This window comes from Argopecten irradians, chromosome 1, assembly GCF_041381155.1.
Source record: "Argopecten irradians isolate NY chromosome 1, Ai_NY, whole genome shotgun sequence".
NCBI lineage: Eukaryota > Metazoa > Mollusca > Bivalvia > Pectinida > Pectinidae > Argopecten > Argopecten irradians.
In genome coordinates, this window is record NC_091134.1 from 26,079,967 (window position 1) to 26,363,550 (window position 283,584).

General features: G+C 35.1%; 14 protein-coding genes and 1 long non-coding RNA gene across 26 annotated transcripts; 9 read left to right on the forward strand and 6 right to left on the reverse strand.

Annotated features, from left to right (window-relative positions):
- Positions 1–8,388: 8,388 nt before the first annotated feature.
- Positions 8,389–32,610, reverse strand: LOC138322062 (integumentary mucin C.1-like). 4 transcript variants are annotated; one of them, XM_069266134.1, is made up of 6 exons: positions 32,038–32,610; positions 20,783–20,846; positions 19,031–19,144; positions 11,319–11,369; positions 10,650–10,712; positions 8,389–8,542 (listed from the first exon to the last, which is right to left on the reverse strand). In XM_069266134.1, the coding sequence occupies exons 2-6, from the start codon at positions 20,826–20,828 to the stop codon at positions 8,532–8,534; spliced, it is 285 nt and encodes a 94-aa protein (XP_069122235.1). In that variant the 5' UTR covers positions 20,829–20,846; positions 32,038–32,610; the 3' UTR covers positions 8,389–8,531. The 4 variants fall into 4 exon arrangements, with proteins under 4 accessions (XP_069122235.1, XP_069122224.1, XP_069122230.1 ...); XM_069266123.1 differs by having other exon boundaries at positions 32,029–32,609; XM_069266129.1 differs by lacking the exon at positions 32,038–32,610 and adding an exon at positions 25,224–25,380.
- A 6,740-nt stretch (positions 32,611–39,350) lies between these two features.
- Positions 39,351–55,079, reverse strand: LOC138322084 (beclin-1-like). Its single transcript, XM_069266143.1, has 16 exons — positions 54,883–55,079; positions 52,878–52,939; positions 51,784–51,839; positions 46,734–46,824; positions 45,609–45,671; positions 45,229–45,302; positions 44,823–44,895; positions 44,521–44,645; positions 44,033–44,095; positions 43,639–43,722; positions 42,536–42,596; positions 41,869–41,957; positions 41,398–41,508; positions 41,044–41,086; positions 40,342–40,445; positions 39,351–39,791 (listed from the first exon to the last, which is right to left on the reverse strand). The coding sequence occupies exons 1-16, from the start codon at positions 55,010–55,012 to the stop codon at positions 39,686–39,688; spliced, it is 1,335 nt and encodes a 444-aa protein (XP_069122244.1). The 5' UTR covers positions 55,013–55,079; the 3' UTR covers positions 39,351–39,685.
- Positions 42,667–75,367, forward strand: LOC138322093 (uncharacterized). Of its 6 annotated transcripts, none has more exons than XM_069266162.1 (18): positions 42,667–42,676; positions 60,615–60,697; positions 61,019–61,046; positions 61,454–61,588; positions 63,181–63,241; positions 63,991–64,067; positions 64,369–64,530; positions 64,858–64,992; positions 65,198–65,356; positions 65,625–65,762; positions 66,766–66,802; positions 67,455–67,537; positions 68,152–68,214; positions 69,721–69,771; positions 71,120–71,152; positions 71,539–71,583; positions 73,269–73,292; positions 74,714–75,367. In XM_069266162.1, the coding sequence occupies exons 2-18, from the start codon at positions 60,638–60,640 to the stop codon at positions 74,743–74,745; spliced, it is 1,323 nt and encodes a 440-aa protein (XP_069122263.1). In that variant the 5' UTR covers positions 42,667–42,676; positions 60,615–60,637; the 3' UTR covers positions 74,746–75,367. The 6 variants fall into 6 exon arrangements, with proteins under 6 accessions (XP_069122263.1, XP_069122270.1, XP_069122275.1 ...); XM_069266150.1 differs by lacking the exon at positions 42,667–42,676 and adding an exon at positions 60,173–60,238; XM_069266155.1 differs by lacking the exon at positions 42,667–42,676 and adding an exon at positions 60,246–60,352.
- Positions 75,368–77,422: 2,055 nt separating this feature from the next.
- Positions 77,423–86,478, forward strand: LOC138322127 (G-protein coupled receptor 157-like). The gene is made up of 3 exons (XM_069266185.1): positions 77,423–78,720; positions 80,109–80,317; positions 81,858–86,478. The coding sequence occupies exons 1-3, from the start codon at positions 78,222–78,224 to the stop codon at positions 82,251–82,253; spliced, it is 1,104 nt and encodes a 367-aa protein (XP_069122286.1). The 5' UTR covers positions 77,423–78,221; the 3' UTR covers positions 82,254–86,478.
- Positions 86,479–88,323: 1,845 nt separating this feature from the next.
- Positions 88,324–93,914, reverse strand: LOC138322146 (C-type mannose receptor 2-like). Of its 2 annotated transcripts, none has more exons than XM_069266203.1 (5): positions 92,223–93,914; positions 90,802–91,077; positions 90,101–90,259; positions 89,290–89,352; positions 88,324–88,798 (listed from the first exon to the last, which is right to left on the reverse strand). In XM_069266203.1, exons 1-5 carry the CDS (start codon positions 92,308–92,310, stop codon positions 88,755–88,757), a joined length of 630 nt encoding a protein of 209 aa, XP_069122304.1. In that variant the 5' UTR covers positions 92,311–93,914; the 3' UTR covers positions 88,324–88,754. The 2 variants fall into 2 exon arrangements, 1 of the variants encoding a protein (XP_069122304.1); XR_011208372.1 differs by lacking the exon at positions 88,324–88,798 and adding an exon at positions 89,648–89,774.
- A 564-nt stretch (positions 93,915–94,478) lies between these two features.
- LOC138322138 (UDP-glucuronosyltransferase 1A5-like) lies at positions 94,479–96,425 on the forward strand. Its single transcript, XM_069266194.1, has one exon. It carries the CDS (start codon positions 94,689–94,691, stop codon positions 96,198–96,200), a length of 1,512 nt encoding a protein of 503 aa, XP_069122295.1. The 5' UTR covers positions 94,479–94,688; the 3' UTR covers positions 96,201–96,425.
- An 8,408-nt stretch (positions 96,426–104,833) lies between these two features.
- LOC138310186 (UDP-glucuronosyltransferase 1A9-like) lies at positions 104,834–107,247 on the forward strand. The gene is given in 2 exon segments (XM_069251308.1): positions 104,834–105,512; positions 105,514–107,247. Coding segments are annotated over 2 exon segments (1,524 nt in total). The 5' UTR covers positions 104,834–105,317; the 3' UTR covers positions 106,843–107,247.
- A 9,357-nt stretch (positions 107,248–116,604) lies between these two features.
- Positions 116,605–133,043, forward strand: LOC138322160 (SUZ RNA-binding domain-containing-like). Its single transcript, XM_069266214.1, has 5 exons — positions 116,605–116,936; positions 120,125–120,177; positions 120,628–120,744; positions 121,076–121,201; positions 121,864–133,043. Exons 1-5 carry the CDS (start codon positions 116,874–116,876, stop codon positions 121,973–121,975), a joined length of 471 nt encoding a protein of 156 aa, XP_069122315.1. The 5' UTR covers positions 116,605–116,873; the 3' UTR covers positions 121,976–133,043.
- A 21,016-nt stretch (positions 133,044–154,059) lies between these two features.
- LOC138310194 (uncharacterized) lies at positions 154,060–154,810 on the reverse strand. Its single transcript, XR_011206363.1, has 2 exons — positions 154,610–154,810; positions 154,060–154,418 (listed from the first exon to the last, which is right to left on the reverse strand). It is a non-coding gene; the product is annotated as an uncharacterized lncRNA (long non-coding RNA).
- Positions 154,811–177,982: 23,172 nt separating this feature from the next.
- LOC138322171 (ATP-binding cassette sub-family F member 3-like) lies at positions 177,983–196,044 on the forward strand. The gene is made up of 18 exons (XM_069266224.1): positions 177,983–178,064; positions 178,749–178,893; positions 179,165–179,306; positions 180,408–180,499; positions 180,868–180,990; positions 181,358–181,462; positions 183,694–184,002; positions 184,258–184,314; positions 186,954–186,976; positions 187,887–187,942; positions 188,384–188,584; positions 190,034–190,110; positions 190,601–190,645; positions 191,589–191,718; positions 192,249–192,429; positions 193,522–193,654; positions 193,825–193,912; positions 194,399–196,044. The coding sequence occupies exons 1-18, from the start codon at positions 177,992–177,994 to the stop codon at positions 194,549–194,551; spliced, it is 2,133 nt and encodes a 710-aa protein (XP_069122325.1). The 5' UTR covers positions 177,983–177,991; the 3' UTR covers positions 194,552–196,044.
- A 5,060-nt stretch (positions 196,045–201,104) lies between these two features.
- On the forward strand, positions 201,105–225,033 carry LOC138322179 (uncharacterized). 2 transcript variants are annotated; one of them, XM_069266230.1, is made up of 11 exons: positions 201,105–201,337; positions 203,233–203,431; positions 204,398–204,537; positions 205,277–206,482; positions 206,765–207,115; positions 207,700–207,850; positions 217,739–217,860; positions 219,757–219,891; positions 221,865–221,967; positions 222,189–222,223; positions 222,375–225,033. In XM_069266230.1, the coding sequence occupies exons 1-11, from the start codon at positions 201,223–201,225 to the stop codon at positions 224,651–224,653; spliced, it is 4,836 nt and encodes a 1,611-aa protein (XP_069122331.1). In that variant the 5' UTR covers positions 201,105–201,222; the 3' UTR covers positions 224,654–225,033. The 2 variants fall into 2 exon arrangements, with proteins under 2 accessions (XP_069122331.1, XP_069122335.1); XM_069266234.1 differs by having other exon boundaries at positions 207,709–207,850; positions 222,375–225,026.
- Positions 225,034–229,483: 4,450 nt separating this feature from the next.
- On the forward strand, positions 229,484–234,206 carry LOC138322195 (uncharacterized). The gene is made up of 4 exons (XM_069266249.1): positions 229,484–229,802; positions 231,204–231,242; positions 233,409–233,530; positions 233,916–234,206. Exons 1-4 carry the CDS (start codon positions 229,716–229,718, stop codon positions 234,016–234,018), a joined length of 351 nt encoding a protein of 116 aa, XP_069122350.1. The 5' UTR covers positions 229,484–229,715; the 3' UTR covers positions 234,019–234,206.
- Positions 234,207–235,348: 1,142 nt separating this feature from the next.
- LOC138322187 (urease subunit alpha-like) lies at positions 235,349–263,183 on the reverse strand. The gene is made up of 23 exons (XM_069266239.1): positions 263,114–263,183; positions 254,328–254,494; positions 253,188–253,254; positions 252,597–252,679; positions 252,225–252,344; positions 249,499–249,636; positions 249,160–249,237; positions 247,374–247,453; positions 246,727–246,832; positions 245,704–245,787; positions 245,114–245,332; positions 244,689–244,751; positions 244,151–244,359; positions 243,777–243,899; positions 243,353–243,434; positions 242,512–242,756; positions 242,109–242,223; positions 240,968–241,057; positions 240,449–240,547; positions 238,511–238,610; positions 238,077–238,183; positions 237,508–237,631; positions 235,349–237,056 (listed from the first exon to the last, which is right to left on the reverse strand). Exons 2-23 carry the CDS (start codon positions 254,451–254,453, stop codon positions 236,935–236,937), a joined length of 2,580 nt encoding a protein of 859 aa, XP_069122340.1. The 5' UTR covers positions 254,454–254,494; positions 263,114–263,183; the 3' UTR covers positions 235,349–236,934.
- On the reverse strand, positions 261,788–262,162 carry LOC138320446 (type I restriction enzyme MpnII specificity subunit-like). Its single transcript, XM_069263446.1, has one exon. The coding sequence runs from the start codon at positions 262,160–262,162 to the stop codon at positions 261,788–261,790; it is 375 nt and encodes a 124-aa protein (XP_069119547.1).
- A 548-nt stretch (positions 263,184–263,731) lies between the features above and the next one.
- On the forward strand, positions 263,732–273,490 carry LOC138322204 (urease accessory protein UreG-like). 2 transcript variants are annotated; one of them, XM_069266255.1, is made up of 7 exons: positions 263,732–263,793; positions 264,305–264,357; positions 265,607–265,746; positions 269,949–270,073; positions 270,353–270,449; positions 271,397–271,544; positions 272,447–273,490. In XM_069266255.1, exons 2-7 carry the CDS (start codon positions 264,312–264,314, stop codon positions 272,680–272,682), a joined length of 792 nt encoding a protein of 263 aa, XP_069122356.1. In that variant the 5' UTR covers positions 263,732–263,793; positions 264,305–264,311; the 3' UTR covers positions 272,683–273,490. The 2 variants fall into 2 exon arrangements, with proteins under 2 accessions (XP_069122356.1, XP_069122362.1); XM_069266261.1 differs by lacking the exons at positions 263,732–263,793; positions 264,305–264,357 and adding an exon at positions 264,364–264,771.
- The last annotated feature ends 10,094 nt before the right edge of the window (positions 273,491–283,584 follow it).

A 283,584-nucleotide genomic window follows, 5' to 3' on the forward strand; every position in this document is an offset into this window, starting at 1 on the left:
TAATTATATAATTATTCACCTCAACTTGGTTTTTTTCATACTGAATTTGCAATGGAAAACACTTATGTTATACCACATAAATTACAAAAGTCTGGTAAGTTCATTCATTAATGTTTATAATTTCCCTACAGTAATAAAAGAATATCTGCAAAGCCTTAATCAACACTGACAGAAATTGTATATTCACATACATCGGTTGATGTTTTGATTGAGTAATCTATTCTCTTTAATTCTTAAACTTCAGCCATACACATTATTTCAATTATCGTCCTTATCCGAATACATTGTCTGACACTTAATTTGAGAATTCGTTTGTGCTGTCAATTACCGTAGTATACTCATTCTATTTTCTTACCTGATATAGCAAGATACATGCATGCTAACTCTCTGCCAACGAGTTGACGAAAGCAACTCATTCCGGTCAATGTATACTTACTTTTCAGTTTGCCCTCGAAAACTTTTTCAAACAAGCACACAATTCATGTAAAAGGTTTATTTATAATTAGTAATATAAAAGTGCTTGTAGAAAAAAAGTATTTTTTTTTTCTCAATAAGGTAAGTTGAAAGACATGATTGGTTTCAACGTTTAATAATTGATTTTTCTTTGTTTTCATACCAAATCTGGCTTTCGGATTGGCCAATATTTGTTTGCATACCGCTATGAAAAAAATCCGAGAATGGCGCGAAACTCCGAAGTTATCGTGACGTCACAATAGAGACATTGACGTTGCGTATTGATTCGGAAAAAAGAGTCACGTGAAAAACCACTATAATGTTATATTTAAACATACTTCATTTTATCAAATAGAGTATGAAATTAATTATACAAAATGTAAGTATTGATGTCACTATTTTTTAATTTTATCGGGTTATGAAAAGAAAAATTGTTTGAAAACTTTTGTGAGAATCCACTACGCGGATTCACACAGTTTGCAAACAATTTTCTTTTCATACCCCGATAAAAATTAAAAAAATAGTGACATCAATGCTTAATTAAGGATTAACTTTAATAGATTATTTATGTTATGGAGATATAACACAAAAATCTGAGTGTACTCTAAATGAACCGCGAAGCGGTTTATGATGAGAATACACTCAGATTTTTATCTCCATAACATAAAAAATATATTCAAATTATTCCTTATAATTCAATTTACTAAAGATAATCTCTTCAATATTCAAAATTCATTTTTGGACTCTTTTGTCTATGAAATCAATACGCCGTCATCTCAGCCAATTAGAAACAACCTTACAAACGGCGACGCTATTTTTTACTTTATGGGCTGATAAAGTAAATTTTTAAGCCAATGAAAATGCTCGTAACAAGCAAAATTGAATTATTTAAAAAATAATTTTAATTAAAAAAAATACACGATAAAGACGATCTTATATATACGTATATGAGCCTTTGCAATACTCCAGCAAGCATAGTATATCCCTTTGAGTAGTAAGCTTTGTCTGACAGCCATCGGTTTACTCCATCATTTCATTGTAAGGTACTCTAGTTTCCACAATTACTTTATATAGGGATTGGATTTCGTTTTTATGTTAACAATGCTTGTATGGAGCAATTCCTCTAAGAATATATTCGATATTGAATATATTCTTAGAGGAATTGCTCCATACAAGCATGGTTAACATAAAAACGAAATCCAATCCCTATATTTACACTCACACGACTTTTTATTTATATTTTATATGCAATAAAATCGTCATTTTAAAGTGACGTAATTATTCAATAAAAGTCGGTCAAAAGTGGGAGGAGCTTATTCAATTGAACAGCGAATGATGACGCTTCACGTAAGGTAGAATTATTCATCCGCAATGACATAAAAGTGCAATATTTTAGTGTAAAATAAACATGACAAACAAAGTGAATTTCAGAGATAAGCAAAAAGTTCATATATAGCGTAATAATATAAAGTATTTGTTCTCGGCCACATGTGTGAACTCGGTGACCTATTGTGCAGCGAGACGAGGCTGACGCACGCTTACACACTGGAGTTTTTCGAAGTTGTCAAAACACCAGTGTTCAAGTAGCTAAATTTGTTTGAGATTGTCGTCTGACTTGACGATATTACATCCTTCGGAGCCATGTGATTATATAATCTACGCTTAGATCCATCGCCATTTATAGATGGAACAAATTCACATGTGTTCGATGGATACAATGTATTTGTGGTGACGCGTAACTGTCAACACGTGGATTACTAGCGGTGCATGTTTTATAATACACATGATTAAATTCTCATAGAACAAAGACAAGAGAATATGTTTATAACTGACCTAGCTCTATCAGAGGGTCTCACGCCCGTCATCCCCAAAGACTCGATCGTAGGACACGGATACAGAGGTAATGTTTACATTTGACATACATCATTTTTAACAAAAATGAAAGCACTGCACGTCGCCCCGGTCGGGATATTTGTTCCCGTTTCTTTATACCATTGTTTATTTTAAATATGTTTGTATCATATATAAATAGAAAACATAAATATATTGTTTACATTTTTCCAAAATTCTATGAAAAACAACAATATACACGCATTGCGTAATGTTGCGTCAAAATGTAAACAAAAAAGTAGCCCTGTACGTTGCATAGAATATTTTCATACGCAAGTTCAAAGTTCATTGTTACCATGCAGTTATGGTAAACAAAATCGGCTAGTACTTACGTATAGTGATCAAGCCAAGCAAGTGTAAATATAATGAGATAAAAACGGTATGAAGGTATAAAGCTAGTATATTAATAATCCGAAATAAAAGTCCAAAATAATTTCAAAATGAAATAAGAAAACATTTCTATGGAATGTATATTCAGCCACTTTAGAGCCTTCTTCAGTCCAAAATAACACTAACACAACATGTTCGTCTACATGTTTGTTGACATTTGTTGTGGGCAGACACGAAATATCTTAGCCCGCTTGACGTGTATTGCTGGCTATTTCGACCCAACATGCTATGTGCACTAAATCAAGCCCAGTCTGTATAAACAACGAATATAAACACAAGATATTTTGTCAGATAGACTCTTGTAGCCATGCATATACATGACACTGGCATATCAAATGGGATAATATATGCAATTACGTGTATGTAAGTACTTTAATTAGGTTTCATGTGCAAGAAAATGTGTCTATAGTAACAAGAAAGAAGTGAAAGAAATATGTGATTAGGGAAATCAATACGGTAAAGAAAAAAAAGATCGCCACTCCAATGGATTTCCGGTGGATGAAAAAGGAAGATGACAAGATTATACCATATATGGATATTCTGACGACTAGGACGTCATAGCATTTTAAATGTAAAATGATGGTCATAGTACTGAGTTTCTGTATCGGTTAACAATCCAGTTTTATAACTACAGATTTCGTTTACGGATTCGTGTTTTAGCTAAATGTGAGTACAATGCGACTATTAACATAACATTACGTCTGGAAATGCATGTAACTTAAACTTGTCATCAAAGCGTCATGCCTATCATTAAATTGGTTTCAATCGCAAACCATTTGGCACAACATTAGGTGATGTGGCGCCATCTTCTGTTGAGAAAGCGAGATAATAGAAATCGCAATGTCATTATATCGTGCTTACGTTGACATTTAGATTGGATACTGTGCATATTATTTCTACTTCTTCGGTTGATCATTTGTCTAAGAACCTTACTCGAATGATAGCTAGTCATGACCTCTTATGAAGTCTTTTATGTATTTAGTGTTAAAAAGACCTATTGTTTTTGTTCTAAGGATCTGCGAAATAGTAAGATATGCTATTAAACGTGTCACCATATTGTAGGGCATGAGTCGAAGGTGGGACGGTAGCTTTTTTATATTGGTCTTGAATTCGATATTGCCTCTATGGCCTCAATTCCTGTTTTCAATTTATGTCGATGTCTCATTAACGGTATGACAAATTTCTTTTTTGTTATGTAGAATCAATAATTTAATTACCATTTTTCTGTAAAACTTCCGGTTGGAAATAAGGGTCAAACTTCGAATGTGGAATTTTTCGAGAAAAAAAAAAATATTTTAAAATCTTCTCAAGTTTCTTAATATGATTAACTTTGACCTTTATGCAAGGTCACTTGGGCCAAAATCTGAAAATCTAATGACTACTTGCGAAGTTCTAGAAGGCATAGACACATAATATTAGGCCCATATAATGCTGACATATATGCCTACCAAGTTTGATCATGTAATTGACCTTAACCCTCATTCAAGGTCATATATTCAAAAATCTTCGAATGACTTCTTATGAAGTTCCAGAAGGCCTAAAGACCAAATATTAAAGATGTAATATGCTTACATAAATGACATAAACCAAGTTTGATCATATGATTCACCTTAACCTTCATTCAGGCTCTCAGGGGCCAAAGACCTAAAATCTTCAAATGGCATCTTCTAAATATCTTAAGGCATAGAGACCTAATATGAGGCCTGCAGGATGCTGACATTTATGCCTACAAAGTGTCTTAATATGATTGGCTTTGACCTTTATCTAAGGTCATGGGGCTAACAATCCTAAATTCTTCATATGACTCTTTATGAAGTTCTGAAAGGCCTAAGACTTAAAATTGGACTTGTAGCACGTTTAGAAAAAGTCCTACCAAGTTTGATTTTATAAATGACCTTGACCAGAATACCTTGCTTTCAGGTGAAAAGCCCATAGACAATTTCTAGTTTAAAATTGTTGCTGTTACATTCACATGTCATACAACATTGATAAAAAAACCGAAAACAATAAAACTGAAACACATTTTTTCACCATTTGTCGTTACACTTCTGATATTATGATGAGCCCACAAAAAAATCGGATGTTCTGGATAGCATACATTATGCAGCGGTCTGTACGTGATTGCCATGAATATGATTTGATTATCACAGAGTGGGCGTGAAACAGACACAATGATACAACGTCCTCCCTGTCCTTAAGCCTCCATATTTCTTTCTGTCTGAACCTCTACGAACATTTGTTGTTAATATATTACGTTACTGCTGGCGATTAACACAAGCGGCACTATAAGGCGACATCACATTTTGGCTATGACGTAACAGAATCTGAACCAATGCAGTGCATTTGCAAAATGGCATGACGATTGTTGAAATCGCTTCATCACGTGAAATAGTAATGACTAATCAGAACTTATAATTCATAGACGATAAACAGTGGCACACGCAGTATTCATAAAAAGGTCAATTCGTCGTCTAAGTCATATGAAGGCCGAAAACAATATATGACTTCATTTGTCTCATTAACAAAGGCTAGCATGAGTTATTAATTAATACCTATATGTGATAAACCATGACCATGTAGTTTCCACAGATAGTGGGGTTTATTGATTGCAGAAAGTTTTTTTTTTTTTTTTTTTTTTTTAAATTGTGAATGGCTCGATTGGTCGCAGGTGTTCATGTTGCATTGGCAGGATGTAATTAAATGTTCACTGTTATATCACTGAAGACTTTGTCGTTAACATATCTGTAACTAAGTACATCATGTAAATCAGTGGGATATCATGTAGAGGAATTTGTTTATCATGGTGTTATTTACACTGCAATCAATTAACATTTACCAGTGAAAGATTTAATTTAATTGCCCATGACCACTTTTCCCGAAACAGGAGTGATACTTAAAACAAACAATTGTTATTTTAATAAAATCCGAAACTGGTATGTTTCCATGCCGAACATGACACGGGATTCTAACTTTTTAAAATATGGGCCTATATATCAATGAATCACTTTAAAACACACGTCTGAAAAGCGTATCAATCGCCTTGTATGTATTTTAGCCTAGTGTCTGGCGGTGATAGAACACCGATATCATATATACAATTTCTCGACACGTTTTAGTATGACCGATTGGTAATCATCTTTGGTCTAGCCAAAGTCTTTGAAGTATTGACATTTCTACACTGAGCGGACACTATGAGATGAAAGTAAAGGTTGTATACATGATTTCAGTAAATAGCTGCCCTGTGAGCCTTGAGAGATCCGTTATATAATTGGAACAAACTATGTTCTTACCACATCGCGCAAAGAATAAATTGAGAACAAACAATTTGTGCTGTTCGTTAATGTGTTTCTTAATGGTTCTATAAAAAAACATGATTACAATTATTATCCATAAGTTTCCATTTATGGTCATAATATAGATATACTATATACGAATGTCGACGCTTACCAATATCAGAAACTGAAAATAAATTATTGTATAAATCTATATATCTATAAATGAGATGCTTAGGATGACTCACTGTTCAAAGTCCTCGGTTAGAACATAAATATCAGGGATATCATTTTAGTGAGTCGTTAATAAGCGCATAAATATTAATTAATAATGGAATCTGTGTCACGTGTAATTACAATTACAACCCAGGAATTAATAAAAGTGAATAAAATCATATTCTTCAATTTTGAAAGCGGTCCTTAAGTGCTATATAACCAGCATACTAAATGAGTTTAATCCCTTATTTGCTCTGAAACGAAAAAAGCAACTTTCAAAGTCCTTGGTTAGAATATAAACATCGTGGATATCATTCTAGTGAGAACATGAGTAATTAACAAACACATAAATGTGAATTAATTGATGAAAGCTGTGTCACGTTTAATACAATTACACAAAAGGAATTAAAAAAATGGACAAAAATACTATTCTCGAATCTGGAAAACGGTCCTAAAGTGTACGAACAATACTATTACTAGCCAATCAAATGAGTTCAATTCCTTATTCATGTTATAATACTGTGTAATTAATAACGATGAAGCCATTAAAGAGGTGTAAATCAACACCTTTAGGGGAAAGATGGGGTTGATATTTAATCATCGGAACACCTTATGAACAATTGGTGACCAGTATCATTTGACCAATTAAAAGTGCCCTACTTCTTCCTGGATCCTTATACACAGGGAACACATCAACCACAAAAGCTAAAAAGAAAAAGTAATCATTCATAAAATGACCGTAGCTGATGATAAGGTATCAAGCATTATTATCAATACAAAAACGCGATAATGTAGAGAATGACTTAAAGTGCCAAAAATACAGATATTTTCACCAACTTCTCTGGCAAAAAGAGTGGTACGGTCTCATACCAGCTCTTAGATTATTGGTGTATTGCTGAGACGACATATTGTGTAAATAAATCATGAATCGTTTTCCCCCAGAGGCAAAGTAATAGTTGTTTCTAAGATGCATTCATTTATTCAATTAAAGGTTTAATCTTCTTAATTATAGTTTACTGGCTTCCTAGTACAGCTATGTGGCTGATTCGTTAACGCTGTCTGGGAATAAGGTTTTTATCTAGTGCTTTATGTCAGATCAGGCAAGTAAGTTCACTTTGGTGGTACAACTTAGTCTCTAATCAGATGTCCTCTAATATTGCAGACATCCTACCTCTGATACCCGCAGCTTATACAAATAGTTCAGATCAGAAGGTGGGCACGGTGTACTGGGGATTCTTGTCTAACACGTTCCGTATATGTTATGGGTGTTGTCTCCAGTTACAGGTGCTGGCCGGTCTGCTCTTAATTTAAATAAGTGCCAACTGCAAGATTTCATTATAACCGCTGTAGGTTTTGTATGAACAATTTAATTTCAATGGAGATCAGAACAAAGAATAGCTTCTTTGTGTCGTATGAAATAACGTTTTCGTTCAAAAAGGACAAATTACAAATTAGATACGGATTCTTATGTAGGGTCTCGGTTTCTAGGGTCTCGGTTCTTAAAAGAATGCATAGTTTAGTGCTAGCTAGCGGTAGCTCACCATGCAGGGTACAATGGTATCATTTCAGGATTTCTTACGCTGCATCAGTCGTTTTTCCATGTTTGTATTTTAAAGGCGATAAAAAAATACAGAATACTGTACACGTACATAATGTACTTATCATAGTGGTAGTTTTATTCTATCGGTAGTTCTATCTTATCAGTACTATTTAATAGGTAGTTCTATTTAATCGGTAGTTCTATTTTATCGGTAGTTGTATTTTATCGGTAGAACTGTTTTATCGGTAGTTCTATTATATCAGTAGTTTTATTTTATCAGTAGTTTATTGAATCGGTAGTTCTATTTTATGGGTAGTTTTATTTTAGCGGTAGTTCTATTTTAGCGGTAGTTTTATTTTAACGATAGTTCTAATTTAGCGGTAGTTTTATTTTATCGGTAGTTTTATTTTAGCGCTTTTCGTGCTGTTTAAGCTCTAATTCATGTACATAGCTAAATTTTGAAAACATGCATTTCCGGTATTCGACCACCGAATTGTAGTAACATGTTTCCCCGTTAAAAAATCATAATTTACAGTTTTTGGGGGTTTTGGAATGCGCTACAATAAATACGTTTGGAGTAAATAAATAAATATTTGGTGATTTAATTGAAAACAATGAAAAGCAATGGAATATCAATGAAACATTTAATATAATTATTTTTGTAGATTAAGCGGTTTCAAAATATCATTCATCTCATGTAAAACTGTTTCGTTGTAGAAGATGCTCACAGATATATTGCATTTTGTGATTACGTCATTCCCCTTTGTCTGTCAGCAATGTCCTACAACAGATGTAGAAAAATAAAACATTTTTGTTTATTTTGAAACTGATGCTAAGATAATCAACATTTCTGTGAGACTTTTTAGAGATAAAACAAAGTTAACGTATTTAGAAAAGGAAGAGTCTTCATCCACATGCACTTAGCTGTTCAAACGTTCTAACTATGCATCTGCTAAAAATTATCATACAGATATATCAGTTTTGTTGATGTTCTTGTTCTCAATTGCTTGTGTCTATACTTGACAACGTAGGAAATGCTATATTATCTGAAAGCCTATCCATGAATGGTAAGTGATAAGATATAGGGACAAATGCGAATAAATACATGTATTTATTTTAGGTATTTAATGTACATTGTAACTGACTTATAAAGGTCACTTGCTCCTTTTGTAAAACTTTTGAAATTAAAAATAACCACTCGTGATATGTATATCATAGATTACAATAGGTCATCTAAAGTGCATAAAATGTGCATTACTGCACATTGTGCGTATTTACATAAAATTAGGGCATATATTGGGAATCAACACCTAAAAGTTCATAAAAAGAGAAACAATACCGGTTCTAATTACTTACCGTGTTACATCTGTTCTACCTAAATATAATCACATGAGAGCATATCATAATCATGAGCTAGGAGTATATTGGATTGATTCTGTCTATAATGCTTTGTTGTAACCATTTTTATACAAGTTTCGTAAAATGTGTTTGGAACGATAGTGTTCAAACTTTTTCAATCGCTGTACCATATATTACAAGTATATGCATTTATTTCAGTTCAGGCACATTATAGTTAGGTGGTCGCACAAACAACGCATGCGCACATCGTCCTCTTAACAGTGAAATGTGCGATGCAGATTGCATATACGTGCATATCGTGTTATAGCGGTTGCCATGACAATAAACATTTTAAAAAGTTTCTAATTTGCGAAATTTAGATATTATCATATTAAGATGAAAATATATATATATGTTTTAAAGTCTGATAAAATCAGTGGTTATAGCTTTCAAAACAACATATGTAATGCATAACCATTTTTCCAGTTTTGACATCTATTGAGCAGATTAATGAATAATGCTATCGTTGATATGATAATGTATGCTTTTTGCTGCAATATCATATTCAACATACGACTTATTTTTCATTTCTCTGATATAAATAAATCAAATGTAGGAGCCAAAAATCCTATGTTGTTTCAATTATCAATTCCGTTGTTACAAGACAATTGTAATAAACCATTGCATGTTGAGAGATATTGTGTATTACTAACAAATTGTTTACATGCAGAAATCTGGCGACAGAATCACTTATACATACAATAGTATGTGAACGTAAATCACAAGAGGGCTCTAGAAAGCTCTTTCTATATTATTTGATTAGAATCCATCCATGATTGATTGATAGTACTACTGAGAGCAATCTTGGACCATTTATAAGTAACATTTAAATGTAAAAACAAAATATGTCAAGAAAATCACCATTGACGCGAAACAGCTACATTTATAGGATGTTAGTGATTAAGTATGACACCAACCCATAATATGCCATGACCCACCAAGCATGCACAATAAAGCAGCCCTAACTGATGGATTCAAATCGGTCTTATACACGTATCCACGACATGTTCGAGGGGAGACAACACGGGTTTGTTGTTAAACCCTCCTGGAACATTGAAGGCAAGCGGTATGTTAAAGCTGATATTGATGGTTTTTAATCCGTTAAATTTATTGAGAAACTATTATTATCTAAACTCTCGTAAGTTAATGTTTACATTTCTAAAAGATAAGTGCTCGTGTCTTTCAAAATTAAAAAAAAAACTAATCGAAATTTGATAAACATGATAAAACAGCTGTCACATGTTGGGAAACATTTATTTAAGATTTGCTTTCGATCCTTTCTTTAGGATATACGTTCAATCCATAACTAGTATAAAGGTAATGATTTGTATAGGTTTTATAACTAAAGGTAACCAGATACTGTGGCGTGATACATAGCATCGACACAAAAATAGATATCACGACACATTTCCATATAGGAAATTCAGAATAGATTCAATTTCTGTTAAAAGTAATCTCATTTTGAAAATGAATAAAATATAATTAGGTACCTTTTTTAGTAGTAGTCGGTGTTGTTGTTGTTGTCGTAGTGGATGTTCTCGTTGTTGTAGCAGCTATAACCAACAAATAAATAACGAGAATCACAATAAGTTCGTATAAAATAATTAGCCATGCTAAACATATTTATGGAATGATTTTTATTTATTTATTTATTTATTTATTTATTTATTTTTTGTTTACTGGTGTGCAAACTGCATATTTGGACATATATTTTAAATGACGCGCGTTAGCTTATCTTATCTGTACACATCAGTAAACAACAACAAAAAAAATAAAAAATACAAAAAAAATAAAAAATAATTCCTTATATTTTCATTTATTTCAACGAAAACGGTTTCGCGTTTGGTAAGGTTGTATAGCAAAGAGAAAACAGAAATGTAAATAATGTATCGTATTTCTTACAAATGGTCAGACACAAGAAAAATATGAAACAATCTATTAGTATATACAAATACATATATTTGAGCTTCTGTTGTTATATGCGCGGAATTATCAAGAAAAAAATAAAATCAATGATCTATAATTAGAACCAACTGGTTAAAATATCACATGTGATTTACTTTTGCGTCTGTTACTTTATGTGTATAACCTATAGAATTTCTGTATAAAATATAAAATTATCATATTTGAAAATGAATAAATTAAAGAAAATGAAGTACCTTTTTCAGTAGAAGTCGGTGTTGTTGTTGCCGTAGTCGTTGTTGTAGCAACTATAAATGGGAAGTAAATAACATTAAAAGCCCACTGCCTTTCAGAAACAAAAAAAAAAGTTTCTTAAAACCATTAACAACATAGCGAAGGCTTAAGATAAAGTTACAACACCAAAGAATGCAAGATTTCCTGTGAAATCTAAGTTAACATTGAAGATTCATTTTGTTGTTTTGCTATCTGTTGCAGTGAAAGTCAACTAACGCACGGTAATTAGGAAGACGGCGGGAAACATATGACGACTCGGTTTATGAAAAATCACACTGGAATTATTTTAATTGCACAGAATGTGATGATAAGTGTGGTATGAACGGTAAGCTAATAACTTTTGCGACTCTAAAGAATATCAATCTTGTTCAGTGGCGTAGGAAGATGAAACGTCATGGGGGGGCAAAGGTCCTCAATATTTTGAACCCCCCCCCCCCCCCCCCCCCCGCCACACCTACAGGAGGAGATTAATTCAACTCCCAACCATATAATATATGCTTTATGTTCATTTTTCATATATCACTAAATTTAATCCTTGTACACATTTATAGACAGTGGGGTCGCTAAAAGGAAATTAACGAATACGCAAATTGGCCGAATTAGCGTGTGAGCATCGAAGGCGCGAGATTTTGGTGTTTTATTAGGGTCTGACGGTGACCCCCGGGATTAGTTTTATGTATTTTGATGATTTTGCGATCGCCCGACAGCGCGAGATTTTGGTGTTTGGGGGGTCCTGGGGTCTCCCCCGGGAAAAAATTACGATTTAGAATGGCTTAGATGATTTTTACGATGCATTTTGATGAATTTGCGAGCGCCCAAAGGCGTGAGAATTTGGTGTTAGAGGGGTCCGGGGGTCTCCCCCGGGAAAAAAATTACGATTTAGAATGGCTGAGATGAGTTTTACGATGCATTTTGATGAATTTGCGAGCGCCCAAAGGCGTGAGAATTTGGTGCTAGGGGGGTCCGGGGTCTCCCCGGGAAAAAATTACGATTAAGAATGGCTGAGATGAGTTTTACGATGCATTTCGATGAATTTGCGAGCGCCCAAAGGCGTGAGAATTTGGTGTTAAGGGGGTCCGGGGGTCTCCCCCGGGAAAAAAATTACGATTTAGAATGGCTGAGATGAGTTTTACGATAAAGTTTAATGATTATAAAGCGTTCTTAACATGGTAATTTTTCGATTTAAAGCTACCTGCATTTAGAAATGATAATTGTGTCGTCATAACATTATGCAACCCTACTCGATCTGAATATACCGGCTTCACACCATCGGCATATTGTTGTGTAACATAAAAAATGAATTAATTGTCTCGCTAAGACATATAAACAAATTGATCTTTTAAGAGACATTTTTAAATAGCACATAGAATCCCTTGATGGACATTTTTAGTCTAGTTTGTGTGTATTGAATTTTCACTATTTAAGGTTTGACATTATGTGCTTGAACGTTTTAGGAAATGCGCCGCGCAGCGGAAAATTTTCTAGAATGAAGTACGAAAAATGTGTAGGAGGACCCTTTTTTCTTTCAAATAAGCATTTTTAGAAAATTTCAGTCGGCGAAAATGGGGGGGCAAAAAGACATGTTTGCCCCCCCGTCCTGGGGAACGGGGGGGCAGTTGCCCCCCCTGCCCCCCCGCTTCCTACGCCCCTGTTGTTTTACATTCTCATTTTAAAAATTATAAACCGTTTCGGAAAGATAGTGTGCCTCTAAGCACAATAAATTCGTATATAAATAAACAAAAGCCCTGATTAAACATATTGTATTGTATTTCTTACAAATTTTCATACAAAGACACTATGAAACGACCAAACGTCATATAGAACATAAATAAGCCAGTTCTGTTGTTGTTAACACGGAAATTCTCAAGAATAAGATATTTAAAGCAAGGGTCGCTAGAAAAATACCACATACCATACCGATAGAACAATGCCTGTTGTCATTCATTTTTGACGGTAAAAAATATGTTTAAAATCAAATAGCATAATGCTTCTTTTACTAATCGTTTGTAACTGAGAGAAAGTAGCGTCAATATTTTTTAGGTAAATCCATCATCATTAGATTAACCCTTTCTCCAAGTCATGCAACAATACTTGATTTTACACATTTTTTTGCCAAATCATGACACTACTGTATTAGTTGTCGCACCTTTGTGTACATTTGCACGGTTTTCGTCTGTATTAGCTGGCAGACGACCAGTTTTGACCAAGTACCAATTTTCGCCATAGCATGTGTATTTGAATGGTTGCACACACATTTTCACAAATAAAGTCATATTCTGATAGAAGATGTTATCATACAGATTTCTACAAAATATTGCTTGAAAATTCATGTGTAATCATACATGTACACGTGCAATCTATTCTTAAGAATGTTGAATTTGTTCCGACAGTTGATACTTTAAATTCTTTAAATTTATACATATTAATAAAAGGAGATGTGATTGATTTCTGAAAACAATGACTATTAAATGTCGTCCATTAGATATCAAATTTGAAAAAAAAACCTCGAGAATAAATCTAAAACAATTAAAAACGAATTTGGTTCGGCTTTGGAGCATTCTTCTCATTTAATGAACACATTTCTGGAAAATGTAGTTTTTGTAAAATCTGTCAATTATATCTCTTTCCCCGTTAATGAGGGAGTTCGAGCTAAGCCGTCGAAAACAGATATCACAATAATAGAATGATTATGATAAATCTCCAAATTGTCCTTGACCCTGGTATCAATTTCTGTTGATTAAGGGAGCTAATCAGACTTATCACATTTGTTTCACGAATCTTGTTTATCCTACACGACCTCAACCGAAATATAATCACAAACTTCATAAGCGTAACAATAAGTTGATTTCGGTAAAGAATATATTAATTAGTTAAACGTTGGAGAAAAGTTTGTCTAAGTAAAACAGGTGTAATAGCCGATATATACAGTATTGTTTTCCGAAATCAAATTAATATAACTCATCAAATGGTTTAAATGGTACTTATATAAAAAAAAATACTAGCAGGTCAATGCATTTGAAATGTGGATGCGAATAATTCGTACAATAAAGTCATGACCGTCGAGACTCATTCATAAGGTAAACTAGTAGGCCATGGGCTAGGAGGGTCCCACATGCACCCCCCCCCAAACCTCCGAACCAATATTTTTCTGAACCCTTATGACCCACTGATCACAAATCCAAATGTTAACATTGCATAAGTTGGGATGAACTTCCGGTTATGACGTCATCAAGATGGCCGCCATCTCGAATTGCACTAAAAATTGAAAAATAGTCATAACATTAACATTTTTCAACCGAAGTAGACAAATGAGGTACCAAAATGACCACAATAGAACAACAAATACATATCAGGACCAAAAAATCCAATATATGTAGTGATTTCTACGCAGGAAATGAAAAAATCGGATTTAAAGCTCAAAAATGGTGATTTTTCAGCAAATTTTTCATATTTTGTTTGACGCAGCAAAAATGTTTCCCAACAGCAATCTATTATTTCTAATAAGTTTTTTGACCACTTGTCAATCAGTTTAAGCAACAATAACAACCAAAACCAATGTTAACATCGTATAAGTTCCGGTTATGACGTCATCAAGATGGCCACCATCTCGAATTTCACTGAAAAATGAAAAATAGTCATAACATTGGCATTTTTCAACTGAAGTAGACAAATGAGGTATCAAAATGACCACAATAGAACAACAAATACATGTCGTGACCAAATAAGCCAATATATGTAGTATTTGAACGCAGGAAATGAAAAAAATAATATTTCAAGCTCAAAAATGGTAATTTTTCAGCATTTTTTTCATATTTGGCTTGACGCAGCAAAATTGTTTCCCAACAACAAATTGTTATTCACAATCAGTTATTTGACCTCTTATCAATCTGTTAAAACAACAACAACAAAAATATATAGAAATGCAAAAAAAGAATTATTGTTATACCCTCAATTTTATAGATTAGCAGCGTCTCAAAAATAACACAACACCTACTGATAGCGTAACAAATGTAACCAAAGCTAAGCATGTGTTTCCGTTAATATCATTAACAGTTCCCAAAGCGTTTGTGTCTTTGAAAATGAGCACATTCATTTCCTATGCATAGCATAAGCAAAATGTCATATGGTTACTACAATGTCACTAATATGTCTTTCACTGGTTCTCAATGATAACCATTATCATTGTGCGTGCTTTCTCGCCTCACTGACCTATCCACTGAAGAGACTCGGCATATCTGGTAGCTGGTACATGCAGTCCGAATCAGAGTACTCGAGATATCAGTATTCAATTCGTCGAAATGTGACACTGCATTATCAGTGTTGTTCTAGCCTTTTATGACCCATCCATGACCAGAGTTCATATCAGGAACAACAGGTTCAGGGATGTGGGATCTCTTTCAGATTCTAACATATCGTACGTATATGCTGTTTCAGACTTCTCCGGCATAATGGAAATTACACCAGATGCACATTCTTCCAATGGTGGAATTAGTTCTCTTGCACATAACTCCATAATTCGTATGAAGTACTATTCATCAATCTTGTGGACCCTCGTGCAACCATAAATGGCACTGGTGATATCATCGAGGTAATTAATGAGGGCATAAATGTTAAATGTTTTTCATTGGTCTGACTTTTCCCACTCCCTTGAAGGTGCTGGTTGTGTCACGTCTGGTGTATGCGCAAAGAGACCATTGAAGACTCTCCAGTAAAAAGTTCTCTAAAGTGCTTTCCAGACTTGGCAAAGAGTGAAACTTCACTGCAGACCTCATATATGACCTCAAAGAATCCACCTGTGCCACCTATGGTCACTGAGGTTCACAAGAATTAGGAATTGTGCTTCATACGAATTAAGGAGAACCAACTCAACCCTCCGCAGAATGTTGATCTGGTGTCTTTTCCATCATGCCGGGGAAGTCTGGAACATCATATACGATATGTGAATCTAGGTGAAACTAGGTTGGAAACAGGAAGAGCTCCCACATCCCTGAAGCCGATGTTTCTGATCTTAACTCTGACCATGGACAGTTGACAAGTTAGAACCACGATGGTAACCCGGTAATGTAATGTCACATCAGGTCACCGAGGTCGAAGACGACACTCTGGCGAGAAAGCACACACAACGAAAATGATTAGCATTAAGAACTAGTGAAAGAAATATGTGACACTGCAGTAACCATCTTATATCTTGCGTTATACACAGGAAATAAACAATGGATGTGCTCATTCTAAAAGACACAATATGTTTCGAAAAGGGTCATGGTATTTACGGAACTTTAATTTGATACCCTATAGCTATTAGTTAGCGTTTTGCTGTAATAATTCAGTTTGAGAGGCTACTAGTCTACAAAATTTCGAGCATGAAAATGGATTATTTTGAAGTCCCACTTAGATATTCAGCCAACTTTAAATTCAAATTTGTTAAGATATAAATCGTCAATAGCCAATGTTATATTCAGGAAATTCCAAGACACCAGGAAACTGTAGTGTTAGCGGTTTGGAAAAAATAACAATCATATGCCGCATCCGGTGATGTTTTGTAAACCAAATGATGGTATAACAAATCTCTGTTGCATTTCTATATATTTTTGTTGTTGTTGTTTTAACAGATTGATAAGAGGTCAAATAACTGATTGTGAATAACAATTTGTTGTTGGGAAACAATTTTGCTGCGTCAAGCCAAATATGAAAAAATGCTGAAAAATTACCATTTTTGAGCTTAAAATATTTTTTTTTCATTTCCTGCGTTCAAATCACTACATATATTGGCTTATTTGGTCACGACATGTATTTGTTGTTCTATTGTGGTCATTTTGATACCTCATTTGTCAAACAAAATATGAAAAATTTGCTGAAAAATCACCATTTTTGAGCTTTAAATCCGATTTTTTCATTTCCTGCGTAGAAATCACTACATATATTGGATTTTTTGGTCCTGATATGTATTTGTTGTTCTATTGTGGTCATTTCGGTACCTCATTTGTCTACTTCTGTTGAAAAATGTTAATGTTATGATGTTATGACTATTTTTCAATTTTTAGTGAAATATTATTTTTTTCATTTCCTGCGTTCAAATACTACATATATTGGCTTATTTGGTCACGACATGTATTTGTTGTTCTATTGTGGTCATTTTGATACCTCATTTGTCTACTTCAGTTGAAAAATGCCAATGTTATGACTATTTTTCATTTTTCAGTGAAATTCGAGATGGTGGCCATCTTGATGACGTCATAACCGGAACTTATACGATGTTAACATTGGTTTTGGTTGTTTTTGTTGCTTAAACTGATTGACAAGTGGTCAAAAAACTTATTAGAAATAATAGATTGCTGTTGGGAAACATTTTTGCTGCGTCAAACAAAATATGAAAAATTTGCTGAAAAATCACCATTTTTGAGCTTTAAATCCGATTTTTTCATTTCCTGCGTAGAAATCACTACATATATTGGATTTTTTGGTCCTGATATGTATTTGTTGTTCTATTGTGGTCATTTTGGTACCTCATTTGTCTACTTCGGTTGAAAAATGTTAATGTTATGACTATTTTTCAATTTTTAGTGCAATTCGAGATGGCGGCCATCTTGATGACGTCATAACCGGAAGTTCATCCCAACTTATGCAATGTTAACATTTGGATTTGTGATCAGTGGGTCATAAGGGTTCAGAAAAATATTGGTTCGGAGGTTTGGGGGGGGGGGGGGGGTGCATGTGGGACCCTCCTAGCCCATGGCCTATAGGTGGTATATCTATCCACATTGGTGTACACGTGATCAATCGTACAAACATATCTTACTTAGAAACTTATTTAAGTTGGAAAGAAAAAGAATGTAAACAAATGGAACCGCTTAAAATACCAAAATGCTATTATGACAAAGTCCGCGCCTTTAATCATTTTTGGATACTAGTTAGATATGGACTGTAATATCCTCCGGCAACCCGATATTATAGACTATCCTGCATATCAATACATAAAATTGTTAATTGGCTACACAGTCAAAACCAATGATCTGGCTACGTATTTATCTATTGTCACTATATAAATATTATATAGGAAAGTATACTCTCAGCCCAAAATGAGATAATTGATACGAAATAAACTTTTATTAGATATAATTGATACGAAATAAACTTTATTAGAAATAATTGATTCGAAATAATCTATTATTAGATGTAATTTATACGAAATAAACTTTTATTGAATATACATTGTAATTGATTCGAAATAAACTAATTTTAGATATAATTGATACAAAATAAAATTTTATTAGATAAAATTGATTCCAAATAAATTATCATTAGATATTGTTGAATCCAACTAAACTATTATTAGATATATTTGATTCGAAGTAAACTATTAACAAATATGATTGATCCGAAATACACTATTATTAAATATAATTGATTCGAAAAAAAACTATTATTAGATGTAATTGATTTGAAATAAAACTATTATTAGCTAACCAAACAATGTAAATAAACTTTAAATTATATGTAGGCAACCACTGACTTAAAACATGCAATAAAAATAAAAACATTAAATTGCAATAGATCCTTTAACAAGTTGACTTGGGGTGCATCACGGTTAAAAAAAAAAGAAAAAAAAACCTTTACCGATTCTACGATTATAAAACTGTCATTTTTCATATTTTCAGTCGGTTTGTGTTGTACGTACCGTTTTGACAATATTCTCCCGTGAATCCTGGCATACACGTACACGTGGAATTTACACATGATCCACCGTTGAGACATTGTGGGATACAGAGGCTGTACAGGTGACTGGATAACCCTGTATACAAGAAAGGAAACGTTATATGTGGCATAGAAAATGGTGTGGTAGAGGTTGCACAATGTGGTTGTTGGAATCGAATTTATTTCACACGATTGAGGTTTTTTAAGTTACAAAAGAGACTTGCTAAAGCTCATGTCTTTTGTAACTTTTAAAAAATAATTTACGAGTGTGAGTTGTGTGACTTGTTCCTACCACAATATGATCATCTACCTGAAGGTCAAATTTAGATAACGCCATTTGCCGATATATGCAAATACAAAAACTGTAAGGTGTAATGATATCATCATAAGCGAATAGGCATTCGTTAATATTCAAAAATTTGTATTACAGAAAGAATGCAATTTTACGGCAATGTGATATCTACTTCCCGCCAAATAATCATCAAACCATTGTACAAGTAACCAAGTTAAAGTCAGGTCTAGGTGCGTTATTTCTGCCGAAATCAACCTCAGCGTCCTCGTGCAACAAGATATACCACTTCACAAATGGCAATTATGGAATTTGGGTGGATAGTGTATGCTAATAATAAGATATCATGAAAGATTCCGACGTTGTCACACTTCCGGTTTCAACAGCGGTTTCTTCTTCAAGCAGCGACCGGAGTACAGCAACATGACGTCATTCGATGATTGATGACGTTAACAATTTGAGATGTGACAATGAGAAAAAAAGCCGTGATGTGTGATTCCACTATAAATATATTTATCCAACACCCATCACATTCCCACAATGGCAGGAGGGTGGAATAATACGACGTAATTTTCTCACATAGCTAGCCATGTAAGATAGAGTTGTCCCATGAAAGACAGCTATGTAAGATAAATCTATCTTACATAGCTGTGACGTCACTATTGAAAAAACAATGAGATGACGTCATGTCAGCCAAAGTTGACGTCATTTTTCTTCTATTTCGATTGATTTGTCGGATTAATTTACCGTTTCATTTGTTTAATTTGCATTTCAAACCGTTTTACCTAAGATTTCTTGTTTATATTTTCAATATAAACCAAACTTTGATGAGCTCTTTCGAATGGCGTTCTTATTTTTAAAATCGATCGATTATTTAAGAAGTTAAGATTTTGTCACAAAATGGCTGCCTCACCTTTCGTGCAAGTAATTCGACAAGCAATGTGAGAAAATAACTCTTTCATATGTAAATTATGTAGGATAGAACTATTCCACCCTCGGGTACAGAATTTTGGGTCAAAAACCTCGGCAAGCCTCGGTTCTGACCCAAAATTCTGTACCCTCGGGTGGAAAAGTTCTATCCTACTTATATACCTATAATGTGGTATATATAAAAAAAAGCGTGGTATATATAATGGTGTGGTAAATAAAATGATGCAGTGTATAAAAAATGTTGTAAATTCAATGTATAAAATTGTGTGCTGTATAAAATGGTATAATGTATCAAATGGTGTGGTATATTAAATGGTGAATTGTATTGAATAATGTGTTACATAAAATGATGAAGTGTATAAAATTGAACATATATAGGCGTTGACATATAAAGGTTTGGTATATAAAACTGGGGAGGGTAGGTCTACAGATGTTCCTGAAGTGTACTCTTTTCTATCTAGCATTAGGCCATAACAATGGTTATAATTGTTGCATTTTTACCTATAAATAGCTTACCTAGAACAATCGCTATCACAAGAAGTCTTCGAGTTGAATTCCTCATCACCAAATAAGGGCGTTCCTGAAATGGACATATATCAATCTGGCTATTGAACCGATAAGTAACTACATTACATTGTTATTCTTTATATGACAGACAGGAATCCGATTCATTTTCACTTGCATAATAATACACATGACTCCAAAGGACCTAATTACAGCCAAGTAATTGCCAGTCATTACCAAGTAGACAAACACCGTCGGTACTGTTATTGACAAAAAGGCGTACCCTGTCATCTGATTCTGCTGTGATAAATAGACCGGGTCTATATGGTGCTCAGTTTGTAGATGGGAACTGACATGGCTCAAAAACGGAATGTGTACGATTGTTAAAGATCGTATCCATGTCCTATACGATAAAAAACAATACTAAGGATTTTATACCACATAAATCGCGGTACTACAAGCCAGCTTTGCCGCGAATCGTGATATACCGTCTTTTTGTTTAAAATTGAATGAGCGTCAAACATGCATCACCATTGCAATGTTTTTTACATTAAATAAAACAACAATAATAAAAAATAAGCAAAATAATTCAAGACTACCCGGTATGTCTTCAACTGTTCTATAAGAAGTAAGTGAATAGCCCACTCTTATGAAAACTTTATTATCATAATTTGTCACAGTGAAACCCCGTGTCAGTCATTGATACAAACTTTCGTTTACGTTATCATCTCGCTCATCCGTCACCATCAGATAATGAATCTATTCAACCAATCACATGAATAGAACTGTCAGTCATGATAGAGTGCGTATGACCTATGGACGGTAGTCAACATTTACACCGTGTTAGGGTTAAGTGTACCATCAACACATACATCGTGTCCTTCTTATTTACAAACCGTCAAGTTAGGTACCAATATAGCACATGACAGCTAGAGTTAACACAAACAGGCATGTTTTTACTTAAGACTTAACGTCAATGTTATAAAAAGTTCAATCTCAAAGGATGCTGGGTGGGGCTGATGGCTTTAGTTTAAATTTTATTTTATTTGAGACAAAAATAAATCATGAGGTACACATACAACATAATTAGGATTCAGAAAAAAGTGTTTACATTTATGTAAATCTGTCTCGGTTTGAATGAAACTAGCGGGCAGCTTACTTATCCTAAAGGAAGAAAAGAAAGAAATGGAAAGGTATTGGGGAAGAGAGAGGATTCAAGGAAAAGTGCAAGAAGAGATCGGCAATGGGGAAATAAGGGGAGGAGGATATCACAGTATGTGTTTGACAAGGAACCGTTAATTATCCAGCTAACAGAGGACTTCCCGCGTACAACACTGATTGGCAGAATTAAAAATTAAAAAAATGTTTCGTTTCTTGCTGATAACTTTAGATACTAGCTAAAACAAGTGCTTGACACACTGCAGGATTATGGTAAATGATGTTAGCAAATTAAAATTAAAATTACCATATAAACAATCTTTTAACAAAACGGATGCCGTCACGACATCAATAGGTACTGATTGATATCACGAAATACCAAACACCAGTTTTCAAAATATCTTAAATACATAAAACGGTAGATGTATTAAGAATTAGTGATAACATGTTTTCTTGGTTTACGAGAATTCCAGGTGCATTTTGCATTTGTTTATATCTGAAACTATATTTCACTGAATTTGGGAGGCGTTATTTGACTAAAAGTCTACTACAAACGAAATGTTATAATAATTAAAGGAAAAAAGAAATAAGAAAACAAAATTTGTGAGTGTTCTCCAGATTGTATTAAAGTTGTATGTTTCATAACTGGGCAAAACTTTTGACATATTTATTCATCATTGGTTTATTAAAAACCATAAGGTTTGATGAATTAAGCTGTGAAAATCATATAAATGGACAGACCAACATTTATGTTGCCTTATAAACATAAGTTACAACACAGAATGATCTGTAATATTCTTGTTTTTATGCTAGCTTATCTATGTTTAGACGGAAACATAATTGCAACATTCACTGTACAATTACTAATAAAACTTATTAAATGTGAAATGGAATTGTAGACCACAACTTGACTTCATAGTCTCATTGTATGTAGTCATTTCACTGCACTGTAGATGTAAATATATTTCAGCTCTTATTTGTACTTGTAAAATAAATTTTATATATGATATTAGTCTTTCTAGCAAAATATCTCCATGTCTTTATATTTCTATTAAACCTTATGTACTACAAGTATTATTACGGCATTTGGTAAGACGTTTGTTCAAACACCCCTACTTGGTAAGCGTATATCCGTGTAAATCATGGTTAGGGCAATGCTTCAAGTATCACAAATATAGATTTACTGAATAGGTTTAGGGTTCGGTTTGTTTCCACTCTACATAACACAAAAGGGTGCAAGGTAGCCTAGACACGCTTTACTATTGAATACCGTCGTCCATACATACGATGTACCGTGGCAATACTTTATACTATATGTTACCTTTAATGATTAACGAGGGTTATAAGTAACTAAAATTTCATTATTTTAATTGTAGAAAAGACATACAAAAGCGAAGGTGATCCAATACAAAGGACTTCAGGATAATCACAGTTCTTTACAATAGGACTCGTGTACTATTATTCTAGTGTCTTAGTTGACATTTAATTGAGGTTTCGATTTAAAATATTATTATGTAAGTTATAAAACTTATTGGATAAAATAATTACAAATAATTCACTCAATATTCAAAAACTATCATTCGAAAAATACATACAAAATTCTTATCATCACAATAGAAGTCCTTACATTTCATTCTTGTAAACCTAATAATATTTTCAATAATATTAGTTAACAATATAATGATATATTGTAACAATATATGTTATACCATTGCAACAACATACCACGAAATTGTCACCTTTGCCAAATAAAAAGCACTCTTTCAACTCACATGCATGACAGATCCAGAGTATCCATCCATATGATATCTGAACCTCCGATGATAGGACGTTATGTAAACAAAAACTAAATCCTAATTGTAGTTTTGATTAATACACGAACTTTAGACAGAAACGTATTGCATAAATAACAAAACAGCTCCTTTGCAAAGCTTCACTTCATAAAATATTTTAAGAATTATAGTAAAAAGGCTCATTTGTATAGCATTAAACCCAAATAATTTAAGTTCAAACATAGAGTTAAGGTAATCGTTGTTGACAACGTCACATAAGAACACGTTCTTACTCTCAAAATGTAATGTTTTATAAATAAACAAAATTATATTTCTGCCCAGCCTAACGTGTAATTTTTAGTGTTTGTGTCTCCATTGTTAGGAGAACTTCGTTTAAACACAAAAGACTGTTTAACAGGACTAGACGTTTTCAATAGGTATTCAGTTTTCAGTATTTGACGGTAATATGATTCAAACTAGCTACCAACAATTTCCCTTGCCATAGAGAAAGGGGCGTCCCTTTGTTCTGGGGATCAGACCAAGCTTATACCCTACACTAACACACAATCGCCTTTCCTTATATATAATGTCTCTTCGTAAGTGAGTTCCCACAACATAAAAAATCGTTCACCTCAAGATTAATATCATTAACTACATTTAATAAGCCACACACTCCAGAGAGTGGAACAATTGTACACAAATTTACCTTTAGACAGTCCGTCTTTTTCATAAACTAAGTGTATGGTCTTAGCTAAATGAAGCGCACTGTTGATATGACGGAAAATAAAATAAAATCGAATAAATGGGCCATCTCTGCGTACGGTTTGATCATTATCAAAGGATCCGACATTACTACCTAAAAATAAGGTGACATTTGGTTTCGTGTGATAGCGACACTGTCTATGTAAGATACATGTATGTTATAGAATTCTAAGATGGCTACACATACACCATGTATTTATAATTTAATTTTAAAACAAAATACAGCTGCAATGTAGAAAGGTATTTCAAGGTATTTCATTTTTAAATGTGTTACGTTGTTATTTTAACAAAAACTGAAGAAACGAAAGTGTACTTATATCGAATAGCATCATCATATCTTATATGTACAATCTGAAAACAAGGTGATAATTCAAAGTGGACTACATGTACGTTTCACTCGTGCAAAAAACCTAATCATTACTTCATAAATTCCGAGGAGCAGCAGAGACATCCTGTCAAAGTTGCATACCGTAGGTTCAGCATTTGACACTAATTCGCTACGTCTATGTGTAAGTTGTCAAGTAATTAATTTTACCGAAACTCGGCCACTATCCTCCACCTATTTGTCATAAATGTGCAACCTTCCATAGGTAATATACAGTCTTTTAATGATATTTATGTTACATCCCAAGCATGATCAGTCTGTTGATAAAAGGCGAAACAAAGTAAAATCTTACCAACAGTTTACAGGGCCATCACGTCGACATGGATAACTCGGGCTGTTGTTATACCTAAAATGTGTACACCTTGATAAACCTTACCTAAGTAATTACGGCGTGCATTCAGTGACAGGAAGCTCTCAATAGTGATATGTAGGGATTCGCCTCATTAACACCATTCCATTTCACGCTAAGTGCAACTTGTATTACGGTGTGAACAATCAGAACACTTCCATTATGTGCACACGTCATTATTGGGCTATACAAAGAGGAATTGAAATGAGAAAAAATAGGCACACCACAGCAAAAGAATGTTTTAGAAACGGTCTGCATTTGTACACAGCATTAATAGGTGAGCCAACACTAAGGTAAAACCATTAATATACCGTATCTAGTCATAAAAGTCTAAGGGGAATTGAGTCTATCATTCGAGCAGAAGTATCTATGCGTTATATCTGTTTTCACGGATCGGCCGTATCCGGAAATGTTTAATATCAAGTAAAAGTAAAACAATCAGAACCACAAATGGTAATTAAAAACTGAAAGATAACACAAAAATGGCAGGAAGAACAAAAAACATGTCTCAAAACAATAAAATGTTCCTGAATAGTTAGTCGATCGATAGTCGATAACACGCAATACACAACTAAGGCAGAACTATGTGACTCGTGACAACTTAATGATTAAGATTAGTTCCTTTTTCTAGAAATGTCTTCAGTTTATTTGAAACGTTTTCGGGATGTCGAAATGGTACAAATTTGAAAATGTGTTTTTTTTATTCTTGATTAGAAACAAAAAAATATAATCTTAACATTGTTGCACATAAAAGTTAACAGAAAGTGCAGTCGAGACTGTCTTATAAGACTTTCCAGGGGACCATTACATATATGTCACATAAGACAGGGAGTCACTTAAGACAGTCCAACCGCAATAGCACTGTATGAAAATCTCTGTCTTTAATTGTTTTAAAATACATTTGTTTATAAATATGTCAATTAAGCTGATTCTTTTTAAATTAAGAATAAATTATAAATAATACTTACAGAGTTAAAAAAAACCTGAAAAATTATTTTGATTTTTTTAAATTAAATATCATTTAGTAATAAATGCAAGCAGACGCACGTGCATTGATCTTTGGTTTTTTACTGTGTTTAAGACAAAAATAATATCTGAATTGGTCTAATTTTGGGTTACAAATCTTCTTTTGTTTTTGCTATATAATTTTTTTTTTTTTTTTTTTTTTTTTTTTATTACCATGATTTTTACAAACTTATGTATTAAGGATGTACTCCTCTGAGAAGTCAAAGTTTTCTTGTATTAAACTTTTTTTTCTCATATAGATTTTTGGAAAGAGGAGTTCTTACCGTGAAAGAAAATGAAAGAAATAACATATGTCCGTGTGCTCGTTTTTGAGCTACTGTCACTCAAAGATACCTAGTTGACAAAATATTGGATTTTATGGGAATTTTGCCATTTTGACCATATAGACAAGAGATTAAAGCCATAATTTCCTAATGAGATATTTGATATGTATTAATGTTTGTAGAATTAATTTTCCAGTAGTCTTCTTTTTTAAAATATACCAGTTTTGGTTAATAAGACTAATATTTTTTTCTCAGAATAACAACATATGCTACCCCTAACCCTTAATTTTGAGCTACAAAATGCACCATTTTCAGTTATTTTTGCCAAATATAACCCTTTATAGAAAAAGTTCTTGTATTAAACTTTTGTTTATATTTTACATATCAATAGGGAAAGGGTTGTTCTTTCAAAATCAGGCAGAAAAATGGGGGTCCGTGTGCTTACTTGTTTGGCCTACTTGAATATTTGTTATTTTTCAGTATTTTAGATAAAAAATAAAAGAGCTCAAATTACCATTAAATGTATAAACAAAGTGAAAAAAGTGAATCATTTCACACATTAATGCTCAATATTTTAATTACCACGAACCAAGTAAAGATTTACAGCAAAAATTAGCTCGATACAGCTAAAAATGCTGATGCAGTGATGATTTAAGTAAAAACAATTTCAGTAAAAAAAGGTTAAACTTTGGCTCTACTCAAAGCGAAAAAAGACACAATTTCCTAAAATCCCCGTAAAAAAATCTGCTAAAGTTAGAACTGTAATTTTTTGACAAATTTTGCAACTGGCACTTTGCTACAATTTATATTTGAAAATCTCGTAACTTCTTTGATCTTTGTCGAAACGAGACTTCAAGGGGACTGAAACATCAGAAGAGTACATCCTTAAGTCCTTAATTTGAAATTTAATCTGAAGAATCACTAATTCAAACAAAACCAAAATCAGTTTCCAGTACGACATTAATTTAAACTTATTAGAAGAATTGTCCCTGTATATTCATTTTGGTAACACTTCACTTAAATTACCTAATGACTGAGTACTACCGGTCATCTGTTTGGTTGCCGACAGTTACCCTTCGGTTGATCTATTGTTGAGGGACTTGTCCATTATTACGTTTGGAAGGTCTACAAATGTCCTCGATAAGTTCAGGTCGTATTTTGCAAACGATATGCACAGGAACTATTATGTATTCATATATTGTTTTGGATTTTTGCTCTTATTAGTTATCGTATATTATTGACCTTTGGCTATATGCCTGTATCATAAATCAATGTTTGACAGCTGTTGTAATCAAGTGCTGATACCATAGTGTTGTTCTTATAAAGATTTAGTAAATTCTACAAAGGCATGAATAGTACGATATGTTATTGTGTCATTCTCTAGAACAAATTCAGTGTAATGCTGTAAACGTATTGTATTCATTGTATAGTAAAGTCGGTCGGTTTAAAGATTCATATTCATTATCTAGATACATCATGGTAAGTGTACGTGTGGACACGAAGATTCTTCCATACAGAACAGTGTTTGCCTTAATACTAACATCCTGCTCACCCAATGTGAATTATGCATTGCCGTGTATACACCTCCTTTAGCTCTGTGATGTAAATGTATACCCGGTATATGAGAGGTGCTTATGAAGAAACCTCTTCGTCACTTATCAAGTCATTTGTGGTGAGTTATGGCTATTGTATACAAAATATCTTTTGGCTATAAATCTATCCTCATATCATTAGCTTTGGCTCGTAAAACGGGGTAAAAATGTCATTAAACGGGGTTACAACGACCATGTTATATATCAATTCAAACAAAGACGGACAAAATGGCACTGAACATTTATATACACGGCACACATGTAAATGAATTCAGAAACGAGATTGTTAATCAAATCCATATCACACCCAACTCAAAATAACACATAAATGTTTATTAATGTACCAGCCATTGTCTCACTGAATTGTCTCGCGAAGAAGGTGATTGGTGTGGAAGATATCTGATAGATTTATGGATAAAGAAGTCTACATGGTTTCTCCCTTTGACTGAATCCACTGATTCATCCTGCTACAGAAACAGCAGCCACCCTGCCACTTATATATTTTCAGCGTCATGTAGAAGCAGAAACAACTATAATATACCTTAATGTATTTTGTCCAAAAGCAGAGCCAAACATTTTATTGGGTCGAATTCGTAGCTCTAGACCATAAAAGGTAACCCGATGACATGGGAGACTATAGATAAAGCAGAGAGAATAATATTTTAAGGCAGTCCTTTCGATCAAACGGGAGATCAGTTTCATCTATTATAGTCCAAGGAGAATGAACTCAAATAAGCAATACCTACGTACAGTAAAATACGTTTATAAAGAACATTTTTACAAGGAAATCATTGTCATTACATGGACGTTTTCGTTCTCCATCGAGGATCCGTTATGGAAAAGTATATAATCTCCCTTTGAGGTGAGGTTATATCGTAACTAATGATGTCGTAATAAATGTATAGCCTCATGGATAAAGGACAGATGACTATGTTCATGTACAAGTAATTAGCAACGGTGGAACAAAAAACTTTTTTTTGTATCCACAGTGGCATAGTTAAATAACCCTATTAAAGGCGCAGTGGTTTACATAGAGTGATATCAGTTATAGTATTATATACACTATACATCTGCATATTCATCATCGAATCAACAAGTGATTTACTGGGTGATTCTTCTGTGTTAACTATTGCAGGATGACTCGAAACCGGATGTTAAGTCATAAGCCTGTGATGGCAGTTGAGAAATAATTCTTATCAAGCTTATTATCTCGTGAAAATATTTAATTTGTACAAAATTATAGTTGTTGTTAACTATAAAACGAAACGTTTTCTAAACTATTATCCACCCCATATACGATTTTATGAAAACTATTGCGAAATATTTAATATTTGCTCTTCAAGACACAATGATATCGACTTGTTTCATAAAATTTTGTATGAAAAACTTATTAAAGATTTTTCTCTTCATTTATCTATTTAAGTCATGTAGTCATCGTCAACGACCTCAATGTTGTGATGCATTAATGGCTTGCATTTTATAGATATATATTAATGTCAAGAGTATTGCAATATTTCATCTTATAAGTATTTAAAATATGAAAAGAAGGGTATAGTTAGCCTAATTTGTAGGTATTTATCATTTGGCTACATAGAACAGCATGTGCTTGAGTAAAGCAATTAAATAGATAGGTATCGTCTGAATCTCTTTTATAACTTAACTAATGGGATACAATTAACTGAACCCAAGATGTCGAACTGATAATTCAAAGCATATATTTTATACACATCTTTATACCAGAAACATATATTACAGAGATTGACAACTCCGCTATTTTTACGATCGGCAGATGTACGACTCTATGTGCCCACGGTTTTATGTAGATATATTCCTGAATAAATAAATACTGGACAATAACTTCGATATATTGCAAAATTTGAGTGATTTTCAGATGGTTTGAGAACGATTTTGGAAAGAAATAAAATCAAAATTCATTTTAGGTTTTGAATGTCTGATTTTCGAAAAACCATGTCAAATTGCATAAATTGCTGCTCTCAATAATCATATTAAAATATATTCATCGAAAAAACTGGTGATATAAAAATGATATATATATATAAATTTAAACGAATGCACTTAAAAGTGGTTAGCCAAGGGAAAATGCCTATAAACTAAACGTCCATCTGCCTCAGCAAAAACAAAGATTGAGTTCCCAATCTCTATGTATATCTATTTCTATTTATACCTAGAATTGTGCGCGAATGTTTTTGAAAGCTTGAGACTACATATCTGCTGAAACGCAATCCTAGATCAATTCGACAAAGCTGCCAGAAGAGGACATTAAACTAGGAACTGAAGTCCATATTAGCTTACTTCAAATGCGTTTTTGTCATTAAACATTGAGATTTTGGTTTGGATATTTTGAAGTTGATAGTGTTTATTTGTGAACTTACATTGTCATATATTTGACAATTCTTCGAATGCGACGAATTGTGAAAGACAAACGTTGTTATTTCGAATATAAAAAATGTTGTTTTGTTGGAACATTTATTTTCGCCCATTTTATGTTTATAAGACTATTTTCCAGGCAATAACTAATTACCTGTATGGTAACTACATTCTGCCTACTCAAAAAAGCTTTTGGACGATATCGCTCTTTTTAAAACATAACTGAGGTGTCATCTATTGTTATAGCTTGAGTTATAGTCGGAGCAAAGTCTACTACTACTGTGGAATAGTTACCTTTTGCTGTGGAATAGTTTGTGAACTATTCCACGGGAAAGATAACTATTCCACAGTTGAAGGTGAGTGTAGCGACTGGTAAACATAGCTTAGCATGTAGTCAGAAATACATCCTAATTCATTAAATCCTCGCAGAGATGGATTACCCAGTATTAACCCAGGTACTTTTCAACGTTGTTTTGATGTATTCATAAACTTATTTTCATAATACCGATATATATATATGAATACGATTTTCATCACCTCATTCCAAAATAAATTTCATTAGTCCTTTCACAGCCACTGTATCCATTACCCAGAAAAGAATTCATTTGAACAAATCCACAAGAGAGAAGATTAAATAAAATGAGACAAATGCTGAATTTTTTGCAAAAATGTAATTACAGATGCTAGAAATAAGGTTTTTTTTTCATATTTTGTATATCCAAAATCACTTCATATTCCATTAAAATGGCATCAATCAAACTTTAAATCCCAACACCTTTCAATAATAATTTCCAAGGAATACTTTCAAAAAACACTCTTGCTACAAGATTTTACTAAATGTATTTTGTGTATAAATCCAAAACATTGGGAATATTTTTTTAAAATTAGCTGCCTCTAAGGCCTGTAATGCATGGGAAAATATTTTATTTTTTTCCCAAACCACTTTCAAATATCCAAAAAATCATCATTACTGCATATACAGAGCTACATATCTATAGTCCTCCATATTGAATAATAAAAACTAAACTAAGTAAATGTTTCACCGTGAGTACCATATAACACCTGTACAGGGACCTTCAAAAAAAATGCAAATCATGATTCTTGTTCTCCAAGTGAGGTAAATAAATGAATAAAGACTAGGTCTCAAGGTTTAAATAGGTAGTAAGGGTTTACCTGGAGAATTGTTAAACATTACCCAGTGCAATAGTGGAGAGTACCAGTGACATTCAGTGCCATGCTTTAAGTATGAGAAACACCTCAAGCTGTGAAATAGCCAAGATAATGAATAGTTCTTGGCCCTTGCTGGCCTCGAACAATTCATTATCTTGAATATTCCACAGTTTTCGGGATTTCTCATATACATATTTGATCTTTTAAATTCATAATCAGTCAAAATTTCTCTACTTGTATCTGCAGTTTACATTTTATGGAAGAATGATTGTGCTTTGATGACATGGTCACAATATATTATAGAATAACTAAAGTACCGGTGTTACTATAACCCTAAATGACTAAAAGATGATTAAATAATGAAAATCAATAATGAATGAAAATGTATCTTACCTCACTCACCTTTCCAAAATCTAAAGAGTAGCCGTTCACAATGCTCCAGTTGAACGCTCACGGGTAGGTAGATTGGGTACAGATGTGTAACCAGTTTGACGTTATTTATGAGGCGCGGAAAAGTGAAACTTCTTAACGTGATAAACCATTAATCACACATTTTTATAAAAACGTATCATTTGCATATATGTAGGGTATATTATTGTTGTTATTAAACATAATATCAAATAACACTGTTCGTATGCTAACTCACTAGATCATGCAATTCTCAAACGTGTATGTAACATTAGTGTATAGTTCACGAAGATACAGCTGGGATTCCCTTCATATATTTATGTCACAGATATTGCTCCTGGTCATATCATCAAGCTAAGATTACCTCAATACATTTGAGAAGAAAGAGAATGACTCGTGTGTACGACAGGACTATTCGGTTGATGTCGAGCTGGAGGATTCGGTTATGGTCCTCTGTGACGGCCCTTCATGGTCCTAGGTTCAATTAGTCCCCTACTGTTTCTTCTGACCCCGTATGATACAGGATAGTCGTGTGTATCCTCTTCTCACCTATCATTATCTGATTTGGTGTTATAGAAACACACTCAACCGGTCACAAATCAGCGACCAAATCTGATATACTCTCTACCAGTCACATCTGATAAATATCTCCATTTACATATATAACCCTTAAAAGCTTTCTCTATGGGGACCAGTACTTTGTGAAATTCTTTTATAAACATAAGATTGACATAAACATGAAGGACATTCCTAGACAACTTCTTTGTTCTTTATGAGTATCGTATAATCAACTGCGTGCGATACCAGCTAATTTGATACTTTACACACACACAAACAAAAAAAATTCCGACAAGCTCGACAACAACACGAAAAAAACGAATACGTACATATAAATATTATTTTGATGAAAAAAAAACCATATTGACTCGTTCGGCACTGACAAAATAAATATCCTGACAACGACAACGATGATTCCCCTCCATTTATATTTTATTATTATACGATTGTTCATATGAGTGTTGTTTTAGTATTCAAGATATCTTATTTAATTTTCTATATAAGATATCTTATGTCGAACATTTGTATATAAGATATCTTAATTAATATATGAGATATCTTACATAATTAAAATCTCGTTGCTATATAAGATATCTTATATAGAATAAGATTTCGTAGCATTTAAAACCAGAAACTAATTTCTCCCTCGAGCATCATTCGCAGCACTTCGGGACACATTTTAGAATCGTTCGCAATGACAGAGATGGCACTGAAAGGGAGAATCAACCGCTGTTTGGTCATCAACGATGTATCGAAAACACAGAAGCACTTAATTCCTATCACTCTTGTTGTCTATTCGAACGTGGCGACAATATAGGAAATTTTATTGGTGAACACCCTTTTTTCATTCTTAACTGTATTCGTAACTGAATTACCTTTCCAACAATCTTATATCTTATATATTAAATAAGAAATCTTATATATTATATGAGATTATCTCATATACTATATAAGATATCTTATATTTCAATCAAGATATCTTATATATATGCAGTGAAATTAAGGATCGACTTTACTCTTTGAAAAAAATGTCATGTTGGCTTGCCATAATCAATGGCTTGGAACAAAATAATTTTGATATTAGCACATGGTATCGACAAGACAACCATGATGAGGCGATTGGCAATTATTCAAAATTAAGTCACCGCCAAATCGATAAAATGTAGGTTGGAAAGGTATCTAAACCAGAACGCCATGAAATACGAAAAGGCCACAGTTATTTGATTTTCTGCTATCATGATTTAGCTGTGTCATACCTTCGTCTTTTGCCCGTTGTCTATGTAGCTGACAGCAGTTTGACAACTTATCTTGTTTCTACATTATATTACATATCTCCCTATTCTGTGCTGGTCTCTAATCAGTATTTATATGTAAACAAATGGGCTGTGGTGTTTTCCTTTCTTTAAAACTATGCTTCATGATTGACTTGTTTTCTTTCTAAATATCTATCGTCTGTTTGGGACTGTATCCTCTTGATAAGTGATAGTATTCCCTTTATATCTTTCTCATCAGAAAGATTACCGATAAGAAATACATACTCAATTGTCTTTTTATAAACAAAAACACAAACAGAAGCATAACAATATCTGATCTGATAATTCCAATAAATCAATAACATTGTCAATTCATATAGAGGTAAGCTGGTTGACGCTACCTTAACCAACTTGCAGTGTATACTTAAATCATGTCATGCCTTATTACAGCACATGTGTAAACTTTCTTTACAAATTAAGACAAAAAAGCAGTACCGCAATGCAGCGTATGCTGCAATATACTGTCTATCTTCTGAACAAAATGTGGAGATGTATATCGGAACACATATCTATATTGGCAAAACGGACCAAAAACATATTTTATGCCATGCAATTAGTTGTTGGTAACTAAGGACAGAGAAAAAAGTGGAAGCATGTATCATGTAAACAATTAATGACAAAGTGAGAACAACAATGTTTATATAATGTAAAACAAGTATTGGCAACAAATAAGAGAGAAACCGTGTTATATCATTTGAACAAATATTGGCAAAGTGAGAAAATCAAAGTTGATATCATGTTCATACGACTCTTCTTTATTTAGGTTACATAAAAGTTACGTGGTTAAATTGAATTGCTAACACACACCCGGACTCGGCTATTTCCGTTTAACCAATCAGATTCGAAGTGGACGGGTCTAGTTTCCGATCACGCCATCAGTTGCCAGGCGACGTAACAATATAGCGGAGCTAGTTTCCTATCACCCCATCTCCGTTGACGTAATCAAACGACGTTAGTATCGATAGGGAACTGTTACCGAACACGTCCTCGTGTTTATCTTGTAAGTGAGAGGTTTGTGAAAATTGTAATGGGGTCAGAGGATAATACCTTTTATATGTATATGTACGTACAGTTATGTACATTTTTAGGCTACCTATAAGGTGTTGTTAACGTCTTGGAATTTCCACAACACCTGTTTATAAATTTAGAATTATGCATAGTTGAATAAAATGTTGAAATATTGAGTATTTAGCGGAATCATATTATACCTTCGGCTTGAATAGAAGCAAATCAAAGCGGACATGGAATCACAATTATCATCTCGGAATAATTTAAAGGTTTGAAGCTAAGATTAATATGTAGATCTATTATAGTGTAAAAGTCTATCAATCTCTAATTACCATGGCCGTACACGACAGGAATATAGCGAATGGGAGAAATGCATTTTCGTCTAATCATAGCTTTTTATGTATCGGTATATTAAAACAGTTGAAAAATGGGGTGAGTAATATAGAAAGTTTCTGGTTTCCCTCGAACTTGCCAATTTCCCTCGGCTTCTCGGGACACCAGAAACTTGTTAATGTCTATTACCCAAATTGAAAAATAGAAATATTTGCATAAAACGAAGCGTAGTTATCAACAAGAGGCCCAGAGGGCCTGTATCGCTCACCTGGTTTTTTTTTAAGTTATTCAAAATATCATAAAGACTCTTACAATTAGAAAAAAAAATATCAAAATTGACCCCACAGATAAATTGATTCCTTTTGACCCCCGGGGTTTCAGCCCCATCAATTGTACAATTTTGAATCCCCACCCTCTAAGAATGTTACCATTGCATTATGAGTGCTATCCCATGCTTACATGTAGTTGCAGAGAAGAAGTCGTTTATACATGTATGTAAAAAGCCAAATTGACCCCTTTTCACCCCGCCCTCAGGTCCTTGGGGGTCAGCTTCATAATTTGTACAATTTTGAATCCCCACCTTTTAAGGATACTCCCATTGCATTATGAGTGCTATCCCATGCTCAGTTGCAGAAAAGAAGTCATGTATATAGAAATAGTCTACTTGACCCCTTTTGACCCCGCCCATCAGGCCCCGGGTGGTCAGCCCCATCATTTGTACAATTTTTGAATCCCCACCCTATAAGGATGTTACCATTGTATTTTGAGTGCTATCCCATGTCCAGTTTCAGAGAAGATGTCGTTTATATGGAAATAGCCATATTACCCCTTTTGACCCCGCCCCTCATGCCCCCGTGGGGTCAGCCCCATCAATTGTACAATTTTGAATCCCCACCCTATAAGCATTCTGCTATTGCATTATGGATGCTATCCCATGCTTAGTTTCAGAGAAGAAGTCGATGATATAAAAATAGCCAAATTGACCATTTTTGGGTCTGCCTCTCAGGTCCCTGGAGGGTCAGTCCCATCATTTGTACAATTTTCAGTCAGTTACCCATAATGATGCTACCAGTCAAATTTATTGAATTCCCACCAGCGGTTCTGGAGAAGAAGTCAATTGTTGAAGGACACCGGACACCACGGTATGGCATAAGCTCCCCTTGGTCCTTCGCACCAGGTGAGCTAATAAGTGATGCATCTTTGGTGTCATCACTGATAAATAAGGTGAACATTATCAAAACAAATGATTCAGCTATTTTCTCAATGATATATATTTATATAATAGGGTACAATGGCGTTATATCCCTCAACCCCATACTTTAACTGTATATAAAAAACAATTTATGAAAAAGAAAGAGAGGGAAACAAAGTCATATCATGTGAATAATTATTGGCAAACAAAGAGAGAGAAACATCTCCGCTGTATTGTCAATGTAACAGATCAGTAAGTTTCAAACGAAATTACCCCCAAAGTTAGAGAAAGGATTAAATGTCACATTGAGAAAACAGTCTAAGACGTAACGAAACGATGTCTAGAAATTCTAAATCCCCCAGATCTCAATTTCCTCGTTGATGTATTGGGTAATAAACGATAACAATTGTCGCGACAGATGATTCAAAAGTACTTGCATTCAATCATTATAACTTTTTCTTAAGTCGTATTCGATAGACCTTAAGTAAACAGACGTAGACAATGCAATATTGTCCAATTTGTAAGAGAATTAATTTTTGTCGTTTGTATTTTGTATGAATGCTTTTTAACGTGAATTTGATATATATGTTATCATTTATGTCTTTAAAAAAGCAAATGTAAATTATCGCTCTCACGCATCTCATGTAAAAGGCTGCTAAAACTAATGTAATTTTATTCCATTGTGTCTGCCACAAAAACATAACTAGGAAGTTATTCAAAACAAAATTATTAAATTACTCGTAAGGTAATTTATAAGCTATCCATCTAGTCATTTATTTTCTATAGCGATTCATGATAATGATCGGATGCCAATCATTAACTAGAGAAATACAAGCTCACCCTCCGTATTTCTAAAGTATTCTAAATGTCCTTGTATCACGTCATCCGCCTGATATTCGGTAACTGGAATGTATTCTAACATGATCTATAGCGCGTTTTGTTTGCGGACTGTTAATCTCCTATGTCGTCATCACCTGACGTCAATAAACATTAACATGATGTGAGTATTTGAGGACGTCGCGACGAAATGGCGAACTCCGCTATTTTGTTCTCAACACATTTTGATGCTGGAATAATTCGAAATAAAGTTTCAATTCAATTTGCATTTCTTGTAATTTTCAGCTCTCATAAAACATACAATGTGTGAATACGGGTGATTATATATGATGGTTCGGATCCGTAAAAGCACTAATATACTACTGACATAGTGGTAAATGTCACATAAAATAGCTTCAGTTTGTGCGCAATATATCAGATTTGCAAAGAACAACTTCCTTACATCTGTTTCAAGGAACCTTATGAAATGATTTCTCTTTTAAGATAGCGTCTATCTTTTTCCCTCAACATTTATTTCAAATACATTCAGAAAAAAAAGTGCCTTATGACCACTGTCAACCATGTTGTGATTGATTTGTTCCAAAATGAATATACATAACCAACCAATCTAACCCTACAAGCTTAATTTGAGAAAACCCCGTTAAAGTACTTTCTGTAAATATGTCAAAATCCAGGATAGCTCCATATCAGACGTGGTGTTTTCTGCTCATTCAAAATAATATATTTTTGCAGATTTCTAGGAATCAAGACGAATTAATGTAAATATGAAAATTCAGAGAGCTACCTTCATTACATTTTGAATCCAAGTTGATTGATTGTCTGTTTGCCATCTCTAGTATTGTATCGGTTCCAACATTATTAGTATACCTCACTTTCATATAGAATGATCTGATTGGATTAAACTTCACATGACATTGAATAAGTTCGATATTTCATCGGAATTGGAAGACGAGGGAAATAACCCCGGAGGAATAACCCCGGAGGGAAATAACCACATTTTACATTTTCTTTTAGATAGAATTATATTGTATATACCGATTTATATCTATATATTTATATATGAGGAAATACAATACTTACGAACTATTATCCCGACCGTTCAACCGTTATATATTGCATAGTTCGAAGTTCTATTGCACGCTTCCATGGAAACGTTATATTGCACGGTTCAAGATGTTATAATTGCACGGCTTTTAGAACACCTCGCCATTGTTGTCTAGCTTTGTAGAAAACACCCGAGGAATCGCGCGAAATAGAGAGTTACATTATTATGACGTCACAAAGGTTCAAGCTCAGTTTCGCACTAGCTTTATAGCTCTCGGATCAAGCACGCCATAGACGTTGCTCTCTGAACTTGACAGTTGGTTTAATAAAGTAGAGGATGAACACGAGTTACGCCATGAAGGACGTGGACGAGACGCCAATCTTCAATATGATTTGAAAGTTTTCTGTATTCTGTCTTTGCATATTACAGAGTTAGCTCCCTTGCGGGTAGGTATCGATTACGTCATTATTTTGTGAGCGCAATTCATGTCGTTTTATCCGAAACGAATGACGTTACGCTAGCTTACATATGACGTCACAATCAATACCTACCCGCAAGTGTACTCTATGGTAAAGATTTTGATCTGTGATTTTGGAATTCATTAAAAATCGTCGAAAAAACTGGTAATTAATTGATTTTGTAATAAAACAAATTTTTTATGGGTTACTGTGCTCTACTTGATAATATTTACCCCCCGGTGATGGTAATCAATAATTGATATATTGCACTCGGCTTTTGGCCTCCTGGTCTCGTGCAATATAACATTTATTGATTACCATCACCTCGGGTTAAATATTATAAACTAGAGCACAGCAACCCATGAAATATTTGTATAATATTTTTTCTCGTTCGTAATTTTGAGTAAAGTTACCATAAACTCCGCTTTTTAAAGAACGTAGAATAATTACAACGCGGATTTATATATTTGTAAATGTAAACTTTCTTTAAAAATTGCCTAATCACTAGGATGTTATGTTCCACAGGTGGAAGTGCTCAATTACAGAGAGAACATATCCAAAACGTTAACAGGTTTAGTTTTTATTACGAGAATCACATACATTTGAAGGTTTCATTATCACATTTTTCACGATTTGTTTTGAATTCTTCAACTGCTATGGCGTAACTACATAATACAACAGATGCCACAACGCCATAATGATCCATGTAACAATTGCATCTGAGAATGGAAAGATTCGTGACCATTCCTTTTTCTTGTTCACTACAAGGTCAAGTAGACTAGATAAACACAATTGCTTAATTGTTACATCAGAACTCACACTGCAGATATTTATGCCAACCCCACAATTGGCATCAGTATTTACTTCACTGAACACAAATGGCAGTCACATCACGTCTTCATTTCGTGGCGAACTGTGAGGTGACCCAAGCCAGTCCCCACTTCAGATTGGTCAGCATGAATTTGAGAGCCTTCGTCCATTGCTCCTCAGAGTTAAACTGGATCCTGTCAATGGAAAACAGAAGTAGTCAAATTTTACAGGATTCACTAGCTGTATCATAAATTCTTCTTGAAAGGAAACATCAATATGATATACGTAAAGTTAAATATTTAACTTGCTTGAATGTATTGCATGCTACATGTATATGGATTCATGTAACGTTAGAGCTGGACAAATCAGATCAGTATAATAAATCTAATCAAACTAACGTGTCATGTATCATCTTTTTCTTAGATATCAAAGCAACTCTATCCTCTATCACAATTTGGTAACAAATGGATATTCATTCCTTGTGTTGACGGTAGACAGTACCAATATGTTCCATACAATTAAGTCATAACACGTTGATGTTCTCATATAATCTAATAACTACAGAAATATAATAGACATTGATAAGGTTACTGCAATTATAAAACAAAGTCGTACTTGCATACAGACTCCATACAGGTATAACACAGAGCTATAACTATTGGATATATACTTTACAGAATATGATGTCCCTGGATATAGACTCCATACAGGTATAACACAGAGCTATAACTATTGGATACATACTTTACAGAATATGATGTCCCTGAACTGTTATCTTCTATCTTGCCCTTTTCCATTTTGTATGGCAAACAAAAACTTGAGTCACCTTTCTCTACTTCCACTTTAAACTGAAACATTTTAACATAACAGCAGTTACCCTTCGCTAATTTCACTTTAACCTGAAACATTATAACACACATACTAACCCACTGACAGTACATTTAATATATATGATTATATGTTTAAATATATATTTAAATATATTTGTACATGTCAGTATGTATTTATCAATTATAATAAGATACCATATTAATATGTTGCTGTTTTGATTGAACATTATTATATTACACAGTTTGTTTAGTGAATACCGGTCATGATTCAGTAAGCCTTATTATGATTTTGAACATTAAACATCTGCGTTTGTGGGATGAGAATGACCCCAAGCATTACCAGTATTATCTTTGGTAAGTCAAAATTACACAAACCTTTCTTGCATATAAGTATGTCCTTAAATAAGCTGCCTCATATTGTGTATGCCTATACATTTCTTAAAATTTTAAAAGACTGTATGTGTCAAAATGATACTGACAGAGCAAAGTGAAATCGAGAAGATGTCAATGATGGCGATATGGTTTATGATAAGAAAATCATTATTGGTACCTTTTGTAACTTGAATTGACATTTTTTTCAGATTAAACAATACTGTTTTGTGATAAGTATACTAACCTGTTGTAGACAATCCAAAAATGCAACCATCGCTTGATCAAACCTCAAAACGGAAATTTTGGCACAATCAAAACAAATTTCAATCTCTTATACATGACATGCAAGTGTATTTAGTAAAAGTGAACCATTAAGTTCATGGATTTGGGACAATATATTCATTTATTTAATATTTATCTAATGTTTTGCATAACATGTTTGTCATCATATATCGTTTTATTGAATCTTAAAAAGCAATAACGATACAATCGACTGCACAGGTTACCTACAATGTATGTAAATGCAATACATCAATAAAGTCTACCAAATTGAATTAACTTTCTGTTTCAGGTACAAAAAACAGTGTGTGAGACGTACTTTGTGTCCCAAAAGAATCGGAATCCACCAGAGCCATACAATGGCAGTTCTTTAGATTTATCGGTTAGTGACTCAACATATGAGTGATTACCATAGGGTACAAGGCGATATCTACAAATATATCAAGAGAAAACCCTTATCAATATCATTCTGAAATTTCTTCATTTACATAATTAAAGTGAGAGTAAGATAATATGGTACACTTTATGTATGACGAGTTTAGAATACAATCAAAGATCACTCACATGAATCCTGACATCATATTCATATTTACATTGTTCAAACATACTCAATACTCAAATCTCCTATACAATTAATTCCCTTTTCTCTCCAATTTCAAAACGAGTGAGAGACACCTTTTAGTTAGTTCTATGATTTGTAATCTTGAAATTATCCTGTATATTGATTAAGAGGAAATTCATCACAGTATTTGCTTGGAAATAAATAATTAACCCTCAGGAAAGAATTGACCTTTTAAATGTCAGTCCCATTTTGTTGGCCAGTGAATGTAGGAGTAACACTGTTTGTCCCCATGCAGCATTGATCTCATTCCAGTCCACCTTCAAACATACAATACAAGTTGGGCGGTTACCAAAACAAACTACCATATACAACTGTTAGAAGATAATGTAGTAGTTTTTATCTAGCGTGTAGAAATCAGACAGCATTAGGGGAACTCACATTCAAAACACAACATTGTAGCTAAGAGTCAACAGAGTTATTTCCCTTGACTTGAAGCAACTACAAATGTTGTTTAGTATCAATAACATGTATCGAAATAAAGCGTACAAATACAACATAACACAATGACGAGTGAAACATATTCCAAATTAGCTCTGAAGTGAAATATGATACAAATAACATACGAGGCACTACCTCCCTCTTCAATAATGACTATCATGTCGAAATACGTGAGCTCAGAAAACATTGCAGACTAAATTAAACCTAAAGAATTGATATAATTCATTATTTCGTTCTTCAATTATTAATGTTTTGAAAAGACTAGTGAAGCGAGACATGGAAGAAAACGTGTATATTTCGTTAAAACATGCATACTATACGTATATAGTAGATCAAGCATCTTTGTATACTGTAGATTAAGCACGTTTGTATTTGCATAATTGTTTTTTGTACTTACAGGAACGCTAGGAAGCCTGCCTAATCTGAAGTTGTTTATCGTTCCGAAGTGGCCACTGTGCCTGTTGATCAATCACATGAAGGTACAAATTGTTACAAAATATCCTAGTAAACAATGATTACATGTACAGCATAGGTACAGGTAAGCCCATTTAAGTCTGTCTAATTTTAGTGACATTTTTGTGGTATGTTGTCAATTTGATCAAATAACAGATCTAGCCTAAAAGATAGGACGAGAATCAATCAAATTAAAATACTAATCCTTATAATCACTCCGTTTTATAGAGGATCTGACAGCATCCCAAATAGGGTCATGTTCTGGTGACTTTTCCATCATCTTTAGATTCTTTACTTCAAATCAAATGCTAGCTTAATCAATTAAAGACATTTCGTTTCAGTATACATGAATAAACATTTATCTTTATTGTGCTCCTTTTTTTGGCGAGATGATTAGTGCAAAAAAAAATTCTATCAGCTCTTTAAAACCATTTCGTCCCCTGAAATTCAATTCAAGTATTCTTGAAGAAGCAAAGTGAATGACCAATTCAAAAGGTCACCAGAACATGATCCCTGCTGGGATGTTGTCGGATGAGAATGTCAAACGATGTATTCTGGTCTTTTAAGCTTTGATAGTTACTGGTATATATTTTCCAATGAAAATTCGTCTTTGAAACACCGGACCAATGTATACTTCCCTGCTTTGGAGGTATGAATATATCTTTATCAGAGTGTAAGAAGTGTCTGGTAATTAACAGAACCTTTACCCAATGGTACAGTAAATAGATAACGGAGGTATGAATAGATCAGAGTGTAAGAAGTGTCTGGTAATTAATAGAACCTTTACTCAAAGTTTTCTCCAAACTAAATATACTTGAGTTGATTTATGAATTTTGATGATTCAATATATTGATAAGTTGCCAACAATCCATTAACCAATGAGGTAATTATAATGTATCAAAATATTTAATTTCGTAGTTCAGTTTTCTCTTAATTTCTACTGTGTTTCGAAAAAAATGTGTCACACTTTATCTCATTTTTCATCGTTTCCTCAGCATATCAAAGACAGGGATGCCCTTTTTAACTCATGAAATTTCGGATATTTACCAAATATGGAATGTTGTATTAAATACGTTGGTCTTCTTTAGTCTGTCTAATTGTGTTTGAGCATATTTCAGTTGGTTGTCCACACTAAAATAACATACAAAAGATAATGAAATAGCAGACGTACAATAATAGGTAGCCAGCTGTCTAGAGCAAGAAATCCCGACACCTTGTAACCAACACACTTAATACATTTCTAATCTGATCAATAGGTAGGTGCCAAGTGCCCAAATGGCAGTCCCAGCATAGAGGTAAAAAAGAACTGTTACAAATTAACCATGATTCGTCTTTAACTGCATTTACACTGTCAGAGCTACAGCTATTAACCTTATTAACTTTTAATGATTCACATAAATTCACATGAGATATGGCAGAATTTTGTTTTGCTAATTCCTACCTCCGTTGCTCATCTTCCAAACTTTGTACTTGGCGCTTGAATTCATTATATTCCTTCCAGTACCTACACAAAAAATAAGTCATTTTTTTGTACAAGACAAATCCTTGAGTATCAATACTGGAAAGCTTACTTAAGAAAGAATGCTTCAATGAGTAGGTACATTGTAAACAAATAAAATAGCCATACGTAATTTATGTCATGTACAGTATGTGTCTTTCCTTTTTGGCAACTGCATAAATCATACTCAGAATCTGTAAAGAGATACAAACTAGAAGATTAGTTGTGAAAGTCATGAGGTTTGTTTTTGCTTACCTTTGCTCATTCTTGAAACCCTTTTAAAGGTACAGCCTTTTGTACAGGGTGCTGTGATTTGATTATATTTTGTGTTATCATTATAACAAGAGGCCAGGAGGGCATGTATCGTTTAGCTGGTTTATATAGTGATTTCCGTGTGTCTAACAACGACCATGCTTAGTCTTTTATCTTACCTTTCTTCCTCCTCCTCCAATCCTTTTGCTATTTCCTTCTCTCCTTCTAACTGTCTAGCCATTTGCTTTCTTTCTCTCTCCACATTCTCCAGTTCTGTCTTTAAGGCTTCCTTTTCAGCAGACAGCTGCCGTCACACAAGGTTTTAAACATCTTTCAATAGCTAAAACTAATATGTATTATGCACAAAAATATCAGTTCATTGAACAACTTACAGAAGATGACCATTGAATATTCAATAAACTATCAAAATTTTAATGAATCAAATTTATGTAAAACCTGTAATCATTATAATAACATTAACCTGTTTAAGTTCATCGTCAAGGCCAGTCTCTTCTGATGTGTCCTCTGATGTACTCAAATTCTCCAGAAATTCTCTACAGAAAACAAAGTTTACATCAAGTAAGATCCATGTCCTCTCTGTAACATTGTAGATATGGTTATAAATAGTATTCATGCACACAACAGATAGTAACCATAACAACAGCTTCCTACTGATAACAAACAATATGTAACATTCAGGAACCAATGACATTAGATACAATTAGATTAAATAATTACCGTGATGACAAAAAGTATCTAATGCCTATAGTATAAACATATCCATAGATAACAATTATATAACCTTTATATCTATTATCTAATACTATGGTTTTTTACAATATGCTGGTAAATGTTGTCACTGGTTATTTCCTAGTAGAGGTACTTACCTGTAATCCTTACATTCATCCTCTGTGATCTTCAGTTGGTGATCTAACTGATCCAACAAGTTGTCTGTACATTCCTGTAAAGACAGAAGAGAAATAACAACATATACCAATTTAGCTATATAAGGCAAACTGCTGAATCAGTAAGGATATTCTACCATCTCAGTTACCAACTAGGCATTACTGTTGTGTAACCCAAAAAGTAAGTTTTCTTCATTGAGAACAATTCACATATGAGATGGGTTTTTTCTTATTAAAATATTATGAATATATAGTGGTCACAATCAACCGAAGAAACTCTCTGAAGGAATAAGAGATTTCTGATAACACTTAGTACAGCAATCTAACGTTAGTCGCCTTTAAAAAAAGTCAAAAGGAGATACCTCACAGAGCGGATGATCCACATCAGATTGGCTTGACATGATGTCAAACAGGATGCTGTTTACCTGTAAGTACAAATCACATACAGGTCCTTAGATCGTGAAATACTAATTATTTAATGATAGTCACATAGGGATTGGATTTCGTTTTTATGTTAACCATGCTTGTATGGAGCAAATCCTGTAAGAATATATTCTATGGGGCGCGCCCCATATTGAATATATTCTTATAGGAATTACTCCATACAAGCATGGTTAAAATAAAAGCGAAATCCAATCACTATATTTACACTCACATGACTTTTTATTTATAATTTATACAATAAAATCGTCGTTTGAAAGTGACGTGATTATTCATGACAAACAAAGTAAATTTCAGAGACAATTTTTTACATTCAATTTTGCTAAAAGTTAATATATAGGGTAATAATTAAGTATTTGTACTCGGCCACGTGTGTAAACTCGGTGACTGTTATTGTGCAGCGAGGCGAAGCTGACGCAGGCTTACACACTGGAGTTTTCTAAAGTTGTCAAAACACCGGTGTTCAAGTAGCTCAATGTGGTTGATATTGTCGTCTGACTTGACGATATTACATCCTTGGGAGCCATTTGATTATATAATCTACGCTTAGATACATCGCCATCGATAGATGGAATAACTTCACTTGTGTTCGATGGATACAATGTATTTGTGGTGACATGTAACTGTCAACACGTCGATTACTAGCGGTGCATATTTTATAATACACATGATTAAATTCTCAAAGAAGAGGGTCTCACACCCGTCCAACCCAAAGACTCAATCGTAGGATGAACACAGACACAGAGGTAAACCTTTACATTTGACATCCATCATTTTTAACAAAAATGAAACTTTAAACACTGCATGTTGCCACGGTCAGGATATTTTTTCTCCGTTTCTTAATAAATACAAATGATAATTTTTTTTAAAATTTGCATCATATATGAATATATTGCTTACCTTTTTCCAAAATTCTATGAAAAACAACAATATACATGTAATGTTGCGTCAAAATGTAAACAAAGTGTAAACAAATATTGACGTATATGTTACATAATGATAAATAAGATGTACATGTTACATTAATCTAGATAATCTGATATGACCTTCACTCTGTGACTGAGGTTGTCTGAGTGCCCTGATCCAGTCTCTCCCAACAGTAGGAAATCATGGCCAGCCTCCTCCTCGTACAGAAAACTGCAAGTTCAAAAATGTACTATTTAATGATATAACTTAGCTTCACTATCAACTGCTCAAGTATTTAAAACATGCTGTCATATACAGTTGAAGACTTAGGTTTAAATTGTAAATATAGGTCTTCATTACTCACATATTAAATTTTAAATAATCACTTTATGTCACATAAAAAAGAAAACAATTCATCAATATTATGAGACATATTCAATTTTTATATTATCAAATAATTAACAGGATTGTCATTAATGATAATCTCCTCTATAACCCTACCTTGATGGAATGACTCGTTTACCCTATAACCCTACTTTGGTGGAATGACTTGTTTCCCCTATAACCTAGACTGGCCACCAGAATATTAAACAAATCACTAAAATTTGGCTTGATTATTTTTGTCGCTACTACATGCCTGATTCTAGAGCAAGGGGAATATGTGCAGGCGACATTTTGGGGCGGGACATGTTGTACACATCATTAACCTGGAATACCAAGACCTGTCAATGCCTAAGTTTAAACTAGGGGGAGATAATCTAGTAAAGAACTTTGCTGAGAAATTCTTATCAGCAACTTAGGGTCTGGTGGCCAGTCTACCTATAACCCTACCTTGGTGGAATGACTTGTTTTACCTATAACCTTACCTAAGTGGAATTACTTGTTTCACCTATATAACCCTACCTTGGTAGAATGACTCGTTCCCTTATAACCCTACCTTGGTGGAATGACTCGTTTCCCTTATAACCCTAACTTGGTGGAATGACTCGTTTCCCCTTTAATCTGTCCTTAGTGGAATTGCTTGTTTCCCCTATAACCCTACCTTGATGGAATGACTCGTTTCATCTATAACATTACCTTGGAGGAATGAATTGTTTCCCCTACAACCCTACCTTGGTGGAATGACTCGTTTCACCTATAACCCTACCTTAGTTGAATGACTCGTTTCACCTATAACATTACCTTGGAGGAATGACTTGTTTCCCTTATAACCCTACCTTGGTGGAATGACTCGTTTCACCTATAACCCTACCTTAGTTGAATGACTCTTTCACCTATAACCTTACCTTGCTGGAATGACTCATTTCCCCTATAACCCTGCCTTAATGGAATGACTCGTTTTTCCCTACAACCCTGCCTTAGTGGAATGAATCGTTTCCCCTATAACCCTACCTTGGAGGAATGACTTGTTTCCCCTAGAACCCTACCTTGGAGGAAATCTTGTTTCCCTTATAACCCTACTTTGGTGGAATGACTTGTTTCCCCTTTAACCCATCCTTGATGGAATGACTGTTTCCCCTACAATCCTACCTTAGTGAGATGACTCGTTTTCCCTACAAGACTGCCTTGTTGTAATGACTTTTTCCCGTATAACCCTATCTTGATGGAATGACTGTTTTCCCTATAACCCTACCTTAGTGGAATGACTTGTTTCCACTTTAACACTTTCTTGGTGGAATTGCTTGTTTCCCCTTTAACCCTTCCTTGGTGGAATTGCTTGTTTCTCTTATAACACTACCTTGATGGAATGACTCATTTCCCCTATAACCCTGCCTTAGTGGAATGACTTGTTTTCCCTTTAACCCTTTCTTGGTGGAATTGCTTGTTTCCCCTTTAACACTACCTTGATGGAATGCTTGTTTCCCCTATAACACTACCTTGATGAATGACTCATTTCCCCTATAACCCTACCTTGGAGAAATGACTTGTTTTCCCTATAACCCTACCTTGGTTGAATGACTTGTTTCCCCTATAACACTTCCTTGGAGAAATGACTTGTTTCCCCTATAACCCTACCTTGGTGGAATGACTTGTTTCACCTATAACCTTACCTTAGAGGAATGACTTGTTTCCCCTATAACCCTGCCTGGAATGAACCTATAACCTTACCTTGGAATGACTTGTTCCACCTGTAACCCTACCTTGGTGGAATGATTTGTTTCATCTATAACCTTATCTTGATGGAATGACTTGTTTCCCTTGTAACCCTACCTTTGGTGGAATGACCTATAACTCGTAACCCTACCTTGATGGAATTGACTCCGTTTTACCTATAACCCTACCGTTGATGGAATGGACTTGTTTCGTTTACCCCCGTTGGTAACCTACTACCCTTTGATGGAATGACTCGGTTTACCCTATAACCCTACCTTGATGGAATGACTCGTTTACCCTATAACCCTACTTTGGTGGAATGACTTGTTTCCCCTATAACCTAGACTGGCCACCAGAATATTAAAAAATCACTAAAATTTGGCTTGATTATTTTTGTCGCTACTACATGCCTGATTCTAGAGCAAGGGGAATATGTGCAGGCGACATTTTGGGGCGGGACATGTTGTACACATCATTAACCTGGAATACCAGACCTGTCAATGCCTAAGTTTAAACTAGGGGGAGATAATCTAGTAAAGAACTTTGCTGAGAAATTTTTATCAGCAACTTAGGGTCTGGTGGCCAGTCTACCTATAACCCTACCTTGGTGGAATGACTTGTTTACCTATAACCTTACCTTGGTGGAATGACTCGCTTTACCTATAACCTTACCTAAGTGGAATTACTTGTTTCACCTATAACCCTACCTTGGTAGAATGACTCGTCTCCCTTATAACCCTACCTTGGTGGAATGACTTGTTTTACCTATAACATTATCTAAGTGGAATTGCTTGTTTCCCCTATAACCCTACCTTGGTAGAATGACTCGTTTCCCTTATAACCCTACCTTGGTGGAATGACTCGTTTCCCTTATAACCCTATCTTGGTGGAATGACTCGTTTCCCCTTTAATCTGTCCTTAGTGGAATTGCTTGTTTCCCCTATAACCCTACCTTGATGGAATGACTCGTTTCATCTATAACATTACCTTGGAGGAATGAATTGTTTCCCCTACAACCCTACCTTGGTGGAATGACTCGTTTCACCTATAACCCTACCTTAGTTGAATGACTCGTTTCACCTATAACATTACCTTGGAGGAATGACTTGTTTCCCTTATAACCCTACCTTGGTGGAATGACTCGTTTCACCTATAACCCTACCTTAGTTGAATGACTCTTTCACCTATAACCTTACCTTGCTGGAATGACTCATTTCCCCTATAACCCAGCCTTAATGGAATGACTCGTTTTCCCTACAACCCTGCCTTAGTGGAATGAATCGTTTCCCCTATAACCCTACCTTGGAGGAATGACTTGTTTCCCCTAGAACCCTACCTTGGAGGAAATCTTGTTTCCCTTATAACCCTACTTTGGTGGAATGACTTGTTTCCCCTTTAACCCATCCTTGATGGAATGGACTGTTTCCCCTGACAACCCTACCTTAGTGAGATGACTCGTTTTCCCTACAATACTGCCTTGTTGTAATGACCTTTTCCCGTATAACCCTATCTTGATGGAATGACTGTTTTCCCTATAACCCTACCTTAGTGCAATGACTTGTTTTCCCCTTTAACCCTTCCTTGGGTGGGAATTGACTTGTTTCCCCTTTAACCCTTTCCTTGGTGGAATTGCTTGTTTTCCCTTTAACCCTTCCTTGGTGGAATTGCTTGTTTCCCCTTTAATCCGGCCTTCCTTGGTGGAATTGCTTGTTTCCCCTAACCCTACCTTGGTGGAATGACTCGTTTCCACCTATAACCCTACCTTAGTTGAATGACTCTGTTTCACCTTATAACATTACCTTTGATGGAATGACTTCATTTCCCCCTATAACCCTACCTTAGTGGAATGACTCTTTACCTTAACCTTTCCTATAAACCCTTACCTTGGTGGAATTGACTTGTTTCCCTATTTCGTTCCCCTATAAACTCCTACCTTGGATGGAATGACTCGTTTCTTGACTCCTATAAGTCTTGTTTCCCTACCTTACTTTGATGGAATGAACTCTTGTTTCCCCTTTAACCCTTCCTTGGATGGAATGACTTGTTTTCCTTAAAACCCTACCTTAGGAGAACTGGGGGGAGGTATCTGTTTCCCCTTTAACCTACTCTTGATGGAATGGAATCCTACTAGTGCAATGACATTGTTTCCCCTTTAAACCCTAACCTTGGTGGAATGACTCTTGTTTCCCCTTTAACCCTACCTTAGTGGAATTGACTCGTTTCCCTATAACACTACCTTGATGGAATGACTCATTTCCCCTATAACCCTACCTTGGAGGAATGACTTGTTTTCCCTATAACCCTTTACCTTGGTGGATTATGACTTGTTTCCCCTATAACAGCTTCCTTGATGGAATGACTTGTTTCCCCTATAAACCTTGCCTTTGTGGAATGACTCGTTTTCCCTATAAACAGTACCTTGGTGGAATGACTTGTTTCCAACTATAACCCTACCTTGATGGAATGATTGTTGTTTCTATCCCTTGGAGGAAGGACCTTGTTATTACCCTACAACCCTTAGTGGAATTGACTTGTTTTCCCTTTTAACCCTTACCTTAGTGGAATGACTCTTTAACATATTACCCTTACCTTGCTGGAATGACTAATTTTCCCCTTATAACCCTTCCTTAATGGATGGAATCGTTTTCCCTTGATTCTGCCCATTAATAACTCCGTTTCCCATAACCCCCCCTACCTTGATGAATGACTTGTCTTCACTAGAACCCTACCTGGGAGGAAAATCTGGTTTCTCCTTTTCCCCTTTGGTGGAATGACTTGGAACCACCTAAACATTCCTTGGGATGGAATGACCTGTTTCCTACAACCATACCTTAGTAAGATGACTCGTTTTCTCCTACAAGACTGCCTCAATGTATCGTAATGACTTTTTCCGTATAACCCTATCTTGATAAAACATTACCTAGAGGAATGACTTGTTTCCCCTATAACCCTGCCTTTGTGGAATGACTCGTTTCACCTATAACCTTACATTGGTGGAATGACTCGTTCCACCTGTAACCCTACCTTGGTGGAATGATTTGTTTCATTTCTATAACCTTATCTTGATGGAATGACTTGTTTCCCTTGTAACCCTACCTTGGTGGAATGACTCGTTGCACCACCATGTTTTCCTCAGATTGCTTTTCTTGATTCTGCAACAATAAAATTATAATAGCCTATGTGTTAAAAGTTTATCAGTGTGATAATGTTGTTTTTTTTCTCCTTCTTTGAACCAAATGCCTCATTCACTTATAATAATTTTGAAATTTATTAACTTTTGTTACATTCAATTTCGATTTTTTTTTTAAAATCAAATTTGAGATAGTGACTATTTTTTTCGTTGAATATCCATTCTAGGCACCAGGAATTGACTTTGACTCAACTGGAGTTTCGAGTTTTCAACATTCGAGTCATCCGATCTTAAAATTTATATACAAGGAAGGAAAAAACGGGACTTCAAAGTTAATTTGACTCACCAGAATTTTGAGTCAAGTGATTTTGAGATAACGAATTTAGGCTGTAATTCAATTTATCCTCCTATATGTACAAGCTTTAGAGCAGGATTTCATATTAAAGTATAATCACTGCCTCCAAAAGGAATCAAAGTGGTGACCTAGCTGTCTTACTATTACCTGACGCTGATCAATCAACCTAATGGGCTAAAGAGAAGTTCTCTGTACTATAACAAAGAGGTCTATAACAAAGAAGTATATTGCAGAATTTACCAAGGTTACATACTCCCCTACTCAAGAGGTTAACAGTGATGCTTGTTAAACAAGCTTGGTTAATTAAATAAGTATCTTCCACAACAGAGAGCAGTTTCACATAAATATAATCACTGCCTCTGCTAGGGATTGAACTCAGGACCTCTGGCTTACTAGTCTGATTGAGCTAAAGAGAAGTTTTTACTAATGCAGAGAGGCATTATTTTGGCTAGTATATATTTACAAGGTTTACAAATATTCATGTGTTTATATAGAGTATAATACAACCTAGAGACAAACTGGGATCCTTGTTTCTGTCATAAACAAGACGGAGCTGCCAATCTCTATAATGATATATAAATGTACCAGGTATATATTATGGTCCTGTGACAGTACAACTATATCACATAATAGCAAACCAGAACACAATATTTAGTTGCAAATACTAATAATACTATTGTACATAATATTATGTACATTTTGTACCTCAGTTCCTGACTTGAAGATATTGATGGTTTCTTCTTGGTCTGCATTTCTCGTCAGTGGTGCTTGAATGAAAAACAATTAACTGTCATCTGGAGCCATTACAAATATTTTTATTTCAAGTAATTAAACTATTATGAATAAAATATATTGTACACGTTATACATAATAGGTTATTCTTGGATCAGAACTTAACCCAACAGTTGTACCATTAAACCTACTCCAACAATAACAGCTAGTGAAACATTAGAATTCAACACTTCATGCACTAAAAATTTTAAATCTGTTATATGTTTATCTGAATATTATGACACCCTTTTTTGATAAAAGATTTTAACACAACTTTATCCATTTCCATTTCACAGAATCTCGTATTTGCCTAACAAAATGATCCCTCAAATACAGGACTGTCTCTCTATTGCAGGACTATGCTGGGAATGTCCCCAACCTGTTTTCAGTTTTACAATGTACATCACAATCAATATTGAGAAAACCTATATATACCAAGGATTTATAAGTGAGAAGGATTAGTCACTCAGGGTTTTGGACGAATACGTCATGAGCGCTTTTGTGTTTGTGCATTGGCCATGATGTTGGGTGACAACTAATTTTCCTTTGATACCGCCGATGCAACCTTTGATGTAGCTTGCAGGTGCCAGGCTTTGCCTATCGTCTTACTCTCTGAAATGGGCTGTCATTCATTAGCTGTCATATAGTTTTTAATGAAACTTTAAGAAAAATTGTTTTTATTCTTGGTTTATAGGCACTTATGGTAAGGCCAAAAAAAATTATATGCATGTTTCAGGTTACATTACTGAAAAATATAGGGTAGGTCGGTCGGGATTTTTTTTAATTTTATTTTTTTAGGAGAGGTGGGGGAGGAGTTGAGTGGCTTTATTTTACATTAGGCTTTGTCATTTAATTATACATGTAATTTGTCATTCAGGCTTTAGGCTAGCTTGAAGTCTTTAATTTCTCATTAACGTATTCAAAATTGAACTTTATCTGGATAAACTTAAAGCATGCGTAAAAATCTAAGTTGACAACTTCACACACAACATTTTTGTTTTGAAAAAGTATGATAAAATAGCTAGGGTTGGAAGTAAAAACTAGGGTAGGTACCGGTACCTGAAACATACATATTTTTTTTTATGCCTAATAACCGAAATGTGCTGAAATGGAGTCGGAAATTCCGAATGTAGCGAAAAAGTGCCGAAATGGACTACTGATACACATTTCATACATCGTTTTACTAAAATTTGATATCTTTTTATTAAATTGTGCAGTTATATTTATTTATTTTATTTTATTGGCACCATAAAAACATTTCATTTACTGACTTCATGGGAGCACATTCCGAAATGGAGTAAAAAATAAATATCTAGGCCGTTTCTGAATAAGCAAAGAAGGTTTAAAGCCACAATAAAAAAAAATAGATTTCTGAAGAAACATTTCAACAATATATCCTGAATAATGAGATTGGAAAATATCACATAACCTCATCTGCTGTCAGCTTCATAGGCGTTTCACGTGGTGTTTAGTAGGGAATAATTAGAGACAGTGACAAACCTTTCTCAATTATAAATCCTTGACATGTACAACAGACCAAAGTGTAGCATTTTACCACAGCCGTCTGCTTCTGGTTTTGGAAAAAAAACAATAGTCTACAGCACCCCGACTGTATTCATATAGTCTGATAGTAGGATCTTACAGGCATGTTAAAGGCTCCAATGTTGGAGCACATACTACCTTATCATTAGCTACTGTTGTAGCGGAAAAGATATCACCTTCTGACTGAAGGTGATATCTTTTACGCTACAACAGTAGCTACCTTACAGTTATCATCTAAGTGGTTCCAGTCAAAAAACTAAATAATTTATAATTGTGTCTTTACAAAGATATTTATGTATAATATATTAATATATATATTATATTACACAAAAAAAACCCAACACAGAACAATTATAAATAATGCACCAACTGGCACTCATCAGTCTATTTCGGTTACCTGTTAGTTCGGCTATTAATTGTCGGTTGATGGTGTTAAATGAATGGTCAAGTTTGAGCGGCTGGCGGCATCTCTGACAGACGAAACTTACATACTCTGATCCACTACCCTGATCGCTATTATTAGCCATGATTTATACTTCATTCCATTTGTTTACATAGCTTTTCCTCCCCGGAAGTAACAATCTACCGGAAGCAGGAAGTTGAACGATTTACGAGGAGAATCGGCAGGATCAGTCAGGATCGGGCAAAATCGGACAGGATCTGGCAGAATCTGGCAGACTTAAACATGATATTAAATTAAAGTTGTAACTTAATGCTGCTAATTTCACTGTAACGATATGTAACTTAAACATTTGATATTTAAACATTGACATGTAACTTGATGATTTAGCTCCCCAAAAGCATATGTCGGCCTATAAGAGAGCCGAAATCTAGGAATCATATATTCCTGGTTTTGAATATTTAAAGCGCCTTCAATCACCGCCATGTTCAGTAACTTCGGTTTTTGTCGGATTCCTAATCGTATCACGTGACTGACATTCGACACGACCTGCACGTGGTGAGCCAGGTAACTAGCGCAAGCACACATGTGTTTGTTTACGTTTTCCTTCTGGCCTATATGAGCAAATCATGCTGGTTTATGTCCACAGATTGAGTATTTGAAACATCCAATTTACACATTACCGTAAAATGTTGTGTGTATCAAATATTGTAATGTGCGAGCATTATTTTCTTTGTAGATAGAGTCTGATGAGGTCGACCACATGTTTTGTTTATGAAAAATTGTTGATATTTTCTCTTGGTTTCACAACTCTCGTTTTACTTCGAGATTGTCGCGACGATGTTCGGAAGAGTTCGGAATGATTCGGCATCTTTCGAGCCTATTTTTCACGTGTACACGTTAAAAAGATTTTTACTTTTATAATTAAAGATACTCCCAGTGCTGCAACTTTATAAAAAGTGGTAAAATTAGAAAGTTTAAACCTCAGGCAGACGGAGAAAAATATGTATAACACTTAAACAGTTTTCACTATGACCAAAAGAGCGAAAGTTATAGACCATACAACTTTAAACTATACCCAATATTATTATTTTTTGTAACCTATTTTGCATAGACTCTTCTTATGATCCGAGTACAGAATTAGCTTTGTTTATTGAATTTGGATGTGAGTTCGGAAGTCCAAATTAGTGTCCACAGTGACTCCTAAATCTTTCTCGTTGGTGATTTTCCTCCAGAACCACGTCCCCCAGTTTGGTTTGCAAGTCGATAGACCATACAACTTTAAACTATACTCAATATTATTATTTTTTTGTAACCTATTTTGCATGATCGGTCAGAAAATTACCGAGCAAGATCGGTCAATTTTAAAACTGATAGCTAATCTAGATTAGAGACAAATATTCAAAACAGTTAATAAGACTATGATCTTGAGGAAGAAATGTGAAATATGTCGGTATTTTTACAAAATCCACTCAATACTTATGTCGCAAAGATCAATTACAATTTGCAATTCGGATAAAATAAACGTACAATTGTACGCTATATCCTACGGCCGGGCAGGATCGGTCTGTCGTATGGGTCAACATGACAGCAGTATAATTTTGACGGCAAATAACACAAGTAAATGATTTTATCTGACGTTTTTGTTGATTCTATTGTTTAAATAAAAAATTGTAATGCTCCATTGGGTTTATCAAGGAGGTTCAATACTTAAATAAATCATGCTCTACTTTAAATTAGATTGAATAAGTGATATATGTATGAACTGAAAAGGGAAAAATTATCAATGTACATTGCGCTAGCTTAGATTTAAGTGTTAAATGATCCAAAACGACGATTAACAGGATCGGACAGAAACAGAGTAGTAATGGTTTTACCGATGATGCAAAATATTGTATGAAGACCTTAATAATTACCTCTATTACACGTTATTTTATACAGTCAATATCGGTATGTATGGACGACGGCGAGAGGTTTAATGCACTGCACCAGGTAAAAGTAACGTGGCTTGAATAAAAGAGATAAATTTAAAGTATACAAATTTGCGCAGAAACGGACTTTGTTTCGCCAGAATCATTTATTTGAACTATATTTGCTGCGTTAATATATTAATAATAATAAACATCATTAAAATGTCTTTTACTCAATAGGTTCCATTATAGTTAAGCAGGACAGTGAGAGATGTAATTTGTTTCTTTTATAGGCAAGATAGGACTTTATTTCGGCTGGATCGGACTCTAAAAAGGCAGGATCGGACTCTTAAAAGGCAGGATCGGACTCTTAAAAGGCAGGATCGGATTTTAAAAAGGCAGGATAGGACTCAAGGCAGGATCGGACTTTAAAATGGCAGGATCGGACTCTAAAAAGGCAGGATCAGTCTCTAAAAAGGCAGGATCAGGCTCTAAAAAGGCAGGATCGGACTCTAAAAAAGGCAGGATCGGACTCTAAAAAGGTAGGATCTGACCCTAAAAAGACAGGATCGGACTTAACATCGGCAAGATCGGACTATAAAAAGGCAGGATAGGATCCTGGAAAGGCAGGATAGGCCTTTAATAAAACAGGATCGGACTTTAAAAATGCAGGATAGGACTTTAAAAAGGCAGGATCGGACCCTTAAAAGGCAGGATTGGACTTTAAAAAAGGTAGACTCGGACATTATTTCGGCAGGATCGGACTCTGAAAAGGCAGGATCATACAATATTTCGGCAGGATCGGACTCTAAAAAGGCATGATAGGACTCTAATAAGGCAGGATCTGACTCTAAAAAGGCAGGATCGGACTTTAAAAAGGCAAGATCGGACCCTTAAAAGGCAGGATCGGCCTTTAAAAAGATAGACTCGGACATTATTTCGGCAGGATCGGACTTCAAAAGGCAGGATCGAACTTTATAAAGGCAGGATCGGCCTCTAAAAAGGCAGGATCGGACTCTAAAAAGGCAAGATCGGACTCTAAAAAGGTAGGATCTGACCCTAAAAAGACAGAATCGGACTTTATATCGGCAAGATCGGACCCTTAAAAGGCAGGATCAGAAAATATTTCGGCAGGATTGGACTCTAAAAAGGCATGATAGGACTCTAATAAGGCAGGATCTGACTCTAAAAAGGCAGGATCGGACTTTAAAAAGTCAGGATCTGACCCTTAAAAGGCAGGATCGGACTTTCAAAAGGTAGACTCGGACATTATTTCGGCAGGATCGGACTTCAAAAGGCAGGACCGAACTCTGAAAAGGCAGGATCAGACATTATTTCGGCAGGATCGGACGCTAAAAAGACAGGATCGAACATTTTTTCGGCAGGATTGGACACTTATAAGGGAGGATCGGACTTTATTTCAACAGGATCGGACTTTAAAAAGGTGGAATTGGCCTTTAAAAAGGCAGGATCGGATTTAAAACGGCAGGATCGGACTTTAAAAAGGCAGGATCAAACATTATTTCATTCTACAGAAATGTCTCACTTTGCGTTATAGGATGTTGACGAAATATATCTTAATATGTAAATGTTTTATCTGGGTTATTTTTTTACTCAAATTGTACTTAAAGTATTAAAAGTTGGAATGCACACGAATATCAATGACATGAAATTAATTTCATAATAATTTTGAAAATTTAAAAATGAAAAAATATGAAATTAGGCATGTCACAAGCCATTTTCTTAATTTTCATCATTATCTTTCTTTCTTGCCATTTAAGAGAAAAAATAATCATTACCATGCATGGTTTCATAGATGCAGAATGAATAAAAGTACTGCTTTAATGTAGACATTTTACCAATTTGTTTTGTTGTTGAAAATATGGCTTTTAAAATGCTTGTGCCAACTTTTATTGTCACTGCTGTTACTGTTGTGCTTTTGTATGGGCTAAACAGATTTTCTGTTATCTGACTAATTTCAAACAATGCATTACATTACGTTATTCATTACTGAAGTTGAAAGAAGTTAAAACTTTAATGGAAGTCTTAAATACAACAAGAAATTGAAAAAATGGGTGCGTAAAAATGGATGTGTACATTTTGAAAAATGTATACCGTTACAAGTGTTCTGTAAAAACTAAAGATGTTGAGACTAAAAAATATATACATTGCCTGGATTGCATTAACACGCTTCAAATAGACGTACGTGTCTGTATAATCAAAGATTCTTTACAGTCTTGAATTTCTGAAACACCTCATAAAATGTCCCTTCTGTGACGGTCTTTTTTGTTATATCTTCCATTTTATCAGGAGGGACAACAGAAGGGAGAAATACATGCAGTTCACACTTGTACTTCTGGTAAATTAATTGACAATATGCTTAAAATATATAATAGTCCTCTTATGTTTCTAATTTCACAACCTTATGATGAACTGGTAAGTGGTTTTATTCAAAAAGATTATTTTACCTTGTGTGACAAGAGGGACACATCTATCATGTAATAGAACTGACACAGCTAGGGAAGATATGCATTTAGTACTAAAGTCTAAGTACTTTTGTTCAACCGTTTAGAGTTCAGCATTGCTTTTTCATTTTTTACGTTCTAACAGCCATTTTAAGAGACAGCAAAATAACAGGAGTGACATCTAACTCAGATAGTATACAGGTGTAACATCTGCTACAAAAATGTCAATTATGTCACAATTTCATGTAATTGTCACTCCACTCCTGTTCTAGCATAGTCAAATGATTTTAAAACAAAATCATTATTTGTTACAGGATGAACATGCTCAAACTGATTTAATAAGAAAATGTTGCCATGGCAACCAAATGCATTTTTTCAAGTGAACTGACTTGACATATCGGTCTTTCGTGTTTTTTTCAGTAATGTGTTTCTGCTTTCCTCAATGCATGGACATATTAATCTAGTGTTTTGATTTTAATGTAGACTAATAACGTTTGAACACATTCTGTCTGGAAAAACCACGAATGTATTAAAGATTTAAGTCACGACAACAGTTTTGTGGTATAAGAAAGGAGCACATGTATGACTGATAATTTATAAGAATTTCATTAGTAACATGTAAGATCATATAGATAATGTACGCACTACTATTTTGCCTGGTAGGACTGACATCATCTCTATACAGTTAGCTTAGCCCTTCCTTGGATGTATGTTTAAACATATACGCCTAATCCATATTATTTAAAGTTTATACAAAATGTATATAGTGTATATCATACATTATAGTGTCGTAAACACAATGCTAAAAACTTGTTTAAGAATGTTCGACATCGTAAGCTTGAGGGTCATGTATACTAGTTCCGCCTAGTTCTAAATATAGATATACACTCCCTTCTTATTGTTGCTATATTCATATAAGGGTATTCCCTACCTCAAGTACATTTACCAACTAACACGATCACCGGACTCCATGATAAGGTTTGTGAATCTCTATACCATTTCAATGGCGTGTTACTAATTGCGTGGTTAGGCCTTGTTCATGCGAATTGTCACATACATTATTCACGATTTAAGACTAACTCAACCTATATTGTAAGTCAAGTTTACATTGTACGTGTACTTGCATTAGGTTTCATTTGTTCATCAGTATTCAATTTGATATGCAATTTACTTAACCTATGAGTTATTATATAAACTCCGTGTTAATAACAAGTTTGCAGCGTCAGTTTTAGTCACAGGGACTTGACACGAAAATTTTTAACCAGTATACTATTGGTTAAACATTTTAATGCCAGGTCCCTGTGGTTTTAGTGTATGGATATCATTACCAGATTTTTATTTTAACCTCTTTTAGTGAAATCGCGAGAGCAAGAAGAAATGGACCAGATACAGTCATTACGTTATTTGCTTTTACTATCACTACTCTTTGTTCAGGATGTAAGTATATCCTTGTTTGATTTTGTGGAATTAATCACTGATCAAAAGTTGTAATTTGTTAAATTCAATGCCTATTTCACCTGCCTGTAATTCGAAATCAGCATGATTAAATCTAAAAATTCAGCTTTGATAACACGTACTGGTAAACGTTTTAAGCATGGCTTTGACGTTTGATAGGCGTTTTATACGTCTTCGATGTTATATTAGATATATACATGGCTTTGACGTTTTATGGGTGTATTTATGGGTAATTACAAACAAAACTTTATTTTTTATCATGCAGGCATACAACTTTATAAATTAACATTTATCCTGTTGCAGGTTACAAATTTTTCCTGTGATTTTGCTGGTAGGTAGTTATTCTGGAGTTTGAATCGTAATTGTCAAGTAGTTTGTATACATATACATTTAAACTTTTATTACCATGATACCAATAAGATAAGAATGTTTTTTGCTATGAAGTGTCTTCGGCTTGATTTCATGTGTTTAAAACACAATGGAAAGTTGTCAAATAATGAAATACAGAATGTTGTGGTTATTTTAGAATATTTTAGGTTTCCAGCAACACTCTAGGAGTTTAAATTGATTTATTGTTTTGATATTTTGATATGTTAATGAAAAATAGTATAATATTTACCTTTTTCATCCATAAGGTATCCACTTCCAGAGTTTATAGTGGATTTTGTTTTATTGGATCATGTTTTTTTTTTAAATATAAATGGACACTTTACATAACGTTGATGGTTATTTCAATAGATGAAACAATTCCTGTGAAACAACCCGACGGAAGGACGGTGTGTGTTTGTGACAGGTCTAGAGGATATATTGGGGGAGCTGAGTACGCATGCTCATATATAGCCTGTCCGGTTGACATGATTCCGGACGACTATGGTAAGTTAATACTGTTGTCGTTTGTGTGTTAATTAATAGAAGTTTGGCGTTCTGTATAGTTCTTGTGCTTGCATTAATTAACAGAAGTTTGGCATAAAATAAATAACATATACTATTATCATGCAGACATGCCTCTCCATTTTGTTAAAAGTATAAGGGGGTATTTTATATGTTTATGGTATATATTACTGACAAAACTTCAAACACATGTGGTTGAATTTATTGTAATGATTGTGTTGTAAGAAAAAGATTATAACGTGACGCTACCCAAATTGGTACATAATAGATAAGATAAGATATGAAGATAATTGGTACAATTTTCTAACATGTGCTTGAATCCTGATTTTTCTTTAAACATTCTACAAATATATGCATTCAGTTTTAATTTTATGATTTGTTTACTTACTAGCAGTGCATATATTTATCAATAGAGAGCTTTCAAGCATGCCCGGTCCAGCATTGTGTTTTAAGTTTTAAGCTAGCTTCTAGATGTCAAAATCTAAAAAAAAACAGCACATAGCTGGGCGAGTTTTTGTAAATGTGGAAAAATAGTAGTTTGCTAATGATTAACCTACTAACGAGATTGTTAATTTCGTGTAAGTAAAATATAGAGGTAGTAAATTATCTTAATTACTTTTTGGTTTTGTTTTGCATGAATATATCGTTCTAGTGTAACGTCGACCGCCTACGTGTTAGCGACGACGAGACGTATAAGTTCTTTTTGGGATGAAATGTGGTGCGATAAACTACTTGACACAATCGATAAAGTTCACATTACACAGTTAAAAGTTCACACTGCTCCATGATTGTACATTCACACTTGGCCAAATCCTTTCACACCATTTTCACATAAGTATTTACGAGTCCATCCTCACAAAGTAACGGCTCTTCCACTGACTTCTAAAACTACATGAAAAACTCTGATATGTATAGCGCGCACCTCATTTTATACCGCTTCAATAACAATTAATATTCATTAACTCCCAAATTATTCTACTGACCAATCCAAACCTTAAACGTATGCACGTGCTCATGATAGATCAGCATCATGCCTAATATGGACCAAGGCTTTGTCCGCAATGCGACATTGACCGAAATTGTCCATATACGTCTCTACCTAAAATCCACTACCTGTGAACAACTGACTTTCAGTGTATTGGCAAACTATAGGGTTTAAATGGCAGAGCGCTAACAATATACGCACTACAACTAAAGGGAAGCAACTCGAGTAGAATTAACCCGCATCGTACCAATATATATATTATCTCTACCAAACATATAACCATTCTAATAAAACAATCTGTATCTCCAAAATCACTACACTAGATTAAAGAAATACCATACCGTATAATGACAAGAACAGATTTATGAAAGTCTTATTCATTTGTATTCATCTATTCAACTCTCTTTTTAAAACGTTGTCTATGTAGGTCTAAAGTGAATATTATATATTTTTTATACACGTTACCTTATTGACGCAAGTGAGTGAAAATGCTTCAACTGTGCAATTATATTACATAATATAACATTAATATAACATATATACATGTATATACTTATCGACAGTGCACAATATATTCATTGGTTTACAGCAATATGTCACTGTAAAGAAGAATTCTACCTCAAACACAGTCAATGTACAGCAAAAACAGTGTAAGTATTAAAGAGACAAAATTAATGTAAATATATTAATTAGACAAAGTTAACGTAAGAATTAATTGACGTAATGTTGGAGTTATCTCTCTTGAGATTATTGTTTCTTGGCATGTATTGGTTGTCATCTACCTGTATCACAATCGAAAAGGCTAAATAAGATGAATCCTTTTAAAGGCCCATTACCTTTCCGGAACAAAATATAAAGGTTTCTTAAAAAACATTAATAACATCAGAAAATACATACCGATGACCTAAAATAAGGTTACGACACCAAACATATGCAAGATTTCCTGCGTAATATATGAAAACAGTGGAGAGTCAATTCGCTGTTTTGCCGTCTGGCGCAGTGATAATCAACTACCGCGCGGTATTTAGGACGACGGCGGGAAGCATAATACGACCCGCGTTATGAAAATAAATATTTCATTTATTTTAATCAAATTGTTCAGAAGGTGATGATAAATGTAGTATTAACGGTAAGTTAATAATTTTTAAGACTACAAAATTATTGATCTTGTTTTACATTCCCATTTTAAAAATTAAAAGCCGTTTCGGAAAAGTAGTGGGCCTTTAAATAGTAGTTATTAGTGACGGATATTGAATAGCCCTTACAATTCACATGATACAATTGGTGTCGCTTTACATAAACGATATAGCTGCCATCGTTCTGGGACTGCTAGTTAACCATCATATTTCGTCACTAGTCAGCCAACTCATCAGTTACGAATTTTTTCTCCTTCGCTTAGATGTAACCTAGATGACATAATTGTTCACAATGGAAGTGCTTTCGATGACCGAAAATGTCTTCAAAAAGACACACAAGGTAGGTTATTTATGCTTTGAAATATTACTCCAAATTTCAATGTTCAAAGATAATTACATATAATTTTTATCTAATAGATTGAAATAATTTATAGTATTTGTAACATAATGGATACTATTAATGGGTCCCTTTGTCTATCTTTTAAACAGAAAATATCGGACGTTTTGAATATTCTATGTTACCAATATTTTTTTTGTTTGACATAAATATTTAAAAGCAATACTTATATGACCATTTTTACTGTTAATAGCTCTGAAAGAGTAGAAACCTGTGTGATTATAATTTACCCAATTATTTCCAGTTAGTATACGAGCACCTCCTCTAGTGATGATTGAGGATATCCAACCTACCTCATTCCTTATCAAGACTTTTCGGAGTCAAAACGAGACTGGCCAGTACAATGTAACCTTGACTGTGGATACTCTAACAGGGGAATACCATCGTGTTGTTACAGAAAATTTAGGTCAGTAGTTTTCTGTAATTCATTAACAAACATCGTTGAACCCGATAACACAAATTGACATATCTTCTTCTGGGATAATGACAAACCTTCAAGATGAAGTTTAAATGTCATAATCCTTATATATATACATATATATTCATAATAAATTTGAAGAAAAATCCTTACGGACGAAATCTATAAGAAATAAGAACAATAACGACTCACGACTGACTTACAAATCAGTCGTTTTTATTTCATATATATTCATATATATATATATATATATACTTGTTCAGCATTTTATATGCATTATGTTCCCCATTCCAGTTATATTTATTTATTCTGTAGGCGAGGCTATAATGAGTGTCAGTATCCATGTTACAACACTCGAGGCCAACACGAGTTACCGGTTGTCAGTTACAACTTCCAATGCCGTTAGCACTAGTTATCCTGCCATAATTTTACTGCAGACACAAGAGCCAGGTAACGCAATATTGATTTCTAATCTGTTGTAAGAGCAAACAAAAACAAAATGAATTCATGCATTTCTTTTTTGGAAAATCAAATGAGATTCTTTTAATTTTGACTCGTGGAGAATGATAAGATTAGGAGCAGGATAAAAGTCATCATTGTATGCTTCATCGATTAGTGTTTATTGTTATGATTGTCATATTTTTCTTTTCAAAAGTTCCCGCTCGAGCGGCCCCTGCTGTGACCATAATGGATATAAACCAAACAACATGTACACTAGAGGTTACGCCAGACAGTGCCATGGATTCGGGGAACATCTCTCTGAGGTTTAGGAATCTTACCGATGATAAAGAAGGATCTCTGAAGACAGAAATTGGTATTGCCCTTGTATTATGTAACAATTGACGTAGCTAATATCTTGTATGAAAAATTATATTAAGTAAATAATCTAGTGAAACAAACAGGGAAGAGACAATAATGTTAAAAAGAGAAACTAAAACACCACAAACAGAAGAAAGGTAAAAGGAAATCCAATATAAATGTCCTAATTTACATATACGAAATAAATCCGCATTATCTGAAGTGAAGCATATAATTTCCATTCTCGTATTGAATATCAATATAACATTATTTTCTTACTGTAGACAAAGGCAAGGAAACGACTGTACTCAGCGTCAAAGGCCTTGTAGCCAACACCACATATCAGTTCACAGTACGAACTGGCGACATCGCAGGACTGAGCGACGCCAGGCAAGTCATGGTACACACAAAGGCAGATAACGGTAAGTTCACCTGTAAATAATTTATTTCCATTGTAAAGTTCATTTTTATAGGTTATGGTCTTGGGAGTTATTTTTCCATGAAACGAAAGTAATATAAAGTTATACATACAGAGACCGCAGAACCAAATGATTTCGTTATATACGATATATTAACGTTTGCCACTGTCCAGGTTAAATGGAGTTTGCAAGTCTGGTCACCTGTCACTAATTTTGAAGAATGGCATCTCGCATACCTGTAAATAAAAAGAAATTAAGATCTACCACTTTGCTAAACTTTTATGTGGGGATGCCATCTTATGTTGAATTCCGCACCAAAAATTGACCAAAATATTCACGAAATTCCAATATTGATTACTTCCCCTGTCAGACACTCACTTGACAGAATTTTAAAATTTCTTTATACATTTTACATCTACACGTATTGCCCAACCCACACATTAAACATTTGAAACTGATGCGCCCTGAATACCCAATCAGCAGGCTCCGAAACATTCACATCTCTATGAAATCTTGGGTCCAAAATGGGATTTCCAGGAAGTATTCCATTATTCTCAATATGTTTTGGGTTTCTGAAGTCATAGACAAAAATCGGACGGACATTCGTTTTCAAAGATGCTTGTTTCGCGTCATTTGGGAATGTCATTTCATTTTTGTGTATGAATTAATGCACCCAAAAGATATTGAGAATAAAACAACAACACTGAACACACCATGGATAATTTTACTATATTTAAGGGATGTATTCGTTATGATGAAGGCATTTTTTCGCACACAGACTAACTAAATACAATTTAATGTATCCTCCTCATTTTTAATGCAGTCCTAACATCTTAGTTGTAACGCTAATGCTACGATAAAAAACGTATGCATTTGTTTTATTAACTGTTGGGCTATGTCCTCAGTGTAATGGAAATGCTTATTGTTATCATTGATGAATGCAGTACATTTGACTTATTTTGGGTCATTTTTGCTTGTCATAAGTAACCCTAAGCTTTTATTTTAGATATGGTTAAGCAACCTCCAGCGAACACAGATAATTTGTAAGTCTTTCATGTGATGAATTTCATTTTGCTGTAATATATTAATGAAATGGAAGTATTAAATTGCTTTGCGTGGTACTTCTCCATCGCCAGAAAGAGCTTTAGACACATACATAATAAGAGTTCATTATCATGTTCCAATATAATTGTGAATTGAATCTTAGATTGGTGTTTGCACGAGTAAACTTAAACCTTTGAGAAGGGTTACTAAATATTGCCCTAAATAAACGCATATTCAGATACTTTTTAAATTATTATTACAACTGACAACGTCAATGACCGGATGTGTCGTAAAATAGCAGCAGTGGTAGCCATTTTGTCTGATTGAATCCTGACATAATTTCAATGTTTATATATTTCGTATTTCCTCCTCATCGCAGACAATGAAAATCTCTATATGTACATGTCATATGACACTAATAACAGTAACTGAATATCAGGTCATTCATATGATCTTTAATTCCAATTCGTTTCTGATCAAAAACTGTTTTCTTTCTGACAATAAACAATTTCAACAAAGTTATTACAATATAAGAGGAAATAATAATGGACAGACGAAAAATAGATTCTTTATAAAATGTGTAAAGACTATCGACAATTTTGGTCGAAAAGAGAATAATAACACTTAACATTATATATCAATCCATTTCAGATTCATCAAAGTTATCCCACCCATTGTGTCTGTTTTTATAGTCCTTCTTATTGCTGCATATCTTATAAAAAGGAGATTCAGTGGTAAGTTAAACAGGAACGGGTTTGTTTATTAACCTTTATTTACAAATCACGTTTTGTGCCTATGTGACAGGTAAAAATTTTCGAATCAATTCCATGATACTATCCAATCGAACATACTTTAATCAATGAAATCTGTCCATTCCATTCAATATACAAAAGAAGAATGGACTTACTTTTTATTTGGGGGGAAAACCGTTAAAGTGAACAGTCGAGCAAGGATGGCTAAAGTCGGTAAAAATGGTGTGAATCTATCCAGTATAATCCTTATGAAATAGAAATAGAATATCTCTCGTCAAAATCTGTCTACGTACGAAGAAATTAATTTTAAGTATAGGAATCCTAAAACGTCCTCCCGGCTGACTAAATCGGTGGTTACATTTCCACGCAGCCTCGCTTTCAATGCTTCAACTTTTATTTATTTCAATGGTCAGAACTGGGAAATGTAAGCAGAACTAGACCATCGTATTAATATGTGAGAACTTTTGGAAGGCCAATGAACGCATTTAGACTGGTTTTCTTTGCCCGACTTTTTACTTTAAATATATAAAATAATTGTTTGATAAGCCTAATATCTGCACAAGTCCGTGGAATAAGAATTGTTTTTTTCATGACAGACAAGCCGAGTGAAGAAATAAATGTAGTGGAAGAAGGAAAACCAGAGGTTGATGCAGAGGAAGGTGTGTAGTCAACTTTCTCTCTCGACTTTTTAGCAAAAACCAAAAACAAAACAAAATCATCTAAAACATAGGATAACTTATTACGAAAACGTCACACGTAACGATATTACTTATTTTGTTACTGTGTTTGTGTTAATACCTGATTGGTTCTGAATGGCCATGCACACCATGACAAACTAATTGTGGTCTCTAAGGTTTGGAAAGGTGAAAAGTAATACTGAAGTGAACTAGATAATCTATTTCAATTCATTTAAATAATTTATCTATATGTTTGATAAAATGTCGGTAGCAATCTTATGATTGGATCACATTCGAATGTATTACCATCGTTTCAACATTAATCTTTTGTTTTGTGAACCTTCATATCATATTTTTTATTTCTTTTTTTTTATTTTAGAGGCTGCCAAGGTTGATGCCTTAGGGTCAGCCTTCAAAAATATAAACAAATGTCCCCACACAGGAGGGCTCTATCACTTAAATACATGTAATATATGACTAATCACATTCATTCCAAAAAACCAAAAAACAAAAACAAAAATCACTTTCACTCAACCTTTCATCGTCTTTCAAAAATTAATCTTTTATTTGATAGATAAATAAATTGAAATTAAAAGAACTGTGCAGAAAAAACCAAATCAGCTTATAAATGTTTCATTATTAATCAAAGAGTTTTTGTAATTTTCAAAATCTAATTGCCTCGATTCTCAAAGGTGCCATATGGAAAAGACCTCTATTGCTTGCAGATTTGTTCATAATCGAATTTTAAGAATTTTTTGAAAAGGTTCATTTCTAACACTTTGCAGAGATGTGAAATTCACCCTACTTACTTTAACAACAGTTTTAGCTATATCAAGTTAATGTTTGCTGTAAATCTTTTCTAGGTTCACTGAGATGAAAATGAGAAGCATTATAGAGTGAAATTATAATTCATTGGTTTTAATTTCACATTAGAGTGAATATAAGTGATTTGGATTTTTAGCAAGAAATGCTGAACAATAACATATTTTGTAACTGGTGAAAAAATCAAGGACGTTTACCCCCTATGTTAAGGATGGTTTTAGAAATAACAACTTGTTTTCTGTTTAAACCGCAAAGGACTATCAAAAAATGTTAAAAATGGTAGTTTCATCTTCAAATAGCTATATTTGATTCATAATAGCGCAAAATCAAACAAACCGCCATATTATTTTCATTACATTTTTAACCTCTGTATAAATTCCTATTTCCAAAAATCTGTATTAGAAAAAAATACTTAGTCATCAGAAACAATTTGCCTATTCACCTGAGCAGATCCTTAAACAGCTTTATTATGTCAACAATATCGTTTTACTTGGATTGTCAAGAGGAGGATAGCAAGTACAGTAAACAGCCTTTGTCTTTATTCTACCTATCTCGAGCATACACACTTTCTTTTCTTTTTCTGAATTATTCTTATGTAAACTGCGGAAATGAAGATCTTTTGTAATATTGAATAATACTCTTATGGTTTATATTTTTTCAATTCAGCAACTAATCTTGGTATGAATGAACTGCAAACACTCAATCTAGTCGCTGAAGGTGGGTAGAATATAGATACATATGTATTCAATATGTTTGCCGTGTTTTACATGTATGTAACATATATTTTTTCATTTTCATAAAACAATGTAGCAGGGCTTGTAAGTAGTTTGTGGGGAAAATTATGGTGTCGTAGTCCTGTGCTAGGTGTAAGAGTGCGTGTGTGTCTTGTCCAAGTGTAGCAGTAGTGTATGTTATGTCATTATATCGAGCGCCTGTGTTGTGTTCCGTCTTTTATTGGTCGATCATGCATGTGTTGTTACTGTCGGGTATATAGAGGGATGTTCTGTCCATTTCAAGGCGGTGTGTTGAAGGATTAAGTTCCTGAGCCTAATAGGTTTTAGAGGTGGGTAGTAGTAAGCAGAAAGGGGCATGTTCCTAATCATAGTATGGTAGAGTTTAAGGTGGGGTGTGGAGAGGCTGACGGGGGATATTTTGTAAATGTATGTGTTAGTCTCGTTGTTGTTGGGCCCTGTATATCTTGTCTAGTACATCGTATTAATAAATCATTATTGTTACATATTGTAAGTCTTATACAAACTGGACCCGTCTCGGTCCTGTTACAACAAATTAAAATATTTGAACAGTTTGTGATAAAATTAATTTCATAAAACGTATTTATTTACACTTGGCCTACACCCTGATATAAAACAACAACTGCCTTGCAGGTATAGGGCGTTAGAATTGCGCCTGATGTCCCTATTGCATGATCGTAAAACACAACAAAATTAATGATATATTCTCTTCTTTCTATTTGATTTTCGTCTTCCTAATGTCTTCCATGACGCCACCTCACGTTTACGCTTCGGTTGACCACTTGCCCCTGTTAGATAGGCTCTATTATATGTCCCCTGGCTGTGACACACCATATTCGATGAATAATGGTAGTTTCTGCTCCTGCTTAGCGCTTAGCATAACAGGAGTGGGACGACTGGTTTGCCCGTTGTCAGTATAAAGTGATCGTGTGTGGTGTACTTGTTTGGTGTCTTCGGAGACACGCTTCACAAGGATAGCACCATTCCTTATTAGAAGTCTAAAAGGAGACAAAGGAGACACAACATGAGTACACCGCAGTCTCCCAAATTATGCACCAAGCATTTCACACACGCAACACATCGCATATATGGGCGTCCAAAAATGACCCTGATTGTTAATAGGACGTTAATTTTATCAAGCAAACAAATCAATCAATTTACGACGGTATTATAGTAACACTGACCCCGCTCGCTATGTTCTTTTGGTTTTTGTTTTTGTTTTGTTGTTGTTATTTTTTTCAATTTTTATTTTATTCCAGTAATGATCCAATAACCTATTCGTTACACTCATTCCTTATACATTTATATTTTAGCATTAACTGAAAATTGTTCCAAGGGAGACAATGGTAAGTGTTTGCGAGATTATTTCGACATGTCAACTGTTTTAATGCCGTATAAATAAATATTTATTCAAACATGTAAAGCATACAACACAAATTTTAAAATAACAAACACATTTTCCTAACTCTTTGTATAAATATATCACTCAATAATATAAATTTCTGCACAAATTTAAAGGTATCTGAAGCGTTGGCAAGAGAAACATTATTTCTAAGGTATGGTTAACATTTAAAGTATCAAAATACAAATGTATTAAATTTAGTGTAGAATTTGATTCATTATTTGCAGTTTAAAGAACGCTTCAGCAGTATATTTATTCTTTATAATGCATATGCTGATAATTGCAACAGTTTGCACATTAGTTAATCACTTTATCTTTTATCCTCCATAGCTGACGAGACTGCTGAAAAAGAAACCCTAATAAAGTCTGCCAACGGTACGTACATAACGTACATTTTTTTTTGAAATCATTTTCAATTTATAGACAATACAGACAAAGGTAGAAAACAGTTTAACATGATAGCTGCGAAAACAAAATTCGTACCAACTTACATAAACATTCACATTCAGACTTTGACACACCCGCATGTACACACAATAACTCCTATATACATGTACCTCAGAATTTACATTATTACATTCAATCAGAACTTTCCATACGCCCACATTCATTCAGACATATATATGGCAATTAGAAGAGGCAGAGAAGATATATTGAACAGGGAATAGTTGTATAGGTAGATAGAGACGAGATGTGGATTATATGTACGAAGAAAATGTATTACATTATGTATTACAAGAGTTCAGATATCCAGTTGAAGAAAAGCTTCCAACTAGTTTTTTTTTTAATTTTGTTTTCAAAAATTATTTTGAACATATGATATGTATTTATGAGTATATTGATATTCTTTGCTACTTTTTGCCAATGCATTTATATTTAAGGTTTTATGAAAACATCTTAAACATCTGTAAATGTACTGTTAATGATTAGATTTATAACATCATCTTCTGATGCATTGATATTGTTAGTTGTAAGACCAAGAAGAATATAATGGATATCTTTATGTTTAGTTCACCTTGCCCGAAGGGCCTGTGAAAGTATGTCATTTTAAAATCAATCTACTTCTTTTGGAATTAACAGATTTGATTCTGATTTGGTCTGAAGCTTATAAGGGTGAAGTGTAACCAATTTTGCATAAACGCGGGTCTTGCCCCCCAGGGGTTTGAGGGGTGGGGCCAAATATTGGAAAGAAAGCATTTTTTCGAAATCAGGTGAGCAATACAGGCCCAATGAACGTCTTGTATTTTTTAAATAACGTTCTTATTTCTTCAACTTTGCAATGATTTATACGCATACAAACTACTGTTGTTTGCTGTATACATAAACAGAGACCCGATACCTATTCAGATTAGTTGTAAATATAATTTATTATGAGTGTTGATTATGTATAACTGAGAAAAGATGCATTTATGTATGTATTGTTGACGGGATTTTATGTTATTTTGTGTATAAAACACGCATAAGGATCTTAAACATTATTGATTGATAGTTCACACTATTACTGACGGCTTAATTGGCAATCTGGCATTCGAAAAAGCAGATTCGTGCACAAGCATAGGATGTGGATAAATAGCTAGCGATTCATTAGCTGACTTGAACGATAAGCTACAATTTTTCATGTTTTAATATTCAAGAGAATCCACATGTGTATTGAACAATATAACACTGTTTGAAATATTTGGGGGATGCTGCAATGCTGTCTAAACACAGAAAAACAATTTATGTTTAAATGTACTATAATCCTCCGTTTGCATATTGCAGAGTTAGCTCCCTCGCTGGCCTTGCGGGAATTTATCGATTGTTACATCATTATTTTGTGAGCGCAATTTACGTTGTTTTCTCCGAAAATATAACGTTACGCTCGAAAACACATGACGTCACAATCAGTATCCACAAGGGTAGATAACTGCAAAATGTAAATACAGAAAAAAGTATAGTCATGTTGTAATATGCACTTATGAATCATAAATTATGATTAGGACAAAATCAGTTTTTGTAATGGAATGATGAAAGAAAAGTTGTCCCACTTGCTAATTTATTATTTTTCATTTTATCTTCAGATGGTGCTAAAACTGACGGACGAGGTAGGTTTCTGTTTTTTTCGTCTCATCTATTTGAAAACATTAAAAATAAATAAATATGTATATGCGTTAAAAGATATTTGAGCGAATCCTGGTTTCCGCTTGCATGTTTGCTGCATCTTTATGATAAATATATTTTTTCGAAATGGAATGATAATTCAACAGTTCTTCGTCAATAATTTATTTGTGTTTGTAAATTGACACGGAACATCTTATTTTTACACCTCACCTTTTTTTTATTATACTCTTTCTTGTTCTGTTGACGGCACAGATTTTAGCCCATTATCATCAGATGGTGGGTTATTCAAATCGCCTTTCGTCCTTGGTCCGTCCGTCCTTCCGTCCGTCCGTTAACAATTCTTGTCATCGCTATTTCTCCGAAAGCACTAAAGGACTGTATTTCAAATTTCATATGTAGGTTCCCCTAGGGCCCCTAGTTGTGCATACATGTATTGCATTTTGGGACCATCTTGGATTTTGATAGTCAAAATTTGTTACCGCTATTTCTTAAAAAATTTCTGAAGGTATCTTTCTCAAATTTTATATTTAGATTTCCCTATGGCCCTCGTTGTGCATATTGCATTTTGAGACCTATCGGTGAACAAGATGGCCAACATGCGGCCATCTTGGATTTTGAAAGTTAAAGTATATTACCACTATTTCTCAGAAAGTACTGAAGGGATCTTTCTCAAATTTCATATATAGGTTCCCCTAGGACCTTAGTTGTGCACATTTCATTTTGAAACTAATCGGTGAACAAGATGGCTGCCATCTTGGATTTTCTAGTGAAATTTTGTTACCGTTATTTCTCAGAAGGCACTAAAGGTATCTTTCTAAAATTTCATATTTAGGTTTCTCTGGGGCCCTAGTTGTGCATATTGCAAATTGAGACTGATCCCTCGACAAGATGGCCGACCGTCCACCATCTTGTATTTTAGAAGTTGAAGTTTGTTACCACTATTTCTCAAAAAAGAATTGAAGACAGCACGCAATCTTGGATTTAGATAATTAAAGTTTGTTGCCGCTGTTTCTCAGAAAGCACTGAAGGGATCTGTCCCAAATTTCATAAGTCGGTTCCACTAGGGCCCTAGTTTTGCATATTGCATTTGGTACCTGATCGGTCAACAAGATTGGTATGAAATTACTGAAGAAATATCTCTCAAATTCCATGCGTAGGTTCCCCTAAGGCCCTATTTGTGTAAAGTACCTTTGGGACTGATCGGTCAACAAGATGCCCAACCGACCGTCATCTTGGATTTCACCACTGTTTCTCAGAAAGTTATGAAGCGATCTGTCTTAAATTTCAAATGTAGTATGTTTGGAAACGTTTGAAAAGCAGGGAAAGGTCCCTCTTTCCATTGTCAGACATATATCATTCTTTGGTGGGCGCCAAGAACCCTCTGGGATCTCTTGTTATTTTTCAGGACTTGCTATTTGTCATCCAGAGGATACCTAGACTCGAAGCGGATACATTTATATTGTCAATACACAAGTTTGAATGAGCAATTCAAATATTGCATTTTGGAAACGATCCATCAAAAAGACGGCCAACAGGCAGCAATTGGATTTTGATATTTAAAGTTTAAAAAAAATATATATATATCCCTCTTTCCATTGTCAGACATAGATCATTCTTTGATAGGTGCCAAGATCCCTCGAGGATCTCTTGTGCTATACTGTCATCAGTAATTTCTAAACCCTGGTTAATACTAGCAATATATCGCTCGGCTAGAGAGAACTTCACTATAACTCGATCGGTTGAGCGTCTAGTAAAATGTCTAGTTGGCTAGTAACCCAGAGGTCCCGAGTTCAATCCCTGGTAGAGGTAGCGTTTAAATCTATTAAAGTGCCTACTCTGTTGCATTGGCGTCCATGTAGGGACACTCAACGATACCCGCGGAGGAATCTCTGTGACCCTTTGAAACCTGAGGACGAGATCATTTCTGGAGGGGAGTATGTAACTCTAGTCAGTACTAGCCGCAATATATCTCGGGACCCAAGTTCGATCACTGACAGACGAAGTGATGTTGTGTAAAAGTGTGTGATACATTTAAAATAATAAATTATCATCATTGTTATTATTGTTATGTAATCGTACAAACCTAGATAATGGTATTCTGTATTTCGTTTTTGTGTGCGTAATGACTTGCCTGGCTACAATTACAAATCTACTTGTGTTGTAAACAAAACTTCCACGTATATCTCATATTCATACAACAGCCAACTCTTTTGTTACCTCTATTTGTGTGTGATTGAATGTGTCCCGTTTGCGTTAGAACCCTGCACAGTATATACATGAAAATAATTTTCTTTCATAAAACTTTTATCTTCCGTGTCCAAAAACTCGAATTTTAAGCTTTCTGTTATGTTTTAGCCGAACATATCTTTATAATTATGAAGTTATACCTGTATTTACTTTAACGAATTCACGTACTGTCCTCAAACGTTATAATCCACTTGTACAATTAAGAATATAATTTAACCACCACGAATGCAACAGCTTGTTAGATGTTACATTCAATTACCAGTACGATTTAACACAAGTACAAGAAAATATTTTGAAGTCAAATGCCCCAATTATACCTAAAAGTGTTTAATTACAACTAGTTATAACTGCGTAATCGATTTCAACTGCTTATACATTTTATGATTATCGTCCCAGATGGTATAGTACGGAAATAGTATTATCACATAACTGGCTCGTCTAGTCATATCATACGGCCATATCATAAATATCGTAAGATACACGTGTAATAACACAATTATGACGTCACATGTAGTTTTGACATCATAAATTATATATGACGTCGTATTGTCATAGTAGACGGAAAAGTTACACCCTAACCGGATATTTACTGTTTTATATAAATAAAAGACAAAATTAAAAGTTTCACTTACATTTCTATTGATAAACGTTGTATGATTAATATAATCTTATACTCGTGACTATATGATACGAAATTTATTAAACTCATTAAATAATTTGACATGCCAATTATTGAACTCGTATGATAGATTTCATATTACATGGCCACCCGGGTAAGATCCTCTATATATCAATTTAATAAAAACACTAATTCTGTGTTTTATGTTCTGTTGAGATCAGTATTAAAGATATGAGATATACAAATAGCAACCTCGGATGCAGCTGTTTGTGAATCTAACATTGTAATGACTAGAAATGTATTGCATTAAGGAAAGAACCATTTTGGTCAAGTCTTTTATCGAGAAAATCGACGTTTATACTATGGTGATGTCACAAGCTGTATTAATAACAAACGATATTTCTTTCTCCCATATTTGACAGGGTTTTCCCACGGTTGATAGGGAAAAAGACAGGGTAGGGAAAAGACAGCTCACACGCGCTAGACAATGACGTGACGTTATCATTACATGCAGTGACTATTGTCGGTGACGTCATTAATTTTTACGCATTTCGAAGTTCTTATGATGGCTTTGGAAATGTTTCTATTTAACTATGTTTTCGTAATGTTTCAAAAAGTATGGAAGAAAACGAATCAAATATGGGCTTGTCAAGTGAACAGGGATATCTCAACCCTCGTAAAAGATTTTGGCCGTCAACCCTGGGCAAGCCTCGGGTTGACAAGCAAATGTTTTCACCCGGGCTAGATTTCCCTGTCCACTTGACAGATCCATGTTTGATTCTTTTTCTCCCATACTTAGTAGAAAAAATGATGATGTGAGCTGTCTACACCCCCTCCCCCTTGTGTAAGATAGAGATATCTTTTTCTCCTATACTTCACAGGGATATCCCGTGGTTGCTAGGGAAAAGATATCTCTATCTTACACAGGGGGTATAAGAGCTCACATTCGCTAGAAAATAACGTGACGTCATCAATACATGCGGCGTAACTGCGGCGCGCATTGTAGATGACGGCATCAATTTTGACGCATAACGACGTTCCTGCGATAATGGCGCGATGAAAAACCTGGAATTCAAGTGGAATTTCATCATTCTTTTACAAAGTATGGGAGAAAAAGAATCAAACATGGGTCTGTGAAGTGGACAAGGATATCTCAACCCGAGTAAAAAAATTTGGCCGTCAACCAACGGCAAGCCTCGGGTTGACCGGCCAAAATCTTTCACTCTGGTTGAGATATCCCTGTCCACTTCACAGACCCATGTAAGGTTATATTAATCTTTTCCTAGCAATCATGGGATATCCCTGTGAAGTATGGGAGAAAATTGTGTCCATTTTAACAAACATACCCTAAATATAATATATTCATATACTACATGTCTACACCGGACAATTTTCAAGGGTCAGAAGTATTAAGAGTATAGAAAATAAAATGAATGATGGATGTAAGTAATCATCATTAAATCGTAATTTTTCAACAACAACAAATGTTCACGCATTATTGTGTAAAACATATCGAATCATTTTGTATATATTAAGATTTTATATGGAGGCGAGTGTTAACCAGGATGATATATTACTAAGTTATCTTGTATTCTAAGTTATAAACAATACATGTGATAAGTTATGGTCCTGATATCTAGCTATACAACATTATATATCCCTGAGATTCGTATAAAGAAAGCAAAGATATTATCAACGTACATTATAGATACCTACTCAAGAGTTTTTTGTTATGAAGATAAATAGCATGAACAACTATGAACAACAATAATATATGATGACTAATGGGTTCATAAGAATACGTGTTTTTACTTTCGTTTTTAAAATGGGGAACCCCCTACGCCAACCACTTAATACAATCCTTTCACTTGGTTAACTTCCCGTGCTAGTCACACATCACTACCTACGTTTTGCAAGGTGAAGGCCTATTTTGTTTGAGTTCTATAAATATATCGTTTGTAAATACCCAGCGAAACAACATACGTTTCTTCTGTAATCAAACAAACCAGACTTGACGGAGAAAAAGGAAGCGGCAGCAAGTTACAGAATGTCGTTTAGCATCAGTAACACATCGACCATGTCTCCTCTGGAGCCGGCAGCAATCCTTCTATTGGACAACGTATCGCTGGTTCTTTCTGGCACAAGTAGTTGTCTTTCAATTCTTGGTGCTATCGTGATATTTTTGACGTATAATGTAGAAGTTCGAAACGCAAGGATTAGACAAACACGACGTCTTTTGATGTATTTGACAGTCGCGGATACCATGACTGCCATAGGCATCTTGATTGGCACTATCAGATATGCATTGATTCATCAACAGAAGAGAGCTATCAATTTCACAGAACATGAACAATTGTGTAGGAATCCCGATGAAATGTGTGTGGCACAGAGCATGATCACAACCTTTTCTGGTATGGCGTCACTGTTTTGGTCCTTAGTGATCGGAATTCATCTGATTGTCAGCCTTCGACCAACATTCGCTGTGACCGATCCAGAGAGACCATGGAGTGAACTCAAGGCACATGTCATATGTTGGGGATTACCAGGTAAGTTTCAGTGTGAGTGTTTCTGGTATCTTAAAGAGACAAAATTCTTTACGTTTTAGATATACTGATGAATGTTTCAACTTGTTTAAGTGTGCATACATATGATGTATAAAAAAATCAAGGGTTAGTTCACCACACACGTCGTTATATGTGAGTGTTGTAGTCTTGATGTAGTTCTATACAGGTAAAAGTAGTATATGTAATCGTACATACATTTTCAATACAAGAACGTAAACAATTCGTGCAGATATTACTTAGTTCAGATGTGTTATGGGGTTGACCCCGAGGAGTTACATGGTATCAATAGATATATCCATAAACTCAGAAGTGACAAGTTATACAATGCATACGTATAATTCTTATCAATCCCATTATTGATCTTACATATCTAAAAAGAACTATTTTATTGCATGTTTTATTGTGATTTTCTTTTAAGGTAATCAGAAATCTTAACACAGGATTTTAGTGCAAAACTATTGATTGTGTTTATTTTCATCAGAGAAACATTTTAAGTGAATTATTACATAAATGTATTTTGTTTAAATCAACATCACAAGATTAAAAAAAAACACTTACTCTCAGTCAAATCCTTATGGAAGTTATATTTTAACGGTTTTTATTGTAATTGAATTGTTAGCAGTTCATTAATGGGTTGGCTGTTACTCGAAACTGACTAAAAAATATGGCGGCAAATTCGTAAAACGTTTTTAGTTTATCTGAAGTCCAGAACAACAGCAATTGCTATTAACACAATAAAAGATCTCAACTATCATATAGACTACATCATTTAACTTTTATTACACCTAAGGTGCCACTAATTTTAACAAATGTGTTTGCGTTTACTTATCTGCAGTCACACGGGTCGCCATTTCCATTGTTCAAATTCTATTAATATGTTATTTTTGCGTTTTTCATTTTCAAAAGATGCTCCACCGCTGACAGAGCTTAAATGATATCCATCATTTGAACAATAATTGGTGTTTAATTATATATATATATATGTCTAATTAACACAAAAAATGATATAAAAGAATTTATTTTGCCTTTGGTGCATGTGCAATCAGTACTTCATTCCATATAGGATATAGTGCCACGGATTTTTTTCGGGATGCAATTAATTATTTTTCATACTTTTTATTTGAATTAAAATTAGAAGCTCAAACTTTTCAATGGTGTAAAGTAAGTAACTTTTGTAACTGAAGAAAAATACTAAATCATCTGCTCCGATTTTGGATAGTGGAAAAATACCATTTGTCAGCGGTGGAGCATCTTTAAGGAAATAACTAAACGTTGCCATGTGTTGCTATTTACTTACTCTTCTTCTTTTGTAAACTATCACCAAATATTTATGCCCCGAGGTTTATAACTCAAATTAACTTCACATGCAGGGGCTATTACGATGGCTGCACTGTCTTATAACATGCTAGGGGAAAACTTCAGTATCGGGACGGGTCCGTGGTGTTGGATCAAGGTGTGTTTTGAAGACCCGGCGTTACCTTATTTATGGATGACCCTTGCCGGAAGAGGATGGGATGTTATTATATACGTCACGAGTATGGTATTCTTTGTCCTGCTGGTGTTTTACCTTCGAAGGAGAGTAAGTACTAATACATCTATGATATCAATAAATTGCACGTATCCATATGTTACCGCAATAAGATGCGATGCTATTGACAATGAGATGATCATGCCGTCAAGATTTCAAACTAACAAGTAAACTATCTGTTGTTCTCTCAGTTGTTGATGAAACGTCTCTAAGAATGGTACATGTACCAGGTTTATTAAACACGTTCCAAGTTTTCAATATTTCGTAAATATAATCACAATTAGCGTGCAATGCAATGAACACTCAACTCAAGTTAACATAAATGTAACTTGTTTGAATTTAGCATCAATCTAAGAGACTCCGTGTGGTTAAATGAGCTCATGCTTGTCTTTGTAAAAGTATTATAAGTGCGACCGAAGGAATGTTGAAAGATTATATATTGATGATTACTGTGAAAACGCGATTATTTGTACCAGTCTCGTGCTTTGGTATGTTAATAAGCATTTAAAATCTAAACATTTTTCAAATGTCAATTTCGGAATACAAGATTTTTTCTATGAAGAATAGTGAATCTTTTGGATAAGTCACAATAGAAAAATGGGAAATTGAAAAATATATGTACTTATAACATTGTTATTACATCAAGTAGAAAGAACATACAAGTTTTTTTTGTGATAACCGTAAATTCAATGAGTACTTAGTATCAGTGAAAGGGAATATGATTCCAATATAGTTTATTTGAATGAAATGTCATCGGAAAAGGAGAATGGTAATCGTAGACAGTCATATTGTTGGACAGGTTGAGCTTTAAAGCCAACAGCTCATCCATTTTCAACATCTTCCCGGAGTAATATAGTCCATATTTGGTGATATTTAAAAATGACGTTATTTCAAATCAAGTTATACGTGTTAAAATTATCTTGATATGCGTGTCTAAGGAAACTAGATAAAGATTGTTCTTGTACACTTTGACAGAATTTTTTAAAACAGATAATTTAATATATAATTTTTCGTTTCCATGTGACATGTGAAAAGTAATATTGGATACTCTATGTATGTTTCGATTTTGCATTACTTTTTAGTAATAAGAAATACGATTTAGTTGGAAATCCCTCCGTTCAAAGAATCATTACATGCAATGAAGAATTCGTGGAAAACGCTGAATTTCCGGAAGGGCTAATAAGTCAGTGTGCATCCTATACACATAAGCGAATCATATGTAAGACATTGTATGGGTTTATGAGGTCCATGTATACGGTCCCATTTTAGGTCTTCAAATAAAAATGACTCAAAGGTTAGTTTATCCGATTCACCTGATCTTCGGTCTATAAAGGCAGCAATACCTCTTGACCACCTCAACTTAGACTTAAGTCACGTGATTATTTCATTGGTTGCACATGCAGCGTTGAATAACATTCATATATGTCTACATACTTAAATAGGAGTAAAAATAACTGTCCATACTTAAAACTTTGTTTTCTTCCGTCTATTTATTATTATATATATATTATAACAATTTTATCCATGAGATGAATCTAACACCACAGAAAAAAAGACATGTCTAAATTTACTCATTTATTTTGTATTGCAGGGCTTCACCAGATCAGACCTACCAAGAAGGACTGAAAATCGCTTGAGGGTGGAAGATGCTAACTTTGTTTACCTGTGGCTTTTGACATATGTGTTAAAAATTTGGGGGACAGCAAGGTTCTGCATGGCAGTGGTAAACCAACAAACTTATAGTTCTCGTCTTCCTATTTTCCATGACGTCCACAAGTTCCTTCTATATATGCAGAGTTTCTTTGACGGCCTTCAGGCCTTCTCTAATTGCATACTATTTGTGTTCCTCGACAGGTCAATGCGGAATGGTATGATTGAACACTACAGATGTACGAGGGAGGGTAACCCTCTATTACAAACACATGCATACCAACGCCAATATGGCGCAACAGGTATATCTGCATCTATAAATACGGCCCGGACATGATGGTCTCATTGTTTATAAAAGATGAAAATGGAAAATAAGACCTGGATACGAAAACCTAAACATTACTGTGAGACAGGATGGTAGTAGTGTAATGCTAAACATTACTATGAGATAGGATTGTTACAGTGTAATACTGAACATTTTTGTGAGATGGGATGGTTACAGTGTAATACTAAACATTTCTGTGAGATAGGATGGTTACAGTGTAATACTAAACATTTCTGTGAGATAGGATGGTTACAGTGTAATACTAAACATTTCTGTGAGATAGGATGGTTACAGTGTAATACTAAACATTACTGTGAGATAGGATGGTAACAGTGTAATACTAAACATTTCTGTGAGATAGGATGGTTACAGTGTAATACTTAACATTTCTGTAAAATAGGATGGTTAGAGTGTAATACTTAACATTTCTGTGAGATAGAATGGTTACAGTGTAATACTTAACATTTCTGTAAAATAGGATGGTTACAGGGTGGCAATTAACATTTCTGTGAGATAAGATAGTTACAGTATAATACTAAACACTACTGTGAAATAGGATGGTCACAGTGTATTACTAAACATTACTGTGAGATAGGATGGTTACAATGTAATGCTAAACATTACTGTGAAATAGGATAGTCACAGTGTAATACTAAACATTTCAGTGACATTGGATGGTAATGGTACAGTGTAATACTAAACATTACTGTGAGATAGAATAGTTACAGTGTAATACTAAATATTACTGTGAGATAGGATGGTTACAGTGTAATACTAAACATTACTGTGAGATAGGATGGTTACAGTGTAATACTAAACATTACTGTGAGATAGGATGGTTACAGTGTAATACTAAACATTTCTGTGAGATAGGATGGTTACAGTGTAATACTAAACATTACTGTGAGATAGGATAGTTACAGTGTAATACTAAACATTACTGTGAGATAGGATAGTTACAGTGTAATACTAAACATTACTGTGAGATAGGATAGTTACAGTGTAATACTAAACATTACTGTGCCATAGGATGGTTACAGTGTAATACTAAACATTACTGTGCCATTGGATGGTTACAGTGTAATACTAAACATTACTGTGCCATTGGATGGTTACAGTGTAATACTAAACATTACTGTGAGATAGGATAGTCACAGTGTAATACTAAACATTTCTGTGAGATAGGATGGTTACAGTGTAATACTAAACATTACTGTGCCATTGGATGGTTACAGTGTAATACTAAACATTACTGTGCCATTGGATGGTTACAGTGTAATACTAAACATTACTGTGAGATAGGATGGTTACAGTGTAATACTAAACATTTCTGTGAGATAGGATGGTTACAGTGTAATACTAAACATTTCTGTGACATAGGATGGTTACAGTGTAATACTAAACATTACTGTGAGATAGGATGGTTACAGTGTAATACTAAACATTACTGTGAGATAGGATGGTTACAGTGTAATACTAAACATTACTGTGAGATAGGATGGTTACAGTGTAATACTAAACATTTCTGTGAGATAGGATGGTTACAGTGTAATACTAAACATTTCTGTGAGATAGGATGGTTACAGTGTAATACTAAACATTACTGTGAGATAGGATGGTTACAGTGTAATACTAAACATAACTGTGAGATAGGACTGTTACAGTGTAATACTAAATATTACTGTGAAATAGAATGGTTACAGTGTAATATAAAATATTACTGTGAGATAGGATGGTTACAGTGTAATACTAAACATTACTGTGACATAGAATGGTTACAGTGTAATACTAAACATTTCTGTGACATTGGATGGTTACAGTGTAATACTAAACATTACTGTGAGATAGGATGGTTACAGTGTAATACTAAACATTACTGTGAGATAGGATGGTTACAGTGTAATACTAAACATTTCTGTGACATAGGATGGTTACAGTGTAATACTAAACATTACTGTGAGATAGGATGGTTACAGTGTAATACTAAACATTACTGTGACATAGAATGGTTAGAGTGTAAAACTTAACATTTCTGTGAGATAGGATGGTTACAGTGTAATACTAAACATTACTGTGAGATAGGATGGTTACAGTGTAATACTAAACATTACTGTGAGATAGGATGGTTACAGTGTAATACTAAACATTACTGTGAGATAGGATGGTTACAGTGTAATACTAAACATTACTGTGAGATAGGATAGTTACAGTGTAATACTAAACATTACTGTGAGATAGGATAGTTACAGTGTAATACTAAACATTACTGTGAGATAGGATGGTTACAGTGTAATACTAAACATTACTGTGAGACAGGATGGTAGCAGTGTAATACACAACATTACTGTGAGATAGAATAGTTACAGTGTAATACTAAATATTACTGTGAGATAGGATAATTACAGTGTAATACTAAATATTACTGTGAGATAGGATAGTTACAGTGTAATACTAAACATTACTGTGAGATAGGATGGTTACAGTGTAATACTAAACATTACTGTGAGATAGGATGGTTACAGTGTAATACTAAACATTACTGTGAGATAGGATAGTTACAGTGTAATACTAAACATTACTGTGACATAGGATGGTTACAGTGTAATACTAAACATTACTGTGAGATAGGATGGTTACAGTGTAATACTAAACATTACTGTGACATAGGATGGTTACAGTGTAATACTAAACATTTCTGTGACATAGGATGGTTACAGTGTAATATAAAACATTACTGTGAGATAGGATGGTTACAGTGTAATACTAAACATTACTGTGACATAGAATAGTTACAGTGTAATACTAAACATTACTGTGACATAGAATAGTTACAGTGTAATACTAAACATTACTGTGAGATAGGATGGTTACAGTGTAATATAAAACATTACTGTGAGATAGGATGGTTACAGTGTAATACTAAACATTACTGTGAGATAGGATTGTTACAGTGTAATACTAAACATAACTGTGAGATAGGATGGTTACAGTGTAATACTAAACATTACTGTGAGATAGGATGGTTACAGTGTAATACTAAACATTACTGTGAGATAGAATAGTTACAGTGTAATACTAAACATTACTGTGACATAGAATAGTTACAGTGTAATACTAAACATTACTGTGAGATAGAATAGTTACAGTGTAATACTAAATATTACTGTGAGATAGAATAGTTACAGTGTAATACTAAATATTACTGTGAGATAGGATAATTACAGTGTAATACTAAATATTACTGTGAGATAGGATGGTAGCAGTGTAATACTAAACATTACTGTGAGATAGAATAGTTACAGTGTAATACTAAATATTACTGTGAGGATAGGATAATTACAGTGTAATACTAAATATTACTGTGAGATAGGATAGTTACAGTGTAATACTAAACATTTACTGTGAGATAGGATGGTTACAGTGTAATACTAAACATTACTGTGAGATAGGTTAGTTACAGTGTAATACTAAATATTACTGTGAGATAGAATAGTTACAGTGTAATACTAAATATTACTGTGAGATAGGATAATTACAGTGTAATACTAAATATTACTGTGAGATAGGATAGTTACAGTGTAATACTAAACATTACTGTGAGATAGGATGGTTACAGTGTAATACTAAACATTACTGTGAGATAGGATAGTTACAGTGTAATACTAAATATTACTGTGAGATAGGTTAGTTACAGTGTAATACTAAATATTACTGTGAGATAGGATAGTTACAGTGTAATACTAAACATTACTGTGAGATAGGATTGTTACAGTGTAATACTAAACACTATTTTGATATAGGATAGTTACAATGCAATACTGAAATATTTCCCTTTACAAATTATATAGTAGATTTGACCCCATCCTAGGAGAAAAGCTGGGTCTCCATTACCATGCCATTCAAAACTATACCATTCTAGCTACGAAGGACATTTTATTCTACCACATTAGAGCATTGAATTTTGAAATTTTACAAAATTGTACCCCTTTTTGGCCCCTCTTACAGTCCACTTGGGGTTTGGGGTAATATAATTCACAATTATGATTTGCCTTTTTCCCTAGAAGGTTTGTGAAAAATGTCATTGAACTTGCTTGAGCAGTTTTGGAGGAGTGGAAAATATGAATTGTTTACGGACACACGACGACGGATAAATGGCGATAAGAATAGGTCACTTGAATTTATCTCCGGTGAATTAAGGCTAAACGGACATCGATTCCAAAATAAAATACATATCAAAGCATTGTGTTCCTGTCATCACTGTCCTACATATGAATCGTACATTCAAATCGTTCTTTGTTTTTTATTGTTTTTTAATCAATTAAATATTGCAAGTTCATTTTTATTTCATAATACTTGAAATACGTACCAAAATAACGACGATGCTAATACAGCAATATGCATGAGAACGTTAAAACAGAATAAGCGTATGGATGATAACCCCCGAAGTAGTAGCAGCAGTGACAGGACTGAAGTTAGTATACAAATAACAATATATAAGATAGAGAACAGTTTTACAATTTTGTTTTCACATTCTCTATTGTACAGTTAGATATAATTGTTCGTGATATATCGTGAGGTAGCTCGAATGCGACCCCCGATGTTTCACGAATGATTTATCACTTGTATACATCAATGCATTGCTATTGTTATAAGAGCTCTTGATCGCGAATGTATGAATTCGCGAATATGTTGCAAAATACGAAGGCGCTTTATATTTTAATATGCGACAATAAAGAGCTTTACTGTAGTATTATTAGTAATGGTTTTAAGATGATCACCATTAACGGTGTGTTAATATGGTGTAGTATTCAAAAGTCTTCAGTTGTTTTAATCATAGAGGAAACGACATAATGTTGATATGAGTGTTAAGACGTTGTATGTCCATAGTGATTAATTGTAGCTGTTTCAATATTGACGAATGACAAGCGATTGACTTTGAATAACTCATTTGGTTAGCTTACATCTGCACTTGATTGTATTAGCTATCATCCACTCGGGAAATACTGCGTTGTTTTGTGAAAACCCTAATTTTCTGTAATTTGATTGGTGTATATAGTAAAAGTGTTGCAATGGTGACCTTGTAGTGATTTTAATAAGATTAATGCGTTCAAGTGGATTCTATATAAACCTACGTTTGTGATATCATTGTCATACTTCCTGTCGTAAGGACCTAATAAACATACATGGATGGTGAGGTACTGCATGATCAAGTCACAGACAAAAAATAATACACGTGCATCCCTGGCCCACTACGTACGTACAATGTATACCTGCAGACCCCATTGTGTGGTATGAATAGCAAAATTCTGTCTTAGCCTTGTCTCATTTTCTACATTTCAGTTGCAAGTGTCTGAATTCTGTCTGTGGTCGAACTCTCAAAGTATCCTTATAACTTATCGTTACAAAACCATATTCATTGCATGTGAAATGTTTAGCATGACCCTGTCAGTATAATGTGACCGGGTGGGGGTGTTGCTTGGGGGTGGCATGCTTCAGTGATATAGCACTATAAAAAGGGCAATAGTTCCACTATACAAGAAGACATAACATGAATTTACCGCAGTCTCCCAAAACACGCACCTCACACAACATACACGCAACACACCGCATACATGGAAGGCCGTCCTTACATGACCATAGCTGTTAGTAGGATGTTAATTAATCAAACAAACAAACAAACAAGTTTAGCATGAGGGTTCGAGTGTCATGCGGGATTACAGTGTACGAATCTGATTGATCACACTTTATCTTCCACGTAGGAAATGATGAAGTAGTGATACGTTAACCTCTCCGCATATTTACATTTCTTACATATTTTGATTTTGCATAATAATTTTCTTTTTCGTTTTCTTTCATTTTACGATCAGGTCTTTGTCTTCCTTATCTTATTCAAAATTATATACATGATCATTCTATTGATGTCATGCATTACTATAAGACACATTAATGGATATGAAGGACAAGGCTAGGAATATTCTATCCGAGGGTCACAAAATGTTCTAAGACCACTTTCCCAAATCATTTGGGGGATGTAATGAAAAAAATGACGCCAATATACATAAAGATATTTTAAAATGATTCCTTTATTCTATCATTGCTTAATACATTACTACAAATCACATACAGACAAGCTTCTTACAGTAAGATAATTTTTTTCGAGGAGACTTCATTCGCGTTTTAATGCCAACTGATATTTTCACGGTGATTTAATTTCATGATTTACAGCTAAAATGCTTTATTGTAATAGTAGATTTTTTACGAGGTTTTAATTACACGATTAACAGGTAAAGCTCTATATAGATCAAGTAGAATTTTTTCATTATGATTTATTTTCGCGAATTCTGATCGACCTAAATACGCGAGAAAATAAGTCAAGGTCATTCATTTAAACAAACTTAACACTAACACGATAATGAGTTTAAAATCTACTTTGTTTGAGTGTTTCTTAAATTGTAGTTGGCAATCCTTACAATCCATTACATCAACGTGAGTCTTCTAGACAACTTTTAATAACTAACGAGTTGTAATGTGTGTGAAGATGTAGAAGAAAATAATACCTGTAAAAAAAGTAAAAAAAATTGTCATGATTACAGATGTAGCAGATAACTATAGAATACGAAATGGAACAGAACGCCCAATTACATTATATGACAGCATATAAATATTAAATGAACATATTTTTTTTTTTTTGTTATTTATTTATAGAATGCCAATTCATCTTTGGAAATATTCTAATAATATTAAACTGTGCTGTGTTCGATAAGGAAAAAAACCCACTTATACTGTTTTGTGTTTTGTCAATATCCGTTATTCTAGAAACATTATGTAAATCCATTTAATGAGATATTTATTTTAAACAGTATCTATTAAAATAAACAATGAAGATATACATACACATATACCAATACATACAGCTAGGATTGGAAAACAAGCTAAATGCTTATATCAATACCTCTCCTACTGTTTATGAGATATGTGTTAAGATAGATTCTTTATTAACAACATATGAATGCAGTCGACACTGTAACTTCAAGAAAGACTATACCACCTTTCATGTTTGTTGGTATTAGTTGTAACTCTCGGCCTAAAACAGACGAACTTCCAGACTTGACTGTAAAATAAAAAGCGCATCGTTAGAATGAAAACACGAAAGGCGCTCCTTTAAGGAGGAGAATGTTTGCATCGTTGGTCCCATTGTAGGTTTACAATGGTACTGAATTGGGAGTTCCTTATATTTTTTGTGATTTCGACTATAATCAGATATGATGATAATTCAATAACCATTATTAACTATCAATTTTCTGCACTTCCTGTGAAACAAATTGATTAAAAAATACTTAGAAAGAAACAGAAACTAAAAGTAAAATTTAAGGCCTTATTATCATAAGGATTTTATATAATTATACCTCATGTTTATAAGAGTGTCTGGATAAAACATCGTATAAAAATATAGTATTGCTCTCGTGCGCGTGCCTCCATGATGGTCACTCGTCTTTCACACGGAGTCATCTCCCCTTCCGATTGTAAAAATGACTGACAAAGCGTAAAACGACAATTTTTACTCATCGTGAAGTTTAGTAATAGTTGCACCTAATGTAGGTAATTGCGTATTTTCAGTATAATAAATAATGTATGATATGAGGGTTTATTTACCCCCAGATATAATAATACCTTCGGAAAATTCCTCGCAAAATATTACACCTTCGAGTAAATAAGTCTTTATCACACTGTCACCGGGGCCATAATGCATAATATCTGAAGATTGTATAAAACTAAGGTTAATATTTCCATACTTAGAAAAACACGTATATAGCCGACCAGCTATAATTCATCTGGAAAAAGTTGATATATCCACTTACCCATACTTGGATAAACACATATATATCCGACCAGTTCTAGTTTCGATACACAGAGATCAGTAACCCATCCAGCCATGCTGGGGTCTAACATCAAACAACCATATTCTGCGAATCCATAAGGCTCGCCGTCATTAAAGGAAAGGAAACCTGTGCCCGGATCTGTAGCATAATATGGTTTAATAACTAATTATGTATTTATGTTAGATATAGGCTCATTTGGCTGTTTATAGCCATATAGTCATAATTTTTGAATTATAATAAAATTCGCTCTCGAATTTTTTTCTTACAGGAAAAATAAACAATAATAATTTAATTTGTTACAATCATTTCTATTGGTTATATCTTCGAGGTTATTTTCCATAGACCGAGATAATTTTGCGTTAAGTATTTTCACGTCATATTTACAGAACATTTCCGCGAGACATTTTAAATGCGGCACACTCATTGACCAAACTGAACTATTGAATACGATACATGTATCAATGCGCCACAAACCAAATTAATTGTAAACATAAGTAAAATCATGGATATGTATGCCTAATTAGTACTTAAATTAAAAGCATAATTCTCAATAATTTTTGGGTTTATGAAGTCATAGACAAAACATGGAAGGGCATTCTTTTTCATAGACGCGAACGTCTATGAAGAATGCCATATTTATATAGAATACCATCGAAGCAAATATCAGAAACAGCACGTACCTTGGATCCACGAAACACCTGTCTCAAAGGCCCTTACTTGACCACCTAGCCAATAAAACGATACATTGGCTAGGTTACTATAGTCTAGGTTCCTGGCATGTGTGATGAGGACGGTATTAACTGTCGAGTCCGGAATACTGGCGAGCGTACCATTATTAGAGCGGCACCGGTCTGCCGCGTTAGTCCATGAGACTGCGTCTTGTGCAAAGTGGTAGCACTGAGAGTGTAAGAGTAAGACTTGGTTATCATCGTAGGTTTCAACGTGGCTACAAGTCACTGAAATAGGATTAACATTATTTGGTTTATTTTCTATTAATCGTTTAATATCAATAATAAGATGTATATACAGATATATATCTAGTTCCTCTCATATCAATATGTCCATAAAGTAAGTAAATAATGAAAAATCAAAACGACGTAAAATATTTGTTGCACGTACATGTAATCGTCTATTTAACAAACAAAACAGGCAATGAAGGAAATAATTATGTAAATACAGTGAATAACAGGGACGACATCTATAAGTGTAAGTTCAACAACCTTTTGCCGGGTATTGTGGATCTTTAAACAACAACAACAACAAAAGGACTATATCTGTAATACCTTATCAATAAGACGATGGTAATCAATTTACTAGTTTTCATTGATTTGTATGTCAAATGACACTCTTCAGCTATAAAATCTGACCAATGTTGATTCCCCAACTGTGGTAGTAAAGTGGTATTTTGAATATTTAGTGATATGTATTAAAGACAAAGTTGTTTTACCAGTTCAGTGATTTTGTTCGAGATACTCCGGTATTTATTGATGTCATAGTTGATAAAAGACTATATATCACAAACAGGCCAAATTAAACTACCCCGTTATTTTAAGCTGTTTCTCATTTAATAGTGTACGTTTGTATTTTTGCTACGATATTTGACGTTTTATTGGTATTTATAATATTAAAGGCCCGCTAATTTTCCAAAACTAATACTAAAACGTTTCCTCAAAACAATTGTAGCATAAGAAAATACATAAGATGACGTAACAATATCAAACAAATGCAACATTCCCTGCGTAATCTATGTTAACAGTGGAGAGTCATTTCGCGGTTGTGACGTAGGGAAACATAAGACGACCAGCGTAATGCAAATTTACTTTCATTTATTAAACAATCCAAAAGGTGATGATAGATTTAGTATTGACGCAAAGCTAATAACTAAGAATACAAAATCATCGATCTCGTTTTACGTTCCCATTTTAAAAATCCAAATCTGTTTCGGGAAGGTAGTATAGGTCTTTAAGGTGAATATGAATTTAAAGTGAATGTGATTGATACGTGTTCAACAACAATAAACTGTTATGAATGATGGACTTGTAACAAGGTAGATATAAACATAGATGTATATACAATACACTACATTTTAACACATACTTACATTCCCCGTGTACTATTGTAGCAGAACACACCAACAGCAGCAACAATATCCATGTCTGCATGAAGTCATGCTTGAACTTTGGCGTCATTCTCTTTTAAACAATAAAAAATCTCCGTAACTTTTTATTGTTTGCCTTCGACTGAATGCATCCGTCCCGGAACAAACAAATGTTTGTACAGTATACATATCACAGATGTTGCTTTCCTGTTGCTGATTCCGATCTCTAAAATACAGATATATACACACTAACAGTGACTGATATCGATACTACAATATGAGTATGTAATGAACACAAACTGTACAGTAAGCCCTAAATCTGTTATAAGAGTAGATATAGTTATAAAGAAAACCATAAGTTTTTAACAAAAGTCGATTTGATGAATAAAGTCATATATTTCCATTTGCTCGAGGCTAACACTATATAACCTTACAAACCAAAAAGGGAATTCATGAGATCATAATTCTTCTATAACTCCTGTTGGCATAGTGATTATTTAACATGTACATTATATGTATTATGATGTCGTATTTTTTGTGCATACTTGCGTGCTACCGGAATGGAAAAAGGAAACATTGTTCTATGTTATTTTCTACAATATTTGTATTTTAAAATGTTGATTACTCTAAAGATGGAACATATGGATTAAATTGTTGGAAGTGTACTGAGGATTTTATGTTTATGACGGTTTTTAGCACGAATGACGTAGGAGGTACTTATAACGTACCTCATAACAGCTTGGCTTTGCCTTCTTGGGGGATTTATAGTCCTATATTTCTCCCAGGATTGTAGACAAATTAATCATAACGCACTAACGCTAAGAAGGCAATTTAATGCTTAAGTATTAACATTTACTTACCATCTACATGTATACTACATAAACTAAGCAAGCCAAAGTGAAGTCTATGAGTGTATAAATGATACCCAAAACATGACCATTTTGACGTCACTAATGTTGACATGATAACGTCAATTGATCACTGTCAAATAGATATTCCATCTTGCGGGGTACAACCGCAATAAGATTCAATCGAGTTGTACAGTTGTATATAAAGCCATGAAACTGTACCGGAAGTTTACTTGATAATTTGAAAGAGTAACTTTGAACTGATTTATTGTACCCGTATGACATTCATTTCAATATGTACAATGTATGTTCTTGTAGAAGACTGTATTGTTATAAGATCGTCTTAGCTCATTGCGTGTTATACATATAATATATCTCAACCCAAGTCATACCAAAACTTATAATTGATCATACCTCTTTTGGCGATTGTTGAATTTATGAAACAGTACAAGGATCTTGATTTAGAAATCAAACTTGATGTTTCACAATACAATGTATATGTTCGTCAGGAGAATCATAGCTAGATTATATAGATCTTGGTATCAAAATGTAATCTTAGAAGAAAAAAATGTTAAATGCATTCCTTGTATGTAAATTTGAGATTTTATCTTTTTTATCACAAAAATGTACACAAAAATTTTGAGTAAATTTACAATGTAGTATGAAGTCTATCGTACGAAAATGCTGATAACATCTATTTCTGCTCAGCTAGAATGACACGTTATGTTCGAGTTCTTCCCCTTGCCACTCCTGTTAGTCATATATTGAACTCATCGGGTATTATCCCAAAAATGTATTCACTGAAGAGTTCCGAATACCCTGTAAGTGTCTGGATAGTGTTGAAAAGCTTAATGGATCTGCTGATGTCAGTACATGTTATATATTTCAGGTGATACGGAGTTCTGCTGATGTTAGTACATGTAATATGGGTTAGATGATATGGAGATCTGATGATGTTAGTACATGTAATATGGGTTAGATGATATGGAGATCTGATGATGTTAGTACATGTAATATGGGTTAGATGATATTGAGTTCTGCTGATGTTAGTACATGTAATATGGGTTAGATGATATAGAGATCTGCTGATGTTAGTACATGTGATATGGGTTAGATGACATATTATATGGATTAGATGATATTGAGTTCTGCTGATGTAAGAAGGGAGCTGGTTGTCCGGTAAGTCGATTACAGTGATCATCCTCATATAAATATGTCAATAGAGACCGTTCCATTCTCTTGATCCTGATGTATTGCCACACATTCGCTGACGAAATACTGTATAACTAATTCACAACGAAATTGATTTAAATACTGCGTTCGTTCCCATTTCTGACATAATATACACACTGCTCTATCCTTGTATCTGTTCACCCATTTAACACAAAGGGGTGTTCTAGTGTTACTGTTGTGTACATGAGTGGAATGTTAAACGCAGTGCATCACATTAAAACAGCTCCAGGTTTTTATCTGTTTGTGTGAAAACAGCTTTAAGTGAGAAGGTTGAGTCACAGGACGGTTCACCATCAAACAACGATTCTAACTAATACTGTCATCTCTTATACAGCCTATGCCACAAGAAAGGTTAGTGATATCGTGGTGATCGGGAACTGTTTACATAATGGAATACCGATTCGTGTGCTTGGCAGTGTTATTGCTCGTCATTCCGGATCAAGTTCAGGCAGGGAATATCTTAGTTCTGGCGTTTCCAGCATATAGTCACATCAAACCGTTACTGAACGTTGTCAATTCGCTTGCTAATACCTATAGACACAAATCAACTTTCGTCATGAATGAACAATTTGCGAAATTGATAAAAGAAGACTACTACACAAGTGTTGTAGTTCCAACACTATACAAAGATTTAACGGTTGATTCTACTGTGAGTCCTATGATTAAAGATGTGTGCAATCAAGGAGTGAAGGTGCATGTTTTGGAATTCCGCCGTATCCTCATCAATATGTATGATACTTTACTAGGAGACGAAGACTTAATTTCAGATCTACAGAATCGTAATTTTGACCTAGCTCTCATTGACAATACCATCCCTGGCTTCGTCGTTTTAGCATACAAGTTGGGAATTCCGTACGTAGAGGTTGGTCCAATGTACTTACCGGTACGGACAAGAGTACCGTTCATGCCATCAGTTCATCCTACCTTTAACTTACTTGGTTTCTTTAATGAAATGACTTTTATTCAACGACTTGCTAACTTGCTCGTGGCAATGCTAATTACAATCTCACCGAATCCATTATACCCATCCAACATGGTTGAGAGGTACGTGCCTGAAAAGCCAGATGTGTCTTTAGATGTTTTGCATAGACGCGCGGCGTTTCATCTCATAGACTCAGAGTTTATACTAGACTTCCCAAAGCCTATGTTACCAAATATGGAATTCGTTGGAGGACTGAGTACAGAAAAACCACAGCCACTGACACAAGAACTTGATTTGTTTATGGATTCAGCTACCACTGGAGTCATCATAGTCTCGTTTGGAAGTGTAGCAAAGACTCTTCCTGTCGATAGAATGATGAAACTCATCGGTGTATTTAAGAAAATCCAAAATGTGAAATTTGTTCTACGGTATGGTACCGACACCAACATAACTGGTAATGTGTTACTTATGCCATGGGTACCACAAAACGATCTGCTAGGACATCCTAAGACCGTGGCTTTCATCACGCATTGTGGGAATAGTGGTCTTTACGAGGGGCTGAACAACGCCGTACCAATGATAGGACTGCCTCTTTTTGGAGACCAATTCTTCAATTGTCGCAAAATGGCTTCCAAAGGATTTGGAATCGCCGCGGATTTCTGCTCCTTTACGGATTCGGAATTATCTAATATAATACAGGATATTCTTACTAATTCTACGTACAAAGAAACTATCAGAAAGGCGTCTAGAATATTCCATGGTCAGCAAGGTACACCCAGTGAGCGCGCAGCATTTTGGATAGATCACGTGATGGAACATGGCGGGGAGTATCTCCAGTCCCCTGAAGTTGATATGCCTATGTATAAATTTTACCTTATTGACGTCTTCCTTTGTATGACGTTTTGTATATTTGTAATGATAAAGTGTTGTTCCAGGTTGAGTAGGTATTGCCGTAAATCAAAAGTCAAAACAGATTAAATTTGTGACATCTGTGATGAAAGAAACATTTAAACAAGAAACATAGTATTGCGCCACCATGCCCACCTCCGCGTGCATGTTCGTTCCTCCAGGTCCGATCCTGTTCATCTCGAGGGAAGAGACATAAATCATTTGACGTGACATTTATATGTCTTATACATTTCTATTTTCACATTGAACGGATGTACAGAGCTAAGTGCGACAATTAAAAAAATCATTGCTGTCTTTCCTTTTTCTTTTAAAATTGAAATACACAATTCAGTTTCGGTGATCATGGAGCAATGTGAACGAAAAATCATTCATCTTTCGGTCCGATATTTTTCTTCTTAATATACATGTGATACTAATTATCTAATTACAAATACAGTGGAACCTCCCGAAACCGATCATGGTCGGTGCACATAATTTCGGCCGGTTTAGAGAGGGTTCGGTTTGGAGAAGTGAACCGAATACCGATCATTACGATCCGGATTTAATCGATCGGAAGTCGTTTTTTACACTAGTGTACCGCATGTATGCCTAGTGTTCGTTAAAACCGACCGATATTGATTGTTAATGTGAATGTTATCACAAAAGAGAGAATCATACGTTTAAAAGGAATGGATTACAACAATCTTGATTTTGTTACCGTTTTATAAACGTAGTTTAGTTAGTTAGTTGCGTGAATGTTCTTGTGGATGTTCTCGTCTGCACTAACCTACATACGGCCGATCGCTTCCGGTTACGTCAAGAATCAAATTAAATGGTCTAATTACACGATGATCAGTTGATGTCGGTCATTATATGACATAGTCATTTTCTAAAAACAATTACATGGCTTTGGCTTCTTCATACAGATAATTTACGACATATGTAAATAAAAAAACCCGTGTGATTTGAATACGAAACTATCTCTTTATTACTAGCTCTGCTTGTTTTCTTACAGTAAACAAACCGCGTGCACGTGGTAGACTTTTGTTAAATATCTAAACAATAGACATGATTAAATAATTTCACCACTATCTCGGGTATAATTACCGTGTACCTATAGCCTTCACATCTGTATACATGCCCCAGGACATGGCATGCGACAACTATTGTACAGGTACGTGTGTATTTCACGGTCGGTTGCTCAGACCTCAATGCAATCTATCGGTGTCGCTCAGGTAAGGCCGGTTTTCAGAAGTGTATTTTAGTTACATTTGACTATTCCGATCTCAAAATCGGTCCGGTATTCGGAATTGGGAGGGATCGGTTTTGGGAAGTTTTATATACTATTAATAAAGAGGAATTAATTCCGTACATGACATCCATGTTCGGTTTCTAGAGGTGATCGGTTTTGAGAAGGTTCGGTTTCGGGAGGTTCCACTGTAAATAGAAGTTTTATGAGTAAAATCATGTTCGGCAGTCCATTACTAACAATCAATGCAAGCGGTAAATTAACTCCAATGAGTGGAACAAAAATGCTGCTGTATATGGACATTAACTTGTCACTTTCTTAGCGCGTTGCTATTTACTATTTAATTGTTGCTAATTACACGTTTTATAGATGTGTCATATTCAGGCAGTGTTGAAGGACCAATTTAAAAAAAAAAATCATATGTTTTCACGTTTTCAAAACATCAACATATATTGTGTGAAAGCTTATCAAACGTTGTTGCAATTGAAATCTCGCCGCCACTGAGACGCGCGGCGTAATATGTATACAGAACACTTTCTTCACAAAGTGTTTAGACTTTATGACTAGATATTGTATACTTAGTATAGATCTTGCCAAAATATATTTACTTAATAATTCGCCACATTCATCTTAGGCAGTGATTCGTTCAATGCATATGTATGTTTTACACGATGGGCAGCACATGATCTATTCAGTTGATTTTATTGCAGTAGTTCCAATAAAATTTATACTAAAAAACCAGAAAACTTATAAGTGACATCATCAACAAAACAACAAAAATATGCACGATCTAAACCCAATTTGTACAGTACGCGTCAGGTGGATTTGTTCTAATCCACTCTCGGAATTACGAGTGTCACACGAGTGTAGTGGATTAATACAGTCAGTGTTATACTCGGGTGTTTACACCGACCGCCACCCGGTGGGAGGCGATGATTGTAGGGGATTAAGATCGTAAAATACAGGTTTGAAGACTCACAGCAGGAGACATGGTTAATGGCAGTGGGTTAGGGTTACATAAACTTACCTGTGACGATTCACAGAAACTGATCATGATACCTCTCAATATAAACTGTATCTCATATATATTATATATCTCTTATATAAGCCATTGTCTTTAAATCAATCCACATCTTGTCGCTGAACCATGATATCACGAATATACCATTTTAGATAAACCAATCTAGATACCACTGTATATGAATCTCGTTACAACGACAGCACAGATGTATATACCCTAAACTATTGAAATTAAGCTTATTTCAAATATAATCCTTCATTGAAAATAAGCATGTAAAGAACTGCTAGGAAAATGTTTTGAAGAAGAAAATAAACTGTACCCATTTTAGGCAATAAAACGCAATTTATGTATAAAAATATTCATGTGTAGAACAAGATCATCCGATTAATGGTAAAAATAAATAAAATGCATTTCTTACTCACAAGGTCGTAATTGAATGAGACTCAAAAAGAATTATTATAAGAGGAAGTTATTTTTGTATAAGTGAATACATGATTCTTCACAAAACTATTTGATAAGGAGCATGAACGTACCTAAACTAGTAAACTTATATAGAAATACATGTTCATACGATCATCATACATATATCGCATAATTAATATTTAATTAGTGAAATTCGATATATTCCAGAAAAGTATTAGCAGAAATTGAGATATGGCATAAGGACAGTAGATCTTGTATATACCATATTACAATATCAAATAAAATTATTGCTAAAATTTATATGTTTGTATTAAGTGTATACTTACAAATCTAAACACTTCTTAGTTTTCTCATTTAATCTGCGTACATATAAAAATTGTAAACAAATAGTAGCTAAATCGACGGAAAGATCGTCGTATATTTATGGATCGAATTCTAGATAAGTCGACCGTTACAGTATGGTGCCTCCAACTTCTTGCATGACCCTGGCTGTTAATAGAACATTCATTTATCAAAGTCAAGTAATAATATTGATTTTATGTTAAAAACATGAAGGTGTCTATAAGGCCCAAGATCTTCTTGTCGACCTTTTCTCATGAACCTCAATCAAATCTTATTGTTTTTTAAACGATATTCTCACAGCTTTTCACAGAGGATCGGACAGCAATTCATATGGGATCACATTCTGATGTCTTTTGAAATTGACCAATCAAATTACCAACAATTTCTTTATAGACAACGAAACAATTCGCAGATGCTGTCATAATTATTTTCTTTTTTTAAGTCAGTTCGCCCATTGAGCACACACAAAACCTACATGCATATGCATGTTGTGACAAAATGTCGTTTTCTGGAGATGTGTCTAGGTGGGAAAATGCATTTGAGTGAGACAGATATTTCATTTACTTTTCTGTCTGGGTTTTGTTTTTAACTCGTACGCACGAAACGGTGAACAATTAGGAATTTCAAATAGTGGTAACTGATTTGTGTTTTTGTGTGTTTTACGTATATCTATACATGTAATTTGTTTTATTAACACTGTATCATATATTACATTCCCGATTGTCATCGATTTATCCATACATACCCTGTATTGACAAACGAACTATTAAATGGCCATTTATATGTGTACAATTGATGATATGGGATAATTTTGAGTTGGCTCCCGCTAAAAATCACATTCACAGACCTTCACACATTCATTTAGTTAATGGAAATGTTTTACCATATTCCTTTTTATACTTACACTTTACATACACTTTACAATTCTTATAATTGTGTTTTACGAAATAATTTTTTTTTTTAACTTTTGTTTTTTATTCGTTTCTTGTCCAAAAAGATGAATTATAAACCGATAAATCCAAACATCTATCATCTGAATCAAATATGAATTCGGCGGTTAATGGCGCCATCTTGAAAAGTTCAAAATTTCGAAATTATAAAGAGTATGTACGCCACTACCTCCTGTTTCTTATTATATACATACCGAATAGGTAATAATGTAACAGAAACTATATCAGAGATGTTTCTAGCGTCCAGACTTAATGTTATCTGAATATACAGAAACATTGAAATGATACGTCCCATATAATTATCTACATGTATGTCACACATCACCATGTTAACTGTTTTGCTACAAAATACATATAAATCACGGCAACTTTACTAATGACGTGCTTTATTTGATAATAGGACGACAAACACTCACTAATTATCCATACACAAATTCCTTTCATATTTTCTTCCGAAAATAAGATATAAAAGGGACTGACACTTGGAATTAGATATGCGATTAGCACAATTTTTAAGTACAAAAATTCACATTTTAAGGTATATGACGATAAGAGGAGCTAAATCTCTGATGTCAATAAGATCGGAATAATAAAATTTTATATGGGTCTGTCAAGTGGAAAGGAATATCTCAACCCTAGGCTTGACGGCCAAAATCTTTCACGAGGGTTGAGATATCCCTGTCCACTTGACATACATATGTTTGATTCTTTTTCTCCCATATTTATTTGAAAAAATAAATGAAATTTCCGTTGTTTTCCAGCTTTTAATCGTGTCATGATCACAGGAACGTCGTTATGTGTCGTATCGATGACGTCATGTCATTTTCTAGCGCGTGTGAGCTGTTTTACAATCCCTTGTGTAAGATTTATAGAATCTCACATGGGTCTGTCAAGTACACTTGGATATCTCAACCCGAATGAAAGATTTTGAAATGTATACCCGCGACTTGCCGAGGGTTGACGGCCAAAATCTTTCACGAGGTAATACCCGTACAGATCAGAATAGATATGAACAGTTTGGATACTTCCAAGCAATTTAAACGTGTAGGCAAGAAAGTCAATATGTAAGTTTAATTATTTATGCGAATACGAACTTTACAAAAGTCGGTAAATATGGATAGTTTAAAACTTAAGGCGGGAAAAAATATTAAGAACATTTCAAATGTTTTTATGACAAAAAGAGCAAGTCAGAGACCATACACCTTTCACATGGCACAGCTACCGTCTTATTAACCTTTACCACTATACATATGTATAGGTAGCCAGTTACTATACTGGTACTACACCAGCGTAGTTTATCAGACGACCACATAACTTTTGTTAGGTAGCCAGGTAATATACCGGTACTACACCAGCGTAGTTCATCAGACGACACATAAGTGTTGTTAGGTAGCCAGTAAATATACCGGTACTTTTGGACAGAGAAGCGTTGCGCCCGCATTTCACGAACGATACGAAATCATGAAAGTTAGCCACCGCAAAATTGTTATCAGCACAGCCCGAAACTATATTAGTTTACTTCAGTTAAAGTAGATTGTATATTTCTAAAAAAAGCATTGGATACTTTACCACATTAAATACTTCTAAGTAAAATGTACTCGCATAGAAAAAAAATTACTGGAAGGCAGCAACGCGTATCATTAAACGGAGGGAATTTAAACTGAACAAATGTAACATCAGAAGTACCCCAAGGATCAGTTCTTATATAGACGATTTTTCTGTTTCACTACAGTCAAAGCATACCTATGATGATACTAAAGTGTTCAGGAGCATACGAGGGGATATTGATATGGGTATCCTACATAAACACACTTTCAAACTGAAGCTATAAATAGTTATTGAAATTTCACCCTGTAAAATGTAAATCCATGCACAAAGGACATCCAAGTAGGACTCGAATATACCACATAGCTAATGAGCCTATACAATAAGCTGGAAAAGAGATGAAGAGAAAAGTAATCTTAAAGACAGATTTCATTTTTCATTTGAAGATTAAAAAAGAAAATCATTTCATATTAGTTTATTAGGCATACATTTACAGAAGTAAACAACAAATTATTGTTCAAATGATGAAAATTGTTTAATGTTGGAGCATCTTTAGCTTATCGTAACTTTACATTACAGTATATTGTAACATATATTGCTTACATGTATATTGTATGAATAAAATATATGTTTATTCTTTTGAAAACTCGTATTTTAATTCAGATGATTATTCATATATATCGCTGCGTAGAATATATAGCTATTAAAAGCTACTGCCTTTAAACCTGTATAGGAAAAAGATTTTAATAAAATGTAGAACATTTAAAAAATAAATCTGATAATGTTTTTACTATTTCTATGTAATTATGCAAATTAATGTCTGAAAATAGCATTAAATACCCGACAACTTAACAAAGGTTACCTTGACACACAGGTATTTCAATCACAAAATGAGCTTTTTATCAAATATGTGCAAGCTCTTTCATGTAATTATCGGTATGAAAATAGTAAATTATGCATTTGGTATATATAGGGTATGGTTAAAAAACAGTGTCATTTAGAGACGGCATTACATTGAAAAATATTACAAAATATGCTTAGATATATATAGGTATCTTAAGAGGGGTGTAAAAATAATGAATGGTATAAACGGTGTTGGCAATTGGAAAATCAGAGGCCCAAATTACCTTAAAAAGCTATGTTATGAGAGTTGCTGGCTGGTTAAGGATTTCCTGCCACTTACAGTGACCTTGCTTGTTAACACATTTGACATCTTTTTGTCTACAACTGTCGTTATACTTCATTATATATAAGTTGTCATGGTCTTAATACCAATATCATTCTTTTTACAATTTTTTCCTATTTCTCATTTCCTCTGTCTTTTTTCTTAAATCATCATATTTATAGACATTAAATTCACTCTTCTTGCATATTGCTATCCATGTACTTCGTGTTTTCATTTACTCCTCCTTCTCCTCTTCTCCTGTCCTCTATACCTCTCTTTTGTTGTTAATTCTAACTTTAATTGTCGAGAGAGTGAGTAATGGTAACAACAAATATGTATATCTAAAACTTCTTTCAGTGTGTTTATATATATATATATATATATAACTCATACGTCAAGTAAGTTATCAAAATAAGTAGAACACGTTACAAGAATCATGTCCGGATATGGGTAGAACTTCAGTCGACTTCTATCATAATCACATTCCTCATAATGCATAGAGTTATGTTTGATCTAGTTACAATTTCAGTCACCTTTTATCATGAACATATTCCTAGTAATACATTGTCATCACAAGTACGACTACACAACCAATACTTTTAGAGCAATTATGGTACTGCTTTTTATCGTTATACAATTACACAATTTTTATGTTAATGGTGTGCAAATTTACATGTAGCATGCCTTGATGGTTTAGATTGCGAATCCATTTTTAGGTATAAATACATTGCAAACGACAGTCTGAGATAGTTATTTGATAAAGCGCAATTGCCCTATATAATTTGTGCATAATTTATAACGCAGAAGAGTATATATCATGCCCTACGTATGTCACCTTTTAATCTTCTGGGTTCAACGTGTTAAACACCTCCATCCCAGCGGACATCTTTGTTAGAAAATATCTAGCTGGTTCAAGCAACACTTTCAGGTAAAATAATGAAATAGCTTACTTAGCAATTTACTCTTTTTTATAATTTCTTTTTCATTTGAAACGTTATTTTAGTTATTTACTCCTTTACTACGACACGTTTAAAGGAAGTATAACGTTTTTCATTTCCCACCTGTTATAATACCATAAACTTTAATTCTAGTATTATAAACTTTAATTTTAGTATTATAAACTTTAATTCTAGTTTTATAAACTTTAATTCTAGTATTATAAACTTTAATTTTAGTATTATAAACTTTAATTCTAGTTTTATAAACTTTAATTCTAGTATTATCAGTGCTTTACATTCGAACTAACATAACTACATACTATAATATCGCTAATTGCATATTCTGCATGCATTTGGTAAATATTTTTTCTAGAGTATTGGGAAAAATAAAATACGTCAACACGTACGATTCCATTGATTTTCTAAGGGATTATTCTTCCAAATCAATACGCAACGTCACTGTTTCTATTATGGCGTCACGAAAACGTCGATTTGTGCACCATTCTCGAAAAAAAAATTCATAGTGATATGATTAATTATTATTTGTTTTCATACTAAATCCGACATTCTAACTGGCAGACATTTTTTCTTCATATACTATGAAGAAAATTATCCGAGAATGGCGCGAAAACCCGACGTTATCATGACGTCACAATAGAAATGTCGGTGTTGCGAATTGATTTTGAAAAAAAATAATCCCTTTGAAAATAAATGGAATCGTACGTTTCAAAGTGTTTTATGTTATCAAATAGCCTGAAAAAATAATTATAAGTATTGATGTTATTAAGTTATTTTTTAACTTCATCGGGGTATGACAGAAATTTTGTTTGCAAACTTTTGTGAGAATCCGCAACGCAGATTCACACCGTTTTCAAACAAAATTTCTTTCATACCCCGATGAAGTTAAAAAATAGTTACACGAATGCTTAAATGAAAAATATAACGTCGGCCAATCAGAAAACAAGATTTAGTTTGAAAACAAAGAAAAATAATTATTTCCTTTTTATGAATGTCATTGTAAGTAATCATCTATTGTCAAACTCAGTAATTTTAGATAAGGTATTTTTGTATTATATATGTGTGGGAATTATATTGTTTGCCTTATATTGTTTCCACCAATGTCTGATTTTATATTTTAAACATATTTTCACTGTGTTTATTACATTGTACAGTAGTCTCTTATGCCTCCAAATAATTATGGCCCCAGGGCTTTACTACCCGGAAGTGTAAAACGACCCGCCCTCTCGCGGTTAATCAAGTTAGATTACTCCAAATACTTGCATTGCGGAACCGGCCCATTAATGAAAACGCAAAAGAGTGCAGATTTTTTATATATTATTTAAGGATGCATTAATTGGGAACGTTAACAGCTAAAACCAAAGCTGTTGGATTTGTTCAGTTTTCTACGATGTATCGGCCAACCATTTGTAGGATCGATCAAAACTGCTAGTATGTGAATTAGAAAACCAAAACAGATTTAGACAAATAAGTTAGATTGGTTTACTTTAACACGTGGTGTTATCAGAAACTCGTTAATAGTCATTTTCTTATTGATATTTCAGAACAAATTGGCAATGGAACTTAATTTGATTTTTCTGTTGTGCGTAACGCTGATTACGATTTCACTTCCGGTTCCGGTGATGTGTGGGAAAATATTGATTTTCGTGAGTCCGGTTTGGAGCCACATCAAACCCATGCTCAACATAGCAGCGTCCCTCAAAGATAGATATGGGCATCATTCCACGTTTATCCTAGATGGTAAGAATGCCGACAGAGGTGAGGAAGTTCAACACTACAAACGTAATAGAGACGCGTGTCAGCATTCATCCGAATGACTTACTTAAAGATGCCTGTTCAAAGATAATTTTGGAACAGATCCCACCTGCTCAGATAATCTTCAATGATTTATGCCAAAGTTTACTTTTGGACGAAGAATTATTTACAGTTTTAAGGCAAATGGACTTTGATTTAGCTCTTGTTGATAACGTCGTTTTTGCTGACTGCTTTTTAGTCCTCGCATACAAGCTAGGGATCCCATACATTCAGGTTGGCATTGTGTATATGCCGATTAGAACAAGAATACCTTTTTCACCATCTGTACATTCCGCCATAACATACCTCGGTTTCGTAGACTACCACATGACGTTTGTCGAAAGAGTAGCTAATACCTTGTTTTCCGTAGTAATGGCCGTTTCGCCACATATGTTTTTCCAGTCCGACATGGTAGCTACATATGCTCCAGAAAAGCCGTTTTTGCCACTAGGGGTTTTGCATAGACGTACGGCGTTTCATTTATATGACCTCGATTTTGTTCTTGACTTTCCAAAACCGTTTTTGCCAAATATGGCATTTGTAGGAGGCCTAAGCACAGAACTACCTAAGCCTCTGTCAACGGAATTGAATTCGTACATGAATTCTGCGGTTAACGGTGTCATCATTGCCTCGTTTGGAAGTATTGCAGAACGGTTACCTTTTAGTAGAATTGAAACATTGATAGGTGTGTTTAAAAAATTTGAAAACATGAAATTTGTTTTACGATATGGAAACGTTACTCAAGTGGACGAAAATGTGTTACTGATGCCGTGGTTGCCACAAAACGATCTCCTAACACACCCTAAGACAAAGGTTTTCATAACTCACTGTGGTAATAGTGGTCAGTATGAAGCCTTGTACAACGCCGTACCAATGATAGGACTACCCTTCCTGTCCGATGGATTCACCAACTGCCGTAAAATGGCTTTCAAAGGATTTGGTATTTCATACGGTTTCTGTTCCTTTACTGAAGATGAACTATCAAATGCCATAAATGCTATATTACTTGATTCTCATTATCGAGACAATATCAGAAAAGCATCTAGAATTTTCCATGGTCAACAAGGAACACCCAGTGAACGTGCGGCATACTGGGTAGATCACGTGATGCAATATGGCGGAGATTACCTCGAATCTCCAACAGATGATATGCCGTTGTACAAGTTTTACCTTCTCGATGTGCTGTTGTTTATCATTCTGGTTTCATTCCTTCTTGTCTTGTGTTGTTTGAGATTGAAAAAAACATTTACCATGCGTTGTTATAGCCCAATGATCAAAGTACAATGAAAATCAACACGTGACAAAAAAAATTAAAAATATGAACTTCTGCAAAGTTACATTTGTTGTAATGATATCAAATATTCTGTAGTTGATAGACTTTTTAACTGCATTATCTTGTATAGATAAAACACTTTTTGGTCTGGTGTTGTTCCTGTTCTTTTTAGTATGTTCTAATGTCTTATTAATGTACAGATAGTAAAGATATATGTAATACTGTGTCTTAAGGAGGATGTTTTGCGATTTTTTATTCTAATTGACACTGATTATTATTATTAAGTTCGCGGATTTTAACTTGACTGCAAATTTATTGAAATTTGATCTCCTGCAAATAAAAGCCAACTACACATGTACATGTAGCACCGAAATTAGTAGAAAATGATATGAATAAAATAAAGGACATGTGAAAAAATATAGTGATTCTCCTATTTCTTTTGACCGATACCACGCTTTGATACCCATACATCAGCACGTGCTAAATTGATTCGATACACCCAATCAAAACACAACAAAACCTTTATATACATACAACACCCCCCCCCCCCCCCAACAAAAAAAAGTACGTTTCACTCCTTCTTTCCTGACAACATGAATAACACTAATGCTAAAACTGCAAAATAAGAGTTTATCTAACTTTTCCTATAGTTGTAGAAATTTGTCCGTGATATTTTCACTTTTTTTAAACAACCACTGTTTAGATCTTGGCATAGTAAGAAGCCACGCCTTCTCATGTAAATGTAGGTCTAGAATAATTTCCTGCGCGACGACCGATGTTAATCTACCCAAATTCATGAGAAAATGAAACAGGATGTTTTAATTAGTTTCATTGAGTCCAACTTCAATAAAATTGAAATAGTTTAAGTCACATATAATATAGGATAATGACAGCACATCAACCGACAAAATACAAATGTCCTTGACATACCGAGATTTAGATAACATTGTAGTAGTAAGCTTTTAGGAAACATATTAACTCTACAACATGACTAGCAGTATAGAAATAGTAAATTATTCATCGTGTAAAAGGAAGAGATATGGAGTAATTTCTTAAATTTCTTTCCTTAATTTCGGATATTATCAAATCTTTCATGCATTTATCGCTATAGTTAGCAATAAGGAAAATTACTTTTTACATCTAATGTCGTTGTGTGACTTCATTAGATTGACAAGTGATAATGTTACCATACTTATTATTTAAATCTTCATATGCAGTGTGAACAATTCAGGAATATTCCTATTCAACAAGATTATTAGATACTAGAAAAATGTTCCTGGAAACAATAGATATTATTGCTAATTAATATGAACTGGAAAGCTCCAAAAGTATCAACCCTCATCGTCTTTTCCATCAAACAAAGCATCCTGCTAATGTTCTTTTTTCATGAAATAAGTTCATTGCATGAATACTTGTCTGAGGTAAGAGGGTAAAAGCCTCAAAAGTATCTACCGTCACCGTCTCCATCGACAAAGCATTCTGGTAATGTTAATTTCTCCGTGGAATATGTTCTTTGCCTGAGGTCAAAGAGACACTAATCCGCTAGGGAGTTCAAGCGGGCTGCTGATTAGATGATTTCTGTTACTTAGTGTTCCCATGTCTGATAGCTGTTACGATTGACACTAATCCGCTAGGGAGTTCAAGCGGGCTGCTGATAAGATGATTTCTGTTACTTAGTGTTTCCCATGTCTGATAGCTGTTACGATTGTGTAGGGGTTCATAAATGATTGTCTTTTACCCACTCAGATAAGAGAATATTCACTTTTATGAGCAAGTTGCTTATTATTCTCAATTATTTTTTAACTTACTTTTGTTTTCTCAGTATTTCTCTTCATTGAAACACAAAACATACTTACAAAAAAAACTAATACATACACTCACATACATACACCTTACATACATACATACATACATACATACATACTACATACATACATACATACATACATACATACATACATACATACATACATACATACATACATACATACATACATACATACATACATACATACATACATACATACATACATACATACATACATACATACATACATACATACATACATACATACATACATACATACATACATACATACATACATACATACATACATACATACATACACACATACACACACACACACACACACACACACACACACACACACACACACACACACACACACACACACACACACACACACACACACACATACTAACAGATACATGTATATACATGTACAAACGCGCGCCACGCACGCGGACACAGATCCATACATCATCCAACAATTTATTCAACCATATCAAATAGTACCATTATCTTTTTTTATATTTTTACACCTTGTATACTTACCATCTGATGATTTTGCATTTGCTCATTGTTCATATTCTCATTTCATCATACTGATTTTATATTCATTTTTTATTTTCACATTTCATCTATATATATATTTTTTGCATTCCCATACAGTATTCAGTATATTGCAAAAATATCACTAATTTTCATCTTTTTTTATACATATTGTATATAGTGCAAATTATTTCATTAAATTAAAAATAGTTTCCTTATAAGTATTTTATATATTACATGCAATAATTTCACTAACAGTCTGATGAATCCTACCGATAATCGAATTTCAGTGTTGGTCGTATCAACTCTTGCTACATCAATTTGACAATGGGTACAATTGATCAGGCTTTTCTATATTCAAATCAATAGATATCATATTTGCTAAATATTGCATACCTTACAGAAAGTTATGTAATAGTGACATATCTTGGTAAAAATTAAAGTCAAATTTCCTTTTCAATTCATACCTAAATAATTGAAGTAAATCTACGTGTTTCGTTCTTGATTCACTGAGATGATACCATTTGTATATTACGAAGCCAATCAATGATAAAAGAATATTAATATCATAATAAGCATCATAAGCCATTTTATAACCCAAAACTAAATATTTCATTTTTTTTAAGTCAATGGTGTATCCAAGTTTATTCATCGATTGTTTTATATGGTGCCAAAGTGGATCTACACAACAACACTCGATAAAATAATGATTGTAGTCATCCCTTATATTGCAAATATGACAGTTTTCTCACTCTTTAATGCGCCATCTTTTTTCATAATTCCATTAGGAACAATGTTATGAATCAATTTCCAACGGAAATTTTTTCATCATTTTCAAGTATTACTTAAATAGGTTAGGTAAATAGTAAGTCTCTTCTACAATATTTAACCTATCTTTCCATATAGTAAGATTACGACTAAAAACACCTTTTTTTCGTCTTAATATATCATAAATGTGACGGTTATTTATTTAAAATCAAAGACATTACACAGTGTTTAATAGAATTATATAGGCAAACGTCTTTCCATAAGATTTGAACTACTGACTTAGATTTTTCTGTATTTAGCTCCTGCAACCAAATTCTAGGTATCGCAAGTTTAATAATTGATAATTCCGCGATCCAATTTCTTTTACTTTTTAATTTCTGATATATAAGATTTTCATCGATACTTCCGTTCATTCCAATTATATCATTTATATAAATTAGACCGAAATCACACCAATTTTTAAAATATAAACCTTTGCCATTAAAGGTTACAAATGTATATACTTATTATCCAATATCACTTGCTGTTTGATTTCTCTGAAGTTGATATCGGATTGTGTTTTACACCAAGCAATAAGCAGATCCAAATAAAAATCAGTAATGCAATGTTGTTTTGGCAAAAGCTTAATGGATCCAGTGTTCATTTTGAAAAGTAAATCATTCTCCCCAAACCTATCAAAATACAAACGAGGAATAAGTTTCCAATTAGCATCATCTTTACCTAAAAAACGTTTTATCCATGATATACCTAAAACATTAACGTGGCATTCAATATCTCTTACATTAAGCCAACCCTTTTCAAAATCGCCAATCATTACATTTCGCTTAGCCATATTGGGTTTTCCCTCCCATATGAATTGATATATCATTTTTTCTAAAGTTGTTATTGTGTTGCTATCAATTCCAATTGTATTTACAAGGAAAGTTATCTTAAGTATCATCAAACTTTGTATGATAATAGATTTCCTAACTAAAGTGAGTTTTCTTTTTTTCCCAATTCCCTAGTAGAAGGTCTATACTAATTATTTTTTTCTTTCCAACACAGATTTGAACACGCTTTGCTATTTCTGCCAAAATATTCTACAAGAAATTTAACCATTGTGACCCATTAAATACCTGCATGACCTTCATCTTTATTCTTGTTTCTCCCAACAAATATTCCTTCTGTTTTGTCCTTGTTTAACTTCAAACCTGACACATAGCCGAACTCCTCCACCAACTTCAACGCCTTTTCAATTCATTATATTTCATAAACAAGGTTGTTTCATCAGCTAATTGAAATACCTTTATCATCTTTTTATTTATTTTGATGCCGTGCAAATCTTTTTCATTTCGTATTTTACAGGCTAGACGTTCTGCAGACATCACAAATAATAGACAAGACAAAGGACAACCTTGCCTTATACCTCGAGATATCTTGTAACTTCCGGTTAACCAATTATTGTTTTTCACACTTCCCCTAATATAGTTATATAATGTTTTCACCCAATTAATAAAAGATACCCGAAACCAAATTTTTCTAAACTTTTGAACATGAATTCCCACTCAATCGTATCAAAGGCCTTAGAAAAATCTAAGAATAAAATACAAGCATCATAGTTATTTTTTTCCGAAAAGTCAATTACATCTTGAATTAATCTGATATTATACCCAATAAACATGTTCTTTATGTACCCATTTCGGTCAGTACTGATAATTTTTGACATAGGAGGTTTAATTCGAGAAGCCAAAGCATAGGCAGCTATCTTATAATCTGTATTCAAAAGAGAAATCGGTCTCCAGTTACGTAAGTTTAAGGGGTCAATTTTCTTATATAGAAGTGAGACAATTCCTCTTTTTGTGAGTTACTTAGTTCACCTCTTCTATAACAATTATTCAAGGATCCTATCACAATTTCACCAATTTTTTTACAAAACATTTTGTAGAATTCGGCTGTTAATCCATCACTCCCTGCCCCTGGACTTTTATTTAATTTCATCTTGATTACGGCATTTTCACATTCCTTCATTGTTAATTCTCCCTCCTTCATTAAGTATGTAATCCACTTTACAATTTTTGATATAAGCATTTACTTTGTCTTTATCAGGATTATTCGATTTGTATAAGTTTGAGTAAAAATCTTCAATTTCAGTAAGGATTTTTTCCTGATCTTTTTCAATTTCCCCATCATCAGTTCTTAATTGTGTAATCGTATTTTTCACTTGTCAATTTTTTTCCATACCCAAAAAGTACTTAGTATTTTTCTCTCCATTTTCTACCCAATCTACTTGTTCTCTTATTTGGGCCCCTCTAGCTCGTTCTTGGTAGAGAACGTTTAACTGATTTTGAAACTCATTTATCTTATCTTGTGTTTCGTTACAGGGATTCTCATCAAAATTAATATTTTCCACTACCAATGCAGTTTCCAAGCAATTTAAATCGTCTTTATTTTTCTTGCTTTTTTCTTTACAAAATTCAACAGTTTTATATTCAATCATAACTTTACAGTAATCTCATAAATCAGAAGGATTCAAAATTCCATTGCCTTTTACAACATCATCGATAACTTTGTTGATAAGATCTATATATTCATTGTTTTCTAGAGAACTGTTATTAAGTTTCCAAATTCCACGTCCCTTACCCTTTGAACTATTAAATTGAATTTTTAAGGACACTACCATATGATCTGTATGTTGTATTTGTGCCGGTTTGATATCACAACTTTTAATATTATTTATACAATTTTCGATCAGAAAGAAATCGAGCCTACTAGCTTCTCCAACATATTTTCTTCTCTATGTAAATTGTTTTTTATGAGTGTTACGTATCCTCCATATGTCAATTAAGCTGTTATGTTTTACTAAGTGCTTAAATCCGTACGTGTTTCTAAACACTCTGTTCTGATTTTTGATATTCTATCAGTTTTACTATTTGTTTCATTAAAGTCTCCACCTGCGATTATCATACCTTGTTTAAAAGCATTCAGTTCGTTGTTAATTTTTTTAAAGAATACATTTATATTTTTCATTATTTGGAGCGTACAGATTTAACAAAGTATAGAAATTGTCTTCCAACTCTAAACTGAGCATGACATATCTACCTTCATCTGACTTACTGTCTATTATAGATATTGGTGTTTTTTTACTAATCATAATACAATGTACATGTTCCTCTACTATTTGTTTTCCCAAATCAATGAAAAATCTTTGCGAAATCTTGTATTTCACTGTTGATTTGTTTAAACAAATCGTCAGAGAAATGTGTCTCTTGTAAAAAAGCTACTCCAAAATTTTGATGTTTTAACCATTCGTATAGTCTAAATCGTTTTTCTTTGTTACGTAGTCCCTGTACATTTAATGTCAGTACATGTAGTACATTCATAGCAAAGTTTCATTTTATCTTGTTATTTTTTCGTTTTCTTCTTGTCTTTCCCTTCAGTAGGTGTTGGTGGGGATCGATGTTTAGATTTACTTCTATCCCTTGCACTATTTGGCGTCTAGTCCTTTTGCTGTACCGCTGACTTAAGGAAACGCTTCATGGGTCCAACAGTACCTCTCCCGTCTTTCCTTTCTGTTGTGTTTTGTTTTCTTCTTTTCCACAACGTCACTGTCTATGTATGCGTCTTCCTAATCCTGGCTGTCAAATGATATAGCAAGACCATCATTTACACATTCGTTCTGTCGGTGTCCGACTCATGACAGAAGTTGCAGACCCATCCCTTTTTACACTCAAAAGAGGAATGACCCTTTTCTTTACATTTTACGCAAATTGTTTTTTTTGTTTGTTTTTTTTTCAGGTTGTGTTGTACGTTTCTTTGTGTTGGCCATAGTACCAGAGTCCGGCATTGTACTTACCAACTTTGATAAATTTAGGTAGATGAGTGGTCAACTTTTCGACAAACACTATTCTGTCACCAGTGTCATAGTTTGTCAGTTTATTATTCACCCTTAGCTTTTCGCGGTACAAGTCGAGAATTTTACAGTTTTTGAGCGTTAGTGCACGGCGTATTTGACCGTCGTCAGCGGACAACGCGTACGGGACGCTTGAAACGCGTAATTTTGTGGTCGTTTCAATACCATATTTGGGACTGTTGGGATTCTCTGGTAATAACATAATCTGTTTCCCTCGAACTACAACCGAATCAGTAAAAAGTTTTGTTCTGTCAGACATATTATCGACATATAACCTCCAAAATCTCCCCGTTAGCTATATTCCACTGATATGATCAGGAGACACGGCGTTTCCAAGAGAGATGTAAAGTTCTTCATGTTACAACCACATTTTTTTGCAAACATTTCGAAACCCAAAGACCTCTTGATCACTAAGGAACACGGGTTTAGCTTTCCCGTATCCAACAGGATACGCAGTATTTGTGATATCATTTTGTTTAGAAACAGATTCAGACAAAGTAAGTTATTTGTTTTTGTTACTCATCATCTCAGTTATGTTCGACCTTTGTTTTGGTGTAAGTTCCCACTTACCTGCCTCGAGGAACTCACGCACGGACTTAGGTAAATCTGACACACCACTGTCCATGGTGTAACCTACCCGTTCCGCTTGATTAGCTCTTACCTGCCCACTGTTCATTTTCAATCATATATCTCAAAAATTCAAAGCTGCTGATTTTTATCAAACCTCTCGGTCTTTTGAAGATATACTTCCTAAACAGAAATTCAAATCTTGCATCAAAATATGCGGTGATTCTATCACAATTCAAAATATTCTTCGGAGCTCAAATCATCGTTCCATACCTTAGTCAGGTTCGATAACTCTCGGGAATGATTTTCTTTACAGAATGTTGAAATTACAAAAGTGGTGAGCATCGATATTGGCCGCCAACCCTCGAAAAGCTTCGGGTTGACCAGCCAAAATCTTTCACTCGGTTTGAGATATCCCTGTCCACTTAACAGACTCATGTAAGATTCTATTAATCTCGATATGTTCAAGAAATCTTATTGTGGCATCGTAAGAAGTATACCTTTACAGAAATTAAGTGCAATATGTATTAAAAGGTAACTTACAGCTCCTGGTCTATAGTTACGGTTTTGTAGCTAAGTAAATGCGTTTAGTACTATTATTGAAAGCAGTAGGAATGTACCGACGAAGGTCTTTGGAAGGAGTTTGAGTAGAGTATTGAAGGTTTATTTGTCTGGGCTAGTTTAACCACTTGATTAGTGAAATTTTCTATTATCAATTGCACTAAAATCAGTTGTTATTGTATTATCTCTATGATGAGCAAGTCGTTAAAGAATGGCAATGATTGAATACCCCTCTTGTTTGACATGCACTGGTTGTTGACTTTTCCTCTTGAGTCATGTCGTGTTATGTGCCGGACAGATAAGTGTCCGACAAAACGAAATATTTCCCGATGTTTCATCGAAAATAACAACACTTCTACATTATGGTCTATGGTAAACTTTATGCCAAATGAGAGACAAGTTATCTGTGTTTCAATCGAGACTTATGCCAGCCGCAAAACTTCAACGGTTATTTCATAAACAATTTTCCCCAAAAATTGGATCGTTTTATTCAGACCAATCTAGTTACTCACCTTGATACATCTGACTGCGCCCTTAGAGGTCTTGCCTTCAGTCATACAATGTACATTTGTATTTGTACAACTACTGCATATTTTATGGTAAATCAAAACTTAAAAGGATGGAGATAAATTTCTGTTTTACTGAATACTGCTATATAATTCTTGTTCGACCAAAATAAGAATACTTTCGGCGCACGCTATGTCCTCACTAAGCACCGGTAGTAGACCTGTAACCATGATGATTTTATGATTGGTCAATCTACATATCCGGTTTCACATGTTGCATTACGTATTATTAGACGTGGAAAACCCCTTAGAGCTTTATGTAGTTATGGGAATGGCTTTAATGACGTTGTTTTCCATTAACGGAAGTAACCATCAGTGAAGCGTACGCAAGGAAGGTAATTGAGACAGCTAGCCTATGTCGCGCATGATTACAACTTATACTTTGTTTTTAAATTCATAATGAAAACATCAGTGAAAGTTAAACCTTCAAAAGGGATTGTTAAAAGAATCTCACATTTTGTTCTAAAATCTTAACTTAAAAATCCGTTTTATGTGACCCTACCGCTTCGGAATGTTATAAGCCTGGTAACAGAGAATGACTTCAAGATATATTTGTAGCCGAAGTCACTTTTTTTATTATTATTTTTATAATATCTACAACTCCAGGCATTTAGCAAGACTATACTTATCATATAAACCCTTTTTAATGTATGCACACATTAAGCAATACACAAAGAAATACATATTCGATCATTGAATAATACAAAATGCTTTATTCGATCATTGAATAATACAAAATGCTTTATAGCAACAGTACTTTCAGTACTTTGATTTATCTATAGCCAAAACAACAATATTGACAAAAATGAATGAACAAATTGGAGAAAACAACTACATTTCATCAACCACATTAATTTGGATGACTGAGAAAAATGCTATGGTTGATCGTGTAAATATCTATATCTAAAGTACTTTGACTTAGCCTATGCAAATGCTAATGTAGCCAGAGCAGTACTGTACAGTAATTTACTGTAGCGTTAGCGTTAACAGTTAACTGTTAGACATCGTGTATTTTTATACATTATTATTTTTTTTATTATTATTTTTTAAATGAAAGAGCAACGATCGATGATATACTGTGGTGAATATAATTATGACATCCGGAATTTACAAGCGGGTATCCGTTTCTACGTATACATTTACCATTTCCGTTTCAAATTCTGGTTGTCGTAAAGCTGAACAGAACTTTCCTATTTGACGTTGGACAAGATTTCATCGTTAATGGAATGCATTTCGAATTTAAACCATGACAAATGTATAGAAAAAGCTCCTCAAGTCGATTATAATCCTGCTAATTTGATTATAACTTTAAGAACCCTGTCTAAAAACTGTTGATCGGTCATGGCAGAGGATGGTGCTGAAGTAACTGTTCTTGACAGTTGGGAGGAACTTGACGACAGCAGGGTAGTTTGCTTGTTTATCAACTTCAGATGTGACATGTTTCATTTCTATATGTTAGTGTAAAGTTATTTGTTGTTCAGAAGAAACAGAGATAATGGTTTTGATTATAGAGATTTTAATTCAGTAACATGCATTGGGCTAAGTGGTCTAGACTTACATTTAAAATACAGGGAACAACTATTTTTTAACTTGATATATAGACTTAATTATATATCATTACATATATGAAATTCCTCTCATCCAATGGGATTTCCGAAATGACAGTTAATGGCCCTTGATGTCTTTTAAACCTTATAAATAAAATTATTCATGTGGATTTTGAAGTACAAATTGGAAAAGCAATTCATCTAGAACTTACATCATCTACTTTCTTCATAAATTATTTGGAAACTTGGTACAAAATATTAGCTTAAAAACCATGAAACTGTGATTGTTGTTATCGGGTTGATCACATGTGACATTAACATACTACATGTAATGTACATGTAGCATGTAACTCAATTTATGCACAGGCGTCTGCTTCTGGTTTGATAAAAATATAATAACCTACCCCTACTATATGAACAAGGTGAGACACTCAATGAACCGGAAGTTGAGGGTTATGTTACACTCTAATTCACTTTGAAATTAGACAAAATTTGACGAAAATATTAAGTGTCTGCTCGTTTAATCAACGTACCTTAATTAAGTGTATCTGAGTGTCACACCTTATTCATATAGTAGGGGTGGGTTATTATATTTTTATCAAACCAGAAGCAGACGCCTGTGATTTATGCAATGTATATAGTCAGTACTTCTTAGAGCACTCCAATCAGTGTTTAGAGGGTCCCAGGTTCCAGCCCCAGTTTGGCCGTGCATTTTTATGCTCTTAGCTGCCTTTAATTTGGTGCCTGTGATCAATCCCTGTTTCTAGGATCAGCTCTGATGAAAAGTCAAAGTTTTCATATGCTAACCTTTTTCTAATATATATATTTTTGGAAATAAGGATTCATACCAAAGTTTAAAATGTAATAAGGATAATATGGTGATATGCTTGATTTTGATCATGAGCTTTTAATTGTGAATCAAAGATAGCTAAATTGACGTAAATTGTGATTTTACCGGCATTTTACTGTTTTGAGCATATACACGACAAACTATAGCAATATTTTGGAAATTAGTTGTCTGATAAGTATGAATATTTGCAAAAGAAATGATAATATCACACAATTAACGCATCATTTTTACTCAAAACAGCTGTATATATTATAACTTGACGTATCCCCTAAATTTTGAATATAAAATTATCATGTTTTATTTTACAATTTTTGACAGATTCAGCAACTAACTTTTTCTAAAATATTGCAGTTCAAAAGAAAAAAAGTTGCTGTTTTCAAAAACCATCATAAAAGTAGGGGGTTAGAGTGCATGGTTTTTTGTCCCGTTACAAAATTTGTTCTTTTTTATAATTTTTTGCTAAAGTTTCAGACAACTTTATCTTCACTTGCATCTAAAAAATAAAAACCAATTGGTGATGATGCTACACTTAAATGCTTATCATTTTCATATCAGTGAACCTAAAAAAGATTTACAGCAAAAATTAACTTGATATAGCTAAATGTGTTGTCGCATCAGTGAGTAAAGTAAAAATATTTGAAGTGAAAAAGGGTGAAATTAAGGTACACCTCTCTACAAAGTGTGAAAAATGCATCTTTCAAAATACCTTCATTTTCGTTATTTCTTAAAATTTATATAGAAAAAATTCTAAAGGCACTTCTAGAAGTCTACTTTTTGACATATTTTTAGCTCGCCTATTTGAAGAATAGGGGGAGCTAATGTTGTCATCCCAGCGTCGGCGTTGGCGTTGGTGTTGGCGTCCCATTTCACGTTAAAGTTTTTGAGCAAGTTTCTGTTTTGTCAATTGTTTAAGCTTAAGTCATCACAAATGTTTAGGATTTTATTTTCCTAATGTGTATGGATGCTGAACGTGATAATACAACCAATTTGGGGCCCTTTAGGGGGTTTTTGAGTCTGTTAATTTGTCATATTTCCATGTTAAAGTTTTTGAGCAAGTTTCTATTTTGTCAATTGTTTAAGCATAAGTCATCATAAATGTGAATGATTTTATTTTCCTAATGAGTATGGATGCTGAACGTGATAATACAACCAATTTGGGGCCCTTTAGAGGGTTTTTGAGTCTGTTAATTTTTCATATTTCCATGTTTAAATAGTAAATACTTGAACATCAACTTCTGAATAGGCGAGCTTTGCTGTTCTCCAACAGCTCTTGTATATAGCAATTGCTACAAATTGAGACAATTAATTCTTGAGAATCACAAAAAATCTTTTTGAAACCTCACCAGACCAGATCCTTAAGCATCAGTGGTCACCTTTTCATATACATGCACTTACATGGTTCGTACAGAAGATGAAAAGTGCTGGAATTTGGGGTCAGTGCTGGAAAAAGTGCTTGAATTTTGGGTCAGTGCTGGAAAAGTGCTGGAATTTTTCTTTAAATCCTTGAAAAGTGCTGGAATTGAAACTTCATGCTCCCAGAACACTGACAAAAGCTCATAATTTCAGTAATCAGACATTACTTGGGATGACTTTGTTGTTTGATAAGAATGTGTAATTGAATCTAATTACTCTGACAAAATTGTACTAACAAATTGCTTGCAAAATTGAAGGCATGTTTTCTGAAAATTCTGATTTCGAGTCCAATGTAGAAGAAAAAAGTAGTGCTTGAAAATCTAGAAAAGGTGCTGGAAAAGTGCTTGAAAAGTGCTGGAATTTTGGTTTGAAAATCTGTACGAACCATGACTTAACAGGTGCTATACAGAAACCTGGGTTGTGTGTTGAGGTTTTTTTGATGAAGACTGAAAAATGAAGGAAATACCTAGTGAAATGACTCTAAATTGGGTTGATCTCCAGCAACTAGGAATCTCAATTGGTAGAACATGTGCGCTCCACCTAGTGTTTGCAAAGTCTCAGTTACAATGTAGGTTGGAATCATACATTTCCTGGTCGTTCATTTGCCCACTCCAACTACATCCGGTAGCTCCTTTAATTAGGGATATACTGTATAGACATTAGATTGTAGGGAAAATTTACAAATCTGCAGGTTTTTTTCTTTTCTTTGTGTTTTCTGATTTCTTCTATAAAATATATATTTATACATTCTGATGGATCATTTTTTTCACATTTTTTTTCAGGTTCTTAATAAAAAATTGAAAGAAATAAAGATTTCAAACCAAGATGACAGAAAGTAAGTATAAACATTTTATTGTATGCAACTTATTAGTCCATGTGGGATTAAGAAATAATGATAAAAATTCATGTACATATCTAGATATTTCCATGGATTCTTTTCATGTACAATTTTATTTTGCCAAAAACTTTAAATTATAATTAAAAAATGCAATGCATACATAAATTTTTCATTGGATTGATAGATGTGTAAATTAGATCGATTTGAGATTATCCATAGACTCTCCTGGATGAGATTTACAGAAATGCATAGTTTTTTTTTTTTAATTTTCAAATATGTAAATAATACAAATTGGTATAAAATTATAATTCATGTATGTTGCATGAATTAAGCAAAACATACTCATATTAAATGGCTTTAACATTTTCAGGTGGTGAAGGGATATAGAGGTAGATAATTGAAATAAAAATATCTTTTTCTTTTAAGTTTAAAAAAAATGTTTTACAGATCAACAGGTGCCCTGGTGTTGGAGAATCAGGACCGAACACAATACCAACCCCAAGTACGGATTCTCAAACGCAGATCAGACCCTGGGGCAGGTTCCATATCACAGCAGGATACAAGGTTATATCACAAAAGTTATTACAAAACATCTCATGATGATTGAGGCGACCCTCCTACATATATTAACATCTACACAATGTTAAATTTTCGGTCCTTTGATAGAAAAAGTAAAGCAATTGAGAGAGTAACATGGGTAAATTTTCTTTCTTTCATTAACTTTGCATTATCCTTCAGTATTTGTACAAAGACCTCTGTGCCTCTTTATTTGATCATTATTTTTTTTATTTTTTTTAAATGATTGGAAAAATTTCAGAAAATATTTAATTTTGAAACCATTAGGAAACATATACTTTTATTTAAATCGTTTTTATTCCATGTTTTACTGGAACAGCAAGGTGAATGCCAATAAACATAACAAGACACTTGAGCAAAGGGAGAAGGAATATGCAGAGGCGAGATTAAGGATACTTGGGTCAGCGTCAGGAGGATTTGAGACAGAACAAACATTAGACAATAGGTGTGTAGTGACTTCTTCTTTATTAACTTATTTCTCTTGTTAATGTTAATACTGTATCATTTTATGTCACTGTCTCCAAAAGCAATCAGCACAATTTAATTGATGCTTGTGGCTAATCAGATCTCATCGTTTATGGTCTCATGCTGTCATTATAAAATTCAAAAGATATAGAAAAGAAGAAAATATAATTGATCAATCAAATTGATATTAGACTTGTAATTCCACTCCACTACGATACTTTATGTTACGCTCCAATACAAGATCTAACAAAGGGCCTGTACAGGGTCACCTTAGCATGACCTCTGGTCTAGAATCGGAACATCTTGGGATTATATGAAGCTAGTAGCCATTTATACTTAGGAGAAGATTAACCACACCAAAGATTTTATAGACGACACACTGATTGGCTATTAACAGTAGGGGTCATGCTGAGGTGACAGGGTCAGGGTATTGTTAGGTCTTGTATTGGAGCGTAATGTAGTGGTCATAGCGGAGCACAATTACAAGTCTAATTATAATGAAATTGGGAATTGATTAACATTAATTTTTGACAAGTTATAATTGCAAAATTGATGTCTTGTTTCATTTGCAATCTTCAATCTAGAGAATATTTTATAAAAATGCTAATAACAGATTTGACTAATGATGAACTTTGAATCCAGCGCCAGACCTTCACCACGACAAGCCCAGCAAAACAATAATAACAACGCCACAGAGATACTACGACAGCCACGTGGTCCTGATGGTTCTAAAGGATTTGTCCAACAAAGGTAGTACAGAGTAGGTGTGAATGAACTCGGAAGTAAGTTCATTGTTAACTGGATAACTTGTGTAACATATGGAGGCTGTGTTGGTAAAAGGCAGTTATATCAGCCATGTCACCAGAATCCTGGTAGAGAAATCATACTAGCTTACCTACAACATTGGTGAGATTCATGTGAACTGGATTACCTACATAAAAAGTGTAACACAATGATTGGTGATATGAAAGTATGTGGCCTTGGTTCTTATGTTAACAATGAGCTACTAAGGTAAGCCTTGCTACTTCACTGTTTACCAAATCAAGCAGCTAGCTTCTCGACTGGATTAATGAGTTTCTTTGGTTACCCATGTGAAGTGGAGTGAGCTTCCTTGGTTGTGAAGTATGCTGTCATTACGACCAGTATAAACACATTACCTTGTTGGCCAACTAACTTAAATTTAGTGAGTGAACTGTCGTACCTGTGATCATTGAACTTAATTACCTTTATGCTAATTTGAACAAGGGGCTACCAGAACTGTGTGGATATGCATGAATTAGGAAAAGCTATATTGAGTTACGTTCATTGAACATATCATAGGTCGACCATGCTTTAAGTGTGAACAGTAAGCTTCTGTTTGTGTCGAGTAACTATTTCAGTGGGGATGTTACTTACGTTATGAGATATTTATAAACAGAGCGAGTTGCTCTGATAGAACGGACTAACCATGCCTGGTATGTGAACAGCGTATTTACATGTTCATTACATCATCAACAACTGTGTATTACATCATCAATAACTGTGTACCATCACTAACAGTGATCTACCTTAATAGCAAGGGAACTATTTTGGTAAAAGTGAACTGTACGCAGAACAACTACTGTACTCAGAAAAAGTTACAATTTCCTTCAAATAGTGAGCTGTAGAGTTACTGTAAATTAATGATATGGAGGTATGTATGCCTCCTCACTTGGTAATATTATACCTGTACATTAGTAGGTTATTGTTAGGTGATCATGGTGGGGTCACTTAGCACAGTTCAGACCATAGAGTCTTGTAATTTATCCTTATGTGTTCAGAATTTGAATGTTGATTGTTACATGTTAACTGTCCCCTTTGATTGATAAACCACCCTGCCAGAATAATGTCTGATGTACATTGATTTTTAATTTAAAATTTCTTCAACTTTGTGTAAATCTGACACAAGTAATAGACTTAGCACTTGTGCACAAGAAATGATACAATTACTCTACAACATTTTATTAACATTTTCTGATGGCAAATTTACTAAAATAGAAATATCTTTGATCACAGCAATAAGTTTCTCAGGATTACCTCCCTTAGAGCAATAGCATAGTATCTTATAACGTGCCTTCAAGCTAAACCCAGATCAGTTTCATTGGTAGAATAGGTATATTGTATTGTTATATTAAATATGTTGGACTTTTTATGTATTACTATTGACAAAGTGCATACATGTTTAGTACATAACATTTTGCAGTTGTGTAACACAATAGTCAAGTTCACAAAACTTTTTACTTTGTAATATCAGTTTTTAAAACTTTTTTTATTTACAGTTTGTGACTGATGCTTATAAAATTTTGATGCCGAATTGTAATGGTCTATAGTTTTTTTAGTAATTTCAATTTTGTTCAATATTTAGTTACTGAAAACACCTATTAATGAATTGTTGCGACACAGTATTTTCTGTATTTGGTTAGCATTCACTGAAATAAACGCTGATTTGATTTTATGCCCCCACAATGACATTGGAGAAAAGTGGTGTATAGTTTTATCCATACCTGCATTATACATCACTTTGTCTTAATATGAAGGCAGGGACAAAATGTATCTTACATCTACATTTCAAGTTCTTCAATTAGTACTTAGAACACATGCATTATTTTGCTACTTAAACTGTTTGAGGAGCTTTTGTATTTAATTCACCTTTGAATATAGCCATGGTAATTGGTTAAAAATATAGCTGTGGTAGAAAATTAAATAAAATATTTTATTTTATTTATATTAAATTGAATTCTGTCTGTGAACTCATTCCCCACTATTGTATATTCTTTCAGTTATTGTACTTAATATTAATGTATTGCATGCTCACATAATACAATTGTGCAATGGCTAGGGACATGTATTGTGCTATTAGCTTTTCATAATGCTGTGCCTCTGTCCAGCACATGGCACACCACAGTATGTCTCAATCAAATATTGACATCATTTTTATTTCATATACAAATATGATGAACTTAGATGGTTTCATAGTTTTACTAGTTATAAGTCAATTGAAATTTCATAGGTATTCAATTCGAACATTAAGAGGTTAATTGCAAGATGCATTCATTTGAGGATCTCTTTAGCATTTTAAGTTTATAATTAAGTACAGATGAAATATGGTGTTGTAGGTTCTTTACTAATATATGATTTTTTATCTCCTCAGTCTCTTTTTTAAAAAGACATAAAAGGGCCTAAAATGATGTATTCAAACTTGCAATACTCTGAATGTTTGGCATGGAGACCCCTTGTGTCCATCATTTGAACATATTTCTTAGAAAAGATAATGGAAAAAGGTTCATTCTTTATACCAGTACTAATTAGTCATGGCTTGACCAACAAAACAGAGTCCGTCATTTTGATATCATGTCAACCAAAGGTTTTGATAATGTTATGTTATTCAGCCTACCTCACAAACCCAATATACCATAATTTTCAGGTTTTTTTTGATAGCATCCAAATCAGTGTCTGCCATTTTCTTGCCATGGCAACCAATGTTACCAAAAGTGTTATCATGATATTCAGCAACGTCATAATCCCATGTGTAAATTAAATTTTACTTTAATTTGGTAATATCAAAATTTCCAGTAATCTGATGCCCCTATTATGATGCCATGGCAACCTATATTTTGAATAATTATATTATATCCAGCATCCCAAATTATCCGTACATGTATAGTCTAAATTTTACTCACATCAGACACTGAAATCTCAACTGGAATTAGATAGTTAGGTATTCTTGCACTTGATACGTTCAAGTCGATCAAAAACTGGTTTAAAACAAATTTGCACAAACAGTGTGTACACACCATTGAGCATATGCATGATACACATGCAGAGCAAAATTTCGTTATTATTTAAAAAAAAATATTGTTAGTTTAAAAATGATAATTTCAAGCAGAAAGGAGGGGTATCACTTTGGGCTGTTTTATCACCACCCAGTGATAAGCAAAATATTTTGCATGTAGATACCTTAGGGTCAGCTGCATATTGTATGCATTTTAGAATATTCGAATTTTTCTGCGCTCGTTGTAATTTTCAAAGGGGGAAATTTACATTTTCATTGTTTAAGTCTTAACTAACTTTAATATTAAAATAAAGATGATATTTTTTGAAGTTTTTGCATGTAAATGTAGAGTTTGTGAAGTTCAGTTCAGAAAACTGATGAAAAATTTAAAAAGTAGGTCACAGTGACCTAGTTGATGTATTTGTTCCATTTTACCATTAAAAACTGTAATATTTTTGCTGAAAACTAAGATTTTTTAACAATTTTATAACTTGAGATTGATGTTTAGTACTGCATGTAGATCTTGACATGACTTGCATAAGATGATTACATCCAAGGGTCACATTGGCTAGATCCCGTGCATAAAATTAGGTCATATTCAATGTATGGTATCATCTATCCACTAAGTTTCCTTTGTTCTCCCATGTTTAAAAGCAGGTTTTTAACTTATTTCAGTTTGTAGGATATTTCAATTGTGCCTGCTGCCCCGCTGTATGATCGTAAAAGGCAAGTAAATTTGGAATCTTAATTTTGTAGTTACTTAGATCAAAATACAAAACGTTATATTTTGTCACGATCTGCTTAAGATGATTGCATCTTAGGGTCACATGAAGTGAGTGATGGGGATGAATTAGATCATATTCATTGAAAGGTATCGTCTATCTATGTACAATGTAACTTATTGGTTTTCCATGTTTAAGCAAGTGTTTAAGCTAATTAAGTTTGTTTTATGAGAGAGTCTCAATCAACACCTACATTGCAAGTATTATGTTAGAATTGTGCCAGCTGCCTCATTGCATGATCGTAGAAGGCGACTACATATGGAACCTTTATCTAGTGGCTTTAGAAAAAAATATAATGTGCTTTATATCTAGCGTTCTTGAAAGTAACAGGTTTGTAGTTACAGGAAAAATCTTCTGGAAAAAGAAACCTTCTATATGTGATGATTGAGACAGAAATCCAATATATCTTATCTAAGTAGCCACTAGAATTGAGGCCCCAGATTTAGTCGCCTTTCCCTATCATGTAATGGGGTAACTGGCACAATTTTAACATCATACTTACAATGTTGACGTTGCTTATTATTTTCTCTTTGCACCTACTCCTTTATATAGCTTAAATACTTGCATTAAACATGGAAAATTCAGAAGATACTAAGTTGACAGAAGATACCCTTCCATTGAATGTGACCTAATTTATGCACATGACCCAGCAAATGTGACACTCGGATGTAGTTATCTGAAGTAGATCGTGACAAAATACCAATCAAGTGCTAGAAAGCTTTGAAATGGTTGAACAATTAGAGTATTTTTCATCTCTTTACCTTTTTACCCAGGTAATTAAGATTCCAAATTTAGTCGCCTTTTACGATCATGTACTGGGGTAGCAGACAGAGTTATAACATCCTACCTTCAGTGAATGCGTTGCTATGATCAGCTCGGATATTCTGAAACGCATACAACATGCAGCTGACCCTAAGGTATCTTCATGCAAAACATTCTTATCACTGAGTGGCAGTAAAACGGCCCAAAGTATAACCCCTCCTTGCTGTTAAAAATCTGAAATAAATGGCTGAAATATGAAGTGTGAGATCTGCACTGTGCAGATATATGTACAGAGTTTTCATGAAAATGAATAAAAATATTTAAGGCCAGTTTCAAATTTAAAGCAAAGAGATAATGCTTACAATTAGTAAAAGCTAATTGTACTCACATTTGCAAAAGTTAAGACACAATTAAGTTGTTGTCAGTTGATGGAATTATTATATTCACTTGAGCACCATCTTACAAATGACATGGTCACCCGTTGGATTTAAGAATAGGATTTTTAGGATATTCATAATTTAGATATCCTAGTTAACTAATTCTTTACTTTCAGATTAACTAGACATTTTGTTAAAAAAACAACGCGAGGATGTGTTTATTACAATTATTCAGTTCATGTAATATTTACAAAGAAGTTAAAGATGCACGTTAGCGTTGTAAATTGAAACTTTGATTTGCCGTTTCAGTGATCTAACTGTACATTTTTGAAAGATAATTATATATATAAGTATAAATTAATGTTAGTTTTTACTATATTTATTACCTAGGAAATGTTTTATTAATGAAACACTCACCACTGACTTCTCTCTTATCCAAAATCCTGAAAAACGATTTGATACAAAAAAAACTGTGTTATATAATGATGGAAAAGAATCATTAATTTGTCACGATTTTTTAACATTATATCAAAACAGCCTATTTTTTGCGTGTGATTAAATTTCGTGTATTTCGTAAGTGTTTAAAAAATTACAAAAATAAATGTCCGTGATAACGCTTCAGGTACTTTGGAAGCATAGGAGTCTAAATCAACTGGCAGAGAAGTCATTAGATATGAATACTAGAAATTGAATCACTGCTTATATAAGTAGGTTGACGATAATGGCATGTATGGGTTCTTATTGAAGTGAATATGGTCAAAAGTGCATATCAATTATAGCACTTAAGAACTATACACTACATATTAGGCTTGCCAAAATATCTTAATCTTTTAATTGAAAATGGCATTTTCATTTATTCAAATAATTTAAACTACTTGCCATATTTGAAGCTATATTATTTTTGCATCATTTGTTCTCTAACCATAGCTGGATTTAAATGTTTAGCGTTCCTTCAGCTAGGCCTTTTCTCTAAAATATGATTGCTCACATTGTTTGTCATTGTAGCTATGACGTCGACGAATTCGAATTTTATCATTAAGGCAACTTTGTCTAAATCAATTTTACACTGAAATTTAATTACACCAAAGTACTTTACAATATATATGCCATTTATAAATTGTGAATTAATATAAACAAATTTCAATAACTATGTGTGCCAAAATGCCAAAATTACAATAATTCTGTTACAATTAATTTCGGCATGTATATGGCTACGGCCTACTGGCATGAACTGCTAAATTTAGTCGTATCATCACTTAACCTGAAAACACAGTGAAAATGACACAGGTGGAATATCATATTTTATGCAATAAAGCTTGATCCTACTATGATGAACCTTTAAGGAAAGGACTCTTCAAATTAAAATTAATTTGCTCGATATTTTCATTAACGGCATTTTTGTAAAATTACATCATTTGATGATGCCTTATTTAAAGGCCCACTACCTTTCCGGAGCAAAACATAAAGGTTTCTTAAAAAACATTAATAACATCAGAAAATATATACCGATGGCCTAAGATGAGGTTACAACACCAAACATATGCAAGATTTCCTGCGTAATATATGATAACAGTGGAGAGTCATTTCGCCGTTTTGCCGTCTGGCGCAGAGATAGTCAACTACCGCGCGGTATTTAGGACGACAGCGGGAAACATAAAACGACCCGCGTTATGAAAATTAACATTTTATTTATTTTAATAAAATTGTTCAGAAGGTGATGATACGTGTAGTATTATCGGTAAGTTAATAACTTTTATAACTCTACAAAATTATCGATCTCGTTTTTCATTCCCATTTTAAAAATTAAAAGCCGTTTTAGAAAGGTAGTGGCCCTTTAAACTATTTCCATGCCGACTAGAAATATTTCAAACAATTGTAAAAGTAATTGCTATATCATGTTTCAAGTAATTTTACTCACGAATTTTTTTTGAAGGATGAACATCTGTCTCTCACTTGACGACGGTAACTTATTGGATTCCATGTCACTGGGGTCACTCCTAATTTATCAATTTGTATATGTATCATTTATATATATAATTAGCATCAGTCAAATCGGGTATTCATTATTCACCACAGATATATGATTGAATGTAACATCAACATTTAGAGTAATAGTCCTCTATCGTTAGCTTCCTATGCGAATTATCTTACAGATTCAAGTAGATGGTTTAGTTTAACATGAAACATCATGGCAAGACAATCGTCTATGTTACTGAGAAAAAGAGGTAAAATGGTCATAAACAGATTGGCCAAAAGAAGCTTGTATATATGATGCATATGACTTTCCATTTGCAGGTGTATTGATATTATATTCGGGACATCCGGCATCCCAGTAACCCTTAATTTAAAGCGATTCTCAAACTAAATACTATAAATATTTTAATATCGACGAATATTTGGTGTTACTAAGGGTATGTTGTGTTTTACATATTAAAAACACATCTAAAAGCATGTAACCATATATACAATGTATATCTGGTGAATGTTAACTCAGGTTTTTGAAACTATTGAGAAATTCGTTTTAACGGGGAAAAAATTCAATTTAGATGAAAACGCCCACCCAATTGTTTCCCAAGTACTACTTAAAATTGCAAAAAAATACACTTCGCAAAACGAAAGTAACGATACTGATTGCAGTGATTAAATTATTTTTGTTTCGCGTATTGTTAGAAAACAGCCAGACTTGTTTATTTGTGTTAAGCAATTAAATGTACGTTGTATGTGTTTTTGATTATTAAGCTATTTTTTTGCTGAAATTCTATGGTTCTGTTTGGGTTATCAGTATCCAGCTGATTCGTTATACAGAGCTTTTCTCGTTTGCTATGCCATGGATTTACAGATGAAACACCACGGTGTTTTTTTCTCACAAATTAGTGACCTTACTATCCACAACAAATGATGTAGTAAACAATAGCATAACTTCAAAAGCATATCAATCTGACGAATACAAACTCACTACCTTATAATATTATTAGTTGCTTAATTAAATCATTGTAATTTGCGATCATCGTTGATGCTGTGTTTGAGTTCGCCGAAATTGAAATGAAAATTTAATGGATTGATGAATTTAAGTTTCTTTATTACTCAATTATTATTCATATTTATGGAATGACAAAAACATTTCGTGAATAAAGTAATATGATATCAGATGAGCTTAGAATGTTAACAAATAGTGTGTATTTACTTACATTAATTGTACTGAACTGAAAATGGAATGAATTTTTGTTGTGTGAGAGTGTTTATGGTTAATTTTTATGAGATGAAACAAGCTTCTCCTGAAGTTATGCATATATTACCATATATTATCATTTAATGGATGAAAAGAGTATTTTCACATTTTTAACCATAATATCAAAACGTATATTAAACCCTAATGTCTTGCATATTGCCCGCTGACTATGTAATTTAGATATTAAAACCTATTATTGCAGGCTATATGATGAACTGGTTTAGTTATAAAGAGATGTTTTTATACCTATGGGTCATAACAGTTATATCAAATGCATGATACGAAGGCCATTCTTTGACAACCAAAAAAGTGGGCTCGTTGCTTATCAATGCTTACCATTTTAGTCGTATCAACGTATCGACGGACTGTCGCCCGATACTGTAAAAAGTTCCATTCATAATTGATAAAAAGAATGATGTCGGATTTTTTGTTGACATTGCAACGTAGAAGTCTATAGACATACTATAAATCTTAGTAAGCGGACAATACGCAAGAAATCTCTTATTTATGTTCACTTCCTGATTATATGTCATACACTCGTTTCTAATGCTTTCTTCGCTATCAATTAATTAAGCCCTATTCTATTTAACGACAACCTATAACCGCCCTCTCCCCATTTCACCTCTACATTCCAAATAATAAAGAAAATAGAAACACAAATTCATTAATATATGCATATGTGTTCATTAGGTATGTAAATTCATACGGTATGGATATAAGCTATTGCTCTTACGTAAATGTAAAGAACAACTTTAATTAAGTTATGGCTCATACCGCATTTAATTATTGTCTTAAGATATATAGGCATGTCCACGGCATAAATACAAGATGAAGTGTTTAACATAAATGCTAAATTAGGAATATTATTATTGACAGTGAAGGTCAAAGTAAATATTTTTTTTCTAAATGAGACACATCTACTATAAGATATATGTATATTGGATAGATTTAATTTAGCATTGATTTTGTTTAAACGTAAGTTTAAAATTGATGTAAACTTGATAATCATAAAAGTATTTTATTAAACGAATCACATAAATTTTACATTAGATAGATATGAACTCGAATTTATATTTATATAGTATAAACTTAATTCAAATTAAATGATGTCATTTTCGGTCAGAAACTTGTAGATAATTCAGGCCAGGTTAATGATAGGAACAAACACTTTATGCAAAATTTTCGTTTTTGACAAATTCATGGTTAATTAAAACGATTATATCAATTCTGTCCGAACTATTAAAAAATCATCTGAAACAAAATGAATCATTTTGGAAATTCAAATAGAAGTTGCGCAATATTGCTACTTTTATTGGTTGATACATTTCCATTTTCTTCATTCCATATGAACACCACACAAAGTTACGATAATGCAATGTACAGATGAAATGGCTATGTACAGATGAAATGGCTACGTTTGTGTGTTGATTAGAATGAATTTAAATTCTTACTTTGATGATTGTTGAGCCTAGCTTTATTCATAGATTACCTACCAGTCCAAATCCCGAATCGCGTCGAGTTATCAAAATATACAACTGGATTTAGGTCCGTCAGCAAAAAAATAAACAACTGAAATTAGGTCCGTCAGCAAAACCAGTTGCTGTCGATAAAAGGTAACCGCACGGATCAAGTGTGGCTTTTTTATTCTTTACTTGACAGGTTGTCTGGATATTCAGGTGTTTTGTTGATATATCAGAAAGGGAACTCTTTATGTAAGACAATGCTTCAGAAAGAAATTCACTAACAGTCAATTGAAACTAATCGCATCAGACATATGTAAATATTTAAGGTTAAAGTTATGGTAATAAGAGCGTGTATCAAAAGGTTCAATTTTCTGTTATTAGCTACCAAACAGGTATTTAATGACAGGGTTTATAAATATTCCACATTCAATGAACTATTTCACATGAAAGGATAGAGGAGTTGAAATTTCCTGCATTTTTTATTAATTTGCCTGTCATTTTTATCATTTATTGGTATACGATACATCTTGACGGTAGTCTCTATTATTTTTAATACCAGATTGTACATGTATATGACATCCTGTTAGACAACTCTTGAGGTTTAATAAGTTTTGTGATCGTCGAAATAGTTTAAATAAGACATCGGAGTTAAGTTTTTTTACACACGAAACGATAAATGCATCTCTCTTTTACAACTCTTTAACGGAATGCTGTCTTGGACATGTAATATTTAGCCTTTAACTTAAAGTCAGTTAACTAGATTAAAATAACCCCTCCAATCCAACTCATGTACTGATAAAATGTAGTGTTGAAATATAACCAAATATAACTTAAAGAATTTTCATGAATTCACTTATCCGCTGACCTCATATTAATATGAAATGATGTCAAACCGCTCTGGTATTCAATAAAAGAGGCCCGTGTCAAAGCCGGCAGTAAAAGGTAGAATATCCAGTCATTAAAAAGATAATATGGCTTCTGGTTCCAGAAACTATGTCTTATATTTTACAATAATCACAGTATTACGGATTTCTCCTATTTGTCATCTAGTTATCTAACACCGAAAGATATTATAGATATAATAATAGCGAAAGGGAAAAGTATAGAAAACATATCTGTAATGATTACAATGATTTATGGTTTCAATATTCGACTTGTACTATCAGCATTAATTGACTGAGTTGAAATGATAAAGTGCCTCACCATTAAGTTGCATGTACTTCATTACATGGTCTTGGCTCGATATCTCGCTTGTGTTGACGTTCTTTACTATAGTAATGTTAAGGAACGACAACTCTTGATATTGATGGACCCTTTCAACCCTTCTAATAATATATCTTGTTATGTATGTGTACACCAATTATATGTGCAAAGCGAATTGTTGATGTTTTATGAAGAATAAACATATTTTTATATGTGTTGATGAGGTTTTGTTATCTTTCGGCGACAATGTAACGTGTATCCAAACAGAACCTGACCAGATGCTCCATGACAGCGCTCCCCAATGGGTAATATCTGCCGTACAAATACAGTACAAATTATAATATCTCAAAGGAAACTTCGGAGCTTACAACACTTACTTTACAGTTTGAGTCTTATATCCAACTTTAAAAAAAAGCATTTGTTAATGTTTCACAATTTTAGTTTTTGATATAAGCCATTTTTAGGTCATTTGACCCGTCCGCCGTGCGTAAACTTTTCACATTTTGAACTTCTCAAATTCTACCAGTAATGATCCTGACATGGTCCCGAACACGTGTTGTATTTTTCGGGTCGATCTGAAATCCAAGATGGCCGCGACAGCCGCCGTCTTGAAAACACATTTTGAACTTCTCAAGTTCTACCTGTGCTATATGACTGAAACTTGCCTGAACTGATCCTAACATGGTCTATCTCGACCAAGTGTTGCTACTTTTCGGGTCAATCCGAAATCCAAATTGGCCGCAACAGCCGCCATCTTCAAAACAAATTTGAACTTTTCCCCAAGTTCTACCAGTGTGATTTAGCTGAAACTTGCCGGAAATAATACTTACATGGTTCCGACCAAGTGTTTTTATTTTACGGGTCGATCCGAAATCCAAGATGGCTGCCACAGCCGCCATTGAAAACACATTTTGAACTTTCTCTGAAGTTCTACCTGTGCCGCCACAGCCGCCATTTTGAAAACCCATTTTGAACTTCTCAAGTTCTCCTGGTGCGATTTGGCTGAAACTTGCATTAATTGATCCTGACATGGTTCCGACCAAGTGTTGCTATTTTTCGAGTCGATCCGAAATCCAAGTAGGCCGCCACAGCCGCCATCTTGAAAACACATTTAGAACTTCTTCTACAATTCTACCACTGTGTTTTGGCTGAAACTTGCCTGAAATTATCCTTATATGATCTTCAAAATGTTTTGTTACATCTCTGGTTGATCCCAAATCAAACATGGCTACCATGACATCATATTAAATTAATTTCATATATGACTATTGGCGAGGTATTCAGATGACCGTTAAGGCCATTGGGCCTCTTGTTTGTTTTGCCTTTGTCTATGAGCTCAGAGATTTCTGCAAATGTGCATTCGACCATTTCAAAGCCAATATAGACAATGGAAACATACATTTGCCTGTGTTATATGTGACGAATAGCATTCATGAACGTAATGCATGAAGAATGCTTTTTGGGTTTACAATCCCTTTATGTTGATTCACTTTCACCATGTTCACCGACAGCGATGGATGGATTTTATTTTCTTCATTTAAGCGATATGGTGTTTTTATTATCCCCCGCCCAACGAAGTTGGCGGGGGATATACAAATGGGTTCCGTCCGTCCGTCTGTCCGTCCGTACGAATGGTTTCCGGAGCATAACTCTAAAACCAGTAGAGATATTTCCATGAAACTTCATACACACATTGGTCTTATGGTCTAGTAGTGCCTTTTGCTATTTTTAGGTTTTCATTTTTTGTATTTTTTCCGTAACCATGGAAACATTGCTGAAAATATCATATTTTTGTACCAGGTTCGTTTCCGGAGCATAACTCTAAAACCAGAAGAGATATTTCCATGAAACTTCATAGACACATTGTTCTTATGGTCTAGTAGTGCCTTTTGCTATTTTTAGGTTTTCATTTTTTGCACTTTTTCCGTAACCATGGAAACATTGCTGAAAATATCATATTTTTGTACCAGGTTCGTTTCCGCAGCATAACTGGAAAACTGGTTGAGATATATGCACGGAACTCCATAGAAACATTAGTCTTATGGTCTAGTAGTGCCTTTTGCTATTTTAAGGTTTTCACTTTTTGTACTTTTTTCTGTAACCATGGAAACATTGCTGAAAATGGCAGATTTTTGTGTAAGAATCGTTTCCGGAGAACAACTCTAAAACCAGCAGAGATATTTCCATGAAACTTCATAGACACATTGTTCTTATGGTCTAGTAGTGCCTTTTGCTATTTTTAGGTTTTCACTTTTTGTGCTTTTTTCTGTAACCATAGAAACATTGCTGAAAATATCATATTTTTGTAGCAGGTTCATTTCTGGAGCATAACTCTAAAACCAGCAGAGATATTTCCACTTCATACACACATTCATTTTATGGTCTAGTAGTACCTTTTGCTATTTTTAGGTTTTCACTTTTTGCACTTTTTCCTGGGTTTTTTTCATACACATAAGTCTCCACAATCAAACTTACTTCAGGTTTGATATCTCTATTGGCGGGGGGTCTGAATGACTATGTCCTTGTTGACGTTTATTACGAAAAGGATAGAAAACATACATTTGTACATGTATGTACCTCGTTTTGATTTAACACCAAAAGTTACATTTTTTCCAATATTTCTGATATGGTAAAGAAATGACTTGTGAAACTAGACCAATTCATGCATTTGTTAGAATGGGTCCTGCTAAAGTGATCGAATATGTCAGTGATTTCTGGGCAAGTTCAAACTAGTCAGTGGCCACAGAACTTTCATTGAAATCAGAAGATTTAAAAATTTCGACTTCTCTAGGGACCGTATAATGACCATCTTGGATTTATCAGGAAAAACCCAAATGATTATATGCATGCATGTATCTTCATACCATCAGCTGATACATGTACCATATATTTTTCTGTTTTATTCAACAATAGGCCAGTTGGATTTAGGCGAAAACTTTTTTTGAAGATGTTGTATGTAAGGCAAATATTTTAAACTTTTACTTTTCAAATCAATCTACAATTGATGACTCTTGAAGTTGATGGCACTTCACTTCCAGAAGATAACTCGTGCAATTCCCCTAGCAAGCTTGATCACATTCATATATCATCTTATGATGTCAAAGAAGTATTGGTTATTCTTTCATACCTGCGAGTGCAATACTGGCTGGTCTAGGGCAATACACTCATGTCGCATGAGGCTGTATTGCAACCTTAGATATCTTCTTTTCGTCTTTTTGCCCCGAAAAGACGAATGCGAAAAGACGAAATTTAACCAAATAATGGAGTATGGAGATACAGTTTGGGGAAACATACCTCATGAACTAGAGAAAAAACTTGAGAATTTAAATATTGAAGCAGCAAGAATAATTACAGGTGCAACAAAATTGGTTAGTATTGATAAACTGTTCATCGAATCTGCATGGGTCAGCTTATTGGATCGAAGACAAGTTCATAAATTTATTCATTTCCACAAGATGTTCTATCATTATACACCTGAATACCTCTATAGCATGATCCCTGAAACTGTTTCTGAAGGTCATTCATATGAAACTAGATACATAAGTGTCTGGGACACTTGTTCCTATTTCCAATTGACTTTATATTCGTTGTTCAATGTATGCAAATATCAAAATTAAGAAAGTTTAAACTAAAACTTTTTTTTTGTTGAAACAATTTCAAAATTTAGTGTACAGCAAGATGATTTGGAAATTTTAAGTAACCGTGGTGTAAAACAACAGGAAGTTTTCAGATATTGCAGTTAATGCTGTAGATATGTGTTAAAGTTATATGTGACGTGAATGGGCAAATTTTTGCCATGCTATTTTGATGACTTATGCTGTGAAAATCATTCAAATGGACAGACAAAAATTCATGACGCCTCATAAACGTTAGTTAAAACACCGAATTTTTGCACTGCAAAATTCTTGTTTTTTTGTCTTATGTATGTTTACCTTCATAAATCATTTTACAATAACTGATAACTTTGTAAAAATGTGAAATGAAATTGTAGACCATGTCTAAGCTGACAGTAGGTACTCATTTCACTGCACTGCAGATGTTATATAATTATTTTTAGCGTTACTGCCAAAATCAATTTTTCAGCTTTTATTTGTAATGGTTATTACAATCCATTGTTAGTATTGTTATCATCAAAATACTGGTTATGTTTATGGTGAATAGAACATTACAAGCTTTTCTTGATTCGCGCGTATGAAAATTACAGCATATGTAACTTTATGGTGAAGTTTCACAGAAATTCTGTGGATTTGCTTAATTCTGCATCAATAGAGGATTTAATTATCTTCACATTAATTGTGTGGGATTTTTCATATTTTGGATTTAAAAATAAGGAAACACTTCTGGTTATGTGTTATGTGTTAACATAATTATGCGATTATATCCGAAGACCTACTTATCCATAAATTGCCTGTAATTGTCTTATAAGCGACTGTCTTATATAAGAGTCACATATAACACAGTAAAATGTAACACATAGGACAGGTACATGTAATGGCCCCATAGTCTGCAGTTAAAGAACAAAAATAACAACAGATAACATCACAAATATGTTTTAATCTGGAAGAATTTGCTCTTCCTTTTCTTACCGTGGTATGGCCTTTTTGCCTACATTTTCTTTCTAGTCGCCATTGAGAAGGAAGGTAAAGGAACAGATGAATATTATTAATATCTGTTTCGTTCACCAGCGTCTTATGATCTTTTTATGCAATTTAATATTAGTTATATGCACGGCTATATCAGTTCAAACGCCATGGGCCAATGAACCTGTCTTTGTGATATGCATCGCGCAATTCAAATAGACAAAAACACGTCTTGATGATTTAGGATGAAGTGTTTGTAGTGTTTTTCCTTGGATATTTTCTTTTGCGTCATTGAACAAGCATGTCAAATTTTGTCACATAGGGCAATTATATTCAATTTATGTCTTATTAACAGGATAAAACATGATGGATTTAACAATATCAGAGGTACAGAAAGCACGATGTTACGATTTAATTAAGCATGGGTTTAGATATGTCATTGATACGCGAAAACAACCACGCGAAAGAGGTCTGGTCGCAACCAGAAAATTAAGCACTTTGTTCTGGTTCATAAAATCAGTGAGGATTATGATGGTGCTGATGAATTGGATATTAGTTTTGTGCTTAGTACTGACCCCTTGGTCCTCCGCCTTTAGACTAGCTCAAGGTCCTTTGATATCAGCCAGCACTGATAGTAAGAGGTCGTTGCATCTTAGCAAGATCAGATCACACACTCCGAGAAAGGACACGACAGCCTTCATTAGTACGGACACACAACAACAATCAGCACATCGAATTCGGACGCCATTGATAGTTCTAGGGGACGACGGAGAAAACATCCATGAAGAAAAGTCTGGATATGTGCACGCCCGCAGTGATATGGACTTAGGTAAATTTGATTCGACATATATCAAAGATGTATTTATTTGCTTACTCCTTAATTATCAGAGTAATACTGGAGTCGAGTCGCATCACATATGAATAGCAAACCATAGAATGTATAAGGATAATCTAAGTGCAATAGACACTATTAATTTATTGGATTTGTTTTGGGTTGGTTGTTTTGGGGTAATTTAGAAGGATTCTTTATTTGGATTGAAGTAAATTGCTTCTTATTTATATTGTAAAGGCCCACTCTCTTTAAATTAAAAGTTTCTTAAAAACAAAAATGGCATAAGACAGTTATATATCGATTGTCTCAGGTGAGTTTAAAGCACCAAACAAATGCAAGATTTTCTGCGTAATCTATTTTTGAATTAACAGTGAAGATTCAATTCGCTGTTTTTGCCGTCTGGCGCGGTGATTTGGATCACGGCGGGAAAAATAAGACAACCCGCCGAGTTATGAAAATTTACATTTTATCTTTTAAAATTAAATGTAATTAATATTTCATTGTTTTTATACTAAATCTGACTTTCTGATAGGCCGGTTCTTTTTTTACTGCCACAATGAAAAGAAAAGAGGAAAGAGAATGGACCTAACACCGGACGTCATTGTAGCGTCACAATAGAAACACTAAAGTTTCGTATTAATTTGGAAAAAAATCGCTAGGAAAATCAATGGATCTGTACATGCAAACATATTTTGTTTGATCAAATAGTCTAGAAAATTAATTATAAGCATTGATGTAACTACGTCTTAATTTCATCGGGTTATAAAATAACGCGGATTCTTACAAAAGTTTGCAGCTCAAACTCCAGCCAGGGTAGCCATTTCGGAATAAGGTGCATTTGGTACTAAAATATCCTGAAATTTTAAATGTTTTTACCTATTCTTTATCAAAATTCATATTCTGTTTCAATCTGAATTTCAAAATTCATTTCATTGTTATCTATGAATAATTACTGTCAGAAAACATGTTTACTTATAATATTCATAATTAACCAGCCAATCAGGGACCGATCAAAATTCTATCCTGGGCTCAGTTTTGTATACACAAAAGCCATTTCGAAGGTCATTTTCATTTAGTTGGTTGCTCCTTATATAAGGAAAATAAAACGACAGGTATTTATCATGATTTTGCATATATATGCAATTTAACCTTATTCTTTAAACGTAAATGTACTTTTATCGGGGAGTCGATGTTCTCTTGACAGTAAAATGTCCATCCTGACGCTTTTAGTGAACATTTGTCATTTATTCAAGCTACTGACGCCATACATTATTGCAAATTATAACAAAAAGTTGTGAAAATGCATACTTTGTAAAGCGAAATGTTAAAACTTGCATAGTTCAGAATTTATTTGTATGTATGCGCTCTGTAGTCTCGTTACTAATACATTTAGATTAGAGTATTTCTATAAGTTGCTAATTGATAAGTTAGGCAATCTGCACTATTATTAAGACACACTAAGTATTTGTTCAGTTTCGTTAGTACTTCACCAAACTAATGAGCTAATACTTATAAATAAAATTGCATTGATGAAAAGGACGTCAAAAGTTAGCAGCTCCTAATTCTTCTCCTCCTGAAACTCACGACAGTTCACTGTATCCAATTAATTGGTGTAATCTTATCACCGAAAGAGTTTGGGTTTTTAAAGGAAAAGTATTTTAATACCTTTCAAAATATTTGATATATATAATTTCAAAAAATGTTACTGAACTGAATTTTAGCAACAAAAATTGAAGTATATTTTTGTTATTTTTCATTATCAACTATTGTTCAAAGAAAATGCAGGATTTGTTCAGTATTTTATATGCTATATAAGAATTGTTTCTTCTTCAGTGCAAGACGACTACGCATCAAAGTACCAAACTGTCCCGGAGATCATCTGCTCGTTGTGCTTCCGGTTACTTAGACCGAGTAGAAGATTAGTGTGTTCAAAACTATTCTGTTTCGACTGGGAAAGGAAATAACGGAATTCGACCTATCAGTAACACTTGATGTCAGGTTTATGAACTGTCCGTGGGCATTGAAAAGACAAAATTTGTATGTCACCATTTTATATTATAACTGTGTGGACACTGTGGTATCTCTGATATTTGCCCGTTGTATACGAGTTGGTCATCGCTCTTTATGAAATTGTCAGTGTTTACGAATCTTTCATTGTTTTAGGTTTCAAACTGATATTGCTTATGAAACTTCCATTGGACAAAAAATAATTTTCACGGGTAGTGTATCTTACAGTCCATTTGCAAATGCAACTGCTATATTTGCTTTTTCATTAAAAATGGACACGGAGTATATGTCGTTTCATATGAATTTATCATAATATAAATATAAACTCTATTTATTTTACATCAATTTTGAAAACTTATACAAATAATTTTCGATGGCCCGGATGTAAGTGCGCTAGGGGTCTTAGATCGATTGGGAGGAAATCGGAGTGCCCGGAGAAAACCCACGTAGACGTGGGGTGATCCCTGTCGTTTTCACTTCCGTGCCGGGGATCGAACCCCGGCCGGCAAGGTGAAAGGTGAGTGGCTTAACCACTACACCACCCGATCACCATATTTATTTATTAAAATGTGCTTTAAATTATATTCACGAGCTACCACGATGATAACTAGATTATTGCATTTAATGCGTAAACATCCTGATTTAAAAGGTCAGGTAATAATTTCTAATTATGCATACAGGGATATGCATTTAAATATATAAGATATTTATTATACATTATAATAACTGACTCTAATGAATCAGGAATGAATTCTTCAGACGTTTAGCACTGATGATAAACTTTGTTGGTTTGAGGAATACTTAATATTCCATTATCACAGATAGTAATATAACTATACTAAATCAAATTTATTGAGCTTATTATCATGTTTGGTAAAATTTACACGGGTTAATGTGGTTCCATTAACATCTTTTGAAGCTATTTTCTTCGGCAGCATGCTTCAATGATAAAGAACTATATAAAAAGGACAACAGTTTCACTATACAAGAAGACACAACACAAACATACCGCAGTCACCCAAAACATGCACCGTTCACTAAATACACGCTACACATGGCATACATGGGAGATCTCCTTTTCTGATTGTTGATAGGACATTTATTAATCAAACAAACAACAATGCGCACTGTAGCTATGACAATTAGGCCATGTCGAAGTCCATGTTATGTTTTATAATCACACTATGACATCAAATTGTTTTTAAGTGTTGTTTTTTTGGACACTGATACCAAAGTGAATATTTTCTTTGGTTGATTAACCACTCATGCTGAACCCTTCTTGTATGTGTCAGGATGGCTGGTTGTGTTACGTTAACATTACTCAGATGTGTCAAAATCGTCTCTAACGACTAATGCACGTCATTGTTTTCTCTAACGCCTCGTGCACGTCACAGTCATTTCTAATGACTCAAGCACGTCACAGTCTAGCTACTGTTGTAGCAGAATAGATATCACCTTCTGACTGACTTTTCCGCTACTGCAAGGTCCCTCTATAAAGGTATGGGAAACCAAATCAGGTACGACCGACCATCGATTAAGGCCTGTCCAAAAATATTCCGATCAAACACAGCTTTGACACATACCTGGATGTTAGAAGGGGATGTTATTCTAGCTGTAGACGTCGAGTTTTTAATTTTACCGCCATTTTTTAATCAGGTAGATGCATTTGAATCTAATGTTGACAATTTCTCGGCTAAAATCGACCGACATATTGTAAACTACCGCCGCGCATGCGCCAACCTCCGGGAACATTACCTGTGAGGCCCATATGGGGACATGCACAATATGAATCGTATACATATAAATGTATTTTGGCGATGCATTCATTTATCAGGACTGTCATCTTAAAAAATGAAATTAAATAGTAAAATCACTACAATGAATACACAATATTTAAATTTCTATGAGCATTCTGAGAAATGAAATTGGTATTAAGGATTTTTGCAAAATTAACAAAAGAAATTAATAGGCCTAATAAATAAAAGTAAAATAAATAAAAAATACCTACAAAATGATTTCTTCTCATCACTTTTGTAACTTTTATCTTGTCTGTATCCAATGTCTTGACATATTTTCCATATTTTATTATCATTATTATTTTATTTTTTTTTTTTACATTTTTGTAACTATGTACCTATATATTGTAGATTGCATCAATTGGCAATTCATTTTTTATTGTTTTACTTTGTTTGACGTAATCATTTAGGAATGGAAATTTGTTGCATATATTTTTATAAATTTTAGTATCAGTAACCTTATCCATGATTATTTGAATTATTCTCATATATTTTTATAATTTATAAATGAAAATGCTAGGCACATACACATGCTTTTCCATCGATACACTATACATGTAGCTACATTTTATATAAATGATATACTTCATCAAATAACTTTACAATGTTAATGTGTGCTGATGATCTTCATCAATCATAATTTAATTTGACATCCAAAAAATCACCAACAATTCAAGCCAAGTTTATTAAGTTAAGTGTTACAAGACTGGAGTTTTGAAGAAGAAGAAAAAAATATTTAACACATGAATACACATTCCAAATAAAAAACATTGGCCTCAAGAGATTATCATTAATTTTTCTTTAAAAAAACATTAAAAAAAGACAGATGCCAAGGATGAATTTTTAAACAAATTGTGGTTTTTTTTAACTTCAATAATATATCGCAAATATTTTTTTATTCATGCGTATCATGTTTTTTTTTTTTTTTAAACTTCTGTTTATACGCAGAATGTCTTGTCTATCCATTGCATGTGTTTCATGAACATTTGTAGGCATACAAAACGTAATGGAAATATCATAACCCATATGGGCCTCACAGGTAATGTTCCCAGAGGTTGGCGCATGCGCGGCGGTAGTTTACAAAATGTCGGTCGATTTTAGCCGAGAAATTGTCAACATTAGATTCAAATGCATCTACCTGATTAAAAAATGGCGATAAAGTTAAAAACTCGACGTCTACAGCTAGAATAACATCCCCTACTAACATCCAGGTATGTGTCAAAGCCGTGTTTGATCGGAATATTTTTTGACAGGCCTTAATCGATGGTCGGTCGTACCTGATTTGGTTTCCCACACCTTTATAGAGGGACCTTGCAGTAGCGGAAAAGTCAGTCAGAAGGTGATATTTTTTCCGCTACAACAGTAGCTAGTCACAGTCGTGCACGTAACAGTCATCTCGATCCACTTGTGTACGCCACAGTCATCTTTAACCACTCTTGTACATCACAGTCGTGCGCGTCACAGTCATTTCAAACGACCCAAGCACGTCACAGTCGTGCATATCACAGGCATCTCTAACCACTATTGCACGTCACAATCATCTCTACCGACTCGTGCACATCACAGTCATCTCTAGCCACTCTTGTACATTACAGTCACCTCTAACAACTCTTGCACATAACAGTCGTGCACGTCTCAGTCATCTCTAACCACCCTTGTACATTACAGTCATCTCTAACCACTCTTGTACATTACAGTCATCTCTAACCACTCTTGTACATTACAGTCATCTCTAACCACTCTTGAACGTCACAGTCATCTTTAATCACTCTTGCACGCCACAGTCGTGCACCTCACAGTCATCTCTAACCACTCTTGCACGTGACAGTCATCTCTAACCACTCGTGCACGTCACAGTCATCTCAAACCACTCTTGCACGTCACAGTCATCTCAAACCACTCGTGCACGTCACAGCCATCTCAAACCACTCTTGCACGTCACAGTTATGCACGTCACAGTCATCTTTAATCACTCTTGCACATCACAGTCGTCCACGTCAGTAATCTCTTACCACTCGTGCACGTCACTGTCATCTCTAACAAATCTCGCATATCACAGTCGTGCACGTCACAGTCATCACTAACCACTCGTGCATGTCACAATCATCTCTACCGACTCGTGCACGTCACAAACATCTCTACCGAATCGTGCACGTCGAAATAATTTCTACCGACTCTTGCACGTCACAATCATCTCTACCGACTCGTGCACGTCACAATCATCTCTACCGACTCGTGCACGTCACAGTCGTGCACGTCACAGAATACAATTAATGCAGTTTAGCATCCTAGATACTCCAGGGGTTCCGATCACTTACGATCTTTATACCCCTGGACTATCTCATAGTTAAATTGGAGGCAGCTCAGCGGAAAACTGCTGAACCAATCACAGGTCTGCAAAGATTTCCTTTGAAAACTGCAGAGAGAGCGACGCCCAACTTCAAAGCTACACAGTCAACCACAGTGTACCGTTATGTACATCAAAGGACTAAATTATCTGTTCTATTCTGTTGCACCCAGTTTTACTATGAGATAGTAGATATCGTATGTGATCGGAATCCCTAGAGTATCGAGGATGGGGTTGGGGGATATGGCAAGTTTCTGGTTTCCCGAGACTTGTCTGAGGCGGACCCGTGTTTATGTATAGACATAAGGAAGAGGACCGCACAAGAGGCGATAACGCAGGAGAAGTATCTCGGGTAACTGATAACAACCCTACCTTCCGCTAATATATTTATGATGTTGTCATGAAGACTAATCGAATCGTGGGAATAATCGAAGAACTTACACATATTTACATCTTTGTTTTTATTTTATCTATTTATTCATTTATTTATTTATTTATTTATTGGCTGCTATACAACTCGTTTGTAATACAGCATTTAGAATATCGAGCATGTGTTTGACATACGCAAATAGATTGAAATTTTAGAAATTGACTACACTAAAACATAGAAGCCTAAGCTATTAGAGGATATGATCAAGTCATTGCCAAGATATTTCTAAAGCAAAACCGTAACAAAAGAACAAGAGGGCATACGAGGACACTGACACCTGAAAACATGACAACAGACTCAACCTAAGACAATCATCATTTAGACAGCGGGCTATTAATTACTGGAACTCTATTCCCTTAGGCGATATTACCGCGCCAACAGTGAATCATTTGAATCTCGTTTAGACAAACACTGGAGCTCAAATTTTATTTCAACCAATAGTTGAGGGTGCACTAATACGCGACCACTGTTTTCATAAATAGAGTTAGGACAATGCCGCATTTTCATATAAAATTTACTGACGTCATTTACAGGCCCCGACAAATGGTAGAAGAACCAGCCTCGGATACAGATAATTAATTTTCTCTGTTTTCATAATACATCCGGCGTTCTAATTTGCCAATTCTTTCATCTATAAAGAAAATTTCTATGAATTCGAAAAATAGTCCATAACATAATCAATGCAATTCTATGTTCAAACTTATTTTATTATGTAGACTAGTCATGAAATTCATTGTAAGCATTGATGTCACTATGTTTTAATTTCATTGGGTAAAGAACTAAATTTCGTTTTTAAACATTTCTGAGAATCTAGAGTTTGCACACAAAATATCTTTCAGACCCCAATGAAACTAAAATATAGCGACATCAATGCATAGATAAGCATAATGACAAACTTACTGTATAAATGTTATCCACGTCAGTGTATTTATATAATATTTTGTATATATTATTTACAATACTTTGTATATTTTCAACTAAACACTTATCGCATCCACTTTGTCGCGGTTATTTCCACAGTGTAAGTACATGTAAGACAAGCAATTCAAATTGCAAGAACCATTGTGTATCGTTCCGACAGGTAAATCTAGTTCAATACCGTAAATATATGATAACAAAGCTATTTGTCTCATTGAAAGCAAAAATATCTAAAAGATGGATATTTCAATTAATGTTTTAACTCATTTACCTATGAATAACGTATTAATGGTTTCGGTTGCATATTTATGCAAATACAATGTTTTTACATTATTCGTTTATTGCACAGCATGAACGTTTGCGCCCTTATACATGTATATGTGTAACACGGAATATTGGTAAAGCTACCACACAGCACTACACAATGCAGTGCTAGATAGGTCCATAAAGTTAAAGAATTTCATAAAAAAGTTTAAGCTTTACAAAGGCTACGTTATACACACCGAAAGTTCAAAGGTTAACAACAAGATAGTGTTGGTAAATTCTGTAGGCATATACATTATTTGGAAGCGTTGCTAATTGATGAACAATTTGTACAAATTAAATCGATTTTGAACTGAAATTTTACTGCACCAAATTAGGTAAATTGCTTAAACAGACATTAATGTATTCTTAAAAGAAAGAGTAATTGGACAAAGATTGGACTTTTTTTTTTTATTGCGACGCATTCCTATTCAAATTGGACATGAATTGTTGGTGCCCTCCAAAGGACGCACCGTCTTGGTTTGACTGTCCTTATAAATAATATGATCCTGAAACATCACTTTCTGATTGATTCTAATTCATAAAGACATCATAGTCATACAGCTACGTAATCCAACATTGATTAAGGCCTTACATGTGTTGCCATGCTCTAGATTCATTTGGAACGAATGTGTATTTCTCTTAATGAGTAATTACATCTTGTTACATATTCTGGAAGGTGTCAATATTACTAATTGACACTGATTAACAATAATATATTCTAGCTGCTGTGAAGATGTACAGCTAGGATATTTTGTGTCAGTGTATATTCCGCTGTATAAGACATTGTGTGGGTTCCTTTTGGCACGCTCTCTTGTTTGTTCCTGTTTGTCTGTCGTGGCTTCCTGGTGACCCAAGCATTGAAAAAGACCTTCATACATATGCAGTTATGCAGTATCTGGCGTTATAAAGGGCACATTTCAAGGAAAGGTCGCTCACAGAATTGGTTGCAAAGATGGTCTTTGCTCTGCCTTTGCAACATTCAAGATCAAATTCTGACTTTAGCAACTTAGCAATGACGGAACTTTTATTTATCCATTAAGGAAAATATGATTTTTGATAGAGGAATTGTGATAGAAACCATGTCGGACTTAGCCGTTCATATATTTCAAAATAAAGCAGTTACTGTGCTACGTCACCAAAGCCGAAAGGAGCCTTTAAAGGAAAGGCGTTAATTGGGTCGCGTGATAATCTGGGAACCTGAATGTACATATAATTATTTCATATCTGAAAATTCAGTTACGTGTTATGCAAATACCAATTGTATAACTATTCGTGACAGAAGTGTTTATTTACGCACAAGCGAAGCACACATGATTTATGTGATCGGTACACAACGCCTGTAGCAGAGGTTCATGATGTGAGATGCGAGGTTCAAGGATATCTCAACTGTGTGATATGACGGGGGATTCAAGTTATGATAACGAAGTACCTCCATGTTTACAATGATAATGAAATGCGAAATGGGCGTCGTCGGTTTTTTGTTGGTATACTGTACAGTTTATACAGACCAAAAGGCATTGGTAGTTGGTATCGAAGAGAAATCTTCAAAAAAGACAGATGATCAAATGTTAACAAATTTCAAGGACACGTCATCAAAAAGTATAGGTACGTCAGGAGTTACCAAACATCAACTTACATTAAGTACTGTTATTCCATCTAAATACAGTACCGGGGATCTTAATATTGACACTTCTGGGAGTCTCACGGTAGCAGTAACTGGATCTCCAATAGTGTCCAGTACAGAAAGTTTATCAACGATCAATACCAGAAGTCGACCAATTGATGGTGGCGACGGGAATGATACAAGTCAAGATGAAGAAGTTCCTTGTGTAGCAGATGAAAATGTGCCTGGAAACGACCAAACTCGTTCTACATCCCGTTATACTACTGCCCCTCCGGAACGCAATGACAGACAATTTTCTAAGATTCGAGAAGAACGAAATTTAACACAAGGATCTATAGCCAGGAAAATACTTAAGAAAAAAATTGCGGGTAATTTCTCTTTATATGTAAGTTTTAAAGATTTTAGATAGAATCTTATAAAATGAACCATTTATGATATGTCTTGTTTGTCGCTTGGTGTTTATCTTGGGGAAGAATGAAACCTTACACACTATTTTATTTCAAGATAGGAACGTGTCAAAATATCCGTCCCCTCCATTTTAGATTTAAAACCATTTTCATCTTATTACAATCCATATTTACTTGATTAATCGTTTAAGATTGAAAAAAATGAAAATTTCCAGATAATAATTCGTCAAGAAATATGGTGTTTTGTTTCAAATATTAATAGAAACAAGTTTTCTAAGAAGACTGCATACAAATAATTATGTTTTTAAAAGGAACTATTTGCCAGAAATCAAAATAACAAAAAGAAGAAAAAAGAACGGGTTTTTTTTTCGAAGTAGATCAATTTTAAGCAAACCTCAATTTTCTGTGTAACGCAAGCTAGTATAGTGCAAAACATGTAAGTACAACACAAAATTAGGAATAAACGTTTGATGCAAAGTAAAACTCCATAACGCAAACTAATATACATTTGAAAATGTATTTTTAAATAATTATTTCCACAAAAATGAAACCTGCTTTATAACAGAATGTTTTGTTTTGTTTTATCTTAATTGAGTTAAATATGAATTATAAATGCAATGTTTACTTCTGAGACTAATGTTACTTATGAAACGAATGAACGATGATTTCCATGGTAGTTGTATAGCATCAGTAACTAATAATTATCTTATACGAGATGTATTCAATATTTAAAATACAATAAATTAATGTCTAAACTAGGATGAATTTAAGGTACAAAATAGGCCTAAGCCATATACCATGTCAGAACAAAAACATTTTCTACAAAGCAAACAGATAGGAAAGGAGAAATATTTTTTTCAATATTTCTTAAATAAAATGAATGAATGAATTCAGTTATCTACAATATACTGAGAATAAGAAAGATGTACCACCAAATTATAATCATATTGAACAATACATGTCAGGACTATATTACTTTTGTGGTAAAAAAATTTCCCTTCAAAATTGCATGATATAAAACTCAATACTTGTCATTTAGATAATGTGTACATATGTGAAACTCATTTTATCAAACACTGATTTTATAAAATGCAGCATCGTGAAACTGGCGAACATAGCGTTTTTATCCTAGTTCTATATATCACTTTCGGGTTTTTGATGTATTCATAATCTTCTGAGTAACAATAGGTATTGAAAAGGCAAATGTTAACGATAAGGTTTAGAAAACGGACAAAGGAATTTATCGGGCATGTGACGTGGGATATATCAATTTAGAGTTGTGATTTAATGACAAAAAACGATTAAAACGAAATGATTTCTCGAAATAAATATAGTTATTTTTTATTGTCATCTATTTTATACGAGACAAAAACAATAGCATATAACAATGTTATTTTAACTCAAAAAGGCTAAAAAACAATGCAAATGATTTCTATGATAATTTCAATTATGTCTGGATATTCGTCAAAAGAAGTCTACGACATAACAAGGTCACATCTAAAGCTGACATTTTTTACCTGACATGAACGTGATATACAAACAAAGGAATATTCTTTATATATTTACAGTTTGCACTGACATGGACTCAATAACCATGCTTTCTAGTATTATCATTATCAGTGTATAATGTTAGCACAACACGCTATATATATTTACAGTTTACACTGACATGGACTCAATAACCATGCTTTCTAGTATTATCATTATCAGTGTATAATGTTAGCACAACACGCGCGGCGATTCTATTGTTATTAGCAACGTGGGAGCATGACCCCACTTTTGGCGGGAACATATGAATGACTCGATTCAAATCAGCTGTTCAATCGAATTCGTTGACGATGACGGGAGAGAAAAATATGTGTATTTTAATAAAAAAAATATGCAACTGCCACGGGATTTAATAATATTTATTTACTTAAAAAACTGTAAATATAAGGAATAGATGTTTATTTTGTTGAGGTTATGTTCCCGCCGAAAGTTGGGTCATGACCTCACATCGCTACGCCATCGACTATTCACGTAACAATAGAATCGCCGCGCGTGTTGTGCTAACATTATACACTGATAATGATAATACTAGAAAGCATGGTTATTGAGTCCATGTCAGTGCAAACTGTAAATATACAGACATATATCAAGGTGCCATTTGATCAGCTCTTAGCAAAAATGTGAACGACACGTGGAATATGGGATACTTTCTGTAAATTGACAGCATGTACACAATTTTCGCAAAAAAAACAAAAACAAAAACAAACAAAAAAACCAAGGTTATGATATACATGTCAATAATGAAACTGTTACTAATGTAAAAGTCATGATAAATGCATGCTTAGAATGAAAATTGAGTGTAATTATCCGAGTATACATCTAAGAGTCATTTTCAGTACTTATCATCATTAACCCTTATTATCATAAACACATATTATCATTGGAATTCTTACTTACATGTCCTCATTATATTTGGTATTTAAACTTGTCGATATTTGGTTTCAGGGACTGAATATACTGGAGTATATCTAATACCAGACATGCTGTGTTCTTTGTGTGCGCGTCAGCCAGAAAGGCGAGGGAGAAGACGGAAGTGCAGGAAGATATTTTGTTACAAGTAAACATACTATTTGCTGGACTTACTAGTTTATTAACGTTGAATTAACTTGCCTTTTGTGATCATGTTTACCAATTGAACGCTTGTTACCCTCCCATATGCATGCTATACATAATTATATATCTAATAGACTATATATCATTAATAACGTCAATGTTATCCTAGTAGTACATTATGGGTGCGTTCACTCATTTTCTGTGTCCCTGGAATATAAAGTGGCAAGGTAAAAGGTACAAGATATCAAAATGCACTTATGTCAAAAAGTCTGTAGTTTTGAAAAACAGCCAAGTAAATGTCACTCTGGCCTTTAAAACTGTTTAACAGTCAAGGCCAGGCTATCGAATTTGCCATAAGGGGATCTAGGATACCAATTGTCTGCCAAGCCGTCATCAGCCGCGTGATATGTAAGTGTGCACAGACAGTGAATGTGAACGTAACCTTCGAGAATTAAGGTATTGGTTAGCTGTATCATTAAATATTAATTTAAAGTAAATGTATGCACGGGTTTTGTTTGTTTAATGTGTTGGTGGGTGGCGTTGTTGTCTTTGGTCTATTAAATGACAATTTATGGGCTTGCAGAGTTTAAAAAGTAGAAGAATGTCAGAATACCAGGAGAAAAATAATGCAAATGATCCGCGTGAATATCGAGTGGAGGGTTTAAATGTCAGAACACCTTTATCGAACTCTGCCACTGCGGCCTTACACATAGACCTATGAACCAATAATACCGAGAATAGAAAATCAGACACTTAAAATTAATATATTAATCTGGTTTAAGTCTTATTGTAAAATCAATGAAATAGTTGATATTATATATAGGAAATACAAAGTCAATGTCTTAAACTATAAGCTGTATTTGACGAGAACTAATAAAGATAATAGCGGCGAACCTTCGGCGAGCCACTTTTGTCTGTCTGTCTGACAAAAATGCAGCTTATATTTTAAAAACATTGAGCATGTTTCCTTTTATACTGCATTTGAAATAACAAACAATATTTCAGCTAGGATGTAGGTCAGTGCCGAAAACAGCAACAGATATGTGTATTTTCACAACGCCAATGCTCGTGGCAGGGTAACTTCATTATTTTAAAAGCAGTTCATTGTGCTTTATTGTACTACTTAACATTTATTTACGAGGGTTGTATTAGTTAATAAGCGGTAATGATGTTTAGCTGTATAAAGGCTAACGTTTGTTATTTCTATAACCTGCAAAAGTCATCTATTTCAAATAGGTATTAGAGTAGTAACATCATCCATTTAAAGTTTAAAAGAAGTAATGATACCTTATGTTGGTTTGTGATGACTGTTCCATGGCACTGGCTAGTGTGATAAAGACATGAGATTCAGGATAATAGAAATTGCATATTTGTTTAGAATTTCTTTATTCTTTTTTTATTGTCTTAAGAAAATTTAACCTAATTTTGTACAAAAAGTTTAAATGGCTTTGACTAGCTTTTGAAACACGACCTATAGACCCTCGCCGAAGTTTATAAAGATATTCAATGACATTTTTAAACTAATGCATATTATTTAAATTGTCCGTAGTGGCATTTATTGTTGAAATGGTAACAGTTCTTCTGGTGTGTTTTATTATTATAGGTCAAGCATGACTCCTTGTCCTTGGCCCCAAAACTCAACTAGTTACATGTGTTCCATAATGACATGCGTGTACTACTTTCCAAGGAAGATCTACATCGCTGTCATGCCCAGACTCTGATGATACGTAGCCCTCCGGCATTGTACACCATCGGTTCCCATATAATAAAAGATGGTATAATGAACCCATACTACACTACACTCACATGATGTAGTGTCAGAATAAGGGTTTTATTTCATTTGATTTGTAATATTGTTATCTAGTTTTGATTATGTTTTTTCGGGTTTTCTGTAATAGCTCATTAATATTGGGTTTTTTTCAGTGATTTTTTCCAAGCATACTTATATTGTGATTTAATATTTCAAAACTATTTCGTCGTGATAGATATTGGCCAAAATAATCTAAATAAATAAAAGCAAATATGATCTCGATCAATTGAGAGGTTTGAGAAAATCGTCATTGACTTTTAAGATATGATCATTCATTCAATTGGTTTGAATCCAATTGAATAATTAATTCTTTTTATATAATGTGTTCTTGCTCTTTAATTTTTTACACACTCAATAATATCATACCAGACTGATCGAAGAAATAGATACAGAGTTGCTGATTTGAATTTCAATAATTTACTAAATGAAGCTCTATCATTTACTAATACTTTTGCGATTTACAATTCAATACAAGTTCGTGACATACAGATTGATGTTTATATTAATTTACGGAGAAAAACTTTTTACAAATTTACCTTCATCGCGAAGTTTGCGTAAGCAAATCGCACGCGATGCAAATAAGTTGGTATACATTATATGAACGATATGATCATATTCAACTTTTGTCTTGACTTTAAATCTATCCAATGTAAGGGAGTTAACTCGTATACAGATAAAATGATGTATCCCATGTAGATTTAGGGAGCGCATTCTGTTCACTGTTGTCTTAGGTGTGATAAAATACATTATATATAGGTATATATCGATCTATCGATCGTTGGAGGCAGATGCATAGTAACGTAACCTTTGTGGCTTTAATACTTGTTAAAAATGTTGAAAAAGGATTTTTTATAGAATAATTGATGAAAAATCCTTCATTTCCCTACTTCTTCTTATAACGTAGTAAATTAGTTGCCGCAAAAGACAGTTAGTTTATAGTAAAGATTGAATATAACAAAAGTACAGAACAGCTTTTTAGTTCTGAGGCTAAATGAATAATGTTACTTTTAAGGTGGTAAGTGAAACATCATTCTTCCGGATGGGACCAGCACTAAGGTACAGATTTTCATCGAGTTTGTGGTTATTTGAATATGGTATTGAATCTAAATGGCATCGAAGTGCTTAGGAACAGAGCCATTCCAAAAGACCATGGTAAAGCTTCAAAGAAAAAATCCTCTCTTTTAAAAGCAGCGCATCTCGCGCCACTAAAGACTCATAGGCAGATGATGATGATGCAGACCTTTATAACAAACGTTGTTCACGAAATGTGGCCGCAAGCGCACACGTATCGGGTTAGCTATAACACAAAACTACAGTATAATAAAAATGTAATGATGTCATTGGAACATTAACAATTAAAAACAAGATTACTGATCACACTTATTTGTTGTAAACCGGTATTTACATGATAATGATAGTGATGATGATGATGATGATGATGATGATGATACAATGTAATGATGATCTGAACATAGTCGTGCTTTAAATGTTTACGTAAGGAAAAATAATCATTTCAAAAACCTCTAACAATACTTAAAATAATATGTAGTTAACATATCAGTAACAATAACAGATTTGTTTAATAACTTTTATTTTTGTTTTGTTATTGCTACATTACATTTACACAAAAACAAACAAATAGTACACAAAAGCATACAATGATAAGGTACAACGGAATTTTCTTCTCCACAATACAATTATTCTGTTTCATTTTGATGATCAAAACATGCCGTTTATGCGGACAATAACTGCCGATGATCAGAGCGTCAAGTAGCTATGTTACTCCAAATACTAGGTCGAGTACACGGCCGCGAGGACCTGGCGCAGTACCGAGCACAGCATTTCCGTTTTGCCTTTATTTTTCGTGGTCGAAAACAACTGGAGCAAAGCATGTCCGATAGGAATATGAAAACTCTTTGTCTGCTACGAAAACCTGTAAAGACACAAATAAACGGCAAGGTATACCATTAATAACGACATCAGCGCTCTTTCCCCCATCTAGATAAGAGGCTTGGATGTGAAAGTGACATCAATTTTAATGCTATTTTTAGCCTAAACTCATGTTTAAAAGATCTTTAAAGTAAGTCAGTAAGACTGTGTCTATATATTCCAATACAAAACTACCTTTAGATTTGATATTGGACGAGGATCGTTTCACAACCTGCCTCCTTCCCTCATGCTCTGTGTAGCCTGCTTTACATTCTTCTGCAGGAGATACCGCAACGACAAGGAGCCACACACACATAACAGCCGTTATATACATGTACATTTTCCTCGTTTGCTTTATTTCTTTACTATCATTCTATGCCTGTTATAAAGCTGCGTGTATCATCACCGCAAGTTGATGGATACATGTAGGTTATAGGCCTGATAGAAAGATGCACGCCTAGGGATTCCCCTAGCATCCCCGCAACGAGGTTGATACATGTAGATAGGTTTTACCTGACTCACTAAACAAGAAGTTCTTACCCTATGACATTCCCGCCGGCGATTTCGTTTTGATTTTTTTAACGGGTTTCCCGCTGACAATTGACATATAGCATTACCAAAAACTGACAATCTAATAGTCAACCATACCAGGATAAAGATATTTTCACGTCAGGATAGTGTCTTAATAAAACAATAGTAACACGGCATGTAATAAAAATAGCAACGGACAGCCAAAAATACTTATTCTGGTGTGACAACAGCAAAGAGAAGAGATGGTCAACACGGACCAAATTATTATCACAGAGTTATCATCCTAATACAGAATGTTAACCCAACAGGTCTAGATTCCCAGAATTGTACCAGCCGATGCATAACAACATGCATGGTTTCTTGATGTATAAAGAATACTGAACAAAGAGAATATTTGGGGTAATATGAGACTACTACCTTACATGGTGTTATTCGAAAATGATTAAAGTTGTAAGAAGTGTTCCACTAATAGTTCCCTTTCCTGCTAGGTATCTGTGGATGACGATGGGTCTTGATATTAGATAGTTGTTAGGTGTTGCCTGGCTCAGTCCATGAAGTTTTACCAAGTACAAACGGCTTTCTTCTTACTACCAAATCCTGGCAAAACATTTCAGTAGCCGAGATGTTTAACAAATTTAAAACAACAAATCGGCCATCTTTTGCTTTATGAATGATTCTAACTAATCGCAGGGGATCGATAGATAGAAATATCATTAGTTTTATACCAAACAGGAACATGCTTCTTACAGTTACCAAAAACATTTATAGAGCGTGGGAGGATCATTGAATGTATATCATTTTAACGGGCAAATTTTACGAATAGTTAAGCACTTATTTTTAATCATACATTGTAGTAAGATTTTGAAGGTGTGGTATCACAGTAAGCTTGCTTGGTTTACACACTTACCCTGGTGTTATTTACAACCTTATATTGACACTTCCGATGGTGTTTTAATGGTAAAAACGCTACAAAAAGGATAATCAATCTTTTGTGTTGTTTCGCAGGTAACGTCAAATATGATATCTAAAAAACATGCTTCGGCTGTTTAGGACAACATTTCATTGGTGAACAGATCACAGCTACGATCCAGATTGACCAACCAAGGTTTTCGACCAAAATAAAATAATATTGTTACCATGGTGACCGTTCATTAACTATTGTGCAAGAATAGCATCAGATGGTATGCAATATGCTTTACAATGTTTTATGAGAATCACCATTTATTTAAATTCATTATATAAAAGCAGGCTTTTCTGATCTGGAAAAACGTATTTGGAAAGGCTTCAAATGTTTCCCCATTACACCCAGACGTTTCTACGATAACAATAAATAAACTCATCAGATAGGACACTAGTGAATAAACTTTTCTCATTTGGAATCGAAACGTGTTCAATTTGTCTCACTTCAAATAATGGTGTCCTTGCTGAACTAAAAATAACCGCAGACCACATTCATTAAGGTTGGTGTACGCTGAACGCTGTGTCTTGTTTATTGCTTACAGTTTAAACGACGTGGACACGAATATTTAATAAGTAAACGATGCATGAATTTAGCACTGATTTAGTGTTATGAATATATTTTATAGTATGTATTGGTAGGGGAACCTATCGTCATGACGGATCTCGAACTAGATAAAATGTATTCTCACTTATATTGTTCTATACTGATTTGTTTACTCGAACGATGTTCCGTTTGTTTAAATATTAGAAATTATACTATCAATGATCGTAATATTTCATAGATTCCTACCGAAACAAAAAAAAAACCCATATCAATGGGCTCCAGAAGGGAAACCGTCTTAAGGGCATTGCTGACCGAGTAAAAACGCATCCCGTATTCTACCACTAGCTTCCATGTGAGTTGTTTTTCCCCATCCTTGGCTTCTGCCTCAAAATATGCTAAATCTTTAATTTACTCCAGCTATTATGACACCAAGAATAAAATGGCAATCTTATAATCATAAAGGATCGCGGAAATAAGGTGTTGAGATAAGAGATTTATTTTTTTTATGAAATAAAAATTGAGTATTAATAACATCTAATACAATGATTGTAGAAGTAAACTGAATATGAAATATTGATATGCTTAGATGACATCGCATGAATTATGGAGAATTTTGTATTGCGTTTATTTGCAGAAAAAAAATAACGTTATCATTGTTTGGACCTCAAATATAACACAAATATAGTTTGATATACCCAACAGAATATGCAAGGAAAATAGAAATATTGATAAATTTCACGACATTGTTAAGTATTTTGATTTATACCGTTGAAATTCAAAATCGTTGATCAATACTATTTTGCCGGTACAACATGTACGCTGTACCCATACCCGAACGAAAAGTCACGCATTTTAAACAAATGCAATATGTAACCACCGAGGAGTTGATGAAATTATCTTTAGACAATAACATGCATCTAATAAGGTAAACACACTACTGTAAGAGCGGTTTATAGTAGTTCTAGACAAGCATTTTTTTTATTACACTGGCAAGGGCCAGGGTTTGGTATAAAAGACATCCGACCACTATGCGTATTGGCGGACAGTAAGCGAGTTTGAACATTTAACTACAGAGGGCTTTTCTGGCATATCACAGTAAAACCAACTAATTTAATTTCTATTAGAACTGGCTTGTTTCTGAAATATGTGCAAATTTCAAGGTACTCTTAGACTGAATTGTCCCTTTAAAACCAACATTTCTCGCGGGTACTTCATTTTGCATTTCCGTTTCAATTTTCACAAACTCAGTTTTATAGTTTTATAGTTTTCCAGAGAATATTTGTTTACTGAATATTCGATATCGACCATGCAAAAGGTCAATTCCGACTTTTTGGGATTATCATCAAATACTGGACCAAACGGCAAATGGAAGAGCTCTTCTAAATCCATTGAAACAGTGTTGTATAAGGATCCCTGCTGGTAATTCCGGAGATCCCGTTCAATAAAGCATAGCTCTTCATAGAATACGCACCTTCTGTTTTAATTAGTAAAACAATATCAAACAGGATGTTGATTAGTTTCCTGAGATGAATGTATAAGTCGGGCCGGTTTTCACCGGTGCATCAAATGTAAAGCAAGGCTCAAATTTACTTTCCGGACATATGGTACCAGATTGTTGCGGATCCGTTAGTATCGGTAAAACCGTTAAACTATTTATGACTCGTGTGTGGAAATTTCCATCTGATCAAATAAGAAATATATATAACGTATTAGTTATGTATGAAAATAAATTTCCATCCATTAATAAATCCGATAAAATGAATTAAAATATAGAATTATTTAATACCTCGAGTTATACACTTTGAAATCATATCATCATGAAGCAGAATTGGGAATGATTCGTTATTTTCTCGGTATGATTTGTTCAGTCTAGAGTACGTGTTCTGCCTTCTATGAAGGCTAATGTCTGCTAACTGCTGCCTCGTGTTTTTGAATTTAGCGTCATAGCCATCGTGACAATGTAAGATGGCGAAAATTGGCCACCATTGCTTTGATAGTTTATAATATCTTGATCGTCACCATTATGAAGATGTTAATAGTTAATCATACACAAAACGCTTGTTCTTCAGAAAACTTTATTTGAACCTCCCTATACGATGTATTGCATTTTTCTTAATCTGTCAATAATTTGGTTTTGTATCATACGTGCTGTCGGTATGAATCGTTATGTGTATCATACGTGCTGTCGGTATGAATCGTTATGTGTATCATACGTGCTGTCGGTATGGATCGTTATGTATATCATACGTGCTGTCGGTATGAATCGTTATGTGTATCATACGTGCTGTCGGTATGGATCGTTATGTGTATCATACATGCTGTCGGTATGAATCGTTATGTGTATCATACGTGCTGTCGGTATGAATCGTTATGTGTATCATACATGCTGTCGGTATGGATCGTTATGTGTATCATATCGTTATGTGTATCATACGTCATGTCGGTATGAATCGTTATGTGTATCATACGTCATGTCGGTATGAATCGTTATGTGTATCATACGTGCTGTCGGTATGAATCGTTATGTGTATCATACGTGCTGTCGGTATGGATCGTTATGTGTATCATACGTCATGTCGGTATGAATCGTTATGTGTATCATACGTGCTGTCGGTATGAATCGTTATGTGTATCATACGTGCTGTCGGTATGAATCGTTATGTGTATCATACGTGCTGTCGGTATGAATCGTTTATGTGTATCATACGTGCTGTCGGTATGAATCGTTATGTGTATCTACGTGCTGTCGGTATGAATCGTTATGTGTATCATACGTGCTGTCGGTATGAATCGTTATGTGTATCATACATGCTGTCGGTATGGATCGTTATGTGTATCATACGTGCTGTCGGTATGAATCGTTATGTGTATCATACGTCATGTCGGTATGAATCGTTATGTGTATCATACGTCATGTCGGTATGAATCGTTATGTGTATCATACGTGTATCATACGTGCTGTCGGTATGAATCGTTATGTGTATCATACGTGCTGTCGGTATGGATCGTTATGTGTATCATACGTCATGTCGGTATGAATCGTTATGTGTATCATACGTGCTGTCGGTATGAATCGTTATGTGTATCATACGTGCTGTCGGTATGGATCGTTATGTGTATCATACGTCATGTCGGTATGAATCGTTATGTGTATCATACGTGCTGTCGGTATGGATCGTTATGTGTATCATACGTGCTGTCGGTATGAATCGTTATGTGTATCATACGTCATGTCGGTATGAATCGTTATGTGTATCATACGTCATGTCGGTATGAATCGTTATGTGTATCATACGTCATGTCGGTATGAATCGTTATGTGTATCATACGTGCTGTCGGTATGAATCGTTATGTGTATCATACGTCATGTCGGTATGAATCGTTATGTGTATCATACTGCTGTCGGTATGAATCGTTATGTGTATCATACGTCATGTCGGTATGGATCGTTATGTGTATCATACGTCATGTCGGTATGAATCGTTATGTGTATCATACGTGCTGTCGGTATGAATCGTTATGTGTATCATACGTGCTGTCGGTATGAATCGTTATGTGTATCATACGTCTGTCGGTATGAATCGTTATGTGTATCATACGTGCATGTCGGTATGAATCGTTATGTGTATCATACGTGCTGTCGGTATGAATCGTTATGTGTATCATACGTGCTGTCGGTATGGATCGTTATGTGTATCATACGTCATGTCGGTATGAATCGTTATGTGTATCATACGTGCTGTCGGTATGAATCGTTATGTGTATCATACGTGCTGTCGGTATGGATCGTTATGTGTATCATACGTCATGTCGGTATGAATCGTTATGTGTATCATACGTGCTGTCGGTATGAATCGTTATGTGTATCATACGTGCTGTCGGTATGAATCGTTATGTGTATCATACGTGCTGTCGGTATGGATCGTTATGTGTATCATACGTGCTGTCGGTATGAATCGTTATGTGTATCATACGTGCTGTCGGTATGAATCGTTATGTGTATCATACGTGCTGTCGGTATGAATCGTTATGTGTATCATACGTGCTGTCGGTATGAATCGTTATGTGTATCATACGTGCTGTCGGTATGAATCGTTATGTGTATCATACGTGCTGTCGGTATGAATCGTTATGTGTATCATACGTGCTGTCGGTATGAATCGTTATGTGTATCATACGTGCTGTCGGTATGGATCGTTATGTGTATCATACGTGCTGTCGGTATGAATCGTTATGTGTATCATACGTGCTGTCGGTATGATCGTATATGTGTATATCGTATGTATCATACGTGCTGTCGGTATGAATCGTTATGTGTATCATACGTGCTGTCGGTATGAATCGTTATGTGTATCATACGTGCTGTCGGTATGAATCGTTATGTGTATCATACGTGCTGTCGGTATGAATCGTTATGTGTATCATACGTGCTGTCGGTATGAATCGTTATGTGTATCATACGTGCTGTCGGTATGAATCGTTATGTGTATCATACGTGCTGTCGGTATGAATCGTTATGTGTATCATACGTGCTGTCGGTATGAATCGTTATGTGTATCATACGTCTGTCGTATGATCGTTATGTGTATCATACGTGCTGTCGGTATGAATCGTTATGTGTATCATACGTGCTGTCGGTATGAATCGTTATGTGTATCATACGTGCTGTCGGTATGAATCGTTATGTGTATCATAGCTGCTGTCGGTATGAATCGTTATGTGTATCATACGTCTGTCGGTATGAATCGTTATGTGTATCATACGTGCTGTCGGTATGAATCGTTATGTGTATCATACGGTGTCGGTATGATCGTTATGTGTATCATACGTCTGTCGGTATGAATCGTTATGTGTATCATACGTGCTGTCGGTATGGATCGTTATGTGTATCATACGTCATGTCGGTATGAATCGTTATGTGTATCATACGTGCTGTCGGTATGGATCGTTATGTGTATCATACGTCTGTCGGTATGAATCGTTATGTGTATCATACGTGCTGTCGGTATGAATCGTTATGTGTATCGTACGTGCTGTCGGTATGGATCGTTATGTGTATCATACGTGCTGTCGGTATGAATCGTTATGTGTATCGTACGTGCTGTCGGTATGGATCGTTATGTGTATCATACGTGCTGTCGGTATGAATCGTTATGTGTATCGTACGTGCTGTCGGTATGGATCGTTATGTGTATCATACGTCATGTCGGTATGAATCGTTATGTGTATCATACGTGCTGTCGGTATGGATCGTTATGTGTATCATACGTGCTGTCGGTATGAATCGTTATGTGTATCATACGTGCTGTCGGTATGGATCGTTATGTGTATCATACGTGCTGTCGGTATGAATCGTTATGTGTATCATACGTGCTGTCGGTATGAATCGTTATGTGTATCATACTGTCATGTCGGTATGAATCGTTATGTGTATCATACGTGCTGTCGGTATGAATCGTTATGTGTATCATACGTGCTGTCGGTATGGATCGTTATGTGTATCATACGTGCTGTCGGTATGAATCGTTATGTGTATCATACGTGCTGTCGGTATGGATCGTTATGTGTATCATACGTCATGTCGGTATGAATCGTTATGTGTATCATACGTCATGTCGGTATGGATCGTTATGTGTATCATACGTGCTGTCGGTATGAATCGTTATGTGTATCATACGTGCTGTCGGTATGAATCGTTATGTGTATCATACGTCATGTCGGTATGAATCGTTATGTGTATCATACGTGCTGTCGGTATGAATCGTTATGTGTATCATACGTCATGTCGGTATGATCGTTATGTGTATCATACGTCTGTCGGTATGAATCGTTATGTGTATCATACGTGCTGTCGGTATGAATCGTTATGTGTATCATACGTGCATGTCGGTATGAATCGTTATGTGTATCATACGTCTGTCGGTATGAATCGTTATGTGTATCATACGTGCTGTCGGTATGATCGTTATGTGTATCATACGCATGTCGGTATGAATCGTTATGTGTATCGTACGTGCTGTCGGTATGGATCGTTATGTGTATCATACGTGCTGTCGGTATGAATCGTTATGTGTATCGTACGTGCTGTCGGTATGGATCGTTATGTGTATCATACGTGCTGTTTGTATGAATCGTTATGTGTATCATACGTGCTGTCGGTATGAATCGTTATGTGTATCATACGTCATGTCGGTATGAATCGTTATGTGTATCATACGTGCTGTCGGTATGAATCGTTATGTGTATCATACGTCATGTCGGTATGAATCGTTATGTGTATCATACGTCATGTCGGTATGAATCGTTATGTGTATCATACGTGCTGTCGGTATGAATCGTTATGTGTATCATACGTCATGTCGGTATGAATCGTTATGTGTATCATACGTCATGTCGGTATGAATCGTTATGTGTATCATACGTCATGTCGGTATGAATCGTTATGTGTATCATACGTGCTGTCGGTATGAATCGTTATGTGTATCATACGTGCTGTCGGTATGAATCGTTATGTGTATCATACGTGCTGTCGGTATGAATCGTTATGTGTATCATACGTCTCATGTCGGTATGAATCGTTATGTGTATCATACGTGCTGTCGGTATGAATCGTTATGTGTATCATACGTCATGTCGGTATGAATCGTTATGTGTATCATACGTGCTGTCGGTATGAATCGTTATGTGTATCATACGTGCTGTCGGTATGGATCGTTATGTGTATCATACGTCATGTCGGTATGAATCGTTATGTGTATCATACGTGCTGTCGGTATGAATCGTTATGTGTATCATACGTGCTGTCGGTATGAATCGTTATGTGTATCATACGTCATGTCGGTATGAATCGTTATGTGTATCATACGTGCTGTCGGTATGAATCGTTATGTGTATCATACGTCATGTCGGTATGAATCGTTATGTGTATCATACGTCATGTCGGTATGAATCGTTATGTGTATCATACGTGCTGTCGGTATGAATCGTTATGTGTATCATACGTCATGTCGGTATGAATCGTTATGTGTATCATACGTGCTGTCGGTATGAATCGTTATGTGTATCATACGTCATGTCGGTATGAATCGTTATGTGTATCATACGTGCTGTCGGTATGAATCGTTATGTGTATCATACGTCATGTCGGTATGAATCGTTATGTGTATCATACGTGCTGTCGGTATGAATCGTTATGTGTATCATACGTGCTGTCGGTATGAATCGTTATGTGTATCATACGTCTGTCGGTATGAATCGTTATGTGTATCATACGTGCTGTCGGTATGAATCGTTATGTGTATCATACGTGCTGTCGGTATGGATCGTTATGTGTATCATACGTCATGTCGGTATGAATCGTTATGTGTATCATACGTGCTGTCGGTATGAATCGTTATGTGTATCGTACGTGCTGTCGGTATGGATCGTTATGTGTATCATACGTGCTGTCGGTATGAATCGTTATGTGTATCATACGTGCTGTCGGTATGAATCGTTATGTGTATCATACGTGCTGTCGGTATGAATCGTTATGTGTATCATACGTCATGTCGGTATGAATCGTTATGTGTATCATACATGCTGTCGGTATGGATCGTTATGTGTATCATACGTCATGTCGGTATGAATCGTTATGTGTATCATACGTCATGTCGGTATGAATCGTTATGTGTATCATACATGCTGTCGGTATGGATCGTTATGTGTATCATACGTGCTGTCGGTATGAATCGTTATGTGTATCATACGTCATGTCGGTATGAATCGTTATGTGTATCATACGTGCTGTCGGTATGAATCGTTATGTGTATCATACGTCATGTCGGTATGAATCGTTATGTGTATCATACGTCATGTCGGTATGAATCGTTATGTGTATCATACGTCTGTCGGTATGAATCGTTATGTGTATCATACGTGCTGTCGGTATGAATCGTTATGTGTATCATACGTCATGTCGGTATGAATCGTTATGTGTATCATACGTCATGTCGGTATGAATCGTTATGTGTATCATACGTGCTGTCGGTATATGGATCGTTATGTGTATCATAGTGTCATGTCGGTATGAATCGTTATGTGTATATACGTGCTGTCGGTATGAATCGTTATGTGTATCATACGTGCTGTCGGTATGGATCGTTATGTGTATCATACGTGCTGTCGGTATGAATCGTTATGTGTATCATACGTCATGTCGGTATGATCGTTATGTGTATCATAATCGTATATGTGTATCATACGTGCTGTCGGTATGAATCGTTATGTGTATCATACGTGCTGTCGGTATGAATCGTTATGTGTATCATACGTGCTGTCGGTATGAATCGTTATGTGTATCATACGTGCATGTCGGTATGAATCGTTATGTGTATCATACGTGCTGTCGGTATGAATCGTTATGTGTATCATACGTGCTGTCGGTATGAATCGTTATGTGTATCATACGTGCTGTCGGTATGAATCGTTATGTGTATCATACGTGCATGTCGGTATGAATCGTTATGTGTATCATACGTGCTGTCGGTATGAATCGTTATGTGTATCATACGTCTGTCGGTATGAATCGTTATGTGTATCATACGTCATGTCGGTATGAATCGTTATGTGTATCATACGTGCTGTCGGTATGAATCGTTATGTGTATCATACGTCATGTCGGTATGAATCGTTATGTGTATCATACGTGCTGTCGGTATGAATCGTTATGTGTATCATACGTGCTGTCGGTATGAATCGTTATGTGTATCATACGTGCTGTCGGTATGATCGTTATGTGTATCATACGTGCTGTCGGTATGATCGTTATGTGTATCATACGTCATGTCGGTATGAATCGTTATGTGTATCATACGTGCTGTCGGTATGAATCGTTATGTGTATCATACGTCATGTCGGTATGAATCGTTATGTGTATCATACGTGCTGTCGGTATGAATCGTTATGTGTATCATACGTGCTGTCGGTATGAATCGTTATGTGTATCATACGTGCTGTCGGTATGAATCGTTATGTGTATCATACGTGCATGTCGGTATGAATCGTTATGTGTATCATACGTGCATGTCGGTATGAATCGTTATGTGTATCATACGTGCTGTCGGTATGAATCGTTATGTGTATCATACGTGCTGTCGGTATGGATCGTTATGTGTATCATACGTCATGTCGGTATGAATCGTTATGTGTATCATACGTGCTGTCGGTATGGATCGTTATGTGTATCATACGTGCTGTCGGTATGAATCGTTATGTGTATCGTACGTGCTGTCGGTATGGATCGTTATGTGTATCATACGTGCTGTCGGTATGAATCGTTATGTGTATCTACGTAGTGTCCGTTTGGATCGTTATGTGTATCATACGTCATGTCGGTATGAATCGTTATGTGTATCATACGTGCTGTCGGTATGAATCGTTATGTGTATCATACGTCATGTCGGTATAATCGTTATGTGTATCATACGTCATGTCGGTATGAATCGTTATGTGTATCATACGTCATGTCGGTATGAATCGTTATGTGTATCATACGTGCTGTCGGTATGATCGGTTATGGTATCATCGTTATGTGATCATACGTCATGTCGGTATGAATCGTTATGTGTATCATACGTCATGTCGGTATGGATCGTTATGTGTATCATACGTGCTGTCGGTATGAATCGTTATGTGTATCATACGTCATGTCGGTATGAATCGTTATGTGTATCATACGTCATGTCGGTATGAATCGTTATGTGTATCATACGTGCTGTCGGTATGGATCGTTATGTGTATCATACGTCATGTCGGTATATGAATCTGTTATCATAGCATGTCGTATCGTATGTGTATCATACGTCATGTCGGTATGAATCGTTATGTGTATCATACGTGCTGTCGGTATGAATCGTTATGTGTATCATACGTGCTGTCGGTATGGATCGTTATGTGTATCATACGTCATGTCGGTATGGATCGTTATGTGTATCATACGTGCTGTCGGTATGAATCGTTATGTGTATCATACGTCATGTCGGTATGAATCGTTATGTGTATCATACGTCATGTCGGTATGAATCGTTATGTGTATCATACGTGCTGTCGGTATGGATCGTTATGTGTATCATACGTCATGTCGGTATGGATCGTTATGTGTATCATACGTGCTGTCGGTATGAATCGTTATGTGTATCATACGTCATGTCGGTATGAATCGTTATGTGTATCATACGTGCTGTCGGTATGAATCGTTATGTGTATCATACGTGCTGTCGGTATGGATCGTTATGTGTATCATACGTCATGTCGGTATGAATCGTTATGTGTATCATACGTCATGTCGGTATGGATCGTTATGTGTATCATACGTGCTGTCGGTATGAATCGTTATGTGTATCATACGTGCTGTCGGTATGAATCGTTATGTGTATCATACGTCATGTCGGTATGGATCGTTATGTGTATCATACGTCATGTCGGTATGAATCGTTATGTGTATCATACGTGCTGTCGGTATGAATCGTTATGTGTATCATACGTGCTGTCGGTATGAATCGTTATGTGTATCATACGTCATGTCGGTATGAATCGTTATGTGTACGTGCTGATCGGTATGGATCGTTATGTGTATCATACGTGCTGTCGGTATGAATCGTTATGTGTATCATACGTGCTGTCGGTATGAATCGTTATGTGTATCATACGTCATGTCGGTATGAATCGTTATGTGTATCATACGTGCTGTCGGTATGAATCGTTATGTGTATCATACGTCTGTCGTCGTATCTACGTGCTGTCGGTATGATCGTTATGTGTATCATACGTCATGTCGGTATGAATCGTTATGTGTATCATACGTGCTGTCGGTATGATCGTTATGTGTATCATACGTGCATGTCGGTATGGATCGTTATGTGTATCATACGTGCTGTCGGTATGGATCGTTATGTGTATCATACGTGCTGTCGGTATGGATCGTTATGTGTATCATACGTCATGTCGGTATGAATCGTTATGTGTATCATACGTCATGTCGGTATGGATCGTTATGTGTATCATACGTCATGTCGGTATGAATCGTTATGTGTATCATACGTCATGTCGGTATGAATCGTTATGTGTATCATACGTGCTGTCGGTATGAATCGTTATGTGTATCATACGTGCTGTCGGTATGAATCGTTATGTGTATCATACGTCATGTCGGTATGAATCGTTATGTGTATCATACGTCATGTCGGTATGAATCGTTATGTGTATCATACGTGCTGTCGGTATGAATCGTTATGTGTATCATACGTCATGTCGGTATGAATCGTTATGTGTATCATACGTGCTGTCGGTATGGATCGTTATGTGTATCATACGTCATGTCGGTATGAATCGTTATGTGTATCATACGTGCTGTCGGTATGGATCGTTATGTTTATCATACGTCATGTCGGTATGAATCGTTATGTGTATCATACGTGCTGTCGGTATGGATCGTTATGTGTATCATACGTGCTGTCGGTATGGATCGTTATGTGTATCATACGTGCTGTCGGTATGGATCGTTAAGTTCCAAGGTTACTTATACCTTAGTACTTGATCTGGCAAGTTCATATTTAGACGGAATGTCAAATTACCAACAAATAAGCACACGTGTAAATTGATCTTCCGTATTTACCGTTTGGATAATAATTACTGTTTATATAAATATCTACATAAAAATAAACATAAAATAATCTGAACATGTCTGTTGTTGTTTGCGCAATCATTACCACATTTCATATATTGCATAATGTCATGAATTTTTTCGGGGTGTAATATTTTTTTTCTGAAGGAAGCTTATAGCTTTTCTATTATTTTAATAGTGTTCAGTAACTTTTGTTATTGAATGAAAATACTAATTCGTCTGATCCTTTAATCACTGATAGAAAGTCGGCAGTGTAAGACCTTAAACTGTTTATGGCAATCATCACTTCGTTATGCAAAAATATGTAATGGTTGTTCGTGAGTGTTTTATGTTTCTGTTAGTATTAGAAATAAAAATGTTATTGCAACTATTAGGAGTCTCTATTTGAGAACATGTCATTTCTATTGTATGACTCCATTGGTTTATCTGTTGCAACAGTCTGTGCACGAGTCTTGTAATTATCATTTGGAAATTCTTGAAAAAATGAAAACGAAATTTTCACCGTGTCATGTGACATGCACCATGTGACATACATAATGAATATTTTAGTAACTTCCGTATAGTCTTTGTTAATAATAACTTGACAGCAATGTCACAGAAGGTGTCGGTATGTCATCATACTGCATTGTGACGTAACGGGACAACTTATGATCATGTACACCTAATTAGCCTGAAGTGATTATATATGACGTAGCATTAATGAGATTGTGACCCTTAGTGCTGATCACCGATAATGTATGATGTACACATTATAGTTCTACAAATAAAAGGACGGTATATCCATGGTGTATTGACCATTCTCGTCCTGAAGAGGTACAAAGACGCTATACCTAGCCTGCTGAGGGACAAATTCTACTTAAACTGTTACATCAAGCGCATACCGACGGTGAAGAGTTACCAATATGTTTCATATTAAAGCTCTTACCATTTCTGCATTACTGCTAGCTTTAGTAGTGGGTCGACAAATTCCTAACCATCACAGACAATCACACAATGGTTTGCTGTCGGTAAATTCCGTTGATGGCGAGAATTGGCATCAGAAGGAAGGACAAAAGATTGTGAAAGAGACAAATATTTCACTACAGAAATGGATGAACAGCAGTCCCAGCGGCGACGATGATGATGATGGCGAATTCCTAATGCTTTATATAATGTGTAAGTAAATGAGACTGTTTCACCAGCTATAGTTGATGCAGAGAACAACTTTTATATTAGTGCATCTGATCATAAAAATAGGGTACGTTAGTTTTAAAAGGTCTGCATTCATTCACGAAAGATACCATTTTTTTTCCAAATAGTAACTACATATAAATCAAAATGTATTAATAAACAAATATGTACTTTTCAAATTACATTTTTGTCGTCATTGTTTACTATATCTATAATGGTTACAGTCTGAAATAGGTGATATACAAAAACACGTCTTATGCATAAAACATTTTTATATTTCTGATGAATTTATTATGATATTAATGTGTTATATCATTTTATTGATACGGATCGTGGTTTAATGTAATTCTAACCTGGAGTCTAAACGTCTTTCCTCAGTGGTAACATCCAAATGTGATATGATATTGATATCAATGGGCCAATAATTCGATAGATGTGCTTTGAATTTTACAGTCAAATATCATATTACCATACTAGGTATCGAAACTACAAGTTCACTTATCCAGTTAAACATTCGGGTGTTAATGATAGAAAAAATCATTGGACCACGTATCGTCCTTTGTTTTCGAGGTAAACAATGCAACTGATATCCGCTACGATACATGATCAATGAGTTGAAGATCCATTTTTCTTAATCTTCTTCGTGAACGAAACATTAGTCACCACACGGATTCTTATATCAGTTCCTCAAACGATGACGAAATACAATAACAATACAGTGTTTAATCCAGGGCACAAAATCTCTGATGTAGTATTGTAAAGATTATATGAATATCATCAGAAATATTTTCGTAAGAGACAATCTAGCGTCTAGTAGGATTTTATACTTGAATCTATGTAGACTTTTAAATAAGTTTGTTTATAAATAGATTGCTATTGCGAAATTCGGCAGTTGTGTTGACCTGCCGTGATTTTATAGTTTATAATAGGGAAGGGACAACAAAGTCATACACAACGAATAATGTGTGCTTTAATGAGCTGTTCTGCGAAAGGAATACATGTAATGATAATAACATCTGTTTTTGGTTTAATGTTCGAAAGACGAGAACGACTGGTGTAATAGTGAATGGTTACTCACTTGGTTGGTTATTTTATGAATGATACGATCGACACATACGTGTAATTTTACAGTGAACATTTTCTGCTTTGGTTGATCGTTCTATGGTGTGTATATCAGTCTAAGGACATTGATTATTAAAGTAAATGTTGTTGGTCTTAGTTTTTTTTTTTTTTTTGTTAATTATAAATAAATAATTATAATGTGAATCTCCTGGTGGAATGTTTCTATTTGATCGTATAGTACAGTCTCACCTCTTACAGTGAACAGTGTGGTTCATACTTGGCTTCCGTAAGGGAGAAAAGGTTTTGGATGGGGTATGTTGTGGACGATATAATTCTATAGCAATTGTAATGTAAGTTGCAATAATATATTGTGAAAAGGTTTAAGGTTCAACTTTAAAGTTAGTTTGGCAACATGTGTTTATTTTGTAAACATGATTTATTGCATCAAAAATTACCCCTGCTCCATATAGAATTCGAACTCGCAACCCTTCACCTCTGGGTCGCGAGTTCGAATTCCATGTTGGGCAGTTACCAGAATCTGATTACCGGTCGATGGTTTCTCTCTGAGTTTCCCACTTTACCTCCAACATCAGACCTGACACGTCCTGACATGACCCCGACTGTCAATAGGACTTAAAACTGAACAGACAAACATGTTTTATCGGTTAGTAGTTCAAATGCGTAATTTCAATGGTTAAGAATTCAAGGGTTGATTTAGCGTTTTAGATCAAGTCGCGGATTATGTTTGCTGCTTATGATAGGTTTGAGTGGCGACAATACTAATACATTACTTACCATTGATACACTTTTCAATTCTGTCTGTATTATACTGATATCGCTACATGAACACCATGATCTAAAGGAATCAGATCGATTAAAACGTAATACCGCCAAAAAAGAAAAAAGTGCGTTCTCAGACGCAATATATTGGTTCGCCATAAGATGTGTATGATATAAGCTAATATTACTAGGTACGCATATCCAATTGTTATAATGTAATATTACATAAAAATGGCTTTATTCTTTACCTTGCAGGTAACATTGACTCTAGTTACTGGAAATGTAAACCAGCGCCCATAACTAACCCAGACAAAAGATGGAAGAATAAAATAGACTCCCATGGTGAGATTTTGCATGATAAAGTTTAAATGAAATGAACTCAAATTTAATATAATTTAATGCTTGACCATTTATGTCCTAAAAATAGTATCCAACTATAATTTTGTCACATACAGCGAGTAAAGATAAAGTCTTGTTATTTTGTTTTATTCAGAGTGGTCTGTCGGTGGTAAGCTGCTTTGTCAATTGTGTTCCTTGGAGGAAACTCGACCAGCCATGGAGAAGTGTGAATCTCGCTTCTGTTTCTAATAGCTTGATTATTTATAACAATATATAAGTTGTTACAAAAAGGAAAATTCCATATTTCGTTCTTACATGTGTACATCATCATCTTCAGTATTGTTTTCAAATGTAACTTTTGAAGCATTTGAAATGTCGATAATGCATTTAAACTCTCTTCGTTCAATAACAATACTTAGATTCAATGTAAAAACATGACTGCAAACTTACATACTTCATGGGAATTCATCCCCGGACCTTTAACGTTGAGAGAAATCCACTAAAATATATTTCACCTAATGCTAATATATTCTTACTTGTTTGTAAGTAACTACAATATCAATATTGTTTTACTTTCGACCATGCACTAAAATATAAGCCCGATACAATAACAATATCCAATTACATTTATGTGCAAAACCACACCGGTAAACTAACATATTTGCAAATCTACTACATGTTCAACCATTATATAAGAAGATGAGGTGGGATACGTGCTGTCAAACATATAGTGATCACCTTTATTAAGACCACCTGATTAATAAGGTCGTTTCCTTGGGGTTCTAGCTCAATTCAATCTGTAGGATTTGTTTTTGTCCCTATGATAGTCTACATAGGCAGGTTTAACCGATTTATTGTAATTATATATTCGTACAGCTCACCTTTGCACACCTTTGTCTATGTTAAGTGGAGTATTGTACTGGCAATTGATGAATATATCATTTACATTTTCTATATTATGTCTGATAATCACATACCAAATCAGTATGATCCTAAACTATTCTGTCTTTGTATATTACAGTTTTACCTCTGTTTCGGGTAGATATTCATTCTGGCGTTTTTATTTTGTGAGCGCAATTCACGTCGTTTTCTTTGAAAAGTATGACGTTACCCTATGAAACTCAAATTTCTAGGATGGTAGAAAACGTTCAAAGAAGCAGGGCGATTATAATATTTAACCTAAACAAAGTGTGTAAAGTAATAGACGGCTCATGCAACAATTTGTTCGGATTGTATTTATCATGGTAACATAGACTTCTACCTCTCTTCACAGCACATGTGATCCGAAACTAAAGGTATTTTTTCTTTATTATTATCATTTTGTAATATTGGTTTTCCCTATTGTTACTAAAGGAAACAAACGTCACGACTTAGGTGTAATAGTGACAGTCAAAAGGTGAAATTCTACTGAAGTCAGAGGTAAAATGAACCTTCATAACTAAAGAAATGTTATATACTTAGCATAATATATGCAACTTATGTAAATAAATATATAGAACATGTATATAATTATCCTACTGACTAGCGATAGGAGGTCCGTTTCAGTAGTTTTCTGCTTGTCTAATAAATACAGCTGACAGATCACATGTGTGAAGTACAGGACATGTATACAGTGGCGTAGTGGAAATTGTTCGTGATTTGATTAATATATATTGTACTTGTTATATATAAATATATGTGTATTATAAAATACAGCTTAAATCAATGTTAACATATGATTAACTGGAAAGTGCCATAATGTCCCGATATTTTTCTGTTCTGTTTCACATTGATGTACATCGTTGTTGTGTCCAAAAAAAAAAATTAGACTATATCTTAAGGAATTATTACTATAAACAATCGTGGTAAAAGTTAGAGACAGCAAAAAATGTTTTATGCAAATTGGGGTAATGACCATATTTCTATATTAAAAGAGCTATTGAGGAGGTGTAAATTCTATGAAGATTGTGCTGAAATCATGGACCCTTTGTACTGTCGCGTCAATTATAAAAATCACTTCTTATTTTTTTAATTGTTTAGACATTGTCTCCACCTTTCAACGCGTTGCATAATAGAATTCCTGAAGGACGAAACAATTCTATTTTGAAGTGATATGGAGTTTAGAAGAAATTAAACACAGGACCAAACAAAGGCGTATTCCAAACTCAAACTATAACAAGCACACTAGGACAAATCACACAGGACATAATCTTCAAATAGATGAAGGTGGTCATTATTTCATAGATGTAAAGGGCAAAGGTCATTCACGTTTTTTTTAGATAAAAGCAATGTTAGAAATCAACTTGGCAGAAGATATTGCTTCACCTTGTCGTGTGTATGATGTCAAATATAGCGTGAAATTACTATAAATGATTCACGATAATTCAAAACTAAACACACTATCATATGATTTGTATTTAATTTTCAACATTGTGATTAACTTTATTTCTTAAAACCAATATATTAAGAAAAATAGTCATTGAAAGTTCTTTTTACCGCACAGAAAATCCTTTAGGAGATGAACAAAACCCATTTAAAACTGTCGGGAAACATGCCATGTTGTTTTAATGTTAATGTGTAGTCTTAAAATATATTATATGACAATAAAATGAAATGCTAAAAGTTTAGGTTTTTTATTGTTTTCATTCTCCTTTATATTAATCTATTTTTTACTTGGATTTGACTGAAGGATTTGTCGTGCCAGTGGAGGCGTATTCTACCACAGACAGTCTTTAGCAAAATACCATGATAAAGACAGTGTAAAATGATATACTCATCAGTCTTTTCCCTTTTAGGACTTTCTAACAAAAGATAAAACTAAAAAAACTCAGACATTGTATGTAACATCGTATATGTTGTGAAACAGCGCTTTAAATAAGAACTTATATGAAGAACTGATATGAGGTTTCCATTTAATATTTCGGTAATAAATACGAACACCTTTCTGCATGAATTTCGCCCAACTTTAAAGATGTATTCAAAACCGACACACACATTTAGATTAAAAGGCTACAGAGTCATAGGAGACAATGTAAGTATATACTTCAGTACAAAAGGTTTCTATAAACTCGCGTTGTACTTGTTACTCATGAAAACTCTACAAACCAATCAACATTTTATCACACGATCCGACAAGTGACTAGTGACTACGTCACGTTATATGTCCATTGTGTCAGTATAATGTGAACAATGGCTTGATACTAGTAAACATAGATGGTGAAGCAAATGTAGACACATTATTTTCGACAAAAAATGTACTATTTCAGTAGTATATGTGTATAGTGACGTAAAATCTATGTGTGTTATATCCGCTAGCCATGGGTCGAAGGTTAGATTAGCATCCTCGATATTCCATGGTTACTAAAACTGACGTTATATCTCAGAGTAAAGCTGGAGGCAATTCAGAAGAGAAAAAACTTGACCATTCACAGGCATGCAGAGACTTCCTTTAAGGGTTAACACAGAGTGACCGACGTCCTACTTCAATGCTACACAATCAACCACTGGTTGTTGAAGCATTAGTCTGATATTGTGTAGTTGAACGGCTTTAGGGTTACAGCTCGGAAACCTTAATCTGACGGACGATGGACGGACGCTCGGGCTGAAATCAATAAAATGTATTTGATTCGAACATATTTTATTCAATTCAATTCAACTTTATTGCTTCCTTACATCCATACAAAAGGGATCAATAGCAAAATATACATGTACATAACACACAGTAGATCTGCATCTACTATACGGGATTGGGCACAAGTTTTCCATCCTCAGTACTTTATGACCCTGCAGGAAGAGTGTTATATACGTACCTACTGTCCCTATAGTATGATCGTGAAAGGCGACTAAATTTAGGATATAAGTTTTTCTCTTCTTCCTAACTTACTTTCTTTTTCCTTGTGTCTCCCTCGACACCGCCTCATTTTTTAGCTCTGGGTTCTGTCCCCTGGCCGCACACTTACGATCTCTACACCCCTGGACCATCTCATAGTGAAATTGAAGGCAGATTAGCGGAAAACATTTGACCAATCGCAGACCAGCAAAGATTTCCTTTGAAGACTACAGAGAGAGCGACGCCCAACTTCAAAGCCACACAAAACATCAACCACAGTGTACCGTTATATGGCTCTTTTGATGTACATCAAACGACTAAATTACCTGTTCTGCTCTGTTGCCTCCAGTTTTACTATGAGATAGTCTATGGGTGTAGAGATCGTAAGTGAATGGAACCCCTGGGGTATCGAGGACGCCTAGCCAAGACACATCAAAGTCTATAAACGTTGTAGTTTTGGTAGTTTACTAGTTTCTGCTTCTGCTTAGCGCTCAGCATACATGGAGTAGGACGACTGGTTCGCTCGTTGTCAGTATAAAGTGACTGGGTGGGGTGTGTTGTTTGGCGTCTTCGGCAGCCTATTCCATTGACATAGAACTATAAAAGGGCAAAAGTTCCACTTTATAAGACATAACACGAATATACCGCAATCTCTCAAAACACACATCTGCATTTCATAAACGAAGCACACAGCATACATGGGTGGCCGTTCTTATATGACCCTTGCTGTTAATAGGACGTTAATTTATCTAAATCTCTGAACTATTTCTGATTTAATCAAACAACCAAACAAATCAATACTCCATTGGTTACTATGACTGTCGTTTTATCGGCCCTTGGATTATATCATAGTAAAAAATCGGTCACTGCGGTTGACTGTGAGACTTGGGTATCGCTCTGTCTGTAATCTCCAAAGGAAGTCTCTGCAGGCCTATGATTGGCCATTTTATCTCCAAATTTGGTTTTAGTTTTACTCTGATAGTCCAGGGGTGAATATAACGTCAGTAATAGTAACCCCTAGAGTATCGAGAGTGCAAATTTTCACTGAACTAATTTAAAGTCCTCTCCCAATGTAATGTACACAAGATAACCTTTACAAAAGGAGAAAAAATAGAATGGAGAAAATAGTGTAAATTAATCGATTTTAGCAATCTGTTCTCTATGAAAAACTCAGAATCATGAAAATAGCGCGAAAACCAACATTATCGTGACTTCACGACGAAGACATTTTGACATTGCGTGTTGATTTGGAAAGGGTCGATTGATTAGCCAACGAATTGTATTTCACATATAAATCCTTGGTTACTCTTATTTACAGTTTACAAACCATTTCCCCCTACTCTTTTTAAGTAAAAGATAGTGACATAAAATTTCCTTTGTTTTCATACTACATGTTCATCCGACTTTCTACATGAATGGTTGGTTAATCCGTCCATAATGGCGGGAAGAACTGACGTCAGACCGTACCATGGTGTCACGATCATATATACAATAGACGTCGATGTTGAGTCCTTGAAAAATCTATCCGGGAATCGTAAAACTTGCATATAGTGTAGTCTGAAAAAAAATCAATAGTTAACCGTTGATGTCACTTATTTTAATTTCATCACGTTATGACTTGTTTAACCACATGCAATACCCTATGCTTAAATTGACTATGTACATACACTCTCAGTAATTTATATTCTTAGGGCTATTCTTAGGGCGGAGAGGGGTGATGAAACATATTCATTGTAATAAAAGCAGAAAATGTATACCCGATACATGTATATGCCGATTTCGGTCTATATTAAACAATTTTTCATAACCTCCTAGATCTATAACATCAGAAACATATATAACTTATATATATATATATATGTTTCTGATAACATGTACATAATACTCATAAAAAAATCAAAATAAAATATTGGATGGTTTAAAAGTATTAGAAACTACACCACACTCTGATAAAAAGCTATAGGCCATTAAACATGAATGATAACAAAGGTAACAATCTTTAGATAGTCTCAAACATTGTCGTTTTAAAACATAATTTGTGTTTTCAAGACAAACCATGTTCAGAATAATGACACTTCTCGTGGGAGCTTTCAATAATCTTTACATTGTGTCTGTCCCCCTTGAAAAACTGTCAACGAAAAAATGCAGATAAAAAGAATTTAGTTCTACTGGTAAGTCTAGTCATGGTTTTTCTCTTTTTGTTGTGACCCCCCCCCCCCCCCCCCCCCCCCCCCCAATATTCCGAATGAATTTTCCATGGGCCTTCCGAGAAGCTTAGTGGTTAAAACGATTTACCAGTTAAATGGAAGCAACCGATATAACGCGTTCGAAATACAACCTTCTATATTTGCCCTAGGTAAAAATATAATTGCATGATATCCTTTACATTAGTAATAGTTAACATGTACGTGTGTAACTATTGACCCGTTACTCATAGCATAGTCGCGAATCGTGTAAAAGCATCATAAATTGAAACGATTTGATTTTTTTTCATACATACCGAAGCGAACGCACCGGGACATGCGGTTACTCTTCAATAAAATTATATTTTAAAGATTATCTATCATTTTTGTTTACAAAGAACAGTAAGATAATATTATGCTTTTATTTCGTATATCATATAAAGTGTGATATTATGTGAAAGAATTATTGACGTTTGAAAAATCAATAATTATTTTTATCACTCGCTAAACTTTTGTTTAGAGAGTATAGTCTGACAGCATGGCGGCCTACGAAGCCATTCTGACTGAATGTTTCTCGTCTATCGACACAGAAATCGTCGATTATGTAAATGGTAAGACAATTTGGTATATTTACAGTGATAAATAATACATTTATTTACAAAGCAGCTCAGAATGATTAATAATTTTCATTCAGAGTGATCTTGAAATCCACCAATATCGTAACATAATTGATTGCACAACACACAGCTGATCGTCTGTAACCCATGATCATCGCGACCATTTCTGATCTTTTTTTTTGATGTCATTAATCTGGGAATAACTATGACTTTATGTTTAATGCGATGACATGACCAACATGTGCTTGGCATCATTAAACTTTATGTCAGTGGCAAAGTTTCTACAGCTTAATAAAATGGTCTACGTATACATTTACATGCAGACATAATAATGTTTTAAAGGTACATACATACCTGTATTTACCTAAACGAAAACATCTTTTAAGTTTTTAATGAAAATGAAAAACGAGTTTGAAAAATTGACGCCATTGTCTTATTTCTAATTACCATATGTTATTTGATTATCATTGCACCAGATATCGATGGCAAAACAGCTAAAATTGATCTGAATTATTAACTTAAATCACACAGGGCATCTTCGCTTGTTTGGTGTTGTAACATCAGCTTAGTCTATCAATATTGAATTTCTCATGTTACTATTGTTGTTATTATCGAATAGCTTCTCATCAAACTATAGCTAGATGATTACTTATATAAATACGTTGATTTCTTTTGTAGGCCTGCTTGAAGATGGACACGATGACATTGACACAGTTGATGATCTGTTTGAGGCTATTGGAATCATGCTACTACAGACAGACGAGAGTAAATCAGAGGATGACATCAAGGATATATGTGGGAGGCTGTTTAATATCATGAATGGGTATGGACAAAATGGTTTGTCTTGAATTGAAAACATCCATTTATATTTTAGAATGACAAGGTTTGAGATGATCTGAAGGTTGTAACATTTGCCACCATTATTGTTTGATGATCTATAGCTGTTTATCAGTGTTTGTTGTAGTTTCTGATACTTTTAATATATACCATCCAATATTTTATTTGATGAATAATGAATATTTCTGTTACCATTTAAATTTATTTTTTTAACCAAATTTGGGTCAGGATAAAGTTTTGCTTTGTGTGTTGTACAGATCAAGAGACAGTAATACACCAGATCAGTCTCACAAAAGGATGTTGACAGCACCAGTCCAAATGTCCCTATTAGGCGATGAAGAAGGAGAGTGTATGAACGAGGCCAACAGCATATGGCTTGCAAAGAAAGAAAATGCATCGGTACTTTATAATATCACCATTTTGCTTCCTTGTTCAGCAAATTAAATGATTTTATGTTGTGTAGATATATATCAGGATGGACTTTTTCACTACTTTGGAATGGGGTCTGTGTCTTGGGAATTTGTTTGGCAAACTCAAGATAGAGAAAAGATTAGTGCAGGAACGGTAACCGGATTGGATTAAGCGTACTGTGTACAATTTTGTAGCTGTTTAGTAATGTAACAGTCGTACATCGATGCCGTGAATTTGTCGTACTTTGTCTAGATTCCATAACAATTGTTCATATCTTTCATTAAACACTCATTTAACACAAAGAATTATTACTTTAAATTAGATTTATTTTGTTTGTTTTTAATAAAACCATGACGGTAAATTGAAATCGGTGTAAACACTTACATTGTCAAAGTAGGTCTATTTTCTACACATGGTTTCCTTTGCACACGGCATTTGCGCACATCACACTCACTGGAACGTTTGCATAGAAGACAACTATAAGCGTTTTAGTTTCCCATAACAATACTATTTTCGTAACACTTTTAATTTCATTACAAAATTGCGCTTCTGAAAGCATAAATACTTTATACTATAGGTGAAGACGATCGTTAGTACAGGAATTTCATTACTTTTAGGAGTATTTTTGCCATACAAAATGCATATGTCGGTTATCAGATAGCTAAGATGCTAACCGGATACAAGCTGAAACTGAACTGTGAACCAGTTATCCAGTTACCCATTCTAGCACTAGAAAAGATACCAAAAGATATGAACTAATCACAATAAGTAGGATTATTTCTTTCCACTTTTGCTTGTTTACATCTGTTAAGCAAATACACAAATATCTAAAGCTTTACATTACGAATGATTTGGCGAATTTCAAGGCTTGAATTGAGGAAAACAATTAAAACCTTTGCCATCAGCGAATGGACTGAATTATTGTCCCAAATCTTATAGAAAAAAGAAAAAAAATTCTATAGTTTTTGTTACCAGTATACTGAATTTATTGATAAGTTTTTAATTTCATCACCAACATGTATTATTTTTTTAATGTTTGTATAAATTCATGTGACCTAATTGGCGTTACTGATAAATTTCTATTTGTAGCAAGTTGATCCCAAAAAACTAGAAAAAGCAGAGGCAAAAATCCTGAAAAACAAAGATAGAAAAGGAACTACATTAAAACCAAAGTCCAATGGGTAAGGACTGGCATTTTTCTTACTTTATTAAGGCGAAGTAATATGTTTTATGACTTCTTTGCTCTGTTGTGGTAACTTAGTGATGAGACCAGTAGTGGGTACTTCAGTGGTGTTCCACTATATAGACAAGAATTTCGCTTTCATAGAGGACACAAAATGGAGATGCTGATACAGCTTGGAAAACTGAAGTCTGCCACGCATTTGGAACATGAATGCATGATGCCTACTAGGGAAGAGCATCCTTTAATTACCTTAGCTGTTCACAGGATTCTTTGAAAATGACATTATTTATAATCAAATGTTGCCATTTTCTAATTGAAATGACAAGATCTGGTTATTTTTCTATGATTATTATAATCCTATTACAGGGCACATGAAGAAGCTAGTGCTAGTCAACAGTTTAACAGAAAAGATGTGAAGTTCGATGCCTCGGGAGCAAACAGATCATACGACGTGAAAATCGACAACTTTGATATAGCGTTTGGTGAAAAGTAGGTGACATACTGGTATATCAGTATGGTATGAAAAGTAGCTGAAAATGTCAGAATTTTAGACATTGTTGGCAAAAGTCATAGAATGTGTTTCTATTAGTACCAATTTAATCCAGAATAACCTCAAAACTTAAAATCAGATAAACCTTCTTTATAATGTCAGGTCTTATCAGTGTTTTTCATACTGATCAATATTTCATTTACCCAAGACTTACACTCCATAATGTAAATTGCACTCATATGATACTTCAGCAATTATGTGCAGTGCACTGTATAAAGGTCATTTTACCCATGGCTTGATTTTATGCTTATACAACAACAAACATACAGCAGAGATAGGACTTTATTGTGTTCGCTTTGTTTGAAGGGTTCTTATTACGGGTGCATCTATACAGCTGTTAACTGGGAGAAGGTATGGTTTTGTTGGAAGAAATGGTCTGGGTAAAACAACGCTACTAAGAATGATATCCAAGTAAGTATACAAAGTTTGGTTTTCTTTTGTTCAATGATTGCAATTAACTTAATGAAATTTATGACATCTTAAATATGAATGGTCATTTTGTACATGGGTCAATCTTGAAACATTAAGGATTGTTATAGAAAGGATTTGCTATCCTAAAAATAACCACATACAAAAATCCCATCACATGCCACTCAGAAGAATATTTTCTACACACAAATGGACATGACAGGTAACACAGACGTATCCATTGACATGACAGGTAACACAGACGTATCCATTGACATGACGGGTAACACAGACGTATCCATTGACATGACAGGTAACACAGACGTATCCATTGACATGACGGGTAACACAGACATATCCATTGACATGACAGATAACACAGACGTATCCATTGACATGACGGGTAACACAGACGTATCCATTGACATGACGGGTAACACAGACGTATCCATTGACATGACGGGTAACACAGACGTATCCATTGACATGACGGGTAACACAGACGTATCCATTGACATGACGGGTAACACAGACGTATCCATTGACATGACAGGTAACACAGATGTATCCATTGACATGACAGGTAACACAGACGTATCCATTGACATGACGGGTAACACAGACGTATCCATTGACATGACGGGTAACACAGACGTATCCATTGACATGACGGGTAACACAGACGTATCCATTGACATGACAGGTAACACAGATGTATCCATTGACATGACAGGTAACACAGACGTATCCATTGACATGACGGGTAACACAGACGTATCAATTGACATGACGGGTAACACAGACGTATCCATTGACATGACAGGTAACACAGACGTATCCATTGACATGACAGGTGACACAGACGTATCCATTGACATGACAGGTAACACAGACGTATCCATTGACATGACAGGTGACACAGACGTATCCATTGACATGACGGGTAACACAGACGTATCCATTGACATGACAGGTAACACAGACGTATCCATTGACATGACGGGTAACACAGACGTATCCATTGACATGACAGGTAACACAGACCTATCCATTGACATGACAGGTAACACAGACGTATCCATTGACATGACGGGTAACACAGACGTATCCATTGACATTACGGGTAACACAGACGTATCCATTGACATGACAGGTAACACAGACGTATCCATTGACATGACGGGTAACACAGACGTATCCATTGACATGACAGGTAACACAGACCTATCCATTGACATGACAGGTGACACAGAAGTATCCATTGACATGACGGGTAACACAGACATATCTATTGTCATGACGGGTAACACAGACGTATCCATTGACATGACAGGTATTACAGACGTATCCATTGACATGACAGGTGACACAGACGTATCCATTGACATGACAGGTAACACAGATGTATCCATTGACATGACAGATAACACAGACGTATCCATTGACATGACAGGTGACACAGACGTATCCATTGACATGACGGGTAACACAGACGTATCCATTGACATGACAGGTATTACAGACGTATCCATTGACATGACAGGTAACACAGACATATCCATTGACATGACAGATAACACAGACGTATCCATTGACATGACAGGTAACACAGATGTATCCATTGACATGACAGGTAACACAGACATATCCATTGACATGACGGTTAACACAGACGTATCCATTGACATGACAGGTAACACAGAAGTATCCATTGACATGACAGGTAACACAGACGTATCCATTGACATGACAGATAACACAGACGTATCCATTTATAAGCTAATAATTAATTTTTCTTTGTTTTCATACCAAATCTGGCTTTCTGATTGGCCAATATTTTTTTTGCATACCACTATGAAAAAAAATCCAAGAATGGCGCGAAACCCCTACGTTATCGTGACGTCACCATAGAGACATTGACATTGCGTATTGATTGGGAAAAAGGAATCCCTTGAAAAACCACTATAATGTTACATTTAAACATACTTCATTTTATCAAATAGAGTATAAAATTAATTATAAGTATTTACGCTACGCAGATTCACACAGTTTGCAAACAATTTTTTTTTCATACCCCGATAAAATTAAAAATTAATGCTTAAATAGATGTAGGATTTAGAAATAATCAAATAGTGTATTATAAGATTTACCATGGTGAGAAATTTCTTGTTGACTGAAAGGTTCTTGTGCGACTGATAAACTACAAGTTTAAAAATTTAGCATTTGTCTTGCAGAAAAAGTTTAAAGATACCTTCCCATATATCGGTGTTACACGTAGAACAGGAAGTACATGGTGACGATACTATAGCTCTTCAGAGTGTACTAGAGTGTGATACTAAGAGAGAAGCCTTACTTCAGGAGGAAAAAGACATTTCAAATAAACTTTCTTCTAATAACACAAAAAGTGATGGTGATTTATCATCAAGACTTACGGAGATATATCATGAGTTAGAAGCGATGGATGCAGCCAAGGCGCCGTCTCGTGCTGGTGTCATTCTAGCTGGTCTAGGATTTACTCCCAAAATGCAGGCGGCCCCAACAAAGTATGTTTTCGGTTTGTACCAGTAAATAAATACTTTATCATTGATTGCCTATGTTTCCTAAAAAGCTGGAATATTAAATAATTTGACGTAATTAGTATTAATTGGTAAAACATTATAAATTATGGAATAGAGCTATAAGAGAGTATTTCTCCAGTAATTAATTGCTATTTACCAGTTATCGATAAATCACTAGACTGGATTTTACCTATATACTGTTGAATTTATTAATAAATAACTTATTGACTTTGATTACAGAGAATTCTCAGGAGGTTGGCGTATGAGATTAGCTTTGGCTAGGGCACTGTTTTCAAAGTAAGATCTGTTTTATAAATTAACGTATCAAATGTAACAATATGGAAACTTTCTATGATATCTATCTGTATGCAAGTCCAATATTCAATATTTTATATTAAAAACTTTGCTTATAAGCTCAGTACATATATATGTACAATGTAACTGAACCTTCTCAAAACAGATCACCTCTTGAAACCGAACACAGATGTCATGTACGGAATTAATTTCTCTTTATTGATAGTTAATAAAACTTCCCAAAACCGATCCCTCCCAATTCCGATAACCGGACCGATTTTGAGATCAGAATAGTCAAGTGTAATTGAAATATACTTCTGAAAGCTGGCCTTACCTGAGCAATGCCGATAGCTTGCATTGACCAACCACGAAATACACACGTTCCTGTGTCAGTAGTTGTCGAATGCATGTCCTTGGTCATGTCTACAGGTGTGAAGGCTATATGTATGAACACAGTAATTATACCAGATCTGGGGGTGTAAATATTTGATCATGTCTATTGTTTAGATATTTGACGAAGGTGGACCACGTGCACACGGTTTGTTTACTGTAAAGAGAAAATTTTGTATTCAATTTTGAGAGCATCACACAAGTTATTCATTTAGTTGTCGAATAAAGTAAATTCTATGTATGAAGAAGCCGAAGCCGTATATTGTTAGGTCATCTGACCCGAAGGGTCAGGATGACCTATAGTCATCATGTTTCGTCCGTCGTCGTCCGCCGTGCGCCGTGCGCCGTCCGCCGTCCGCCGTCCGCCGTGCGCCGTGCGTTAACTTTTCACATTTTGAACTTCTTCTCAAGTTCTACCAGTGCGATTAGGCTGAAACTTGCGTGAAATGATCCTGACATGGTCCCGACAAAGTGTTGTTATTTTTCGGGTCGATCCGAAATCCAAGATGGCCGCCACAGCCGCCATCTTGAAAACACATTTTGAACTTCTTCTCAAGTTCTACCGGTGCGATTTGGCTGAAACTTGCATGAAATGATCCTGACATGGTCCCGACAAAGTGTTGTTATTTTTCGGGTCAATCCGAAATCCAAGATGGCTGCCACAGCCGCCATCTTGAAAACACATTTTGAACTTCTTCTCAAGTTCTACTGGTGCGATTTGGCTGAAACTTGCATGAAATGATCCTGACATGGTCCCGACAAAGTGTTGTTATTTTTCGGGTCGATCCGAAATCCAAGATGGCCGCCACAGCCGCCATCTTGAAAACACATTTTGAACTTCTTCTCAGTTCTACCGGTGCGATTTGGCTGAAACTTGCATGAAATGATCCTGACATGGTCCCGACAAAGTGTTGTTATTTTTTTCGGGTCGATCCGAAATCCAAGATGGCCGCCACAGCCGCCATCTTGAAAACACATTTTGAACTTCTTCTCAAGTTCTACCGGTGCGATTTGGCTGAAACTTGCGTGAAATGATCCTGACATGGTCCCGACAAAGTGTTGTTATTTTTCGGGTCGATCCGAAATCCAAGATGGCCGCCACAGCCGCCATCTTGAAAACACATTTTGAACTTCTTCTTAAGTTCTACTGGTGCGATTTGGCTGAAACTTGCATGAAATGATCCTGACATGGTCCCAACAAAGTGTTGTTATTTTTCGGGTCGATCCGAAATCCAAGATGGCCGCCACAGCCGCCATCTTGAAAACACATTTTGAACTTCTTCTCAAGTTCTACCGGTGCGATTTGGCTGAAACTTGCATGAAATGATCCTGACATGGTCCCGACAAAGTGTTGTTATTTTTCGGGTCGATCCGAAATCCAAGATGGCCGCCACAGCCGCCATCTTGAAAACACATTTTGAACTTCTTCTCCAGTTCTACCGGTGCGATTTGGCTGAAACTTGCATGAAATGATCCTGACATGGTCCCGACAAAGTGTTGTTATTTTTCGGGTTGATCCAAAATCCAAGATGGCCGCCACAGCCGCCATCTTGAAAACACATTTTGAACTTCTTCTCAAGTTCTGCCGGTGCGATTTGGCTGAAACTTGCATGAAATGATCCTGATATGGTCCAGACAAAGTATTGTTACATCTAGATCTGGTTGATCCCAAATCGAAGATGACTACCATGACACTATATATATCTAATTAATTTCCTATATGTTAAGGCCCTTGGGCCTCTTGTTTGAAATAAAATTTGTTGAAAGAAATTGAAAATGATCCTGACATGGTCCTGACAAAGGGACACCATATATAATTAATTTTACTATGGCCAAGGTAGTCAGATGACCGTTAAGGCCCTTTGGGCCTCTTGTTTAAGAAAATGACCATGTCATTTAATGACCGGCATTGACTGATCATTGTGTAATTTTACCATATTTAATTTGATTCTTTACGTAACCGGAAGCGAATGGCCGTATGTAGGTTAGTGCAGACGAGAACATCCGCAAGAGCATTCACGCAACTAACTACGTTTATAAGCGGTAACAAAGTTAAAATTGTTGTAATCCATTCCATTCAAACATATGATTCTCGCTTTTGTGATAACATTCACATTAACAATTAATATCGGTCATTTATAACATACATTAGGCATACAGAAACATGTATAGTTTACAGTATAGTGTAGAAAACAACTTTTGATTGGTATATATTGTTATACTAATGCCCTTTTTTACTTATATTTTATTAGGCCAGACTTGCTGTTACTTGATGGTAAGTAAGAGGAGTTGAAGGTAGAGTACTTTGTTATGATATGTGTTCTGGTTGACACGAAGAGTTTTTATAATCATGTACATCTGTGGTATCAATATAATTTTCACTTCATTGTAGCACTAGTCATATAAAAATGATACAGTAAAAATTTCTTAAGACAAATCTGCTTGATACTCTGTTTATTATGAAGCAAATTCAAATCCCCGGTTTTGGCTCCTCTTTATTTATACTTCGTTGAGAAATGTATAACCAATTATCTTTTTAATACGAAGTGATTTTGTGATCCTGTCAAGTAAATATTTGCTCTTTAACAAATTATTTCGGAATTTTGGTTTGAAGCTGCTAGATGTAGCCTTGTTTTAAAATAAAACTTGGTACCCAAAAAGGGGAATTGATTATTAGAAAATCAAATACGAACAAACAAGTACATAATTAATTGTCGATAATGGAAATATGTCATAGAAGACATTGCTGCCAACTTTGGAATTATTGAGTGAGCTTAATAACAATGTTGATTTGGGGTGCAATCAGTCTATGACTTTAACTAACTTATAGTTTCAGAAACTCTATAGCAAATTTCTGTAATAACAAAAAATTTCTGCAGGTCCCATGGTATTCGTTATAGCAAAGTTTTACTGTACTATCATGTTTGCTTGTGTTCACACCATTTTATTCCCTTGCTATGAAGTGGAGAGATAATGTTACCCATGTCCATCCCGTGGTGTTCTGTTGCATTCATTGCATTCCTTGGAATCCTGTCATACTTCACTTTGATATATGGTGGCGGCAACAATGATGTTTTGTAGAAAAATCTACTTAGTTTAATTAATTAGCTCTTATAGATTGGGTAGTGGTATTCTGAAGCATGTATATCTTTACTTACCTGGAATATGTATCTTTAACCTTACAGAACCTACAAACATGTTGGATATGAAGGCAATCATATGGCTGGAAAATTATTTACAGGTGATTATAGTGTAAACATATAAACAATACTTCTGATTAAGTTACATATTTTATACATTTATACTTCATTGTACATAATGCTTCACTCGGTATTTATGTGAAGAAAAACATAATCGAAACATCAAAGATAAAATCAAATTTACAACTTGTGTCTTTAATTCCATTCACACATTTATTTTATTCATAACATAATGTTCATTATGTGTGTTAAATCAGTTTTATTTTATCAGTCAACTCTGATTCAGATAATGAATTGGACAAGCCTTTAAGATGCATTTTGATTTAAAAGGGAAGTTTGTTATCAAAATAACATTTCATTTTTCTTATCAAAGCTAATTTACAGTAAAATGTAAATATGAATGGTTGGTAGTACCCATCTAACTTCAGTACATTAGTGTATGACGGTATGATTCAGAATATGAGCATTGCTTGTGATTCCAGACCTGGCCCACCACCATACTTGTTGTATCTCACGACCGACAGTTCCTCAATGCTGTAGCTACAGATATATTGTCACTACACAATCAAAAGATAGACACCTACAGAGGCAACTACGAAGCCTTCCACAAAACGCGTGAAGAACGACTACTTGCCCAACAAAGAGAGTATGAGGCTCAGCAGCAGTACCGTGACCATATACAGGTTAGGACCATTCTCACAAACTTAATATCAAGAAAAAAAATTGATATAATCTTTCATCCTGTATTAGGTAGCACTGGGGAATCTTGGTGTAGAATTTGTATGTTGTCAAGTGTTTACCATAAGATTAGTGTACTCAGTATTACAGTATGAAAGATACTTATTATCCCCCACTTTCTCCGAGACTTGGACTATTAATTTGAGTTTGTCCGTCTGTCTGTCTGTCTATCACACTTTGTTTCCGTGCAATAACAAATGAAAACCAATTTCCTTTAAACTTTGTTACAAGGTTAAATGCCTTAAGGGCTCATGGACCTTATTTAGCGGAGTTATGGCCCTTTGAATTACTAAAAATGTCATTTTCTGCCATTTCCGTGCAATAAGTGTAACAAATGTAAACAGATTTGCTTCAGACTTAGTAACAAGATTAAATGCCTTAAGGACTTGGCCAAATTTGATCGCGTCTTTCAACGGACCTTATTTAGCGGAGTAATGGCCCTTTGCTTAAATAAAAAAAGTCAGTTTCTGCCACTTCCGTACAATAACTGTAATATAAATATTAACCTATTTTCTTCAAACTTGGTAATAAGGTTTAATGCCTTAAGTGCCTGGCCAGGTTCGATCAACAATTTCAGCGGATGTTATTTATCAGAGTTACGACCCTTTAATTTACTACGAATGTCTTTTTTCTGCAGTTTCTATGTAATAACTAACAAATGTTAAAAAAAATATTGTTAAAACTTGGTAACAAAGTAAAATGACTTTAGGGCTTAGCCAAGTTTGATCGCCACTTTTGGTAGATTTTAATTAGCAGAGTTATGGCCCTTTGATTTAATTTTTTTTTTAAAGTCATTTTCTACCACTTCGTACAATAACTGTAATAAATATTAACCGATTTTCTTCAAACTTGGAAACAAAGTTAAATGTCTTAAGGGCTTTGCCAACTTCGATCACCACTTGCGACGGACCTTATTTAGCAGAGTTATGGCTCTTTGATTTAGTAAAAACAAAGTCATTTTCTGTCATTTCCCTGCAATAACTCTAATAAGTATTAACCAATTTTCTTTAAACTTGGTAACAAGATTAAATGCCTTAAGGGCTAGGCCAAGTTTGATTGCCACTTTTGGCGGACATTATGTAGTGGAGTTATGGCCCTTTGATGTACTAAAAACGTCATTTTCTGCCATTTCCTGTGCAATTATTGTAACAAATGTAAACCGATTTTCTTAAAAGTTAGTATAGAAGTTAAGAGCTCAGCCAATTTTAGTAGTCACTTTCAGTGGACATTATTTTACACATCTTACTTCTGAATAAGACTTTAATTTATTATAAAAATGTTTACCTACAATATGTCCTGAAAATTCACGAATTTGCTTTTTTTGATATGTTTCATGATTTGAATAAGGTTTAAAAGCAGATGTCACCAACAGAATTATACTTTGTCCATTTCAGGTTTTCATTGATAAGTTTAGATACAATGCCAAGCGTGCTTCACAAGTCCAGAGTAAATTAAAGATATTGGAAAAATTGTAAGTATGATAATTATTGATGTTTGCTTGCAATTCATTCTACTTTCATTTTGGTGTCAGATTTTGTTCTGGAGTTACCTCCCTTCTATTTACCATTCAGCAATTATTGAATCCCCTTCTACCCGAAACAAATAATCTTTGTAACCATATGCACAGCCAACTCCTATACCATGGCCACTTCAAAACTTTAATGCTTCCTCTTTGAATCATGTGCAGTGCCCTTCAAACTTTCTTGATTGGTCTTAGCATCTGGATACATATTTGATCATATTTCCAAAAGTCAATATGTGCCACTTTTGAACCTCATTTGCACCCAAAACACCCACATTTTATCATCTTATAATTACTGCTAGAATATCTTCACATGCATTTAAAATCTGTCGCAATATAAGCATCGACTCTTATGAAACTGTGTACCTAATGAATGTTGTTACCGATAGTTTAGCTCTGCAAACCAGGCAAATAAAAAGTTCTTTATTTAAAATTCCAGACCAAAACTTGTACCTGTGGAAAAAGAATCTAAAGTCCAGTTCAAGTAAGTAAAAAATCATTTGTTTTTTGTCAGAATGTGTGTATGTTGTTTGTGATACTGTATTACAGTTATCCCTCTAAAATTGTATTCCAATTAGGACTGTAACAATATATCAGTAATCATAGAGGTTAGAGGTAACAGACTAACAGTCATGATAAAATGTCGTTTTTCTATGTGTTTATTGTATATAAAAAAACAAACACAGACATTGACACATTGTTCTCGATCATGATTGTCAGTATGTTTGAATAGCTACTGATGCTAGTTGGTATAGGAAGTAACTCTAAACCAACGCTGCACTAGATGTATGGCATGGTGCTCAATTTCGAATATAATTCTGAATGCAATACAAGGTACTATCATACAAATGCAATACCATTGCAATAGTTAAATTGTAGGCAATAGTAGTGTTTATTTCTAAAAAAAAAAAAATTAGGTTTGTATTAATGGTTATCACTCAATATTCTAATACGGAACTGAAATTAATAAAAAATGGTTTATCTTTCTTGATGCAAACTCTGATAGTTCAAATATTCAATTCTCAAGTATGTTTGTTACCGTTTTATCACATCCCACGTAAATTTGCATAAATTTAGTGCGTATTTGATTTGATTTTCCAATAGTTCATAACACATTTTGCCTGAGCTTTGCAGGCAATCTTCAAATTATGCACGTGCTAGCCATAAATAGCTAGCATCTATTTTAAAGATAGAATAGCCATTTTGACAGTGATAGTTGACATTGCCATGCCGATTTTGGTAACTCAACATCACAATGCCTATGTTCATGTTTTGAACGTCATTAATTGCCTGATAGACTTCACTTTGGCTCGGTTATTAGTTTATTTAGTGATAGTGCCAAGTAAATGTTACTATTTACATGATGATTATATTTGATGCACACACGGATAACAGAATCTAATTAAGCTATTTGTTCCCTTTTTTAGATTTCCTGAATGTGAAACATTATCTCCGCCTATTCTGATGCTTGATGAAGTGAATTTCTACTATTCAAAGGACAAAGTTATATTCAAAAATATATGCCTTAACGCCAACATGGACTCCAGAATTTGTATAGTAAGTGCCTTGTTTATACTTTTACATTAACTTTTACACCCTAAAAACTGTTGTTTCTAAAGAAACTGATGTGCAATGAAATGATCATCTGACTGCACAGTGGTTTGTTGTACTATTAACAGCCAGAGTCATTTAATGATATTACAGATTAATTTGTTTGTTTTAAGCTCTGGAGTACCTACCGATCATTCAATAAAATTGACAAAATTTAATGTTGAAATGCTAAATATTAAAATGTAAAAAATAAAAAAAATCCTAACTGAGTTTTATCGCAAAATGTGAATGGATTGTACCTGTTTACACATTTGTATTATAATTATTGTTAATAATGAAACTGACAAAGTTATGTCAGGAATACTTATTTAATGTCTAATCAATATTTTCATATGATTGATGGTTCTTTTTGTCAGAATTCTGAACTTAATTTAATTGATATGCTTCTATCCAACTGTAGATTATGAATTATACATTATGTAGTTGTCTGAATATGAAATAATAACTTAATATCAATAAATCCTATGTGTATCTAGGTGGGTGAGAACGGTGCTGGTAAGACAACATTATTGAAGATCTTGTTAGGGAACCTCGACCCGGTCAGTGGGGTACGGCACAGTCATCGTAATCTTTCTATTGGCTACTTCAGCCAACACCATGTGGACCAGTTAGCCATGAATCTGTCCTCGCTGGAACTGATGGCCGAACGCTTCCCAGGTATGGCTGCTTTCATGGGCCTTTGAGGTCTATGGTAAACAGACGTAGGGTGATAATAAAATTGTGGAGGTTTTAAGAATTCTAAGAAAAAGTAGGCTAACTATATTGTATTAACCTGAAAATTACAAAACAAATCATAAAATTGTAATTCAGATTTAGTTGATAGGACAAATTACATTACATCAGTATAGTATTCTGACACCAGGCTATAGTTCTTATTGATATTGATGTTTCAAATTTTTAGCCCACCATCATCAGATGGTGGGCTATTCAAATTGCTGTGCGTCCGGCGTCCGTCATCCAGCGTCCGGCGTCCATTCGTAAACAATGCTTGTTATCACTATTTCTTAAAACCTACTGTAGGGATTTTGTTCAAACTTCACATGGTGGGTCCCCTTGGTCCATAGTCGTGCCATACAGATTTTGTGGCTGATCGGAAAACCAAGATGGCCGCCAGGCAGCCATCTTTGATTTTGGCAGTTGAAGTTTGTTATCTTGTTCAAACTTCACATTGAAGGTACCCTTGGTCCCTAGTTGTGCCATACAGATTTTGAGGCTGATCAGAAAAACAAGATGGCTGCCTATCTTAGATTTTGGCAGTTGAAGTTTGTTATCGCTATTTCTTTAAAACTGCTAAAGGGATTTTGTTTAAACTTCACATGGAGGATTCCATTGGTCCCTAGTTGTGCCATATAGATTTTGAGGCTGATCGGAAAAACAAGATGGCCTTCATCTGACGTCTGAAGCTGCATCAAAGAAATAACCCTTCGGAAATGAGAGTCAACAGTCAGCAAAATAACGTCCGATAAAAATACGGCTGATCAGTCGACTCTCATGTTATGGGAGTAGCCGTCGTCCTAAATACCGCATGGTAGTTGACTATCACTATGTCAGAAGGCAAAACAGCAAAATGAATCTCAACTGTTATATTGCGCAGGAAATCTTGCATACTTTTGTTGTAACCTCATCTTAGGCCATCGATAGATATTTTCTTATGCTATTAACGTTTTTTAGAAACCTTTAAAGTTTGCTCCGGAAAAGTAGTGGCCTTTAAAGAATTACATATATAAAATATGATCCATTTATTACAAGGTATGAACTCAGAGGTATACAGAGGGAAGCTGGGAATGTATGGTGTTAGCGGAGATCTTGCCCTACGACCTGTGTCCAGTCTCTCAGGAGGTCAGAAGTCAAGAGTTGCGTTTGCTCTGCTGGGAATGAAAAAGTGAGTTTTGAATATAAACAAAAAATCACCAATTTTGTTGACGATCTTTATTTATTATGTAGAGTAAGTGATTTTCCGTCCTTGTCACTGCTTATTATTTCTTACAATTTTGTATCACATATGTCATGTTTTAGATAAAATACTTACTAATACATAACATTATTTTGCAGCCCGAATTTCTTCATCCTTGACGAGCCTACTAATCACCTGGACATGGAGACAATAGAGGCCCTGGGTACAGCGCTCGGTAAATTCCAGGTGTGTTTTCACTTCATCATACTAAGGTTTAATCTGGAAAGCCTGTTTCTCTCATACCTTCGGGTGTGTTGTAATACTGAGTGGGACAATACACGCATGTCGCCTGATGCTGTATTACATTGCTAATCTAAAATTTATTTAAGAAACTAGGCTGCTTTACTATAACAGATGCCATCAATGGTATTTGCATTGAAAATATCTTCCAATATTTATGTGTGGAATATTGACTTGCAGTTGCGGTTTTCTTTAAACTTATGAAAATAATTGCAATAAAATGTGGAGGTATGAGAGAAAAATGTTCTTTCATATGTGGATATGAAAGAGTCTTATAAGCATTACCTTAAGATGAAATAGACTTAATGAATAATTTTGTCGGCTGGCTACACTAAGAACTCTTCCAATGCTCAGGCTATTTTTTATGCAATTTTAAAAAAACCACAAACGGTTATAATAATAAAATCTCATTGCACTTCTTTTCCTTCTCAGGGTGGTGTTGTTCTTGTTTCTCACGACGAACGTCTAATACGCATGCTGTGCAAGGAACTATGGGTAGTGAGAAATGGTGGCGTAGAGACACTAGAAGGTGGCATTGATGAATACAAACATATAGTGGAGAAGGAGTTGGAGCTGAACTGTTGATGATTACATATAGAATAACTACCCTATTTATACCCCTTCAACAGACTATGTATGTTGTCTGGGTAGAAATTGTGTTCGCTCATAGTTCTGCCCCAAAGGAATCCAAACAGATTGTGGAAAAAAATAAATTATCTCTATACAAGTTTATCTATTTTATACCTAGTAACCAAATAGTTGAAGTTTTGCATAACTTTTCAAAGACAAGGTTATCAAATAATTTTCATGGACAATGTCATAACAGTTTTGAAATTCTGTCATAGGACAGAATACCTGGTAGCTGGTAAATTCAGGGAAGTCTGTCCAAAGCAGAAAGTTATATGATCTTATATTTAATGCTGCTTTGCTTGAACACAGGTGATCTGCTTATGAAATATTGGAAAAACAACATTAACTCATTACTTGATGTCATCCTATATATATTGATGAAAACTTATAAAACTGGTGCACTTTACCTGGATTGGTGCAATGTAATAGCTGAGAAATGGTTCACTGACTGTAATCTGTATGAGTGTTTGATCTAGAAAATATATACCAAAAGTACACTTTGTTAGTGGCATCATGCAATGCTTTGTTGATGACATTAGATGGGAAGCTAGTGGTAAAATATCTGACACCTTTACCACTCAACTATCACACCCAAGAGGTAGGAAGCTAGTGGTAGAATGTACAAAATCTGTACTACAAGCACCTGATAATTCACTTCACATTCTACCTCTAGCTTCCCAACTCTTGGGTGTGATAGTTGAGTGGATAAGGTGTTGGACATTCTACCACTAGCTTCTCGATAGAACTGGTTGTGGATCCAGGCGAATCTGTGAGGCCTCACTAAGAATACCTGTATAAATCGTAAAGGAGTGTGTCCAACATGACGGTACTTTTCAAAAAACCGATGATTAAAACATCAATTATTGTTTCATGTTGTTACTTTTACTGAACCCAAACAGTAGTGAAGGTTTAAGTAAAAACTTGACAGGTTTACTTTTTCATCTAAATTAATGTCTAAATAAATTAAATCTAATGTCTAATAAAATACCTCAATTTTGCTTCAACACATAAAGGGCAATAATAATTTAATTTAATGGGAGGTAATGTATAAATTCAGGGTCTGTAAGATCTGATTCAGATATTGCAGACTGTTGATATTGTTCTGAATTGTTTTAAATTCATAATACACATTGCAGGTATGTATTATAATATTGAATGCCTTTTGAAGTCAGTTATTGTATATGTGAAGATATCTGTAGGAGAGTGAAGTGCTTTTAAATGTTGTGAATGGTTGTGTGAGATGTGTATGTCTGAAGATTGACGGCGTAGTGACTGTGGTAACTAAGAATTTATTGATGGAAGTCTTTGTGATTTAGAGAGGAAATTGAGAAGAGGAATGGAGTGAGTATTGTAGAGATACCTCTGTATGGTGAAAGTTTATTTCATAAGATGTAGTTTATTTAAGCCATGCCACTGGAAAGAAACAGTAAAGTCAGTGAAAATGAAAATTGGTTTTTTTTGTGTCCTTTTTATAAGCTTATGTCTATGAACATCTTTTGTTTTTGAGAACACATGTTATTGATTTCTGAGACAGTAAATTATATAATGTGTAGCCTGTATATAATTTCATCACAAAAACAAAATAAAGACTTTATATCTTTATACTCTTAGTAAAAAACATTGTTATATAAAGTTGTGTTAGTTGGCAAAAAATTATTTGGTTAGAAAACATCAAGAAAGTAACGAAGGGAAATTTTTCAAGCTTCATACATAGTTTGTAGTTGAAGTTTGAAAAGCAGAGAAAAAATCCCTCTTTCCACTGTTGGACGTATATTATTCTTTGGTGGGTACCAAGATCCCTCTGAGATCTCTTGTAGTCTTTGTGGTGTATAGTTTGTCTTACCGGAGAGGGCAGTATCTCCATCAGGCATGTTGATTTCAAATAAATGAAACTTTATGACTTATCCATTATCGTTTCAGTATCAATGTAAGGAGTTAAGGTAGCCAGTAATGTGACTAGTCATCCATAATTTTTTCTCTTTTGTATTTTTCATCAATTGTGAGTTATTCATTTTCCATTGTTACACCAGTTTGGATTTTCATTTTCTGTAATAGTGTGTAAGCTTACATCTCCACTGTTTATCTTAGAGCATCTATGCTGAGTGCTAAGCAGAAGCAGAAACTAGTAAACTACCAAAACTACAACGTTTATAGACTTTGATGTGTCTCGGCGAGGCGTCCTGGATAGTCCAGGGGTTCCTTTCATTTACGATCTCTACACCCCTGGACTATCTCATAGTAAAACTGGAGGCAACAGAACAGATAATTCAGTCCTTTTATGTACATCAAAAGAGCCGTATAACGGTACACTGTGGTTGATTGTGTGGCTTTGATGTTAGGCGTCGCTCTCTCTGTAGTCTTCAAATGAAATCTGTGCTAGCCTGTGATTAGTCAAATGCTTTCCGCTGAGCTGTCTTCAATTTCACTGAGATAGTCCAGGGGTGTAGAGATCGTAAGTGATCGAAACCCCTGGAGTATCGAGGATGATATTAGAGTTAAGGCCATGTAAGTTATCCGGGTAAGCCCAATGATGAACCTCAAACAAGGAAAAACTAATTGTAGAATCTATGTAAAAGCAGTACATATATAAATGAGGTAAATTGTCACCATTCTCTGGGATATTAAAATTGTTCTAAAATTTTCCTGAATCATTTTTGTCTTGGAGATATGTCCGTTTCTAACTAGGGATAATTAAGTATTGGAATTCTGCTGAGAAAATCTAGCGTTTAGTCTAATAAATGAGTATACTAACAAGAGACAATTGGCCCATCAAAACACTGAAATGAAAATCATATACATCAACCGGAACATTTTATCAACTCAATATTTAAAAAAAAAATAACAATAGATAATCCACATTTCACTGTTTTGTATCATGCTGTGTTAATGTATACATGCTACATAATTATATATACAAATACTTGCTATGGAAGGCTGTTGGTAGGAAGTTACAACAGGAGCTGGAGCAATCACGTTTTAAGTAGTATATAAACGAAACAAGTTCAAAGTACATTTGCCTTGACTCTGCCTTGAAACGAGAGAAAGACAAGCACGCAATTGCTCATCCTCGATACTCCAGGTGTTCCGATCACTTACGATTTCTACACCCCAGGACTATTTCATCGTAAAACTGGAGGCAACAGAACAGGTAATTTAGTCCTTTAATTTGATGTACATCAAAAGAGCCGTATAACGGTACACTGGTTGGCTATGTGGCTAAGAAGTTGGGCGTCGCTCTCTCTGAAGTCTTCAAAGGAAATCTTTACTGGTCTGTAATTGGTCGAATGTGGTCCGCTGAGCTGCTTTCAATTTCACTATGAGATAGTCAAGGGGTGTAGAGATCGTTAGTGATCGGAACCCCTGGAGTATCGAGGGTGGAAATCGCTGCGCTATGTACAGTATTAGGTTGTGTCACATTTGTATATATTTTTTTCGTTGGAATTTCTTGAAATTGTCACAAATTTTGATAACTATTTTCCATTCGTATGCAGCAAAACAAAACTTTGTTATCCCATTAATGAAAAAAAAATAATAATAGTATATCCTAAGAAATCAGCTTTGAAATATGCAAATATTTTTTCTTTTCTATTTATAGCGGGATGTTAAGGAAGATTTATAGAGAAACAAATTTATGTCAATGGATTGAAAGTGTGTTAAGATATATGAAAGATAGTAGACTTCTATTAATTAATAAATGATGTGACCAAATAACTTTTCGCACAGTCTAATGTGAAAATGGCGCTGTTTTCACGGGACCGTTTCACGACAATTGATATTACTTTACCTTATATTAAATTATGTCGTATATGCCAGCAGGACCACTTGGTCCTCTACAGGCAGCCCGTTGATATTTAATGATACATTTCCGTTACCCACTACTCCTGGTCATCAGTCCATATTCATCAGTAAATAAATATTTCATCGGATGGTCTGTCCGGAATTTATTCAACCGATTTTCGAGCTGGATATGATGTTTAGATAACAAGTTTCTATCTACCGCTACTCCAATGTCGTTCTCGCTTTCTACATTATCCAGCTTTATTCTACCCCAATCATATGATTTCATAGTAAGATATAACATATTTTCCCTTTACTACGGACTGTTAATACTTTACACTTAAATGGATTGGAACTTCAATAACCAGTTTCACTCCATCTGGATAGATTTTCTAGGTCTTCCTTTAGAATGGTAGTGTCCTACTCGCTTTTTTAATTCCCTAAATATTTTAGTGTCATCCACAAATAGAAATACATTTGAATTAACACAATCTGGTAAATCATAAATAAAACAAATAGGACTGGTCCAAGAACTTAACCTTGTGGAATTCCATTGGTTACGTTGTGAAGGGCTAAAGGAGTGTTATTTACTTGAACCCTTTGCTTCCGATCCTTTAGAAAATTTTCTATCCATAAACAAAGATGTTTATTCATAACATAACTCTCCAACTTCTTCACTAACCTTTTGTGAGACACTTTATCAAAGGGCTTCATAAAAACCAAATTTGGCCAGAAACATCCATGGGGAAGATGAACAGTTTGTATAAATTGTGGCTCTTTTTGTGTGTGTGTGGGGGGGGGGGGGGGGGGGTATTAGTTTAATGTCCTATTAACTGCTAGAGTCATGTATAAGGACGTGCCAGGTTTGTTGGTGGAGGAAAGCTGGAGTACCCGGAGAAAAAACACCGACCAGCGGTCAATACCTAGCAACTGCCCCACATGGGATTTGAACCCGAATCCCAGAGGTGAAGGGCTTGTGGAAATGTGTCGGGACATCTTAACCACTCGGCCACCGCGACCCTCCTGACCCCTGGGGAGATCGAAATGATATCCTTTAACTTGCTACTTGTCATAGAGTTCTGCAAGGAATGTAACCAAATTTGGCCAGAAACATTCTTTGGGGAAGGGGAACAGAGTTTGTATAAATTTTGGCTCTGACCCCCGGGGAACAGGAGGGGCGGAGCCAAATAGGGGAAACAGAGGTACACCCTTTAAATCGCTAATATATAGGACTTCATAGATTTCTGCATGCTTTGGAATATAACCTTTAGTCGGGAATATCCTCGTTGGAAGGGGGACAGAATTTGTGTAAATTTTGGCTCTGAACCCCTGAAGCAGAAAGAGTGGGGCCCAATGGGGAAATTCGAGGTGAATTTCCTTCAGAAAAGAAACAATGATCCTGTACATTTGTATTCAGACCATTACTTGGCATTACAAACCAGGTGAGCGATACAGGCCATATGAGCCTCTAGTTGAACAAAACTGTGAACTTAGCTATTTCCCAATGGCTTGGATAGTTCCTAGCTATTTTCCAATGACTTGAATAGGTACTATTCATGTCTGGAGTGACTTTTTAAAAATAATCAATAATGATTTATCAATCACTGCTCTCAAAGAACCTCTGGATGTGTTTGGTCCGGCCCTGGTGACTTTGCAGTATTTAAATCCCCCAAAAGTTTCTTCGCTTCTTCCTCAGAATCCTGTGTAATCTCCTTAAATGTCTCCTGTGGATCATGTTTTATTTCAATACCTGGAAAAGGGCTCGAATCCTCTTTTGAAATATCTTGCTAACACTTCTGACTTATCTTCGTCGTTATTAGTAATAAAAGTTCCATATTCATTTTCCTTGTGAAGTTCAGATATTCCACATTTCGTCTTCCTTTTCTGATTAATATATTAAGAAAAATACTATTAATTTTCGCAGACTTAGCCAACTTTTCTCTCTTTCTTTTTCCTTTCATTCTTCATAAGCTTTGTTACTTAATTACCATCTTTGCAGTTTTCTATGTATTTCTCTTTGCTTCTATTTTCCATATATAAAATTACACGGGCTCCATTATCATTTTTATTTTCCTAATATTTATAGTTTTTCACGCAAATTAATCTAAAAAAGCGACTATTCCCGCAACAATGAAATCGCCGCACGTGTTGTACTATCATTATACACTGATAATAATAATACTAGAAAGCATGGTTATTGAGTCCATTTCAGTTCAAACTGCAAATATTTTCCTTTAGATTCTAGTTGGCTGATGGCTGGAATAACTGCTATACTCTTGCTGTATAACAATATTGTCACTAGATCCAACAGGGTCCAAATACTCAACTGATACCACATTATTGCTGTCGTTAACTATAAATCAGCTCTACGTCCAAACCTGTATGTGTTTCAATACATTGGGGAGATTTCATTGTAACATAGGCCTATTTGTACAAAACAAATGTTTTTATTTCTGACGCACTGTCATCGGTCCACTGGTTCGACTTTTTACAATCGCAAGAATCAATATGGCATACTGGTAATCTACAACTCGATATTAATTAATAAGATACTTGTATGCATGCATACATTGTACATATCTTTGCACTAATTGTATTTTTTTAACAAGTCTGCTATTCAAAACTTTCTTCAGCAACATTGCATCAAACGCGGGAAATATGAGGACGTCATTTAATGTTTATGACGTCGTCTCAAAAAATGATGACGTCATAAACGTTTTAAACATTTTTTAGGAAAATGGCGACCCCCACAGAATCAGATAGTAGATTTGTTGGTGCTCCGAAGTCAAAACGACGAGATTACACACTGTGGTAACGTCTCTAACTGTTGTTCCGTATGGCGTTGCGTGATGGTTCGAATATGTATATCACTGCTTTTGGCTCTTTGCCTTACAATAACACATTCGTCTGCAAATACCAATAGCAGCAATAATCAAACAAGCCGGATATCACACGGGAAATCTTGTAAGTAACGTTGGTGAAAGGTGGGGAAAATTTATGGATATCGACTTATTAATGTTGTAGCTTCAGACAACACATTACCAATATCAGTGAGTGGGCGTTTCTCTTAATTTCATGTAATTTCATCTTTTTATTTACTTCATAGACTATATAGATTCTATATATATTTCTATGGTAGAAATCAATTTCTCTTAAATATGCCAATATGATATTTATGACGTCGTAATAAGAAAGGGCGTCGAAATCACGGTCAAATTATGTTAGAAACCAAGGAAGCATGAAAAAAAGTATTTACGTTTGGCTCTGAATCCTCGATATTCCAGTCGAGAACGGTTAGAATGCAACTTTGTGTTTTACTGGATTAGCATTTCATACTGTTGTGTTTTCGAAGTGAAAAAAAATGAAATGAATTAGTCCTTATCATGAATATCGGAAACTCCATTCAACCGCAAGGAAACATTTCAGGAATCCATAATTCAATTGGAATCGAAGAATAAGCAGAAACTGGTGTAATTCAAAATAATAAACTATCGATCACCAGTATCTAGTGACGAGTCATACTGTATATACAGTATAGTGGTAGAATGTCCGGCATAAAACCAAGGCTGTTTTGGAATCATCAAGAAATACATATTTTGTTTTTCCTCCGTACTGTGGCTTATAAACGCTTAGTCGCTTATCTAGTCAAGATGAAACAAAATTCATCTTATAATATAACCCTCCTATACTCTGGCCCGCGAATTTAAGACCCAAACTTACGATTGTAACAGGAGAGGAGAAAATGTAACGGCTAGACCAAAATTCGAACCCGGGACTTCCGAATACCCTGTAGTTCGTCGCTGAGCTATCTGGGCCGTTTTCGTATACAAATATGACATATAAATTCGGAACAACCAGTTCGACCGTTTGTTAAAGTTATTATTTCTTGTATAAATCCTGACGGACCTACAGTTTTTTAAACGGCAATGTGAGGGCTTTGTCAAGGCTCTTCAGAATACAAAAAATCACCGATTAGGCTTTTATTTGAGGAATAATATTTATTTTTTTGTTGTTTACTGGTGTGTAAACTGCATTTTTTTGTACAGATATTTTAAATAACGCGCGTCAGCGCGTCATGTTGAAATATCTGTACAAAAAACGCTGTTTACAAACCAGTAAACAACAAAAAATTAAAAACATTCCTTATATTTACGTTTCGACCGACCATTTCATTCAAATTTAGTGTTCCGGTGAAATAAACCTTCGTTTTTTCAACGTTATACGATTGATGGAACAGCTGAGTAATTGATGGAATCACGAAACAGCTGGCTCCTTTTTGGCGGGAAAAATGTGTCAAGCTCCGGGAATAGATAGAATATATATTTCCACTATAACTTTATCATTTTTAATCCATTTATTTCATATGTTTTCATTTTTTTAATATTAACACAATGCTTTCCATTGCATTCAAACTGATGTTGATATCGAACCTTTGTTATGGCATATATTTTGGCCTAACCGGATGCGCATTCACATAAGGGCGGAAGTCAGTGTGTCGGTTTGTGTTCTTGCGCAGCAGCCCTCTGCGTTTACGCAAGTGTAAACGATTGCCCTGGTAGTAAGGTTATATAGGAAATTGAAAACGGAAATGTAAATATTCATAAATGAACAACTAGGTTCAACCAGGCAAATCGTATACAAGTCCTCCACATAAATAATATAGCATGACATCTCATCATTTTCTGAAGAGGCGCTAAGGTTAAAACGTGACTTCTTTGTTTTTTTAGGATAAAGTTACCTAGTTATTTGAGAAAACGACATGTACATTATAAATCCTGCTCACACGAAAACATCGATTCTATCTAGCGAAGACTACAGTTTCGTATTTCGTTAGGGACTTTTTGTTGTTTATCTTTAAGGTAGTATCCAGGTCGGATGTTACAACGCCACGGTAACCAAACCACCATGTGGAAAAGGGACAATTACATATTCATCAGACTTGATTTATACTGTCGAGTTTAAGGTGATCGGGTGTGATGAAAGCGGACTAGATGGCGCCCCTGTGTCTTGGCGGGAAATCAATGCAGCTTCAGCCGACATTGAAATCTCATCATGCAGGTATTATTAGTTATATTCCCAGAGAAAGTACATATGCTTCTCCCATGGCCAGTGGCCTCTGCCTTATTCAAGTCCGTGCTGGGCATCGAAACCCATCCGACCAAGTGAAATGCTAGTGACTTATTAGTTAAAGTCTGTTAGCGATATACCGCAAAATACTGGGTCTTGGAGGCGAAACCGAGTCAGATGTACATGTACAATGTACGTGTTAAGTTTTCCTATCGGCTAGATCAATGACAAACTACGCGCATATATCCCGACGAAGGCCCTTTGGAATAATAACTACAAAATACACTCATGTAATTACCTTGTTGGATGACTCAAGTCAAGTCAAGTAATCTTTATTTAGAGACGGTAAAAAGCTTTTCACAACCGACTATAGTAACAAGTTTAAAATTAACGGTTAATACCTAATCATTAAATAAATGAAATAAGCGGTTATGGGCTATTTCTAAATTATTCATAGATAAATTCACGCTGATCTCTCTTTGCTTTTACATGTATTTGATCGCCATCAGCGTTAAATTTTACTTTCATTTGCGCGAAAGCCACCATCTTGTACTGCAGACGTTACTGGCACAGAGAACGATATCTCTTATCGTCCAAACTTATAAAGAGATTTTTCTAATCTAATACAAATGCATCACGTGGCCTCATTTTAAAGAATAGGAATACAAGATTCAAACATGTGTCAGGATAAATAACATAACTATGACGAAGTATTAATATTTAAAATTATTCAGAGAAGAACTTTACCCTTAATATGTAGGCTATATATGTACGATATTCGGTATAAAGACATCCTTCCCAACGCCAATTAACTTGAGCCAAAATGCAAAGTTAACCTGTCGAATCAACAATCACTATAGATATATCCCAACCCTTCATAAGTTAATAGACAGGTTTATTTACCATGTTCTTTGCAATTCCGAATTATTAGACTTTTATTTTTCTCCTTCAAACCAGAAACCAGTACCAATGCATGATACCCAGAGCAATTATACAAAAGCGAATCGGAACCACGCTGGTATTAGAGATATGGACTTCTATTGCGCCCCTCCGTAAACTAGTCGGACTAGGAGTGGCTTTGAAGATTAATCCTCCCGGTAAGTTACTTATTATAAACTTAAAACCTCTACACCTTTTGTATTTATTTCACTTCCTTTGAATAAGTGAAGTTATTGAATGATTTGCCAGGATTTTGTAATGGAGGAAATCTGGAAAATTTGTTGAAGGCCACTACAAACTCAGTGATCCGATTGAATGTACTCATTTGGATGTCAATCATACAATAGTTCGACCACTGGTATGAATAGCTCAACTAGTGTCTTTTTAGATGCTATACTCAATACCCTAATGTGACCCTACCAGTAGTGAAGGAACTGTAGTCGTGATTTGGGAAATAAAAGTATTGTTTGCATCTCATGAAACACATTATTTCCACACATTCGTCAGCAGGTACAGACATTCGGAAATCTGGATGTACAGTAGAATATATTCACGCAATCACAACTTCAGTTCCGTCACGACTACTGGTTGGGTCCCAGTACCGAACGAGTGTTAACACTTTTAGGTTCTGTGGTACATAGATTATAGGTCCAACATCAGTCGATAGCCGTAAGCAATAGATCAGTCAATATATTTGGCTTTTTCCAAAGAAATTTGATACACAGTAATTTCTGTAATTTAACTGAAAAACTTACCCACATTAACAATAGGAAATTACTAGAAAATTCCATAAAACAGTTAAAAAATTACTAACCAACGGAATGATTGAGTACATGTTAGACTTACCATTGTCTATGATTTGTTTGAGTGATACTATATGCCACGTCTATGTTACAGTTGGGTATGTAGTCTCAACAAAGACACACCAGGACCACTCCACCAAAAAGAATGAATCAACTGCAAAGATCAAAGGCTTATGGGAAAAAACTAAATCTGTCAGGAAGCATTTCAATAAAAAGTCAATTCGTCGTCTTCCACAACCAAAGACGTTTGAAGACATGATGCTTGAATATTTGGCAAGTAAAACCAAGTCACCACGAACAGACCAAAAATATTATCGTCCAATACCAAGAAGAGACAGATATAGAGTTGGATGGCGTACTAAAATAAAACATCAAAAGCCAGGCGGATTAAAAAGTAAAATATTCGGTTCCAGAAGGCACATATTTAAGGAAAAAGAAAACACAAGAGAGAATATCGTCGGAGCTGATAGTAAATATTCAGTGTCTGGGAGCATTGAGAGAGTGAATGTTTCAAATGCAACAGTTACAACGCAAACCATGACTATGAATAAGACAAAAAGCAACGCAAGTAGCAATAATAAAACACTTGAAGTGCATAATAATTCAAATCTAAATATCAAAACTAACGTAAACAAAACAATTAGTAACACACACCTTAACGTGACCACGAAAGTGAAGCCCGTGAATCTAAATATAACAGTTATTAAAAATGGAACATGGACGAAAAGTGGCAAGCCGAGGTTGAATGTTCATAGAAAAATGGAGTTAAGAATAAAAAGCAACATTTCGGATGCCAACGCCGCACTTGATTCGATACTCATCGCGACGTCCGAAACCGGAAGAAATTCAGTAACTAAAAAATATCACGGTCATAGCAGTGTTTCAAGTAAACCTGGCAAACACAAGGATAATACAATAGACCGAATGTCGTACAAGTGTGTGAAGTTCCTTTGTGGACAGAAAGGACGAAGATGGCGCTGTCCAAAGATTCTGGTGCTGCAGTGTCTCCATCTGTCGTCAGGGGAGAGGAGACAACTCATGCTGGGGGAAATCAAAGGCGAGATGCAACAACTGATCAATATGTTTAATGTCTCAAAGTCAGATCTGAAAGAGATTGAAAAGTCGGCAAAAGCCTCAGCTCATCTACTTATGAAACAGTCCGGCAACGCGGACAACTTATCTAAGAAAATTGGAGTTGCGACTGCTGAAATACTTCGAAAACTTTACAACGCATCCTTTTTAGCGTCCAGAACAGCGTTACGTGAAAGGTTTGGGTTATCAGGCACAACCTCGGCAGGAGGTAATTAAAAAATTGATTAATATTAAATTGCGATTTTAGTTGCCTCTTAATTTCATGATGTGAAGATACATAATGTTGTGTTGTGACCGTCAATACTGAACATATTTTACACCTTACTTCGTATACCTCAAAGAAGATAATGTATAGATGGTCATTTCAGGTTTATCGTAATCTGTTTTAACAATGCATTGTAAAACAACCTGCCGACTAATAAAAAGTTTAGCTAGGTTTATAATATGGAGCATTTTCCATTACTTGCTATTCTTGGTTTGTGTGCTTCAGATTTAGGAGAATGGAATAACTGGAGCAGTTGTTCGGTATCATGTGGATCAGGTATCACTATAAGGTCACGTGGTTGTCCACAAAATTCAGTTGGCTGCAAGACCAAGCCCAAGCACCAGAGAAGAAAATGCATGGAGACTGCCTGTCCTAAAGCGACTATACGTAAGCCTCCCCCTTGGTCCAGCTGGTCAGCATGTTCAGTGACTTGTGGTCTAGGCAAGGAGACTAGAACCAGAGATTGTGATGTGAGCACTGGACAAGGAACTAAACAAGTCCTTCAGTCTGATAGCAACAGATGCAAGGGACCAGTCTCGATGACCAGACATTGCATCATGTCTTCGTGTAATGCAGGTAAAATAATGACCAGCATTTCGAGAAAGTTGCCTTATGTTAACCACTGTAAACGAGTATTTAATGATTTAATGTCTTTCAAGTGACACATCTGAAGGTATTACAGTTACCTAAACGCACTGTTAATGAATAGTTTCGCGAGGGATAAAATTACGGAACTTCCAAGGCTATGAAACGAAATTCGAAATGTTATTCTGTCTTTATATATTACAGAGTTACCTCTCTTGCCGGTAGGTATCCAACAGTGACGTCATTATTTTTTGAGTAAAACGTCGTTTTTGACTTAAAAGTATGACGTCATGCTTGCAAACAGCTTGCAAACAGATTATGTCACTATCCGCAAAGGTAGATAACTCTTTAATATGTTAAAACGGGAAATTTAGAGGTATTTTTTCACAGAATTCCTGAATAGGAAATAAACATTGTTATTTTAATGCTTATGAATAACTTTGTAATGGACGTAGGTGTATTTCACCAGCATAACTCTGTTTAACCTCTGTTCTATCAGATCAGGGTTATGTTGTTATATCGCTATGTAAACAGCTATGACAGCGATATATCTATTATTTCGCTTTCATTTTGAGCTATTTTAGATTCAAACCTCTGGAAGAAAGTGGTACTTTTGGGCTATGACACAGTATTGAACTGCGAATCAACGCCGTCTTTATCGTCAACGAATATTTACTGGATAACACCACAGGGTAAACGGGTGTCACGAACCACACAGCTACAAAGGTAAAATGGAGCAAGGGTCGTACAGGATATAAACTGTAAGGTTATGTCACGAACTACACAGCTACAAAGGTAAACAGAGCAAGGGTCGTACAGGGTATAAACTGTAAGGTTATGTCACGAACTACACAGCTACAAAGGTAAACAGAGCAAGGGTCGTACAGGGTATAAACTGTAAGGTTATATCACGAACCACACAGCTACAAAGGTAAATGGAGCGAGGGCCGTACATGGTTTAAACTGTAAGGTTGTATCACGAACCACACAGCTACAAAGGTAAATGGAGCGAGGGTTATACAGGGTATAAACTGTAAGGTTATGTCACGAACCACACAGCTACAAAGGTAAATGGAGCAAGCGCCATACAGGGTATAAACTGTAAGGTTATGTCACGAACCACACAGCTACAAAGGTAAATGGAGCAAGGGTCGCACAGGGTATAAACTGTAAGGTTGTGTCACGAACCACTCAGCTACAAAGGTAAATGGAGCAAGGGTCGTACAGGGTATAAACTGTAAGGTTATGTCACGAACCACACAGCTACAAAGGTAAATGGAGCGAGGGTTATACAGGGTATTAACTGTAAGGTTATGCCACGAACCACACAGCTACAAAGGTAAACAGAGCAAGGGTCGTACAGGGTATAAACTGTAAAGTTGTGTCACGAACCACACAGCTACAAAGGTAAATGGAGCAAGGGTCGCACAGGGTATAAACTGTAAGGTTATGTCACGAACCACACAGCTACAAAGGTAAACAGAGCAAGGGCCGTACAGGGTATAAACTGTAAGGTTATATCACGAACCACACAGCAACAAAGGTAAATGGAGCAAGGGTCGCACAGGGTATAAACTGTAAGGTTGTGTCACGAACCACTCAGCTACAAAGGTAAATGGAGCAAGGGTCGTACAGGGTATAAACTGTAAGGTTATGTCACGAACCACACAGCTACAAAGGTAAATGGAGCGAGGGTTATACAGGGTATAAACTGTAAGGTTATGTCACGAACCACACAGCTACAAAGGTAAATGGAGCAAGGGTCGTACAGGGTATAAACTGTAAGGTTATATCACGAACCACACAGCTACAAAGGTAAACAGAGCAAGGGCCATACAGGGTATAAACTGTAAGGTTATATCACGAACCACACAGCAACAAAGGTAAATGGAGCAAGGGCCGTACAGGGTATAAACTGTAAGGTTATGTCACGAACCACACAGCTACAAAGGTAAATGGAGCGAGGGTTATACAGGATATAAACTGTAAGGTTATGTCACGAACCACACAGCTACAAAGGTAAACAGAGCAAGGGTCGTACAGGGTATAAACTGTAAGGTTATGTCACGAACCACACAGCTACAAAGGTAAACAGAGCAAGGGCCGTACAGGGTATAAACTGTAAGGTTATGTCACGAACCACACAGCTACAAAGGTAAATGGAGCGAGGGTTATACAGGGTATAAACTGTAAGGTTATGTCACGAACCACACAGCTACAATGGTAGATGGAGCAAGGGTCGTATAGGGTATAAACTGTAAGGTTATGTCACGAACCACACAGCTACAAAGGTAAACAGAGCAAGGGCCGTACAGGTTATAAACTGTAAGGTTATGTCACGAACCACACAGCTACAAAGGTAAATGGAGCGAGGGTTATACAGGGTATAAACTGTAAGGTTATGTCACGAACCACACAGCTACAAAGGTAAATGGAGAAAGCGCCGTACAGGGTATAAACTGTAAAGTTGTGTCACGAACCACACAGCTACAAAGGTAAATGGAGCAAGGGTCGTACAGGGTATAAACTGTAAGGTTGTGTCACGAACCACACAGCTACAAAGGTAAATGGAGCGATGGTCGTACAGGGTATAAACTGTAAGGTTATGTCACGAACCACACAGCTACAAAGGTAAACAGAGCAAGGGTCGTACAGGGTATAAACTGTAAGGTTATATCACGAACCACACAGCTACAAAGGTAAATTGAGCAAGGGTCGTACAGGGTATAAACTGTAAGTTTATGTCACGAACCACACAGCTACAAAGGTAAAATGGAGCAAGGGCCGTACAGGGTATAAGCTGTAAGGTTGTGTCACGAACCACACAGCTACAAAGGTAAATGGAGCGAGGGTTATACAGGGTATAAACTGTAAGGTTATGTCACTAACCACACAGCTACAAAGGTAAATGGGGCGATGGTCGTACAGGGTATAAACTGTAAGGTTATGTCACGAACCACTCAGCTACAAAGGTAAATGGAGCAAGGGTCGCACAGGGTATAAACTGTAAGGTTGTGTCACGAACCACTCAGCTACAAAGGTAAATGGAGCAAGGGTCGTACAGGGTATAAACTGTAAGGTTATGTCACGAACCACACAGCTACAAAGGTAAATGGAGCGAGGGTTATACAGGGTATTAACTGTAAGGTTATGTCACGAACCACACAGCTACAAAGGTAAATGGAGCAAGGGTCGTACAGGGTATAAACTGTAAGGTTATATCACGAACCACACAGCTACAAAGGTAAACAGAGCAAGGGCCATACAGGGTATAAACTGTAAGGTTATATCACGAACCACACAGCAACAAAGGTAAATGGAGCAAGGGCCGTACAGGGTATAAACTGTAAGGTTATGTCACGAACCACACAGCTACAAAGGTAAACAGAGCAAGGGTCGTACAGGGTATAAACTGTAAGGTTATGTCACGAACCACACAGCAACAAAGGTAAATGGAGCAAGGGCAGTACAAGGTATAAACTGTAAGGTTATGTCACGAACCACACAGCAACAAAGGTAAATGGAGCGAGGGTTATACAGGGTATTAACTGTAAGGTTATGTCACGAACCACACAGCTACAAAGGTAAATGGAGCAAGGGTCGTACAGGGTATAAACTGTAAGGTTATATCACGAACCACACAGCTACAAAGGTAAACAGAGCAAGGGCCATACAGGGTATAAACTGTAAGGTTATGTCACGAACCACACAGCTACAAAGGTAAATGGAGCGAGGGTTATACAGGGTATAAACTGTAAGGTTATGTCACGAACCACACAGCTACAAAGGTAAACAGAGCAAGGGTCGTACAGGGTATAAACTGTAAGGTTATGTCACGAACCACACAGCAACAAAGGTAAATGGAGCAAGGGCAGTACAAGGTATAAACTGTAAGGTTATGTCACGAACCACTCAGCTACAAAGGTAAATGGAGCGAGGGTTATACAGGATATAAACTGTAAGGTTATGTCACGAACCACACAGCTACAAAGGTAAACAGAGCAAGGGTCGTACAGGGTATAAACTGTAAGGTTATGTCACGAACCACACAGCTACAAAGGTAAACAGAGCAAGGGCCGTACAGGGTATAAACTGTAAGGTTATGTCACGAACCACAAAGCTACAAAGGTAAATGGAGCGAGGGTTATACAGGGTATAAACTGTAAGGTTATGTCACGAACCACACAGCTACAATGGTAGATGGAGCAAGGGTTATACAGGGTATTAACTGTAAGGTTATGTCACGAACCACACAGCTACAAAGGTAAAATGGAGCAAGGGCCGTACAGGGTAAAAGCTGTAAGGTTGTGTCACTAACCACACAGCTACAAAGGTAAATGGGGCGATGGTCGTACAGGGTATAAACTGTAAGGTTATGTCACGAACCACTCAGCTACAAAGGTAAATGGAGCAAGGGTCGCACAGGGTATAAACTGTAAGGTTGTGTCACGAACCACTCAGCTACAAAGGTAAATGGAGGCAAGGGTCGTACAGGGTATAAACTGTAAGGTTATGTCACGAACCACACAGCTACAAAGGTAAATGGAGCGAGGGTTATACAGGGTATAAACTGTAAGGTTATGTCACGAACCACACAGCTACAAAGGTAAATGGAGCAAGGGTCGTACAGGGTATAAACTGTAAGGTTATATCACGAACCACACAGCTACAAAGGTAAACAGAGCAAGGGCCATACAGGGTATAAACTGTAAGGTTATATCACGAACCACACAGCAACAAAGATAAATGGAGCAAGGGCCGTACAGGGTATAAACTGTAAGGTTATGTCACGAACCACACAGCTACAAAGGTAAATGGAGCGAGGGTTATACAGGATATAAACTGTAAGGTTATGTCACGAACCACACAGCTACAAAGGTAAACAGAGCAAGGGTCGTACAGGGTATAAACTGTAAGGTTATATCACGAACCACACAGCTACAAAGGTAAATTGAGCAAGGGTCGTACAGGGTATAAACTGTAAGTTTATGTCACGAACCACACAGCTACAAAGGTAAAATGGAGCAAGGGCCGTACAGGGTATAAGCTGTAAGGTTGTGTCACGAACCACACAGCTACAAAGGTAAATGGAGCGAGGGTTATACAGGGTAGAAACTGTAAGGTTATGTCACTAACCACACAGCTACAAAGGTAAATGGGGCGATGGTCGTACAGGGTATAAACTGTAAGGTTATGTCACGAACCACTCAGCTACAAAGGTAAATGGAGCAAGGGTCGCACAGGGTATAAACTGTAAGGTTGTGTCACGAACCACTCAGCTACAAAGGTAAATGGAGCAAGGGTCGTACAGGGTATAAACTGTAAGGTTATGTCACGAACCACACAGCTACAAAGGTAAATGGAGCGAGGGTTATACAGGGTATTAACTGTAAGGTTATGTCACGAACCACACAGCTACAAAGGTAAATGGAGCAAGGGTCGTACAGGGTATAAACTGTAAGGTTATATCACGAACCACACAGCTACAAAGGTAAACAGAGCAAGGGCCATACAGGGTATAAACTGTAAGGTTATATCACGAACCACACAGCAACAAAGGTAAATGGAGCAAGGGCCGTACAGGGTATAAACTGTAAGGTTATGTCACGAACCACACAGCTACAAAGGTAAACAGAGCAAGGGTCGTACAGGGTATAAACTGTAAGGTTATGTCACGAACCACACAGCAACAAAGGTAAATGGAGCAAGGGCAGTACAAGGTATAAACTGTAAGGTTATGTCACGAACCACACAGCAACAAAGGTAAATGGAGCGAGGGTTATACAGGGTATTAACTGTAAGGTTATGTCACGAACCACACAGCTACAAAGGTAAATGGAGCAAGGGTCGTACAGGGTATAAACTGTAAGGTTATATCACGAACCACACAGCTACAAAGGTAAACAGAGCAAGGGCCATACAGGGTATAAACTGTAAGGTTATGTCACGAACCACACAGCTACAAAGGTAAATGGAGCGAGGGTTATACAGGGTATAAACTGTAAGGTTATGTCACGAACCACACAGCTACAAAGGTAAACAGAGCAAGGGTCGTACAGGGTATAAACTGTAAGGTTATGTCACGAACCACACAGCAACAAAGGTAAATGGAGCAAGGGCAGTACAAGGTATAAACTGTAAGGTTATGTCACGAACCACTCAGCTACAAAGGTAAATGGAGCGAGGGTTATACAGGATATAAACTGTAAGGTTATGTCACGAACCACACAGCTACAAAGGTAAACAGAGCAAGGGTCGTACAGGGTATAAACTGTAAGGTTATGTCACGAACCACACAGCTACAAAGGTAAACAGAGCAAGGGCCGTACAGGGTATAAACTGTAAGGTTATGTCACGAACCACAAAGCTACAAAGGTAAATGGAGCGAGGGTTATACAGGGTATAAACTGTAAGGTTATGTCACGAACCACACAGCTACAATGGTAGATGGAGCAAGGGTTATACAGGGTATTAACTGTAAGGTTATGTCACGAACCACACAGCTACAAAGGTAAAATGGAGCAAGGGCCGTACAGGGTAAAAGCTGTAAGGTTGTGTCACTAACCACACAGCTACAAAGGTAAATGGGGCGATGGTCGTACAGGGTATAAACTGTAAGGTTATGTCACGAACCACTCAGCTACAAAGGTAAATGGAGCAAGGGTCGCACAGGGTATAAACTGTAAGGTTGTGTCACGAACCACTCAGCTACAAAGGTAAATGGAGCAAGGGTCGTACAGGGTATAAACTGTAAGGTTATGTCACGAACCACACAGCTACAAAGGTAAATGGAGCGAGGGTTATACAGGGTATTAACTGTAAGGTTATGTCACGAACCACACAGCTACAAAGGTAAATGGAGCAAGGGTCGTACAGGGTATAAACTGTAAGGTTATATCACGAACCACACAGCTACAAAGGTAAACAGAGCAAGGGCCATACAGGGTATAAACTGTAAGGTTATATCACGAACCACACAGCAACAAAGATAAATGGAGCAAGGGCCGTACAGGGTATAAACTGTAAGGTTATGTCACGAACCACACAGCTACAAAGGTAAATGGAGCGAGGGTTATACAGGATATAAACTGTAAGGTTATGTCACGAACCACACAGCTACAAAGGTAAACAGAGCAAGGGTCGTACAGGGTATAAACTGTAAGGTTATGTCACGAACCACACAGCAACAAAGGTAAATGGAGCAAGGGCAGTACAAGGTATAAACTGTAAGGTTATGTCACGAACCACACAGCTACAAAGGTAAATGGAGCGAGGGTTATACAGGATATAAACTGTAAGGTTATGTCACGAACCACACAGCTACAAAGGTAAACAGAGCAAGGGTCGTACAGGGTATAAACTGTAAGGTTATGTCACGAACCACACAGCTACAAAGGTAAACAGAGCAAGGGCCGTACAGGGTATAAACTGTAAGGTTATGTCACGAACCACACAGCTACAAAGGTAAATGGAGCGAGGGTTATACAGGGTATAAACTGTAAGGTTATGTCACGAACCACACAGCTACAATGGTAGATGGAGCAAGGGTTATACAGGGTATTAACTGTAAGGTTATGTCACGAACCAAACAGCTACAAAGGTAAAATGGAGCAAGGGCCGTACAGGGTAAAAGCTGTAAGGTTGTGTCACGAACCACACAGCTACAAAGGTAAATGGAGCGAGGGTTATACAGGGTATAAACTGTAAGGTTATGTCACTAACCACACAGCTACAAAGGTAAATGGGGCGATGGTCGTACAGGGTATAAACTGTAAGGTTATGTCACGAACCACTCAGCTACAAAGGTAAATGGAGCAAGGGTCGCACAGGGTATAAACTGTAAGGTTGTGTCACGAACCACTCAGCTACAAAGGTAAATGGAGCAAGGGTCGTACAGGGTATAAACTGTAAGGTTATGTCACGAACCACACAGCTACAAAGGTAAATGGAGCGAGGGTTATACAGGGTATTAACTGTAAGGTTATGTCACGAACCACACAGCTACAAAGGTAAACAGAGCAAGGGTCGTACAGGGTATAAACTGTAAGGTTATATCACGAACCACACAGCAACAAAGGTAAATGGAGCAAGGGCAGTACAAGGTATAAACTGTAAGGTTATGTCACGAACCACACAGCTACAAAGGTAAATGGAGCGAGGGTTATACAGGATATAAACTGTAAGGTTATGTCACGAACCACACAGCTACAAAGGTAAACAGAGCAAGGGTCGTACAGGGTATAAACTGTAAGGTTATGTCACGAACCACACAGCTACAAGGGTAGATGGAGCAAGGGTCGTATAGGGTATAAACTGTAAGGTTATGTCACGAACCACACAGCTACAAAGGTAAACAGAGCAAGGGCCGTACAGGTTATAAACTGTAAGGTTATGTCACGAACCACACAGCTACAAAGGTAAATGGAGCGAGGGTTATACAGGGTATAAACTGTAAGGTTATGTCACGAACCACACAGCTACAAAGGTAAATGGAGAAAGCGCCGTACAGGGTATAAACTGTAAAGTTGTGTCACGAACCACACAGCTACAAAGGTAAATGGAGCAAGGGTCGTACAGGGTATAAACTGTAAGGTTGTGTCACGAACCACACAGCTACAAAGGTAAATGGAGCGAGGGCCGTACAGGGTATAAACTGTAAGGTTATGTCACGAACCACACAGCTACAAAGGTAAACAGAGCAAGGGTCGTACAGGGTATAAACTGTAAGGTGATATCACGAACCACACAGCTACAAAGGTAAATTGAGCAAGGGTCGTACAGGGTATAAACTGTAAGTTTATGTCACGAACCACACAGCTACAAAGGTAAAATGGAGCAAGGGCCGTACAGGGTATAAGCTGTAAGGTTGTGTCACGAACCACACAGCTACAAAGGTAAATGGAGCAAGGGTCGCACAGGGTATAAACTGTAAGGTTGTGTCACGAACCACTCAGCTACAAAGGTAAATGGAGCAAGGGTCGTACAGGGTATAAACTGTAAGGTTATGTCACGAACCACACAGCTACAAAGGTAAATGGAGCGAGGGTTATACAGGGTATTGACTGTAAGGTTATGTCACGAACCACACAGCTACAAAGGTAAACAGAGCAAGGGTCGTACAGGGTATAAACTGTAAGGTTATATCACGAACCACACAGCAACAAAGGTAAATGGAGCAAGGGCCGTACAGGGTATAAACTGTAAGGTTATGTCACGAACCACACAGCTACAAAGGTAAATGGAGCGAGGGTTATACAGAATATAAACTGTAAGGTTATGTCACGAACCACACAGCTACAAAGGTAAACAGAGCAAGGGTCGTACAGGGTATAAACTGTAAGGTTATGTCACGAACCACACAGCTACAAGGGTAAACAGAGCAAGGGTCGTACAGGGTAGAAACTGTAAGGTTATGTCACGAACCACACAGCTACAAAGGTAAATGGAGCGAGGGTTATACAGGGTATAAACTGTAAGGTTATGTCACGAACCACACAGCTACAAAGGTAAATGGAGAAAGCGCCGTACAGGGTATAAACTGTAAAGTTGTGTCACGAACCACACAGCTACAAAGGTAAATGGAGCAAGGGTCGTACAGGGTATAAACTGTAAGGTTGTGTCACGAACCACACAGCTACAAAGGTAAATGGAGCGAGGGCCGTACAGGGTATAAACTGTAAGGTTATGTCACGAACCACACAGCTACAAAGGTAAACAGAGCAAGGGTCGTACAGGGTATAAACTGTAAGGTTATATCACGAACCACACAGCTACAAAGGTAAATTGAGCAAGGGTCGTACAGGGTATAAACTGTAAGTTTATGTCACGAACCACACAGCTACAAAGGTAAAATGGAGCAAGGGCCGTACAGGGTATAAGCTGTAAGGTTGTGTCACGAACCACACAGCTACAAAGGTAAATGGAGCGAGGGTTATACAGGGTATAAACTGTAAGGTTATGTCACTAACCACACAGCTACAAAGGTAAATGGGGCGATGGTCGTACAGGGTATAAACTGTAAGGTTATGTCACGAACCACATAGCTACAAAGGTAAATGGAGCATGGGTCGTACAGGGTATAAACTGTAAGGTTATGTCACGAACCACACAGCTACAAAGGTAAAATGGAGCAAGGGTCGTACAGGGTATAAACTGTAAGGTTATGTCACGAACTACACAGCTACAAAGGTAAACAGAGCAAGGGTCGTACAGGGTATAAACTGTAAGGTTATGTCACGAACCACACAGCTACAAAGGTAAATGGGGCGATGGTCGTACAGGGTATAAACTGTAAGGTTATGTCACGAACTACACAGCTACAAAGGTAAACAGAGCAAGGGCCGTACAGGGTATAAACTGTAAGGTTATGTCACGAACCACACAGCTACAAAGGTAAATGGGGCGATGGTCGTACAGGGTATAAACTGTAAGGTTAAACTGTTACTGAGACAATACTAAACATCATATGGGGCATATGTTGTCATTGTATACTTTAGCGAATAATCAGGATAAACTTTTCAAACATTAGATTTGACCGTGTTGTTATTCAGATCCATAGCCAGAAGTATAACCTTCACATACAAGAAATGATATGATGTTAAAATCTAACTTCAGACTGTACATGGTGGGGAATACTCTGGTCATACACGGGAGTCAGAAGACAGACGAAGGAATCTACCATTGTATTATCAACAAGCCTGGCTCGAGTGGTTCTATCACCACAGATACTAGGATAGGTAACAACATAGCACCTGTAATTCATAATCATACATATTTGGGCATTACCTGAGCTCTTTCCCACACTTGAGAGTAATTGATTCCCCGTTTTTACATACCAAATGCAGCTTTTCTGCATTCTACATTAATTTTCATGTTTACTAAACTGTTGACAGTTATTATACACTTGTTCACTGTTTTCTTTCTTAATTTGTTAAAATTACATGCGGTTTATGGAAATGCTTTGAACAAGAAAATTGCTTTTTAAATTATGTATTCCTGAACTTCATAGCAGGGGTTGGAACTAGTCTTGGTATGCAAGGTGTAAGCTGGTGTGCGAAGCAAATATGGCGTCTAAAGTTCTACTTCAAGAACCAGTTTTGAGGAGAATCCTCAATGGCTAGTACCGGAACATTACAGATGCTACCAGCAGGTTATGTCACATTGTTCAGAAACACCGATGACTAGGAGACAATGTGACAGTAATGCTTCAAGACAGCAGAACATACGGACAAATACAAAATAGTCCTACACAACAGTTAAGATAGCGCCCCATAGCCACCCTTTCAAACTAGAAACATGAGAACAACATTACTGAATGCTAACACATATACTTATACCATAAAGAAGAAAACATCCTTAGAATATACTAAAACCCAGAATCCACAAATAGGGAAACCCATTGAGATATCTTGCAAACCGTACTGGCTCCATTGTATCAATGGTTACAGGTTATTAGCAGACATTCTTGGACAGCTTGTAGCTAAATCATGTGAAAAATTCTAAGCATCGATCAGAGGCTGTGTCTTCCATTATGATTCAGGAAGATGGATTTATTTCAAACGATGTTGTGTTTCTTTTTGCCAACACATACTAATCAACGATTCCACCATGATCGTTCAGAACCGCCCATAATAAGAAAAACATAGCAGAAGAATACAAACATCGATAATCAGGACATCATTGCATTGTTTGTGCTCACCAAAACATATTTTTACTTTCTAGTAAACAGTTACCAGCAACGCTTCAGCACTGCCATGGAAAGTCCAGTTTCATCTAGTATTGCAAATATAAAAAATTGAAACACGTGGAACAAGAAACAATAGCCACAGCACTCATAGAATCAAGCCAAGCATGTGGGAACATCATTTTGATAACATACGGAAAATAATCAAAAAGGGTCGTAAGAGCAGCTGATTTTCCACAGAATCACCATCAATGCCAGTGATGATATCAAAATCACTTGCGAGGAAGAAACCAATGGCCTTTTTCTAGACACCTTTTCAGTAAAAAGAGAAGACGGTATCATTAAGTTTTTAGTATGTAGGAAAAAGACCCCGGGGGTTGTAATAATACACCAACCCAATGGTCTATCACACTAGTTTTTATAACGTCGGTTCTTCAAATGTTACTATGGTATTGAAACGCATAATATATCACAGCAAGTTGGGACCACGATAATTGCGTACACCAAAAGTAACACATAATCGATCCTAAAAATACAGATATTTCTTACAACAGAAACATTGCAAATATTAACTTACAAGTTATTTTACATGATTCTATCTATCAAAAGTCTGCTAGAACGAATTGAAATATCACTTTAAGCAAAAAAAAAATCGTACTGAACAGAAATGCTGATTTTTGCCTGCCTATGAATCGCTTGGTTTTCATAACTAACTAGTGTAAGTAAACAACTGTATTTTTAGAAATTACAGTAATTCTGTAACTGAAAAGTAATACTTATAAGAGTTAAACGGAGCATTTGACGACGCCGTATTTGCTTCGGATACCAAGACATGTTTGGTCCTCTGCATAAGTATCGTTTTACTGATAATGCTATTGATGATAGTGTATTGTACATTATGTATATTTTTAGTTTAGCCGTAACTTATGCATTATCTTGTGTTTTTTAGAGGTGCTGAATTGTGCATCCGCCCCTTGTGAGAATGGTGGGACATGCAAAGAAGGACTACATAAGTTTAATAATCAGCTAAGAAAAGTCACGTGTTTATGCACAGCTGGATATGGAGGAGACCACTGCCAAGACCGTACGTGTTCGAAATGACAATACGTGTTCAATGTGAAGCATGATATTACTTAGCGATATAAACTATGAAGTTACTGTCTTTTGAGTAATCTAATGAACATTGACGTAGTAACATGGTGAAATCTACACAATCTAATATCATATGTGTGTCATTTTATTGTTTAGATCTTTCACGTCTTACTCTCAAGCTTTTGTGGATATTCAAATACGGTGCCAATGATATATAAACGGTACTATAAAGATCAAGAGACCATGAATTATTTCCTAAAGCTATCTTGCGATATTATTTCATAGTGATAATCTAATTGGTGTATTGATAAATCAGTAAAAAAAATAGATTCCCTGCACACGTTCCGAAATATATATATTTGTTCTGACATATAGACAAAATAGCCCAACTATGTCAAACGTTTATCTTAAAATTTGGTTATTATTGTGTTCTTATGAGTGTGATGAACATCCAGCTAGTTTTTGGAGGTCCTAGATTCGAACCACAATCTGACCGTTCATTTTTCCACTCCGACTACAGTTATGTTTTAGTAATTTCAAATGAACAGTTTATGGGTAACTATGCTAACAATAAGGTCATTTTCGTTATTTATTGTTTGTCGTATTGACCATCGACTACTGCGCGGTAATAAGAGAGCGCATGCAGAAATAAGAGGACCCTATGCTTGAGAATTATTATTTATCTATTCAAAAGTGTACTGATGGTAAGCTAATGTCTAACTTGTGGAAATCTGCAAAATTATCGGTTTTACAGTTTCAGTTAAAATAATTAACGCATCCAGTTCAAAGAGACGATTTGATTCATTACCAGTAATGAGATCTGGTTTACCCTGCCCAACAATATAAAGTTGATAATATGGTATATGGAATTCGCCATCACTTTCTTAGAGGGGAAGCCGTTTGTCATTTAGCTAGGCTTTTATGTTTTAGAAACAAATTTCGGATCTCGACCACCGGCATCGTTGGGTTTCTCTCAGATAAAATATGCTTGATAATGTTTGATTCAAAATGTTACAATACTCGGTAACCCAGGTGATAAATATACACTATTGTTAATTCATCCAGTAAATCATATATTTCTAAGACTAGATGACCAAGAATGAAATGTTGTAAAAGCTATAAATCTGCATGTCTTGACTGCATTGAACAATTATATGGTACTCAGTTTTAGAAGTCGAACAGAAATGAAATAAAATTATCAGAAATTTGAACCCTTGATGGTGATGTGTTATAAATCACTTTAAATGACGATAAAGACGTTAGTAGGAGGGAGGATTTAACTGCATAAATAGTCTATAACGCTAAACTCGCATGTCTTTTTATGACAAATGATTTCAGAAAAATCCAAACGAACAAATTTAAAATGCGGTTTCGCAAAAGATGTTTCAGCTGCAACATTTATCCTTTTAGAAGAACGTGTTCAACATGTGTTCAAAATTTCAAATTAATTACACAAAATGCATGGCATTTTTGTTTCCGGGGATCTGTGTTTCTGTTTACTTATCTTTCTTTTTGGATCTCAAAGTTTTGACATGGATGTGATAGAATGTACTTCTTAATGATAGAAAATATAGAATACTGTCTGAGATGATACAATGTCAGGTATTTGATTAATTTGACTAATTTTCATTATGTATTAAGTATAAATAACTAGAGCATGAATGATAAGTTTCTGGTTTGATTATGATCGATGTATGCGAGAACTGTGGTGTTCTTAGTCTTGACCTCGGGTTTATAGAATCATGCACCCATTCACATACAGAATGTATAAACGAAAACAAATTGTTTACTACAAAATGTATCAGAAATAAAAATACTATCTTCATTGAAGTAATAACATTAATTAACATTATGTTGATAATACAAAACTTACAGATGAAGCGTGTAAGATAATGTATTTATGAATCGATGAATTTTTTTAGAACATTACATCAGAAACTGTGTCTGATTTCGGTTTTGTTTTAGATATCACTCACAGTCACTTCCGCCTGTACCTCTTCATCTCTCTCCTAATTGGTCTACTGGTCTCCAGTCTGCTCGGTTTCCTTGTCTACATCTGTGCTTTCAGGTAGGTTGGTAATACACATAATAAAACGATTTCCTTATTTTAACATCGTTTTCGATATAATAATACGATGATAATCTGTTAAGTGTACAGTATAGGATTATTTGTCACACTGTTATAATCATAGATAGACTTTTTATGTAACTCTGGTATTGCTACAGCATGGATACGATACAATTCAACAATAGCTTACTATTTGATACTTTTGCGTTGTGTTTTTTCAGGAAAATTAACAAAGACAATGGGAAGAAGACAACAGGTATGTTTTACGCTGTTTATTTTGATGGTTTTTACTATTGAATAATCATCCAGTAACTGAATACTTTTCAATCATTTTATTATATGAAAAGTAATGTAAATACATTATATGTACATACATGCTTTTCAACAAATTGTACCGTTTGTTTCAGATTTAGAGAAGAAAACTGACAAAGGACCTGGAACCTTGAAAGCTATAATAGATGAACACAATGTTTCAGTAAACCTTGATAGTAGTATTGTCCACAGTGATGATTCCTGGATAGAGATTACAGAGAAAGATTATGAGGACTTTGAGGCACAAAAAACTTCAAAGACAAGGCGAAAGCTTGGTCCAGTAAGTCAGAGCCTTCCTACTCTGAATGGACTGTCCCGTAAATACTCGAAATTACATCCTTTGGCAGACAGAAAAACCCGATCAAATACCGAAACTAGCAGGAGAAAGGACAATAATGACTCGGATGTTGGTTCACTGGAACATTCAGATCAGCCCCGAGGTTATGCCTACGAGGTCCCTACATCTCCTAATACCAAAACTAAGATTTTACTGATACAAAAAGATCGGATGTCAAAAAGTTCTCCTAATCTTAGAACCAAAAAGTCGGTGTCATTTCAATCTCGAGAAACGAATAATAAGGTAAAGAACGCTGTATCTCATTTTCCGTTAATGCCAAGTCCAGGAGGTCAAGTACCGCCGGAGACAAGTTCTCCGGGTAAATTTTCATCCGCCAGTACATCAGCTAAAATGTCGACAGCTACTTCTTTACATCAAGGGACGTCTGCTAGACGTTTAGTACATATGTCAACATCTAGTCCATCACGCCAAGTTTCGACAACTAGATCTGGAAAGCAGATGACAGCAATGGGTCCAGTACATCAACAATCACCATCCATTCCATCAGATCACCATTCGAGTGGCAGACAAATAAATCAAATTTCGACCGATGGCCCGGTATCGGGGCATCTTCTTACAGGACAGATACCCACAGTAGAAGAAGATTATGTGAATATCAGTGGATCACAACCAAAGGAAAATGAGTTGGTAATTGTTACTTCCGACTCCATTGTCGGGCTACACAGTGATACAACTGAAGCTAAGCTAAATGACGATGTACAATTTGTCCATAATCGAACATCTACACGTGGACAAAGTACTAGCTCAAAATTAGCGGACAGTGTGAACTACTCTGGAGCTGATATGGACTATACGCCTGTTTACTACACACACAAACCTTCTCCATCAGCGCAACATGACATGTATGTGGAAACATGTCAGTTTGTTCATAAAAATACCTTTACTCCCGAACAACAAGATACAAACTTTGACTATGAACAACTGTATATCAATCTAGCAGAGGAACCAGAGACATATCCTGATTACGAGACCCCCAATAGCAGATACCAACAATTAGCTACAAACAGACTCGAAACATTGTCACCCAAGGTTAAACACGACAGTTCTCCTAATTCCACCAATTTAGAAAATGAGATGCCTATATCAGAGGATGTATCGTTATTCCACGAGACAAATTCAAGTAATCATAGTTATAGAGAGGACGATCCAATGTACAAAACAGACCAAATCACAAGCAACTCTAATCAACAACATGTATCAACCTCGATAGAGGATGCCAGAAGTAGTGAGTTTTCGGAAATACAAGCGCCCAGAACCACAAGTGTGCCGGAACAATCGACGGCATTTGAATCGGATGAAGAGTGTTACGAGAGTGATCAGAGTAGCACACTATGCCCAATGCCTGATTTAAACGGGAGTGGAATCCTAAATGACGAGTCTTGGGACGCGACATTAAAAGGTTACTCGTTCGATAAGATAGACGAATCAGCAGACCTGGTTGAAAATCTAGTGAGGAGCTTTGAAAGTGACAGAAATAAGTCTTATGATTTTGCAACAAAAACTGAATCTGTCTCGAAGTTGCCAGGTGATACAAAAGTAATAACACCAATGTTTGATGTGTCTCTTGGAGACCTTCTCAATGATGTCAGCAACGTTGATAAGCTTGGATACGTTTCTGATGAAAAAGAAAAAGAGCAAAATTCGATTATATCTTCGGGTTCTTCCAGTGGCGAACGCATAGCAAAAGCAAGTGATCACACTTGCAATGACAATGAACAAACAGAAATCGGCCAGTCTTCGAAAACATCAAATAGCAAAGAAATAGACATTTCCGGTGGAGAGAAGCCCATAAGCGCTGCCAAAACATCTAAACTTTCACCGTCTTCGCCAAGAACGCGCATGTGCAGAGGGCATTATGAAATGGTGTATGGTCCAGTCAGCTATCCGAGTCCAATATGTCAACTGGATACCGAATCTGAATGTGACACCACAGATATGACTGAAGACGACAAACTCCCGCAGATTTACCCGATAGAACACCATTATGCTTCTAAATCACAGAATGATTTCCATTGAGAAAACGTTAGGATGACATACATGATTCTATATTTAATTCCAAAGTAAAGAATAAAATATGATAATTAAATTCCCTTTTTTCTTTATAAAATAAACTAGAACTTAAGTTAATAAAGTTAAAATACATTTTAGACTCAAGCAATAAAAAAAATAAAAGTTTGTGGCATTGCTCATGATTTTCGTGCAATCCCTATATTGTGGCCCATTCGTTTGGTTGCAGTTTTATTTTGATACATAAATTGAAAATAATTGGTCAAATCAAAATTTAAAACTTTATCTGTCAAACACTGATATACTGTTTGTTGAACGCCTTTTTAATAGGTTTGCATGGTAATCCAACATAAGTCTTCAATCTTAAGTCGAATCTCTTCGATACTATTAAAAATTTGAGTCGAAAAATTCATTCTCCTTCATTATACTGTTGTTGGCTGGAGGTGATACAATGGGGTATAACAAAACAGTTATCGACTGGGTTTTCAGGCAACAGATGATTCGTTAGACCCGAAGACAAACTGTTGCCCGAGGACAACAGTTTGTTTGAGAGTCCAACAAATCATATGTTGTCCGAAAACCCAGTCGATAACTGTTTTATTATACCCCATCGTGATGTCACTCCGGTCCAACAGCACATCATAACAGTCGATTTTAACAGTTCTTTGGACCGCTCGACGGAACAGTTTTTTTATTGGCATTTTTGTCAATAGAGTTTATATTGAAACGATTGTATAGGGGTATAACAATGTATTTTGTTTCATATTAGAGGCGAAAAATATCAATACGGACCAGTTGACCTTTGGAAAACTTACTTTGCTAATGTATATATTGTAGTTACAAGTCATTCATAAGCTGATCATTTATAATACATATGATAAAAATAACCGACTTACCGAAAGGAAACAGACATTATTGTGTTGGTTGTGTAAATTATAGTTAATATTAAGCATGAATATGTTACTTCAACTGTGTCAGCCAGCGTAACACGGAATCTAAATAATTTAGCAGAAACTGAAAAGTATTATCCGTTTTCTGTTCCAAAGTCGCAATACAAGATCGCCATATAATCGTGTAGGAAGACTGACAGCAATAAATCTTTATGGCAAGGGAGAGGAAAGCGTCTGCCATGGATATCGTATATAGGATTGGCAGCTGTATCCGACCATTGGAGCTAAACAAAGGTATTCCTACTGTGAGTCTGTGGACGTAACAATCACTTTCACTGTAGGAAGGCGATATTTCTAATTTGCACCGACATCTGAAATTGTATCAGAATTTTTCTCTCCTTTTTTCGTTTTCTTTTCTTCGTCCTTCTAATATAATTATTTTATACTTTTTCTCCTTATGAACCCAAAGGCTAAGTGGTAAAGGTGCCTATTCTTGGCAATTATGTACAGGTCGTAAGTCGATAATACATGTATTATTGTGCAAATGTTAACAAACATCACTGTATAGTACTCATTCAACTACCGAAATCTGTGCTTAGCTTATATTTGAATTAAGCATCGGTGTCACTATTTTTTAACTTCATCTTGGTGTAAAAGAAAGTTTGTTTGCAAACTGTCTGAATCCGCGTAGCGAATTATAGCGGATTCACGCAGTTTGCGAACACAATTTATTTTATAACCAAATGAAGTTAAAAAAAATAGTGACATCAACGCTCATAATTAATTTTCAGACTACATGATAACATGAAATACGTTTAAACGTAATATTCCATTGATTTTTCAATAGTTTATTTTTTCTAAATCAATACTAAAGTCGACGTCCCTATTGTGACGTCATATGATAACGTCCAGTTTTCGTTCCATTATCGGATTTTTTCTTCATAGTAGTGCGAAGAAAAGGTAGCTGATAATCAGAAAGTTGAATTTAGTATGAAAACAAATAAAAATGATCACAGTGTTATGAATGTTTGCAAGTAAAATATGAATAATCTAAATAAAAATAAATTCGTAATTTTCTAAGAGCTGACTAATATAGGATTATAAAAATCCTGTACATGTTTACATGTATGTTGTCAGAATAAATCTATGTATCTAAACTCTTAAAATAAATTGAAAATTGATCGATACCTTCTTAAATGTTTTACATTGGAGGTTTATTGTATAGTCTTTAAATCTTGGTTAGTACTAACAAATACTTTGGAATCTAAGCAATGCTTATGTGGAGACCCCTGATAGTGTCGTGATAGTCGCATAATGTGTGCATTGATAACAAAGTTAAACACCTTGTTCGCATGACACGCATTAAGTCGTTTGTTGGTCGCTTAATTTCTTCTGAATATCAACACTAATTCTATAAGTGCTTCAGATGAACATTTAAATTTATCAGGCTAGTACTATATTATTTCTATTTTCATGTTTTTCCTTTATGACTATATTGCGTGCACAATGTCTCCGCCGACCGAGTTTGGGTCTAATAGATATACGAAGGTTCAATCAGCGTTAAGCGCTAGTGCTGACACAACCGACGCTACTTGTCAACAAATTACCATAATGACAGTGGAATTTGATAATATGAATAAAGACAGTCCTTTCGTCTACAGACGAGTTATAATTACTATGGCCTGGTTGAGAGGACATTATTGCCTAATATAATGCCTGATTTAAAGGCGAACGCACTATCCCATCACAAGACAATGATATTAACGCTATCTTCATTTCCACACTGTGTTGTTACATTAAAAGTACAGCATATGAATTGTGGCAGAAATATGTGTTTCTATAAAACGGGATTCAGCTTCATGAAGATTAAAAGTAAATCAATATAGTATATAACAAGAGTGAACTGTCTGTAGAAAAGCAACATTTGCCTCCATCCCCGCACGCAACAGTCTGTCCGCCATCTTGACGTCTTTGTCGAAGCGCAACGTTGTAATGACGTCATGTAATGATAACGCTACAATACATTCATGTTCATTTTCGCGGCACTTCAATAGTAACTGCTTGCTCAGGCACTATTACAAATAGTACCCATGTGGGTAGCCAATCAGAATCCGGTATACTGTCAAGTGATGTACTAAGAAACAATAGTGTCCTCTCTGCCAGGCAATACTGGATTTAGTATATTACTTTCGCATGTTAATGACCCCTTTTCATTTTATCGTTACAGAAACACTTCAAGGGACACCTCGCAACGCTATCGCAATTTCCATTCAATGTCGTTACATTATAAAATACAGGATATACATTGCCGCAGAAATCTATAGATTCAGTTACATGAGGATTGAAAGTAGATCGATAATATTTGATAGAACCAGCACACAGCAAGATAACCTGTGTGTTATCTTGACGTCTTGGTCGTGCGCAACGTAATAATGGCGTCACGATAGATTCACTTCAATCTCACGCCACTTCAACAGTGTCTTGGGAAGCAAATAGTACCACTGTGTGTAGCCAATCAGAATCGAGTATTCTGTTATGTGTTGTACAAACCGCAATCCTCAATATTTTGAATAAAAATTAAGTTAGTACACAGCGTGAATGCGCATTAATTTGCCTCGTCGAAATGGCATTGTATTGAAAATATAAGTCATGAAGGAAAGATAATTCAAAGTAAAAATCGTATTTGAAATAAAATTTGAAGATATATAATTTACATTTATACAAAAGTGTTTTTGTTTTTATTTTACTGCAAAAAATGGCGAATAAATAATACGCTTTTATGGCACCATGCGTTTACTTATGATTAAAGTATAGTTTATACTAGTTAATGAGTATTTAGTTAATACTAGTTAATGTTTATTTAGTTAATACTAGTTAATGTTTATTTAGTTAATACCAGTTAATAGTTATATAGTTAATACAACAGTAAATAGTTATATAGTTAATACCAGTTAAAAGTTATATAGTTAATACCAGTTAATAGTTATATTGTTAATACAGGTTAAAAGTTATGTAGTTAATACCAATGCCGCGAAATTGAACATGAATGTATTGTAGCGTTATCATTACATGACGTCATTACAGCGTTGCGCTTCGACAAAGACGTCAAGATGGCGGACAGACTGTTGCGTGCGGGGATGGAGGCAAATGTTGCTTTGAAGACCGTTCACTTATGTTCTATGTTGATCTACTTTTAATCTTCATGAAGTTGATTCCCGTTTTTATAGAATCCCAGATTTCTGCGACAATTCAGATATTGTATTTTAATGTAACAACGTGGTGTGGAAATGAAGATAGCGTTGCAAAGTATCTCTTGACGTACTTCTGTTACGCACGTCAAGAGAAACCTCGCCTTCGGCTCGGGCACTATTCCATCCCTCGACAATACTATGAGGCAATAGTGCCCTTTTAACCAGACCATAATAGATAAATAGTTATGTAGTTATTGCCAGTTAATAGTTATGTAGTTAATACCTGTTAATAGTTATGTAGTTAATGCCAGATAATAGTTATGTAGTTAATGCCAGTTAATAGTTATGTAGATAATACCAGTTAATAGTTATGTAGTTAATACCAGATAAAGGCTATGTAGTTCATGCCAGTTAATATTTACTTTAAAATAGGCACTTACATAGGTTTAGGTTTGAATAATAACGAAAGGTAGCCAATGGGTGCATAAGACTGTATTGTTATCGTCAAGGATTTCAGTTATGAAATAAGTATTCTATGACTCACAGACGTCCTTTGCTTCTGTTTCTCGTGTTATGGCTGTTAATGCTACTATTCAGCAACAGCAGACCAAGTCTTCATACATACAGAAATTAAATGCAGCAATGTATATCCAATCATTGATCAGCTACTATCCACTATTATTAGTCTAATGGTCCTGGAGCCTAACCTGCGGTCATTACCGCTATTCGTCAATGTGTCCTGTTGTGTGGTATAATGGAATAGGTAGTAGCTGACCAGGGGTTCATTTGGCCATGTTCAATCTATAATTATATCTCCATGGTGAGGAAATAGAAGCGAACATTTGCACGCGGACGAGGTGTGAAAAGAACTCGATGACGTCATATTTGCTCAATGATGTCTTGTCTATAAAAGGACAGTATCGGTCATTGTAGAATTAAGCGAACAACGAGAATTTTGATACGACGTCTGTTTCAACTCACCTGACCAAAATGGTGTTGGTTTCATCACTTACGTTGGCCATGATAGTGATTACATTGTCTGCCTCGGTCTCTTCATACGCCACTGGGTACAGAAAGGTAAGCTGTATTTTGTAGTTAACTTTGCACTTTCTTAAATGTATTTAATCTGGGTTTTTTTATTGTGATTATAGAGGTTACAAAGCGTGGTTGTTGGATATGGAATTCCCACACGAAATGTATTTTTTTGAAAGTTACAAAAGATACGAGCTCTAGCGAGTGTCTTTTGTAACCTTTAAAATAACTGATGAGTGTGAAATAAACTCCATATTCAATAACCACGAGTCGTGTGATCTGCCTCAACCACAATTATATCCGCTTTTAGCTGGTAGAAATACGACGAAGATAACGTGTATTTGCCGAAATATACACTTAAGGAGTAGTGGTATTTTTCCTCTTCAAAAAGGCACCAATTAATATTCAAAAGTAATATTTTGACAAAGATTCTATTGATATCATTTTTTCTAATTGGGAACAAAGTAAGGATAAAATTATTGAAATATATCTCATTCAACGTCTTATTGACTTAAATTTTACATAGTTGCTTCAACAATGTAAAACTCATTGTTGGACTATATAAAAGCATGCGCACGACAGGACTTTGCTGTCTACTTCCCACCAAATAACCATCAAGTCATTTTAATGAAGTTCAAGTTCGTTTCAGACTCATTAAATCTACCAAATTCACCAGTAACATCCTTTTCAATCAAAACACATGTCACTGATTGTTAGTATTTTAGGTCGATTTTACACAAAATATAAAAACGTCACATATTTTAACATTAGCAGTTTTGGCATCAGGTGACGATCGCAACATACTTTACTCGATTGTTACTGACGCTGATAGATCATGACGTGGCACTGAGGAAAAAGTAGTTTAGTTAAAGTTCACAGTTTCAGCAAATAAGAATGCGTACAGAGTGTGGTATAAACAAACAAATTGTTAGTCAACAGCAGCTGTATTGTCTATTGAACATCACACCTATTGTAGTAGAAAATGCATGATACCTATGACTTTGCATGAGCACATTATTCCTTTTTTTTCTGGAGGTAAAAAAGCATTTCAAATTGGTTCAAAATGACATTTGTATATCCTACTTCATGTTTGCTTCAGGTAAACTATACTAAACACTCAACAAATTGTTGAGTTTGAAGTGAAACTGTAATAATAGAAAAATGTATTATACATTCGTTTGCTTCTGTTTAAATCCTTATTTAGTTTATATCATCACGTTATTTTTGTTCTTGATATGAGGGTTTTCTACGATTTTAATTCCGATTACTTGATCAAAGCTTGGTAAACTAGAACAGGGATTGTTTATAAGTATTTAACCATAATCCAGAACTTGTGGTTGATAGCTCGAGGTCTAGTGGTAGAATATAAGACACAATGAAACCATTCGTCCAGTACATTATTATGTAGGTTTCTCCATGATAAAAATACATACTTATATTTGACAGATTGAACATACCCGTGCCTCCCCAAGACGCTTCCTCAACGTAAGTACTTTATATTGTCTGAAATATTGGTATAAAAACAAGCAGAGCTATTCTATGTAAAAGTTTTGTGTTATGTAAATAGGTTAAATCGATGAAGTTGATGTCCTTGATTCTCGTTACCCTGCACTTGCTTCTGGGTATCAAAAACGTCTATTTTGTCAATACCTGCTCCAGTCATTGTTTGGAATACGGTTATGCCATGTTTATTAGTAATCTTTAAACAGTTTGTTAGGTAAACCTAACAGTGAAACTGCATGAGATGACATTTTACTGTACAGTCGGTTATTTGATAAGTTATTAACTTTCATACTTTTGCCGTATAACAATACATGGTTGTATACATTGTCTTTATTTCATTCATGTTGATATTCTTGTTCCTATTAAAGTATACAAGTTACTCGTCTAAGGTAGTCTTGAGAGACATTGTATTTTACTATATTCCATGCATTTGACAAAGTTTCAAACATTTTTCACGAGTTCGTTTTTTCAACGAGGCATCCTTACATTTCGTATGAAGGTAAAACACAAATATGGTAAATATTAGTTGTTTTCCATAGCTAATGTCAGGAGATATTTTGTGTAACATTTTTAACGAATTTCGCCCGCGGAATTGTGAGTTGGTAACAAAGAACATATTGATGTAATATTTCGTTACGGTGCAATTGTCTATTACACAAAAACTGAAAAAGGAGGAATGTTTCAAACAATTTCAAATAATTTTTACAAACGGAAGAAAATTCGAGAAAATCTGATAATCAGGATATTAAGTTGGAAATTTATCAAAATACGTAATATACATACAAAGTGTCCCTTATATCATGTTACACATCCAAATTGCTATACCTTTGATATGGGCAATTAAGATTAGAAATATTTTCATTCTGCTAGATAGCATAGACGTCATGATGACAGCATCAATTCAAGACGTAGTAACGTCAAAATAACGTTATTTTGGCACGATGATGTGTTCCATTTTTCCCATGATGCAGTTATTATGGCTACCTATATTCTCAGTAAAGTAAATTTTTTCTCTCTGTGTACTATCACTTGTGACAGATCATAATCACCAACATCAGAAATCGAAGACAAGTTCACCAATGAAACATTAAAATACAATTATATGCAAGTATTCGAGACTCGTGCTCTTCAGTTGCTCGAATGTCAGAAATAAGGTCGTTTTCATCACATAACGAATTAATGAAAATCGTCGCTCAGGTTACCTAGAATTTGCTTGTTATATATGTTTTTTTTGCAAATATACAATTTTGAAATGTGGGGTTCCTTCAGTCAAAATTCTTGTGCTTGATGTTTTGAATTTAACAAAATATTAAACTGAACTTATGGGACACACTGTAATAAACCATGAAGTTTCTCAGCACTTTATCGAAATTTATCCCCTTTCCGAAGATTATCTTTCACCTATATTAAGTATGGTTTTCATAACCAGTAAATATTCATTTCAAAACAATTCTAATCCAGGGAGATTCATTGCAAATTCATCATCTAACTGCCTTTTCCATATACCGGAGGTTAGCCAAGAAGAGACCATTATATGCTAAAGAAGAGACCATTTATAGTATGCATTCCCATACAGTCATGGCTTTTCGCGCTTGTTACGTTTGTTTAGACGCTAATACTGGAACCATACGACATGAGATGTAGTTCTAGTATGACATGTTGTATACTGTATATAATTTTGTTCAGACGCTAACACTGGAACCACACGACATGAGATGTAGTTCCAGTATGGCATGTTGTATACTGTATATACTTTTGTTCAGACGCTAACAATGGAACCATACGACATGAGATATAGTTCTAGTATGACATGTTGTATACTGTATATACTTTTGTTCAGACGCTAACAATGGAACCATACGACATGAGATGTAGTTCTAGTATGACATGTTGTATACTGTACATACTTTTGTTTAGACGCTAACACTGGAACCATACGACATAAGATGTAGTTCTAGTATGACATGTTGTATATTGTATATACTTTTGTTCAGACGCTAACACTGGAACCATACGACATGAGATGTAGTTCTAGTATGACATGTTGTATACTGTACATACTTTTGTTTAGACGCTAACACTGGAACCATACGGCATAAGATGTAGTTCTAGTATGACATGTTGTATATTGTATATACTTTTGTTCAGACGCTAACACTGGAACCATACGACATGAGATGTAGTTCTAGTATGGCATGTGGTTACGCTGTATGCGAGTGGAGACAGGACCTTCTTGACCCCGATGATAGTTGCAGCTACCTTCTGAGCACGTAAGTGGATATGTAAACTTTAAAACAAGTTTCTAACAAGTGCTGATTTTTCTTAATATTTCATTCATTGATATTATTATGATGGAAAGTTAACAAGAGTGTTTCAATTCAATTAATATTTATAAATTTCGTAAACCCCATATCATTGTATGATTCTAATGCATTTTTAATTATGAAATTTTTCAATAAAGCGATTGATCATCGAAATTATCGAAAAATCTTAAATCTATATACGGTAAAGTTTATAATGTATATAGAAAAATAAGAAAGTGATGACTTTTTGCCACAAAATATTGACCTACGAGTTAGTACGCTCTCTACCATGCAATACACGGATATTCATTATGAAGGAGCATGTTTTCATTTTTTCTGTTTTGTGCTACAGATGCAGATGCCCCAACAGACAATCATGCGTACCAAACAATCCATCACCTTCGTCTTCCGTGCCCGCAACAGGATTCAACGTATTCGAATATCACTGTCAGTAATAACATGGTTATCACTTGGCTATGGGATACAGCGAGAATGGAAATTCTTTGGGCTGGCGTGCTCTACCACCAGACTGACTTTTCAGAAGTGTAAGAAATACTCATTAAAAAAAAGCACTTAACACGTACTTTTGCCTTGAATTTGAATGTATTTTGCTCAAGGATAATAAACCTTTCTTGTATATACAGTTTCCTTACTTTGACTCTATATATAATTTATTATTTAAACATATGGTGTTTTCCAAAAGCAGTGTTTCTCACTCCGATATTTACATACTTCAAGCCGGATCATCACTAGCCCTTATTTACAGCACAAATATCAGTCAACTTTAGTTGTTTAATGACATAGAGAATTGACAGTGGAATAAAGCCGGACTTCCGAAAGAGAAACATCGATCACACATAACGAAGAGTTAGAAGATAGGTAGCAGAGTGTGAGAACGCTCATCGCAGTTGTATATAGTGTACATGTACATTGTATATCTGGGTACAAATATAGGTATAAATGTAGATATTGGAGACAGTAACAGTTAGATGATGAAATGTCAAAACAGATACACAATAGTTCGTGTAAACAAAGTCACACTGAAACCATAATAGTCCCAACATCAACATCTCTAATCTGGTATAATAGAAGTAGGATATTCCGTTATGTAATTAAATCCACTCGGTCGTTAATAGAGCTAGGTAATCAAACGGACTATAATATTTATACTGAAATGACGAGATTGATTAAATGTCAGAAATATCTGTAACGTAACAATACCATCCTTACTGGGGTCAATGTTACGACCGTTCGACCTTTAATTAGAAGAGAATAATACTCGACGTAAACACTAATCCTATCAACGGGTCCAAATATAATGATTTCATGTAACTATTGGATAGATCTACATCAGGAACGTTTAACATGCCAGCTAGTGAAAGGTTAAAATTTGCGTTTATGAGGCAGCAAGTAATGAGCAGACGTTTTCCGAATGCCAGAGACATGAGTGGTCTTTATTGATAGGTTTCTTTACATATACAGATATCTACATGTGTAAATTGTGTATGACGTTGCAGTGACAAGCAATTCAGAAGACAGGTTCTAGATAAAATAGAGCGTAGAAAACAGAAGCTGAGCTAACTCGGGAAACAAAAAATAAGCCACATTTTTTTTAAACTTATACAGTATAATAATAAATCATTTCTGTTTGATGACAACGCTATATCACCGTCAAAACATTTAAAACTTTATCTGAAAGCAACGAAAGCTGGCGGCGGTTACCGATGACGTGATATTTTTCAACATATTGCCGATATTTATTAAGGATAATAAATCAACATGAAACAGGAGTAACAATTTTATTTTCAAGAAATATATATTGCAAGTATATATCCATTTATGTATATCTATAAATGCAAAAATATAAATTTCATCAAGGTCATCATAGATATATATATAGGGCAAGACATTGCCTTTAAAGTAGTTAAATGTATGTATATAGCCGATACCAATATGTGTAAAATAAAAATGGGTCATATGTAAACTAAAATACTTGTTTGGGTTTCAAAGGATTTTTTTTTACAAAAATGTTGCATCTTTGTAATTATATGAAATCCCAACCGTTTACACAAATATCTTCATAAATCAAAATTGAAACATATACTTTACATAGTAAATAACACGTTAACTAAAATGATATGAGAAATATATTTTTGTATACTTTATAATGAATATAAAACTAAACCATGCCACATTTCGCTCTGTGATCTATTTAATAAATGTGAAGCGAGATAATAACTTCCAATGTCACATATCAGGAGGTTTGAAGAAGCCTGTCTTCATGGCGACTAACGCTCTGTATAAACATAGCGACACAACCTGCTACAGACGAAATGCAGCTTATTATTGTTATCACTTAGTAACAATAATTTACATTTTTCGCAGTAAACAAAACGTTATATATACGTTGACGATATTGGGTTACGCTCCGTATTTACGGTGAACACCACCTTCCCATGTTGAAGTTATATGTGCCGTAATTTTCATACTTACGAATCTAGAAGAGCTTTTGATATTTTATTTACCACCAAAAATTACCACCATTTTGAACATTACAATATTTCCAATGCATAGGTTTTAATTTTACGAATAAGAGCTGAAAATGATTTACACCTACAGTGTAGTGAAATGAGTACATACCATCAGACCATGAAACCCAGTTGTGGTCTATAATTTCATTTACGTTACTGCAAGGATGTATATGAGAAGGATAATTCACACTGGGTTTTGGGGAAGTAAAAGGCAGGAGCTTTTGTGTTTGTGCACTGACCGTGATATTGGGTGACGACTGATTTTCCTTTGATATCCGCCGGCGCAGCCTTTGATGTAGCTTGCGGGTGAGAGGGTTACCGTCTTACTTTCTGAAGCCGACCGTCATTTCATGAGCTGTCGTATTTCTTCGACGAAAATTTAAGACGCGTCCTCTAAATCTTCCGTCCTCTAAGCAAGTGATAAACGTTGTGAAATTTAATAAACTTTACATTGGTGTTTCGTATGATTCGATAAGACAAGTATTTATTGAGAAAAATGTTTTTTATTCCCGGTTAATAGGCGTCTCGCGTGGTGTTTAGTAATGTAAAGAGACAGTCACGAATCCTTCTCACTTATAAATCCTTGATTACTGCAATGTAATAAGTAATTAAAATTAATAGTTAAAGCAACGTAGTTTTTATAGAAAAATTCCTACCATCACTTCTCTGTTACAACCAAGACTATAGGCTACATGAATATTATTACAGTGTTTAAATTACATGCACATCCTAGGTTAAAAAGTTGTTTTTCAAGAGTTGTCTGTGTATTGTTGTAAATAAATGCATAGCACAGCAGAATAAAAAGTATCTCTGCGCCAATGCCAGTCTATGCGTAGTACATTAGAATAAGAAGTATCTCTGCGCCAGTGCAAGTCTGCGGGCCGGAGGACAGGTCACATGGACAGCTTCCTCCTCGTCGTTGTCCGATGATTTGACCAGTACCTTGTAGGAGCATGGGTCAACTAAGGAACATAAGGAAACGTTATTGATAAAATATAAATATTTGTGTGTAAGCGATATAACGTTTCATGTTCTTTGGTCAAATGCAAGCATGATTCGAAATGTAAACATGATTCTCTTTAAAAATACCAACATTTTGCCATATTTTGGTTTGGCATCTTCCTTTGGTTATATAATTACATTTTGCGATGACGTTTTATAGATTTTATAGATCAATCGCGGAAAATGATTTCGTATTTGAACTCTATAGCGATAATTTTAATCGCGAAAATCGAATGGTTTGCAGACTAAAGATGGGCGAAAATCTTGTTTCATAGCAGAAAAAGATAAATCCAAAACATTTAGTATAGACATTGAAAAAACGCAATATTTTGTGCCATGTTTCCTTGGGTTAATTGACAAATGTTTCATCTACAAAGATTTTTCATAAGGAAAAGGGAGAAAATGTTTTACCTGTAATAATCGGGAGGAAGTTGTTAAGGACCATGTCACTTTTACTGATATCCCTACATCTCCTCACGCCTTCAATCTTCTTACTAATGCCATACCTCTGTACAACCCCTTTCTCCACTGCAGCCTGAAGTTATTTCATAGAGAGTTGGGACGTCATTCACATAGTCAAGATGAGAGTTAGCAGGAAAAAGATTTAAATAACTGAATTATGAATTTGTATTAATGTTGAACGAATCTCCTGTGAGATCAATAATGGGTACTTTTTGTGTATTTATAGATCAATGAGGTAATTGTTTATCCTGAAAGAGATACAGAGCATCCATGCACTTTTTAAGAGGACCATTGAACAGTCTATAAACTTGAATATCAATTTTATTCACTATACAGTAACTGTGGTGATTGATCGACTGTACGTATGGTATTAACCTCCTGTTTCACTTCGACTAGCTCCTAACCCCATTCTATTATCGACAATAACTTTCGAATCAAAGTGTTATATCAATTTCACAAATTGGCAAAATACAAGTGCTCACATCATCGTATGGTGAGTACAGATTTAGATTTCATACCTGAGACACAAATACTACAGAATGGGCGCCTACAGCTTTACCGTAGGCTCCAAACATTTTCCTCTGTATCTTCGGCTCAGGGGTTGGAATCGACGCATTCGGCATACCTGAATTCAGAAATCATTATTTCTATTCATATTTCAACCAGTCCAAAATCCTTAATTAGAAGTAGATTAATGAATATTGTATTTCTAGGATAGTGTGCTCTTGGACAGAATACCAAAATAACTTTTGAATGAATACTTGTCACTCAATTTTGATCTTAAAACGTAAGATCAAACTTGGAGAGATAAAAAAAAATGCTGCATTAATTATCTCTAAACGCTGCGTTTAGCAAAACATGAATGGAGAACTTATGTTTTAAAATCCGATATGAAATATTTCACAACCCTGTGGTTATATCATATAGTTTAATGGGCATGTGAGAAACCTACCCATCTGAGCCCAAGCGATCTGGCCTCCTTTTATGATGATTTCGGGTTTGGCCCCAAAGAATTCTGGTTTCCACAATACAAGATCAGCCATCTTCTTTTCCTTTTTCAATTAAGTAAATAGTATAACTTTTAAATATCTACAGTACACGGAATATTTTTTTACAAATGCAATATAACGCTGTACCTGATGCACAGAAAAATCTACATAGTGGTTAGAAATAATATATGGATTTTTCTTTAAAGAATATGGATGGTTTGGACCCTCGTATGTCCAAAAATCCATCAATTTAAAAAATAAAGGTAGGATTTTGTATTTGAAATATTGAGAACATCACTGATTCACTCATGGCTTTCTAATTTTGCACATATGTTGCCATGGTAACAATCTGAAATGTGCAAAACAAGAGCAAGAAAAAGTAAGCATCCAAGATATATCTTTTGGAGAAATGTAAAGTTCATTTAAGGATGCGCTCTAATATGTGGCCAAAATTAAATGACCAATATTGCCAAAAACTTCACATTTACATTAGTATTGCATGTTTGGGAGGATAACCATAGAAGCTACAGATTTAGTTATACACAACAATTATGCCGTATGCATCAAGGATATACGGGATATTTAGAAATACATGTACAACTGTTTTATCACTTGTATCGGGAAAACCAGGGTACAAACCATACATAGTCATTTAGTCCATTGTAAGGTAGCAACGATTCGGTAGCAGGAAGAAAAGATTAACAAGAGGCCCATGGGGCCTTAACTGTCACCATGGATACAACATGAAACAAAGACATATAAAAACTATAAATTGGCCCATAAGGTCCTTGAAATCAGTCGTAGATTTGATTTTTAATCTATGAACAGTATTTGGTTCTTCAAATCAGTGATATCGAAAGAAGTGGTCTTTTTGAAATTTTAGTCGTTTTTGACTGCGTTTTGTCCCGTCCAACTTGTCCCTGGGGGTTGGCGAGGACCGATATGGATGTGTTGAAATGCTATATCCCAGGATTATAATTTAACAAAGTTTGACTCATTTCCTATAGTGTTATTCCTATATAAAATATAGTAAATTTGATCCCCTCCCCAGGGATTGTGACGTGAGATCCCAGATCTTATAATTCACATTTTTGTAAATGCCTTCAAAACCGTTCCATCTAAGAAGAGTATTTAATTTTTCCATTTCTGGAATTTCAAAAAAAGATTTTTGAAATTTTAGCCTATTTGACCCCTTTTGACCCCGTCCCTCGGGCCCCTGGGGGTCAGTCGTGAAAAAAATGCAAATAGGATTCGATGGACATTCTTACTGATAATACTGACAACATTATATTTATTTCCTAATACAAATGACAAAAAATGCTCATAAATGTGTTTTCCCAATATAAACTTTAGTAAAATTGAACCCCCCGAAGGAAGAAACGTGAGAACCCAGGGTCATATAATTCGCACTTTTTGTAAAGGACCTTAAGACCTTTCCATCTAAGAAGAATTGTTTGTCGCTATACGACGCACGACACACGACGATGGACAAAGGCGATTATAATAGGTCACTTGAGACTTTGTCTCAGGTGACTAAAAATACAAACTGTAATTAATGGAATGGTCACTCCTAAACAATTATACTCAAAACGAAAGGAAAATGAAATCGAAGGATATACATTGGTTATACATTGTCATCTGGGGATAATCGGGGCACACTCATCAATCTGCAGAAATACTTTGACAAACTTGCGTGGATCAAAATCCAGTGAATGACATGTAGAAGTAGAATGTAATGACCCAGTATAAGGTGTCAATCTTGAACTAGAAATGTAGCTTTAGCTAAAGGACTATAGGCAAGAGCTGCTACAAAATTAATGAAATTGTATTACCTGTAAATAATATTTTAAGTCCCTTAAGTAGTAAAATGAAGTGAGTACACCTTAGATAGTGTGACTTACCTCTATGGATCCGATAAGGTGGGACATTCCGTGAGCCAGAGAAGGGTTGATGGTGTATTTTGCGACAAATCTCTTTGCTCGCAGATTGTCGTTTTCTCCCTGATGCATACAAAATGACACAGATTATTTTTGCGGGGAGTAACTTTTATGACTTTGTCTGGTATTGACATGGTCACGGACTTTTCATTTCAAGATCAGAAAAACAGAGATCGCAAAATATTTTCAGTTAAAACTCATTTAAATAAGAACCTGTATTAATAAACGTATTCGAAAATAAATCATACATATTTCACCATCATACAAAAGCTTCTTTCACAATAATTCATATGCGATAGTTGATATCAACTTGCTTCTAATTCATTTCACTTTTTGTAATTTTCAAATCAAATCAAATGCATGTTTGGGATCAAATGAGCCACACTATTAATCGGTACATGAATGTTTCATGATATATCTAATATTTTTGTGCTTCCCACTGACCGAGGACCGAGATCTGTTTGGATACTATACTGTACTAACCTTCTCATCTGGTAGTCTTCCTCTGAACAGTTTCATTTTGTCTGCTGTTTGCCAGGTCCTAGTGATCACTTCACCAACCCGGCCCATTGCCTACACACGGGTAAATAATCAAAACTTTTAACTGGACTGATAGACGGGCGACAAATATCAAACATTCGCACTTGGCAGATGAACAATACATATTTCGATAAAATTACACAAATGAATTGTTGCAATATCGCAAAATATGCATTCAAATCACGTTGGAATCGCTTTAAATATCACAGAATATTTTACAGTGATAGGAATATAGCACTATCAATTCATGGGTGATAATTAATTAAGTGAGGTGGTCCGATATACACACATGAAATATAGCTACAACGCCTGCTTAAACTTCACTACACGACTACTGTCGTTACTACCGATATTCCTTCATACATTTCGTTACAAAATCAGCTAAAACTTGTTACCTATCCGTTCATCTAGGTTAATGAAGTGTTCAAATTAAAAATAGGACATACGCAGGTTAAACACGGGAAAAATCATTTCCTTTTATTCATTAGTAATGTAATAATCACTACGTCGGTTTGTGACTTTGGCACGGAAATTTTACCGCCCATTAGTCCCACCCTCCACGTGACGTCATATTTTCACGTGATTTTGTTACGTCATAATCTCCGGAAGGTGGGAATAATGATACTCAGCCGTGGACTAATAGAATCTAACATGGGTCTGTGAAATGGACAGGGATATCTCAACCCGAGTGAAAGATTTTGGCCGGTCAACCCATACGTAGTAATAAAAATGATGAAAATCCACTTAGTTTCCAGCTTTTTCATCGCGCCATTATGGCAGGAATGTCGTTATGCGTCAAAATTGATGACGTCATCGACAATGCGCGCCGCAGTTACGCCCCATGGTTTGATGACGTCACATTATTGTCTAGCGCGTGTGAGCTGTCTTACACATCCCTGTGTAAGATAGAGATATCTTTTCCCTAGCAACCGCGGGATATCCCTGTGAAGTATGGGAGAAATTAAGTATTTTTACATCACCAATACGTTTAGGTTTATAGCTATCAATGTTTAACACACTGCCTAAACGTGGAGTTTATGGACACAGAAAAAGGGACATGATAGTATAATCGTGATCGATTTACCTGCGAGTCCGACGCCATTATGCTGATAGCTCCCATATCATGTAGAATGTCCTCCGCGGCGATAGTCTCGGCCCGGATACGAGATTCAGCAAACGCAACGTCCTCCTTGATGTTTCTGTAAATTGATATCGCAGTCGTCTAATCGATCATTAAGACATATGTTTAACTTGCTGTTTCTAAATCAGTGCAAGTCCTTGGATACCCTTGCCCATCCCTCATGTGCGAAATATACCTCAAAATGACTAATTGGACATTCTTTTTATTTTAAATTGTGCATTTCCAAAACCTGAAACTTTTATAATAATATAAAAGAGCTGAGGATATTTTGATGGTTGTATAAGAACATTTACGTCTGTCACAACAGTTACATGTATGGGATATAAGGAATATAAGTTTTCCATACTTGTCCAGATGATGACACACCATCAGCATGTCCAGGTGCTCGTCGATAGTATTAGCAGTGTAAGGACGAGTAGGGTTTGTGGAGGAAGGGAGTACATTCCGTACTCCACATACACGTATGATGTCGGGGGCGTGGCCCCCTCCGGCCCCCTCTGAGTGGTACGTGTGGATCGTTCGACCATTAAATGCCTCAATGGTCTGCTCCACGCACGAAGATTCATTGAGTGTGTCTGTGTGTATTGTAACCTAAAATACACCATTTGTACTTTTGAAATAATGACAAAGAATTAACAACACCCTAGTTCGGCAGGTTCCACACTCATTACCACTGCAAGTAAAAAATAACTGACGAACAGACAAGTTCCTTCTGAAAAAACTGATTTTTCAATGGGATCAATTAATGATCAATCAATTGTGAATATTAGCACCACAAAATAAATAAAACATCATGGATATTAGCACCACAAAATAAATAAAACATCATGGATATTAGCACCACAAAATAAATAAAACATCATGGATATTAGCACCACAACATAAATCAAGCTAAAAGGACAGGTGGCATTTCGAAACAAAAGTGATTAGATGAATCGATATCTTTGTTTTGTTGAAAAATATTGCTGTAAGAAATCTATAACGACCCCGCATAAGCTTTATTTCAAACTCAATAAACACAAGACATCCTGAATGATATCCATGCGTAGCAATGAAAAAACAAAACAATACAAAATAAAACAGGAAAGGACATGTCACAATGGTTCAATTCATATTACACAAGTCGCATGTAAATATATATTTGAATGAAGTCAGTGGATAACAAGCAGATTAAGTGATGTACTCACCTGTACATCGTATTTATCAGCCACCTTTAAACACGTGTCAATGGCTGACGGTGTGGTGCCCCAGTCTTCATGTAATTTCAATCTATATCAACAAAATGGGTATAACTAACTTTGAGTGAAATATTTTTTCTTAAAATATACTTGAAAGATTGATTCATCTCAACATGAAACATACTTCGACCGGGGCCGGAAAAAACATTACCGACCTTGCAAAATTCTGAAGACAGTGAAAATTATCTTCGATAACATTTACTTTCTCATTTCAACGTGAAAGGCCATTTTCTGTTTGTAAAAATCTATTGGATAACAACAATCTTATATTTTGTGTATCACCATCATGAAAGTGCAACATTTAGGATAATAAGAAATTAACAAAAAAAAACAAAAACAAAAAAACCGTACTGAACTATTACAGTGAACCTACCCTAATGCACCGGCCACAATCTGCTCCTCCAGGTCGGAAGCTATAGCACCAGAGAATGACGAGTTACCTTTCCCGGTAAATCCGAAATTCAAAGGGAAAGCGTCAGTGCTTTGTATCATGTCTCTGAAAACAAAAGATAAGTCGATGTACGTATATTGCTGTGAATATTTGAAACTGATATAAATACTTTTGAAACCATGAATTATATAAAGATGGAACCAATCTACTAATGAAAATTACGCAAAATATGTGTCAGTGGTTACTAAAGCTATGCCTATGTTTACCATCTATTAACGCAGTGCAAATGGTATTAATAAGTATATACATGATATACGTAAATAACGACTGTAGATAAGCATCAGAGGTAACTTTACCTAATATGGTTCGGACCAGGAGTACATGTGGTTGCGTTAGAACCAGTGGCTGGTCCGGTCCCTCCGCCGAACATCGTGGTGACCCCGGACGCCACTGCCTCTCGGACAAGCTGAGGACAGATAAAATGGACATGGGCATCGAGAGCGCCAGCGGTCAGTATGAGGCCCTCTCCGGCAATGGCCTCCGTCCCAGCTCCTACCACCAGCCCCTGTTACAGAACGCAAATTAATATTTGATAAAGATCAAACGCACAATACACATATTGAAAGGTATGAAGACAGTTCTTTGAAATCTACAAATAATGTAAAAGAAAATAATAAAGTAGAATAGAAAAGCAGTCAAAAATTAACACTTTCAGAACTTTTATTATGGTACAAATATTTAACTGTTCTCAACTATCTATCTCACCATTACCTTATCAATCGAGCATTAATGGAAAGCATTAGTAATTATTCATAACCACATAATCATGGAAAACTCAATATCTATACCAATATAAATATTGATATCAAATAAGGTCAATTGCTGTGTACCTACCGGTGTGACCCCGTTCATGATATCAGGATTTCCAGCTTTCCCTATGCCAGCAATCTTTCCATCCTACAAAACATACAGATATATTGTGAACAATTCTTAAAGTCAGTTAATGATAGGCAACGCAACCTACAAATCGTTTAATCATGTATTCACATTGGTACTTTAACCAGCCAATAATACTATTACGTAATGAACAATAGGGATATGTTAGAATGTATTAGTCATAGCGTGCTATAGTTTCCTATATGTATCTAACGACTATTTTCTCATTCCTTCAAATCATCAAGTTATATTGCTGTTTTGCTTAGTCACAAAGTTCCTTGCAAAATCTACCTCTTATTCATATCTGCATGAAAATCAATGGTTTTGAAATGGATTAGTGTTTTTGTTATTCCACAATATATAATATAACCATAGGTTGTGACCTTGATTCCAACATCTGCCTTGACGATGCCCGTGACAGCGTCTAGGATGAGAGCGTTGGTGATGACGGTATCCAGGACATCCCAGCTACTACTGGACCTGTTTGCTGCCTGTCCCATTCCTTCTCTCATCACCTTCCCTCCCCCAAACTTGAGCTCCTCTCCATACACGGTGAAGTCCTTCTCTACCTCTATTACCAGACTGGTATCGCCTAGCCGTAGCTGTGTATGATAGGTTAAACAGTCTGAGAGCAAAACCAGGTTGCATGTGTTTCAAATTATCTAACACTACTATGACGATATATGCAGAGATTCTGTGGACTTCTGGGTAGCATGTAATATAGATGCTTAAATCTACTATATGTGACACATTGAAGCAGACCATATATGTCAACAAGTTAAAAAAAATCTTCTGAATTTGACCGATATATCATTTCTATGAAATTACATTTTCGTCAAAGCAACCCATAATTTATATTATATATAAACAAGGTAATATTTGGTAAGAAAAAAAAAAACGTCTTCGCGAATGTAATTATATTATTACCACTTTCAATGTAATACAACAAGGGAGACAACTGTACAAGTCTTACCTTATCTCCGACTGTTGGTCCATATATGTATGCGTATTGTTGTCTCGTGATCATAGTTTTCTTTGTGGAAGGTTTAGCATCGGGCTGTCAATAAACAATAAAAACACTGAGTTCTACTGAAGGCATGGATATACTGCAAATCTTAGTCTTAAAAATACCTATCAAATACATTATGTAAAAAGTTTAGTGATTCCTGAATTTACTTACGATTAAACTACACTGACAGTCCTAAGGTGCCTTTTATCCAATATTTCGTTTGTGTTTTTAAGGAAGGTTGATTAATCGGTTGATTACATTAACGTCCTATTAACAGCCAGGGTCATTTAAGGACGGCCTCCCGTGTATGTGATGTGTTGTGTGTGTAACGTCCTATTAACAGCCAGGGTCATTTAAGGACGGCCTCCCGTGTATGTGATGTGTTGTGTGTGTAACGTCCTATTAACAGCCAGGGTCATTTAAGGACGGCCTCCCGTGAATGTGACGGTTTATACATGTGAAGTGCGTACTTATTTTTGAAACTGCAGTATGTTCGCTTGTAAGTCTTTGTTACAGTGGATACACTGGCCTGTGTATGTTCGCTTATAAGTCTTTGTTATAATGGATACTTTGGCCTGTGTATGTTCGCTTGTAAGTCTTTGTTATAATGGATACATTGGCCTGTGTATGTTCGCTTGTAAGTCTGTGTTATAGTGGATAGTTTGATTGATAGTACTATTTCACGGGAGCGTTCCGCATGGGAAACAGAAAGTATATCATCATCACCACTAGAGCTTTTCTTGCTTTTGTTCCTTTTTTATTACAAAAACAACATTTAATGCCCCAAACATATCATACATCCGAAGACTGTCAAGGTTGGGTACTTGGGGTCAGCCTTCAAAAGTATAACCAAACGTTCTCACACATGGGAATATAACATAATAAATGTAATATAATACAAATAACACAAGATATAAAAATAAATACAAATCGAAACATTATTGAGCGGTGTTAATGTATATTTAATACAGTCCGTAGTTTCTTTACCTGTGGCAGATGAGTAAACTGGCTCTCATGCACCTTCTTCAGAATAGCCCCCAGCCTTTCTGTATCATAGGGTCCGTCACAGAGCGCATTGCCTCCTCTTAAAACCCTGGATTACATAGATTGTATCATACCAGTCTCTACCGAACTTGTAATATTCTTTTATTTAAAGTTTTTAATTTCCTACCCATTTAAATCAGATACATATTTTTACTTGAATTTCTTAATGTCCGAATGATTGTCAATATTATCGTTTTTTTGATTCCATACTAGAACTTTTTATATTTCCATGGTAATCATTTCTATGAAACTTTTCTCCCCTCCCTCTTTTGTAACATTAGGATAATGGAAATATACAAACTGTTTTTATTTAGAACAATGTAAGAGTAAAGAATATACGAGTGTTTGAATTAATCGTTACACAATTACGAAAAACTATGACAATATGTTGAATTTGAGTAATTGAAATATACTAGTAATTACGTTCTAAACTGCTATAACTACACTTATAACAATTTACTAACACTTATAAACAATTGACTAAGAATTGTCAAGCTAGAACATCCATATTTTTAAAACTGAGTGACTAGTGATGTTCGCATTCCTAGAATCCTTCTATTATGTAAATTAGAATTCATATAATCACTTACTTATCTCCGCCGACTTCCACGAGGTTAATAGACTTCGTCTCTCCAGGCTCAAAACGGACTGCATTTCCAGCAGGAATATTCTGAGGTTAACAGGAAAACACATCATTGTCACAACAGAATTGTTGGACATATCTTACATACTATCATATTGGACATATCTTAAATACTATCAAACTGGACATATCTTAGATACTATCAAACTGGACATATCTTAGATACTATCAAACTGGACATATCTTAGATAATATCAAACTGGACATATCTTAGATAATATCAAACTGGACATATCTTAGATAATACCGAACTGGACATATCTTAGATACTATCAAACTGGACATATCTTAGATACTATCATACTGGACATATCTTAGATACTATCAAACTGGACATATCTTAAATACTATCAAACTGGACATATCTTTTATCATAATGGACATATCTTGGATACTAACAAACTGGACATATCTTAGATAATATCGAACTGGACATATCTTAGATACTACCAAACTGGACATATCTTAGATACTATCAAACTGGACATATCTTAGATACTTTCAAACTGGACATATCTTAGATACTATCAAACTGGACATACCTTAGACAATATCGAACTGGACATATCTTAGATACTACCAAACTGGACATATCTTAGATACTATCAAACTGGACATATCTTAGATACTTTCAAACTGGACATATCTTAGATACTTTCAAACTGGACATATCTGAGATACTATCAAACTGGACATATCTTAGATACTATTAAACTGGACATATCTTAGATAATATCAAACTGGACATATCTTAGATAATATCAAACTGGACATATCTTAGATAATATCGAACTGGACATATCTTAGATACTACCAAACTGGACATATCTTAGATACTATCAAACTGGACATATCTTAGATACTTTCAAACTGGACATATCTTAGATACTATCAAACTGGACATACCTTAGACAATATCGAACTGGACATATCTTAGATACTACCAAACTGGACATATCTTAGATACTATCAAACTGGACATATCTTAGATACTTTCAAACTGGACATATCTTAGATACTATCAAACTGGACATATCTTAGATACTTTCAAACTGGACATATCTTAGATACTTTCAAAATGGACATATCTGAGATACTATCAAACTGGACATATCTTAGATAATATCAAACTGGACATATCTTAGATAATATCAAACTGGACATATCTTAGATAATATCAAACTGGACATATCTTAGATAATATCAAACTGGACATATCTTAGATACTATCATACTGGACATATCTTAGATATTATCAAACTGGACATATCTTAGATACTATCTAACTGGACATATCTTTGATACTATCAAACTGGACATATCTTAAATACTATCAAACTGGACATATCTTAGATACTATCAAACTGGACATATCTTAGATACTATCATACTGGACATATCTTAGATTCTATCAAACTGGACATATCTTAGATATTATCAAACTGGACATATCTTAGATACTACCAAACTGGACATATCTTAGATACTATCAAACTGGACATATCTTAGATACTTTCAAACTGGACATATCTTAGGTACTATCAACCAATTTCTATTATATATCAATAGGAATGTGCAATTAGTACATCCATATAGGGCATAGTGACATGTACTCAGCGGAGTAGCATCTTTAAGATGAGTTAAATTTATCTTAAATGTTGCTTCTACAAAGATTTCATCCGTTAAATATAGGTGGATAGTGCTTGAACACAAACCCGTAAAATAATACTCACAAGTCGCATGCCATAAGCAGCTCCTCTGTCAAAGGCCAAATACTTATTAACTTCCATAAAATGGTAATGACTTCCGACCTACAATTACATGAGGCCATAAGTTATTAAGGAAAGCCTTTATCCCAACTCCATCCAGTTAATGTCCAAGTTTACATGGAACATTTTTTTTCTTTTCAAAATGTAGTACATACTTTTAAGTCATGTCGCATTGGGAGTTCTTCGAAAAATATATTTTTCATATTTGAATAAGAATAAGGCATAACTTGCATGCTCCATATCTTTATGCTTTAAAAGCACATATTCTTCCAAAATGTGAGGTGAATTATTCCATAGACTTACCTGTATCGGCCTATCGCAGGTACTGGTGACTCGTAACGTCACAGTTTTACGACCTTGATTAAGTTCAAGGTCACCTGAAGAGACAATTATTTCACCGGGGACTACGTTGACAGGCGCGTTTACAGAATTCTCCGAGGGCTACAAAATATTTAACTTGATCTGTTAATAAAATCACAATGAAGTCACTGTGTGAAGTATTTATTTTGATTGTCTTGATAACTTACAAGATGGTTATTATCAATGACAATAAATGTAAGTAGCATATTCTTTGGTGACATATTGGTTACCAGACAATAAATGTAAGTAGCATATTCTTTGGTGACATATTGGTTACCATTTAAATATTGAACGTCTTTCAGTTACATTCATAGTCAACTGGACGGAGGCAAATTCAACATGAGGCGTGCATGCTTATATTTATATTTGAAAACAATTGTGCTATGAAATCCAGAGATATTTGCATCTATACTGAACATTTAATTCATTATCGTGAAAGACGGAACAACCACCTTTCGTGATCGCTGGCACGACAATCGTGTCGTCACGACAATTGTGTCGTCACAATGATAATGATGTCACAATAAGCGGATTATATTTCATAGATTGATGAATGCCAACTGCGTTCGGTAAGGATGTAAATATAAAAGCTAAATTTACATACCAGCAATTGCTACTTAAGAAACGAGATGGAAACAAAACAGTGAACTTTATCAGTAAAACTATCTGCCTTAGAGATATGTTTTACTAGTACACAGTACTTAAATAAAGCTCATGGTGAGTACACCATTCCCCTTATGTGTTGTATCTGTCTTACAATAAAACCCGTGTACGTCTCAAACCGCTTCTTGAAACTATAAGCTCTTTATAAGTATACATATATGTGCGTATTTGAACATAAAATATTTGAATTCTTCACTTTTATAATTCTTTTAAGAACTTTTTCTTGTAATTCTAAACAGTTATGTATTAATATGAAGTGAAATATATTTTATAACTTAAACAGTTATGTATTAATTAGAAGTAAAATAAATATTATAACTTATACAGTTATGTATAAAGTAGAAGTGTCATACATATATATAGATATTATAACTTATTTTAACTTAAACAGCTATGTATTAAATATAAGTGACACATATAAATATTATAACTTAAGCAATTATATATCAACTAGAAGTGACATTCCAACACATCATAACATACAACGTGTACCAGATAGTCGTTAGAATATATTTGCACAACAATAGGAACTTTGGCGAAAAGAACATTTTTGGAACATGAAAACCGCATTAACTGTAGTTCGTGGAGATATCATTAAAAGATACGGCTCTAGACCACTTAACATGACAGGAATTTAGATTTTAATCATAAGAAATTGTTACAGAACCCATTACAGAAACAGACATTGGCCCGGGGTAATGACTGAATCTACTCCAATAAAAGGGATTTTTCTGCACAAAAATAGTCATCAAAATAAAACAAAAAGTTTTGATAGAACTAAAAAAAATACTTATTTAATACAATAAATCAAATAAATATATTTTATAATATATTACTCTTTATCTACCCATGGGACAAATAGATATATTGATGTTTTTCTATGGACAGCCATGTATTCTATGTCAGAAAGAGGTCTACTGATTATCAGTGCGTAACTGTGTTACTTTCCGCCCTTAAATCATTGTGTTCACCCTAGAAACTGTAGCTCGTAAACCTAATACACGTCTCCATGTCAGATCGCTACGTCAAGGACATCACTTCACTACAGAATAGGATAAATACTGATTTTCGACTGACAATCGGTGCGTAATGACTTTGTGGCACAGATTTCTACTGCATGTCACTTCAGCATCAAGGAGTCATAAAAATGTTTTCACTCAACAATTAAATGTTAAGTGTATGTCTCACAGCCATTTTTTTCTGCTACATATCGCAATTTATTATGGGTTTTGAGACTGCGTTTTAAGGCATTAACTGGTTTCAAATCAATATACAGAAGAAAAAAACTCTTCCGCCGTCTTAAGAATGTATTTATGGTCATACGTTTTGTCATTTATTTTCATCTGTTTTGATGTACAGAACACAAAATGGCAAAGAAAACACTAACCATGCTCTCTCTGCTCTTATGTGAGCGTTTGACAGCGTAGGGACTGAAATCTACGTCTATGTCTCAAAAGAGGGATACTTATGTTTTCTAGCCTCGTTTTGTTTGATTTATTAGGATTAACGTTCTATTAACATTTTTCGTCATTTAAGATTGAAATGGATGTAATGTGTGTGTCGGTGTATAAATTTCTCTAAGTTTTAGGAGGCTGTCGTATATTCGTGTTGTGTCTCTTGTAATAATGGGACTCTTGCTCTTTTGAAAAGTGTTATTTTATTAAAGCATGCCGCCGACGACAACCAACAACAACCCGGTCACGGAGCAAGCTAGTCGTCCAACTCACTCCTTTATGCTGAGTGCTAAGCAGGAGCAAAAGAAAAAGAAAGTTAAACACTCGCGTATTATAAAAGATTTCATAGTGATATTATGATACTATCGCGATCGTTTGAAAGGCAAAGGAGCTGTGAAAAACTATCGATCTACGAGGGTATCGAGTCCATAACCATCATTTGGAGGGCATGTGTAGATTGTAATATCTTAATAATAACAATACTCTCAAAAAACTGTGAACATCTCACCGTAAAAAAAAGGCATTCTACATGTACGTAAAGCGCTTATATACCTCATCATCTTTAGGCAGATTTTTATCAAACACATCCAAGCTAGGAACTGGTAGAAAGCTTCCGTATAAAGCAAGTTCAAGGTCACCATCCTGTCGGCATATCGGCTTGTGAACTGTCACCTGAAATGAAATTGTGTATAAAATATCAGTTATGAGACATTCTATTTACATGGTTGCAAAAAAAAAAACGACTTACAATTCCTCGAAAGTGAATGAAAACGGGTTATTAATTTGAACTCATTCCATAATTTCAATCTCGACTTGCCATTGAAGTTATTACATATGTGTATCAATGTGTTTTGTATGGTATCTCATTCCCCTGGTATCAGGTAATAGGACGTCCACGTCTACAGACTTTTGTATTATACCCACCAGTTTTGTACCGTCCTGGAACGTTCCCTCCACCTGTACATCTCCAATCATACCAGCCACACCCGGTAGCACCTGCCTGTAACCTAAATACATATCCTTTTTGCCCTCAAAGTAACTCAATTTATACCAATATGTGACATATATAAAAGGTTCCCATTGATCGATAAGACCTATCATATTAATGTTGTTGTTCAAAAATAAAGACAAACTTTGTTTCTTGAAAATTGACAATTAAGCTTTGAAATTCTTTTTTATCACCTCATTTCTTTTCATACAATATTTGGCAAGGAATTGACGTATGCTACAGACTTTGTATCAGTTGTTTTAATACGGTTAACTGGAAACCCGTGACCTGTTTGTAAAAAATAAATTTGAATGCTAGTGACATGATTTGTTAAGAAAGGAAAACATGCTTTAGTGTCTGACCAACTAGTTCATGATTTACGTCGTTATAGTATGCTATTGAATGACACTATATCTCTATAACAATAGTTTCCGTGTTCACCTTGTCTCGTGCTTAGTGACCCGTTGGTTCGTGTTATTAAACGAAAAATCGGTACCCCCAAAGACCTTCAAAAGTCAACAACTTACCTAGAAGCTGGCGACCCCTGGACATAAGGTCAGATACATTGTAGCCATCTCGGATCATCTCCTGGACCTAAAATGTGACGAGTGGGGGGATAAGGGCAAATATGGGATTAAAATTAAAAATAAATATAAGATGTAGCATCCAATCAACAGGGCAAGTAAGAAATCAAAAATAATATTAAAAGATGACCTTAGATTTATTATCATGTTAACAAAGCTATTAAAAAGAAGATCCCAGATAGATAACAGCGGTCATCATAGAATTATCAATATATCATCCATTCATCCATATAAGGATATTCCTGTTTCTCCCTTCTTTCCATCTTCCTTTAAAATATTTTTAAAATACACAAATAACTGCAAATAAAGTCTGCATAGAAACAACACACTTCAATATTGACAAAGTCAATATGTCAACTATCCGCCACATACGGTTTTGTTACAAATATGATGGGCATTGATTCGCAATTTTGTTATATACTGACAAGGATAGAAAACAAAGTCTCTTCAAGTGATAGCCACCTTACACATTAAGGTATGCACAGTCAAACTTAAATCTAGGACAAAACTAGCATCGTATTCTCACAATATATACATGTATAGGATAATAAATACATGGTCGCCAGTAATGTATACGTGCTCAAACATTGTCTATTGTTAGTATGTTTCTGCTTTCTACCGTTAACTTACACATTTAATTTGTAACATCAGAGTTTTTTCTCGTTCACCTTTAAAGTCATAACACTGTGTTTAAAGAGGTTGTGCTGACAACAATAATCAGTCTCACAAATGTAATGCACACAATACATGGTGACTGTGGGGAATTGTTATAACTCATACCTTCACCACATCCTTCACGATTTCCACAGGTATATCACACTACAAACACGTGAACCGCACTGGATAGAAACGCAGACGAAATACATTGTCACAAATACAAATTTATTCCATCATGCGGAAAAAAAAATGTACACAAAGTAAATTTTGAATGCGGTTAATTTTAGCACAATTTGCGAATAACAAATCCAATTTTCAAAACACAAAATAGTGCAACATAGTTTTGATCACTCCAGTCATTTTAGATATCTTGTATGATTATTCGTTCATACGTTCATAAACGATAAAACAAAAAGTAACTTTTACCTGTGACGCTATAAGAGCTACAGCCTCTGGATGGTTTAGTCTTACCCCCCGGGCAAGGCGCCTCTGGGCCAGGGATCCAACCTGGAATACTAAAAGGCTCTCCCGTTCGCGAGGGGTTAGCTTCATTCTGGTAAGGTGTCGGAATCAATACGAAGAAGAATTTAAAGCTGCAAAATAACAACATTGAATATAAGGTCTTTGTGAATAGTATATCAACGTTTACCTGGTACTAATATCATACAAATCATCTATGTTTCTAAAAATCGTAACTCATCTCCATCATAATATTTTGTCATCTTGAAATATATTACTGTAACGGATTATGCAATGACAAAAGTAATGTCCATGTGTTGCTTGGTGTCGAGTTGTCAATCTTTTTAGAGCTATATAAGCCCTGATAACCGGCGGTTTAGTATTCTCACTGCTGGGAAGTGGTCCCCCAGTTTTACTGAACTTTGAATACGCAATTACCTTTCATAAACGCAATTATAAGAAAATGCGCTATCGAGAGTATTCCGATGTTTAACGCGAACAAATCAAATGTTAACATTGCATAAGTTGGGATGAACTGCCGGTTATGACGTCATCAAGATGGCAGCCATCTCGAATTTCACTAAAAAGTGAGAAATATTCATAAAATTGATGGGTTTTTTCAACTTTAGTAAATTTGACCCCCTTCCCTGGGGAAAATCTGAGATCCCAGGGCCATAGAATTCACAATTCTTGTAAAGGTCCTTAAAACCTTTCAATATATGAAGAGTATCTGGTTACATCAAATCTATGAATACAGAAGAAGGTTTTTTTCTTTTAAATGGTCTTTTGATCCCTTTTAGCCCCGTCCCTCTTGCCCCTGGGCATCGGCCAGAACCAATATGAATATGACGTTAAAAAGCTATCTCAGGCAAATAATTCCAATCCAGTTTGACTAACTTATTGAAAACTAAGCAAAAAAATGTTCATAAATGCGTTTTTCTATATAAACTATAGTAAACTTGACCACCTCCGCAGGGGGAAACTTGAGACGCCAGGGTCATCTAATTCACATTTTTTGTAAAGAACCTTAAGACCTTTCCATCTATGAAGAATATTATATTCTACCAGTTCCAGGAATTCCAGAAGAAGATTTTTTAAGTTTCAGCCTATTTGACCCCTTTTGACACCGCCCTTAGGGCCCCTGGGGGTCATTCATAAAAAAATTGTTAATATAATTCAATGGCCATTTCATAGGGATATATCTGACAACATTTGATTAATTTCCTATTATAAATGACCAAGTAATGCTCAAAAAATGGGTTTTTCCTATGTAAACTATAGTGAACTTAACCCCCTCCCCTGGGTGAAACCTGAGACTCCAGGGTCATATAATTCACAATTTTTGTAGAGGGTCTTGAGATCTTTCTATCCATGAAAAGTATTTGATTCTACACATCTGTGAGTGGAGAAGAAGATTTTTTAAATTTTAGTCAATTTTACCCTTTTCGGTCCCTCCCACAACCACGTGAGGTTGGGGGTCATATAATTCACAATTTTAATTGGCCTTATGCCTTAAAAGGTTTGTATAAAATTTCGTTGAAACTGCTTCAGCAGTTTTGGAGCAGAAGTCGAAAAATGTAAATTATTTATGGACGACGCACGACGACGGACAAAGGGCGATCAGAATAGGTCACTTGAGATTTATTCTCAGGTGACCTAAAAATGATTTCAAAGTGTTTTCTTATTCGCAAATAACTTCATTTAAATTTAAAATCTAAATAACTATGTCCCTCACCAAATATCTACACTGAATTCACATTAAAATACCAAACACTATAGTCAGGGCTGAAGAACTAAAAGGTATTCTTAAAATTATCTGTATATGCGTTTCTATATCTGGCACGTCAAGTATATTAAAGTGGCTCCAAGGACGTATATGAGAAGGATAAGTCACACTGGGTTTTTGGGGAGTACAACGTAGGAGCTTCCGTGTTTGTGCAATGACCGTGACGTTGGGCGGCGAGCGTTTTCCTTTGATATCCGCCGGCGCAGCCTTTGATGTAGCTTGCGGGTGCGAGGGTTACCGTCTCACTTTCTGAAGCGGGGCCGTAATTTCATGAGCTGTCGAATTTTTTAACGAAAATTTAAGACATATCTTCTAAATCTTACGTCCTTAAAGCAAGTAATAAACGTTGTGAAAATTAATAAACTTTACATTGGTGTTTCGTTTGACTTGATAAGACAAGTATTTGTTGAGAAAAACGGTTTTTATTCCCGGTTCATAGGCGTCTCGCGTGGTGTTTAGTAGTGTAAAGAGACAGTCACGAATCCTTCTCACTTATAAATCCTTGGTGGCTCTAATAAAAGATGTGCGATGACGGGCTGGATTGAAATGATAGGTAAGAGATTTACATAACCCTGTCAGTGTCCCTACGATTTTTAAGATAGTGGTAGTCACGTAAATGAATTAGCAGTAGGGATGTTATAGAAATTAAAGATATGCATCACGATCACATAGGCCTATAAGATTATTAGAACAGGAACCTTTCACAGGTGGATATAAAGGATACGAATATTTTACCCGGGGTCCACAAAATGATGTAAAACTCAAAGCTTGTCAAATATGAAAAAGTATTTTTCTCTCATGCCTCGACGTCGTTACATTTTTACGATTATGATAGGCCGCCATTTAAGAAACAATTTCGAAGAAAACCGCAACTGCAAGTCAATGAAAATTGTGTATTTCAACGCAGATCCCGTTTTTGCATCCTTTGTAGTAAAAGCAGCATAGTTTCTTAAACTAATGTTAAAATTCATCGAGAAAATAGTAATTTTATTGACGCAGTGACGTCACAAAGTTTTCTTTCATACCCAACAAAATTACTTTTTCTCGAAAAATGTTAACATTTACTCCAGAAATTAAGTAGGGTTTACTATAAAAGATGCAAACAACATGATTTGCGTTGAAAGTATTACGTAATTTTCATGTATGCAGAATTGACTTGCAGTTGCTGTGTTCTTCAAACCCAAATCAAAATGACGGGCTATCATTGTTGTAAAACTGCAATAAAACAAAATGCTGTAAACCCCTCGGCAAGCGTCGGATTTACAAAACATTTTGTTACCCGCGGGTAGAATAACCCTATTCTTCATATCGACATATGAATGCATGGGTAGCAATGTACAGCCTCAGGCGACATGAGTGTATTGTATTCATGGGATAAGTCAGTATTACACCAGTAGGTATGAGAGAAATGAAGCTTTTCGTACATCATTTCGATAAATATTATCAAAATAGAAGATAAAAATGAAATACTACATAAAATGTTTCTGTTCTGATATCAGTATGGTGTAATTACAAATGGATGCGTTTTTAAACTAACAGAGAAATTAATTGTTTCTTCATTCACGAAACGAAACAATCTTGGGCGCTAGGAAAAATATCGCAGAAAATTAAATGAAAAGTTGAATTTTTAATTGCAACTATTTTGTTTATAAGCTGTAATAAGTATGTCCTATCAGTTTAATACTATATATAAGACCATATACAAAACAAATACCAACGGTTTTAAGCAATGTTTACCAACCTTTCTTAATCGATCAAAATTGTTTTTCAACATCACAAAGGTAAGTTTGTTTTTACCTCTAAGTGCGTACCATTAACATCGAGTTCGACATTTATGTTTCTAATTTAGACACCGCCAATATTTGCTCCTAATAATGTTGATATTTTTTCCAAGAAAACAAAATAACTGTAAAATACAGTAATACTTCTATGTATTTCGACATTTATGTAACCCATTTTATATTGTCAAGCATTTTTATGAGAAACGCTTTTGATATATAAGGTATATAATCAGTCAGTAAATTACTATAACAAACATTTAATGATTAACTTGTAATAGTTTGTCAATATAACATGTTTAAGTTTAAATGTCGTGCACATGGTCGGTAGTATATCGTTAGTCCACTAGATACATTCTATAGGACTGACCCAACTATAAACACCTACACTAATATTGACCTAGACTATACTATCTCTCTTTATTATTCCTTGTCAAGCGATCTCTATCTATAACACGCTTTCACATCACTGTCCGTATTGTGTTGGTAGTTGTTTTTATATTAGTATCCACGAATAAACACAAATATATCTTCTTAACTCACTTATCCCTGAGTTTCCATAATGGACTATTCCAGTTAACGAAGAAAATGAGTTCAAATGTGTATATAGGGATGACTAAGTAATCCTATCATAAGTAGCATACACGCTGAATTCGCTGCAAGCTATCAGACAGGCTATCTCAAGGTCATAATTCGGCCACAATATTTATACAGGTGAAACATTTACCTGGACATCTCTGAAAGAAACTTGTCATACGACATAAAGAAAAGGCCTCACCAAATCGGGTTATTTGCAGGGCAAAGTGTATTCAATTTTGCTTGACTCGTATCAACTGCTTAGTTGAATTAAGTTCTGTTTGAGTATATTAAGTTTTTAATCTAAATAAATGTATACAGGTAGTGGAAAAAAATGTATCCATTGAAAAATTGCAAGCATAACTATGAGATCTTCTAAGACTGCATTCTGCATATACTGGAGTAATCTCTACTTTACAAAACACACTGATAATGCAAGAGTTTCACATGTGGTCCCAGTATTATAGAGAAATAAGCAGTTAAAGAAGCCCAAAAACGCTATAAAAAGCGATGAAATTATACATTCAGGTCAAGTAAATTTCAATAAAGTGTTCGCCATATAGATCAAAGAGTTTGCAAGTAATTGAGGCAAAGTTCTCGTCAGTGATTTAGGTAGAAAATTCGTCAGTGATACAATAAAAGTGTTACATTGATGTCCAGTGTTGGTCATAATAGTGTCTGGTAATACGTTTGCCGTACAGTTTTATGATAAAGTATTCGCTCAAATAGTTTCATATAAATATGTCACCAAGTGGGTTTGTAGTTACTTAAAAGCACATGTAACACATTATGGAAAGTGTTCGAACGATATCAGGTCAAATGTTCACACAGTGTTTGTTTGTTTGTTTGTTTGATTTATTTACGTCCTATTAACAGCTATGGTCATGTAAGGACGGCCTCCCATGTATGCGGTGTGTTGCGTGTATGTTGTGCGAGGTGAGTGTACTGGGAGACTGCGGTATGTTCGTGTTGTGTCTTCTTGTATAGTGGAACTGTTGCCCTTTTTATAGTGCTATATCACTGAAGCATGCCGCCGAAGACACCAACCAACACACCCCACCCGGTCACATTATACTGACAACGGGCGAACCAGTCGTCCCACTCCCTGTATGCTGAACGCTAAGCAGGAGCAGAAACTACCACTTTTATAGACTTTGGTGTGTCTCGGCCAGGGGACAGAACCCAGAGCCTTCCTCACAGGGGCGAACGCTCAACTCAAGGCAAAAAGTGAGGCGGTGCCAAGGAAGGCATTAGGAAAGATGAAGTCAGTTAGGAAGAAGAGAAAAGATAAGATCCTAAATTTAGTCGCCTTTTACGATCATGCAATAGGGGCAGCAGTTACAATTCTAACGCCCTACCTGCAGGGCCAGTGTAAAGTCTTGTTAAAAACAGTATCAAGTCAAATTTTCACACAGTATTAGGTCAATTGTTCACACAGTATCAGGTCAAATGTTCACGTAGTATCAGGTAAATTATTCACACAGTATCAGGTCAAATGTTACACAGTATCAGGTCAAATATTCACATAGTATCAGGTCAAATATTCACACAGTATCAGGTCAAATGTTCACGCAGTACCAGGTCAAATGTTCACATAGTATCAGGTCAATAAATTACACAGTATCAGGTCAAAAGGTCACACAGATCAAATGTTCACACAGTATCGGGTCAAATGTTCACACAGTAACAGGTCAAATGTTCACACAGTATCAGGTCAAAATCAAATGTTCACATTTTATCAGGTCGAATGTTCACACAGTGGCATGTCAAATGTTCACGCAGTATCAGGTCAAATGTTCACACGTATTAGGTCAAATGTTCACACAGTATCAGGTCAAATGTTCACATAATATTAGGTCAAATGTTCACACTGTATCAGATCAAATGTTCAAACAGAATTAGGTCAAATATTCGCAGTTTCAGGTCAAATGCTCACACAGTAACAAGTCACATGTTCAAACAGTATAAGGTCAAATGTTCATACAGTAACAGGTCAAATGTTCACACAGTATCAGGTCAAAATCAAATGTTCACATTTTATCAGGCCAAATGTTCACACAGTGGCATGTCAATTGTTCACACAGTATCAGGTCAAATGTTCACACAGTATCAGGTCAAATGTTCACACAATAACAGTTCAAATGTTCACACTGTATCAGATCAAATGTTCAAACAGAATTAGGTCAAATATTCGCAGTATCAGGTCAAATGCTCACACAGTAACAAGTCACATGTTCACACAGTATCAGGTCAAATATTCACACGTATTAGGTCAAATGTTCACACAGTATCAGGTCAAACGCTCACACAGTATAATAGTTCAAATGTTCGCACAGTAACAGGTCAAATGTTCATACAGTATCAGGTCAAATGTTCACACAGTAATAGGTCAAATGCTCACACAGTATATTAGTTCAAATGTTCGCACAGTGACAGGTCAAATGTTCATACAGTATCAGGTCAAATGTTCACACAGTAATAGGTCAAATGCTCACACAGTATATTAGTTCAAATGTTCGCACAGTAACAGGTCAAATGTTCATACAGTATCAGGTCAAATGTTCACACAGTAATAGGTCAAATGCTCACACAGTATATTAGATCAAATGTTCGCACAGTATATTAGATCAAATGTTCGCACAGTAACAGGTCAAATGTTCACACAGTAACTGGTCAAATGTTCACACAGTATCAGGTCAAAGGTTCACACAGTATCAGGTCAAATGTTCATACGGTATCAGGTCAATTATGCATGCAGTATTAAGTCAAATGTCACACAGTATTAAATAGATTCATAAGGACGAATAAACATGTCTAACTCGTCAGTGATTTAGGCAGAAAATTCTTCAGTCATTCAATAAAAATTTCACATTTACATTGATGCCCAGTGTTGGTCCTATAGTGTCTAGTAAAACGTTTGCCGTACAATTTTATGATAAAGTATTCGCTCGAATACTTTCTTATAAATATTCCACCAAGTGGGTTTGTAGTTACTTAAAAGCACATGTAATATATTATGGAAAGTGTGCGAACGATATCAGGTCAAATGTTCGTACAGTATCAGGTCAAATGTTTACACAGTGTAAAGTTGAATGTTCAAACAATATCAAGTCAAATGTTCACAGAATAAGGTAAAATGTTCAGGTCAAATTTTCACACAGTATAAGGTAAAATGTTCTGAAACTTGACTACTAAAATCGGCCGACACGTGACTAATAAGGTCAGCTGACACTTCACTAATAAAGTCGGCTGGCACCTCACTACTAAAGTCGGCTGACACCTCATTACTAAAGACGCTGACACCTCACTAAATAGTCGGATGATACTTCACTACTAAGGTCGGCTGACACCTCACTAATAAAGTCGGCTGACACTTCACTACTAAAGTCGGCTGACACTTTACTACTAAAGTCGGCTGACACTTTACTACTAAAGTCGTCTGACACCTCACTACTAAAGTCGTCTGACACCTCACTAATAAAGTCGGCTGACACTTCACTACTAAGGTCGGATGACACTTCACTACTAACGTCGGCTGACACTTTACTACTAAAGTCGTCTGACACCTCACTAATAAAGTCGTCTGACACCTCACTACTAAAGTCGGCTGACACCTCACTACTGAAGTCGGTTGACACTACACTACTAAAGTCGGCTGACATCTCACTACTTACGTCGGCCGACACCTCAATACTATAGTCGGATGACACTTCACTGTCATCCTCGATACTCAGGGTTTCCACTCAGTTACGATCTCATTGCCCAATCTCATTGTATAAACAATTACGCAATAGAATATGTTCTTTGTATATACAATTACATAATAAAAATGTTTAAATCAAAATTTCATTGTAAAGCTGGAGGCAACAGAACAGGTAATTTAGTCCTATAATGTACATTTAAAGAACCGTTTAACAGTACACTGTGGTTGACTGTGTGGCTTTGAAGTTGTGAGTTACTCTCTGTGTAGTTTTCAAATGTAATGTTTACTGTGCTGTGATTGGTTCAGAATTTTTCCTCTGAGATGCCGTCAGTTTTAGTATGAGCTATTCCAGGGGTGAAGAAATCGTGAGTCATCGGAACCCTGGAGTATCGAGGATGCTTCACTACTGAAGCTGGCTGAAACTTTTATAAATCGTAATTTCGATGATAATGCCATTACAAAATTAGATAACTTCGACAATCTAACGACTAATATCCATCAGTTAATATCTCCAACAACGGCCATGGGCCCTATATCCCTGACCTTCATTCAGTTCAAATACTCAATAATAATTGCATGGATTACGTTTGATAGCATATAACTTTAGTCAGCTTAAATATTCACGATTCCAGTCTGTAAGAATTATTACTTCTGTACTAAAATATAAAGTAAATTCAAACCTGAATAAATGTCGAACTATCTAGATTGAAAAATGGTCTGTGTCTTGTTTCAGTACTACCAGTACTTTGATATATCTCTCTGGTGTTATATGCCAGTGTCCCTCGATAATGTTTAAATATGTGTGCACGGTGTGACATGTTAAAATCTGTACTCTGCATGCTGTAGAGATTCTGAAATAAAACAACATCGTGTTAAAACATTCTTAATATTAAAACGGGCGCAGACTTACCCCGAGTAAACGTATCGCTGAACTAATGCAATTCATAAGACATCGAAGCTAAGTAAGTGTGATATCGGTGTCAACTGAAAATTAACCCAATTATGAAAAAGTCCCCTTAATTCAGTCTCTTCGCTAAATTTCTCTTCAAAAATCGTTTATACAAACTGTCACCCGCTGGCCTAATGGTTAAGGTGTCCGACATTCTACAAACTGTCACCCGCTTACCTAATGGTTAAGGTGTCCGACATTCTACAAACTGTAACCCCTGGCCTAATGGTTAAGATGTAGACCCGATATTCTACAAAATGCCTCTGAACTAACGGTTAAGGTACAGATCGTAAGTGATCGGAACCCCTGGATTATCGAGGTTGACTTTATTGAGATAGTACTTAAGAAAGGAAAAGAGTATACAAAATCAAAAAAATACTACAGCCTCGCTAAACACAAAGACATCCATACACGCATAAGTTAATAACACATTACTACACATTGCCCTGAAAGACCTTATTTCACTGTTAATAGGACGTTGAGCTTATTAAACCAAACCACATCTTTATTAACTTAACTCTAATAAAACCCCGACCGATTCCATATTTCCTCGCCTGGGGAACACCGGATAATATTTACCCTAGGTTAAATCTGACCCTGCACACAAAACAGTCACTCGATCTCAACAGAAGTACACGCAGGTAAGTAACACGCTTTCAACGATAGGTAGCACACGTAAAACAATGTTATTGCACGATTGTCATACATTGACATCGAATGAGCTTCAAAACAGTTCAACATATTGTTAATTACATTTAAGATAACGCGTCATTATAGAATGGGCTATGCATGTATGTGTATACTAGAATTGTAAACAAGCACACATGTGGCAAGTGTCTTTACTGTTAAAGGGGCGCGAGCTTGGCTAGATACTGTATGTTAAAGGAGCAGGTGTAACCAGGATCGAGGATGATGAACAATACATGTACACTATAAAGTAATTTACAATCTCGGTCATTAAAGTTTTAAGTAACGTTCCGATGACCGATATGATCATGAACGATCTTAAATATATAAAAATGCGTACGAGAAGAAAACCAAATCACTCTATCAATTGAAGTGTATAAATATGTAACAATAAAAAGGGTTTTCAACATTAACTAAATAATTACTGTAATGGTCGATAACGGGGATATATTATTTCTTTTATAGAGTTGGAATGATGGAGACTGATGCATCTAGTGAAAATTGTAACTTTATTAAAGGTAAGAGTGATCTTACTTCTAAGGAGGATTACAAAATTGCACTGTCTATGATAAAAATAACACTGAACTCTTAAACTTATCTTTTGTGGTGGTTTCGCTTAGTGAAAAGACAACGAATTATTTTCCTGTTCCTTTGATAATGGCAATGGCTCTTGAAAGTCATTGATAAATATTTACAGTTTGCACTGACATGGACTCAATAAGCATGCATTCTAGTATTATCATTATCAGTGTATAATTAATTTTCTCTTTGTTTCTGACTTTCTGATTGGCCTATTCATTTTTTTTCATTCCATGATGGGAAAAAAACGAGAATGGCGCGGAAACCCGACGTTATCATGACGTCACAATAGAAACATTGACGTTGCGTATTGATTTGGAAAAAAGAATCCCTTGGAAAAAATCATTGGAATCGTACGTGTTAACATATTTCATTTTATAAAGTAGTCTGGACAAATTAATTATAAACATTGAAGTCACTATTTTTCAAATTTCATCGGGGTATGAAATAAATTTTGTTTGCAAACTTTTGTGAGAATCCGCTACGCGGAGTAGCGGATTCTCACAGTTTGCAAACGAAATTTCTTTCATACCCCGATGAAATTAAAAAATAGTGACTTCAATGCTAAATAATGATAGCACAACATGCGCGGCGATTATATTGTTACGGGAATAGTCATGACGTAGCAACGTGGGGTCATGACCTCAGTTTTGGTGGGAACATATGAATGACTCGATTCCAATTAGCTGTTCAATCGAATTCGTTGACGATGACGGGAGAAAAAAAATGGGTATTTTAATAAAAAAAATGCAACTGCCGCGAGAATAAATAGTATTTATTTACGTGAAAAACTGTAAATATAAAGAATATATTTTTATTTTGTTGAGGTTATGAGGGTATAATAGTATAATATGCTTTATAAAATGTTGCGTCAGAATATCACCAACGAACTTCAATGCTGTCCTTGTAACGGATGCTGTAGCAGATTTAGGAATACTTTTGTTGATGACAAAACTTCTTTTCCGTAGGCGTTGACATGATTTGATATAAATACTTTTCAATACGTTAATGTAGGAAATATGAGGCAATATTAACATGACATCCTCTATCTATATGATTTTGTACATTTTATGCAGGTAAGTCCTTCTGAGTTGTTTACATCTGTAAGATATAGCATCAAATAGTTTTCATAGTAATGATTTTGCTCTCCAAATGTTCTTTATTTATTTTTATTTTTTCATGTATAAGCCGGACCGATAGTTTCCGGTTCCGAGGCAAATGGCGGACACAGTCATGGCAACGAGCACGGACACACCCACGAAATCATGGACGGGCCCGGAAAGTTTACGGAACGAGACGTGCCTCTCACGCGCACAGATTGGAAGGAGGTCAGTAAACATTATCATACGAAGATTAGTTTGTCATCATTCCTACAAACCTAACCTCGGTTGATTGATTTTGTTTTCACGCTTTATGATATAAACAGAAGCTGGACAGGTCATTAATCTACGGATGGCCTCCACTGTGACGTGTTCCGTGCGTATAGTGTGTGTGTTTTTGGAGATTGCTGCCGACACTGTAACGTTTCTACTGACATTAACTGAGCGCTCGTCCTTTTAATAAAGTTCTGCTTGGTTCTTTGGACGAGACACATCATAGTTTATAAAGTGATTGTTTCTAGTCCTAAAGCAATCAGCATGATGGAAGTGGGATAACAGGCCCCAGCTTCCCAAACTTATAACTAAACTAAACTACGGCAAAAACCAATTAAAACAGCTTTAAAAGTAAGACCAAATAGAACGCCATTTAAAGTACGGCAAAGTTTAAAAAAACGGCCTAAAAAGTAAGGCATATGTAACTTAAGGATGTACTCTTCTGAGAAGTCAAATTTTAGCCAATTTTAGCCCTTTATAAAAAAAGTTCTGGTATTAAACTTTTGTTAATATTTTGCACATCAACAGGGAAAGGGTTGTTCTTTCTAAATCAGGCAAAAAAATGGGGGGTCCGTGTGCTTACTTTTTTGCCCCATTTGAATATTTGTTATTTTTCAGTATTTTCGAGTAAAAAATAATTGTGCTCAAATTACCATTAAATGTAAAAATAAAGAGACAAAGTGTATCATATCACACATTAATGTTCAATATTTTAATTACCACGAACCCAGTAAAGATTTACAGCAAAAATTACCTCGATACAGCTAAAAAATACTGGCGCAGTGATGATTTAAATAACAACTTCAGTAAAAAATGGTAAAACTGTGGATCTACTCAAAGCGAAAAAAGACACAATTTCAAAATGGCCGCCAAATGGGCCATTTCTTAAAATCCCCATATAAAAAAAATCTACCAAAGCTAGAAATGTGATTTTTTGACAAAATTTGCAACTGGTAACTTCCTACAGATATTGATAGATTTTATTTGAAAATCTCATAACTTCTTTGATCTATGTCGAAACGAGACTTCAACGGGACTGAAACCTCAGAAGAATACAACCTTAAGATAGCATAACTGTGTCATATTGTGTTCCTGTATCTAGACACGTTTACCGACATTTGATTTTGCACAGTCCAATGACGCCATTCATAGTTCGTAGGATACTGTACACCATTCTGACATAATCTGATATACTGTATTATTCTATAGACACTAGGTCAGTGGATGATTTCCGCATGATGTCAACGTGAGACATTCTTCTTAGCATTTTCTGTACATGCTCCGACCACGGGCATTTGCATCTACATGAAAAATAATCACAGCATGTGATGGTAATAATAGATATAGAGAATACACGTTTAGTATCTTACAATACAAGGTTTATTTTGGTGCGAGACTTAGGAAAGCCGAGATGACAAGGCTTTGCCGAGTCATCCCGGCTTTCCGTGTCGAGCACCAAAATAAACCTTGTATTATAAGATACTAACCGTGTATTCTGTTTATCCTGCAACTATTTTGGCATTCAAAACGAAAGCAAATTGACAGTTATTTACTTGGTTTTGTTCGAAGCGAGACGCTTCCTTGATGCGGAGGTAAAGATTCATTCAGTAAACCGAATGAGAGTGTACTCCTTTTTACTGCCGTGGGAAATAAATAAGCGCATTCACAAACAGTATCCGTAATATTATTCAGTGTGATATATCACTGAAACAAAATGAAAATACTCAAAAAACAATAAATACCCATTAAAGAGTTACTTTACAGTACATACCTTTGCCATGAGCCAAGGAAAAGACGACACCGCCATACGAGATTTTCGATAGCGTAAAAATGACGTAATTCCGGTGAATGTTACGTCACGTTTTAGCGGGACTGAATGACGTTTCATTCACCGGAAGGTTCAAGTTCTGGGTCAAGTTAGAAAAAGTTCCGTCAGATATGGAACAAATTCACGTGATCGCATTGACGGATAAAGCATTTCGTATTGACGGATAAAGCACAAGTTTATCCGGCAGTAGTTATCGGTCAGTATGTGGGACAGTTGCAGGATAAAAGAGAATATTACCAAGACATCTATTATAATTATCAAAATAAAAATGCATGGGACTAGGCTCCGAATAACATCATAGGACTTGGTAAGTTTACCTAGTCCTAAACAATCAGCATGAAGGAAGTGGGATAACAGGCCCCGGCTTCCCACACTTATAACTAAACTTCTTAACTCCTATGGGGAATTTTGAATCGATAAATGCCACTCAGACATAAATAGTTGATTTCGTGGGTTTTGCATCGTTTTGGTCATATACACGAAAATTTGGTCATTGTGCTTACATTTTTACCTCATTTAAACATGTTATTTCTCAATATTTTATAGTAAAGAATGTGCTGAAATTAACCTAAAGCTTAAACGAAATAAAGTGATAAAAAGTATATCATTTCACTTATTAATGCTTAACATTTAAAATTCAATAGCCATAGTAAGGATTTACAGAGATACACCTAAGAATGCTGTAGCGCTGATGAGTTCAGTAGAAGTCATTGAAAGAAATGGTGAAATTTTAGCTGTACTTAAAGCGAAGAAACATGCTTTCAAAGTGGTCGTCAAATGGGTCGTTTCTTAAAATCCCTTTATGAAAACATTACAAACAATAGAAATTTAATTTTTGAACTTTTGCAAATGTAAAATTGCTGCAAAAAAACGAAGGCAAAGACCATTAAAAACAGCCTTAAAACCAAGGCAAAGACCAAATTAAATCGCCTAAAAACCAAGGCAAAGACCATATAAAACAGCCTTAAAACCAAGGCAAAGACCATATAAAACAGCCTTAAAACCAAGGCTAAGGGCAAAGACCATATAAAACAGCCTTAAAACCAAGGAAAAGACCAAATTAAATCGCCTAAAAACCAAGGCAAAGACCAAATCAAACAGCCTTAAAACTAAGGCAAAGACCATATTAAACAGCCTTAAAACCAGGACAAAGGCCAAATAAAACAGCCTTAAAACTAAGGCAAAGACCATATTAAACAGCCTTAAAACCAGGACAAAGGCCAAATAAAACAGCCTTAAAATCAAGACAAAGACCATATAGAACAGCCTAAAAACCAAGGCAAATACCAAATGAAATTGCCTAAAGAGTACGGCAAAAACCAATTAAAACAGCTTTAAAAGTAAGACAAAGACCAAATAGAACGCCATTTAAAGTACGGCAAAGTTTAAAAAAAACGGCCGAAAAAGTAAGGCATATGTAACTAAAGTTAGCATGACTGTGTCATATTGTGTTCCTGTATCTAGACACGTTTACCGACATTTGATTTTGCACAGTCCAATGATCCCATTCATAATTCGTAGGATACACCATTCTGAAGTAATCTGATATACTGTATTATTCTATAGAAACTAGGTCAGTGGATGATTTCCGCATGATGTCCACTTGAGACATTCATCTTAACATTTTCTCTACATGCTCCGACCACGGGCATTTGCATCTACGTAAAAAATAATTTCACAGCATGTGTTGGTAATAATAGATCAGAGAATATAAGACATCTATTATAACTATCAAAATAAAAATGCGTGGGACTGCTCCGAATACCATCATTTTCTGTTCATAATACAAACAATATTTAGGTCCAAAAGCTCCGACTCACAGTATACAGTTGTTGACTGGAATTGAAGGCAACAGATGACTTGTTGGACCTGAAGACAAATTGTTGCCCGAGACCGAATACCAACGGCAACAGTTTGTTTGAGAGTCCAACAAATCATATGTTGTCTTGTCTGAAAACCCAGTCGACAACTGTTTTGTTATACCCATTGATTCAAAACAATGCATTGACGTCACGAATTATAGGTGTGACGTCACTCTGGTCCAACAGCACATTGTAACAGTCGATTTTAACAGTTCTTGGGACCGCTCGACGGAACAGTTAATTTATTGGCATTTTTGTCAATAAATTTTATTTAGAAACTATTTTATAGGGGTATAACAATATTTTCTGTATATAACACATTCAAAATATTTATGTACAAAACGCACCGACTAACAGCATTATTATATGTAAAAACGCTCCTCTCTCCTCCCTACCTGTATCTTTAGGTGTCATTAAAAATCCCGTCGTCACTAACGATGTAATCAAAACTGTATTTATTTCTATAGAGAGCCTTTACTGTTGGTATAGGAGGTCCCGTAGGATCAGGCAAGACCGCTCTAGTTCTGGCACTCTGTAAACACCTTCGGGAAACTCACAACATCTGCGTGGTAACCAACGACATTTTCACAAGGTAAGTTCACTTCATTTTATGATTTTATATTTGTAACTGTTTTTGGGTTTCAGTTTGCATGCATTTTCTTTAAAATCTTGTCAGAGTTAAAACAAGTTAAACGTGCCTCACTTGAAAACAATTTTGTCAATACCATACGTATGTTTGATAGTTCTTAATAAAGCTAGAATTCACAGAAAGGGAAAATAATCGAACTTTCTTGAATCTTAAAATATTGAACATTTAAACAAGACATGAGTAATTATTATGATATGCAAATGTTGATATGTTTTAATACAGAGAGGATTGGGAATTCCTAGTTCGAAACAAAGCTCTCCCCGAAGAGCGCATGAGCGCAGTGGAGACCGGAGGCTGCCCACATGCCGCTATTAGAGAGGTGCGTTCTGTGGAAGATGGTAGAAATACCAATAAAACAGGATCCATCATGTGTAATTAATGATTTTTAAATATCGCCTTTCACCTTAAAGGGACAATTCATTCTACGAGAACATTAAAATTTGTATATATATCGGAAAACACCCAGTTCTAATGGAAATTAGATCAGTCGGTTTTACTGTGATATGTCAGAAAATCCCAAGGTGGTGAAATGCGTGTGAATTGTTCAAACTCACTCGCTGTCGGCCATTACACATTGTGGTCGAATATCTTGTATGCCGAACCCAGTCCCTTGCTCGTAGAGTAATGCTACTTTTGTCTAGAACTGCTCAAATCGCTCTGACTGAAGTGTGTTTACCTTATTAGGTGAATTGTCTTGCCTAAAAAATCATTATATCACCTTCACAGTGGTTATGTAGTTCATTTGTTTAACGTGCATGACTTTGGCTCGGATATTGGTACAGCATACATATTGTACCTGCTTAATCGTATTGATCAACGATTTGTAATTACAACGGTATCAATTAAAATACTAAACAATGACGTGGAATTTGTCAATATCTTATGTTATATGTTTCATAAGAAATGTAGAACAATACATTTATGTCATATTTTGCTTCTTTGTTATGTAAAAGAATTAGCCTGAGTGAATTGTCCCTTTAATAATAGAATATTTCTCTAATACCCATTGTATGCGTTTATAAAGTAACTTCTGATAAAGTGAAGTAATGACGGTGATTAACTTATTCAGATGATTACAATAGTTAGTTTTAAGGTTTGAGATTATTCTGATGGGGACGCCATTTGTCAAGTCATTCAATCCTTGCTTTTTTTCGGTCTATTTAAATGTTATTCATTGAAGCTTTTCGTTTAAATGTAAGGAATGAAGCCACAAAAACATGTCTGATATTGCTGAAAATTCATCCAATTGTTTCACTTCTATTATAGGATTACTCATTAAATATGGAAGAAGTACGAGAACTTACAAAGAAGTTTTCTCCGAAGTTAGTTATAATAGAGTCAGGGGGAGATAATCTCGCCGCCAACTTTAGCAGAGAACTTGCCGACTATATCATCTATGTCATTGATGTGGCAGGTAAGGTGTCCCAGATGTGGTTGATAACGACACCCGGACATGTGTAATGCTATTTTTTAAAATTCATGTAACATTTCCAATTTCCTGGAAATGTCACCAATAAGGTTTTCTGAACTAAGTTAGCTAAATTTTCATCATAAAAGATTTTTGTCTTGGCCTCACTATGACTCGCTTACATTCTTAGCCATAGTTATTGCCTATAATGTTAAAAGAATTATATGAATACACTCTCATTTTGTCATCAGCATGTTTAGGTTTAGCTTCATTCTCTCCCATTTTGTCATTTGCATATTTAGCTTATTACGAATATTCGCTCCCATTTTGTCTTTAGCGTATTTAGCTTATTATGAGTATTCGCTCCCAATTTGTCTTTAGCATATTTAGCTAATTATGAATACCCTCTTTCATGTTGTCTTTAGCATGTTTAGCTAATTATGAACATTCGCTCCTATTTTGTCTTTAGTATGTTAGCTAGTCAAGTGATGTATTATAAATGGTAGTATTCGTTACATAGTTACTGTAACTGCTGCTATATAGATTGCTTTCATCATGTCGTCAATTATTTATCTGCTATCCTCACAACGCATCTCTATGATCTTTCACTTCACTTTAATAACGTCACCATTTTGTTTGTGAACTATATTCACCTTTTTGTATAAGAGGTGTTACTGATGTATATAGGAATAAGATACCTGGACCAAGTGAAAGAATATATCCGCTAAACTAATATTATTGAGATTATGATATTTTATAATTGGTATCAAAAATGTACTGTTAACTGGTCTTTGTTTTTTTATTATTTACATTCACTCCATTTTTTCAAAATTGGCTAGGTTTTTTTTTTAAAGAATCAGGTAGTAATTATATTGGTTGATTCATACCATTGCGTTTTTTCTACACAGGAGGGGATAAAATCCCACGTAAAGGCGGCCCTGGCATCACACAGAGTGACCTGCTGGTCATCAACAAGACTGATCTAGCGGAGGCGGTGGGGTCCGACCTGAAGGTGATGGAGAGAGATGCTGCGATGATGAGACAGAGCGGTCCAACGCTCTTCACCCAGGCAAAGCATAATATCGGAGTACCGGAGATCGCCCAACATATCCTGACGGCCTGTAACAACATGACGAGACTATGACACGCACTTAAAGGCACAACAACTGTCTACTTCGGGATATAAGTGGACATTTTCTCTCATTTGTTCCATTTCATATCAATTTTTTGCCTTTTTAAATTCATTTTGCATCACATTTGTCGCAACGATTTGATCTCGTGTCTATATGACTTAGTGACTTTTCAGTATAGTGATCTATTTGTATTTTTCCTCTTGTATTAGGAACGTATTTAGGACCCAACTGCCAGTAAAACACGAGACAAATGTTGAATTACAATATGAATTATATCTACCGGTAAATATAGATAAAGGTAATGATTTGAAGCTATGGCTTGTAAAAGATTCACGAATTCCTCTGTTATGTCATCCTCGATACTCCAGTGCTTCCGATCACTTACGATCTCTACACCCCTGGACTATCTCATAGTGAAATTGAAGGCAGCTCAGCTGAAAATATTTGACCAATCACAGACCAGCAAAGATTTCCTTTGAAGACTACAGAGAGAGCGACGCCCAACTTCAAAGCCTCATAGTCAACCACAGTGTACCGTTATACGGCTCTTTTGATGTACATCAAAGGACTAAATTACCTGTTCTGTTGCCTCCATTTTTACGATGAGATAGTCCAGGGGTGTAGAGATCGTAAGTGATCGGAACCCCTGGAGTATCGAGGATGCTGTTATGTACGTAAGAGTTAGTGTTCCTTACAGGGAAATGTTCGTCCTGCTTGTCTTGAAGTTGCAATAGATAAAAGTTTATATATAGTGTATAGTCCTTTACGCAGTCTTCCTTTAGTTAATATTATTAATAAATTTTTACCTGATTCATAAAAGATGTGTTGATGTGTTGCTAAGAATCTTCTCTTTTCAAAGTTAATATTGTTTCTTCTGCCTCATTGAATGATCGTTACAATAATGGATTTCAACATTTGACCTTTGACGTCTGAAAAAACCTTGCACTCAGAATAAAAACAATGTGGATGTTTTAAATACCATACAATATACAGCTGACTCTTGGATATCTTAATAACTTGCTTATCACTGAGTGGCCGTAGAACGCCCCAAATAGATAATTATACTTTCATTAAAATATGGATGGTAGGAGAAGGCGTGTGTAGGCATGTTGCCCTATTCTTATTGTCTTTAACATCTGACAATAAAATATATCTGAAATGAAATGAAAGGTAGGTTTTCATTTGTATACAAACAGGAATTGTATTCTAAACAATGATAATGATTTTGATTATCAATGATTTCTGGCTTAATAACCACCTGCGTTAAAATGTTACAAGCTACATATTTCGAAGGCGTCAATATTAATCATTTGTATTAATGTGAGGAAATGCTACAAACTATTTACCATGCATCATCAACAATTGCTAATGGCGAAATCACTACAAACTATTGACCTTTTTGTATAGGACAATTTTTGAAGTTAAATCATGTTTTAGTAAACATTGTATTGGACCCATAAGGATTGAATTCGTCGAGTGGTCAATGTTTATCTATACTGTGATGGTCACGACTACTGGGCAATTTATGTAAACAATTAATTAGGCTTAACCTGATAAAAGAAGTAAAGTGACGGTATAACAACTTTCATTTTTCATTTAAACCAATTGTATTGAAAAAACGATAGGATTGGACAACATATAAGCCTATATAAATCCTCTCCTAGCCAGAGATTATACAAATTAATAAACATACTGTTGATAAATTTAAGCAAATAAGGTAAGTGTCGAAGAATATTATTAATATGCCATATGTTATAATTGATGTTCCTATAGATATTTAAGTCTGAAAATAAATTCTTATAAGCATTTTTTGAAATAATTTTATAAGGGAGATAATTCAGTAATATACAGCTATATAACAACTTGATTCCCCTGCTGGAATGACTGATTTCGCATGCGGAAATCATCAATATGGTACTTTTTCTTTCTTATATGCATCAAACTGAAATTAAACGAAACGCTTACACGAAATTTACCTGAAATAAGCGGAATCTCTTTCAGGATTTCAGGACTTGAAATTTACCTTACTTCCATATTGAAATTCACAAAGATCAAATTATGATCAATTTCGGTTCAAATGAATGTGACAGTCTGAAACATTTCAGATTTAGAATTTGAAACTGACGTGATCAAAATTCCAGAATGATTTCTGATTTCTTGAGCATTAAGTCGTTGAAGATTTAGAAACTGTACTTTCCTAGGTGATGTGGTACGTCCGGTCCCTATTCAAACCAGAGGCCAAGTTATTTCTGATCCTGCTCCTTTACGGGGAAAGTGAAAACTGCTTACATCAGTCTCTCGTGTCCGAGTAGATTTCTTCTCATGTAACATTCTGAGCACAGTTATTCAAAAGGTTGTTACCTTAATCTTTTGATTAGTGAAATTTTCATTTCTTTTTTACTGCAAACACCATGATTAAAGTCGAGAATGGAGTTCTTTTTAAAAAATGTCATAAATATTCTTTAAAGTTTACACTAAAAGAACTTGTGTTATCTTGATTTGAACATTATCGTTAAACTGTGATTAGCCTTTTCTCACATGGCTAGCCATGTAAGATAGAGTTGTCCCATGAAAGACAGCTATGTAAGATTAATAAAATCTGTTACCTGTAAATGATCGAGATCGGATTATCTTAGTCGAGGGCTAAGATTTTGTAACATAATCCCAACCGAGGCGTTAGTCGAGGTTGGGATGTTACAAAATCTTAGCCCGAGACTGAGATAACCCGATCTCGATCAATTATAGGTAATAGATTTTTTTTCTCGCGCCTCTAAGATATAACGAAACCCATCTATACGAGTTCAGAACTAAAATTATCCCGTCTTGGGCCTCCTGGTTCAAAGCCGATTAACCATTTCATCTGCGCTGCGATTTCAGTCATTCCACGTAAAACTATAGTTCGGTTATATCAAAGAAAAACGATGATCAATCGGTACATAGTGTTTTCATGATTAAAAACAACAACCAAACAATGCATGGTAAATGACTGAATGCACATATTTCTAATAATATTGATTATCTGAAGCATGTGACGTCATCGATTCGATAGTATGACGTCACATGCGCGGAATGTTACATGAATGGCGTAAAATTCCGCCAAAAATCACGTAAAGGTACCAGACAGATCGGACGAGATAGAAAAATCTAGCACCGGGTATCATGTGAGATTTCCCTGTCCGAGGTGCGAGAAAAATGTATCTTACATAGCTGTGACGTCACAATTGCCGAACAATCAGATGACGTCATATCAGCCAAAGTTGACGTCATTTTTCTTCTATATTTCGATTGATTTGCCGAATTTATTTACCATTTCATTTGTTTAATTTGCATTTCAAACCGTTTTACCTAAGATTTCTTGTTTATATTTATTTAATATAAACCAAACTTTGATGAGCTCTTTCGAATGGCGTTCTTATTTTTAAAATCGATCAATTATTTAAGAAGTTAAGATTTTGTCAAAAAATGGCTGTCTCACCTTTCGTGCAAGTAACTCGACAAGCAATGTGAGAAAATAACTCTTTCATATGTAAATTATGTAGGATAGAACTATTCCACCCTCAGGTACAGAATTTTGGGTCAGAAACCTCGGCAAGCCTCGGTTCTGACCAAAAATTCTGTACCCTCGGGTGGAATAGTTCTATCCTACATATGAAAGAGTCATATAATCACCTCTTGAACAACTGGGCCCTGATTGTCTTAGGTTGTTTTTGATGTGTTTCATATTGTGATGAATTTCGTATCTAATCCTAAAATACAAAGTCATTGGTAGATTTAATGCAAACAAAATCCATTAACTTGATAAAATGTTACCTCGGTTGGTCTCAGTAGGTCTGTTTAAATAGGTCATTTAAGAAGTAGCAGATTATACCGTCAGCCTTGGCATTGTCAGACTCGGACCCTGTTGTTATTACTATATTTACAATAATTTCGTCTAGGGTTTAGGACCAAAGTTGATTTCGTCAAGTATTTCATTGAAAGCTAAAAACTGACTCTTTGAGAGTAGTTATTCAAAATAAGACACAATGATTTATTACAGGATGATATTATTTTGAATTTTAATTTATATTCGTCCGACATGACTGACGATGCATAGAAAAGTGGAATTAGTAATGACTCTTATGAAGTCTAGTGTGCATCCTAGAACTCTTAATCCTATAACAATTGTAAAATAGTTAAGGCAAAAGTGTATCATTCAACTTTATATGGGTACGAATTATCATATAATATGATTATGGCAGTTAACACGAACAGAACTCTTCAAATTAGAATGTTCTCATAATTTTAATGTTAAATCAATTTAAGGTTTTCACATCAGTACCAGGACCGACATGGCTAATTCCTTGTTTTGATGGGCTTCAATATATTCAATCCAAGCTTTACACAGTTTCTCAATCTTACACGAAAACTGTTGTTTCTCAATCGTCTTGAATAGTAAGTACTCGTGACTTATTTCCCAAATATCCATTTATGTACTAGTTAAATGATTCTACCCTAGAAGGTTTTATTTCTGATATTGTTGGAAGTTTGTTTCAGTATGTTTTGTTATTCAATTATTATCATCGATATTTAGCAAAGTCACTGTTTCCTAGCAAGATACTTAGGAGATATTTTGTAAATAGTGTATCATTTGAAAAATAATAATGATGTACCAAAATACAACGATGCAGACTTATGGATTTGTACATAAAGTTGTTAATGCACATTCGAAGGCGTTTAGCATTAAAACATCCTGAACACTTTAATCTGTACACGCCAAACTGTAAATGTAAGAATTTCAACTTTGACTGAGTTGTGTTACTTTTGTGATGTATTATGTGAAGACCTCATTACTTCCATATTGTCTTCATTGTGGAAAAACAGAAAATCTAAGAGACGACCTTTGTTCATCTCCGTGTTTGATAAAGGCTGCAGTTCATTTTACATTAACTTTCCGTGTTTGATAAAGACTGCAGTTCATTTTACATTAACTTTCAGTGTTTGATAAAGACTGCAGTTCATTTTACATTAACTTTCAGTGTTTGATAAAGACTGCAGTTCATTTTACATTAACTTTGATATTTTCATTGTATTCATGCTCTACTTGGAGGTGATATTCACTGCAATTAAGACTATCAATGCACTACTAGTATCCCACTGTGTAATTTTTGTGGATACAAATACTTTTTAGCTCACCTGGTCTAATCCCTATACAGTGGAACCTCCCGAAACCGAACCTTCTCAAAACCGATCACCTCTAGAAACCGAACATGGATGTCATGTACGGAATATATTCCTCTTTATTAATAGTAAATAAAACTTCCCAAAACCGATCCCTCCCAATTCCGAATACCGGACCGATTTTGAGATCGGAATAGTCAACTGTTACTAAAGTACACTTCTGAAAACCGGCCTTACCTGAGCGACACCGAGAGCTTGCATATTGAGGTCTGATCAACCGACCGTGAAATACACACGTACCTGTATCCATAGTTGTCGTATGCCATGTCCTGGGGCATGAATACAGGTGTGAAAGCTATAGGTATATGAACACGGTAATTATACCAGTGATGATGGTGTAATTATTTAATTATGTCAATTGTTTAGATATTTAACGAAGGTCTACCACGTGCACTGGCGATTTGTTTACTGTAGGAAAACAAGCAGAGCTAGTAATAAAGAGAAAGTTTCGTATTCATTTACATATGAAGTTGTCCTGCAGATAACGTAAATAATCTGTATGAAGAAGTTGAAGCCATGCATTGCTTTAGATGATCATGTCAAATAATGACCGGCATCGACTGATCATCGTGTAATTAGACCATATTTAATTAATTTGATTCTTGACGTAACCGGAAGCGATCGGCCGTATGTAACGTTAACGTGACGCTACCCAAATTGGAACACTTTTTGAAGATAATTGTAAAAAAATTTCTTACTTGTGGCTGAATCCAGATTTTTTTCTTAACATTCCACAAATAGATGCTTTTATTATTAATTTCATGATTTGTTTACTTGTCAGCAGTGCATATATTTATAAATACAGAGCTTGGAAGCATGCCCGGTCCAGCCCTGTGTTTCAGCAGGTTTGAGTACCCAAAATGGAACACCTCCTAAATAAAGTTTGATTAATAAAATGCCCAGGCATGGTAAAAAATATTTGAATTCATTTAAAGAAATTTCAAACATTTTGTAGTTTATTCAAGTCACATGTCTTTCAAAAATATTCCATTCAGCATTTATTTTTCTTATTTCAAAATATATGGTGTTTTTAGGGTTGTCGCACGACGTCGTTTCCCGGAGTTTTTCAAAATTTCATTATTTTCATTTTTAAATACAAATAATAAGCAACTGGAAAGAAAATGACATATTAAAATTGTCACAGTTATTAGTATCTATATGTATGTGTTACACTATTCAACATGATAACAGCCTTAGTTTGATATTACAATTCATTGTCAAATACCGCCATATTGATTTATGCAATATATGACTTGGTTTGGTTTGTTTTACGTCCTATTAATAGCCAGGGTCGTTTAAGGACGTGCCAGGTTCGGTAATGAAGGAACATCGAAAGTACATGTACCCAGAGAAAAAGCGCCGACTAGTGGCCAGTGTCCGAAGCGACCAAGAAGTGGATGTCCTGTGGTAATGTGTGGGGACATCTTACCACTTTGACTACCTCGGCCCCAATAGGCTAATTGTAACTCCTATTTTCTACTTAATTTTCAAACGTTAATTTTTTTACATTTTTTGTTGTTATTATTCTCTGTTAATCTTCATATTGGAGGAGAAAAAGAAATAACAATGCTATGTGACGTTATGGAAGAGTATTTTTGGACTAAACCTTCATCTAATGAGTTGGCTATTGCTCTATACAGCAAATATGTACCATTAGACCTACAAAAAAATGAATGTAAAAAAAAATCATGATCAATTGTTTTAGCGGTTCAGTAACTGTTCTTCCTTGAAGAGACATGTAAGAGTGACTTTATGACAATTTTCATTTATCAACGACATTTATTAAACAAATATGTCACAGTTGTCTAAGTTTGCTAATTTAGTTTAAGCATGAAGTGCTTATCCTAGATACCAATTTATAATTTAAATAAAGATCACAATGCCCTTATTTGCAAAAATCTTGTTTAAAATTATATGGTCTTTAACTTGAGCTCTTTTTGTCAAAGTGAAAACTGTTTTAGTGTTATACACATATTTCTCCGTCTATCTGAGGTTTAAACTTTCTAATTTTACCACTTTTTATAAAGTTGTAGGACTGAAAGTATTTTTAATAATAAAAGTCATAAAAAATTATCGTGTACACGAGAAAAAAATAGGCTCGAAAGATGCTGAATTATTCCGAACTCTTCAAAACAGCGTCGCGACAATCTCGAAGTAACACGAGAGTTGTGAAACCATGAGAAAATGTCAACAGTTTTTCATAAACAAAAAATGTGGTCGACCACAACAGACTGGGTCTACAAAGAAAATAAAGCTCCCACGGTACAATATTCTTATGGCGATGTGTAAATTCGATGTTTCAAATACTCTCTCTGTGGACATTTACCACCATATTTTTTTCATATTAGCGAGAAGGAAAACGAACACAAATACGTGTGCGCTTGCGCTATTTACCTCACAGGGGACCAACTCAATGAAAATGGATGTTGTCATACGGTTTTTGTATTTGGTGGATGGACTGATGTGATTTTTTTTCAACAGAAAATACATCCATTTTCATTGAGTTGGTCCCCTGAGATTTACCTCACTCACCACGTGTAGGTGGTGTGGACGTCAGTCACGTGATACGATTCGGAATTCCGACAAAACTCGAAGGTACTGAAAATGGCGGTGATTGAAGGCCCTATATTCAAAACCAGCAGTATATGATCCCTAGATTTCGGCTCTCTTATCGGCCGACATATGCTTTTGGATGGTTAAATCGTCAAGTTAATTGGCCCTGTATCATATATGTTTAAGCGACAGATCGTTACAGTGAAATTAGCATGAAATATAACTTTAACGTGTTTTCAATGTTGCAAAATTGACTTGGAACAATGCAATTCAATATTTGGCTTAAGGAACTCAAGTTGAAAATGGATTTTGCAAAATATAATCATGTGACCAAACGTGGTTTTTTTAGAATAATGTAGATTGATGGGAAAAGCAAAAATAGATCAACGTGACCTACTTTTTTAAAGAAAATGCCTTAAGACAATGGGAGTTCACACTGTGTTGAACAACTCAAATTAAATATGGATATTAAGTTTCTATATGACCTACATTTTGAAAACCATTCTTAGAATAAAAAGTATATGCTACTTGAAAATGAACGTTGTCCAGGTAAAGTCAAAGATAAAGAACACCTGGATAGCGGAAACTCGAATCATTGTGACCTGCTTTTAAATATGTCAATCGACTCCTTGTGGAGAAAATTACAACAGATTGAGTTTTGATTTTGCACAATCCAGTGATGTGACCTAATTTTGAAATTGACATAGTATGATGAAAATTGACATCAAAGATGTGCACAATATCGTCACTGAAACTCTTTTGAAAAAGACATTATCAAGTGACATATTTGGAAGAATTTACTTGTAATTGAATATTCCACGATTCAGTCAATGTTGGGTAATTATCACCTGTCTGTGAAGAAAACTTAAATCATAACTTGCAATATCAAAGCCAAGTCATTCTTTAATCTAGTTGCATAGCAATAATGAACTAACCGGGTGAATATTCAGGCCTTCTTTTTTTAGCCCTCCGCAGCACCTCTTTGGACGTTTAGACCTCTATGCCCATTGTTTTGTTGAGACCAGCACCTCAATGAACGTTTAGACCTCTATGTCCATTCTTTTGTTGCGACCAGCACCTCTATGAACGTTTAGACCTCTATGTCCATTGTTTTGTTGCGACCAGCAGCTCTGTGAACGTTTAGGCCTCTATGTCCATTGTTTTGTTGGGACCTGCACCTCTGTGAACGTTAAGACCTCTATGCCCATTGTTTTGTTGCGACCAGCACCTCTGTGAACGTTTAGTCCTACATGCCCATTGTTTTGTTGCGACCAGCAGCTCTGTGAACGTTTAGGCCTCTATGTCCATTGTTTTGTTGGGACCTGCACCTCTGTGAACGTTAAGACCTCTATGCCCATTGTTTTGTTGCGACCAGCACCTCTGTGAACGTTTAGTCCTACATGTATATGCCCATTGTTTTGTTTGGACCTGCACCTCTGTGAACGTTTAGGCCTCTATGTCCATTGTTTTGTTGGGACCGGCACCTTTGTGAACGTTTAGGCCTCTATGTCCATTGTTTTATTTGGACCAGCACCTCTGTGAACGTTTAGACCTCTATGCCCATTGTTTTGTTTGGACCAGCACCTCTGTGAACGTTTAGGCCTGTATATGCCCATTGTTTTGTTTGGACCTGCACCTCTGTGAACGTTTAGGCCTCTATGTCCATTGTTTTGTTAGGACCTGCACCTCTGTGAACGTTTAGGCCTCTATGTCCTTTGTTTTATTGGGACCTGCACCTCTGTGAACGTTTAGGCCTCTATGTCCATTGTTTGATTAGGACCTGCACCTCTGTGAACGTTTAGGCCTCTATGCCCATTGTTTTATTGGGACCTGCACCTCTGTGAACGTTTAGACCTCTATGCCCATTGTTTTGTTGCGACCAGCACCTCTGTGAACGTTTAGACCTCTATGCTTATTGTTTTATTGGGACCTAAACCTCTGTGAACGTTTAGACCTCTATGCCCATTGTTTAATTGGGACCTGCACCTCTGTGAACTTTTAGACCTCTATGCCCATTGTTTTGTTGCGACCAGCACCTCTGTGAACGTTTAGACCTCTATGCCCATTGTTTTGCGACCAGCACCTCTGTGAACGTTTAGACCTCTATGCCCATTGTTTAATTGGGACCTGCACCTCTGTGAACTTTTAGACCTCTATGCCCATTGTTTTGTTGCGACCAGCACCTCTGTGAACGTTTAGACCTCTATGCCCATTGTTTTATTGGGACCTGCACCTCTGTGAACGTTTAGACCTCTATGCCCATTGTTTTGTTGCGACCAGCACCTCTGTGAACGTTTAGGCCTCTATGCCAATTGTTTTGTTTGGACCTGCACCTCTGAACGTTTAGACGTATTGTTTTGTTGGGAACTGCACCTCTGTGAACGTTTAGCTTTAGGCCTCTATGCTGATTGATTTGTTGGGACCTGCATATCTGTGAACGTTTAGACCTCTATGCCCATTGTTTTGTTGGGAACTGCACCTCTGTGAACGTTTAGCTTTAGGCCTCTATGCTGATTGATTTGTTGGGACCTGCATATCTGTGAACGTTAAGACCTCTATGCCCATTGTTTTGTTGCGACCAGCACCTCTGTGAACGTTTAGACCTCTATGCCCATTGTTTTGTTGCGACCAGCACCTCTGTGAACGTTTAGACCTCTATGCCCATTGTTTTATTGTGACCTGCACCTCTGTGAACGTTTAGACCTCTATGCCCATTGTTTTGTTGCGACCAACACCTCTGTGAACGTTTAGGCCTATATGTTCATTGTTTTATTGGGACCTGCACTTCTGTGAACGTTTTGACCTCTATTCCCATTGTTTTGTTGCGACCCCAGCACCTCTGTGAACGTTTAGGCCTCTATGCCAATTGTTTTGTTTGGACCTGCACCTCTGAACGTTTAGACGTATTGTTTTGTTGCGACCAGCACCTCTGTGAACGTTTAGACCTCTATGCCCATTGTTTTGTTGGGAACTGCACCTCTGTGAACGTTTAGCTTTAGGCCTCTATGCTGATTGATTTGTTGGGACCTGCATATCTGTGAACGTTAAGACCTCTATGCCCATTGTTTTGTTGCGACCAGCACCTCTGTGAACGTTTAGACCTCTATGCTTATTGTTTTATTGGGACCTAAACCTCTGTGAAC

Excerpts from the sequence above, each read along its gene's own strand:
- LOC138322146 (XM_069266203.1), bottom strand. The coding sequence starts at position 92,310 with ATGACGCCAAAGTTCAAGCATGACTTCATGCAGACATGGATATTGTTG. Across the intron at positions 91,078-92,222 it reads TACAATAGTACACGGGGAAT|TGACTTGTAGCCACGTTGAA; the intron begins GTAAGTATGTGT and ends ATCCTATTTCAG. Across the intron at positions 88,799-89,289 it reads AATACCAACAAACATGAAAG|GTATTATTTTCTTCTACATC; the intron begins GTGGTATAGTCT and ends CTTTTTTTACAG.
- LOC138322187 (XM_069266239.1), bottom strand. The coding sequence starts at position 254,453 with ATGAAGCTAACCCCTCGCGAACGGGAGAGCCTTTTAGTATTCCAGGTT. Across the intron at positions 244,360-244,688 it reads TCATGAACGGGGTCACACCG|GGGCTGGTGGTAGGAGCTGG; the intron begins GTAGGTACACAG and ends GTTCTGTAACAG. Across the intron at positions 238,611-240,448 it reads ACCTTATCGGATCCATAGAG|GAAAAGAAGATGGCTGATCT; the intron begins GTAAGTCACACT and ends TAATTGAAAAAG.
- LOC138322093 (XM_069266162.1), top strand. The coding sequence starts at position 60,638 with ATGGACCAGATACAGTCATTACGTTATTTGCTTTTACTATCACTACTC. Across the intron at positions 64,068-64,368 it reads TCTTCAAAAAGACACACAAG|TTAGTATACGAGCACCTCCT; the intron begins GTAGGTTATTTA and ends AATTATTTCCAG. Across the intron at positions 65,357-65,624 it reads ATCTCTGAAGACAGAAATTG|ACAAAGGCAAGGAAACGACT; the intron begins GTATTGCCCTTG and ends TTCTTACTGTAG.
- LOC138322160 (XM_069266214.1), top strand. The coding sequence starts at position 116,874 with ATGGCAGAGGATGGTGCTGAAGTAACTGTTCTTGACAGTTGGGAGGAA. Across the intron at positions 116,937-120,124 it reads AGGAACTTGACGACAGCAGG|GTTCTTAATAAAAAATTGAA; the intron begins GTAGTTTGCTTG and ends ATTTTTTTTCAG. Across the intron at positions 120,178-120,627 it reads TCAAACCAAGATGACAGAAA|ATCAACAGGTGCCCTGGTGT; the intron begins GTAAGTATAAAC and ends AATGTTTTACAG.
- LOC138322127 (XM_069266185.1), top strand. The coding sequence starts at position 78,222 with ATGTCGTTTAGCATCAGTAACACATCGACCATGTCTCCTCTGGAGCCG. Across the intron at positions 78,721-80,108 it reads CATATGTTGGGGATTACCAG|GGGCTATTACGATGGCTGCA; the intron begins GTAAGTTTCAGT and ends CTTCACATGCAG. Across the intron at positions 80,318-81,857 it reads TGTTTTACCTTCGAAGGAGA|GGCTTCACCAGATCAGACCT; the intron begins GTAAGTACTAAT and ends TTTGTATTGCAG.
- LOC138322204 (XM_069266255.1), top strand. The coding sequence starts at position 264,312 with ATGATGGAGACTGATGCATCTAGTGAAAATTGTAACTTTATTAAAG. Across the intron at positions 264,358-265,606 it reads AAATTGTAACTTTATTAAAG|CCGGACCGATAGTTTCCGGT; the intron begins GTAAGAGTGATC and ends TTCATGTATAAG. Across the intron at positions 270,450-271,396 it reads CACATGCCGCTATTAGAGAG|GATTACTCATTAAATATGGA; the intron begins GTGCGTTCTGTG and ends CTTCTATTATAG.
- LOC138322171 (XM_069266224.1), top strand. The coding sequence starts at position 177,992 with ATGGCGGCCTACGAAGCCATTCTGACTGAATGTTTCTCGTCTATCGAC. Across the intron at positions 191,719-192,248 it reads TGGACTCCAGAATTTGTATA|GTGGGTGAGAACGGTGCTGG; the intron begins GTAAGTGCCTTG and ends ATGTGTATCTAG. Across the intron at positions 192,430-193,521 it reads GATGGCCGAACGCTTCCCAG|GTATGAACTCAGAGGTATAC; the intron begins GTATGGCTGCTT and ends ATTTATTACAAG.
- LOC138322138 (XM_069266194.1), top strand. The coding sequence starts at position 94,689 with ATGGAATACCGATTCGTGTGCTTGGCAGTGTTATTGCTCGTCATTCCG.
- LOC138322179 (XM_069266230.1), top strand. The coding sequence starts at position 201,223 with ATGGTTCGAATATGTATATCACTGCTTTTGGCTCTTTGCCTTACAATA. Across the intron at positions 203,432-204,397 it reads ATTGAAATCTCATCATGCAG|AAACCAGTACCAATGCATGA; the intron begins GTATTATTAGTT and ends CCTTCAAACCAG. Across the intron at positions 204,538-205,276 it reads TTTGAAGATTAATCCTCCCG|TTGGGTATGTAGTCTCAACA; the intron begins GTAAGTTACTTA and ends TCTATGTTACAG.
- LOC138322195 (XM_069266249.1), top strand. The coding sequence starts at position 229,716 with ATGGTGTTGGTTTCATCACTTACGTTGGCCATGATAGTGATTACATTG. Across the intron at positions 231,243-233,408 it reads CCCCAAGACGCTTCCTCAAC|ACGCTAACACTGGAACCATA; the intron begins GTAAGTACTTTA and ends ACTTTTGTTCAG. Across the intron at positions 233,531-233,915 it reads TGCAGCTACCTTCTGAGCAC|ATGCAGATGCCCCAACAGAC; the intron begins GTAAGTGGATAT and ends TTTGTGCTACAG.
- LOC138322062 (XM_069266134.1), bottom strand. The coding sequence starts at position 20,828 with ATGAGGAATTCAACTCGAAGACTTCTTGTGATAGCGATTGTTCTAG. Across the intron at positions 19,145-20,782 it reads TGTGATAGCGATTGTTCTAG|GGTTATCCAGTCACCTGTAC; the intron begins GTAAGCTATTTA and ends TCTTGTATACAG. Across the intron at positions 11,370-19,030 it reads GGGAGAATATTGTCAAAACG|TTGCTACAACAACGACTACG; the intron begins GTACGTACAACA and ends TCCCATTTATAG.
- LOC138322084 (XM_069266143.1), bottom strand. The coding sequence starts at position 55,012 with ATGGCTAATAATAGCGATCAGGGTAGTGGATCAGAGTATGTAAGTTTC. Across the intron at positions 44,096-44,520 it reads TTGGAGGAGGAGGAAGAAAG|GTACTGGAAGGAATATAATG; the intron begins GTAAGATAAAAG and ends TTTTTTGTGTAG. Across the intron at positions 39,792-40,341 it reads GGGACATCATATTCTGTAAA|GATCCAGTTTAACTCTGAGG; the intron begins GTATGTATCCAA and ends TTCCATTGACAG.
- LOC138320446 (XM_069263446.1), bottom strand. The coding sequence starts at position 262,162 with ATGTCAGCCGACTTTAGTAGTGTAGTGTCAACCGACTTCAGTAGTGAG.